Genomic DNA, 243,793 nt, shown 5'->3' with positions numbered 1-243,793 from the left:
CCTCTGTTTACCTCCATATACCCTGCAATTGTTCAAAAAGTCCAGAAGCCATTGATTCAATCTATTTTAGCTATATACCATCAAAAATATGGTAAACTAAAAAGAAAAACTAAATACTTTTTTGTTGTTGTTGTTGTTGTTCTTTTTGTACCTCAGTATGATCCAGAATTTAAATCCAATCACTACCAACAAACTCAGTTACATGATTCTTAAACCCCCTCTCTCTCTCAGACTTCAAAGTCAACTGCTTAGAGCTACCTACCTGTACCTACCCACTTTGGCTAACACAAAAACCAGATTGATTAAAATCTATTTTCAGTCCCTAGGTCAGGGTCACAGATACTTCTGACATTTCTCAGGGCCAGAATCATTCTGAACGTACAAACCTGCATTTATTCCTGAGCGTGGCTCACAGCTTTTCTGTAACACAAACACCTAACAAGGAACACCTGGCTTGAGCACGGTGACCCAGTATAATGGTTCATTCCCAGCACCTGTCTCCAAGCAGATGACTCAGTGTCTCCTTTACTTGAAGACAAAAGTTCCCAAGTGTTTTGAGCTCCTAATCAAAATATTTGATTTAGCTAACTAAAACCCCCTTTCTGCCAATTTTATATACTTAGAGCTTTTCAGTGATCAGGCATCATACTGTCGTATGTGTAAAAACACATTTTACATTGCAAAGAGTTTCTATTACTTGGGAGCATAGAATTAAGCATCTGTATAAATTGCATGACTATAGTCTCAGTAATGAGTTTGTTTTCTATTAGCTCTGCTCAACTGCTCACCAGGTTGCTCATTTCCCAGTCAGCTATTACCTGTCTGAAGTGCATTTCCATGGTAGAAAAAGAGCAAAAGCTTCTCCCGCTACTTAGCTCCTCAAGTATGAAAACACGTTAAATTAATCAACTCAGGTGGAAAAATTAATGAGGCTGCTAGAAGATAGAGTAGAAACACCATTAATTTCCCAACCAGTCCACGATTCATAGACTGCAGAAAAGGACTGCACTTAGCCTAGCTGCTTTGCTTTTATAACACAACATTACAACATACAGGCTTCACCCCACCTCAAGTTCTGGTAAGATGAAAGACCCAGGCAGAGAGAGAAAACACTGTTTTCTTACAAGAGAGAGCTCCTTTAACTGGAGAGCAGCTGAGAAAAAAAAAAGTGGGCAGCACATAACAAATATTCTAAAGAAAGATCCTGGACTTTTTTTTTTTTAATTAGACTTTTAGAGAGCTCTGACCTCAGGACACAGCATGGTAAAACTGGCAAGAACATGGATGCAGAATAATTCACTATTTTATTTATTTCCCATATCAGCCAAAGCAAAGAGTAAGTTACCTTTGAACTCTTGCCACATACACGCATCTGTTTTGCTTCACCTAACAAGGCTTTCTGAGAAGCACATTGTAAATGCTGAGTGCAGCAAGCTGTGAAAAAGGGTAGGCATCATACTCCAGTGATCCCAGTGTTTTATAGGGCCTGGGACTCCACACTGCAGCTCTTTCAAGAAACAGCAACCACAGAAGCTGTGCTTAAGAGCTCTGTGCTAAAGAAGCAAGGGAAGATGCAATGACTGTAACAACAGCAGAGATAATCTGAGTCCTGAATTGAACTACCTGTTGGTTACCTGAGGAACTCTTTGCATCACAGCATGGAGCTCAGAGCTGGATTCTCAGCAGGGCATGTGATACACTCCAGGCTGCCATGCTTGAACTGATCCTGTATGTGCCACACCAGCTTTTAACTTAGCTTACCTTCCACACAGAAACCCAGCTAAATGGAAAATGCAAGGCTTACTCTTCAATACACCCATTGAATCCATGCAAGCCCCTTATTAAATATATGGTATTTAAACCACATTTAGGAAATAAATTCTTGTTCATCACTTAGCTCCTGATCCAACAAAATCTAAACCTGTATTGAGGTTATGTTGACCAGTGTTAAGATTATGCACAATTTTGTTCTACGAAACGATTGCTACAACTGAAGAGTTTAGGTGAAGACTTAATTGAGGAAAGCAAATCAGGACAGGCTGCAGAAAATGCAGTAATGTCAGTTTTTACTAAAACTGTTTATTACAAATGTTTAGTAGAACATTAGATGATTAGTATGACAGTCTAGATTAAAGTGACCCTTTAAGGGCAAATCTAAAAACATTATTCACTCTTAGTGACAGTGTGTTCAATCAAATCACTATATTGGTATTTTGTGCTTCATCAGTCAAGCATAGAACTAAAATACTTTTAGAGTGTCTCACACTTTCAGGCGTTACCTACAAATCTCAACCATGGGAATAGTTCAACATCTTAGTGGTTTTCTTTACAGGGCCTGCACCACCTGCTACGTCCAACAGCAATTAAGCTGCTCCCAATTAAGCAAACGCAGAAACTGACCGAACGGTTAGCACTCTCACACCGGGCATTGCAGAGGAGCTGGGACTGACCAGGTGTGTCTGGTTAACGCGGAGCAGGAGAAGAGGCTGTGGCAGCCCCAGCTGCGCTCAGATGACCCCACCGTCACTAAAGGGGGCTGTCTGGAAGCTACCTATGGTAAAACACCCATTTCTCACGTTTCGAGGCCTACGGAAAAGCACCCCCGAGGCAGCCCCGGGCGGACAGGAGGAGGCAGGGGGGGCTGCTCGGGGGCGAGGCGGCTGCCGAGCCCGGTGCGGTGCCGCCGGCCGGGCCGTAGCACGGCCCTTTGTTGTCGGCCGCGGCGGCGCGCTCGCCGCTCGCTGTGAGGGTGGGCGTGGGCGGGGGGCGGTCGCGCCGCCGCCGAGGCCGCCGCCCGCCGGCACCTGCCTCCCCCCGGGGCGGGACTTGGCTCCCGGGGCCGAGAGATTCTCCCGAGCCGCTGGGGACCGCGGGGACAGCCCCGCCGCGCCTTTGTGCGGGGCCAGCGCCGCTGCTGCCGCGCCGGGCTCTGCTCGCCACGCGCCCGGGCGGGTCCGGCCGCTCCTCGGGCAGCGCGGCGGGGTTTCCCCTCCCTCGCTGCCCGCCCCCTGTCTCCCGCTCCTGCCAGGATGGTGGACCTGGACAGCGAGGTGCCTCCGCTGCCGCCGCGGTACCGCTTTCGGGACTTGCTGCTGGGCGACCAGGGCTGGCAGAGCGACGACAGGTGAGCGCGGGGCGCGGTGTCCGCGGCGGGGTCGCGGGGCCGGGCAGCCTTCCGGGATGGTTCCTCCGCCCGCGGGAGCGCAGCCCCGGGGGAAACTTTGCCGGGCACGGGGTGCGACGGCCGCCGAGGGCTGCGGTGCCGCGCCCCGCCCGTAGCCGGGGCCGGCCGGGCCGGTGCCCCCGAGCCGAGCGCGGGGCATCCCGCAGCCTCCGGAGCGCTGCCGCGAACGGCGGAGCCTTTCCCTCCCCACAGCACCGCAGGAGCAGGACAGGTGAGAGATTGTCTCCGTATGACAACGTTCGCCGAGGAAACGTCCCAAACAAAACATGCTTTTCCTGTTTGTCCAAAGGCTAATTGCGGGATGCTCTCGCTGTCCTGTATCCAGGCTTCTTTACATGCAGTTTCTTTTAATGCTGGGATCCTAGGCATAGACACAACTACCACTATTTTATTCCTTTATGAATTCTTTCAAATTTGTCAGCATCTTTAAGTACACCCGATAGAAAAAGATGCGTTTGTTTCAAGTCAAATGTTGTCCTTCAAAATAATAAACAAAGAGCCCTTTACATTAAAAGAAAAAAGCAAACCAGGAATGTGTGTTCAGTTTTAAAATGTTGAATGAACAGCGTTCATGAACAGCACCTGCATCATTCCACTCTGCTGGACCATACAACCTTGTGTCTCAATAGACTATTACATGATCCCATCTTGCAAAATTATGTGTCATATCCACTTTGTACCAACACTTTCTTGTAGTCAAAGGACAGAAAAGCAAACTCGGCAATATACTGGATAGCTTTTAATTCAATATATTTGCATTGTCAGAGTATATCTTTAACTTGGCAGTCAGAAACTTTGATTTTAATGCTGTTCTACATTGTTCAGATTTTTGACACTTTCCTAAAGAACGATGGATTCTTATTGATTGATAATCACAAGATCATGCAAATATGTAACTAATTATTGCCTTTGTTTAGGAGAATATGCTGTACATTGAAGCAGTTAAACAAATGTTTTTTATTCAGAGAGGTATGAAATGGTTATTGACATCTTAATATAGTCACCAAAAATGAATGCTGTTGGTTGGAAATGACAGCATTGTAACTACATAATGGAGAGTTAAATAGTATGTTTAGCAAAGCATGCTTTTACTGTTTAAAAAAATTAGAAGTGTATTGTAATGTAGTCATTACTTCTGATTACAGTATTCATTGAGATTTTAGAAAATTTAGCATCTTACACCTGCATCTTATTTCCTACTGGAACAGGAAAAAACTCCACAACCTTTCTTATTGTAACAACTTTATTTGTTTATTTGGGGGTTTGATGGCTAAAATGTAAAAATATTCTTTGTGTATCTTTTTGGATCACTCTGGGGCTTAACACTTTTTCCAACTCTAGTTTAAACTTCTGTCAAGCACTTCCCTGATGCCAGTTGTTTGACTTGCACTTTATGAAGTTACCTTCTGCGGAAGAAGCATGATCTGGTCTCAAATAGCAAATAGTGTAACTGCACAACCCAGAGCATCCTTTTAGCTATTGTCTATTTCAGGTCTGCGTGCACTTAAAAAAATGAAAATAAATAATCCTTAATACAATTTTGATAGCAGAATTATAGCATAAAAGTCTTCCAGTGCATGGTTGCCGTTTGAAAACTGCAGCAAAGAACTGATGGAAAATTAAGAGTAAATTTTAATTATTTCAGTAATATTCCAACAACCATTACAAGAAAGCTCTCTGGCACAATCTGAAATTTAAAAATGTAAATGGCTTTCTAGATCTTTATGCATTGTCCTGTGCTGAGGCTGTGGCAGGAAGGTGTGCAGGGGTTTCCCCACAATGCCAGCAAGATTGTGTTTTACATGAGGCTGTGATAGCAGCATTCTCTCCTCCAGCTCTGTAAGTTACCATAGCAGTAGTTTTGGATACCAGCTTTCCAGTAACTGAACAAGAGCCATTCTTATAAAGATCTTGAGTATTATCTTTTGTTTGTCTGTCCAGATTCTTACTTTCCTGAAGTGGAGGCTATCATGTGTAATACTGAAATATTCATTCCTTCCTATGTTGTTGGAATATTGCTGCTATCCATTATAGAAAAAGCATGCATATTCTGCATAGAAATAGCATCAAGTGGAATACTTAGAATATTAGCCATACTTCCAGGAAATACTGAATGAGAAAGACTGCAGACCTATGGGGACCCTGAGATCAGCTTCTTATTAGTTTGCAATGATTGATATTACACAAGTATATATTATTTTGGTCTGCTTTATTTTCTTTGCACTCTTATGTAAATGATTCTTAGCTGGTTTTGAAGCATATCCTTTGTATTCCATTCTAAGCAGTGTGCAATATAGATATTGCCAGAGGTGTTGTTTGTAACCTCTTCAGTTGAGTGGATGTTAACTATGAAAGGAGTATCTGAATAGTGAAACACAGTTGAAGTAGCCTTATAGCACTTGGTCAAGATAGTTCATTTTAGTTATTGGCCTTTGGCTGAGATGCTGCAAATAAGTTTTCTGCCTGTTTCCAGTTCACTGCAACTTCTTAATTCCACTTGCTCTCAACTCTGGCAGTGATGTATGCTAAGGGTTTTCCATCTGTGTGATCTTCTGTGTGAACTTCAGGTCTGTTACCAGCCAAACCCTGTGTCTTGTCTTAGTTCCATTCTCTTTTTGATCTTTCTGGTCTGTTCATCCTTGGGGGATCTCTTTTCTGCTTCCATTATGCCTTTTCTGGAAAAATGCTGGCTTTTTGCTGATAGGGTCCACCTCCTTGTTTTCTGAAGCTTGTTGGTTCTTTAGAGTGGAGAGGAGATGGAATTATTCTTCCCATCTGCCACAACCCACCCAGGATTCTGTGTCTCCAAATCACAGTTTTAATAGCACAGTTCACCATTATATGTCATGTGGTAGTATTTAATAATAAATACGATGGAAATTATGTGACCTCTTCTCTTTTTGTTGAAAGATACATTTCTGACACAATCATAGTTCAATTTTGAAACCTTAATTATTATGTTCCTTTAAGATGAGTGTTTGATCCCCCCTTTCTTTTAAGTGTTCCTGTTAATTTATAAAATGCACATGTGCTAAAATGCTTAGTTGATTGTAATAGGACTCTCATTCAGGAGCTTTGTTCTTAGATCTCTACCTGTTTGGAGACTGATTTCTAATATTTTTTTTCTTTTTTTTCTTGGGGACTTCTCCTATAGTGGAGCTTTACTCAGACTTCTCTTTTTTTTTTTTGCTATCTAGTTCATGATCCGCTCCTTACCTGCATTTCTTCAATGCAGTAACATCCACCTTACTGCTTTTGCATTTCTGTCCCCTCCCCCAAGAAATTCTGCTTTCATAGCTTAGATTCATAGCCAGCCTTGCAGTTGGCTTCAGTAACAGATGGGTTCTGGGCTGTCATCTTCCACAAACCGCCAAATTGGATTGTATATTATTTTTCATAAAAGAAGTTGCTGTGTGCAGAAGAACATAGTGAATCTTTGACAAATGATTTTGTTCAGTAAGAAAGCTACTCTGAATAATTTATTGGCATTCTTGAATTTGCTGAGTGGTTTTTTTTTCCAAAAAAGGATGTTAAAACCAGTTTTGGTTTTTGAAAAGCTAGATTTTCAAAGGACCCAGTTCCCTTTGAAAGCCGTGGAGATGAAGCTTGATGCTTACACTACACTCATTTTATATGGAAAACACTTCTACAAGGCAGCATGTAAAAGATCAGCCCAGTTAGAGCGTGTCTATGTGGCAAGCAGGTGAATTCTGTGGCAAGCAGGGCAGTGGATCAGGTTTCCTCTGGCCATGTAAATATCCCTGGGGCTGGGCTGAGGGTAAGGAGAAGATTGGATCATTGACTTTCTCACTAGTTTTGTAAATATGGCTAATATCTCTTTGCAAATCTTACATTTTATTTCATTACTGAAAGTCTCTGAAAATGAAACAGAGTTTTTTGATTTGCTGGATATTCTGAGATGTTTATTGACCATCATAAAGCAGTTTACCTTTTAGTTTGGCTCCTGAGAAGTGAGCAGAAATCAAGGGGGAACTCAGTGATTAGCACAAGTTATTCACCTGTTAATTCAGCCAGGTTTCACTAAATTGTGATTGGAACAGTAAACTATGAAATGAAATGTTTCATAATCCTACTGATCATCGGTCCTTATTCTTACCAGCTGTGTTGAAGAGCAACACAAATAAAAATAGAAAATAGGAAATACCCTACCTGGTGAAGAGGTGATATGTTCAAAGTTGGTAAATAATTTTCTTCAGAGGAGGGGAGAAAAGAGGTGGTTTATTTTAGGTTCCCATGTAAGTTTGGGAAAGCTACAATGAAGAGGTTTTTGTGTACATAAATAGTTACCACTTGCTTCAAAACAGCCAAACCACAGCATGCTAGAGGTGTAAAGAAAGTGTTCTAAGTTTAAAATTAAAAAGCATTTGCATTCTGTCCATATCACTGCCTTTTTATTAAGGTCTTTAGTATCTTGCAGAGCACAGTTTACCTCACATTTCTTAAACCATTTATGTCCAGACATTTAATCCTTTCTTTAGAAGCTTATGAAGATATAAAACCTGCATTTGTTTTAGTGAATTCTAGCAAGCCAGGAATGTTTCCCACCACTGAAGCATGACTGCTTGTTCTGATGAACTGTTCAAATTCTCCTCTGCCTGCTCTGACAAAAATGTCTTGAACTGTGCAGTGCCTAGGAATGGTTTGGCAGTTGGAGTGTCCAAGGAGACAATATGAACAGATAACTTGTGGGTAGTCCAACCCCCACCTTCAAAGCATTAGATTTCATAACTTTTCTATGTGCTGCTGCAAGATATTTTTGCAATTTTCAGTTGTGGAACAAAAATTTACATTTTCCAATTCTGTAAATTTTTTTCTATTCTGTAGATATATATATATATAACAAGAACATTAACTGGTGCTGGAAATTCATTTAAAATCCTGCTCCTGTATTGAGATTAAAATTTGAGTCATTTTGATACAGTATATACTTTAATTTTAAAACTATAGAGCTAAATTTTGCCTTTGTGAAAGAACTGTTCTTACCCTGAGTACTTATAGGATTAAATTAAAATCAGCCTTCCATTCTGGTGTGCTTTTTGCATAAATGCACATTACCACCTATCTGGAGGGGAAGGAGATTCACATAATACAGAACACCTCCACACATCACTTGGACAATTGCATCCTGCTGGCTGTCATGTTGACTGGTGACTTTCAAGGAACAGCTCCCCACTGTAAATCTCAGAAGGCACTTTAACAGTCATTTGTCACAGTGTGAATTAGTGAGTAAAGCCCTCCCTTTGCCTTTCCTTTTGGAAATCACCTGAGATTGTTAAACTAAAAGTGGATGAAAAGCCCACATGTTTCTGATTCAAGTGATTTAAAATAACTGAGTCTAGATTCAACTTGGATAAAAATTCTATTATAATTTCCTCAAAAGAAAATTCTATTACAGTTTCTTCAAAATAATCCTCCTCTTTCCTTCAAGAAACACTTCAGTCAATTTGGCCTCCTCATTTTAGAAAACATGTTAACTTACAGGAATTCTTTCATTTAACAGAGGCTACAAATAAAAGGACTTGAGCAGATATTGTCAAGTTTATTTTGATTTGCCCTTGTAACTACATTTTTAAAACCCATAAAGAGATTTAGAAGCCTAAACTCTATTGTAAAAGCTTGATTTTGATTGAAATTGCTCAAGATCTTAACAGTCTAATTCTCTAAGAGGAAGTGTTTCTATTTCTGCAGTGAGACTTTGCATAGTAGTAGTTGGAAAGTTTAGGTTGCCCTAAACCCTGAAAAAACTTGCTTCATGTACAGGCCAAGCCCTTTCTCACTGCTTAAAAAAAGAGATTGAAGAGAAATATTGACGTTTGTAAAACTGGTGCATTTGCCACACCAAGAGACCAGAGTTTACACTCATGTGGCAGGTTTAGGAGTACAGTCCCAGATAAATAAACTGTTTATATATCTCCATACTCACCATCATTCTAAATTTATCTTAAGATGGTCCCTGTTTGAGATAAAACACCTGTGTGTAAGGGAGAGGAAGTACTGCTTTGTAGAAGGGAGTGCCATCATCCTCATTCTAATTTGTGTTTTACTATATTTCTTGCAACAACGACAGAGGCCAAAATATGTTGTTTTTATGTTTCTATATTCCACTTGAACCAGCACACAGTGTGGAATTGGGGAAGGACGTGGAAAGAAAAAGGTAACATTTCAGTGCTGTTATGACTGATCTGTCCAAAGAAGACTTTGGTAGCATATCCCAGCAGAAGTTTTAACCTGCACAAACCCCTTAAGTGTCTCATCTTGAAAACTCTTACAGACCAAGCAGTTTTCCTCCCCTGGGACAACATGATGCACAGTTTGTAAATGTACTTGGTACTTCAATCATTACTTAATTATAGACTTATTGCTAAAGCTCTTATTTTTCCTTCTACAACTTGACACATACTACTTTACATCTGGCAGACTCTATAATACTCCATGGGGAGCAAAAGCAGTTCTTTCCCTCCTAATTTTATGAACATTATTCTATCACATCCAATGATTAAGACTATTTATTTTATAATAGTAAGCCCTGTGCTGCACTATGCCTTTCTTTCAGAATGACTCTTCTATAACAAATGGTGACATTGATTCATGTTGTCTCCCCTTTATCCTGTAACAAAGAAGTAGATCACTTGGAGCACCAGAACTGTCTGCACTTTCTTTTATAGAAAGAGTAAAGTTGTAAAATAAATCTGCTAACCATTTCTGCACTATACATTCAGTTTCTAGACTTCGCAATTAAAGGTGATCTTTATCTTACCTGAATTCTGACACAGTATGCCTAGGTGCTTGTACTAATCCACTAAACACTTTAAATGTGGATTCTTCACTTTTTTTTACAAGTAAACGAACAAGTTAAGTCCTTCCTGAAGGCCTCCATTCCATGGTCCCATAATCTGTGTCATTGGAGAGAATGCCGTTCAGGAGCTGTAAATGTTCTGCAGCATAGAAAATTTGGTGCAGAATGCCTTAAAACAGCTGTTAAAGATTTCAGCCTCCCCCGTGCAATCATCTGCTAATTATGTTAGCAGTCAACTTCCTGGTGGGAAGTAGCAATAAAACAGAAACAGTCATTAGGAGACAAAACCCAGTGTTTATTCTCACGGATAAAAACAGTGATATTATTATTTACTCAGAAGTATCTCAAGGGGCAAATCCTGCCTCCACTTATGGAGATATCTGTTGGGAAGTGCTGTACTTTTGTGGTGGAAAGCAGGTTGCCAAGTCTGTCATCTCTGTGCCTGCCTTGCCAAGTACCAAGCTATGGAAGGTGTGGAAGGAAGGCATTAGGTTAAGATCAGTGCAAGTTACCTACTGAGTTAGCAAAAAGGAGAAGACTCTGCCTACCCCTGTGCCTGGGTGTGACAAGTCTCCTGCCAGGTTTAGCTATTAATAACTGCATCTCCAACAGCCAGCACGAGGGTCATGTGCCTGGCAGGGACAATGACACAGTTTGAGCAACAGGCCTCACTATGGGTTAGGTCTGGCCCTCCCTCCTAGGTTCTGTAGCCTGAGTCAAACCCCTTTGGCGTTTTGTAAAGAAAAGAGTTTTGCCCTTTAGCTTTCTATGATGTTAAAGTTAATGGCATTTACTGTATTTGTAGCTTAAAGGTACACAGCTCCTTCATAGTATAGTGATTGTTAAAATATTTAATAGGGAGTAAACATTATAAAACAGCCTCTCTCATTTATTGTTCCAAATAACCAAAAACGTTCTAGAGATTTTACGCTTTTATCGCTTTGTTTTCTCTTGCCCTTGTGGCTAAAGAAAACTGCAGTACACACGAAACCAGGGTTACCAAACCTAATCTGACCCAAATGCCAATGGGAAAAAACCCAACAAGCTGCACTGCAAGTTGAAAACTGTGGTTATGTTTGTTGCTTCTGAATAACACCTGTTAATACACAACATTCCCTGACCCTGGAATGGGATTTACTTACTCATCTTCACACCAAACTCAAAGGAGCTGAGGGCACTGGTCACTTATCACTGTTGCCCTGTGGTTCTCACCATGGAGCAGAGACAGCTCTAACAGAGGACTAAAGGCTAAGCTCTATATTTAGCTGAATGTACCCTTTTGAGAAGTGAGCAAGCTATGTTTTCACTGTGTACAGCAATCTAAAATTTGATCTTTGTTCAAAGGGATTTAGTCAGTTTAACAAATATCTTTTGAAAAGCCGTTTTTGTAGCTAATGTCCAGTCTTTAATTACTGTTTTGCTCTCTCAGTAGTAATTCAAAGAACATAATACAAACACAAAAAGTGGAGCAAACTACTCTGAAATGTGCAGATGTTGATTAGTCAACCTGATTTTATAAAGACCATCAAAATCCAGGTAGATTTTTCACCCACCTAAAAGTATCATAAAAGTGGAGCTTAATCTCACAAGAGCAGTGGCAGATATCATGTGTCTCATTGACACTGAGGACTTCATTTACAAACTGCATTCAAACTGTGACCCACATGATCATTTATTTTTTTACTGGCACTGACCGCAGATTGCATGAAAATTACAATTTAGCTAAAATGATACAAACAACATTCAAAATGCACTGAATTAATTTAAAAGTCTTGATTAGTTTTTTCTTCATTTTTTTTCTATTTTTTGGCAGTTCACAGACCACAGTTTGAGTTCAGAGAATAACAACAAAGTGAGTTAAATTCATGCTAACATTATGAATCCATTTAAGACAATTAATTGTGGCAGTCACTGTTTGTGACCAGCTCAGCTGGTGATTCAGAATGTTGTGATTTCAGTGTGGTGTTGGCAGAGCATTTTGTGTAGGAAGAACAAGGCTGGCTTCTGGGAATGTTTCAGATTATGGAGGTAGTACCTCTGAAGTACCTCTCCTTGTGTAGGAGAGAGGAAAATTTCAGGAGCCTCTAAAAGGCAGTCTGCTGGGATATAGCATGGGCTGGTCTGAGACTGTTGTGGAAGACCTCAGGTTTTGCTCCTAATTTCAGATAAGAGTGAGCTGTTAGAAGGTCACCATTACCAAGATTAGGAGGTGAATGTCTTCTTCTAAGGCAGTGGGGTTGTGTAGCAACCTGCTGCTACTTGACTTCAGGCTAAGCTGAACTGAGCATTTAGAAATTCCTTTCCTTTCTAAGATGGCAGAGCCACTTTACAGTGACAAAAATGGCCAGATGGAGAGAGCTGGGAATACTGGGAATACTGCTGTGCTTCCTTGTATCACCTTAAACATTGGAGAATTGGCTTTCAGACCTCCTGGCATCCATACAGCCAGTTCAGTCCATGAACACACACCTCTCCTCGTTGTATCCATATATTCCACCTAAATCTGATCAGTGTTAAGATCTATATAAGACTTGAAAACAAGATGACAGAACAACACCTGTCCTGACCCACCTCACCAATACAGTTAACTAAAGAGAACTTAAATAACCTGTCAAAAAAACTGGTAAGATCTGAAATTTCTGCATTCATTTTGGAAGTTATGTTTAAAGGGGAAAAAATAGTGTTTACATTGACCAAGCCAGTATTCTGAAGGCACTTGCTAAATGATTTTCTAAACACACACAAGGCACATTTTCAAAGCTTGGCGTTATTCTGAAAAATTAAACACTGGGCAAACTATTCTGCCAGCGATAAAACTGATGGACAGCATTTTACTTCAGAGAGTACTAAGTGTTATTTAATATGAATAAAGATGACAGAATTAAACTTTTAAAATATTGTGAAACTTGATATTTTAAATTTTTCTTAAACTAATGAAGAGATAATTAAAACCATGCCTTATGATTAATCAGGAAGTGTAATAGCTCGCTCTGAGTAAGGAGACTGAGATTTATATGAAGTCAGTAATTATATGTACCCTGTTAGCTGTGGAGAGAACAGTATCAGACAGGTGACATTTTAGAGATAATAATGACTTTTAAAGCACTTGTTCAATTATGCGTTCAGACTTCTTGAATCATTGCCACTCCTTAATGAGACATTTATAATTTATATGAAAATTTAGTAATTTTTTTCTGTGTAAAACAATAATCATATCTTTGCATCAGGCTGCATTTGAAAGGAAGGAATCAACTCCAATCCACTGTTAGATATATTGCACTGTATGTGTATGTTAAGCTGCAAGTATTACTTCAGAAACCCTACATATTTTATCCTCCATCTGGATGTCAACATTGGAGCCAAAGCAGCTTTAAATACTAGAGAATGAAGACAGATATGTATCAAGGTGCAATTCTTTTGGAAGGAGTCATCAGCAGGAAATGTCATCAGCACTCTTCTCCTGTTGATTTGGGGGGAGAGGAAATGGAGTCTCCACAACCTTTCCTCTGTGGGAAGCGTCAGGAGAGACACCTCCTGTCAAGTATGGGGCTTTTGGTTCATGTCTTTTCCTGAGGCTTTGCCTGAATGCTCCTTCTCTTTGTATTTATCTGCTAAATCCTTGCCTTTTGTGTAGCTGGTAAATGTGTGCTTGTGGGAGACTGGAAGTATACACAGCTCCCATAATTTCAGGAAAATGGCTGTAATCTGATATTCAGCCCTGTGTTACTTCTCAGAGTTGTTGGCATTCTAATGGCATATTTTGGGGCGTTGTCTAAGTGTTTCCAGATTGCATATGTGGACTGTCTCAATATGTAACTTTAAAAAGACACTCCTTTTTATAAAGTTACCCTGCTCCTGGGCATGTGTAAAAAGCATATGCAGTATAATTTTTTTTTTCTTTTTCACTTTTTAACACTTCAGCTATAAATGGAATCTCAGAAAAGTTCTTTCTAGGCTTGTTAAGGTATCTGTGGGAAGTTCCTGGCAAATTTTGTTTGACTTTTTATGACTTTTTTCCTTCCAGATCAGGCATGGTTCCCATAATTTCTTGCCTTGTAATAAATATTGTTAATCTAAGTAAACCTGTGGACAGGTGGGGAATTGAGCAGAGTACAGAAAAAAAAGACTGAAGTTTTAAACTAACTTTATGTATTGCCTTTGTCATAGTCTTGCATCCTACCTAATCCTTTCCTACTAGAAGGAAAAATGTAGCTTGGAGAAGAAATAAACACACAAATTTAGTTTAAGTGATCTGATGTAATGTTATTCACACACTCATGTGTGTTTTGTGACAATGGTCAGTACATAATTTTGGAATACAGTCCAAAAAATAATGGTGTAATATTTTTAGTAACTAAAACCTCTAAAAATAGTAAATGTCATATCATTACCTGTAAGAGTGCTATTACTAACTAGTGATATTTCTCCTTTGGGAATACTGCTGGTTATGACTAGAATCAAGAAAGAGCTATAAAAATTAAGCTTCATTGTGTATTGTTTTGGGTGTTTTTTCTTAAAGATAAATAAAAAACCCAAATAGCAGCTCTGTTCCTTATTTGCCATGCTCTCCTCTTCTCCTAATCACACCTTCAGGTTCACTTCAACAGGTTCCTAGTTGAAACGATACTGTGGGAGACAAACACCGGTGTTGCATCTGTGAGATTGCCATGCCACCTAAAGTGCATTTGTACAAATTCTCCATCACTAGTGTACATTATTGTTTTGGCCAGACACGTATTCCCTAGGTGTCATTTAAATACTGTAAACCCACTAAATCTACATGAAGAAAGTTAGCCAGAAAGTGTCCTGACAGCTATGGAGGATTGGGACACATACAAACTTCCTTTTAAGTAATTTGCAGAGAGACTTTCATTTTTTCGTATTGAACACCACCTTCTGAGGAGTCCTGCTCATTTCAACAGGAGTATTTATGGATCTCAGTTTTAGTAGAAGAGGTTTTTTTCCATTAAAGTACCAGGCAATACAGTGTCATGGCTTCTGAGCAACTTTATTTATTGCACCTCGATCCAGTGTAAGTTTTTAAGGCACGAGATGTAACTGCAGAGGTTTTCCAGTATATGGAAAGCTCAAAGCTAGCTCCAATTGCCCCTATCACTAGAATAAATATAGGCATAATAGGTAAAATGGAAACACAATAGAAATAGAAGTCCTGTAAGTTCATATGCTGATTTTTCACTATCAAATGTGAAATAATAGTTTATTACGCTAAGTCTCAGTTTGGTAAATGAGTCATGATAAATGCATGATTACATTTTCAGCCCCTACAGAGTTGGGATGTATGTATAACTAGTAATTATTGGGTCCCATTCTGTGCTACATTATATTGAGGTTCATGGGGCATTCTGTCAGTGTACCCCTCTTATTTTATATATTTTAAATGGCAGTGCATACTGTCAGTTCCTAAATAGAGATTTCAGGTGACAGCTTAGCCGCCAGTGTTTGACAATCTAAAAATATTCTAGGAGATTAGAGAGGTTCACAGATAAGACGTGTATCAGTCAAAATATTGAAAAGAATATGGTAATTTGTTGTTATTCAATATTTTAAGGATGGAGATGCTTTGGGTGCTTCTGTAAATACAGCTTCTTTACAAATACGCTGCTATACAACAAGCAGATGCAAAAATGATAACTGCATATTGTAGCACTTAGTTTTCTTGTAAATCTTAGCACCAGGGCCTATTTCAGCTATTATTTCAAGAGAATGTAAACTGGCTAATTTGGAGGATCAGGAGTCTGTGAAACTAATTATATTAAGAACCAAAGCATATCCAATATTTCTTTTAATTTAATTTAATTTAATTTGGAAAGTACCCCAGGCTGAAGTTTACAGTGCCAAATAATTAACCAAAACAATATTTTTTTGTGTGTAAAGCTTTACTTTAAAATGCAATTTATCATCAGCTAGCATTAAAGTAGGTGGCATTTAGGTAGCCAAGAGGAAGTTTTGCTCTCATTAACCTTACAAGGAAGTCTCTCATAAATTACTACGTAGCTCTCTAACCATAGACAGAAGATCTAAATCTTACTCTGAAGTCTGGCTGAGATTTTGATAAGATGTTACAAAGATAAGCATAAAAAATCAAATTACATGCCAAGTTGATCTTCAGAATAAAAAAAAAAGTAGTCATATGTGTTTAAAGTTAATTCAGTAGCTTCATTGAAAATTTGGTGATTTTTAAAGCCATAATAGAGTATAGAAAATTTCCCGTCTGTATTCGATCATCTCATGCATTATATGGCAGTGTAAGTGGGATTGCTGGATAAATGCTGAAATACTGGCATAAACAGACCCCATAGATACAGTAGGAATGCTATTTTACAGTATATTTGAATATCTCTGAGATATACTTTTCCATTTCCAGAGGAGAAATAGTTCAATACAGTCAACTGGAACAAAATTATTCTATTGACAAATTATGCTGATTTCCTTTTCAACTGTGCAGAATTGAAAAAAAAAAAAAAAAATTCTGTGAAAAAACCCCCCAAAACTGCAGGTAGACTAATTTATTTAATCTCTGAGTCTAGGCTGAATGGGCTACAGCTTTCTCATCAAATTCCCCCAAGTCAACCATTATTACATGGCTTCATTAGTGCTAAGAATCTGGAGCATTTTGAAGACAAGGCATTTTACACTCCCGTCATTTTAACTGAGACTGTTTCATTCACATTTTAGTGTTTATGAAAGCATGATTTTATAACTTTTATCTATTTGTAGTTTTTGTGGAAACCTTTTAGAGTTGAAGAATAGAGTGCTGAAATAAGCAAGTGACCACAGACAATGCGAGAAGCCCAGGCTACAGCAGGAATTTGAATCAAAGACATGCAAGAGAAGGGCATGTTTTCTCTTAGTACCTATGATAATATGAGTGGATCAGATGTATAAAAGGTAGAAAGCAACAATACCATTGTCCTCCTGGTCTTCCAATGAAGTTGGTAAACTACAAGGTTTAAGTTTTGCATTGCCTTTCAGGTAATTTCTCAGATGTCCAATTGTAACAATGAAATTTCAGACCCTTTGTTCAGTCACAGAGGTACCAGGAGGGGAAGATGTAGACATGCACTTAGAGCTATTAGAAAGGGGGAAAAATTTATTAAAGGCCTTGGAACTCTTTGATTTTCCAAGTTGCACAATCCTGGAAATTGTTCATACTTCTTTTCCCTTTCCTTGTTAAAAATATATACCCTCCATTTGCATTACAAGATAAAATCCTAGGAAAGGGTGAATGCAGTAGAGTACCAGGAAACCTGAGCTTGAAAAGTTACTGAAGTAGACTAATTTCCTTGTAACAAAGGGATGAAGATTGAAAAGTGAGCACAAATCAAAGTTCTTAACTTTGCTCCTGCTTTATGAGACATGAATTCTTAGCCTGTGGTGAGACAAACAGCAAAAATCTCATTTAATGGAGCAGTATATACGTCTACTTATGGAGAAATGTGTATGGGTCTTCTTTTTAGCTTCTCTATGACCAGATGTACAGAGGTCAGAGTCTGGTTAATAAATATTGATGAACACATTTTTACCTAAGCAATTAATATAGCCACAACATAGAAAGAGAGTAAAGTATAGGGATTTATAATTCCTTTGTGTACAACTAAGTAGATGTATATAATTTGAAAAATATTTATTGAATGCTGTTGATTTAGTGTTCTTAGTGTCTGGTTTCAAGGGAAATAAAGATTGATTTTACCTTGCTTAGTCTATTTCTGCTTTATAGGTGCAACTGGCTCTGCTTTGCTGTGTCAATAAGTTACCTGTTTTATTTTATTAGAAGTCTATCTGTTCTATCTGTACATTCCTCTATGAAAAAGGGTTTTGTACTATATTTTTATTCAAGTTGTTACCTTCTTATTCAGTAGGTTCTTTTCCTCTGACTTTTAAGCTGATTTATTATATTAAAAATGTGAAAAAATGGCATGTTTCTACAGTTTCTACAGTATTTTTACTGTCCTTTCTTTAAAAAAAGTGTTCTCTGAGGATAGGCCCTCACTTTATATTATATCATAACATGTTTATTTTACTTTTTTGGATTGTTCACTTCTTTTCCTTTGTATGAGCATGTGATTTTTTACCTTCAGTATCAATCTCCAGAGAACCTTTTGAAATGCCTTATAAAAATTTTAGTACATGATGTTCACTTTAGACTTCCCCCTTATCTATCTCTTCCAATTATCTCATAATGGAGCAGAGTGCTACAGCTCATAGTCTATTTATATCTGTCATTTGCTTCATTCTTAGTTTGTTCCCAGGCTAAATCCAACTTGTAGATCTTGGCATGGGTGGCATTTACTCTTTTTTCATGTCTTGTTGACATGCTAACTAGTACTAGTATTTTTGTCATTCTTGATACACATTATGAGACTATTTCAGTTCGCCTTTTGCTGTGTTTTATTTACCTGCTATTTTTAACTTTACTCTTATCTGTAATTGTGTGGTTAAAAAATATGTCAACTCAGTGTCTGGCATTGGAGCCTAGTCACTGTAGAGAAACAGAGCAGCATAGGATTCCCCTCTCAAAAAGAGTGGGGCAGAAGTCAAGCAGTGTGCAGCAAGTAGATGAGGCACAGGACCAGGATGCATAGATCAAATATGAATGGAACAATGAAAAATTCAGGGTACTGAACTACCCTTAATCTTGGAAGATATATGATACTCAAGAGACACTGTTAGACGGTTTTGATTTTTAAAAACGTTTGAAGACAGCAAACATGAAAATGGAAGAATGAATGTAGGAAAAATGGCCAAGATTACAGCAATAAATGCAACACAGCCTTCCTCTCGACAGAACAGTGGCTTGATAGCCTTCATGTGTAGACACATTTTTGTGCAGCAGGGTGGGACAGGGGATTTAGCTATTGACTCTCGGTAACTGCAACTTCCCCAGAATCAGTTTAGCACAAAAATATGACCTGTGAAGGCCTCCTTTTGGGAATACTGCGTTTGTGCATCTTCTTACTTGTACATCTGACTTGCACTTCTGACTATGCTTGTAAAAGGATCAATTTTGATTTTATAAACACTACAATTTGAAATAGGGGATTATAGTATGCTTTATTTTAGTAAGCTAGCAGTGTATAATGCTGTTTCAGTAGATGGTGTAAATTTATACAGCTGAAATTTAAGATTCTAAGTTTTCTAACTGCCATTGTTAAAAGGGTGAAAGCTCTTACAGTATATACTCTTTTTTTTTGGCCAGCCAGATTTGTTTTTGCTCAATTAGGTTTCTTTTAAAATTGAAGAGTGTCTGCACAAAGGCAGACTTAGTCTGTTACTTGGCAGATTGAACTGGTCTGTTTGGTCATTTATTTAGCAGACAGTGGTAAGTGATAAGAGAAAATAATGTAAGAGCAGAGCAAGTAACACACTGTTGCTTATTTTAATATAGCCTCATTCTGGTATAGTCCCTTTTTCAACATTTCCCTCCATCAACACACATCTCATTTCCACACATTTCCATTTTATCTCAGTTATGTTCTTGCCATCAATATAGTTATTATTGAAACAAATCATCAGCATTTTCCCAGTAGTACCCAAGTGGTTCTGATGCTGTGTTCTGAAGTGCTAAAATGTGCTCTGGAACTTTGGTATTAGTTAACATTTTGTTTATTAGTTAACATTATTTATTTATTAAGGAAAGGTTGCAGAGAAACACCTGTAGCATCTTAGACAGGTGTAACTTGTGTTTGTGAAAAGGGCTTTTGAAGGAGCAATTTGCAGCCTTTGGAAATGGCTTCTCTCAAGTGTGAGGGCAAGATACCCATGTGAGGAAGATCTTGTGAAATCCCCAGGGAAGTGGACCAATGCAGATGAAGGTATCCAGTACTTGAGAGAATTAGCAGTGCTGGAAGTTGTGTACAGTGATCTAAAGAATGACACTGTCTCTAAAGATCCAGAGGATGTCCCTTGTGCACTTGCCATGTGGAGGATGGTGGTTCAAGGTGCCCCTGCATCATATTCCAGCAGCTTGGTAGCACTGTGTTATCCGCAAACGGATACACCAACTGTAGAGGTGGCGTCCTCCTGGCTCCGAAGTGTAGAAGAAACTCATCCCTATAAGCCAGTACCCAACTTTTAGGGGCAGCCCAAGGACCTGGGTGTACCTGATTATTAGCATGGTCAAGTACCAAGATGATATGTTCTGCATAAACTACCTCTGTGATCACAGTTACGAATGCAGTTCCATGAACATCGCCCACAACAATTGTAGAGCAGAGCTTTTGGTTGGTGTCTCCCCACCCACCCATTCTTCCCATTATTTTGTTTACTTGGACATAGATGTTTACTTGGACATCTAAGAATTGGTCCATTAAATTGTGGCAGCAAATCCCTGCTTTTATACCAATAGAAAGAGATTGCAATCGCCCTAAGTCAAACACTGCAAGTGCACTAAGGGCCTGCCTTTTCCACTCTGTCTCAGAGTGCTTCTGCTTGTGCCTCTGCATTAGGTGTAATAATCACAGCGATGAAGATAATTCTGATCAACAAACTGATCTGACTGAAAATCTCCAAAGGAAAGAATATAAGCAGTCTCCAATTAGTGCAAAGTCCCACTCAGACTAATCCAGGAATCACCCATTTGTAAGGGTGTGAGAAGAGACACTCTCCCTCACTTGTACAGATGGCAGCTTCTTCCACTGGTCATAAAACAACATCCTAACTTGACAATGTGTTTACTGCTGTCTGCCAACAGTCAGCACAACCTGATTTGGGTGATTTTGAGTTTCTGTCTGGTTTGTACACAAATCTGTACTGGTGGTTTATCTGGTAATAAGCAAATCAAGTGTTGGTTGGTCAGTACTGATAGATTTAATGATGGCTGGCAAGCAGTTGCATTGTTGAGAGCAGTGAACTACGTGTTCATAAATAAACAACTGTCTACTTCCAAACGTAAATCAAACAGCTACTGCATCTGTAAACTAAAAACTGCCAAGATGACTGTCCTGAAAGCCTGGTAGATATCAAACAGATGATTAAGTGAAGGCTTGCAGCTGATTATTCCTTAATGATTTTTCTGCTTCTGCAGAGATCCTAAATCTACGCTTGTAAAAGACTCCATGCTGAACACACACACATACATATTTTCCAAGTTGTGTATACCCTTGCCTGCAGGTTTATCCATCATACTGATATACCTCATGTCCTGAACCCCTCTGCATTGCCAGACTCTGAGAGCAGCTCTCTAATAGCGAGCTCAAACCAAAGCCCAAGGCTTGGCCCTGTCCTGCTTTCAGGACTGCTCTTTGGTGCTCTGCGGGCTGCAAGAGAATGGGAATTTTGTGCCCCTCTTTTCCAGCAGCCTGAGCCCGATGACATTGTATACTTGCTACTACAGACACTGAAATCCCGAGCAGCTGCTTTTAATTGGCCCATCTTGAGGCTTTACTACTGCTTCCTCCAACCTGTGTTTAAGCTTTTTTGTGGTGGTTGCTCTCAATGACTCCTTTGTAACAATTGTTTCTCATGTTTTTATGTTTCTGTTTGTTTATGTTCTAGTTGTGGGGGTTTTCTTAAAGACACAATTGTAGAAATAATAAGTGCTATCATTTTGGCCTTTGTAGATTACTATGGCAATAGTGATTTGGACTGTCAGACTTTTATTTACACTCTGTTGCACTACAAGGCACCTGTCAAGCGCAGTTTTCAGGCAATTTCTGTGGAAGTACAATAATCTTAACTTGTCAGTCCTATATAAATAAACATGTTTACATTGCTACGTAGAAATGTACAAGGGTTTACCTTCCACATAGCACAAAACTCAGCCAGCCTTGTTTGTGCTGTATGAGCTGCTCTGAGCGAGTCTGCTGCAGAGGGCCCTGGAGAGCAGCTTTGGCACTTACTCCACACTCATCATTTCCCTCTCCGGAGGGGATGAGGAGGTGACAAAGCAAACTGTGGTGACAGCTGGGGGGTGGCAAGAGGAAGTTGTGAGGATTAGGGATGGGAGGAAAGGAGTAAGTGGCAAAGGTGGTAACAGGGAGTGAAAATGAGCACTTTTCTTCCTTCACATCTCCTGAGCTGAAGGAGACAGCCAAGAGGTCAAATAATCAGGGAATCAAAGATGTGTGTATCACAGGTGTGGAGATGCACACACAGACTACAGATGAGAGCACTGGAGACTGAAACTGCATTCAGGTTAAGTAAAGTCTAAATATTTGAAGGTTACTGTTTCTCAGGAATTTCACTGCTTATTTTCCTGTGACTTGGCAGTAAGTCCACTGGTTTCTGAAAATGTAGCTCATACCTGGATTGCCTTTGCAGAATGGGCACGGGTGAGTTGTAGACCAAACTTTCATGGGAGAAGAATTTTATCTGCAAGGCTTTTCTATAGCAGAGTGAACTGTTTGTGAGGGAATTGTGTGAGTCAAGTTTTGAGGCATCATGTTATTATCACATCACAGGAAATACAGAAGGCACATTCTGTTTTAATTGGGTCAAAACCCCCAGATAGTACCAAAATTCAAGTGAAAACAAAACTATATTTAGGTTGATGAATGCATTTTCCTGCAAAACTGAGTCTATATTCTACTTACAGAACAGTAAAGGAAATATAAAATATAATTACCTCATTGAACAAAAAAATTTTCAGAGGGAAAAAGAGGACATGTTTTTGACATGACATGTTGGCATTTCTATCTTAGAACACAGCATTTCTGAAACCTCTCCTTATGAAATGTTAATCAGTGAGTAAGGCTCCCTACAAGATCACGTCAATTCACACTGAATGCTGTAGTTTAAGACCATTTTTCATAAAGTTCCATTTCCTTTTGAGCAGGTGCAGCTAATACTCCCCTATAATTTACTGTGTCATTGGTAAAATGTAGATTAATTTACTAAATCCCAATGTTTGAGTTAGGAAAAAAACCCAAACCAAAACCCAAAAACCTTTGAAATTTGTTTTTCTGACTTGATATAATTATACTGTGCATTTGTTTCAGGAAACACTGAATAAATTGTTGGCTATAATTGAAGACTGCCAAGTATAACTACCATTATACAGTAAAAAAGAACAAAAGAAGAAAAGCCAGCAAACAGAAGTAATAATAGAACAAGATGGTGACAATTAAAAGCTGTAGAATTGTATTAGAGTCAATATCTAGGTATGCTCTACAGAATCTCACATTGACCTTCCAGTTTTACATAAAATTGTACAGTTGAAATAGACAGAAAATTACCTTCATTTTGGGAGAAAAATACTAATTAAATGCTTAAAGCAATAGGAAAATAGTTTGAATATTTTTATTATTTGATTATTTTACTCAGCTCTAAATGAATAGAATATTCCATTAATCTCAGTGTGCATGGTATAAAATCTACTAGGAAGAGGGTTCTGGTTTCAGGTAACATATTAACGAGTCATATTTAAAATTATATTTTACACTTGGTCATGTGATACTTAAAAAATGACAGATTGGGATTCACCCACAAAGTTTTTTGTTCCTTTTTTTGATTTTTCTATCCATCTGCTTTTTTAATTCTCCCTTCTGTTGCGTTTTCAGAAAACCAAATCTCTTAATTTCAAAGTAAAAATAAAACTGGGATTAGCCATGTAATCTGTGAGGATACCATGTACAGACAGCTCTCAGCTTTGTTCTATTTGCTGTATTTGAAAAGATTAAATCCTGAAAAATGGGAACTAAAAGATAACTTACAGAAGAGGAGTAACAGAACAGTCAGAGACATTTGTCTTACAGATGAGAAGCGGAGTTTAAGTGAATAGTGATTTGAATTTCTGTGGTAATCAGACTCGAGTCACTTGCAAGGGACTAAAGAGCAGAGTTTGCTCAGCATTTGCTTAAGGTCAAGACATGGGCTTATCCTTTCTCTCACTAAATGTGAGACCTAAGTTCACACAGTGTCTTTTGCTGGTTTAAGCTCTGGACCACTACACTTACACCAAAAAACCCCAAACCAACCAAACCAAAAAAGAAGCAAAGATGGCACATTTCATTCACAGGTATTTGTTTATATGTGGACCTGTATCTAAAGTAAGCAATGAGTCTCTAAGATTTTTATTCATGCAATTCTTTAGACATAACAAAATCCACCAGAACAGTTTAAGGCTGTTATTTATCTGAACACCTGTTTCTATCTTTATCTGGATAATCTCCATGACAATGTCCCTCGTTGTGTTTACTGCTTGCTTTGTAAGAGAAAAGTGTTAAATGGGGAGCAAACTGAATCAAAACTTATTAAAATAAAATCTACAGAGAAATAACATCACACGTTAAGTGTTGGGGTAGGAGTCACTCAACTCCATCACTGCCGTCCACCTATTTTGAACATACAGTGGATATTTTCACAAGTGGTCACCATTAAGTTTCTGTTGGGCTTGAGGAAGAAGTATCTTTTAAGGGCCATAGCACCAACACTGAGATGGCCATGTGGCATTTAGGCAGTGCTGCAGAGTTTATTTATGAAAGCCTTGGTATTTGTTGGCTACCCTACTGTGCAATACTGGAAGTAGACAGAAAGTCAATGAAATAATTCAAGAGGAGAGGAAAGGTAAACATCTCAAAAGACAGATTTCTCAAAGTCATGAAATGATAACTTTAAGAGTAGTAGTCCAGAGTCTGAGTTACAATTCCAGATGGGGAGAGTGTAAAGAAGAAAGATGTGTTGAAAGCAAAGGTCCGTGTGGGGAATTAGAGCTAAGAAAAAACCCCACGGGGGGAACAGTGTGCCATTTCCTCAGTGTTTTCAAGTCAAATAGTGAAACTGTGTAGTCCATGGAGGAAGAAAGAAAGGGTGAAATCTGCAAGGAACTAGAGGAAAGGAACTGTTGAAGAAGGGACAGGAAATTGTCTTAAAATTTGGATGGAAGAACAGGAAGAAGGAGGAGGTGGAATGAGAGGACTGTGGACAGTAAATTGTGGACTGAGCATGGATGAAGTAGAAGGGAAAAGGTTTCAGAGGACCAATGAAAGATACTGGGGGCAAGAAGGCAAATAGGGCTACCAAGCTCCTAAAACTACTCCTGACCCTGCAGACTGTCTTCAGGGTAGACACAGGTGTGTCTACTTGGGGAAATAACTAAGGGGGGCGTTTTTGAGAGAACAAGAGTCTTAATGAAGTAACAATTAATTGGCAACGTTACAGCATACAGAAGCTGGGTAAGCAAAATCAAATAGCTTCAAATGTAAGGTTTGCAGTGATCAGCATTAAACTCCTGTAGTAGAAAATACTGCTAAATTTTAAATCAACAACTTGAGGTGTGTTGTCACTCCAAGAACAGTAATTTCTAATTAATTTGTACAATGTGTATGAGATGCTCATGCAAACTGCCTGTGACCCTGGGTGTGCCTCACCTATCACGGAGAGGACAGGGAGAGTGGTGGAGTTGCAGGGGAAGGCTCTTTGTTTTAGACGATCAACAAGTGATAGGGACCAGCAGTTGTGGTACAGAGGAATAGAGCACAAAAAAATAGCTTGCAATGGGTTACTTTGTATTTTGATCCCAATGCTCTAATATAGAGTTAAACCCAGGCTGACAGAAAGGAGTTATCACAGAGTGCTTGATTTCAACAAGTTTGTTTCAAGTCTCTTTTTGACAAGTAGTTGCCACTATTATCAAAAGAAAAAAAAAAAAGCAACAAATTAACCTTCCTGCTCTTCAGGTCTGGTTAATTGGCACAACTCCATAAAACTGAACAGTGCCTGGAATCAAACTCATGGAGCATATCCCATTACTCAGAGTTCTTTGACATCCAGACTTACCCAGTGAAAAAGCCTTGCATAATGGATTTTCATTGCAGCAGCTCTGTTCTGTATATATCCTACATATGAAGTATTTTTGCCCAGAAGTTAAAAAGAGCTATTTTTACATGCAATAAAAACATTTTAAAATATCCATTTCCTCACCTTGTATGGGAATAAAAAAAGAAAATGTTTTAAAAAAAGTTCTACTAAATTTATCAAGCATCTTCCTTCAGTGGTTTTCTTTCAAACTTTAGCTTCAAAGTGCGTGATTTCTTAATGCATCAGTCACGTTTGTTTTATTAACTTTCTCACCTTATAACAGATTTGCAACAGAAAAGTATATTTGCAGTAAAAAGTCAAGTGTGTGAGAGAAACTACTTAGGGATTTCTTTTTCCCATAGTAAAGCATGATAGTATTTTCTCCTTAAGGAAATTTCTAACGACTATTAATACAGATTGCGAATTCATTCTTTTTATTACTGCACCATTACTAGAATGGTGACTTCTTGACAGATTTTCATGAGTGCAGGAATGAGATAATTTCCTTTTTGAGTGTTCAAGGCTGTGAATAGGGGATTTTTTAAAAAAAGTATTATTGATTGATTGAAAAGCAAGCATACTACCTGCTGCTGAGTTAATCTCTTGCTATTAGTCTTGCCCTAAAAATCTTTCCCTCTAAGGAATGAAAAAATTAACATATTTTCCACAGAAATGTTTGAAAAGTAATGTCATTTCCTCTCTCTATTGCTGTAATATTAAATTGCTGCCATAGACCTGTATCACTTTCACAAAGACAGTTTTACGTAACTGAGGCCAGCAGATTGCAAAAAGGAACATGAAGCTGGCTACAATCAGATTTTAAAATTATTTATATCCATAAAAATACAGACACACATACTATTTTAACTGTAAGGAAGATAATTTTAATTAAGGGCTGAATTTTTCAGCATTTTGACGTTTGAACAGTTAAGTAAAGGAAAGTTTGCATTGACATAGAAGGTATATTTTTTTTGCCTTGACACAGAACATATTTTTTTGCGGTTGCAGGTACAATTTTTTACTTTGTGCCACCTGAAAAATTTGTTTTGGCCAGTTTTCTGATGCTGTCTTAGTTTTGTTTCAATCAAAGCAGCACATGGGAAGGAGACACTAAAAAGAATTTGAGCACAAGATACAGTTCTAATCTCTAAGATTATTTATGCATGCTTAATCCTTTATTTTATGACTTGTTATTAACTCAGCTCATGCTATTTCTGTCTTCATTAATGCAGAGAATTATTTACAGTGTCACTGATAACACATGGAATCTATGAATCTATTAGTTATGTTAGCATCCAATTACATAATCAAGTGAATATAGGTATGTCTGGAAAAAACATCACTAAATAGTTTAACTCAGATTCACTGATATAAAAGGGAGCTTCTAAGTAAAAATACCTGTGGAACCTGTGTTCTGTCATGTTGTTTCCCAGTGTGAGACATCATGAAGAATCTACAAGACAATATTACATGAACACAGTTATGCAGAGATCTTGAAAATATTTATTGGTTTGTTCTTACTAAACAGATAAAAATCCCCATTGGAGAATGACCTTATACCTGTCAGTTTTAATTATTCTGCACTTGTTAGAATCATCTTTAAGAAAGTGCAGGACCATATTGCAAAAGTTAGATTTCATTAGCACAGTGCATGGCAAATACCTTCAGTAAGTCTGCTTATTGTGCTTCTGAAACAAATTAGTTTTGAGTCTTTCAGAACTTTCAAAACTTCAAATAGAAGTGTTACCCATGAGAGTCATCATTAAAACACACTAATCCTTTTAATAAAAGCTATAAGAAAAAAAATGTCTATTTTCTTTTTTATTGCCGTAAAATAAGATCAGATCATAGCAGTTCAATTTAGCACTTCAGGTGCTTCATTTTTAAGCACCCTACATAATAAGCTTTCAGGTCTGAAGTCTAACAGGATTTCACACATATTGAATTGGCAAATCCCAGTAAAAAATCCCGTATATTTTTTCTATATTACAAGGCTTTCTTTGTAGGAAACATATGCGATGTCCCTTTCTAAAAAGATTGATTTAAATAAATGTAAGTATTTTTCTTCAGATTGGCTCTGTTTGTACACTTAATACCTTTTCTTGATTTCAACATCAATAAATAGAAAGCATAAACATTTACAGCTCTTGGCATGCATTTAGTGAGTAATGCAGCTCATACTTTCATTTGTGATTATTCCTGCCAAATCTATTTTTTAATACGAAATCAAGACAATTTGTAGATTTGAGGGTGCAAGATAAAACTGTTACTATAGTAAAGTGTGGCTATGGGTTTAGAATGACTTTGTAAATAGTAATGGAAAAATGCAGGAAAAATGAGGTAGGTAGCCAGAGCACAGACAGATTGGTCCCAGTGTTTTACAGCCATCAGCAGTGCTCTGCATTAGTGTCCTTGACATGAATTAGGATTTTCCTGCTATACTCTGTATTACATTAAAATGCACTACTCAAATTGCATCTTAACTGAATTATAAGAATGCAGTGTGTACTTGGACTTGGGATACTTCAAGATGCTTCTTACAATTTGAAAGACTTGAAATTATTTCAGTGACATCAATGTTCTTTGGGTTTAAATTAGTGAAGACCACTGCCAATATGAATTTTAAAACAAGAACACCACATTGTGTTTTCAGGACAATCATACAACTAGTAGTTTTTGCCACAGGGACATCAGGTATTTGTGCATTTTCAACACAGCTGAAGTGAGAGTCAGTAAAGTATAAGACCAGTTCTTTTAACTTCCAAAAGCAGCTTTTCATGGAATATTCAATGCCAACTACTTGCACAGAAAAATTCTGAATGATTAACTGACTGCAAAACCAAAATCCTTAAATTGTTCAAATGTTTCTGTCCCTGTAACCATCATCATTTTACTCCTTCAGCTTGACTTCCTTCTGGTTAGTGTGGACTGTCTTTTACAGGAAGATAAACATGAAGCACAAATTGTTCACTACAAATACAGAATAAACCCAAATCTATTCTGCATGTACATGTACTATCACCCTGATCTGCATGGTGGGCCATTTTGTCAAAAACATTTGCTTGGAATCAATTTCCAAATATCCTGCAACATAGTACTCAAGTTTTATATAAATGTGTCACAAGGAATTTCACTCCTTCACTTGAAACATACTTAATAACTTGTACTAATTAAGTCTAGAAAAATTTGTTCAAGCCCTTCACCACTACTGCTATGAAATCTTCTCAATATTTCAATGGAGGATCAGAATTTATTTTTTGTAGATTCCCCAAATCCTCCTTTCCTAGGCTACACTCCATAGTGGGAAAAAATACAGAAAAGAGCAAATACTTGAGGTAAAATATTAACCATTAAAAGATGTAAGAAACATTCAAGTAGAATGCACGTTCTCCTTAGAAATGAAAAGCAGTCTTGGGAAAGAGCAGTACCTGGAGATTTCTGTCGTTGCCAGGGGCTCCTTCAGCCGGTCATGCTTAACTTCACTTAGTAAATAGCAACCTTCAAGAAACAAAGTGAAATGTTCTCCTGTAGCCAGAGTATCAGGAGAGTACATTGATTATAGATGTGTGATAATGTATTTCCCGCAAATGCAGAAGGCCACTACAGCTTTTACTAAAGTTTAAAAAAGTCAGGGGAAGGAGAAGGAGCCACAGAAGTGGCATTAGCATCATTCGTAATCCATTTTGCCATGGAAACTGCTGCACTGTGGAATCCCAGTCTGCTGTGAGCACAGGTTTCTAAGAAAAGCCAAGCAGACAGCTGTTGGAAGGCTATCAGAGCAATTCATAATGCTGGTGATAGGAGGGGGATTAGCTCCCACATCCTCTTTCCTCTTTATCATTAAATCATGGCCTACTGGTAACATGTTGCTTTTTTGTGATAAGTGATTAGCGAAATTTTCGTACCATAACATCCCTTACTTAAATAGCTTGTGCCACTTTGTTTCCCCCCCTGAAATATATCTTTGAAGATTAAGTGTATACACTTAGCATGTGGCAGCTGCCAAATCAGGGGAGATGTTTCCCACTAGAACTGTCACTGCATTAATGACAGTAAGTACCTTGGAAAATACAGATTCTCAAAAATAAGGTTATGTTTGTTCTTCCTATGAATAGGAAGCAGTATAATTACCCATCCTACAAGGAACACTACAATAAAACACACCAAAAGCAATGACTAGTTAAAATTAACTGATTCACTGAGTGAATCACAGAGCCTTCTTTTTATGACCCTGTCCTACAAAGTGATGTGCCTAAATTTCTGGTAATAAGCAAGCATGAAAAAGTCACATTACCTGAGATGCCACCCATTCTAAGCCCGTAAGTAAATAAGCCTCCAATTCCGTAAGTGTACAGAAATATATGGTATAGACAATTATTTGAGAGACACTACTGATAACAATATATTGTACAAAAAATTGTTTCAGCAAAAAGCTTTACATGCAAGAAGGGAAAAACTAAAGTCAGGATTCTGCTAGAAAAATATGACTACATATAAAACCAAGTAGTTGAAGTACAGTTGTTTCATGAAAGAAAAGACTTATGAGAAGAAATGCTGAAATAAAATTCAAGCATGTTTATGAACATCTTTTTTCAGCTGTGCAAAACGTGATGATATACAGGGAAAGGGAGATGTAGGGAAGTAACTCACTTGTGCAATGTTACTTTATTCTTTGGCAATAATAGAACAGTTCTCAAACTGAGGCAGATTTGAGGGGAATGGAGGTAAGATGCTCCTGTTGCTTTAATATAATCAGGAGGAGAGTTATTTTTTGTACAATATTGTGTGATTACAACATGGTTTTGCTTTCAGCTCTCAGTATTTCACGGTGACAAAAAACAAGGTTCAGAGAGGGCGGTTTTGTTTGGTACATGAGCATTTGGTTATAGGTGAATGCAAACAAGTGGACTGAGACCCAAACACGTAACAGAGGTGTGAACAAGATAAAAAAAAAAAAGAATCATTAAAATGTCACTTTTACAGGAGGAAAGTTAAACTGAGATGGAAGGCTTAACTTGGACATCAAAGAAATCTTCCCTACTAACATCAAATATGAGAATGGTCATCCAGTGAAAATCCCAAAAGCATAGCTCCTTCTTATTTTGCAGTGTAGATTGTCCAAATATGTCCAAATGATTCTGCATGTAAGGGGGATAAACGAAAGGTTTTCTGCTTGGTGGTGGTGGGGGTTTTTTGTTTATTTGGTTTTATTTATTTCAGCTTTATTTATTTCAGTTTTATTTATTTCAGCTTTAGTCATTCAAACCTAAGCTTCGGCTGAACACTCACTGTATGTCCCTCCATTTTTATATCAAGAATAGATGATTAGAGAAACAAATTATTTTGAAATACTGATTTGTTATCTTTCATAGCCAATCCTAATACTTTCTTTTTTATTATTTCAGGGTGCAGGTTGAGTTCTATATGAACGAAAACACATTTAAAGAGAGACTAAAACTCTTCTTCATCAAAAACCAAAGATCAAGTAAGCAGCTGTATTAATTTCTGTTAAGCATATTTGTGATACTTTAAGTAAAATCAAATTCAGTTGAAGGCAACAGTGAGGTTATTATTAATTTTCTTCTGAGTTAAAATACTTAAACTTGAAAATAATGTCCTTTTAGTGCAGGATCAAACAATTAGTGCCGTCACCAATTGTTAAATAAAATCATGATTTTTTTTCTGTGTCGTGATCAAGTTGACTAATTTGCATGGACCTGGCAGCAATGCTCATTGACAAGTCATGACCTTGTGACTAGGAAAGCAAAGACACTTAAGATGGTAAAGGAAAAAAGCTGCAAAATTTCCCAGATTTTTGAAGTGTTCTACTCTATTAAGTATTCCTAAAACTTCAAACTTTATCTGCACTCAAAAAAAAAATTGGAAAGGAGACTGTTGGGGATGTGATACCTCAGAAATGTAGTCCTTGTCATTAGCCTACAGTCTACTTTAAATATATCTTCATTGACACATGTGCCTAAAGTCATAGGCCATCATGGAAGGGAATAAGGTGGAGGAACTAAGACATTAATATTTTTATATACATCCATGCAGCTGGTCCAGGGAGGTGGAAACATGGAATATTATCCAGTCTTGGTTAGAACAGTGGAGTTCCTAGGTCAGAAGAGCAGTGACTAACCTCAATTTTCTTCTGTGTAGCAGGACTGAAGTTACCTCTATTTGCCTTGCATATGTAAAGAACTAAAATTACCATAGCTTTATCCATAAAGCTTTTAGACTACAAAGAATACATTTTATCCTTTGTAATACAGTTGAAATTGTTTGATGATTTTGTGTTTGGAAAAAGACCGAAAAGAGAAAAGAAAGAAGTTTTTTGATCTGAAAATATCCAGACAAACAAAACTGGGGAGACTAGATCAAGCTTTTAAAAATAAAACATACCAAAAAATCTTCTATCTGTAAGAGCTAGTAATAAACAAATAAATACTAGTTTTACATCAGAGAACTTGGTGTTTTTATTGGCTAAGCTTCTTTTACTTTGCAAGTAAGAAAGGAAGAAAAGCAAGAAAAATATTCCCCTGAAAGGAAAGTAAAAAGAAAAAAAAGGCACCGGGCTGTGAATGAGTGACATTTTCAATATGGGCTTTGGAATTAATTGCTGTTTTCTTAGGTAGAGAATCAGGTTTAACAAAGTTTCTGGAGGTTCATCCATGGGGAATGCATTACTTACTACACTTACCTAGACACACATAGGAATCTTAATTCAGGTGCCTAAATAGCATAGAAATGATGTGGATAGCCACCAGAGCACTGAATTAAACACAAAAAATCCCCAAGCCAAAGCAGTCAGTATTAGTAAGTTCAAACACTCCTTCTGCTTTTGCAGATCTTGGTTCTTGTCCAAATACTCAGAACCAGAATCTTCCAAAAGAAAGTCTCCAAAAAGCTGCTGCTGACACAACAACCTGACATTCAGTCAGGTGTACTCATTCAGTCCTGCATTGAAACTGGAGGAATCTCTTGCCTAGAGGTATCAGGGAGTTGATAAACAAAGACAGTAGATTTTAGTCAGCATTCAGTGAGAGCACTGAAAACCTTCCTTCACATATTAAAGATGGACTTGCTGTCATTGAGAAAATAATTGTCAGTAGGACCAGCAAATTTTTGGAAAGTGTAACTAAATCAAGCCTGTTCACCAAACAGTTTTTTGATAATATCACATGGTTTTGCCAACCAGAGCAGTCAGCTCTAGAATTTATAAGAATTTTCTACAGAATGCTATCCTGATCTAAATCACATATGGGCCAGTAACTTGAAATATCAACTGTTTTATTAATTATTATCCTTGTTTAAACTGATAAACTGATGAAACAAGCCTTCATCTATATCTCATGTCAATCTAGTTTTCATTCAGTCTTCTGCAAGAAAATGTCTAATCAAATTCAAACAATGTAGGAAAAAATATCTTACAAAGGTGTCACTCAGCACCCCCCAAAATAAAAGAGAGAAAGAGAAAATGACATATTCACACAAGTGTGACTTGCTTGTACTTGCCAGGACCACACACAGCATTATCACGGCCAACAATAAGTCTCAGAGGGAAAAAAATAAGTGAAGTTTCAAGTCAGTGAAAAGGGAATGAAGGATAACTATCACTAGGATATGAATTATTAGGAGTATATTTTGGTCCAGCTCCTAAAGCCAGCTGCCACTGGAATGATTTTGCTAAAAACCAACAATGTATTAGTGACTTACAAGAAAGGAATAATGGGAGGTGATTCTAAAATCCTCACCTGATATCTGTCACTCTGTTTAGACCAACTCTCTAAATCTGACAATTAATCTACAAAAATACTTCAGAGGAAAGCACCAAGGATTTATAATAAAAGTGAACATCCCAGTCAGAGGCAGTAAAATATAATGTATCACTCTATACTTAAAAATGCCTGCAAAAATAGCAAATACTTTTTTCAATTGAGAAAGAAATGTTAAGATTTGACATAGTTATATTTAGTTCACAAAAAAAATAGATTTTGAAATGATATTATCAATTCTTCTTTTAAATAAGACAAGAGTATGTAACAACTTCGTTCCATAGACACAGTGAAATTGCATTCCCATTAAACGATACGTAACTGCATAACAGTGCATGAGTGATGGAGCTGAATACAAGTTTCAGGCACCACTCATATTCAAAATATGGAGACACTCTGTGCAAATGACCCTGCTACTTGAGCAATCTGGCTCTGAATGGAGAAAAAGAAATTAAATCAAGCAGACCATGTTGATTTATTGACAGCATGTGAAATACAGAACAAAAATAGCCAGGAAGCAAACAACTATGAAATGCTTGTTTGTAACAGAATAATAATTGAAAACCTGATTTAAATGCCTTCTGTAGTGTTTGTCCCCCTCCTTCCCACATTTGAAATCCTGCATCTCCATGATAGTGGAACGCATGCATTGCTTCCAACTCACAGGTGAATCCCCAGGTAGGGGGCTGCAGAATCTTTCTACCAGAGAAAAAAAAAGCATTTGTTAGGCCTGCGTTAATTATCCAAACTTTAGCAAGGGTGACTGCATATGTTACTGATGGCTGAGGCACACAGAGCAGGGAGAGGTGACCCAGGACAGACTTGAAGCCTGTTGTTACGTATTTATATTTTAATAATCCCAATCACCAGTGATACAGAACCTGTCCTTTGCCTTGCTCTATAAACAACCCCAGCCACGAAATGTGCTCTCTGTAGATGCTGACTGGAACCCGTAGATGAAAGCATGGCTGCTTTGAAAATCCTGCCTCACATTCTGAGGGAAACAGCCATTCCTATGGAGATACCCAGAGCCTGAGTTCCAATCAGCACTAAGATTTGAGAGTTAAGGGTTTAGGGCAGCAGGCTGGAGCATCAGTCCCCTGTATTGATGTAGCCTTTAATCAGAAAAGAACCATTTTCTTTTGGCATTTAAACCAACATATCATTTCAAAGGAATGATAGAAACCAGGCCATTATCAATGCAGAAAACAAGTGTTTCACACCAAGTATAACATTTACAGAACTCAAAACCAGGAGAAAAACAACAGACTTCTGTACTTGCCTGAGAAAGACAACACAAAACTGGTTGCCTTTTTTTGTTGGTTTAGGTTTGTTGTGGTTTTTTTTAAACATTATCTGCCTTTCTAGTTGTAATAGCCTGGTTGTTAGGGCAACCATTCATATTCCAACAGACTTCAACAAGAGGGTTAGGACAAACAAACAATGCATGTTTTCTTCAGCAACATTTCAAAAAAGCTGCAAATGAGGATCATAGCGCTGACCAAGTCAAATAATAGGATAACACCCCATAACACCCCTCCCTTCCTCCCTTCCTCCCTTCCTCCCTTCCTCCCTTCCTCCCTCCCTCCCTTCCTTCCTTCCTCCCTTCCTCCCTTCCTCCCTTCCTTCCTCCCTTCCTCCCTTCCTCCCGAATTCCTTCCGAATTCCGAATTCCGAATTCCTTCCTTCCTTCCTCCCTCCCTTCCTTCCGAATTCCTTCCGAATTCCTTCCTTCCTTCCGAATTCCTTCCGAATTCCTTCCGAATTCCTTCCTTCCCCCACTTCACTCATGTTGGGGAATAAATAATCTGTGGCTAATTACTCTTGACAGAGGAGCAGGAATCACTAGGTTTATGTTCTCAAACCCAATTGCCAGTAACAGCTGTGGGACTTCTCCCAAACCACAGGATTTTAACCCTTAGTTCACAGAAATAAGATGCTGTAGAAGTCCATCCAGTTCTTATGTGATAACTGAAACTTCACAACTCAAAGTAATAAGCAGTTTTATGTAATAAACCTTAAGATTTCTTTCAGAAATTGCATGGTAAAATATTTAAGAGTCCATTTTCTATTCTTCTCTTTGTATTAGGTGGAGTTTTAATGGGAAAGGAAGTAGTAGATATAAAAACTTATTTATCAGTTTTATCTGTAAGGTGCTGTTTTGAACTTTGGACTGAGTAAAGTTAAAAAAAAAGTAATATTACCATAAGATGAGTATGATTCTCTCCTTAGAAGGGAATGTATGCACACAGCTTTGGGTATGCATTATGAAGCTGTAGCTCTTAAAAGATAGAAATAATTACATTGAGTTCAGCAGACCTGCTGAAGTATTTGCAACATGACAATAAACCACAATGTCCTTGCTGTGACTGGGGCAAGGGAACTCACATCTGGGTAAGACTCAGTCAGAATATTCTACTTTGGACAGAAGGGCTCAGCCATGCAGAACTGGACTCTCAGTTTGCAAGACTAAAAATAATTAATGCTAAAGTGACCTCCAGTCACTGAACATTAGTCAACTAACAGTTTTAACTTAATTAGTAAATGAAAGCTTACATCTAAGAGTCAGATGCAAATATCCACACTAGCAAAAAAGTCTGCTGAATCTTATAGCAGTACTGAGAGTTTAAACCTTAATCCTCTAATGACTGCAAAATCACATATTGAAGTTCCACTGTAGTAGCTAATGGCTCCAGTTGGCAATGAAATAAATTGCCCATGTGATAGAAGTAAGTGTCCATGTGGATCCCTTTGAAGGAATCCTTTAATGCCTTTGTGCATTAAACCTATGTTTGTGGGAAATAGTGTAATATTTTGTGATACTACTTCTGGTATATCCATTCAGCTAGAACATTTCAATTTTCCCATGGTCTGTAGAACAAGTTGTTGATTCAGTTCAGTTGTGCATTCAGCATGACTTTTAGATGTCGTGATTCTTGAATGCATAGTTATTCGACTTCAACATTAAATAACTCCAGTTTAATATTTTATAAGTTGGGATAGAGTTAATATATTCTGTATGTGAAGCTACTGCATGAAGACTTTTTTAGATATTAATATTTAAGTACTGGCCGGTGCATATGCCCGCCTATGGTTGAAAGTATGTCTTCTTGATGTTGCTGTATCTTGTATTTTAAAAAGCATTGCATAGTTTTTTACTACAGGACTATTCAAATTCCTTTTAGTTTTACCTTAAAGATGGGTGAAACTAAAACCCCTGAACTTATTTCAGTATTTTCTTTTCTTTTTAAACTAGGTCTGAGAATACGATTATTCAATTTCTCTCTCAAGCTACTAAGCTGTTTCCTATACATAGTTCGTGTGCTCCTGGATGACCCTACACAAGGACTTGGATGGTAATGTTTGGGGTTTTTTTCTCATTTCTGCTCTCAAAGCATTATATAAGTTGCAAGAAATAAATTAATGAATACCTGTTTGGCATTCTTTCAACAAGGATTTGTTTTTATGTCTCACAGATATTTTGAAAGAATTATAAAGCTGGTCTTACATTGTGAATGGAAATAAGAACTAGAATAACAATATTATTTTTTCCCTTTGCTACTAAAATAATCCTGGCTCTCTCCTTAGATACTGTGCATTAGATGTAATTGTGCAAACTTAGATTTATTATTACATAACATTTCTATGTAAAGTTGCAAATGTCTGATTCCCAGTTTATGGAACAATTCTTTTAGGATTTTGCTTAAATAACTTTACTTAAAACTCCAGATCACAGAAATGGACAGATAAATACATGAAACTAAGCTTTCATGCAGATGATATTGATGATCATTTTCTAGCCTTCTGCTTTCTCTAAACACTTCAGAAGAGTGAGACCAAAAGTACATTCTATACTCACAATGATTTATGGATATAATGCATGATTTTGCACACCAAGAACTGTCAGTATGGTATTCTATGTGACTTATTTTTTAATGTGTTCTACAATTAATCACCAAATGTAGAAGAAATTATCATTTATTTAATCCTGTTGTATTTGTGTCCTGGATATATTGAATCTCCTCGGTTTTTAATGCTAATAAGCATCACTTTTTACTAACTTACTTCCTTTCACTTGATTTGATTCTTTTGTCCTTAATGCTGAAAAAAACAAAACACATAAGAAAACGCTAAGCTTGAGATGATAAAACCAGCAGTTTTCACACAATGTTAGGCAAGGGACAGAGTTTGATTTCTAATTTTAATATTTGAATATCAGCTAAATATAATAAGGGTAATACCAAAAAAAGCTAGTGCACAGGAGAAATACTCTGCTTTACAAGAATGAAATCCAAAGCAAAGAAAGGTAAAGAATATTTGCTTTATTCAGCAGTGAATGAGAGAAGGATATATGAATAGGAAGTACAGAAGATGCATTTGAGATTTCTTTTGGTCAAAATTTATCGTGAGAACTTGTAAGATCTGAAAAAGGGCTGTGATAAAATTTATTGTGAGAAATTGTGAGATCTGAAAAAGGGCTGTGAAAAAATTTTTCTGAAAAACAAGATCAGTAAAAAACTACTTTTGACTCCACATATACCTTGGAATGTCTCTTCAATAAGAAGAAACAACCAGTAAAGTTTTCATAAAAAGTTGTGGAGAAGAGAAAATCCATCTTTAGAAATTTAGGCATTTTAGCAACTCAGAGACTTACCATTTTCCATCTAACCATGGTTTGTGGCATGCTGCAGTTCTTTTGTTATGAGATCTCTGTTGAGCCCAAATGAGTGTATTATACTGCATGGTTATGTCTGGATGTGCAGGACAGGTTAAAATATCAGACCTTGTGCCAAATATACTTTTGTATTTATATGCAAAGATGCATATTCATATGCCTCACACCTTTCCTGACACGCCCTTCAATCCAAGTGTATCACAATTCACCAGACAGTGTATTTATATTTTCTATATATATTATTCCCTTACATGGTGTTGTGGTACATCTGAGAGAGTAGTTGGTGTGTTCTGTCTCTGAATAACATTTGTCTGCCTGAGAAGAGTCAGGTAAGTCCTTCTGCCTGCTCACTAAGGGCCCAGTCTTAGAAGCTGTGCCAGACAAACAACCGGCACCCCATTAATGCTATGGAGATCCTGAGGGCTGGATACCAAAACTCCTGCTGGAATGCATTCTTAAGGATGTGGTAATATGAAAGAAAAAATAATTTCTAGGTACTGTGTCACAGCCCCATGGAAGAAACTACTCAGCATGCTGAAAGCACGGCCACAGAAAATGTTTTCACCTCGTTGGTTTTAAAGTGACAAATCTGGGAGGAATTCTTGTCATCAGATTCATTTCCTGTTTTTCAGGAATGCCTGCACAAGCTGGTGTCTTTCATTCAGGCACAACGGGTGTACAGGAAAGAGCTTAAGACATAAAGCATCTTTATTAATGGGTACAGTTTAGCACTGTCCCACTCACAGTTGGTAAAAATACAGTTGTTGCCAATCTGTGGGCTGCAGATCCCTTTATTTTCTGCTGACCTTGCTTGCCAAGGATGAGCAAGGATATTTTTCAGCATTTACAGATTACATATTCCCACATCCTTACATGACCATTTGAAAGGAAGATTTGTGCCAGCAATTAAAAAGCAAGATAACATCCCATGCATAATAGCCAATATTTTTACTTAGGTATCACAATTTTGTACTTGAAATACTGCTGCATGAATCTCCAGCCCTCCTCACATCCTCCAAAGAGGTTATCAAGTGTAGTTTGGTGCAGTCTTTCCTATTGAGAGCGTGGTCTTTCTATCACAGCCTATCCATGGGATAGGATTTCTAGGATCTCTTGATCTTCAGTATATATTGTGTACTTAGTCCAGCTCTACAAAGTATCATTTCAGTTGTCTTGTTTTTAAATTCGAAAAGAAATCTTTAAAAAATGTAACCTGGAATGCTTCATAGTCCTTTATCTACGGATATGGAACACGTACATAAGAAAGTACAGCAGTACTTTCTAAAAGCTGCTTCACTTTTAAAAATGTCTGTATTGGTTGCCTTGGGTTTCAAACTATTGCATGCATTTCACAGACCACTTAATGATGTAATTAATATCCCTTTCCTCCCATGTGTTTTTATGACTGTGTTCCCATATACATTTGCTAATGGAAATGGACTTTGCATGGATGGTATTGGCAACTATCAGTAAGGAATTAAGCCGGAGTTGTTCCAATCAAAACTACACACCTGGAACAATTGACTGGTGAGTTCCTAATTTAAAACAGCAAACAAAAAGTCCACAGAATGGTGGGAAGGGGAGAAACACAGGAAGACAAAGCCATTTCCATCTGGAATAGTGGCATTTTGACATACAGTAGGGATGTTTCCATAAATCTCTAGCCATTACTTACATTTCTGAATGTTCAAACTGCATTTAATATTTTAATTGTTTCTCTTTATTGCAAAGTGAACTGCTGGACTGAATGCTGGTGTGAGATCTGGGTTCCATCAATGCTGACACCTTGCAGAAATGAAAAAGGATGCCCTTAATTTAAAAAACCAATTCTGAGTAGCAGTAAATGATTAAGAGGGAATTATTGTGCCATTGAGAGTGTCCCATTCCAGTGGTGCTGTATCAAGTGCCTATTAGCACTGATAGGATTTTTCTAAGATATGACAGCCCCTAAGATTTGGATACCATTTATATCATTACACAGATAGCAAAATGTTCACAAAAAAGGATTGTCAGTTTCCCACAGGAACCTAATGATTTGCTCTGGATTAGAAATACAAGACATGTCAATATTCAGTAGATAACTACTGATTTAAAGTTTTTATAACTGAGAATTTTCTTTTTCAATAAGGCTGCTCTAATTTCCATTCACATGTACAACTTTTTTTTTGTCTGAAACACCAGATTATCATTAATTTCATATTTGTTTTCTACTATAATGAACAGGTCTCCCATTATTTGGGTGAATCGAAGCTTACCTTTATGGGGATTACAGGTAATATGTAAATGACCAATTACTGCCATTTATCAACTGCAGATTATATCGATTTACAGAATTGTAGCAGTGTTAAAGGATACTTGGAAATGTTGATAGCAGCAAGGAAATCTCATTGAACACCAAGTACAGCAAAAGAATAAAGATCAGCTGATCTGAACTGATTCTCTCTGTGAAATGTGGTTTTTTACTAAGAAAAAACTCTCTATTGAAGCTTCCAGAATAGTTATACTGCTATATTCTCTCACCATGATTGGTGCCATGCCAATACAATAATTGTACCTCTGTGTAATACACAATTTTCCAAGGGAAGAAACCTTTGATGAAAATACATTTAGAATATGCGCAGTTTGAATAATTTTTGACCTAGCAGTCAGATTATTAAATTTAAGTAAAAAATACTGAGATATTTATTTGCTTATGGATACAGCCCTTTTCTGATACATTTATTTGATAAGGTAGGAATTTATATGAAAATAAAGCCTGAGTTTATCTAAGTCAGTAGTAATTACTAGGAGAAATGGATATATTTTGATTGCCTATTTTAATAATTTTGCATATTTTAATTATTTCCCAATTCATAGCATCTTTTTAAATTCTAGATTGTGCACTCTTTGGAATTTTCAGTAGTAGGGAGCATTGACTTAAAATTAGAAATCCTGAGGCTTGACTTCAGGCTCCAGCTTGATAGAATCCATCTTGATGGAATATTCCCACAATACAACATTAAAATACAAATATTTTCTATGCAAAGGACTTAAGTAAGTTTTATAGTTATTTAATGTCTATAATGATTTAAGTATTTTGTTTTACTGTTTTGATATCTGACTGTTAAAATATTTTTAAAGTATTTAGTACATGACTAACTACATTTAGTCTATTTAAGGCTGGGAAATTGAGCTCAGCTGCATTTAAATCTTAAAATTTTTCATCTTTATATTATTTTGCTGCTTTCAACTTTCTGAATTATACACAGTAAGAAAAATGTTTGCTTTTCTGCATATTCATAACATCTTCACAAGAAAGTAAAGAGCAGACTGGCTTTCCTTATTTACAGCTTCCTTCTTCTCTCTCCCTGTCATGTGAAAAGATTTTGGTGCTGTTTAGGAATAAATGAAACTCAGAAAAATAACAATATCTAAGCTTCAAGCAAAATTCTCTTAGCTGAGAGGGTTTCAGAGGATTCACAGAAAAGCTGTTTTATATAATCATTTATTTTCATTATAATGTTAATATCTATTCTCTAGAAGCTAGTATTAATACACTCATTTTTTCCCTTCACTTAAGGTGTCTGTAGCTGTAATAAGTCTCTTTGAAACTCTGTTGCTAAGTTATCTAAGCTACAAGGTAAGTACTCTTTATTACTTTTAGGTAATTCATTACAAAAAATAACGGAGTTAAATGTTTCAATATAAAGTTTATGTGTCTGTGCCCACACTGGTGTGCGAACAGGGAGTTGAGAAAAACACACTTTTAGAGGATGGCATATTGTCACCCAGGCAGCCCTATTTCCCAAATTTATGAGCAAACTCTCAATATCTAAAGAGTGGAAGTCAGCAATTAAGTGCACATTATTTTCCATTGTGTGCTGGCACACTGTGATTTGAAAATACATTCTTAAAAGTGACCTTGATTTTTTGATACTGATTTTTCAAGTGCACAGTTTTATCTGTCTGTCCATAATGTATTGGACACAATTGTCATAGATGTCAAAGCTGTAGCTACTCAATACATATAATTCAAGTTTTAGCCCTCTGAAACTGTGCACCAAAAAACTAGGCCAAGACAGTACTTAAAAAAAAAAAAAAAAGGATATGTACATACTTGTGTTATCCATCTGTGTGATGCTATTGGAATATCTTTTCAAAATGTCTTGAAATCATTTGATGTGAATACAATGTATTTTTGTATTTCCATTCTCTTTTAAAAGTTACATTTTTCTAATATAATTATTCATTTTTCTTCATTACATTTTGTTCTGCTCTATCTCTGCATTTTTAGTATCTTGAGGAGAAGAATACTAAAATCATTTAAAATCATTTATCAAGGAAAATACGAAAAAATTTGCTTTCTAAAGCCGAAAATATCTTGGGGGGATAATCTTTTTTTTTGTATTATATTTTGTATTGCTGACATTCAGTATCTATCAGAGCCACCACTGAATTTAGAGACTTTTATTTCAGTGTGCTTATCAACTGATTCGGGCATAAATGTTTTTCTTAGTGCCCAATAATGTTAAGAGGCTTGCAGTTGTCTGCTGTCTAAAAATTATTCTTCTTAATCCTTGGAGCATATATTATTTAAGGGCTGGGGGCTACAAGTGAAAATCAGTTATAGGCAGAAATAGTCCAAAATTTATATCCTGGTGTCAAAACAGTAAAGAGCAATCACAGTTTGTACTGTTCCTGAGTTTATTGGGCAGCATTTGATCCTCATCCATTCTGCTTGTGATTTGCATCAATTTCAGTGGGTACAAAAGAGGAATTCTTGGCATATCAGCTTCCATGAGAAGTTATTCATTACTGTGTGATGGATGGAAAGCTCCACTACCCTGATTTGCTGCATGCACCTGCCACAGAAGTTGAAACAATATTGTGATTCCACTCCCCATAAGGGAAAGGACTGAAGGGCTAATCTAAGGAACAACAAGAGTACTGAAATGTGGTTTGGGAATCTACTTGGTGCAAACACCTCCTTCCCCCTGGTCCTGTTTTCCTAGTTTTACACCAGTCTCTCAAAGCTAAGAATGGTGTTATTTCACCCACTGTAAGGCTTTTTTGCACACCCAAGGTGACCAACTATGCCTTGGTTCCTGTAAATCTGATAGATTACTTATTTTACAGAAACATTTTCAAAACATTCACAATTTAGGTAACTCATTTTTACAAGCAAGAGAATTAGTGAGGAAGAAAACAAGAAAAAGATGATTGTGTTTGCATTGGAGTGCACATTACTAGGATTTCACAAATAACCTGTAAAATGAATAAAGCAGTCATTTGAGAGAATACTCCAAGAGATTGACCTTTCTGATACCTGCTTGATGACATATGAGAAATGATTCAACATGCAGAATAGTGAGGGCATAGTAGCATATCATGATACTATGATACAGGGAATTTTCATTTCTTATAGCTTTTAAATAAAGGGGAATGCAAAGGATGTAGCACTGTGTTGTGATGTTGATCACTTGGATCCAGGCATGGAAGGTTTACAATCTGCATTCTCACAGCCTAAAGTATTACATGAGGGTTTGTCCTTGGCCAGAATTCTGAAAGATGTCTACGTCAGAAATCTCTGTTGTCAAAACTTGTCCCAGACATCTGGCAATCCTGCATATCCCTGGTGCACAGGCACTCTCACTGCTTTGAGCAGCACCATCCATTCTCACTGCAAAAGGCAGTTTTGCAGAACTCATGATGCATTTCCATGTGGAAGCCAGAATCCTACAGCTGCACACATCCCTAATTACCTGGAGCCCATCCATACAGGCATTTTGCCTGCACAAGTAAATTATGTGACATTTCTTCTCTATAATGCAGAGGAGAAAACTCCTAACATTAAAAATGAAATCACAAAATGGTTCAGTTTGAAAAATCAGATTTGATTTTGATTTTATTCTTCATACAAGACCCCTTCAGTTTACAGCCTCATAATCTCACATGTACGTCTGACTCCCACCAATTGCAGTTACGTGGAAGACAATAATCCCTGCCCCTTAGGTATAGTGGCTTCCAGATGTGAAGAGTTAAAAATGGAGAAAGAATTTTATGTGCTATGGAGTTTGTATTTAATTTCCAGTGGCTCTGTCAGGTGGTTGTTCTTAAAGGGAAGATGAATATGTCATTGCAACTGAAAATATAATGCTCTACTGCAAACTCTTGTAGTACTGCCATGATATGTGCCACAATGTTATTGTATTACCTATGATGGAGTCCTGACACATGGCATTAGTAAAGCTGTAAGTCACTGAAGTTCAACTACCTTCCCTCTTTAATATATGGATTTTCATCTCAACTTTTAATCATTCACAGCCACTGCACAGATTTGGAAAAAAAGTAGAATTATCCCCATCCTGTAGCTAGCAGTAAGCAAATTAAAAGATCAATACCACTTCATTGAAACATGTGGGAAGACCTCTCATTTCATGTAAGCAAGATCAAGTTCCAAAAAGCCCTGAAGTGTTCTGAAGTGCTGCGGGCAGAAAGAGAGAACTTGATATTGTAGTCCTAATTCAAATATGAAACACTCGATGTCTTCCTTACTTCCCTCTCCAAAACAGCTGGGAAAGAAAAAATGCAAAGTAAAGATCAAAGATAAATGCAAAGGATGGAAGGAAGGAAATTTAAAAGTATATATCTTTATATATATACTTTTATCTTTTAAAGTATATATCTTTTTATATATACTTTATTTAAAAGTATATATCTTTTACTTGGGAAGTAAAATTATGATAAACTGCAGGAAAAAGGATCCAGAGCGATCTATGTTCTATATTCACATTTGTCATATGTGTTTAAATCTGAGATGAATGATCTTCCTGAATTTCAGGTATGGGAGAGACTCCCCATGTTCCTTTGGGATATTACGTGTATTTCTCATCTGAACTATTTGTAAGCCAACTGTGACATTGTGGGGTTTTTTTCCTTTTCTTTGAAGGGAAATATCTGGGAACAAATTCTGAGAATACCCTTTCTCCTGGAAATAATTAATGCTGTCCCTTTCATCATCACGGTAAACATATTTGAATTAATACATTTGCACATCGCACTTTTATAGCTGCACAAATACTCTTATTTTTTTAAAGTAAATTTTATTCTTGTATGGATGATGAGTTCGTGCCTATGGAAACACAAATTTGTCAACCACAAGAAGATAGTTTGCTACTGGAGTAAAGTAATATAGATAACTTTCTACTTCCTCTTCCATGGGCACAAACAAAACCAAAACCCTCCAACTACAGCACAATCAAGAAAATAAACCAGCTGGTTATTAAAATGTAAGAATCACTCATGTCTGCAGTGAAAACTGACTGTGTTCCTATTTTATCTAATTATCTTGCATGTGGTTAATCACAAAGGAAGACAAAAATGTTATTTAAAGCCAAAGCTCACACTAGAAACACATTAATAGTAAGTATTTTTCCCGAGTGTTTTATTGCTGCTTGAATAGAAAAGCTCTAGTCCTCATCAGAAAAGCTTCTAATGAATTTGTTAATTTTTCTTTCAGATTTTCTGGCCAGTCCTAAGAAACCTGTTTATTCCTGTATTTTTAAATTGCTGGCTGGCAAAGCATGCTTTAGAAAATATGATTGTAAGTATGCAAGGGAAATAAATATTCCAGAGTTGTATTTTTTTAGTGTATTGTCTTTAGTGGGATTTTGGCAGTACAGTCCAACCCTAATAGGAAGCGAACCAGATCTGTATTTAGATTATACAAATGGTCAAGCATTACTAAACTGCTTTCTGTATCAAAATTAGAAAAAAGTAAGACATGAAATCTCAATTAGTAGAAATTGTTACTGTGCCAATAAAGGAAATGGCAGTGGATGGTTCTTGTGCTACTCTGCCATTCATACACAATTGCAGGGAACTCAACTGTTAGGCCTTAATTGGGCCTTGCAGCCTGTAATTTGTAAGCTAGACATGAGCAGACCTCAAGGCAGCTTGCAATAGGATCAGAATTGTGCTGGGATGAACAAAGAACTACTTAATCACAGAATCGCAGCTGGCTCTTCTGCACCCTTCTATATTATCAGCAAACTCTTAAGTGCATTTGAGTGACTGCATTTCTATCCGGGCACTGTATAATTCCTCTAGAGAATCAGATCCTGGCTCATTGGTTCAAACCCCCAAATAACACCTATTTTCCATTAATACAGAACGATCTTCACCGAGCCATCCAACGCACACAGTCTGCAATGTTTAACCAAGTCCTCATTTTAATATCTACGTTATTATGTCTCATCTTCACTTGGTAAGTGGCCAAATCCCCTCTGTTTTTATTATATATACTGACTTTTCTTTCTCTCCTACGTGGTGATAAAACAGGCCTGGTAAAAACCATGCACTGAAATAAGAAGGGTAAAACACTTCAGTGAGAGTGTTAACTAGCACCTGTACTGTCTGGATGCACTGGGTTTGGGAACAGAATGTGCATGCATGGGAAAGGAAATCCTCCTCACTCTAAGGAAGGAAATACAGATGATGCAAAAACATGGGATAAAGTAGTGGAAAATTTATATATGCACCAAGAGTGCAATCTCAGCAGAGAAATCACTCAGATGTGAAGAATAGCAACAGAAGTATATTAACCAAGGTCACCTCTCTCTGACTGCTGGGACAGAGAAGAATGTGCAATACCTCGGCCTTAAGTCTTTGACCAAGTCAGGTTCCCCCTAAGGATTACAGGGGATAGCTGTTAATAATCCTGATTACAGACAGTGTAGAATTTATTAATCTGGAGTACTGGCAGTACTGCATGGTAGGTTCGAACAACCAAAATGCGTTACTCAGAAGAATGTTTTGCTTCAAGACCTGAAAAACTTAAATTTACATCCACAGGGAACACCATTTGATTGCCACATGTTTATATTGTGCCAGAGGGATATGGTGTTAGCCAGGGCTGGAGGCAGATAAAGGAGAATACATGATCAGTCTGGCTATACAGGAGCTCTGTAGCTGACTTAACACACAGAATTCTCCTATCAGTAGTGCCTGAGAATTGAGAGTCATACTCAGGGGGAATACAGGATGGTGTACAACGTGATACAAGCTGGTGTACAAGAGGGCAGTAAAGAGAGAAGATGATTCTGTGTGGACAGGCTAAATCACCTGTATTTGTTTTGCCAGACAAGATGCCTTTAGGTCAGCACATTGATAAAGTTTGGTGTGTCATTTTGGAGACAGTGATTAGATTTTCTCTTACTTTATTTTTCTAGCTTGCCTTTCTGATGGTCACTGTTATGTGCTGCCTAACCCTTCTGGTAATAAGTGTAACACAGCACATGGCTTTTTAGAAGAGGAGTTTGCTCTAGCCAGTGGCTAAATAAAGGGTCCAATTTTACCCTTTGTCTTAGGGCCACACACCTGCATAATGACAAATGCTGCCTGTTCTAGACAGTTATGAATTTTTGTAATATTTATCTTGTGATATCTCTTATTGAACATTATGTAATTTTGTATTAATAATAAGGACTTGGACATTTTTAATTTTGCTTTTTAGTTTTTACAATACAAGGTGCTTTTGAGTAAATATTCCTTCATTTGTTTTTACTTACCTATTTCAATATTTTACTGAAATGCTGCACAGATTATGTATCATGCTCACCACCAGGCATTGTGATAACTGACAGTAAAACATGCAGGAAGTGGCGAGCTCACCTGTAATTATGTCTGGGCTCAACAGCTGCAGGTACTACTTCATTATAGTTCATTATTTACTGACCTAGGACTGACCCTGCTAGACTTGAAAATAAGCTAAGTAAGATGAAGACACCCAGAACTGCAGTGACTAAGGAAATGAAGCCCTTTTGGAATGACTGAGAATAGTAGTTCAAACATCTGCAGCTTCTCTGAGACTGTGTTCAAGCAATTGTTGCTCTTGTTTGTGTGAACACACATAATGGTATTTTTACACATTCTTTCTTTATACTACTGATTATGTATTTATAATACCCCCAAAAAATCTCTTTAAACAGTCCAAATCAATTAACTTAGTGTCTTTGCTTATGTTATATCTATGGTGAATTTGAGAGAGCGTTTAATTTTAAGAGACATCATTTAGAGCTTATATGAGTTTCTTCCTGCTGCAGAGGACCAAAGTCCATTGCTGGAATCTGTCCACTTAAGGATGTATTTCACCAGACTGATCTTTCATGTCTTCTGCAAAGGCAAGCAGTACCTAGGTCTGTTACCCCAAACACATTTGGGAGCCAGCACTTGATTTCCCCATACCTTAATAGAGCACGACACACAAAACTTTTCAACCATCAACAGTCTGTTTTCATGAGCACGTTTTGGTTCCATTTAGAAATACTGCCCTGGTCCATGTAGTACCGTGGCTTCAGTAAAGCAAAATTACTAGGGCTGGATTAGTAGTTTGAGTAGAGTGCGTTCAGTTGCAGAGCACTTTCCCCTTAAAGGGTGGGGGGTCATGCTCATGGTGTGCTTTTGGCACCAATGATACCTGCCCTCATCGAGCCTCCCTGCTGACACTCAGGCACTGCGTGGATTAAATTGAAACCCCACAGCCCCCTCAGCTCCTGGTTGCCAGGCTTGTGCCGTCTGCTGCAAGAGCAACATCAGCACTTTTGAAGCCAATATTGCTTTAAAAGACAGGGTGTTCTGTTCAAAGCCACCCTTTTTTGTCGGACACATAGACAGAGATGGAATGGAGCTTTTTATGGGAATGACATGATTTTATAAAAAGTCCAAGATGGTATGAAGCCCAGAAAGATTCCTCATTGACTTTATTCCTGCCTGCATATAATATGTATTTTCAAAATAACTTTACCATAATTAGCAAGAAACCCATAGAAAATGAATTAAATTTCACCTTGTGCATCATCCTTAAAACCATCCCATACATCTCCACATCAGAATCTTATAAGTGGTGGTTACACAGATAGGCACAGTCTAGCTTATGCCTCATAACTCAGGTGGGAGCTTTCCAATGAAATTTAATAAAATTAATTATCTAAGGTTACAACTGATTGGCCAATCTCAGTTTTTAGATACCATTATGCAGGCTGTCCTTTGCACTCAGAATATAGTAGAAAAAGGTGCCTTTTGTGGTTTTATATACTGTTGACAATTTTCAATGTTATTACAGAACAAACAGTAATCACAACAAAATTTATGCTCTACTACACTGTTTGATATTTGGTGATAATTGTTTATGGATCTGGGGGTAGAACTCATTTGCAGGTCCATAAATCTGTAAGACCAATTCCACTGTAGTTTATAGATTACATACAAGGATTTTTTTTTCTCTTTTTTTCTGACTTCAAAGACAGATTAGGTTGTCCAATGATTTTTCTTTCTTTAAACATCTCAGTGGCCTTGTAACCAGAGCAATTTTACATCTATTAAAACATGTGTGCTCCAATATGACAGACTGTTCAGCAGTTACCACTGAGAGAGTTCTAGTGAGAGTTACAGACCTAGTCATAATAATTGTGTCATTAAGCTAATGGATGTTTGTACTTGTTTGTCAAATGGAATACTAATTATTTCTGTAAACTGTACAAGAAGACAAATAACAGTTAATGAATATTCCAGGCATCTTTCTGTGACACAGTGAATCATCTATTAAAACTTACTTTGAATTTTAAAGCGGTGTTAGTCATGTATCACCAGTGTAGAGTGATTAGCTTGTGAAGGAGGTGGCTACAAATTGTTTGAGATGGACGGTTATTTTTTTCATACTCAAACCTGCCCAAACTTTGCTTATGCTTTCATGGAAAGCTCACTGAGGTCAACCTTTATATTTTTTTACACTTCAGTGCTTTCAGCATCAGAAAATAAGGACGTTTCCACACAGTAACTTACAGAATACTCACAGAATGCCAGTACTGCAGCCTCAATGGCAATTACCCACTCACAGTCCTCATCCAGAGGAAGCAGTAGGAGTAAATTGCTTGAAAAGATGAAGACAAATCCAGACAATGATCTAGTCCAAACAAGAAAAACCAAGACCTTATGATTTGGAAGAATATGTCAAAGAAAAAAACCCACCCAACCAAGAAAGGATTAATCGCAGAAAATTTTAGAGAGAAAAAGGCATCTCAGTGCTCCAATTCCCTTTATTATCAATAAGTAGATACAAACACCTAAGAAGAGGATCTGAAGGGAACTAAATCACCACATGGAGGTCTCGACTTCTCTACCTTTCTGTGTTGATTTTGACAGGAGCCTACAATGGCAGTTATCCAAGAAAGATGCCTAGCCTTAAGTAGGATGACAAGTGTTGGTGGATTATGCAATGTAAAATAAAATGTGGATTTTTGGCTCTGCAATTCTTTCTGTGATGTTATGTTTTGTTGTACAGCAGTCTCAGTGTTCAGGACCAGTCTCAGTTGGATTTAGAGAGGTTTTCTGCATTCCAGGACAGCACAAGACTGTGCTTCTGTCTTTCAGAATCCAATGATTCTAAAGTGGTAGAGCATATGAAGTTTCAGGAGCTAACAGAGTAAACAAGAGTTGCAGAATTTAAATCCAGAATATTATACAACATTAATTGAAAGTTCTAAGTAACTGGAAATAATACAAAATAAATTATTCAGCTATTACAAGAATCCCACAAAGCACTGAAGTAATAGCAGTGGTACTTTTCTTTCTCTGAAACAAAGCAGATCTGTCAGGAGCCCACTTGTTTCAAACACAGGATTTCTGTTTTCTGTTTTGAAGTATTCCTGTGCAGTGCTCTCCAAATACCAGCAAGTAGATCTAGAAGTAGGCCAGTAGCACATGCAGTACCTTCCATATCCGTTGTACCAACTCCCACCTTCCCCTTGTCCTGCTCCTCAATTGCTGGCACCAGGGCAGTGTGGATGGGTGGTTTTTCTGTGTACAATGAAAATTGAGGTCAAGTTCAGACACTGCCTTAACACTTCCTTAAGCGATGGGACAATGAATAGGCTGTGCAGCTCCTGGGAGGTCAACAGCAAAACATTTCCTAAAATATCCACCTGTTATTTGTGAGCAAATAATCTATAAATTAAATTAGAGTTTATGTGAAATACTGCCTTCTGGGAAAAAGCATGTGCATGAACACAAGGCCAACATTCTCGTGAGCTTTGGTAGGAGAAACATATTGAATACAGAGTTTATCTTTTTTAGGCACAGAAATTTCTAAGGTGGCTTTGCTGCAATCTGCTGATTAAGTAGCGTGTGAAAACAGTGTTGCCACAAATAGTTGCTAATCTAGATTATTTAAATAAAACAAATTCAGATAAAACTCTTAGCGTTTCTTTTGGAATACAAATTTATGGGATAGCCACACTTCTTTCACCTTTGCTAGCACTAGGATACATTTGCTTACATGCTTATGATTAATACTTAAATGGCCAAGGCTTTTCAAAAGGCAAGCAAGTGTAGTGAAAATTACCATTAAAAAAATGTAATAAAACCCACAATTGTTTCTTTGATTAATGCCTTTTCATATTTTTATGCAACTATTGTATTGTGACAGCACAGAAATATTACCATATACAATTTTCTTTCTTTGTTGATAGCTTGGTATTTGTAATAATACACTTTAAAAATATTTTTGCATATTTAAGTTCGAGAGTTCAGATCTGAAATAGCATATGGGTGATTAGTGCTGTTGAAGAGTGTTGCTTAAAGATTGTAAGATAAGGATGTGTGCCGGTTAGTTGTTTGTGAAAGGCAGATCAGAAATCATGTGTATTATAGGGAGAGCAGAAGTATTGAAGCTCAATCAGAAGTCTTTTTGGCTACCCATCAAAGACAGTTTCTATGGAAACCTAGATAATTATACAGTGATTTTCATGCTATTTTAGTTATTAATTTGGTAGTGACATAATATTTCCTTTGTTAATCTTTTTAGATGTTTCTACATAGTTATTTCTAGAATAATTAGGTCAGCATCTTTCCCATGGCTCATGCAGGGAATTCTCTGTGCCACTGATGTAATGGAATATTTAAAACTAGACACAGACACCAGTGAAATAAATAACAATTTGAATAGTCTATTTACTGTGGTCTATGGAAAAAAGTCATAAAGGTTAGAAGGTTCAATCTAAATTATCTTCTTAGAATGTTCATTTGTAGCCATCTTGTTTGCTTAAAAATAAAAAATGATTAGACTAAATGATAGCTCAGAAAGCTGCCTTTACAAAGCCTCTCTAAAATGGAGTGCCAACAACGTTATTTATAAGCAAATTCTCCTATTTGGAATATATATAGAAATATTAAATTAAGCAAGTAAATAGTATGATTGAGAGATTTATGTTCTTTTATTTCACCCTGGAAAATGAGTCAGCTTCATGTACTTCTGATCTTTTCAAGTTACAAACTTTGCTAATTTTCTATCAAAGGTTGCAGGTCATTTCTGAATCTGAAAATCAGTAGTTCAAAACTGAATATAGATAAAGGTGGGCAAAGTTAAATTTGTATAAATTTGAAAGACAAAATTAACTTATCCACGTTTTTTGTTCTCTGTTGTAGCACACAATATTTCAATATTTCAGTGCAATAAGGTGTGTACCTCTACATTATAGGTCAGGCAAACCATCCTTTGACAATTAATGTAATTGCAATTTCACAGTCCAGTAGTGTATTCTATAAATCAATATTTTAAATTGACACTAGGAAGAATTTTCAGCTGGTCTTCCAAGGCCTCATCTCTTGGTGGGAGACATTGAAGTAATTGCTTCCCATTCTGAAAGTTCCAGCCCATATCCTCTGAAGCATTTTTATCTTTCTCTTCTAATAATTTTTTAATGCCAGGTGAAGGTACTGAAACTTCAGTAATGAGAATATACGTATTTAAGGAGAGCGCAAATCATATATTCAAAACCAAACTCCTGCCCAAAAAGGAGGTAAAACGTCACTCAGGTTCTTTCCCAATATCTTCCCCAATAACTTCCATGGGATGTAAAGCTTTCTCTCAAATACCAAGTGCTGCTAATATTTACATCAATAATCTTGACAACTTTTCATTAAAGATGCATTGAGAATATTGGTGAGGCACAATATTTTGGAAAACATTATGCACTCTGAATATGCCATTGGGAGAATTTCAGCTTTTATTATCGTGACATCTTGCAATACAGTAATAATATTACCAGATACCATGACAAGCAGAGCTTGTTCTGGCAGCAGAGGCCAATTACCATTACAAATGGAGGAAAAAAAGCAAATGAATTTGAGTCATATAACATTTGGACTGTTAGAAATACAATTCTAGGACTGCATCTCCATGGTATCCTTTCTTCAGCAATTGTATTTTGAATTTTGTGAGAGATAATAAAATCAAGCTTATTGCTAGTATTAACTAATTATGGCTTGCCAACACATGTAAAGTGACACATAAAATTCCTCGAAGTTGGTCTAAATGCATTCCTGTCCTTGTTCCTTTGCAGGAACACAGCACAAAATAGAGTGACTGTGAGGAATATGTAATGTCTCAGTAAAAGCAAAACATTTAATTAGCAATGTGCTTTCTTTGTCATAAAATGGGGTTTGGAGAAAATCTAGAAGTGATTGCCCAAAGAGCAAGGATAAATAAGGAATATCAAAGAAAAATTGAATGCCATATTCCATAAAAAGCCTCAAACAATTACCGTATTTCAGTATGTGCAATATGCATTTGAGATGTATGTGCATGTCTTCAAAATTATCAACACTTGAAAAAGGTTCACAGGAAAAATGTGGTCAGAGAAAAGGATTTGCCATAGGGAGTCAGGGAGGTGAACTCTACAGGCATGCAGATTATTAGAATGTAGGTTTTCTAGGAAGCTTTCCATTGGTTTATAAACACATAGGCTTGTAAGTAGATGCCTTGTGTGAAAATGTAAATGTTATATATGCAAAAGTTGTTTGTTACCTTCGAACATGGGTGACAAGAATAACTGCAGTAAAATTAAATGCTGGAATGAAAGTTGATCTGGAGTGTAACCAGAGTCTGCAGGATGTGAAATATGATACGATCATATTGGCAAAATAAATTTTAGGTCTTGCTTTGGTTTTGGGAAGACTTAAATAAAAGCATGTAAAGTTCCCCTTAAAGGGGCAATTTGATATATAAAGTAAGTGTCAGAACCCCCTGTCTTCCATCTCTTTCCTTACAGGAAGGCATTACATTTCACAAGCTTCATTTTGTCTTTGCAGTAAAAAGAAAAACCTGATACTCACATGCTGTCTTTGAAAATATCCTGTCATTTTAGACATAGCAAATAGAATGCCAAGTGTAACAACGGTGAGTAACTATGTTGAGAATGTTGCTTCACCATTCAGTCGCTGGCATCAAACCATCATCACTCACAATTCCTGGCTCAAAAATGAAATTGTCATTAGCATGCAGACTTAAAAAAATAAATATATCTTTCATTGACTGATTTATTAGGCTGACAAACCCTTTATTTTACTTTACAAAGATCTGGTGTTTGTGGTGGTTTATGCTAACACATATAACTGTATTATCAGATGCCATCAGTTATTCTGGTTCTCCAGTGAGCAGTAACTCATAATGCTGATTTGTGATCAGCATAACTCTTCAGTGCTTTTGTTCACTTTTGTTGTCTGTTTCACATTCCAGCTACATTTTAAGGGTGTGAAGTTTAGCAAAGTTCGTATTTCTCAAATCAGAAAGCGAAGAGTTACAAAAGGTGTTTGATATAACTTTGGCCATACAAACAGAACATGGCACAAGCCTCCAGGAGCTATTCACTCACTCTGTGTCTCTATTAGGTGTAACTTTATGGAATGTTGAAAGGATATCTCAGAAGCTTTGGCACAGATCAGGTTGTGGTATGAGAGCATCTAAAAAGAAGGATTTTAATGCACTTACAATGGTTTTTAAAAGAAAAAAATCACATCTAAAATGCATTTTAAAAGAAAATCTATTCTGTATACTTGGTATTCCACTAGAAATTACCATAATATTTAGACAGATATTTTTCAAAGAAGGGAAGAGTAGAGGCACAGTCAGCTATAGAGTGTCACACTTGGGTGATAAATACACATTCGAGATTTGTAAATAAAGACTCTTTAGGGTACAATCCAGATAAACAGCACTCTAGTGAGTTCCGTACTTCCACTGGCAATTAAAACCTTCTAAAAAAAGTTGTAAGTAGGAAATTAGTTGAGTTCTGATGTCTCTCAATCTCAATAAAATAGCTAACTGTATACTTAGAAAGGAACTCAAATATATGCTTAAAGTTGAATATATGCTCCCATTCTTTGCACAAACATATTTTTGGGAGTTGTGCATTTCTGCCATATATTACTGTGTATTAGAGCAGAAGTGCCTGAGTCACAGCCATCGGAAGAAAAAATTATCAGTGTTCGTTAGTAAATACTGAAGAACAAACCATGGGTTGACTTTGTAGACTGAACATGTAACAACAGGCATGAAATGCAGTTGTCAGTTGCTTTGGGCACAGAACACCATATGTAATCACAGTGCAGAGCAAAGCAGTGTGTTCACTGATGCTGAAGGACTGGGAGATCATACAGGAGCCGACGACGTTTAAAGTTGCGCAGTACATTATGGTCTCCCGTAATTGCATGCATTGTTCAGAACAAAACTCTTTGTGGCATTCCATTGCCGTTACTGTTTTTTCATATTTTAGGTTATTATTACCATTGGCTTTCATAGATGACAAGCCTTAATCAACTGCTGAGAATGAGCACCTAATCTGCTTTTTGGTTTAAATACAGTCCTATATTTTGCAGATTTCTTTACATATTAGAGATGAGCAGAGAAAAACAAGTAAATGCAAATATCTTATGCAAAGAAGTTAAAAATAAAGTTACTGATGAGAGGGCACAGCTACATATGGGCATGTACTTGCATTTACTAAAATTGGATAAATCACTGAATATTTCAAGTTGGAAGGAACCCATCATCAAGTCCAACTCCCTGCTCCTCACAGGATTACCTAAAACTAAATCATATGACTAAAAGCTTTGTCCAGATGGTTCTTGAACTCTGACAGGCTTGGTGCCAGGACCACTTCCTAGGGGAGCCTGTTGCAGTGCCTAAACACCCTCTCAGTAAAGAAATTTGCTTCTGGTTTAACTTTCCCTGTGGCAAAAAGAATGATTGTGGGTTATCTTTTAACTGTACTCCTTCACTTGATCTCCTTTTGTTCACTTCGCTAATATTCTAAAAGTATAAAAGAAAAAAAAATGCACAAAATATTCAGCCAACTTTAAGGCAAATATGAAATGCTTCCTCTTGAATATTCAGAGTGAAAGTCTAATTTTAAGAGTTGTAGTGAGTGTGTAGTAAGAATAAAATCTTACTGAATATTCTCCACGGGCTAAGCAACCAAGGGGAAAACACGCCAGACAAAACACAGCAGAGACTATAGAATATGCTGTCAGTCCTGGTACTCACAGTGGTCCTTCTTCCTCCTTGCCTTCATCTCTTTGGTGTTGTGATCATTAATCCCATATTATTGTCCTGGCTGCTTGAGGAAGTTCCCCTTTTCACTCACGTGTCTCCTGTTTTTTGGTCATTATGATGCCACCTGTGCTCTCACTTTAGATGATGAGTATTAATCATGTACACTTTTTTTTTTCATAAACATGCTTGTGTTTGTTAAACAGTCAAACCTCACATTTCAAGAATTCTGTGAGGTTTTGGATTTCAATGATTTTTAGAAGGAGTAATATGCATAGATCCATTTGAATTCCAGCCAAAGAAATTATTAGACTTGAAAGTTTCTCTTCAAGCAAGCACATTGTCAAAACAGGTGTCCCAAAGACAATTTCTGTGACTTTTGGAAACCCTTTAAGTATTATAAAGTTCAGGATTTTTCACTCAACTAAAACATTTCATTGAAAACACCCGATTTCAATGGAAACCAGTGTTTACAGTAGTGAGGAGGAGGAGGAGAATGATGCTGATGAAATCCCAGAGCTTGCTGATCAAACCAACCAATACACAGACAGTTCAAGGTATCCAAGCCCTCCGGCTCTTAGCTAAAAGAATTGCTGGGTTTCCAAGCAGGAACTCAAACCATAAAGGAGTCTACCCTGTAATGGATGATGGAATATATTGTTTTTATCTCCTCACAGATTACCTCCTGTAATTTTCACCCCATTAGACAACCTCTATTTAACACTTCCCCCCTTTCTGGTGTTTCAGCAAACCTAAGCATTAAGTCTGATGCTTAATTATATCTTTTTCACAGGCCAGTTGTTTCCTTGGTCACTGTCCAAAAGGTTGTCTCCAGCTAAGGCAGGAGGTCAACATGGAGGCGACTGAAGTAAAAACACCTTTCCAGTAGGAACACAAACAAGGAAAATTTATTTATATGGCACACATTTTCATGTGTGCTCTTGGTTTTTTTATAACAAATTGTTAGGAAATAAAGGAGCCAAAGCATACCATAGGAGTATTTTAAAAACCCAGGCTTTATTTTAAGTCACATTGCAGTTTCCATACACCCCTTTGTATCTTGCACTCTGCAGTGAACTTTCTTCTCAGCATGAATCTACAGAGAGTATTCTAAATAGAGACTGGATGTATCAGTGCAATTTTCTTGGGTCTGCCCATACAGAACCCATTTAAGCAGCTGTGTGGACACTCCCCTTGTAAAGCAGCAGCACAGCAAATGCTTCCATTTAGCTCACTGCCTGTTTGAACTTTCTTTGCCTTAAGACTGTCGTGGAATATAGCAGCTACATGAAGGACAAACTAAACACACATGCAGAGGGTTTAGTTTTGTTGCCCAGATCCAGCAAAGCCTGCTGGCAAGCTGCAGAGCTCCCGGTGTAATTATTGGCCACATTTTCTATTTCTAATGTTGACAGGGAGGTTACAGCTCTGACAGTAACTGGTGGCCTTTGTTCTTTCCTGTACAGGTGACCTCACTGACAGAGGTACCAACACTTAAAACACCTATGCATATGAAAGAAGCCTAAATGATGCCAAATTTGTGCACATAACAGCCAAAATATTGAAGGAAAATGCTCATCATGAGAACAAAGACCATTGAGGAGTCAGTGGTTTCACAGGGCAGCTTGAAATGCAAGAAACGTACACCACTGTCCTCAAGTGATCTGACTACAGCCTTTTGCCTTAAACACTCTTTCTATATTTACATTTTTCAGAAGGAAGGACGATAGAAAGCTTCCCATTACCCAAAGTCTATGGAAATTTAAGCTGGAAAGGAAAATATCACGTGAGCTGTCCAAAGGGCTGCACCCCTCATAGCTGCGGTTAAAGGGGATAAGACAAGTGGCATTTGATTTGAGTCACTTGCAAGTTTTAGACCACTCCAGCCTGTATTTGTTACTGGTTTGAGTTTCACAGCAGGATAAGCAGTGCAGGAAAGTCCATTCTTCCTGAATATTACTTACCTGTTAATTTCTAAGAAATTCTTTTTTGTTCATGATGTTAGCAACCATAAAATGTTACAGCTGATGAGTAAGGTAACTCGGCTTGTCTTGAAGCAGTTGTTTCGATAGCAGCAATGAGAGCAGCAAAAAGAAGTTGCACTCAAAGTGCAGACAGATGAAAGGCTGTCAAGGAGATGTAAAAATGGATGTAAGTTTAAGGAAAATCCATGAATATCCTTAAAAATCAAATGAAAATGCAAAATCTGATAAGGAGAGAATTTTTTACTTAAAAATAAAATTAAATCCATTTGTCATTAAAATATGCCATGAACTTGAGTTAGGTTGAAAATTAACAAAAGGTTTCTGTCAGTAGCTAATAGAATATTCTGCTGGGTTAGCTTTTTCTTATGCACATTTAACAAATATTCAGATAATGAATCTTTCGATTGTTAGTTCAATTTGATTGAGGGCGTGTGGGTGGTTTGCATAACAACTGTTACACCCTGAGAGTGTTTCAAAACTATTGCAAGAAACATTAAACATGATGTTCTAAAGCATAACATATCGGGTGTATTAAATTAGAGGTTTGCATTTGAATTTTCCTGCACAACACATATAATTTTTGAATATTATAAATAGATTACTTAATTATTCTTCCAGAGGAAGGATAGGTAGAGAATATCACCTAATTCTGTAGCACTCTGCAGGTGAGGAGTATCTGGTGGTTAAGTTCTGACTGCATGATTCTGTTTCATGAGTAGTTACTGACTCCTTGTGAGAGCAATCCAGAACCTCAGGCTCCAGCAGGCACTTGGGTGCCACAGTGTTGACACACTGAAGCTGGGCTGCCGAAATTGACTTTGTTTACCATCAAAACTCTGGGGCAGACTGAAAGCACACACAAATACAGGAGGGTCCTTTGGGCTTAGAGGCTGAAGTGTGGACAGACCTGTCTGTGGAAACAGAGCTGAAGGCTGCCCACAGTGGGACCCTACTTGTGCAGTCTCAATGACCAGAGCTCTTTAATTGCAGCTCCACTGCTTATTCCACTAAAGGCAGCAGCAGGAGCAGAAAGGTTCTCACTCAGATTCAAAAAATATTTATATACACTTGATCATTTCATAATACCCTATTCTGCTTAACAAGATGTTCTGCAGTTTCTGGAAATCACATGAGTTCCTAGGGGAAGAGTTTATTTTTATAAGTTGAGCTTTTGCAACCATTAGCTGCATATAATGTTCTGATCTTTGGGGAAGGAAAACGCTTATAAAAGACACCAGGGGTAAGTAATAAACATATCATCAAACACCATTATTTGGGATAAAGATAAAATTGGAAAACAAACAAAAATGACCTTTCCATCCGAAGAGAAAGTCCGAATTAATTTCTGACATGGTGGCACTGTTGTGTAGTGAAAGTAAATTCATAACCCTTACCTTGACTTGTGTTCAAAGTCACACAGAACTGAGAAGGTTGATTCAAAGCCTGTTGAATTAATTCAAGTCTTTCCCTTCCCTATTGTGATTCTGAAAAAAAAAAAAAAAGGGACAGTGTTGTATGAAAATAAATGCTGGTCTCTGAAAAGAACCTATCTGGAAAAATAGATTTATCTGGATTTATGTTGAACTGCCTGATGAAGTGGCATTAGAATTGCAAAAATGTCAGAGAATGTTACAACTTTTGTCCTTTAATATTAAGAAGCCACAATGTCCAGCAGTATCTATTTTGTCCAGTCAGTGAATACCTTGCAGCTGATCTACTGCATTTGTTAGATCAGTTGTTGCCAACTAAGAACAGCAAGTGTATTTCTCTACTGATTTACTTTAAAGGCAGCATAACAACCTTCATCTTTCCAGTCAGCAGTACTTGCTCATTTTTTTCATTGTCTTGTATACAATTCATAATTTCTATGTCCTGGAATTCAGCTATCCCTTCAGCTTTAAAGCCTTTTATGTGGAATGAAAGGTGAAAATAGCATCTTCTCATTGTAATGCCTAAATTTGATATATTTTATATGATATATTGTACCAGATTCTGTCATTTTAACTTTATGAAAATGGTACATCTACTTGTTTGGGGTTTTTTTTCTATTTTAATACTGTTTATGGAAAATTGCTTTTAGAAAATAAATTAGAAAAAAACCCACTGGTTTTAGAAAAGACCTGAGAAAAGGCACAAGACTTGGAAAAAATTGAAGCATTTGGTTTTTTTCAAGTTAAAACGTCATCTTCAAGGGTTTTGGATGGGATTGACATTTTATTATTGGTCAGAGCATTTTGTGATTGTTGCTTCACTCTTTTATTTGCTGCAGTTTCTGCTCATCCCTTGTTCTTTTTGTTTGCCTCTTCATTATTTACACAAGAGTCAGGATTTCTGTCAGAAAGCATCAGGTTTTTAGGTCACAGGTAGGGTGATCAGCACCTTCACATTCTGCATGTATTGTCATTCAGAAGTCAGCAGACAATATTTCCTTATGTGTCTGATACAGGGAATGAAAAAAATCCTACTTTAATGTCACTCCAGTTATATTAGTATTCAACCCAGATTTTGTAAAGTGAAAATTGCCTGTTTAATGTGTGTATGAATATTAATTCTCCACACTGAGAATTGTTTTTCCGATAATGTCTAATTTTAAAATATAGGACAAAACTGCATCTGGCTCTGCACAATGCTCTAGAGAAGACTGAACACCCCACAGAGACAATTTTGAGTATGAAAAACTGTTTTCCTTTGTGCAAAGCAGGGCATTCTCCAGATACAGCATTAGTCTCAGCACCACTTTCATTTCAAGGACTTAAGACTGGCACCAGCTTAATATGAATATCTTTGGCAAGAACTGAGCACCTTTTGCCAGTTTAAAGCAAAGCCTCTATAAATTTATCAGAATTTTATGAGATGTTACATCTCCCAGAGTGAGACTGAAGAATGAACTTTTCTATAGCTTCATTTTATTTTGATGTAGAGATTGGGGAAGTTTCCTTAAGCAGTTACAGTTGCTATAGTGGTAAAATATGTCTCAAATGCTTGTCTGCATTTCCTGGAAAGTCAACATGGTCCTTTTCTTTAGTATTTCACTGTATTTGTACTTCACCCATGAATATTGGCTACAGTTGGTGGTCTATCAACAATTTTGTTGACTGATAGTTCATTCCAATTCTTCTCATAAAGAAAAAAGAAAAAATCTATGATAGTAGCCTCAGAAAATGTTAAAAATAACATGAACAGCAATTGACAGTATAGGACAATCAAATAATGAGAATTTAATTTCTAATTTGTTCTAGCATCACCGTTCTTTGGTAGGATAAGAGGAAATTGTAAAGAGCTTTGAGTGTGAGAAACTGCTGGGGGCGCTTGATTAAGTAGAATTGCTACACTTGTGAGCTAGTGGAGGTGTAACTTCTGTAGTACAGAAGCACTGAGCCTTTGCCACAGAATCACACTGAATCTGATAAAATTAATCCATGTTGATTTCAACACATTCATCAGCTAGTCCCTGCGGCCAGCTGCTTTAAACATGGTAATTACACAAGGTGGAGCTCCAAGTTACAAGTCCAAAGAAAACAGTGCTGGTAGTTGCTGCCTAATCCTCAGCACACAGAGGCAGCTCTGGCTTTTGGCTCAGCCTTCTGGTGCATTATTTTAGACCTTAAGAGGTTGTATGTGTAAACAATAATTTTCTCTGGAAATGAAAATGTAGAAATCAGATTAATCTGTCAATGCTGACAAATGAAAATATAAACTGATATCAAGAGGACTCTAAACAATTGGTTATAAATAAGGATAGTTAATGTAAAATATTTGCAAAATACTATCCAAATGGTTCTTGTTCCATCCATTTCTGTGACATGCTTCTGCAGCATGATTAAAATCTGACAGCCTCAGGGATTATTTTACTCTGCAGTATTTATTTCTGTAGTGCATGTAGAGACAGCTTATTTACAAACAGGAGTTAGTTTTGGCACATAAGATACTCAAGCAAACAAAGATTCCTGGAACTAGAAAGAAAGCTTCCAGTAAAACAGAGACTGAACTCTCAAAAGTTCAAATAATACCCAAACTAAACATTACCAATCTTCAGAGATTACATGTCTTTACATTTTGTTTTTCAAGTGCAGTGGTAACAGAGTGTTTGGAATCATATTTCTGTCCTCTGGAAGTTTGTAATTTTCTGATACTACTTTTGCTTCAGCAGACATTTAGTTTGGCTTTCTTTGGTGTTTTTTAGAAATACTGAATCTCCTCTGCATTGAGGCAATTTATTTTTGTTGTAAGTGTCTCCCTTAGATCCACTATGAAAAGACAGCCTTCCTGAATTCACAGGAATCCTAAAATTGGCATAGAAGGTGCTGAATTGGCCTTATGTTTAACTAGGAACTCTCTGTGTACTGATTATTACAGTGGTTTATTTTCTCCACAAAAAGAAGTAGGTGTGAGCATTGCCTTTACTGTACATTCCTTTCCTGCTTGAAATCATTTTGTTTGTCCAAGTTTGACTAAATAAATTACTTATCTTCAGGGTATGAAAGAGGAAGAGGAAGCAAACAAGAACAAGGGGATAAAAATATCACCAAAAATATCAGACAAAATAGGAAGCCCAAATTACTGCACATTTCATTATGTCAGGAAACATAAAAAAGCAGACAAGAACATGTGTATTTTTACATGCAGAATTTGTGCTAAAAGTAACGATTAACACTTCATTTAAGAAAAAAAAATCTGATACATCTGATTCATCTAAGGAATTGGGATGTATTAAAAGATGTCAATGAGTTGTGGGGAATAGAATAACTCATCCATGTGGACTTGGCTTCTAGGACATCCACTGATGTTCCACTGCAATCTCTCTGCAGTGTAATCAGTAATTCCCAGACAGATGGGAACATGCTATCAATGCTGAGTAACATTTCTCTAAAGGCATTGTTGGTGAGCTGGAGGTGTAATATTCGTGGAGGAGTAGTCACAGAGGTAATATTTCATTTGTTAATCAGACTCCCATAAAGCTGTCTCTTTGAAAGTCAGGGTTTTCTGCAGTTTGGTGCTCTCTGGCTCCAGTAAAGAAACAGCAGAGCACCAAAACACTCAGACTCGGTAACCTGATTTGGGATTTATCATTCCCTTGTATGCAGGGTGAGAGCTTCAAGTACAGTTTGGTAGGACTGCAAATGAGGTGCAAATAATTTCGAGGAAAGAAATGAATTTGATCAACAAGTTGTTAGAAGAGCTGAATTTCTTCCTCAGCAAAGAAGCAGCTCCCTTTTCTTACTGACTTTAATACTGTTGACTAAATGTGGGAAGCTCTGGCTCATGCCCACTAAGTTCAGTGAGAAACATCTCAAATCCAATTTTGGATCAGGCACATTATTTTGATGGCTTCAAGGAAGAGGAATAGATAGGACTATAAGGGGGTAGAGCTGATAAAATGAAATCTGGAGCCTCACTAAATTCAATGGGAATTTTACTGTTCACTTAAAAAAGGCTGAAAAGGTCCATGGTATATTTACTTTATTTCAATTCAGTTAAAGTATATTTCGGTGGGTTGGCTATGGAATTAATAATAACAACAACAACTATTATTATTATTATTATTATTCAAGACCTGCGTTTTCCTATCACCAAGCTATTAAAAAATGTTAAAGTTTTACAAAAAGAGCAAAAAATAATGAAACAATTCAAATTCCTTGAAAATTGGAAAAAAACCAGCCTGAGGGTACCAAATTTTTATATTTTAATACATTCTGTCAGATAGAAGGAGTAAAACTGAGGCTTTTGCATTTACAAACACCAAGCAATTTCACAGGCATGAGCACCAGAAAAAATACATTTCTACCAATGACAGGCTCATGCATTATGGTTCAATAAAACCTCATCTGCAGATATTTAATCTGTTGAGTGCAGTGGTGTAACAGTCCTGTTCTAGAGGAGCCATATCACTGGCTCAGTGTAATTGTTGCTTTCCTGGCCCTTAGGAGCTTAATTCCTGAAGTCAAGGTTATGTGTTTCTGGGCTATATCTATAAAAGGCAGCTAGAGAGAAGAAAATGCACACAGGTGATCAGGAATAATAAAAATAAAGAATTAAAAGTCCATCTCCATTCTGCTTTTAAAGCTACACATTACGTGAATATTGATATTAAAATAGCTTCTTTTTCCATGCTTCAATGCCTTTACAATATAGTTCATTATTTCATATTAAAACTAGAAAAGCCTTTAGCTGAGAAACTTCCTTGTCTGAGACCAAAAGAAAGCTTCATTAGCATAATTCCTTACAGTCCTTCTGTTGGTATTTTCAGGGACAAAAATATAATTATCCTTTTAGTAAAAAGAAAAAAAAAACAACAGAAAAACTGTGAACATAGTGAAATAATGGAAGATCCAGATTACAACTCCAGTGAAAAATGTGGGACGAACTGGATAGGAATATAAATATCACTTCTGACTGAAGCATGAAACTTAGGCAAACAACAGGGAAAAAACCCCACCCTTTTTAGAACATTTTGAGATGTGTGAAAACTACAAATGCTAGAACTGTGAAAAGGAAACTGGGAATTTGATCCATATGTTCTGGAAATGCCACTGCCCACAGCTAAATTATATTTGGAGAACAGAACAGAGAACAGAAGAACAACTGCTAACACTGTTATAAACACAGGGTCTCCCTGGTGATGCCAAGATCTTCCCATGGCAGATATTAATGAGGGACTCTGACCATCTGGATACCATATATGAAGAAATAATATTTAGTATGTTCTAGAATAATTACTGAGGAATACGATATGATTTATTAATTATTTACTAATTCTCTGAGGAGAAATCATCCTGCTAGCTCCAAGGGGAAAAAGCGCTATTCAGGGTCGTTTGCACATTGGGGTTTTTTAATATAGGTGAATATAATTTAAAAGCCTGAACTGATCTAAGTAATTCCACTGTATCAGAGAAGATCATATTTTAAGCTTGGGAAGCTCTTTGCTGTGGTATATATTTACAAAGTGACGTATTTTTGAAATATGCAATGTATGCTATAGGAGGATGACCTGTGGAGAGATTCTGCTACTGCTTCTCAAAACCAAAAGCGCATCGTGCTGATTCCAAGAGAAATAATTACCAGATAACTTGGGCTGCCATTTACTTGTGCACGAGAATGTGTGACTGGAAGGGGTGAACTCCACTTGCTCAGCTATTACAGTCCCAGCCAAGCCCCCTACTTCTACTCTGTACTTTTAGTGAGCAGAATCTTCTTATCAATTGCCACCTTCCACTTCCTACCTGCAGGCTGGCTGACCCTAGATGCTTTTTCCTCTGATAATTCAGTAGCCTGCAGTTCTCACATTCAGTTTATTCCAGACAGTTAGTACCCATTTGTACCAACAGAAACCTCCTAATATGCAACATGTGCTCTCATAACTGGTTCACATCAGTAACTTTTGCCACAGAAAGGGACAGAGACCAACATAAAGAGAGACAGATTTAAAGAAAGCAGTATGCGCAGTTTTCTTGGCCATGGCAGCAAACCCTCCCTGAAAAAGTTGAAACATATCTATAAAAAATGTTGAATGGTGGCAGCTCTATACCATCTGTTTTGTTCTGGTTTAGAAAGGAATTGCATCAATTCATGATGTTCTATATACCACCTCTCCTTCACAACAGCCACTAAGCAAAGCCTAGCAACAGTTGTGCCTATCATATTAGAATAATCAAAAATGTGTTTCTTTTATTACAAATGACATTTGAAAATTGTAACAATATAGCACTTCTGGTTTGATACTAATTTTTACTTTTCTTTAAAAAAAAGTCTTTGCTAAGCAATTTATGAATTCTGAAAATAGTTCTCTGCACATATAATCGTCAAGCTTGAACAGTTTTTATTTTTCATGTCTTTATTCATTCTTTTTTACGTAGTATTTGTGGAATTCAGCATCTGGAACGAGCAGGAAACAGGTTGACTCTCTTTGACTCCCTTTATTTCTGCATAGTGACATTTTCCACTGTGGGCTTTGGGGATGTTACACCCAAGATATGGCCTTCAAAGCTGCTTGTTGTCATTATGATCTGTGTTGCTCTTGTGGTGTTGCCCATACAGGTAAATGTGGATTTTTTTCCTCTTTAGAATTGTTTTTGAAACAAAGGAATAATAACTGAAATAATTTATTGTTGCTATTATTATTGCACAGAAAATGTCAGAAAAAAGAGACATCTATCTCTCCTATTGTGTTTTTTTTTTTTCTTTTCCCTGTATGTTCTTCTATACTCTAGATTTATATGAAAAAAACAGAGTATTGATAACAGTTTTCAAGTGCTGATGAAAGTTTTCTGCTCCAGTCATGTACCACAGAGGCCTTCCTTTATCCTGAGATATGGGTTTGTTATTAATGGAGCAATTACAAAAAAACCCCACAACAGTAGCCAGCACTTTCTTTATGAGTACAGCTTTTCCTCTGCAGGCTCTCCCTGTTTCTAATCTTGGTTCTCTCTACTTCCTCTCTTACTCTTACAGCTCAGTGCTAACTTGAAAAAAATCTCATTAAATCTGCAACTCAAGCAAATTGGGTTCACAGCTGTGTATGGAACACACTCACACAGAGCCAGCAGCACAGTTAGGAATTTTTCATGCCTGCCTAAGTTTAGGACTTCTAACAGTTTCAACGGGGAAAGAGCAATTTATGAAAATCCAAGTATTTCAAGCAGTCAGTCAGCTTTATTAAATTCATACCAAGCATTTTCCAGCTCATTAGGTGAGGCTGGATGACAGAAACCCTGAGGTTACATGGGAAGCCCTACCAAGATGTTCACTGTTCCACACTTGGTGATCACCCAGCCCTTGTGCCAGAAAAAGAGGATGTGGGGAGACACTCTGCGTTTTTATCAAAGCCTACAGTAGACCTGCTAGACCATGAAGCTCCAAAGTTTCTCACACAGCCATGGTTTCCAGACTCTGCTGCTTTGGCAGTGAACTAAAGCTCAGAAAGCTCAGTGTGGGCAGACAACACACAAACCCTGGGAGGTTGGAAGCTCAAGCTTTCAGCATTAATTTTCTTGATGTTATTTGAACACTCTAATTAAATATTTAATGTATGTATTCTCAGACATATGCACCTACACAATTATATTCTCACTCAGTGAAAGATTAGTAAAATATATATTCTACTGAAAACTAAAATGGGCTCTGTTTAAGAAATTTGGAATTTCCTAGGACATAGAAATTTCATTCTTAAGGTAGTTCTGATACATACTTCAGCCCAAGAGCTCCACATAAGCAGTAAATAACCTAGAATCTACTGGCATTTCACATAAATTTACCTATTATTAGCTACTTTATTTTATACCTTTGTACTGATAATGGGGCTTCATATAGCTTTCCACAGACATAGTAGAGTGGGAGGCATTGTCTCCCGAGCTTTTGCCCTGCTGTGATATGAAATCAGTTATTCACAATCCAGCCTCTCCATCAGTGCAATGTGGATGAGAAAAAGCAGCTGTCACACAGCCATACAGTTAAAGTGAGCTAAGTATTAAACATGTGTTGCTTACAAGAAGCTTTGAACTGGTACTTGTATGTTTTATTACAGTTTATTACAGTATTCTCTTTGGTCTGGAGGATTCAGAGTAGTAATGTTTACCGCTAACCTGCATTTATTGTTCAGCTGACAAACTTGCTGTATTAACAGCTGCTGTGTATTTAAGTTGTGTCTAAAATTACAAGACAGATAAGAGAGTTTACAGGTCACCTTCAGAACATTATAAAATCTCTGGGAAGAGTTACTGCCCAAACTAAGAAAAATGGTGCCTCTCCAAGTATATTCACAGTACATGTGTGAAAATTTAACCTTTCACATGAGGGAAGCAATTATGCCACATGATACTAGAAAAAGAGAGCTCAGAGGCATAAAATACTTAAAGGAATAAGGCACCAGCCTTCATTCTTTTCTAAACTCCTATGATTTAATGTATTCTCATGGTATTTTAATGAGTTTTCACTGCTGTTTGTGTGTGTTAGATTCTGGCACTGTTGTTTGTGATCACCTTATTAGAGAACATTTTACAAAGAAAAAGATATTGTGGGCTAAGAGCAGCTTTTCATAGAGGTGTGAGATGAACGATGCAACACTGCCAAGTCATTACGGAGTTGTAGTGCTCACCTACTTGTCTCTGTTTCACTGACAATTGGCATCTCTTGCAGTTTGAACAGCTGGCATATTTATGGATGGAGAGGCAAAAGTCCGGAGGAAACTACAGTCGATACAGAGCTCAGACAGAAAAACACGTTGTGCTGTGTGTGAGCTCTCTGAAGATTGACTTACTCATGGATTTCTTAAATGAGTTCTATGCCCACCCCAGACTGCAGGTACTGAGAGTGAAAAAAAAAAATTCCGAAAGAAAAGAAGCTCAAAACGCTCTTTGTTTTCTTTTTTTAAGAAAGGTTTCTGAAATGGTCTTTAATTTGTAAAACTGATTTTGGGAATAGACTGGTGAATTGGGAATCTATACCTGCCATAAGAAGCCCAGATACAGTCTGGAGACATTTTATGTTGAGGTGAATAGACTAAAGAGGTAGAATTGCTGTCTTGTTGAATTATGCCAGTCTTTCTAGAAACACGTATTTCCATGCAAATTCCTTAGATTCTACCCTAAAATAGAAAATAAATGAAAGCTACTCAAATTATTTTTCCCCATTGTTTTGGGACTGGATCCAAAAATCCTCACAAGTCAAACCATCCAAAGTTTTCACCTTTTGCTTTGCTTTTTACCTGTGTTAGGAATCACAGCATGGTCAGAGGTTGGAAGGGACCACCGAGGGTCATCTGGTCCAACCTCCCTGCTCAGGCAGGGTCATCCTAGAGCACATTGCACAGGACTGCAAAGATTAGATCCTCTTGGAATGGTGGAAATGAAGAAATAAATATATGTACTGTAAAGGACAAAGACCTTGACAAAATACACAGATTTTGTTAGTGTACACACATTCCCTAGCTAATGCAAACTTGTCATATGGCTTATTTGGAACATCTAGGAGCTTATTTCCATGAGATATCAGTTTGGATTTATTATCATTGCCTTTGCTACAGACTCTCTTTTTTACTAAATCTTCTCTATGTCTTTTACTAAGTTACCTGTGGTACCATGCTTCATTAACTACTGCAAAAATCACACAGATACAATTCTCAAACGGCTGAGCACCAATTTGCCAAATCCCAAATCCAAAATATTACCCAAAACAATTAGCTAGTAAGAGGCACAAGCAATTGCACGAAGAAATCCAGTTCTTTATAGATACAAACACAAATTGAAACACAACATTTAGTTAACTAAGCTGAAGAATGAGTCAGGCTCTGTGATACACTGGAGACGAAGAAGAAAAGTCCTGGTACTACACAGGTAACTCAAAAGGGCTTATATACATTCCCTTCAGAGCTGAAAGTGAGTTGGACTCGATCCTGGAGATCTTTTCCAACCATAATGATTCTGTGCACTGGGAAGCTGAAGTATATAGATGGTGCATTGCATCCAATGCCATTTTGCTTTCTGCAAAACCCTCTGTGTCCTAGGGAAGATTTCTGTGACCAGCCTGTCCTAAGCTCTCAGTCTCTCCTCTCATGTTCCATTTATCCCTCCTTTTCATTTGTGCACTTATGTAACCTTTGAAACATCCTTACTTTTCTTAACAAGGACTGTCTGTAGCACAGGAAGCAGTTTGGATTGGCCCATTAATCCAAAGGAAAAAATTTTGAGGAAATAAACTCCGTCTGTCAGCATTTTATCAGAGACATTTTTGACATCCCAAATCACTGTTGGCTCTTTCTCCAGCAACAATAAATAGTAATGTAACAAAACCCATGACTATTTCCCCTTTTTTTCCTATTTTAACAGGACTACTATGTGGTTATTTTGTGTCCTACGGAGATGGATGCTCAGGTCCGAAGGGTGTTACAAATCCCAATGTGGTCCCAAAGAGTTATCTACCTGCAAGGCTCAGCCCTAAAAGATCAAGACCTGTTGAGAGCTAAGTAGGCAAATATTGACCATTCTTTTTTACCTTTTTTTTTTCACTCATACTGTTTGATAAATAAGTTTAACAAGCAACAAAAGCTGTGCTAGAAGGAAAGCCATGAGTATTTAGAAGGCAAAGCAAAGCTCTTTGATATAATTTTTCTTAATATCTGAAATTTTGAACCCAACTGTACAGTTTTGTTTTCTTAATTTCAGCCTGGTAACATTAAGCAACTATTCTGCTGTACATACATGAACTCTCCAGGGCCCTCCTCTTACCACAAACTTCCACCACTTCTAAGAGATGCTCTCTGCCACTTAATAGTGAGTGACATTTATCAAAACACATCAGTCAAGCACAGTTCCTCACACACACCTCCCCCCAGTGCTCAATCAGTTGAGCTGTGAAGGAATTCACAGTGGAATTCATGTAGAAGGATCATCTCTTTAAACTCTCCAAGGAGAGGGAAAGGTGATTCTTAGCAAATATGGGATTTAACTCATCTGCATTGCTCTGTTTTGTAGATAACTAAAATTAAGCCAATACCAGTCTGACTGTTTGTGTCATTCTTTACCTGAGGGGAGTTATTTCCAAGAATCTCATCTGCGAAGCTTCATGAACAGTGTTATCTTCTCAGACTTCTGCCACTGCCAAAAAACAAATACTTCTATAGCTGTTTAAAAGTTGACAAGACGAGAAAGCTTTTTTCAGGATTAGAAATTTTCTTTTGGAGAGATCCTTTTTTTTTTTTTTTCATGCTGATTTCAAGAAGGAATTCATATGTGGATTTAGCTGACATTTGTTCTACACATTACAAGAATTAAAATTAGGCTGTTCCCTAAATATAATCTTGAATTTCACTTATAATAACCTGGAGGTAGTCAGCTGTGGAACTGTGCTTTTTCCTGCAGAACATGTAATTGAATGTACCTGTCACAGAATAATTTTCAACCTCTCCTGAGGGAAGAAGTGTAGTGGGAATTTAATAGAACATTTGATATGAAATATAACCTAGTACCCAAGATGTTTGGTGTATTTCTTTTTAATGAGAACATAATGTACTGAGGAGATAACAAGGCACGTGGTAAAATTCTTCTAATAAATAAAGTAATGGTTACCAATGACAACAAAACAATCAAGAAGGTCTCATCAAAATTTATCCATATATTATATGTGAACCCAATGTCAAAGTAACATGATAAAGGTCACACCAAAAAGTAAAGGAATACCAAAAGTTGGCTGACTGCATCGGTGGTAAATAGCCAATTTTGCAAAAAAAATCTCATCTAATGGAACTGAATTTTCCTTCCTACAACTTTGGTAAAGACCCAGTCTTCCCAATACTGCTCCCATGCTCAGCTGAAATTACTCATAGAACTCCTGTGATTTCTTCCTGATCAAAGACACCATGAACTAGAAATAGTTCATTTAATGCTTATATACACAGAAATGTCTATTATTTATCCCAAACACATTATTCTTGCACATCTACCCAACTTTCTGCTCTCACTAGGCAAGACAAGTCTATTATTTGCCCCCTCTTGTTCATTCTACTGGCAATAACTTATGCCTATTGCACTCTTACACACCAGGCAGACTGGTGTTATTTATTCACCTTCTATACTCGTGGCAGATAAATACTTTGCAAATTAAGTTTGAGGCCATTCTGCTTTTACTACTTTGGCACAGCTTTTACTGGCACCAGGGTAAGAAATGAGAACAGAGAGACTGAACTTTGTCTGTGTTCTGTTTCTCTGTGCAAGACTCTGACTGTGAAACCCGAGTCCAGTGAGTCCCTGGTTGGGCTGTGACAGGTTTGTCTCCTCTTTTGCAGGATGGATGATGCTGAAGCCTGTTTCATCCTGAGCAGCCGCTGTGAGGTGGACAGGACAGCAGCTGTAAGTTGGGGAGGGAGATGTGAGAGGATGTGCAGGTTTTACTGTCCTTATTCCCTCTCAGTTCTTTTTTATGCAACAAGGGCAGAATAGTACAAAAGCACTCTCATAGTACCTTATAGATACATTGATAATGGTCATTAATCACTTCCAAGAATGGTACTCTGTCAATATTCAAAGTACCTGAACTAATATCAGTGTCTGCTGTAGATATCCAGTTCAATCAGTTGTATTTATTAAATCAGAAAAGAGACAGGTATCAACTGACTGGTATATTCAGAACTAATGAAGCAAAGCCTGAATTCAACTTCATAAATAAATTTGTGACTAATACAAGTACCCAATATATGTGAGACTATTTGATCATTTTTCATATTGGCCAATTTTAAAATTGAAAAATGGCAAGATTCTTTGCCCATGTTGGTAGTTATTTGCAGTCAGGTAAGTTCCTGTCCACAAAGGAACACTGCTAATACAAACCTCTGTGCTGTGCATCTGTGATAGAAGAATAAAACCATATGAACTAGAACTCTTCCAGCTAATGAAATTATCTACTGATCACAAATATCCAGGAAAAAAGTCCACTGATGATGGATTTATGAACATAACTTAAAATTTTTCACCATGAGCACTACACTAAATTATTGCAGTCTTGCCTCATTCAGTTCAATCTTGAACTCCAAAGGGGGATCAGTGTAAGTCTGAATATCCCTGAAGATGCTTACAAATTGCCTAACAAGATTGAACCAATATTTTTAATTCAGTGATTATGTTTTAAGCAATCTCGACTAAAAATACTGTTTTGGTGTTACATTATAAGAAATAGCAATTATTTTTCTAAATGTTGAAAACAGATTTAGTAAAAAATGGGAAATGAGAGCTTTGTATTATATATGTAGCATCACTTAATATTCTATCACTTATTACTTCATCTGCCATCAAAAATTAGTTAAAAGATCTTAGCTAAAGATCCTGTTCTGGACCCATCCCTTGCAGAAAGTCACTGAGCTCCCTGAGAAATAAATCTATGCTCCTACTAACATTGAAACTTACTGAGCTAAGGACTTTGAATTTGATTCATCAGCAATAGACTCCTGAAAATACAGTAGTGAAAGCCACTGAACTGGCAGCAAGTAATCCCAGAGTAGTCAAGCAAGGCAGACCTACTGCTTGGAAGTCACAGAGGGTCCAGGGTATTTAAGGGTAAGAACAAGCAGGAGTTCTTGCAAGTACCTGGAAAAATACCTGTAACTTCTAGGAAACTGAAAAATACCAAAATAGCCCAAGTGTCTTATCTAAATCAGCCATGAATTCAGAATAAATCAGCTACAACATCTCATTTCACATCATGTACTTGAGAGTTGCACAGCGGTTACAAATGAGAAATCCCATAAAATCAGTATGTGATGTACACTGCACTGGGAAGATTTATGCAGCATTAAGGACAGCAACACCACCAGTCAGCTGTTCATCTCTGCTCATAACTGCTTCAGAATTTATGCAAAGAAAAGACAATTTTCAGCTCTGCTGGACTGTGCTGTAGGGCAGGCAGTGGGCTCTGCGTGGAGCTCCCAGAGCTTTCATCCATTGTGGCCAGCACTGTGCAGGTTTGGCTCTGGAGCCATGGCCAGCTGTGGCTCTCTCCTTTCTGCCCTCAGGAAACACCAAAATGGTACCTGGCACATTTCAGCTGCCACTACAGACTTTGATCAAATCTCATTTCTCTTTGCACCTGGAGCACACAAACAGGCACATCCTACCAGAGACACGCTCCTGGTACCTTCCCCCGGGACACAATCATACTCTCAGGGGCAGTGTGATCTGAAGCTTTTAAACAAGGTGTCACCTCTCTGCCTTGTTTTCTTTTTTGCTATCAGATTACCTCATCACAGGGAATGCAGTTAGTTATTCTGCAAGTAGAAAATCTTTAAATTTTTAAAAATTAAATTTTGTCTTACTGCCCCCTAGAGCTGTGAAATGAAATGTACTGAATTTCCTACACTGCTCCAGCCTCACGTTAGTACTCAAGGCTGGTTTGTCACTGGGCTGAAGGAAGTGCAGCTGTCATCCCATTATCAATCTTTATAAGTACAACTGATTTTGCACCCTGCTGTTGTTGAGAAGCTGACAAACTGCTAAAAGCGCCTTGGATCCTCTCCTACATGTGACAGCTGTCAAAATAAAAGGAGGAGATTCCTGACCAGAACAGCTGTTGTTACTCAAGTGATTTTTTGAAGTCCATGAGGGTTTTTATCCCCTCAGCTACAATCCTCAAGCAGAGGATTTACTCATTTGCCATGGATAACCCTGGCTGTTCATTGCTTGCTATTTTGTTAGTTAATAATTTCTAGTGACAACACTTCTGCTGTTGCTGACAGCTTTGTTCTGAGGCTTTCTGAAATTTCAGAGATGGTCCAATTCAAGCTTGCACCTTTTTTTTCCCCTTTCATTAATCAAATTGTGTGACTCTTCTGTACTGGTAATCTAAATTACACTGCCTGAATGGCATCACAATACGGATGTAAACACAGCAGGATATAACTGATTTATCAAGTTGTGTGTGGCAAGAAAAAAATTCAATTAACAGAACTATTTAAAAATACATATTAAATGCATTTTCTTGAGTCCTGATGATTTAAATACACCCACTTTAAAACTTCCAGCTTTTCATACATGAATTTAAATATCACCTCTATATTAATCACCATTTGTATCCGTGGTAATTTTTTGATCAGTGACTGCAGTTCATTGTGAAGATCTGTGCAGATCACACACAGAAGAGAATATATTTTTTCACTCACCTTCCAAAGAAACATCTATTTAATAATGGGAACAGAAGCATAATTTTGTTTCAGTTACTTCTGTTTGTTGTGTGTACATCTATACCACATATTGGGAGAAAGGTGAACATTTTTTAAAGTCACTAAAATATAGCATAGAAATTGCAACATTTTTAAACCAGAGAGCCACAATACTCTATGAAGAGACTGAATCTAAGAAATCACTTAAGGTGCTACCTGTGTTTTTCTTTCTCTCCCCTGGAGTGCTTCTTCAGAGTGGAATTTGGGAGAATAACTAAGCAAAAAACTTGGGAACCCAAAAAACCAGCTTTTTTACCCAAACATGTGGATATACCAAGTGGAAAGAGAAAAAAGAAACAATAATACAAGGTTATTAGATTAACAGTACATACCCACTCAGTTGATCTTATGAAGTTATTTAGGGCATTTAAGCACCCATTTTATATACATATATTACATATTTGTGGACTGCTGGCTCAAAGAAGAGCTAGAAAATGGAAAGCAAGGCATTTGCAGTGTTAAAACTGCCCATTTGCCAAATAACCATCAAGAGATTTTAATTTCAAAGTCTTCCCCTTTTCTATACAATAATATTAAGAAATATTTCAAGTTGAGGTTCATACTTTTAGTTTTACAACTCTCATTTCTGTGGGTCTAGATTTGCTCGAGTTTTTAACAAGATAGTGTAATTTGAATCATTTTATAATGAAATCTTCCTTCTTATATTTTACAATTATTGCACATTCTGATAAAACCAGGCTTTTTAGACAAAATAATAATTAAAAAAATGCAAGAAAATATCTAACATAGAGATAACTATATTTCTAGGCATGTAACATATTTGTGTGACTGCCATCTAGCACCTTACCCAGTCATTTGCTGCTTCTAAGCTGTGTTGGCATGTCATTACCTTAAGACAAAACAGCAAAAAACTCAACAGCACACAAAATCCTGAGGAGGGTAGATTGCCATATGTTATAGAAAAGTAAAGAAAAAGTGGCTGCATCTAAGGAAAACCTACAGCAGGTTATACCCAAGCTCTTAAATCTCCTGACTGGGCACAGCAATCCTACATCTATAAAACTGATAATAAGAAAAAAGTGAAATAATATATTTTGCCATCCTCTTATGACTCCATTCTAGTTTTTCTATTAGAAAAAAGTACTTGCTAACATCTCAATTGATAATAAAATATTATGGTTTGAAAATGTCAATTACGCTCTGTTCCAGGCAGAGATTTTCCCTTGTGTTCATGAGTCTGAAACCTTCTCTTACTGCTGATGCTGCAAACATAATGAATCATTCTTTATATTTTACCTTTAAATACCACCAATTTAATGACTAGCAAGGCATTTCAATCCAGGCATGGCTTCCTAGATACAAATCTGAAATATTTCTTTTTGGTTTTGAAATAAATAAAAACTGATGGATGACACATTGGAATTAGTTTTACTTCACAAAATTCGAAGTATGAACGCATTATCACATAGATGACTTTTATGGATAGCAGTGTTCATCCTGCAGGTAACTCATTCTTGCCACGTGGTAGCAAGAACAAAAACTAACAGCCTGAAAAATCTCTTGGAATCCTTGGTCAGCAGTTGGCTAAATCCTGACATCAGTTGTGCAAATGTTTTAGTTCCACAAAAGTTCAGATCTGCTTTTAATTAAACTGATATTTTTAGAATTATCCACAATTTAAAACTCTCAGTTCTTGATGTCATCATTTAATGCTATTTTAATTATGAGTCTCTTTGGAAGGATGTCTATGCTACATCATTCTTGATTAATTAGACATGACTAATCACTGCCATCTTAAGTTTTCACACAATTATTTCACATCCAAATGCTACCCCTTTCCAAATGACACAATCATTAGCACTTGCAGAAAGATAGCAGAGGGTCAAAATACCTTATTAGTGGAAGATTTCTGGAAATTAATATGTAATAGTAATTACATAACACGCACATAAACATCCACACCAGCTGGTGCTATGTGGTCTTAAAAGGAGTTTTCTTCAATGAAGCCAGTCTGATAATAGATTCTTTTTCTAATCTGACATGGTTATTTGTATTTCATTGTCACCACCTCATACGCTTTCTTCTAGGATCACCAAACCATTTTAAGAGCATGGGCAGTTAAAGACTTTGCTCCAAATTGTCCCTTGTATGTTCAGATACTGAAGCCTGAGAATAAATTCCACATCAAGTTTGCAGGTGAGTGGAAGATTGCAGTCATTCGAAGTTAGTATTTGACAGCTTGTTTCACGAACACATAAGCAAAGTGAGAAGCCCTGGGCATATTTACTACTTAGAAACTGATGAAGAGTGCAGTTTTGTAAAATAATACACATCCTAGCAGTGGCAAAGACTTGCAAGCACTTTTAAGAATTAATAGTCTTATGCTATATAATATAGAGAGTAGAATTATTTGATGTATAACTACTCCTGAATTACAGATCCAGGCAGGTCTCCAGTTTACTGCACCCATGTCTGTAAGCCATTTCTGTCTACTAAAACATAGTTACTAAGGGGTGTATGAGAAGATCTGTTCAGATTTAATCCAACAAACAATTGAAGGAAAAATCTTCTGGTTGGACTGGCTTTTCCAAGTGGTATGGAAAACATTCTTTTAATTACTTGCAAATATTTTGGAAAGAGACATATAATTTAATTCTATATCCAGTAAAATGCGTGCCTTAGAAACCATGGCATAAAATGCAAAATGATGTTAAGAAAACTGAAAAAGATCCACTCCTATAAGAGATTACCATCTTTTATTTGACAAACTATTTCTCTGCATTATATATTTCTCTTTCTTTCTGTCTATATCCAAACAGTCACATATGTAAGTACATAGATATAAATATGCTTATGTGCAAAAACACACAAATACTTCTGGAGAAATATCTCTGAAGTAGAAGAGAACCTTTCCTTTTCAGCTGCAATTTTGAAAATTCAATTTTCTTGAATGATATTCCAAGGAAGAAAAGATTGCTGATTCATGCAAAAATAAAAACAACTCTATGGAAAAATATTAGTCTCCTCCATCATCCCAGAATGTGATGAAAAAGCAAATTCCAGTGCAGAACGGCTCCAGAGCAACAGTTAAAGCTGTAATTTTTAAAGCTACTGAATTTACCACTGGGTTAGAAAGAAGAAAAAAACCCATCAGTAGCAGTTCTGAAGTTATAAAACTGTAGTCTCAAACTATGAGATGGCACAGCAGGGAATAAGGCTCATGCTGTGATGAGAACGATGGTGCTTTTTCATTTCCCCCTTGAATCCACCCAGCACAAACATAATCCCTGCTCCCTAGCCATGGCCACTTTTCTTTATCAAAAACTGTGTTAATTTGTTGTTCGGAATTGTGCTTTTAAGAGAGTTTCATTATTCCTAATGGCTTGTCTCTGTAGGAGCTTATATATAACTGTGCTTGTAAAACAGAGGCAATTTTTCATGTCTCTTCTAAGTGTTGGAGAATTTGGACCATATTTTTAAAAAAACCCAAAAAACCAACAACCAAAAACCCCAGAAGACCTCTTTTGGTAATATTTCCTTCAGTTGAACTTCAGCATCACCAGTGAATGTTACCTCCTGCAAATGGTTAGGCACTGATGGAGCCATGGGAACAATGTTTTTTAGCATACATTTTCCTAAGAGGATTTCCCTTTGGTATTTATGTCATCCAGCACTTCATCATTCTGAAACATGTACCCGGGGGGGGCCGCAGACTACAGACCTATCCAGAGTGTTTACGAGTAAAATTTGTCACAACCATCCGGAACATTTTTCTAAGTGCTTTTCCTATTATGATTCAAGGCTTTATTACTGCCTTAATGCAAAAGCTTCTTTTCAATCTGATATTCCTTGAAAAAAATGACTCCTTTCTTCTGGAGGTTTCCCAAAAAAATATTGTGCATTTTTATGAACCTGAAATACTCAGTAATGGGATTTTTTTTTTTAAACACAGGTTTAGAGACTACAGCTGTCAAAAATAAAGTTTTTGAATTTAGAAGAAATACAACCAAGTAGTCCTCCTAACTAAAGTTTAACTTTTAACTACATTGAAAATGTATAAAGCACTGGAAGCCCAGTTTTTCAGTGGCTTATAGTAGGTTGACCAGTCCTCCTAGATTGCACGAGGCAGTCCTGAAATTCAGACACTGACTGCATTTTCCTATAGGACAGACAAGCCTGGTTTTCTGCCTGGCAGTTTTCCGCATCCTGGAGGTTTTCTGCCTCAGGCAGAAACAGTAGATAGGAAAAGTAATTGTTATAATGTATTCCTATCCAGTAAACAAGACTTATACATCCTTCTGCTCTTTAATGAGAGAATGAGAAGTTATTTTTGTTCTCAAAGCAAGAGAATGGAGGCATGTTGGCCAGGCTCATACGACCTGTCAGAAAGTCAGGTGTCCGGATTCCACCTGATGCCAGACACACATCCTTGCATCCTGCACCTTCTGTTATTTTTTATAGTGGATTTTTAACTACTTTGTTTAAAATATGAACCTACTTACATTGCTACAGTGGCATGTTTGTGCCAGCAAAGCCCTTTGCAAGTTTAAGTTGTGAATACTTTTAAGACACAGCCATTCTTTACATGACAGTTATCAGATGGGCAACTGCCTTATCTCTTAAGCTGAAATGCTTTGATTTCTCCTTACTAATTTCCAATACAAAAATGACTTGACATGGCCAGTTTTTCTTTCAATAATACTGGCAGTTACATTCTTAATCTTCCCACTTTTTCTTCATACACACAAGGCTACAAAAGGCCATGTACCCTTGATGCAAGCTCCTGGCCTTTCATTTCAGCACAAATGGGAAATAAAGTGAAGATTGTCCACAGCAGAGCAATATATTTATGCAATTCAGAGACTACTAAATTCAGTATTTTCTGAGCTGAACTTAAAACTTTTATAACTTTAAACTTTTATAACTTTTATGTGTATGTAGATGCAGATATAGATATATATCTCACCTTTACTTTGGATATTTGGAAATTATACATGATTACAATTCCAGGAAATGGGAATACATTTTGACGTTCTCTATTTATTCAAAATGCGCCCATGAATTAGCACAGATTGTTGAAGTCTGACATCAACCCTTCAGTAGTTTATTTCAAAGAAATATAGTCCAGATTCACCAAAATGGATATTGAATGCAGCTGATGATTAATTTGTCCAATTACAGCTAAAAATAGTCTAGAAGTAACAGATGGGCATTTTTCTCTATCTGATCTGGTAGTGGTCATGTTAACTTATCAAATTGACAAAAGTAAGGTTTCTCAGAATAATTGTGCCTGGTCTAGGTCATTCTTACCACATGGCTGCTGCTGCAGGCATAAATCAGTATTTTGAGTCTGTTTTATCGTCAGTAACATTACAGAAACCATAACTCACCCCACTGCATTACTACACCCATTCAAGACAGACTTAGCAACAAAACCTCTGTCAAAATATATTTTCAACAGAAACAGCAACTTAGGGAAATTCTAAATGTAATATTTCTTTAGTATAAACTCAATCAAAATACTTCTTTTTCTGGGAAGCTCATTTGACATATTTAATATTCACTTCAAGATAAACTGCAGTTTCCTGGGCTGCTTTGCTGTCACACTGAATGAGTAATTTGCTGATTCTGGTACCTGCTGTCAGGGGACATGACTGATGTCTCAGACCTGAGGAGTGGGAGAGCTGTCATCCAGCTTCCTCCCTGCTCACTTCAGAAAGGAAGCAGCAGAAAAAGTTCTGTGTAATCCTCCACAACACAAGCCCTGAGCATAGAGAGAAAACACAGTAACGTTATAGGAAAGCTATAAACTGTCAAATAACTGGAAAAATGAGCAAGGCATTTTTGATCTGCTCTGTGTCTAATATAAGAACTTAACTGCAGAAGATCAAAGTCTCCAACAGGTGCAGAAGTAGTCCTGCAAGTCCAGCTCCAAGGCTCCTGATGTAAAACACTTGGCAACAGAGGCACAATTAAGAGGCTGATGTAGGACAGCAATCTCTGTTTGCTGTGTGCTATATTCTTTGGTAACATAATATTTTATATAAACATCTGCCAAAAAAGTTCCCCATATATGTTAGAGAGTAGAGTGCATCTGGAGGATTTAAATTTCAGTTTTCATCTGCATTGTGCCATCCGTGATTGATTAACTTCCATTTCTATTTATTTAGGTCAGCAGGTACAACTGGGTTCAAGTACAAATTCTGAAATAACAGATGATGAAGCCATTGCCCCCATTACCCTGTGTATTTTTTTCTCATATTTTTGAAATGTTTCACTAAAATGTGACAACATTCCAAACAAAAAAAAAAAGGGGAGGTTATTTGGCAAAATCCTATACAAATTAAAAAATAGGGAGAATTCTCTTTCAGTGTCAGGAAGTTGGTATTCACTTTCATAAATCTTTGCCATCTGACTAATGGTAATGGACTGCAGATATTCCATTCAGGCAGTAGTCTATGCCTTACCCTCTCAAAATCTCTGGTTTGAAATTCAAGTAGGTTTATTAATGGCATATGGTCATCTAAAAGAACATATTTCTATCTGAAATATTTTCTGCAGGAAATATTTAATTGCTATAGCTGAAATATATTTACAGGAGGAGAAATCTAATTTTGTTCTATATTTGACAGTGTCTTTATATAACTAAATTCATCCCTTCCCTATGACATTTAAATAGGCCCTGATCTTCAGAAAATGGGAGAATTAATTTCTCCATTCAGTAGTAAATGATTCTGTTGCTGAAAAGCTTCTAGATATTTCAAAATAAATGGAACAGAGAAGGCATACAAAATATGCCTTCACTTTTATTTTCAGTAAATGTCATGCTTATAGCTATACTATAAATTCTGTCAGGAAAGCCACTTAGAGAGGCAAGGTGGTTTTAAGGATTTCAGTGACACTGCTGAAACCAGCAGCAGATGTACACAATTCAGATCTGGGTGGGGAGGTTATTTGCCTGCCTTTACTCAGCAATTTTCATGTGGCCTGTGTTTTGATCAGCAGCTGTACTACTTGTAATATTCCTTCTGATCAGAAGCAAATTCTGCTCCCATTGAAAGAACCAAATACTAAATTCAGAGGGGAAAAAACTGACTTAGTATTAAATGCCTTCATGATTTTACAAAACCTATCTGACTTTATGTTTCTACACTGACAAGAAGTTACAAGTTTTGTGCTTGTCCCTTTTTATAGCCATTTCAATACTGTCACAGGTATATGTGAATCACATTAAAGAATAATTTCTATTTCCTTTTCATGCCATCAGCAAGCACTGGAGACCATTTATCTGTGATCTGGATTTAGAACAGTAGCCATCCATTTTAGACAGCATAGATAGGGAAAATCATATGCAGCTGATTTCCAAGGTTCAAGCACAAGATTAAGATCTTGGACCAAATTTTGATTGATGCATCTTCACCGTTTCCCTAGACAAGGAAGTGGTAATTCTGTTCAGTTGAAAGTATTTTTGTAAAACAATTTATATCCTTTTTTTCCCTGCAGATCACGTCGTGTGTGAAGAGGAATTCAAATATGCTATGCTAGCTCTAAACTGTATATGCCCAGCTACTTCTACATTAATCACTCTGCTGGTTCATACATCTAGGGGACAGTAAGTATATACTTCCATAAAAAAACTCAAAACAACTTGGAAAAGTCATAGCTGATATTCTTTGGAAAGCAGCTTACCCTGAATTCCCACACAACTACAGTTTTAAAAAAGAAAATTCAACTTTCTGCACAATAAAAGCATCAAAATCCCTTACTCAAAGCAGTATAATTTTGAAGAGAACACCCCTTCCCCCCAGTATTTAAAGTTGCATGCTGTTGTGCCACTTCCACAATATGAAAGTGATGGAATTGTAGATCTATCACAAAGTTCTACTTAAGAGCACTAACAAGTCCTAAGAATACCTAATTTAATATGTTAATTTGAAGATCTGTTTCAATGAACTCAAAAAATGTTTTTTTGATAACATATAGTATTTGCTCTTCTGTGCCTGCACATTTAGAGGCAAACAAACAGACACGATTTTTAACATGACTGCGTGGCTGGAAGGGGTGCAGAATTATGGTGCCTCTGCAGAACAGTAGAACTCTGAATTCACTAAAATAATTTTACCACATCTGGTGTACCTCTGTTATGCTGTATTCTTAGAATAATAAGGTATTCTTGATTAAAATGTTGTGGGGACACAGATGCATAAAGGAATAAATCCCAAAATCCATCTGTAGAAATGGAATGGCTGCATATACACTACACAAGTCTTGTAAAAACACTGATTTTTTTTTTTTTCAAGTAACCATGAACCCAGTACATATATATTTATTTATAAGCAGTGTTAGTAACCTTCTGTATTGACATTTCTAGTATTCCCCTTTGCCCAGAATGGGGAAAACAGAAATTCTTCCTAGAACTTTTACTACTAAGAACAGCAAATGTCAAGATTTTAACGGCATTGTCTGCACTGGAATATCCTAATAAGAAGGCAACAAAACATTGTTTTGATACCTGCTGAGCACCATGGTGAAATACATTTTTTACCTGCCTACCTTTCATTCTGTGACATGCACAGAATACAGAACCTTTCCCAGTTATTTCATGTTACATGCACATAAAAGAAGAGCAGTGTTCCTAGCAGCTGCTAGAGAATTTTGCATCAGCACAAAAGCAAACACACAAAAGGGAAATGTTTTCTGCTGTACTTAGGAACTTCAGCATTTCATTTTTTAATACAGTCATATTGATCATTTACAAATTCCCAACTATGATGCAAAGTACCTGTCACAGAATTCAAAGTGCTTAAGATTTCTTTTGTAATCAGAATTAATAGATGTAACCAGGATAATAAAAGTAACTGTTTTCTACTCTGGTCATTGGATACTAGGAGCAAAAAACCCCAAGTTTTTGCACAAATAGTTGTAGCATTACTTTGAATCCAGAAGGATTAAGTAACATGTGTTTCTGTAAGAATGTACAATGTATGTTAATGTAAGAATACTCTCCTGTATTTATACAGAAAGACTGAAAAATTGAAAATATCTAGTTATTATTTATCTACTGTAGTCAGCACTCTTCAGAGCATTTATTCTCAGACAGACTCCAAAATAAGGGCATTTGTCCTTGTACTGCAGACATAAAACTGCTTTGGATTTGACTAATTTATATTTCAGAGGGGTTTTTTTGGCTTTTCTAGATTTTTTTTGTTGTTGAACAAGAGGTAAATTAACTACTAATTGTCAAAAGAGATTAAATTACCTTCATTTATACGTATGAAAGATGAAGTCATATGAGCAGTTGAGTTTGGCTAAGTAAAAAGATGAAGTGAAAGCAGATTATTTAAACTACAAATAAAAATTTTAACTATACCTGTATTTATAAACCAAAGAAATACTAAATTAGATCTACACAATATAGAAAATTATGAAAAGAATGTAAATAATTTGTTCAATAGATTTCCCATGTTACTAATGAACTGCTTTCCTTTACATTAGTTCCTGTTTAATTATCCTTTCATTATTGTGTTTGCTATTAACATCTGCTTTAAACCTTATGTGGGACTCAAGTTTTAAATACCTGTTAAGGAGGTGTAAATAATCCTTTCGTCTTCTCAGCTGTTCATGGAATTCAAAACTTTGGTGTGTAAGACATCAAAATTCTACCCCAAATCTTACTTATAATCTCATTATTGATCTTAATTATTAATCTTAATATTTATGTTTAACTGTTATCTGATTATCTAAAATAGTAATACAACTCTATTAGGGTTTGTTTGACAATACAAAATATTGGAAGAAAATAACATTTCTGACTTGAAGTTAATGTGATCTTTACAGTACAGCCCCATGGGAAGCTTTCAGACAACTCACTGGAACCAAGCAGACATTAAACAGGTGACCATTTTATTTCAGGGGAAAAATGTTCTGAAATTACATTGTTCTATACCTAGTACACTGGTTGGACTGATGCAACAAAAATGGTTTACTTATTTCTGTCTTGAAAGAAAATGTTTTCCTGAGGAGGGTGGAGAAACATGGTAAATTGAAGAAAAATAGAAATTGTGTTAAGATATTGAAAATGTATAAATGAGCATAAAGGAGCATGTCCCAATATCTTGAGATCTTCACTCAAGTGGCAAAACACAGAAAACACTTGTCAGTTTTGTGACCTATCTGCACATATGTGTGCATATACATCAGTTATCTCCAGTGAAAACTCATGCAGGCAGAACCTTCTTTCCACATGAAACTTAATAAAGAAGTTCCCAGGAGCTCCAGGGCTACAAGTTTTGGGGTTGCTGAGGTTTGGAACATTTCCACTAAACTGTTTGCATTAAGGGCAGCAGCTGCACAGAGTAAAGGATGATCTGCTTTGTCATTTGTTTTCTTACACTAGAGAAAAGGAGTTACGTACTTGTGAATAGTCTGCAAGACACAGGAACCAAAAATACCCAGAGGGTAAAGATCACTGATAAGCAAATGCAGACAAATCTCTCCTACAGATAAAATGACCAAAGACAAATGATTCTTTCCTACATAAGTTGTCATTAATGATATTCAGGGAGGAACCAGAGTCTGCCACTAAGCATGTGAAGAAACTGTCTATGAATAGAAAGAGCATGCTGCTGGTTTTACCTGTCATCCTCAAATTGCCATGGATGTACTTATTATGGTGTGAATTTAAACTAATTGACCCATCTCTCTCCTGATACTAAAGCACATACTCTTATATGTCTATTACTTAGCAGAAAATGCTCTTTAATACATTAAAATAATCTCTGTACTTACAATATTACCAAGATTTAACCTCAAATATTTCTTTCAGATTAGCCCATAGGACATTTTCAATAGACATTTGTAGTTTCTATTGACAAGAAATACCATTCTGATTAATAAGAGTTTTACATTAAGTGTTAAATTATTCTCTTTATGTTTCAGGGAGAGTCAGCAATCACCAGAACAATGGCAGAAAATGTATGGCAGATGCTCTGGTAACGAAGTGTATCACATTAACCTGGAAGAAAGTACTTTTTTTGCTGAGTATGAAGGGAAGAGCTTCACATATGCTTCTTTCCATGCACATAAAAAGTATGTTTATTTTCCTATCGACCATTAAAAGTTCAAAGAAATAATTACTTGTTTTGCCTGCAGCGTAGCTTTGCACTAAAGGCACAGTAGTACACGCTACTCTGTTTCTGCATTTAAATATCTGACCTCTAATATGGAGGTTTCTCTGAGTCAGAGCTGGTCAGGTAAAAGCTTATGTTTGTTCTGTACAGCCCACCTCAGTCTAAGAGAATAGGATGTAAAGGATATAAATGATGAGCTGGACAACAAGAAAAAAAAAAGGCACCTTAGAGGGGTTTTCCTAGAATACCAATCCTTTCCCAAGTCCAAAATAATCTAGAAAAGAATGGGTGGGAGGGTGTGAGGTTTTTATTTATTTAAGACTCAGCTGGAAATCTGGCTTCCTTTGTGGCATGTTAATTTTATGGAAAATGTACGATTTAAAAGTGGCACATAGCACATTCTGCTGATTGTTCAAACATCAAACTCTTCTTTCTGTTAGATGATAACATACCTGCTTTAAAGTGCAGATGATGCATCACGTATCCAGTGCTGCTCTGTGAGATGAACATACAAATTAAACACAAATCATGTGTGTTTGTATATATTTGATAAAATAAGCATTTCTCAAACCCTAAATGCTGGGTTTATTCTCATATTTAATCAAGGAGAGAAAGAGGTTTTTTTTGCTGTAATTCCTTATTTTCTATCACTAATCAAATACATTTCTAAGAGTGAATTGTGAAATTTAAAAAATGAATTATGAAAATGGTTTCCATTACTTATAAATAATGGAACAATTTAACATGATTAATAATTTTTCATATCATGTATCCATTTTTCTACCAATATTTTCCCAAAAATGACTATTCATCTGACAGAAAAAATCAACTAGAACAACATTAGGAGAATATTATGGGCATTACAAGAACCACTCAATTGCCTAGGAATTCATGAGCTCAGAAAAACTGCTTGATTTGACTTGGCCTATTTAGCAGAAAACATTTTTCAAACATCTTTGTCATCCAGAAAGCTGCAAATGTTCACAATGTGCAAAGAATAAAAATACACCTGAGGTTCAGTTTTGACAATGGAAATTCTGGTGTTTGCAGGACTGTGCAAAGTGAACCATGCCTTTCCTTTTCTAATTAAGGTTTGGAGTCTGTCTGATTGGTGTTAGAAAGGAAGATAACAAAAACATTTTGCTGAATCCAGGTCCTCGATATATCATGAGTTCTACAGATATATGTTTTTATATAAATATCACCAAAGAAGAGAATTCTGCTTTTAAGAAGCAAGAAAAGCATAGACAAAATCATGAATCAAAATTATCTTATCATGGAGCTTCTAGGTTACCAGTACACAGTATAATTGCCAGCATGGGTAAGTAAAAAAAGAATAAAAAAATTACATCACAACATATTCCTATCTAATGAGTAGTACATTTTAAAGCAACTTCCTAAAATTTTAAGAAACTATAATCATGTATAGAAAGAATTATTATAAAAACTTTTAACATTTTCCTTGATATTAAAAAAAAAAACCACCACAGACAAACCAACAACAAAAAACCCAAACAAATGGAATTGGGATCTCTTTTTCTTTTACTTGACAATGTGGAATTAAACTACTTAAGACTGGTATAAAAAAGTAACAGTGAAGTGTATGCAAAGCAAAACAACTGGGTAGATCATGAGTATGTCTTTGGCATTCATACCTCATTGATTGTAAGAAGTTTTCTTGAGCTTCTTTAATTTAAAAAACACCATTTAGTAAAATCTGCAGGTTGTTGATGCATATAAATATGGACTCATTATATAAGGTATGATTTTAAAGAGGTAGTTAACAAGAAGACATAGACTAATTGTCAGGAAAAGTGCTCCTTTCCTCGAGTACAGTTTAAATATTTGTTTTATTTTAACGAAATAAACGCAATTAGCATAGTGTTGCTGTCAGTCCTTTGCCATGCAGTCAGGGAATCCCCACTAATTACAGGAATCTCATTAGAATGTTCTAAGCAGCGCACTGAGGAAATGTTTTCCCTTACCCTTAGGGACCGTGGCCATCGATTTACAGGACACCGGGTGCCGCGGGCCCAGCGGGGCCACCCTGGCCCTTCCTGCCGAGGGGGGCAAGGAGGGCAGGAGGCCCAGCATAGCCCCAGTGCTGGAGGTTGCAGACTCCTCCTCCCTTCACACGTGTGACCTGCTCAGTGACCAGTCAGAGGATGAAACCACTCCATCGGATGATGAAGTCTCTGCAGGCTTAGAGTACGTATAGTACATGTAAAATAACATGAAAAGTTAATACTATATAAAAAGCATCAATAATCTTTTTTGACATGCAGATCAGTCTGAGGACTTGTAGGAAGCAAGTCCCATGAAGCACAGTTACGGAATTATTCCCTTCTAGGAAATGCTAGCAGAATGCTATAAGCCTATGACAGATTAACTCTTCCATTTGCCAGAAATTTTCTTCTTGCAGTTAAAAAAGCTGTAGTGATGTATTGCAATCCATTCATAGCCTACTTTATGCCTTTTTTTTACTTTCTGTAATTACTAAGTCAGCACTCAACAAAGTTGTAAACAGATAAGTACACCTGTCATGAGACTGCAGTGATAATCAGATATCCAACAGGCTTTTTTGAGTGCTGGGGCTGGATGTGTGATTTCAAAATGCAGAAATGACAAAAAAGCAGTATGGGACAAAATGATCACATCTAATTCAAAATGCTTGTTAGTGTGTTACTGAAAGTAATGATGCATTATTCAGATAAACCCAGAAGATTCAATCCTGCTGTGCAGATGAGCAATTATGTTTATTGGGATTGCTGACAGGGGTGTTAAAACTGAAACACACAGTTAAACCAGCAGAGTTTCCCATCTCCACCAGTGACAAGCATGAGACACCCCAGGGAAGACTGTCAAACTCCAGAGAAAAAATTAATAGGATAAGTCATCTTAAATGTGCAGACTGAAACACCAGGATTTAAAAGGCCTCTTGTAAAAAAAAAAAAACTAAGGTCAATTAGAAATTTTATCTCATTGGGTAGAGGATTTGCCATTTAGAATTTATTTCAGCCATTTTGACAGTATGTTATTAAAGCAAAAAGGTAATGACTTCACTCATTTTTGGTAAGTGTTTGAAAAAAAATTGGAGAAGGAAGAGCAGAAGTACAATTATTTCTATTTTCTTTCCTTCCTTTTTTAACTTAAAAGTTTCCAGTTCAAAACACTATGACAGCACACTATGATGCAACAGACTGTTTTCAAAAACCCATGCAAAATTCCTTCAGTCCTCAAAAGCATGGCAGCTTTCACTAAGTTCTATTCAATTGGCTGCAAAAGACATTCGTTTGACCTCTATTAAACATAGTTCATTTTGTGTACTTGACTCTAAAACCTGGACATATGTATAAACATCCCATAAAATACTTGTGTAGTCACCTGTGTTTTGGTAATGTGCTGTACTGAAAAATGGTTTTTTTCTATTTTAGGTATGCCAAAGGCTATCCTCCTTACTCTCCCTATATTGGAAGTTCTCCCACCTTTTGTCATCTTCTGCATGAAAAAGTCCCCTTCTGTTGTCTAAGACTAGATAAGGTAAAGGGAGTTTCTGTTACTGGATAACCCTGCATTCTCATTTGTCTGTTGCATTTGAGTAGAGCTAAATTCTGATTTCTCCTTAGAGATGAAGTCTGTGCAGCATTTGCTACAATATTATATTTTTTCCTCCTTTTCCTCACCAAGTGTTTATGTCTAATCACGTCTGTATTGGGTCATCTGATGCAATATTCACATGCACTGAACTTGTTTCTTACTTTGATTTTAGGGGTGCCAGCATAACTACTATGAAGATGCCAAAGCCTACGGATTCAAAAATAAATTGATTATAGTTGCAGCAGAAACTGCTGGAAATGGCTTATATAACTTTATTGTCCCACTCAGAGCTTATTACCGACCAAAGAAAGAACTAAACCCCATTGTATTACTGCTCGATAATCCGTAAGGAGACTTTTGTTACCCCCTCTGCTAAGTTTTAAACTCATTTTACCATTACTTCAATAGATGACCACTTTTCACATGGCCAGCTGAAAATCAAAAACATTATGGCACACTTATCTTTGAGAAAAGTTAGTGACAAAAATCATACCCTATGGTCACTGTCTTATACAAAATTGACCTTTTACTGACTGTAAATGGCCGTAGTAAACTTAAATGTCCTTATTCTTCATGCCAATGTTTCAGCTAAGTTTTTCTTAAAATTACCCCCAAAATTGTGAATGCTACTGCTAAAATTAAGTAACTTAATAAACACTGTAAAAAGCAAGCTGTGTAACAGTTTCACAGCTATGTGACAGCACTAACCTACTTAACACAATGCACTTACTGGCCTGGACCAGTTAGGGATATTTTTAATAACTCTACACTCAAAGATAAACAGTTCTTTAAACCAAGAGGACACCCACAGACACACTTTGTCTAAAATTATTTAAAGCCATGGGTGAAAATTAAAGCCTGCAGTATTGTTGTTACTTTTATATCTGTCTGCTGATGGCTGGGATTTTTCCATTTCTTCCTTTTAAAATTTCAGAAAAATTTGTCCCTGTCAATACTGGTTCATTTATAATCTGATCATGAACTAGGTTTTTTTTTTCTTGCAAAACTTTGGTACAGCTCAGCTACTTAAAATCACAGTTTGAAGACAGAAACAGAGGTTAACTGTACACAGAAAAGTAGAACAAGCTAAGAAAGCAAAAATGTCTTGTAGGTTGTGATTCCAGGGCTGACACTTCCTTTTACGTAGATCTGTTCCAGTTTAAGTGATTTTTTTTCTACAAAGGCCTGCTGTGAAGTGTCCCACTTTGCCTCAGGCAGCTCCTTAGTCACCTGTGCTTGCACAACAGAAGGTTTTAATGTAGGTACCATGGTATACAGTGAACTACACAAACTGAGAAGCCTAAATGAGGCTGAATCGCTTCCACTGGCAGTGCGAGAGCAAAGCCATGGGCACATGGGGCCCTCTAGCGCCAGCTTTTTTTGTCAGCACAGTGCCCTACTTCACACATTGCAATGCTGTTGTGACACTTCATGGCTAAACCCACTTTTGATTGATTAATGTGAAGTAAAAGCTCTGCTTGCTAATTAAACCAACACCCTTAGTGTTGTCTCCCTCTATGCAGCGTTTGCAGTGACTCCTCTGAAAGGGAGTAGGCTTGAAAAGCAGTATGTGTCACAAAACCCAAGTGATGATTCGATTTCCACATTTTAATTAAGAATTCTTGATGCTTATTTTAAGTCCTCCTAAGGCATACACTGGAGTATAACTTGGTAGTGTGTCCTTGACATCACTCATTCATTCTGATACTTGGAATTGTCCTGTGCCATAACATTTCTGATTTTAGAGGTGCATTTATTAATATAAGCATGTTAATTCTGATCATTCTTTATGATCACAGCAAACTGTTGATTCACAGCTTTCTGAAAAGCTATCCCCTGCTTAAACTGATATTGCAATGCCAAAGTTTAAAAAAGTTATTTTTTTAAGAAAACCCCAAAGTACCAGTTGACTGAAATATTTTAGAAGAGATGCTGCTGTTGTGATACTGTGTTTCATTTTGTAATTCCGTCTGCTGCTCAGGCCAGATATGCATTTTCTGGATGCAATCTGTTGGTTTCCAATGGTTTACTACATGGTGGGCTCTATCGACAAGTAGGTGAAATAACTGTTAGAAAACTTAACTTTGTAGTCTCAGTGGTTTGTTGTGTGTATTGTCACTGCATGTTTTAGTGTGCGTGTTGTAGCTGGAGATGAGCTTTTTGCATGCATAGTCTGTGTCTGTGTGCTGTAATTTGGGATTTCAAATTTCTCATTTATAAAGGATCTCATTAGTGAAAAGCATGACAGGGAGCACAAGTTAATATCTTCAAAACCATAAGATTAACTGTTATTTAGGTGAGTTCATGTGTTTCAAGAGATGAACAGATTATAGCCCTGATTCTAGTGCCAGTCTGTACTGAGTTATAACTTGTTGGAAGTCATTGACTCAGGTTTTGTAAAGATAGCTACAGAATGCAAACAGTCTTGAATGTGTCCAACAGTCTTCATCTTCCACTACTTAAATTATCACTTACTCCTACATTTCTGTTTTCACCTCTGCTAATATATGTTTATGGATACAGGTTTAGCAACAGAAATTTCATGTAAAAATCAGGCAGAAACAAGAGAAGAGCACGGACTCAGGAGTATTTTAGTAAACTCCTCTGTGTAGAGTGTAAATGTAAAGAAAACCATTTGCTTCACTACATAGTGAATACTGAATTGGGGCTACAAGTCCATAATACTAATCCCCTCTATAGAAATCAAAAAACTTACTTCCTGCTTATAATAGTGATACAGTTACAGATTTACCTTGGTGGTACCATGGTCCTTGTGAGGTTTACAAAGGGTCTACAGAAACGTTTTTCACTTTACATTTTTTCCTCTTAAGCAAGAAAGGGTTGCAGGTTATTAACATCTACTACTTTCTTAACTCTTAAGTCCGTAATAGTTATAAAAAGAACTCATAGTGGCAGAACAATTAAATGTATACTCAAGAAGGAATACTCAAAGTATTCAAAGTAATTGATAACTGAGATCTTAACCTATTTTATTAATGTGGAAAATCAAACTTTGTTTAAATTTACTGAGTTTATTTCAAAATGGAAATCACCAAATCCCTCCCTAATGGTGTTTTGTTGTTCTTTTAGAACTGAGTGCGTTAAAAAAAATGAAGCATGTAGTCTTTGGAATAAGTCATTGTTCAGAATTCAAAAGTTCAGTCATACCAGCATGAACTTCTGCATCTTTTCTGACACTAAAATCACTTTTAATTCACGGTGCAATAAGCAACCATAGTTTGTAGAGGGTTTTTTTGACATCTATTTTCATTAATTAGATACTTTAAAAAATATAGTTCATACATATTCCCTGTGTTTTCCTCAACATGTTTTTAAATCACATACAACTAATAGATCTGATCAGCTCTAGATAAGAAATACACTGTAAAACCTGCACATTTCCTTTTCTCATTAAAGGGGTATAAAACACGTTCCGAAAGTACCACCTACTACCTGCAAGTATCTGAAATATTTCTCATTTGGTCACCAGCAATGTCATCATCTTAGATAGAAAACCACCAAAGCAATGATTCTCATTTACCATTCTCTTTTTGTTAGAAGTAGATGGGTCACAGAAGAGCAGCTTTACCAAAACTCAGAGCAGAGAGGGACTTCATCAAAATATGTCAAGTAGTAGGTACCTGTACAAGATTTGAGATCTGTAACTGAAGAGATTTCACAGTTGTGCAGAAATCTAGTCAATCTTGAGAAACCTTTAGCTACAGGTACATGAGAACTAGAATTATAATACTTCCACATTAGCATTTTTCAAATTCTTCACAAGCCAGCAAAAGGTAACTGCTAAAATAAGAATAGCTGTTGAGCTTATGAAACACTGAAATGCAAAAAATCTGGATATTTCAGAATAGACTGCTATTTTCAGAGATCAACTGAAAGTCTGAAAAAGCAGACATACAAATTACTCAGAAAAAAGTTTGGACTTGTACACTACAGTTGTTGGCATAGATCATATAAAATCAGTTTTTCTTTTGCTGTAGACAACCATCAGTGATATTGCACAGGTTCAAAAATAATGATATATATTCTTCCAAAATAAGTTGTTAAAAAAACCCACCATGTTTGTCAGAAAGTGCTTGGGGTCTGTAGAAAATGCTGTTGTTAAAACAGATGAAACATGCTTCATTTTGGAGACAAAGGTGCAAGGCATGATGAAAACTGTAACTCAGCTGTCTGTGAGTGTTTTCTGTGGTTGGGCTTCACACAAACAGTGTCCAGCTGTGCACAAAGTTCTGCTGCTCTGCAGCTGCTCCCAAAAGCATCCTGAGAACACTCCAACTCATTTATTAACATTTTGAAGCCAAAATAAAACTGTAGGAAAGAGCAACTCAGAGCATTTATTTGGGTTTTTCTATTGTCAGAAGTAACTGCAATGGAGCAATTTGTTGCAGTGGATAAGGCCAAAGTCTTCCCAAGTAACTGCTAAAGGCTTATTAAAAAAAAAATATATATAGATTTATCATTAACAAAAAGAGAGGGACTGTAACAACCTACTGAAGTAGATTCTGTATTCTATTCTACCAATTAATTGAGATGTTATCCTTGATTGTATTAGAAGTTACGATATGTAGCTGATCTGCAGATGCCAGCCATGGCTAATCTTTGGAGTGTTCCATATTTAAGTTGCTTGTTTCTTTCTCCCTCTTTCTCTTCACAAAAGCCTAGATGACTTATTAAGGTGTGGGGTCACCTTTGCAGCTAATATGGTGGTGGTGGACAAAGAAAGCACCATGAGTGCCGAGGAAGACTACATGGCAGATGCCAAGACCATTGTGAATGTGCAAACCCTCTTCAGGTAAGGCATTTTTGCAGTCTATCTACACATCCTTATTAATTGTGAAATACTTGATACCTTTTGTGCCAAGAAATTATTTTTTTTTATTCTACTTAAGTTTTCCCTTGCATGAATTTGTGTCTTACATAGGCAAACGTTTTCTCACCCTGCTTAGCAATTCACTTAGAATCCTGAGGTATTCTCCTGAAAGCTCAGATGAAATGCTTTGCATCCCAAAACCGGATGATCATTTAAAAAGGTAGCTGTCATGTTTACAGGAAGGAAAATAAAGTTACTCTTGAAGACTTAGGATGAAAGGTAGTTGAGAAAAGAAAATTCACAATAATGCTAAAGCCCATATGCAAAGCAGATCCTTGTAATGCTGAAAGCAGTGCATCACTATGAACTTAGTAGCAAGTGTTCACACCTTGAATATTTAGTTTTGCACAAAAGTTAGGGTTTTATATATATGCAACATTACAAATGACAGGAACATGGTAAGAATCATGAGAGTATAAAATGATCAGTCTAGTAAAGAGGCTGAGGAGGCTGTGTTGAAAAGCAGAACACTGAGATTTGCTATTCCTTCTGAGAGCTCTCCTCATTAAAGCCTTTGTGTTAAATATCTTCGTTCAGTAAGTATGAAAAAATGTGTCACTTTGAGCAGAGAAAAACATTTGCTTAGTAAAAACCCCCCAAAAATCTCACATAAAACAAAACACACTACAGAGTCAGCTACAAATTGGCTCCCTGATTTGGGGCTTAAGCCTAGCACTTCCTGGTGTTCCTTCTAGTAAGACCTGGAAGAAAATTGAGTATCATTCAACACTGCTTCTATTGCAATTACTTGTCCTCTGTGTCAAGCCTTCCACAAAAGACCGGAGAGAGGTGCGTAGTAAAAGTCCTTTGAATCCTTCAGTGGTTTAGAAAACTGAGCTCATTAAAATACAAGTATTTCAATGGAGCTTTTTTGTAAACACAGATCTGTGAGAATGCAGTTAAATGCTGTTTGCATTTCTGCAGGTGCTCAAAAGAATCAAAATCTACAATGCACAAGAAACTTTAGTTCTGTCTTTTTCTAACAGTCAGTTTCTGAATTGGTACCCGATACGTGCACAGGTGTGTTTCGTACTCAGGAAATTTGGGTTGAACCTATAACTGAACTTTATCTGTGCATCACTCAGATCCACTCCTAACCATACAGTGCTAAGGCATCTTACTGAGGTTTTTTACATACATCAATTTCTCAGAAATACATTTTAACCCCAAATGGAAAAAGGAGTTCTATCAAAAATAAAACTTGCAACGTTCCAATTGTTTTTTCCCATAGTTGTGCTCTACTTTGTAAAAGATCCTAATAGGAAACTACATATCTTAGGTATCCAATTAGATGTTCTGTACACTCCTTCAGTTGTCTTGCATGATGTTTGCAACTAGATGGCAGCTTTAACTCACATACAAACTCTGTGTCTGGTTCAGTATTAACACTGCGTATTTACAATCGAAGTGAATTAAAATAAATATCTTGGTTTAAGACTTAACAATACTTCTTCATAAAACTTTATAGGCTTTCACAAATAATGCATTGCATAAATTTGTTTTTTTCCCTAGAACATGTACAAAAATGTCACTGTATTTTTTATAGTATATAAAAGTGGTAGAATTAAGTAAGCTTTGGGAAGAGGCATAAGGTAGTGGCATTTACCTGTTCTACAGAATAAACTACACTCATTGCACCAAGGTAAATAGTTTTGTAAATGACCTCTAAAAATATATTGAAGGCTTTTTCATCACTTATTAATAGCTACTAATGTCAGAAACTAATGAAGAAAAGACTGAACATGGTAGAGAGCAACAGCATTTAACACAAACTGTAGTGTTAAAGAGCGATTTTAAACCACTGGATTTAATACATGCTGTTCTCGACGATATCATGTCATTGAAGAAGACTCCACTTTAGTCGCACCAGGTGAAATCCTTCAGAGGATACAGGCTGATCTAAACATCCCTGATGTGAGTTACTCAGGCTTGAAAAAGCCATGTGAGAGTGCTGCAGTACTGTTTGGCCTAAGCTGGCAGTTCTCATACACCTGTTCTGACATTATTCCCCGATATACATAAATTAGCAATCCTGCTTTGCCAGGAGAGCGTGCTCCCCACCCTGGAAGCCAGATTCATTGTTTACAAGGACAGGGTTATCAGCACCTTTAGGGCTAGAAGCTGTGCCATCCCAATTAAAACTGTGACACAGCACTAGCTTGTCTAACATAGTTAGGAGTACAGAAGTGTGACTCGAATGGGCACACTGACTAAGAAAGAACAAGCAGCTTAAAAAGAAAAGGAGAAATTAATAGTCTTGGGACTATGCCTTAAGATGCTTTTCACTTTCTAAAATGAAAGGGGAAACCAACCACTGAGTCCCTGTAGACAGGTGTGAGTCCACTGCTGCGATAAGGAGCAATGCAGGGTCTGCAGGCAGGTGCAAAGGAGAGACCTTTCCTGCGAGAATGCGGCCTTTGGAAGCAGTTGGCCGGTTATTGGTTTACAGAGCTTTAAAGCGCAACAAGCGTCATTTGGCCAACCCCCACGCACCACGATGTGGACATGCAATGCTCAACAGCATCCTTTTCTACCCCTAATTCAACTGTGTCTCTTCCCCATGGTTTTTTTCTACTTAGCCAAAGTAACAGGCCTGAGCCATGATTTTACAAAGGCAACAAGGCCTTCATTTTATAAGGTTTTACCTATGTGCAACCAGTCCACCTCAGAAAAGCAGCGGGTTTCCTCAGGCAGTAGGGCTGTACTACTATAAAGTTTTATTAGCTAACCTCTTAAAGGCTGTGCTTCAAATCCTGCAGGAAGCCTATTGCCAGCAGTACACCTAACAGGCCAGTATTTTGGCTGGCATCTAGCTGTCAGCACCAATTTAGAGATAAACCAAACGAGGTGCTATGATGGCATTGCATTGCTTGTCTGATTTCCAAATAACCAGTTCAACAGCAAGCCATGTCTTCCATCAGGCTAGTGGGGCTTTCTCTGCCCCATCCAGTCCTTTCTCACTAGAGTGGGGTAGAGGAGAGGGATCTTTGCCCAGAAGGAGCCTGCTCCAGTGCTGAAAGCTGGCAGGCAGTGTGCCTTACACCCAGGGCAAGAAGCGATCTGTCCCTGACTACCTGGAGGGTAATTTCCCCTAGTTCAGCTAAAAGGCACTCGTAAGTAAAATATTTTACCAATACCAGTTTTGAAACTGATTACCTAATATAAATCAGTTTTCATATCTCAGTAATAAACTAAACCATCTTTAAGAGAAACATAGCAGCCTGCATTTTTTCCTGTAGTTGTGTATCTTTAATCATGAGATAAGCTTTTAATTTCCTAATTCTGAATTCTGTAGTGTTAGTTTTCAAATATAATATGGGATTAACACATATTGGTAGACAGTCTGGATATACATTTCCTCACATTTAGGCTCTGCTTGAATTGCCATTTCAGTGACGTTTCTCCCTGCAAAAGTGAGGGAAAAGGACAAGACTTGCAAAAAGGTGCACTGAATTCCATTTGACACTAACTTACTAAACCCTGCTTCCATGAAAACTGAGACAGAAGCCACATCAATGATGTAAATAGTACTACAATTGTCTATTGCCAAGTATAGATAAGTACCCTCAGGATCACTAGAAGAGGCTACAAATGTACATCTCATTTTCTGTCATGAATCTGTAGATGAAATACTCAAATAATAATAATATGAGTCCTATTCCAACTTCTTTAGTATTTAAATAGCATAAACTATGATTTTCTTTCTGTTTCTTGGAGCCCTGAGTGCTGAGGAGGGGCTCTTTAGTCTGCTGCTTGAAAATCTGTGTAATTCAGCCAGTTCACAGCTGAGCTTTCTTCACTGCTTTTTGTTACTGGAAGCCTGAATTGGTGTTAAGTTATAAATATTTTGTATATGTAAATATTTCGAAGTGAGAACATAAGTATACATAAACATACATTTTCTCAGCAACTCCCACAAGTGTCACTTTTCATCTATATTGCTCAGACTGTAGTCACAGCATACAAACAGACCTCAAGAAAGAAAAATCAACTGGAAAGGGTGCATAAATCAGTAGTAGTTTACATGCAACCAAGTACTAAGTGCAAGCTTTATACTTTTGCATTTTTTGTTGTTTCCTACAGATTTGTGATATTGTAGCAATCACTGAATAAAACCTCTGATAACGAAATTAAGTGGTTTCTTTCTAGCATTTAAGTATTTTGTGAGCTCAGTGTGTGCTTCTTTGTGAATTCTACAGGGAATGTGTTGTAGTTTCCTCTGCTGTTGGAGCAGCATTTCACTGGGCCCAGACCCACCACAGGTTTCAGGGACTTCATTAAAAACATGGACACAAGCACAGGCTGTAGCTTTATGTAGAGCCTTACATCTGTGAGCTGTTAGAATTAGAAGTGTAACCATTACATTCTTTTAAAATGCAGGTTGTTCTCCAGCCTAAGCATTATCACAGAACTAACTCACCCAGCCAACATGAGATTCATGCAGTTCAGAGCCAAAGACTGCTATTCTCTTGCTCTATCCAAATTGGAAAAGGTAAGGAAAATTGCCTCCCCTCACCCCCAACTTAAATGTTACAATTTTATTAATTTTTCTGATTTTGTAGCAATGATTTCAAAACAAGTGAAAACTTGAACTGGAAACAGTGAAATGGAAACAGTGAAATGATTTATGGTTGTAGAACTACTGTAAAAGAAAATGTTTTTTCAAAATTCTACCTTCATTTAAGAATAAATTTTGATTTGATTTCATCACTTTACAATATAATATTAATCAAGCAACTCTCTGGTGGAATTTGCTCAAGGAAAATTAAATATTTTTGGATAATTGAATATTTAGAGCTAATGTAATTGTCCAAGAGGCTGACACAGGCAATTAATGTGGAACATCTTTTAACTGACTAAATGCTTAAAACATACAGATTTTATTATAACATTGTTTTTAATTCCACTTCACTTTAATATATCATCACTATAATGATGTCTTCTGTACACACTTCTGTGTATCTGGGAGAAATATTGGCATTACTGTGATGATTTGAGAACAGCAATTATTCTCTGTCAGAGTGATGATAAGGACAGCTTAAATGTTAGATAAAACTTCGATATTCTATACATTAAGGTGCACATTTGGCATTTTCAAACTGTGAAACTGTTTGGCTGTATGGAGATAAAATTTAATTTGCTTGTTCAAAATACTGTTACTTAAACAGGTGGAACACAGGAAGTAATATTGTGCATCATTTTAACTCCATGAACTCAAGGCCAATCCTCTTTCTCACAGATCTTCACTGGTGATCTGACCTAGCCACCTCTGCACTCCCTAAATCTTACAGTATTAGTATTACCTTCATGATCTTTCAGGCCATTTTCTGAGTTTGTGAGAGACAAATAATATCACTGTGACAGTCTTCAAGGGCAGAAATCCTTCACTACAGTCTTGGCTTTCTCCCCTATCGATCAGTATGATTGCTGGGTTTTCTCATGTAGCCTCCCAATCTGTGCACCTCAGATATCTTACATATCTTGGTGCATTTGAATTAATGCCAAAATCATTACAATTATCAGAGATTTAACATATAATTTCCATTTCCTAGCTGTACCGTAAATTTCCTAGATTTTGGGGATTTCAGAGAGTTCCCTATTTACTGTATAATATTCACCTAGCTAATTTCAATATATACTTAATGGAAAAGAGCCTCTTTATAGAAACTTACCTTCCCAGTCCAGTTTCTTAAAGAGGAATTGAATGCTGCAAAAATTCAGCCTGTGTGGATGAGACAGGATAAGGATGGGAAGTAAATCTTTTACTCGGTTGAATGTCACACGTACATGTTGACCACAAGATGTAAATATTTGGGTGGCCTTTAGGCAGTGAAACCAGGGTTTTTTATCTCAGTTCTTTCTTGCTTTTCAGCACCTTAATTTTTCAAGCAAATGTTCTGGAAATACTTAAAAATATTTTAGCTTCTTGGCTATCTTTATTAATTTATTGTGCAAAAGTTGTCAAGATAGGTTGGAAGCTGAACATTTAATGAACTTCCTATCCAAACTATGCTCTGCTGAAACAGAGGTAGATAAATTATCTTAAAGAAAGACCATTTTCTTCACTGCTGTTGCAGTTGCCTGCTGTTGATATTTCCCAGTCACTTCATCTTAACATTTACAGGGAGAACTTCACAGGTGGTGCTGTAGTTCATTTGATGTTTCAGAACTCCCTCATGCAAAATGAAAGGCAATTAAAAACTCCAGTAAAAATTACCTAAAGCAGTCAAACATAGAGTTGCTTGTTATTTCTGCATTAAGCACCTCATTTTCAGAAAGACTGAGAATGTCAGGCAAGTTGCCTTGAGGTAGCAGTGAAACACTCTTGCAAAATTGGCTTTTCAACCTAATGGGCTGCAGAAGACAGATACACAAATCAGATGACCATCTGCTGTTGCAGCTGCAACTTTTCTCATTTTAAAAATAAATAAATCTGACAGTAAACTCAGCCCTGACAGAGGAGAGAGCAATGGCCTTTATACAACAGAGAAAAGGAAAAACAAAACACCCACACTCTAAACTTAAAATCTATGTTCTCCATTTGTCTTGTGTGAGAAAAAAAATTAGGTGACCACTCCCTCTTTCCTGAAAGAAAGGGTTTGTAATGTTTTGGATAAGGTTTACACTTTAGTTTGCTGTGGTTTTTTTTCAAGTAAATATTGCAGGTGCTAACGATAAAAGTTCTAAAGCTCTAAGTGATCATTTTGAAATAAGTACAAGTTCCTGTATCTTTTAATCAAACCAATCCTGTGATTTTGTATCTTCCACAGGGATAAGCACACAGATGTTAGGTGAGCATAAATCTATCTGGGATGGCCCAGTATGGGATGGCAGTATTGCAGTGATCTACACACAGGCAGGCTGCTTTTTTAACCTTCAGGAGGAAGCCTCCTATTTCCTGTCTCCATTTTCTTTTCTTTAATATCATTCAGTTATTAAGCAGATTTGAATTAACGTTAAACAATGAAAACCAATAATGACATATGAGTTATAAAAAGAGATTGGTACCTCTTATTATTGGTGTCTTATTTTACATAGAACAAAATACTTGTAGGAAGAAACTATGTTTGGGATTTTACACTTTTGAATTTTTTCAAGATAATATCTATTTCATGTTTTTGTTACAATCCTTCCAAAACCCGCATTAAAAGTTTTTCCTATTTTTTAATTCCTTAACAGAAAGAGCGGGAGAAGGGATCTAACCTGGCATTTATGTTTCGACTGCCCTTTGCTGCTGGCAGAGTTTTCAGCATCAGCATGTTGGACACATTGCTTTATCAGGTACTATGAACAGACTTAACACCAATATTACCACCTATTTTATTGTGCTTAATCGCTAGATGACCCTATTTACCAACATAGGATCCAGTAAAGTGCATCTGTACTGGGAACAACCAATGGCAAATGATCATGGAGCATGCTCCATGTGATGGTATTAGTTCAGTTGTCAATCCCAGAATCGCTCTGTAATTGCACAAAATCTGATGTTACATATTATTGTTTGTTGTACCTCTCCACAGTCAAATAGCTTCAATAAGGCCTATATAAATTACAGATTATACAGATTAATAAAGCTTGTACTCTGCAATAAAAAAGGGAGTGCCCATTGCCACAGCATCATGTTCCAAACAGAAAGGAACAGAATTACTTTAATGTGTAATTTGTCTCCTACATTTGTTCATAAAGGCCTCAATTACTTGAAAGTGTCCTGTCCTCTTCCTTGTGTTGACTAGACCTTGAGAGGCCCAGTCATTACATTGTAAAGTAAGCCATTCCTGCCCTTGCAAGGAAATACATTCAGTGGTTACAAAGAGACAGTGGGGAAGAAAAGGCAGCAATTCAACCTTGTTGCTCAGAATCTAGGAAGTAGTGATGACAGTCAGTGAGAATAAGGGAAAGGCACAGCCTCAGAGAGTTAAAGAAAAAATATCAGAAAATACAGAGTCGGGGCAAATGGAGGCAGTAGTTGCTAGTTTCAGGGTGGAAAATTGGCCACTATTGCTCACTCTTCAGCAGTGCCCACATTTCTGCACGCTCTGACACACCAGGATGCCCAAGCAGCAGCCCCCAGTGCTACCCTTCACGGAACAAGGCACACAGCATAAGCAAGAACACCACCATGGCCCACATCATCTGCTCACCTGAGCAGCCTCCTGCTTTGCCTGTACCTAGGGAGAGCCTGTGGATGCTTCTGTATTCAGGTGGAAAACATCCTTGTGGGGAAATTAATTTACTTGGTAATTTGGTGCATGAAAGGTGTTCTTTTGTCACAATTTTACTTCCAAATAAATTCCCTGAAGGCAAATCCAACATAAACAGAAAAATTCCTGGAGCTAAATTTTTCTCAAGTCATTAATATCTAAACCAGTCGTGTATATGGACATATATATTTTAAGGTTCTAGAAATAAATATATTTGCGTATAAAACATCTTCATAATAATGCCTCAGAATATCGACATCACATACAATAAAATTTAAAAAATAAAAATACCCTAATATATATAGAATCAGATCTGTCAGTCATCAACAGCTCCCGCCAGCACATAAGTAACTTCAATATTTTATATTTGCTCCTAGACATGAACAGTCATGCTATGACTTGACAGAGTAACACCATTCACCGGGAAGTGTTTAGAACAAAAAGCCTCACATGCTCATTCTCACTTAAATTCCACCTGTCCTTCCTTTGAACTCCTACTGCTCATAGGTGAACTGTCATTTTTCTAGAATTATCTTTCTTATTCCAAGTTAGAAATTCTATGACAGCAACTCTTTGTTCTTTTTCATGGTCCTATTTTCTGTCTTTTCCTTCTGCAAGAAATAGAGCAAATGACATGGGGAACATCAGGGTTCAGCTGGTGCTTCCCATTATAGGTCAAAAAAAACCCCTTTGAATTATCTTTAGGAGAGTGACTGAAAAATGAAAACTTGGTCTTGCAAATCCTGGTGAATACCCTTGTTAATCTAATGAAAATTCCATGGCAGAAATGATGCAGCCAAGATAACAATAATTTTAAATTGCAAACAAATTTTCTTTGAGATGCTCCTTGACGTTTAGCACCCCACCCCCCCCCCCCCAGCTGAGAGACTGCCAGTTCAGAAACGAAAGTAGTTGAATCACTATGCATCAAATGAAATCCATCTAGCATCTGAGTTTGAACAAATACAGATTCTACAACTCTAAAGGATTTCTGTAATACCTCTGTGAGGTATTTCTTTGTGAAAACTTTTGTTAGCCATGCATTGGCATGAAGCCAACAGAGCTACATGTGTGCTGCATTCCAAGGACTGCAATGCTGCCCTGCTGCACCTGAGTACAGCTGGCAATGAACAGCTCAGCCATAGCTGGAAGAGCACCCACATGGCCCTCTCATTCCAACCCAGGAGGAGAAATATTTGTGATTTTAGCTGATCTAATGTCTGTTCCTGGCCTTAGTCTGCACTTACAAACTAAACTTAATTTCTACCTTTTAACCAATAGCAATACACTTCTGTCAGCAGAGGAACAAGGCATATCAACCCTTAAAAACACTTCAGATTACTCATGTGAATTAAAATAATAGCAGTTTCACTTCAGAGGTACCCACTGAGGACTGCAGACCCATCTAACAGATGCCAGCATTTCTTTTGCACAGAAGAGTTCATTATAATTTCACACCTTGTAGGGCTAACACCTCGCTTCCACTGACACATTCATCTTTGTTTTTATTGTGCCTTATTATGCCTTAGTCTCCTGAATCATGTATGTACATTGCATGCACATGCAGAGCCAATTAAAAAAACCTTATTTTATGTAAGTAAATTCAGCAAAAAGAAAGGGATATGTATTTCTACAGTGATTAAGACACTTAAAGAGATGGATCGTAAACACAGATGTGCAATTTCTTTGAAATTCTCACATGGTGCTAATGGTTGCCTACTCATCTATTCATTAAAGCATTTTTCTTTCTTTTCTGTCTCTCCTGTTAAAAAATCTTGCAGTCATTTGTGAAAGATTATATGATTTCTATCACAAGACTTCTGCTGGGACTTGACACCACACCAGGATCTGGGTTTCTTTGTTCTGTAAGTTATTAAAAATAAATAAATAAATTAGTACAGAGTACCAGAGAAGATTCTGTACTGTCTGCAAAATACTTTAACTTTCTTTGTATGGCATTTCCTTTTGTGAAAGTCCAAGAAAGGCCATCTGTTTCCTTTTTCATCAGGGAGAAGATGAGGAAATTAAACAGAAAACATACCCATTTTTAGTTCCATAGCAAAAAACATCTCCCCAAGAAAACACAATGCATTCTATTAAGCAGAAAATTGGAAAGTCAGGAAGACACAGGAATAGTGCATTTTATATGAAATAGTATGAATGGCAGTTCAGCAGCCAATTTAAAAATTAAATATATAAAATATATTTAATTAATATAAATATAAAATTAAATATATAGAAACCAGGAAGCCTGGCCAGGACTGTCTCTCAGTCCCCATTCGTGTGGGCAATAAAGTGCACAAGTAGTTTTTATGTAAAGGTCAGATGTATGAAATCACTAGGTGCTGTCGTTAAAAAGTTATCTTGTTATTATATATGTCAATATTCCTTGATGCAATTTAAATGTGTATATAGATACACATATAAAAAAATTAAACAACTGAAGTCATTTCTATTAAATAAACCTCACCTTTCTGTTTTCTCCCACACCCATCATACCCTGGGTAGTAAACAGATGAATACAAGTTGAGTGATTTACAGGTTGCTTTGTGAAGATCTATAAAGAATGGCAAGAAGTTATCAACGATGGTTTAAGAAAGTTGTTTTAATAAAAATTACATATTTCTTGGTCAATCATTAAGCTTCATTACAGTGAATGTAATAACACTTGAAAGTACAACTGAATCTCTAAAAAGGAACTCATATATCTCGAAATAAAGCTAGTAATGAAATAAGTGAGCTTCATTTAAGACTTTATGCCACTTATGCTTAGTGTATCACTTCCTCCCCAGTCCCCTGTCCCCACATATTCAGCCTGCAGTCTGGTGGACAAAATTCAAATTACTCATGCACTGCAGTCTGTCCACACCAGTTTCTTACTGCTGACAATGTTTAGTCTATTCATTTATATTTTAGTCAAATATAAACACAAGGTGAAGGCTGCCTTGTAAGTTTTAAGTAATCTTAAACCAAGACCAGAAGTTCATAATGCTAAACTGCTTCCACTACAATGTCTTCTAAACAGGGAGAAAAGAAAAGAAACAGTCTGACAAATTCAACAGAAGTTACAGATTTTTTGTAGAGCAAAGGTGCAATACTACAATAGGATGATTACCAGCTACTGTTTAGTTTTGGGTTTTTTTATGAGTAGCATAGTGAACAAGTGATAAGCCCTCAAGAATTAAAAGTCCTCCTTCCTATTTTTGTCCGTTCAGATGAAGATCACAGAAGAGGATCTGTGGATTAGGACATATGCCAGACTGTATCAGAAGCTTTGTTCCTCTACAGGAGACATTCCAATTGGAGTCTACAGGACAGAGTCCCAAAAGCTCACAACATCTGAGGTGGGTCAGTTCACTGTGCTTTTCTGTGGGTTTGACTCAGAGTGCAGAGGCCTCTGCTGACATGTGGATAGTCACACTAACTCGGGCTGAGCCCCAGACTCCAGGGGAGCACAGAGCCAGTGGACACCTGGGCTTTGATTCCTGGGCTCACCTGCAGGGAATGGATGGATGGGAAACAGCTGGGCACGGGCAGGACAGGCTGGGGAGTGAGCTCTGCTCTGACCTCACCTGTGTTCACTAACCTGTTTGCTCTGTAACAAACTTTATAACCAGGGCCTCTTGTGTCAACAACACCAGCACTGTGGTTCAAAACAGGTGGCGTTTCGCTGCTCATGTGACCTTTAAGTTCATTCTCTTGTTGCTCATTTCTAGTTAGTGTTATTCAAAGTATTGTGGGATTTAAGTTTAGCTGCCAAACAGCAGTAATATTTTTTATATGTATTTCTGTGTTTGCCACAGAAATGTGTACATTTCCTCATCTCTCTGTATAAAAAGAATGGCAAAAATACTTTTCCCTGACTATTTAACATACTTTTTTCATTTGGGCAGTTTTGATTTCTGTCATGTATTATCCATTTGTTTACGTGACCATTACTACTGCCACCTCATTAAACCATGGCTTTAAAATGCAACAGCTCTCTCCTTTCTTCTGAAATACTCAGACATAGTTTACACTAATTTCCAAGATAGCCAATTTATACTTTGTTTTCCATATTGCAGAAAAATATTAGAAAATATCAAGGCATATAATGCTTAACTGCCAAGATTTGCTCTTGAGGAAGTAACAGCAGAAGATAATTTTTTAGAAAAGGGTGACAGAAAGCCGTGCAAGATTCTGCCCAGTTCACTGAGAGTATCTCTTTGTGGATCACTGCTATCTCTGCAGGTGGCTTTTACAGCTTAGCCAGTGGACTCTATCACTGCAGTAATGTCTGTTGAACTATAGCAGCCTTAACATAATCCAGCAAAATCATTCCTTGGAGAAGAATGTAGTCAGCCTCACTGCTAATATGAAAAAAAAAGTCTGTCACAGCTTTCCACAAAGAGAGAACATAGCAGATTTTAAGAATTCATTAAATAAGGATAAGATATAATTCATGGCAATGCTTTATGCTCACATTCAGGGCTGGCTATTTAACTTCAAGTCCAAAAAAAGAGAATAGGAGTTCTGCTATTACTTCCTACCAACTTTTGCAGGTAATCTCACAAAGAATTTGAGTTAAATCAGGTAGATGAGTAAAGAAGGGAGGTTGGAGAAACCTCCTAGTTAAATTTTCAAATTGTGAGGTACTGGACAAATGTGAAAGAATAGCACTCCTTATTTATGAAGTGAAGAAAAAGCAGTTGTTGGTCTTTTTAAACTGAAGGCTCTGAATGCAGACCCCCAGTGGTATTTTCACACAAATACTTGTACAATTTTTTGTTTAGTGAGTGAGAATTTGTGCAACCTTCCCCTCTAGAGAGGGACAGGGAAATCTCCCTCACCTACCTCTTCCCCAGAATACAAAAGAGCAACATCTGTCTCTGCATCTGTGGCCTTTATGGATAGAGACCTACAAATGCAGAGAGGCTGAAAGCCCCAATCGTTCTGCAATGTGTTTATTTTGAAGTTAAAGGAATTTTTTTACTAATTTCATTAATGAAATATTAGCATGGGTTATCATTTTAGCTTTTCAGTACATTAAGCCAGAAAAATGTCATTGGGTAAGATCTTTAAAATGGAAATAAGAGAAAAGTAATTCACTCTTTTTACTCAGGAACTATGAACGTCTAACCATAAATTTGAAGGTTTTTAGAGTTATAAGAGAACCTTCAATATAATTATCAATTTGAGTTTAAACAGACATAAGAAACTAAATTTTTTACTGCACATACCCACCCGGATGCTGTTTCAGGTAATGACATGGGTAACTTGAGTCACGAGGACAAAATATGCCAATATTAATATTTAATATGTACAGTTTATCTTTTGGCACTCCCTTTTTCATTATGCAAATGAGAAGCCCTCAATTCACTGACAGATATTCATAATTTCTTTAAAAATAAGCAAGGTTTCAGAGACCCAGTAACTAAACAAGTGGATCTAGCCTGCCTCTCAATGACTCATATCTATGACCCAAACCATTTCTATTACATTCAAAAAATATCAGAAAGAGATATGAAATCTTTTTTCATTACCTATGTGGCTGCTTTTCTGTGGCTCCTGTTTAATGGTCCGTATTTGTTTCTTTAGATTCACTTCTGTTTAAATTGTCTTTTGTTTTCTTTTTCCCCTTCCTTTGTCAGTCACGAGACATGGCTTCACAAGTAAGTATTTGCTTATTGTCTGCCTGTTTCTGGGTGTCCTGGTTGAAGCAAGCCCCACACAGCTGGTGGCTTGCTCATTCCCCCCAAGGTGGGATGGGGAGAAAACTGAGAGGCTGAGAGGGAGAAATCTTGTGGGTTCAGGTAAAGTTAGTTCAGTAGGTTAAGCAAAAACTGTGTGTGTGAAAGCAAAGCAAAGAATTTGCTCACACTTCTGATGGGCAGGCAGTGTTTGGCCATCTCCAGGAGAGCAGGGCTCCATCAGGCACAGCCTCAGGACAAATGCTGTAAGTTCTCCCATTCCTTCACCTTCCTGCAGCTGTTCCTGCGGAGCACAGCACCATGGATGAGGGATAGCACTTTGATCAGTTGGGATCAGGTGACCTGGCTGTGTCCACTCCCAAATTCTCGTGCTCCCCCCAGCCCACTTGCTGCTGGGGTGGGTGAGAAGCAGAAAAGGCCTTAGCTCTGGGTAAGCACCACTCAGCAGTAACGAAAACATCCCCATTAGCAACACTGTTTCCATCACAAATCCAAAACATAGTCCCATGCAGGCTGCTGTGAAGAAATGTAACTCAATCCCAGCCAGAAACTGTACGTTAGGTTAAACTGTGGGAGTAAAATCTTCACAGATAATGGAACTATGCAATGCATCATCCTTGAGTAAATGGATCTTAGCACTGTTCTGGACACAAACATTTTGCTAAAAAATCTGAAAGCTGACAGACTGGGACTTTCAAAGAAGCCTGGTGGAATTCTGATTCCTTTTGGGCCTTCTCCTGTTGAATTCTGAAGATAACAAATCCTCTTTACAGTGAAAAGATCATCTGGTGAAAGCCTTAATCTTTAACACCTTAAATGCTAGTGGAGCAAAATCCCCAAGTTTATCATAAATGAATATGTGGCTGTACTTAGCAATGGTTTAGAGAGCTTTTGGAGCAGAAAAGGATTTCTAGAACCCTGGATGCAAGGTAGCGTTCTTGGTAGGCAGAGCAGTAAAGTTTAGTTAATACAGAACTTGCAGTCAGGTAAAAATAAGGCACTGCTTCAGAATGGAACAGATGAAACCACACATTCAAGCTATTTCACATTTTGCACAGAGCTCCCAGGGAGCAGCAAGGCAAGGAAGCAAAAATCTAAAGTTAATTGATGCTTGGTGTTATCACCACAGACATCCTCATCATCTCAAATATGTACACTGGTGTGTCCGTGACCACATTCCTATTCCTGCCGTGTGTTGACCCACCTAATGTTTAGAGTTTAGGGCATGAAATGTCCTATTAGAACATCATGCCTGAGTGGGTCACGGATGTCTGGCAGCACAAGTGAGCAACCACACCCTTTAGGACACACAGTGGGATACGTGAGACAGGAGCCTGCCTTTGAAAAAAAAAAAAAACAAAGCAAGGGTTTCAAGACAAATATTCCTTCCCTGTGTGCTACAGGAGTGATACCGTGTCATCAGTCATGTGTCTCACGAACCAGATTTACCTGCTATGGAACAAGGAAATGAAATGCAATGAAAACAATCAAACCTCAAAGCATTGATAGTTACAAAAGTATTTTTAAATGAAGTTCAAGACTGGTTAAAACAGAAGGGGACACACAGAAGTACTTTGCACTGGAATTTTATCTTCTGTGTGTTTAACAGCTGCCACTGGCAGACACACTTTTGTGCTGCATTTAAAAAAGAGTTTGGGCTTTGCTTTTACTTTCTCTTTAAAGTTGAATTTTTTCCTCTTGCATACAGTGAAAGGCCATTCTGCACAGCTTTCTCAACAGGCATTATAAAAACTTCATAGTTGCTGAAGTAAATATTCAGCTTTATCACCTTCCTTTACGATTTCAGCTCACCTATGCCAGTGTTTCAAAAGTTTGAGCTAAGGATTTACAGACTCACAGAAACAAAATCTTGTTCTTTTACTTGGCCTCTCCCATTTAATCTCTGGCTCAAAAAGTGACTTACCCTCCTGTAGTGATGATGATTGGGATTGGTCTCTGCCTTTCCACTAATGCTGACAGCAAGTCCAGTTGTTTGTTTTGTCAAGAGCTTAACAAGGAAAACTGCGAATGCAGGCTGGAAGAAAGGAAAAACAAGACCATGCAGTTTGCATCAGATTTGTTCATACCAAAGAGCTCCTTCCTATCCATAAGTAGCACCTTATCCTATGGAATGTACTCTGCCTACCTTAGTCCTTGCTGTAAAATGCACACAACCCCAAAATGACAGTCTAACAAACAACAAAATCAAATTGCATTCCTGTTCAAAGGGATCCAGGTTCTCTCTTCTGCCCTAACATCAGTGGAGTCAGTAACAAAACTTCAAAAAATCATGTAGTTAAAAAAAAAAAAAAGAAAAAAGAAGAAATCCCTTTTCTATTGCAGACTAAGCTGAAGAGCCTCAATAAACTAGCTCATCTTTACACAAGGCTTATTACAAGATCCTAGTCTAGAATATTAAAAATGTGATTTTACTTGAAGTGCTACAACGTGAACATCTGTGAGGTTCTTTTTAATTATGGGGTTTGATTGTTTTGCTGTTTGATTGGATTTGTTTGTTGCTTTATTCTTTTACACAGATAAAAGGTAGTTTGTACAAAAGTGAAAAATATAAGTATCTTTCACACTGTACCCAGTTTACTCATATCAAATACTATTTTATGGACTCCAGAAACCTCAGATTCTGTGGTGAGCCTCTTACAGATAGGTTGTATTCAGCACTGATGAGGTCAACAGAATCTTGCTTTCAGATTTCTTCTTAGCAGGAAAAGGCCATTCAGTAGCTCCTTGATTAAATTTGCTTTATTTGCTGATCAGAAGCATATTCTGTTTGAGGGGATTCACACGAACTCAGCCTGTTCATTTGCATCATCTTTGTTTTATACTTCATGTATTTATTTTAAACACTCACCACATTGACATCAGTGACTAGTAACTTGGTAATGTGTATGTACTGACACCAGCAAGGACTTTGCTATTCCAACATCAATAAAAGACATTCAAATAGCACAAGAGTAACTCAAGATTGTAAGGAAGTGGGTTTGAAACTAGAAGCTAAAACTGCTCGTTAAATCTAAGATTGAAACAATTTTGAAGCTATCTTTTGAAATGCTTCCTCTTATGTTCCCTAGGGACTTTTGTATGTTAAAAATGCACCTGTAGCCCATCCACCTTTGTTATTTCAGTACTTTTACATGCACTAACTATTGGTCTTATTTGGGTGGCATAAAGAAAACACAGCCACAGAGGGACAGATTTTGGCTCTTAATTATGGAGGGGTTTTGTCACTATATGAGTGAAATAGCACCATCACTATTCTTTAAGGTAGGAATCAATTAACTCTTTCACAAGAGGTGCCCTGAATCACACTGAGGGTTACTGCATCCTAATTTCACATGTGCTGGAAGGTCAAGAATGCCTGGGAATCTGAGACACATTTAACAGGCACGTTTCTACCTGTGGCCTTAAGAGTACTGAAAACAGTGCAGCCAAAGTTGAACCATTACTTAACAAATTCACAACACACATCTAAACAGCAGTTAGACAACTTGAATTTCTGAAAATATGCAGACTGAGAAACAAGTGGAGAAGTCATTCTGAACTGATTCCTAGATGCAGGAAGGGCAATATCAGAAGGCTAAAGTTGCTCTTCTCAGAATCACAATGCAGTTGGGCACAAAATAACACTTCACTGCTTTTGTACTTGACAAAAGTATTTGTAGTGTAAATGAGCTTCTAACATGAAAAGTCAAAGTCTAGTAAAGGGTGCCCAGTTCAGGAACAATTGCTAAGTACAAAGAGCTGGATCCCCTCGGCTCCACTGCAGCCAAACCCCATGTCCAACTGCACTGTTGGAAAGAGAAGAGAACATCTTCATCTGCTTTCATCTAATAAAGCCCTTCATCTCTCTTGTCACTTTCCTTTCAAGTCTCAAATCTCCATCAGCGTGGAGGAATGGGAGGACACCAAAGACACCAAAGACCAGTTCAGCTGCCGCGGCAATCACCGGAACTCAACATCCAGTGACCAGTCCGACCACCCGCTGCTGCGGAGGAAGAGCATGCAGTGGGCACGACGCCTGAGCAGGAGGGCCCCCAGGCACTCTGCTAAAACTGCTGAGAAGATCAACCAGCAGAGGATGAACCTCTACAGGAGGTCAGAAAGGCAGGAGCTTGCTGAACTCGTGAAGAACAGAATGAAGCACCTGGGCCTTTCTCCAGCAGGATACGGTACCACTATTACAGTGCTTCAATAGCAACTTTAGCATTGTGCAAGATGAACTTATTTGTAAGACATGATGGAGCCATAAACAAAATATTAAATTTATGATAATGTTTTTTGTTTTGTTGGTTTAGGACTGGATTGTTTGTTTTTTTTCATTTACCAAGAGTAACTTGGAGTATTTTTAATGCATTCTATTATCATCCATTCCTATGCTGAGATGGAAGGTACAGAAGGCAGCATGTCAGTCACATTTATATTTAGCAGATGATATGTGTATGCTGAATATATAAGCATTGCCCAGTCACTGAAAAGCTGCACCATATTTCCACAAACCTCTTGAAATAAAGATGAAGACAGGGCTGTTGTGAAGTTCACTCATATGTCAAGGCAGGGAGTTTATACGTGAAGGATATTGTCTTTTCCCCACAGTTTTCAAAAAGAATGCCAAATTGTCACATTAAAGTCATTTTTAGAAAGCATGTTTCACTAGGTCTTTAGACACCATTTTTATCCATCAAATCATTCTCCAGCAAGGCTGATGTTGGGTTGCTTTTTAGTTTGTAGGATTGTTTTGGGGTTGTTTAAGCTATGGACAAGAGCTTTAACGCTTCTGAACACATGCACCACAGCTGGCTGGGTTGCCTTTCTCTGGGCTTGGTTCTGTAGCATGTTGGGTGGAAACCCCAGGACTGTGGGTTCTAAGTTCCTAGAAACACCAGGAATTTCTAGGTATGTAAATATAGGCTTTTTATTCCACACCCCATCTGGATAATTTCTGTGCCTTCTGTCTTTGATGTTTCTATACAACTCTCTACAGAATGATTCAAGGCTAAATATTTTCCAAGGGTTTCACAGGCCACAGTAACATCTAATCAAACACAAAACTGTTTTGTAAATTTAATTCGTGGTTATACTAGTAACAACAAAACTATTTCATTCCTGCTTTTCTTTTCAAATCCTAGTTAAAAGCCAATAGTAAATATTCATTTCATTACTCAAATTTAGGACTATTAGATACCATCTATAGAGCAGCAAAATCTTGATAGTTAAATGCTTTACCTGATTACATTTATCTGAGTTATACATTTTCCTAAAAAGCTAAAGAGGATGTAACACAGAAGCACTGCCTCTCCTTTTGCCTCTCCTCTTCAGTCTGATCAGATTAAAACCAGTCTCACTGCAGCAGCCCAAGGAGTATGCCAAGAGAAAATGACACAAAGATACTGCAATGGCAGCTACAAAAGTGTAGTTTAAACCTTGAAAAAAAATTATCAGCCTTCATCCCAACACATCATTAGGAGAACAGTTAAAAATGCAAGAAAGACATACCAATTTCCATTTATACAGCCTCCACATTTCAAGCCCTTGGCACAGGTGATAAAAGGAAAGTGCTTCCTAGATAAATAGAAAAAGGGAAAAAAAGGTTTGTGTTGACCAAATCTGGAGATGGATGAGAATGCCATACACCTGCATTTAACCTTGGTCATCATTTCAACTTGATGCCAGCCAAGCACAGGAATGTCATTTTTAGACAAACCACAAACTTACTAAGCTGCAGGACAGATTGGTAAATCAGCCTGAAACTGGGTTACATTCAAATTACTATGACTGAAAAAAACCAGAAGATTTTTAAAACATTAGAAAACAGGATGTTTCAGAGCTGATAACTCAAAAGATAATAATATCAGGTAGTTTCAATTCAAGTACAGTTGGAAACAGATTGGTAAACTTATTTGAAATCACTCTGGCACCAGACACTTTTTTACAGCTCTGTGAACTTTCATCAAATTGATTTGTCAGAAATAATGCCTTTTACAATTCATTTTTAAATGTAATTTATTTGGTACTTTGTTTTTCCTTGTTCTCTAGATGAAATGAATGATCATCAGAACACCCTTTCTTACATCCTGATCAACCCTTCTCCAGACACAAGATTAGAACTGAATGATATAGTGTAAGTTAAAGCACACAGATTAAAAAAACAAAGTCACAAGACATGCAAAAAAATTTAATATGGAGACTTCTATTTAAAGAGACATCTAATTATACTATTTATGTCCATATTTAAAATATACATACAAATATATAATACATATATTTGTAATGTTTTAAACCTATCATCTTCCTATTACTCTGTATTTTAAATTGAAAAAAATTAACCAATGCTACCACAGGAATGAAACTAAGCACCTTCAATGTAAGTCTCTAAGTCTTCCCCAGATCTCTTCAACATTACAGCTCTATGCACTTACCCTGACTTGCACCACCTTGTTTTAGTAACAGCTGTGATTTCTTTTTGTAGATACTTGATCCGACCCGATCCACTGACTTACGTTCCAAATGCTGCACCCAGCCGAAAGGACAGCTTCTGCAATACAGTGGGACAGGACACCAGGGAGGAGACACAACTTTGATATGTAACTCACCACACAATTCAGAGACAATTTTATACACATGTTGCTTCCACTAACCATTTTGCAAACTGAGTGGTACATTTTATCAGATTTTGGAAACAAAATGACAGTGGGTAAGTGACCAAATGCAGAAATGTGGTGCCTAGAAACTCAGAGTTCAGGGATTTTCAGGCTTGTGGCCTGTTCAGTATGGTAGTTGAACTTTGTCAGCCTAACAGAATGATGACACCTGTTGTTATTTAACCCATATGAACAAATGTCAGATTCCACCATGTTTTGCTTAGATGCTCCTAAGCGTATTTATGCAGCTGGCAGCATGTCAGTGACTGAGCTTCTGACCTACATCAGGTTATCTGATGCCCATAGAGAGACAATGCCTAATTTGTAGTAGCAAATATGTTAATACCTAAAGCTGCCAACAAGGCTTTGCGTGTCAAAAACTCAGTCTTTGAAATAATTTTCAATCTCAGCCTGTTGTGCATTTGTATTAGTACAGATTAGTTTCAGTCCCATTGTAGCCTCCAGGACCTGAGTTTTTGTTCCTTGGGTTTACATAGATCAGGTTGAATGACACAACCTGGTCACACTGCAGAGGTTGAGATTGAGACCCATCAATGGAAGAGGAGCTCAGCTGCAGGAAAGCCCCTCTCATCTCACACAGGCAGCCCCCCCACACTGGCAGAAAACTGGGAAGTTCCTGTGTGAAGCTGCATACAGTGGTAGCTCAGGTGAAACACAGGCCTTTGAACCTTGGTGAGTTTTTCTATAGAAGCCTGATTAGACTATAAACCCAAAAGTGAGAGCATCCCTCCAGGGAATGATTCCCACAACAAGCCCTCAACATTTTCATGAATATGCCAGAACTGCAGTTGTCCAAAGCATTTCATGCCCAGTCATCCAGATTACCCAAAAGTGATACATTTTCACATGAAATTATGTATCTCATTGAAAATTAAAGTAATTTATAACCCATTCCACAAAATGAATGTAATTCCATATAGTGTGTAAAAGCATTATGGAACTAAAAACTACTTTGGCAGGAACTACACAAGAAAGCATCTGCTTGTGTAGGAAGCAACCACAAATGGTCGAGCTCTCTAGAGAATTAACCATGTCTGTCCATGATCTTCCAAGATCACTATCACAAAGGGGGAAGAACATACTTAAGGTTTTAAACCCCCTACTGTTATAATTATCCACAAAGAACTGGTACAAGAAATTTGGCAGGTAGCCTAATATGGAAAAATTGATTATTCTCTGAACTCCCCTGTACAAGCAGGACTACTTGTACAAAAAAAAAAAAAAATCAGTCAAAACTGTTTATATCCTCTTTTATTTTAATTGCTAGAAGTACATTCTGTTTCTGAAATCAAAACCACAACCAAGTTGCCCAGTGAGCAGCTCCTGAATGTGTGCATGTTTATCAGCATTGTAAAGATATTGAAATCACTGTTCGTATCAGGAATGGCAACAAATCTGCTCTTACTTCTTAATGATTCCTCTTAATGATTCCAAGGTTTAACAATTCAGTGTTTCTGCTTAGAGTCCATTATTGTTCAGTGCTTTTCCACACACTAGGCATTCATCAGATTATTCACAGGTAAAGTATTTCAAATGGGCACTGTGGGAAACAAGGAAACAATTGAAGCAGCTGCACAGACTGAAGTCTTCATTTTTTCAAGAAGCAGTATATGGTACAGGATCTTGTCCAAAACCTGCCATAGAAGTTACCCAAAAGAGTTTGCGTGTGCAGTGTGAATAACTTTTCTATTTTTAATACCTTCAGGGAGAAGACTCTATTCCAGTTGAATATTTTTTTAAAAAATACAAGCTTCTTAAAAATGTTCACTCCAAAATATTAGGATGATCTGTTTATTCATACTGAAGGCTTTTCTAATGGAGTAGGAGAGAGGATTCCAGAACCATGGCTATCCTTCAGCAGGCAAGCTGGATACTCTGCTTTTAGTGGGAGTCAAGGTTCACAGGAATTACCTGTGTGTGTGAGTGTGTGTGTATAGTACACACCACTGATTTAAGGACTCTCTGCCAGAAGGATCCATAGCAAGGGCTTGAGTCCTCATATTTAACAGCCCATAAAGCAGCAGAAACACGCAGTCAGGTGTGTCCATTTCCCCACTTAACTCAGCAGAATTGCTGCTCAGCTAGATTGGAATAGTGGCATCTAATGTGACCTGGTATTTCTCCAGGCTTAATGAATTTCTAATTGCTCATTAGCCCCAGAAGATTTGCTAAAGCAAACACAAAGACAGCTGGAGACACTTGGAGTCCCTAAAATGAATGCAAGGCAATCTTTGTGAACAAAACACTTAGCGCTCTTCAAAATCTGCTGGAAGACAAGCAAGGTCATAAAAACTGACAGCTTCTGATGAAGCAGAAGTTCTAATAACCCATGAATAATATACCACAAAGTTCAGCTGTTCAGAATAATACTGTCTTTCATGTTGAAAGCAGAACAGGTTTGCTTCCTCTGGAATATCTTCACAGACAGACTGCATTCTAGTGGGGTTTCAGTTTTTCAAGACCACCCTGAGCACCACTACATTAACCCTGAATGAGACAATATGCATAGTCTCTCAGTGGCCATGGATGTGATTCTTTAATGCTCGTCCTACAGGCAATCTTATATTCACACACTTTTTTCTCATCATCATTATCAGAAATGTAATACAAGCCTAAGTGGACTGGAGACCAGACTGAGGAACAGGAATCTCAAGGCTCAGTGCTGGAGAAGGGATGATGAAGTTCGAGAACAAGCAGGGTCAAATGACTGTTGAACAGAGGAGTTTGAGCTGGCAACAGTTCACTCAGTAGAGAGAGAAATGTTGAGCTGTGAAAAAAAGATTATTTCTATCTGTGCTTAGCTGTATCTGTTTCTCCTTCTGGCTCACTTATATCAACAATGCAAAGATGCCCATCTTCCCCAACACTGCCTTAGCCCGTCCAAGCAGTTTGGTACCCGGAGTCACAGACCCAGAGAGGGAAGTGCTAGCTGATAATAATTGCTTCATTCTCAAGGGAATGTCCAGCAAAGCCAGGCCTATCTATGAAAATGTGTTACCTAGTCTGCAATAAAAAAGTCACAAGAACTCTTTCAATGGCATGCAGTGTGTTTCCTTAACTGTGTCACTCCAATTCCACAACACACGTGAATTCACATACAAAGGAAAAAACAAAGTTTTTGAGTTTTTAAAACCTGCAGTGGAATGAATTAGTGAAGTTGTAGTATTTAGTCTCAGAAATTAAAAGAGCAGTTATTTCCCAGCATCGATATTTTTTCTGCTCACAAACAACTTTGTCCTACAACTACACTTTAATAACTTCCAAGTATACAAATACATATTACTGAGTATTACACATCTTTATTTACCAATGCACCAAAAAATAAGCTAAAGAACAAATAAATTTTAGACTTCAGCAGTGGAAGAGAATTGAAATGACATCAAATGCACCAGAAGTAACACACGATTCTATAGCTTCTAGAGGGCTGACAGCAACCACTCTGTAATTTTGGAACATATGGGATTTTGCAGCATTGAATTCCACTTGATATCCAATGGAAACAAGTCACTAAAATCTGGAAATGAATCAATTACAAGCAGTTCTATGCAGGTACATCAAGGTTATAAAAATACTTTTTCAAGGCAGTGCTATAAATGTAGAATTTAGAAAACAAAGCAATATGCATTAAATATAGTTACATATTCTTGATATTCTATTAGAAGCAACCCTACCCTCCTTGAAACAGATGTACAATGAATAAATGTCTAAAGAACAGCACTTCAAATGTTCAGCTACTGTTCCTTGTGCTTAGTACAGAATATGCACTGCAAGGATACAGGAAAAGAGTTACTAATTCATATTAAGTTATGAGAGATGACCCAGACTTTGCTTCTTTTCATCTTCTGAAGTTAATTGAAAATATTAATGATAATGTTGTTATATACTTAATTATTGCCTCCACTGCCAATGCAAGCATGTCAGTAATGGTAATTCAACACAAGTATAAACTCCTGAGAGGCTTAAAAAGGCAAATATTTCTACTTCACGAAGTTAAAAACAAGCATTTGACATTTCTGTGAACTAAATGTTCTGCAAAATCTAGACTTTAAACTGTTACAATTTGCAACTGGCCCATGCCGACCAGGATAGAGACTGGGAGGCAAAGAATGGAGATGAAAGAGTAAATACTACTTCATGTGCCTGAGGTATCTCAGACAAGTTGGGGTACCCGAATGGGTTCTGCACAGGGCTCTGACACCTTTAAAGCACACAGGTACCACACTAGTGATTTGACCAATCACTGCCACCCACACTACCAACTACTGACCATAGGAAAACATCTCTAGATCATTTCCTATTTCTTTTATCCTTTCACCAGTATGGGCTGGCTGATGAACTGGTTCATTTTGCTGGCAATTCTACGGCTTTTAATAGTTTTAGCTTTGGTATTTATTCCTGCTAGGAGTTATAAACTCTCACTGCCTTCATAACTGTACAGTGGTGTGGCAGACTCCACAGACTCCAAATAAAAGCAGGGAATTTGTATCTTTATTGCCTTTCATTTGTGCTGCTTGTGCACTCAGCTTCAGGCTATGGTGAAGCCTCTACTACCTTATCTTACACAATCATGGAATCATTAGGGTTGGAAAATGCCTCCAAGATCATTTAGTCCAACCTTTCACCAAGCACCTCCGTCCCAACTAAACCACACCACTGAGTGCCACGTCCAGTCGTTTCTTGGACACCTCCAACAATGGTGACTCCACCACTTCCCTGGACAGCCTGTTTAAGTGCTTGACAACTTCCATAAAGAAATTCTTCCTGATGGCTGACCTGAACCTCCCCTGGTGCAGCTTGAGGCCATTTCCTCTCATCCTGCCACTTGTTGCCTGGGAGAGGAAACCAACTGCCTTTCAGGGAATTGTAGAGAATGATACGGTCTCCCCTGAGCCTCCTGTTCTCCACGCTCCTCATCAGACTTGTGCTCCAGGTCCTTCACCAGCTCAGTGGTCCTTCTCTGGACTCACTGCGGCTTCTCAAAGTCTCCCATGGACTGGGGGGCTCAGAACTGGACACAGGATTTGAGGTAAGGCCTCACCGGTGCTGGGCACAGAGGAACAGTCCCTGCCCTGGTTCTGCTGCCACACTACCCCGATAAAAGCCAGCACCCCCAGGTGCTTTTCTGCTGGGTCCCCATCTTCAGTAATTACTGAATAACCTGGAGAACTTTACTGCCATTCCGGTAATAGGGGAATGCATGAGGATTGGGTTTGACTTTCATGGGTTTCATGCTCACCTTCATGGGTTGTTATTGCACAATCATGACATGGTGTTCCCCACCCAGGGAAAGGGAATGGACTTCGGAGTTCAGCTCACTACGTTGTTTCAAGTAAGGCAAAGGTGTCAGCTATACAAGATGTCATGGCTACTATCAAGTAATCCAGCACAGGATATCATGTCTGCTTTCTTCTTCAGTCACACTGGTATGCCACATGAGTACATTTAATGGTTGTTAAGATCCAGTTTTAAGGTTCTTGGAAATGCCTCTGCCCAAATTAGGGTGCAAATGAGACCATATGCCAGTGACAATAGTAAGGGTTTTATTTGATGGTAAATATGAGAGAGAGAGAGAAAGAAAGACAGAAAGAAAAGACAGAAAAGACAGAAAGAAAGAGAAAGAAAAGAGAGAAAGAAAGAAAAAGAAAAGAAAGAAAAAGAAAAGAGAGAAAGAGAAAGAGAGAGAGAGAGAAAGAGAAGGGAGGAAGGGAAGGAAGGGAAAGAAGGAAAGAAGGAAGTAGAAAATAGGTGGGAGGGACAGAATAAGGAAAATATCACCACTCCGTGGATCCCAGCGATGTTTGTTGATCCTCTCCAGCTGGTCTCTTGGTGGTGAAGGTCCCTCCAGAAGGCACAGAGTCTGATGAGTGTACATGCTCAGGCTGGGTGGTATGTCCAGCCACGTCCCCCTGGGGTGGGGGGCAGTCTCTCACAGCAGACTCTGGTCTATTGCATCACGTGCAGTCCTGTGGGGCCAAGCCTCTCACGTGGAAGTCCTGTGGGTGTGCCCTGTGGGGTTGGGGGTTCCACAGCTGGGCCAGTTTGTGTAATGGAGGATGGGTGTTCATTGCCTCTCACCAGAGGTTGCACCATGCACCCAAAACCTCGTTCTCCCCCCTCGGCTGGGCTGCGGTCTGTGTAAACCTGGCTTCTGTGAGCTCTGCTCTCCCCACACCCCAAACTCACCTGGGGATAGTTGCAGCTGGTGGCTTTGGCCTTTTGTGGATGCACACCTTTCCCTCAGCCTGAGATGACTGAACAATGAATTTCCCTTTATCTAAATCAACAGTTCGACTTTCAGTTCAAAGTCCCACTCTTCAGGGAAGCTTCTGCGGTTGTAGCTTCTTTATAATGAGCAAAACTTCATATCAATGTTTGAGGCATGAACTATTTTCAGTCTCTGACAGTGGTGCATAGGCAAATTACATCTGAGCAGTATAAAATTAGCACACTAACTTTTTAGTTTGTAATGTAAGGTAAATGTGTCAGCTATACAAGATGAAAAAATAAATTTCATTGCATCTTCTTTGCTTTTTCTTCAGTAGGGTTGATACGGCCTCTTGCTATATTTTAAAACAGTATAAAAATTAATTGATCCTTCATCCAAAACTAAATAATGTACCAAGCAGTATTTACTCAACAGAGAAAGGCTTCTTTATGAAGGAAAAATCCTTTGAATTCAACCTAATACAAAACCTAGGCACCTGATTCAGGATGTCCCTGGACCTTGAAAGTAATCACTACACAGATGTTCTGTTCTTACTAAAAACATCTGCAGCTTTGTCCATTGTCAAAGAAAGTTCCTAGGATGCTCCAGGATGGAGCTTTCTTTTCTAACATGTGTTTTCCTTCTCTTGCAGTGTTTCCCAGTAGATTATGTGCTCATGTGGTGAAATGTGATGAGATGTAATTATTTTATTGTACACACAAGGTGAAAATGGGACCTTGTGTATGTTAAACAATGAATGAGGTGGAGGTACTATTTTTACTCCCTTTGCATTAAGACAAAACCCTACATAAACATCTTCCAAATGTATGAATTTAACTGTTAAAGAAGCGTTGACGATTTTTGCAGCCAGGTCTCCAGAAAAGACGTAGCCAGTTCCTGAACAAAAAGGGTGGTATCTGTTACCTGGGAATTCTTCTTCTGAAATGTACCATTTACTGGCTTTATTCCGAATAGGCCTGTGCCCTGACATTAAACAGCCTGTGAAATAGTTCTGTGTGGAAGGTGGGAGAGGTCTGAGGAGCTTCTCAATCAGGTGCACTGTATTGACAAAAACGTCACTGTCTGTCTTCATAGCAAACCTCGTGCCACTGCAGTAAGAGGCCACCCACCTCATGCCCATCAGAGTTTTAAGAGTTAAATTGTTGTAGGTGTCCAGGAAGTCCTGCTGGATAATATCACGATATTGCTCGCTTTCTCTCAGCAGTAAATCCTCATTTGCATCCTGGGTGTTGATGCCAAGCAGGAACAGCCGAACAATGTCAACGCCTGGAACTGCAGTTTCATTCCCCCAGGTCTTTCGGATGGCATTTCTGTGCTGAAGTTCAGCTGCAGTTGTTGATATCAGCAATACCAAGAAAGGTGCTTTATCTTTGCACTTTTCTTCTTCATTAATAATGAACGTAAATGACTGTGTCGAAGTGGATGTGTTTTTGTTCTCAGATTTCTCATTTTCCGGTGGTAGTTCTCCATTTTCTTTCCCTGAGATTTGTTTGAAATTTGGAAACACTTTTTTAAGTAAACTCACTTCACTTTCCATGTGACGATCATCACTTTTAGCAAGGCGAGCAGAATTATAAGAAGAGGAAATCAAATATATTGCTGTAAAAAAGATGGCAAAAACCAGGAAAAGATTTCTCTTGGTGCGTTGCATAGGACAGAAGAATCCACTACAGTAGCTCATGTTGGCAGCCCTGAAAGGATGCACAAAAAGCACAGATATTTTGTCAGAAGAGCAGCTAATTTGTCATTGTTTTCCTCTGTGACACAGCAATATAAAAGCCACCTTCAGGATTCTGGTCCTTCAGGATTCCTTTCATTTTGTTATTGTTAAAAATACCTTATTATTTGATTTTAGAATGAATTGAAAAAAATGTTCATCAAAGACCAAAAGAAAAAAAACCCTAAAATTTCGTTATTTAGTTTTCAGGCTTTTCTTCCTAAGAGAAATACAGTATGCTAAAAATAGTAAGAAATAAATGAAACTAAATAAATACACTATTAAATGTAATAATTTCATCAGATAGAACAGAAATTATTCAAATCTGTATTTAAATATTGAAATATATGTCAAATATAAAGACAGCTTAACTTCCTGTAGGCTTTACAAAAAGTTATCACATAACTGAATCATCCAAAGTTAATGAAATATTATGATTGATTATGGATTCACAGTGTTGGAGGCTATCATGATAAATCAAAAATTTGATACATGGCTGAAAGTGATTGTCTAGGCTCTATAAAACATTCATGCAGATAGACTTTGAGATCAACTGCCCCCTGCCAGCAACAAACTCTGCAAAGAATGCTTGAAACAAGTGGCTTGGTCTAGATCCATACATTTTAAATGGCTTCAGCTGAAGGATCCCATCCTCCCAGACTGCAAGGACACGTAAAGTATTTGCACTGGAACTCTGCAAATACTGTCACTTTGGGTAGTTCTTTGGGATTCCCATAATAGCCAGTTTCAAATTCTGGCTTCTTTCAATGAAACGATATAGAAATTTACCTAAGTCTTGGAGATGCTCCACAGTTTGCAGGGAGAAGGAGATAATCACATGTATCCCTCACACCATGAACCGGTAAATTCCTGGAGGGAAGTGCAAGTTAAATGTGTTAAAGTGCTTTTCTGGTCTCTGAAGGGTTCTCTACATGTATTTGAAAGGGAGCTGCAGAAGTACAGTAAATCAGATTTTTTCAGATTTTTTCGTGCCAAAACACTACGTAACAGATGCAATGTGTGTAGCTCCCAATCAAACAGCAAAATTAAATACTTATCATCTTTGAAAGTGCAGGTTCATCCCCGTCATACAGCCATGGTATTTTTTGATGGATTCTTTAGTAGTTTCTTGCTGCTCCACAAAGAAATGACAGATTTAGAAGGACTGAAATGGTCAGGAATCCTACCCTCTGTTCCTATGGAGAATCTGAGGACAAGCTCACAGGTCCTTGAATTTCTGTTCTAAGTCTTTTCCAGAGGAATTATGTATTAACACAAAGGAAAATGCAGCAGGACCTTCACTCTTCTGTTTGATAAGGTAAAAATACTCTGTTGCTTGTAGCAATGAAGCCTGTAAAATGAGACTGGATTTAATAATTTTAGAATAGGCAACAGAAATGCAAAGTAAGAAATTAATTTATGCTCAACTATATTAATCTGGATAAAATAGATATCGTATAATCTGAATATAAATGTGTGGTGGATAACCCTTGGCCAGCATCCAAACATTCACCCCACATGCTCACCCCACTTTCCCTCTCCTCAGGAGGACAAGGGGAGAAAATAGGATGAAAGAGTTCATGGGTCAAGATAAAGGACAGGAAGATCACTTACTGGATACCATCTAGGACAGAAAAACCTGGCCAAGATGAATTTAAACATATTGCTATTTGGGTAGTGAGAAACAGAGACGAAAATATAAAACAGTACATTTTCCCCATTTTTGCTGGGCTCAACTCAACTTCTTTTCTTGCCTCTTCAGCAGCAGAAGTGGGTTGGGGATTAAGGTCCTTCCCTCGTCCTCAAGTTCAAACAAATCTGCTCCAGTGAGAGCGCTCTAAAGGCCACAGTATCTTCAGGGAATGTCCTGCTGCTGTAGGTTGAGAGGAAAAGGGCATAAGGGTATTCTGTGATAAACTGGTCAATGGTTTGATGCAGCTCACATCTATCACACACCTATAAAACATTAAGAACGCAGCAAGTAATAGCTTAGCTCTAGCAATCTTCCATCTTACTTTTTTGGCTCTTTAGAAACTGTATATTTTGGCATCATACATTATTAAACATCCAGGATCTAAAAAACAAAGTAATGTAGAAAAGAGCGTGGGCAGTACGACATCAGAAGTCAAGAGGTATTTCTGTACCCATTAATTGCTTTACTGTTATTTGAAATATAAGAACTTCGGCACATGAAAATAAAAGAGCAGAGGGTAATTTTCAAAGTTCTAAATGCATTCAATATTCTAAGTTTTCTGGATTAAACTAAAAATATTTTGTCAAAGTCTTTGACTTCTGTTTGTTTTGACAGCACAATTCCATTAGGTGAAATCCTGGTGCCACTGTGGAAAGAACAGAAACTTCTAAGAAGACTTTTCTAAGAGGCAGCTAGAAGATTTATTGTTTCAGCTTTGATTGAGTTATTACAAGATTAGTAGAAAATTCATGCTGCTAAAAAGCAAATGGTACCTATGTCTTCAAAAATAATTACAGTTTATCTTGCTTATGACTTTTTAAAATGCCAAGAAGCTCTCAAAATACAATACTCCTTTTCTATTATAATTTTTCACAGAAAAAAGAAAAATACTTTAGAAATAAATGCTTACCCACAATAATTACCCATACCATTAAACCAAAACAATTATAATTATGAAAATTATTTTTCTAAAGCCAACTGTGTAGCAAAATGCAGTGTGTATTAGGTTGCCTTGGGATACACTGATTATTCAGATGCACACGCATTTAACTACATTCAGATTTTAAAATTGCTTCATATGTGCTAAAAACCCCCCATAATTAGGCCTTATTAAAATAATAAAAAGGAAGAAGATGACTGAAAAGGAGTAGAGAAAACAGGAAAGGAATTAGAAAAAAAGGAAAATTCATATGGTACTGTTTCTTTACATTCCTGTTTATGTTATCTTTTCCTTATTTATTAAAAAAAGACAGATTTGACAGCTTATGAGTGAAAATCTATCTCACTGCATTCTAATTCTATCCTATCTCATCACAGATTTTGGAAGGATTTAAAAATAAAAACCAACTCCTCACATTGTAGTGATGGCTTTTCTTGGTCTTAAAATCAAGAGTCAAACACGGTTAGAAAGGGGAAAAAGGGATTTTACCTTAGTATTTATTTTAAGGCTCTTTAGGTGCACTACGTCTAGGTCGAATGTACCAAAATGCACACCCTAAAGCACACTCTCAAAAGATCTGGTATATATTATAGGTTTTATTAATTAGCATACCTATCAAAGATTCTTCAATGAGAGGCTTGAATGAGCCCCTCCCCCCAAGGAGCCTTCCCCTGGATGGTTCTATCTTAGTTTACAGAATGTGTTCTGGAGAGGACCTTGGGGTCTGGGGCACGCTATCTTCTACTTACGAAGCTTCTAAAATGTTTAGTCTCTTAGCTGAACAAACAAGTCCAAGAATGTAGGCAAAAAGCACTAAGAATACAGAAGTTGTAAAAAGGTATAACAGGGGTATAAAAGAAAAGGCAAAAATTTTCATGGCATCATTTCTCACTTTTTAGAGGCTAACAAAACTCTACCTTGTCTAGTCTCTACTCTACGTTACCCGCAGAACTGGTTTACACAACCAGCTGCTCCACAGGTTATTACACAAATAACAACTACAGTTACAGCTATTATAAATGTTTCTTTTACCCAGGCCCAGTTTGGTAACCATGAGGTGAGGGTATCAAAAATATGATCAAATTTTAAGGTGTTATTTTTAGAAGCTACTTCATGTAGAATTTGAGTTCACTTCCAAATTTCATCTAAATCTTAATTCTCCCACTTTGGTCCACATAAGAACTTCGGACACATTTTAGATCACAGTCTTATGCAAATCATGGGGTGAACTTTGAACCATGGTAACCAGTTGGGCAAACAGCAAACATGTAAAAAACAGTTTAAACTGCATCTTTCTGATTTGTATCAGTCTCTCTTCTTGGTGATTTCGGGAGTGAAGCAAAAATTTTCATGGCATCAGTAGCAATGGTTTGATATTTTCCCATCTTCTTGAAGTAATGAGTTTTAAAGTCAGGCCATTCAATGTGCTCCCACAAATGGCAAATTTACAAGTAATCTTTTGAGGAAATGTCAGGTGTGTTTGAAGGTGCAAACAGTAGGCTGGCAGAAAATACTGGATAAAGCTGATTTAATCTCAAATTGCCGACTGACAAACACATCACAGCATCTTGACTACTTGGTCTTGGTTTAGTTAAGCCAGCTTTAGGCATGTTGACTAAATGTCCATAAATGAGCTGGGGAGCGAGGGAAGAGGAGGAGATGCACCCACCTAAACTAAAGGCAGCGTCTCCTGGAGAGCGGCTCGGTCAGGGCACTGCCATGTTCTGCAGCCCTTCTGGCTCAGCGCAGACTCACCAGTCCCTTGGGAAGAGCAGGATGTGCAAAGTCCTGGCCCCACCTCCTGCTGGCTCTGTAGGACCTCCCAGCGATGGCCCTGGAGTCAGTGAGATGAACCAAGAACTGCCCAACCCCTCTTTTTTGAAACCTGTATTGAATTTCAAACCCAGGTACCACAGGATTTGGAGGATTTGGAGGATTAACTTGGGCATCGCAGCAAAACTTTTTCTTGGTGGTTATAAAGAGAAGCAGAGATTGCAGTTTCTGTCTGTACTAGTTTATGGTTGGGTTACAGGTGAAAAAAAGCTGTCTTAAAACCACACAAGGAGCAGAGAGCTGCTTGTACTCCCTTTTACCGGCACCATTTGGCTTCCCAGAGAACCCAGGTAACCCTTCTGTGGTTTGCACATAGAAACTCATCTAAACATGCACTGCTGAGGCGTGACATGGATCAGTGCTGGAGAGAAGAGAGTGAGGAAATAAAATTATCTTGATATGTATTGTTGGAAAGGTCTACATTCCGTTTTTCAAAATTTGAAATAGGATGTTTGTAAGAGTAAAAGATGTGATATGTGATCTTTAAAACCACTGTCTGTTACAATGATTACAGCAATTTGAACAGGAAATGGCTTAATTAACTGTGAAGAGAATTAAACACTTTGCATAAAGCACTGAAGAAGTATATTAATAACAATTGCACATATTTAAAGGAGCATATGGAATTAATTTAAGAAATGTATAAAGTATTTATCTGCTAGGGTTGTGTAAAATCTTTGTATATGTCCTTTCCTGATTTAAATTATGCCTAGACTGAGCTACTTTCATCAAAATGCTACTTCTACACAGAAACAGTACTTTTTTTTTTTTCCAATGGAATACTTATTTATTTATTTATTTTAAACCAGAAATATGTGAAAAACTGAAGAAGAATTTTAGGTTCTTTTTTTCCTTTACATAAGTACACTGTGGATTTAAAAACAGTCTCCAAAGAGAACTGAACAGCAAAAGCTATCCTAGAATTTGCTTGTCTCTAGTTAGCTGCTATGTGGTTTTCTTAATGTACACACAAACATGGCTGCTAAATACTTAATCATATAAACAGCACAATTCCCTTCCTGTTTTTATGCAAGTGAAGTGCAATAAAATTTGTCATGGGACAAAAGGAGAGCAGACTGCCAGAGAGGAGCCAAGAATTTCTTGTTAGTCTAACAAAAGTATCCTATCAGAAAATATCTACTGGTTTAATTTAATTATTACTAGCAAAAGGGGGAGTGAAGAAGGTGGGGGAAAATAGTTCTACACACAGTCCCTGGTATCTCTCTCTTTTCTGTCACGTCACACTCACCTTGTTTAATGCTCCTCTGCTGGGGTCCTATGAGTAGTGGCACCAGATTTTCTCAAGAAGATGGACAAGGAGAATAGTTTATGGCAAATTGCCAGTGCCTCACAGTCTCTACCAGGAGGAACATCTTGATGTTGATGGCAGTGTCTTTGCTACCCAAGAACTCAGCAGTGCTAATTTCTGTGTGTTCTGCAAGACACCACTTTCCTCTTTCTGTCTTGGTTCTCAGTTGACATGAAGCCTGATTTTATTACACGTGCTCTGTTGACTTTGGGTATTTCCTCCTTCTGTTCTTTAACTAAATGACACTGACTAAATTCAGATTTATCCAGCTGCCAACACTGCATTCTAGCAATAAGTACTTAGATACTCATCACACTTTTCCTTGGTTATCATCCCATATGTACATTCCCCTGTACTACCCTATACTTCCCTTTCAGAGCCATGGAACAGGTACTCAACACAAAATAGCTATTTGCTGCAGAAATAAAGACAAATAACTCGCAGGTGTTGGGCCACAAAGTTGTGGAAAGCCAAAGTAATCAAGTAACTACACAATTTGTTGTCCCAGCTTTAAAAAGCTAGAACAAAGCTCCAGCCCTCATCCTGTTAACTGACCTGAAGAAAGAAACTTGTGAACTTATGTGAACTATAAGCAAGGGTGTGCTTAGGAGCATAGTGGAGAGAGTAATCTAGTAATGCTACAGCAATTTGCTGTCTCACATCTGGGTTTGTGTTTGTTTTGTTTTTCTTTTAATTAAAATAAACTGCATTGCCAGCAATTGTTAGCAGTATACAGATAAGAGAACATTGGTTCATATCTACATGGATCATGTGGGAATTTATGAAAGGTGCCAGGTGACCAGTCTCCCTTAGAAAATGCCATTCTAGTGGAAAGAACAAGGAAACTTCTGAGCAGTACTTCTAAAGGATGACATCCTCCACAGTTTTAGGTTCTTTGGCAGATGCAAACAGAATATAAGTAATTCACCTGGATAAACAAAGTGTGATGCTGAGAATGAACTGCTGGTCTACAGATCTCCATAGAGAACTAAACAGAGACTTTAGCATGGCTTTTAGACCACAAGACACCCCAAAACGGTATCAGTTTTAACCATGTCATTTCTGACAAATGTCTGCTTGTACCTTTCTAATGTGTATTTAAATAATTTAAACCCTGTAATCTTCCAAAGCATCTATTTAATGTAATGCCTCATTACGCTATTTCCTTAATCCCAACTGATATTCCCATGCTACTTGAATTCATTACCTCTTGAAGCATTGAAAAAAAAAATACTCTTTTTCTCTGTGATAACTTCTCCCTTGTCCCTTCTCAGACTTAACTTGACATGTTTGCTGAACTTCCAGCCACTCTCATTTCTCCTTCTTAGTTCTCTCCAGTGGATCTACATTTACCTGAAAGGACAAAGGGGACTCATTACCTCAGGTGAAGCCTTTCCCTGGGGGAGGAGAATGGAAGGATTACTTTATGTGTCCTCCAGGCTTTTGCACACTTTTTTCTTTTTTCTTTTTCCAAACCATTAGATTGCTGATCCACGTGATCTGCTGTGTAGTGATCCACTTATTTCTGGCAAAGCAGTAAGTGTCTTCGGTGAGCTCAGGGTGCTTCTACACAGATTATGGAACTGTTGTACCTTCCATTACAATCACTTTAGACCCTTTCCTGAGTTAGGCTTTAGAAAGCTGTGTGATCACTGTGTCAGTCATTGTCACTGCAGACACAGAGCACTGACCACCCCGTTTAATATTTCTTATCTATGTACTATGGCACAGAAGATATTTGACTCTTTAAAGATATTCAGAAGTGCATCATTTAAATAAAAATGTAATCATTTAATGGTTTAATTAAATGATTTGCATATAATAATTTAAAGGCAAAAAGAGGTGCTTGTATTCAAGCTATAAATACTCTTATATGTCTAAGCAGAGGCAAAATAGATAAAACTTTCCTACCTAGAGAAGTGTGGGGTTTTTGATGGGAAGGGTTTTGTAATGACGCCATCTTGTGATCATGGCCAAAATGATGCTGTCTGCAAATCCAGCAGTGTTTCATTTTAGCTACTTGAGGCTCAGGCAGTGAGTGAACACACAACGTCAGCATCAAACTGATGGCATCGGGTACCTATCGGCTTTGTCCCTTTCCTTTGTTTGACCCAAACTGTTTCCCCATGGTTGGCTTTTCATCAGGTGGGTCTTCAACAGATAATCCAAACCGAAGGTGCCAAACACAGCTCCTCATAGTTTATGAATGTTAAAATCCCCACAAACTTGAGGTTTTGAAAATTTCTTTGAATTTGAAATTCTTCTTTGAAAATTATACCTCATACAGAGTCTTCTATCCAGGTTTATTTAGGAATTTACACATACCATTTTAACAGAAGTGGGTCTTTGCAAGGATAATACTACTTCACTATACACAGCCACCTTCAATATCTACATTTTACTATAATTAACTAGAATTAACATGTAGATAGGGCAGTATGAAAAATTCAATTTAAGATCTGGAATCAGCAAGGAGAGAGTTTATATTTTAAAACAAACAAAAAAAGTAGCTTAGACAGAGGTTGGAAGCATGAGACTCAATATTTGCTTGTTTGTTGCAGCTGTGTCTGGATTCTTAACTAAATTTATCATGGGCACAAGAACAAGAACTGCATCCCTTTTCTTTATTAACTTTAGTACTTGGCTAAGTTTTTATAGGAATTATAATAAGTTAGAATAGCTATTTGTATTAGAGATGTTTGGATAATTTATATTTTATAATTAAAAATTCCGACAATAAGGAGTTTCTTAGATCAGTTACAACAAAAATTAACATAAATTTAATTATGGGTGTTTATGTGTGGGTAGTTCATAAACAACTAGTCTGCAGGATTAGTGTCTCCTGATGCCTTATGTGGAGACCTATAAAAGCTGCAGGATGCTGAAAGTCTTTCTTGCCTCATCTCTTGGTTAGTCATAAACTTCTGTAATTTAATTCAGCAAAAAATGACATTTATAAAGCTTCATTATTTGCTGGAACACGAGCTCCTAGTTCTGTCTCCACAGGGGGATATGCACATGGAAAGTCCTGAGCATTTCTGTTCAGCTGTCACTGGCTGTAATTCAAGGGACTTGTTCACTGCAGGGACCGAGAATGTTCCTTCACCAGTGGAACTGTGGATCTCGTGTTCTTCTGTGCACAGGCTCACCACAGGAAGTCAAAACACAGGATGGGAAAAGCAGAACCCTCTCCAGCTGGGAAAGGCACTGAACCAGCTCTGTCCTCTCCTGGATAGAGTGCTACCTTCATCTCCCTGTGGCGGCTGCCACGTATTTTAATGTCACTCTTATGCATCAGGCATGAGCAATGAGTACTCCTCAGATCTCCAAAAGATGAAATCAAAATGTCCCCTTGTTGGACTATTCTGACCCAGAGGTGAAGTTAGGGGGAGATGGGCAGAAGCTGGCAGCCTTTCCCACACAGCTGCTGCTGTGAGCATGTGCAGAGACACTACACAGAGACCCTGAGAAACGCCCCCAGTGAAAACACAGGCACCAGTGGATTTTCAGGTGCTGTGGGGATAGATGGGAGTTTAGTTGAGACTTTCAGTTTTCCCTGTATACATCTGAATTGCACACTGATCTTCCTTTATGCAGTCCATTGCATTTGGTAAATAATTTTCTGCTGCATTTGATAAATAATTTCACTATCTAAAGCCACACTGTATTTCAAGGAGACCCAAGGTGATGTTGACCATTGGAGCTCCCAGGATTGTTGACGGCTACCTGACCCAGGCACGGGTTTTACCATCTATATTTTTAGGTCTGTGTTTCTTTTCTAAACCTTTAAAACAAGCTGCCATAAATGAGGGGGGAAATCATCTTCATTCAGGGCTTGTAAGGAAAAATTTGCTTGTATAAAGAATTATATCTTACCAAGGAAACTATGCCATGAATTCCACGCAAGATTAAATCCTCATTTTCAGACAATTCCAAAGAAATACCAGCATAGGGATCTGCATACCTCTCATCATCTAACTTGGCCAAAGACAGCTGCAAATCCAGATGTGAGGGTGTTTGGTCCTCCAGCATAACTGTTTCAAAACCCCAGCATCATGTTTCAGTTCTAAAATAATGAGAAGATACAAAGAGCAGGGTTAAATAAAATTTAAAAGCACCTTTACTTTCCTGAGTGAGAATATCTAAACTATACCCTTCACCTTTCTGCTGGACCCCCAGGCACTTACTCTCAGTCCTGACAGTCAAGAAGGACTCCTTTAGGAGCTGTTTAGCAAGTTGTCATAGTTGTCACTGTCAGGCAGTTGCACTGTCACATTTGGACAACTTTCAGCAAAATGGGCCATAAAAGGGCAAAATTTTGGTGTGCAAAAGGCACTTCAAAAAGGGAACGTCTTAAAAGTGTTTTTAATATCTTGTAAGATAAAATATCTTCTGAACTGATTCGTTTAACAAATTCTGGGAAGGAAGATTTTTCTCACTTTACAGTTTAAGGGATTTTGTGATTTTGTGCTACGTCTTAAATCCTCCACTAGGCTAAGAAGAAGGATGCACTGAAATGATCATATTAATCATACTGGACTGAAGGATGAGTATAAACAGGACTCGCTTTTCTGGCACTCATGCAGATGTTCAGGTTACACAGTAGAGAGAACAGTTTTCACTGGTATGGAATGCTCTACAAGCTGTACTGTGGTTTTACATAACTAGTTCAAAGTATTTGTATGTATTAGTTCAAAGAGGAACTATCAACTCTTCTGTGGGTGTAACTGGTATTCCTTTATCGTGGCTTAGTCTTAGCTGGGCCTGTAGATGGTGGTGTAACCCCACTAATAATGTAGTGACATATGAGGATATTCATTTTTGTCACTGGCCAATACCCAGCTCATGTTACAGAGTAGTCATAAAATCCATGTGTTATCAGTCTCCATAAAACTAGCTGGTAGTACCAGTTCAGGTTTTTTTGGAAAACTGTCTGGTTTACAGCATCTGAGTTTGCCTTCTTACTGTCCACGACAACCAAATCGTTATTTCCTAGAACAGATTGCACAGAAAACACTCCACTGTAATAAAATAAGAATTTTTTTTTATGTTCCCGTGGGGGGAAAAAATTAGAATTGTCATTTTAGTCTGGTACCTAAACAAACATTACTTTTATGTCAGCAAAGTTTAAAAAAGTAGCCTTGTGGGAAAACAAATTCTTAGAATGTATCACATAGTCTTTTCAGTACATACTTTTGTAGTGCTTTAAACATCAAGAGCAGAACAAGAAAGTAAATTTGGAGTATTTACCAATAAACTTCATCAATTCAGAATGAACTTAAGCGTAAACTGCCAAGAAAAATGAACGTCTTCTACATTAAACAATGGGTTATGAAGACTGAGCTGATTGCATTGAAATGATTTAATGGTTATTTTTTGATTCAAAATAAGTTTCACTTCCTGTGGACAGAGTTTCTGAGTTAGAAAACTCAATTTTCAAAATCCCTTCTACAAAGCTTGAAGAAATTGTACTTTCCTAGTCATTATGGAGAGCACAGGAATAGACCAAACCTTTATCAAGACACTTACTCAGTACATTGTACATAACATAATGAGATATTTTTAAGTTCTTTGATCACTTCTCAGACTGGATTCTGAAAGGAAGGATAAGATACCTTTTCCCTTATGTCATGGTATGTGTCGTGGAGTATGTTCCCAGCACACTGTTTCGTGGGATCCTCTTGACTGGATGGGAATTCACATCACAGGAATTGTGTGACCTTGTTCATACAAGCATAGTTAGCTCACATCATTCGTGAACAAATGAAGAGGGTTTAATCCACAGGCTTCTCAAACACAAAACATTACCTGCAAGGCAGATTCAATGCTTTTGGACTGATATATGTTATTCCTACACTCTGTAAATGCCTTGGGTTCTGTGCTTCTGAAGCAAACCAAATATCAAGTAGTTGCAGTCCTGAAAATGGATATATATCAGTGCCATGTATTATAGAAAAAACTTGTGAAATCAAGATAAACAGCAACATATTGTCCTAAAAAAACCCCTTTTTCCCTGAAGACAACAAATAGAAAAGCAAAAGATCAGCCACTAAAAATATTTGGCTTTCTAACATGAAGTTAAACTGTTACTTCCTTATCAAAGACTCAGAACTTTTTCACCAGAGTTCTGGATTACACTGTTATGTTTTAAAGACAAGACCATGAAGGTTAATAGGAAATTCTGTGAGCAACAGAAATTGTAAGTTCTGAAAAATTTATTACAGCATACTTAATGCATATGGCTGACCTAGAAAAGCAATGATGTATGCAATGTTCTAAAATTAGTATATGAAGTGGTAAAAACTGATGACTTTTGTGATGACTTGCATTCTTCTTCAGTTATGCTCTCCCTATTTCTCTTAGTGATTTCAGCTACATCATATAATGTAGTAGCTGAAAAAAAAATGTAGTTAAAAATTGTCTCAAGGAAAGTACAGAAAGAAGTATTTAGACATGCACCCTTTTTTTTCCCACTGAGTTCTAATTTCTTCCATTTTCTACCACACCTTGAGCTCCTACATTTTGTTTACATAGTCTCTGAATCAGTTTTGTACTTCAGAACACTGTCATATATAACAAGAATCATAGTTTTGAACTGTAGGAGTTGTCATAACATGGAAGTAGTAGCAAAAGGGAAGCTACACTCAGCAGCAAAAGCAATGGAAAGCAAATTTAGTGATGCTGCACAGAAACTTTCCCAGCTCTCAGAATAGCACTTTGCTGGGTATTTCCCTCATAATCAAAAGTTCCCAAAGGAAGAAATGCTCTTTGCTATCCTCAGAGAATAAAGTAATCTAAAAAGCAAAGGCTCCAACTCTAGAACTCTGTGACCACTTCCAAATTTCTTACTTCATGTGAAAGCAATGAGATACTTTGTCTTTGCATTACTATCTTAAATACAACATAGTGTGCTAATAGGAAGGGAACAGAGAACTAAGAGCTGAAACAACACTAATGTGTCCTAAGTTTAGAGATAAGCAGGTCATTGTAAGCAAAAGACCAAGACCTTTGAAAAATCTGACAATATTTTAATATAAACAGGTTTGTTCTTTAGGATTAAAATCGTATGGAAGTAATAAAGTATTCTATTGTTTTATATATAACAAGAATAAGAATCAATTGGAAGCTTCTAAGTAAATTTCGATGAAAAAAGTATATGCTTTTTACAAGCTGGCTGTTCACTTTGCCTGTGCATGCAGGAGAGTCCCTTAATTTTTCTGTTTTGGTGCTATCTCCATGGTCTTAGAAAATGATTTTTCCATCCAAACAAAACTGACCAGTGAAATGAACCTGGGTTTCACACATCCCAGAGTATTTCTTCACTTACTGAACCAACACACATACTCTTACAGGGCTTTTTCTCCTTTATATCTTCTATTTGCGGGCTGCAGAGAGGAAAACCATCAATTTTCAAATACATTGAAAAGGTTTTGATTGTTTATTGTTGTAGCTGAAACATTTCAAAAGTAGAAGTTTCCAGGAAACTGTCAGCACAAGTAAAAATACTTGAGGCGTGTTCATGAAATCCTGTTAAGCTAAATTTCCTCTAAGAGCATGGTGTGAAGGAATGCAGCTTTTGTTCCTCCTTTCCTTCATACCTTGTTTCTGAGGTGTGGGAAATGATCAAACTCCTAACACCACCCTCCTCAATTTCTTATGCACAACTATGCAAATACAACAATTTAAAATCGTGCTTATGATTTCCTTCATTATGGAAGCTGCCATAATCACTTTATTTCCTTATAGAAACAGTTAAATCCCAAGTTATTTGTTTCCTTTTTTGTAAATAATAGTAAATGGTTCTTATGCTAGACAATTCAGATTATTGCTCACAAGGGCCATCAAGTTATGGATGCACTAAAGTGCAGCAAGAATAAAATATCTACCACCTTAGAGCTTATGAGGTGTCCAAAAATCTTGGAAATTCTAATGGGCTGTGATGTATTTTGCCACTGCGAGTGACTTTCACAACTTGCTGTGCAACAAATGATTTAACCATTGCCAATCTGTTCTTGGAAATTAAAGGCATTAATTAAAATGCACTTCCTTGTTACTTGCAATGCCATCCTCCTGTAAGCAGAAATGCATGGAGAAGAAATCCCCCTTCAGTGTGAACTTCAGCAAGAAGGGTAAGAACTAGTTTGACAAGCTTTTCAAATAGCCCCGAAAAAATGTTCCAGAAGCATTACTTCAGCACTAAGGTGGTGTTTGTGCAGGTCTGAAGATACGAGGTAGACTATGGAACCATAAAACTGATACTTGAGACAAGTACCATTTTACTTCTCTCTTGCTTCTGTTTCCAGCTTTCCTTTTCTTCATCCAGTTTTAATTTAACCTTTATGACTTGTGTAAGAATATTTATTTGAAACTGAAACCCTGCCCTCTGTTAAGAGGATACATCCTGACCCAAACCCAATGTTCTTAGCAGTTTTAAATTCGGTATGGAAAAAAACCAACCCCAAAAGATCTCCTCTGTGCACGTACAATAAAATGTGCAAAGTACTCTATAACATAATACATAAACTTTATTTCCTACCTGTCTAACTGCACTGCGACATGATATACTTTACATTAGCTATTATTTCTGCAAATTCTCATTTTCTCTGTCAAATGATGCATGAAAGCGAGAATCACTACAGCTTAATGGAATAAGCCTCTTATCAGTGCTATATATCAAAGGCATCCCTCTATGAACACCTAAGGACAGAGGGATCATAAGCTCTAAAACAATTTCACTTGAATTCACAATAGGTCACTGGGTGTGAGGTTTTGCTGCTGCTGTTTATTTTTCCCTTGCTGTGGGGACAAGGATCAGCGTTATGCTGTTATTTGTTCTTTACAGGCTTATGTGTGCTGCAGGTCAGCAGGGGGTTACAGATAAAGAATGATGTCAAGAGGAACTTCTCTGTCTTGAAGAAGCACACAATTTGTCTCTGTTGCACAAGTTTGGAAAAGAAAAAAAGCATATTTGAAATAATTTATGTAATAATATCAATGTTTCGTGTAACAGCATCAACATAATATGAGTAATATAATAATTAGGAATTGATGCAGCAGCAAAAAGAGGCTGGAAATAGTTTTTTATATCCAAGTCTTTATCACATAGGCTATGCCCAAAGAAGAGTGGCCCAGGTTTGGGGTAAGCTACAAGGAGCGATGAGGCAGGAGAGGGGAGAGAAAGAGAATTCAAGTCCATGACTACCTTGACCTGGGCTGATCTCCTCTGCATCTCTTCTGAGTCTGTGGTAACAGTATTTTGTAGCTGCAAGAGAGCATGATTCAAGTACCATCCTGGAAGAGAGGAAAACAGTCTTTGATAAATGAAAATCAAATAAAAAATATTCCCAACTTACCTTTGTAGAGGGCAGAGGGAAGTCCAGGGCTGTGTAAAAGGTTTCAAACAGCACAGTAAGAATTCAGAAAACTTTTCATATATGCCCTCTTTTTGCACACTGTTGAAAGGCAAACTTCAGCTTTTATTTCTTTTAATCATATCAAGCTTATGATGTTGTGGGACAAATTAATTCTGACTGAAAGTGTTCAGCTGGCTGCCTACTACTACTTCCCTTTTCCACTTTCATTATCAAGTTGCATCTTAGCTAGATCTTCCAGCTATTTGGAGATTTAACTTATACAATCTCTGCTTCGTCTTAGTTGCACCCTCTTTTGGATTCAGTCAAGAGGTAATTAATACTTTTTTTACAGGAAGTCTATTATGTTATTATACTGACTTTCATATTTTTCATACTTTAGAGGGTGTGTTTCTTGCCCTGAGAAAAGGGCTGTGCCCACAACATCCTATTTGCTCCAGAACTTTTGACTTCAATCTATTTTTTTTTTCTGTCATTTCCTGGTGGTTCTGTGACATAGCATTTATCTGGGATGATTTCCTCTATCTTAGCAAAGCACTGAGATGAAGCAAAGAAAGAGTGAATTATTTCAGTGAAACCTGACAAAGTTTCAAAAAAGCTAATAATTATTTGCATTTTTTTAAGAAGCTGGACAAACAGATTTCAAAAAGTTTCTGCCTTTGCAGCAGAAGAGTCATGTAATACTGTGCTCACGAGTATTCAGCTCACAGGTGAAGCAGTGTGAGCAGGAAGGGGACAGACAGAAAAGTGCTGACAGAGGCACCTGTACCAACTTCCTGTGTAAGAAGGGACAGTACAGCTGGAGGCATGGAACCGATATTAATTAATTTTTTCTTTGTGAGGCCATGAAGGTTTTATTTTTCTAACCCTTTTTTCTCAGTTCAAAGAACATTTGACAAGGGCTGACTCGGTGAACCAATCTTTTTAGTGTGATTTATGGAATCAAGTCATGAATCTTTAAACCCGGTGATATAAATTATATCTTCAAAGTATCATGAATTGCTGAATATTATATTATTTTCCAGTTTTAAAGGTTCTGAAGCAGAGAGCAAAACCAGCACTGTGTGACGAATGCTGTCAATTACACAACACAAAATCAACACTTGATCCTATAGTTTATATGTGACTTTGGACCCTAAGTAAAGAGGATCTGTAAACTGCAAATTCAAGAATAGTGCAACCAGATTAATAAAAAGGGCTCAGAGTGGTCATAGACATTAGTAATAAATACTGAAATACTTCCACCATGTTTCATGATCATACTTTGTCTATTTCAAACACTTCTGAATTTTGCTATTGTATTGAAAATGATGAATTATTTCTCCTCCTGTACACATCTACTAATGTAAAGAAATTGCTGACAATCAACTCACCTTTCAAAAGCCACATTATCTCTCCAGGACCTGCTTCCTCTGCAGGTGAAGTTGCCTTATCAGTTCAAGAACAAGTGAGAATGCTCTAATGAGTAAAAGAACTAGTGCACTTAGCAGAAACCATGGAAGACTGGTCAAAAGTACCAGTATGTCCACTGCAGTACACAAGAAATAAACAGATATACTTGGGGAAAGGTGCAAAACTACTCCATCCTCATCAGTATCTTAGCAAAATCCATGCTTGTCTAATATCTCATTACAATGATGACCTAGCAGACAGAACATAACTCCATAATCAACCCAACTGCTCAAAGCCAATACTCTCTGCTCACACCCTATTTCCGCACTTGTGGAACTCTAATTCCAAGGATTTTACACTGATAATGAGATCAGACTCTCACTTCCTAAAAAAAAACCAACAAACCAAACATCCAAAGTGATGAAAGCCATAAAATGCAATTTAGGGGGCACCAAATCACCAAATTGCAGCCACAAGTCTGTTGAATTAGCAAAGTGTGAAGAAAATGAGGCCCATGGTTCCTGGATGATGTTTAGTCGCCTTTCACTGTCAACAGATAACTGAGTTTGTTTTCTTCTGGTTCAAGTGTCTTTTCAGGACCCACACACCTGGATCAGCTTCTCAATACAAGTTATGAATTTTAGCTGGCAAATAGAATAATGACCATATTTTAAAAAGACAAAGAGCATCCTACTTTAGATACCAATTTTAGAAAAAAGAGTAAATCTCTGCCATGTTTCTCTCCACTGACAATAAGAGGAATCAAGAGAATGCGTCTGGATGTGGACAAATGTATCCATGATATTTTTTTAAATAGATCCCACCCCTTCCCAGCCCTCTCTTCTCTGATGACTTACTCATGCTCCTTCCTCTTGTTATGGTCAGCATTCTTTTCCATTGGGATCTCACAATTAACACATTATTTATGCTTATTATATGTACTGTAACAGAAATTCTGCAGTTAAGTATAAACTGATCAATGCTGTAAAATGTTAAAATGTATTTTCCACCTTTTATTTAATGTCAAATAACACTTTAATTACATATAATATAGTAATGCCCAGAAATAAACAAGAATGCCTACAGAGATGTTAATTTGCATTGATGTAACTGAAGTATCAGTTACATTGCAGTGTGTAAGGTACAGGTCTGATTCTAACTGAAAATGGATAACTTATGAGGGGTTTTTGTTTTGTTGATCCATATGATAATTTGTGGGGGGAGGGGGAGAGCAAAAGGAAACTTGCTCATATATTTTGCATAATAAACATATGTGATCAGAAAAATGCTTTGGAATTCAAGTAACAAACCAGTCAGCAAAAACTTTACAGGAGGATAAGCCTAAGGTCTGATTTTTTGTAGTTATTATTGTAGGTGACAAAAGAATCCTATGTATTAAACAAAACTTTTCTTTGAAAATGTATCACAACTCCTTGGGATTGTCAGCTATTACTGTGACATCACCTGTGATTAACTGTCTGTCATTTTGTGGGAACTGGGCCCCAATCACAATGGGTGATATTCCTGAATCCACCAAATCCCCTGTGCCAAAGGGACTCCAGATGCTCCAGCAAGCCTAATCCTGGTTGGTTGTTCGTTTGACTGCTATCTCTGCCAGCTGAATCATTATCAGACAGTTGCCACACATGCCCTGTAGGATACCTGTAACCCCCTATTTTCACTTCTCTACTTTTCAATTACTTCTCCATCCCTACTATCAGCTACCTTTTTGCCCCCATCCACCTTTTTTATCCACTGTGTCTCCTAAATTCCAGTCAGCTTCTGCCTCTAGTGAAGGCCACTAGAAACTCTTAATTCTCAATCAGATTACATATCTCTTTTCAAAATTTCAGTCAGATGCCCCAGGACTGTGTCTCCTCCTGCCTGACTTGAAACACACCTGAGGGAAGGTGTGTACCTGCTCTCAGCAAAGCTGCTGGATTTCACTTGTAACTCCAACAGAAAAACATGAAAATCAATAGTTTCAAGGAGATGTAAATCTTTCTTGTCAGGAGCTTCCCCTCAGCTGTGCCCAGGTCTCTGCCTGGTTCTAACCAAAACCTTTTATCCTCCAGCCTTGCTCCAAGCATGCAGACAGTGCATCTATTTCGAATCCAGAAATAAGGAGTATGGGTGTAACAGCCCCTGTTCCTTTCTCTGACTTGTTGCAGTGACTAAACAATGATTATAAAAATTAGAAAGGAAATAGAGATTTTTTTTCTCTATCCATCTGATTTCAGTAGGTATTTATCAGGGCTTAGAGGATGGGCAATCAAACATTAGTGTAAATCAACCAGGTTGAAGTAGGAAAACCAGTTACAGACTAATGACCTGAGCCAATGCCAATCCGATCCCAATCTTGCCATAAATAAAAATAAACAATAAATAAATAAAAGTGAAGACAGAAGATTTCCATTGCTTTATACTGGTGGATTTGGTCTCAAGCACCCAGTGCCTCACTGGTATCAGTGTGTGATCACTTCATGCCTGTGCACAGAGATTAGCAAACAGGAGGGTTTTGTTTCACCTCAAAGAAACATAAATTGGCATTTGGGGTGGAGGGTCACTGGGCAATCAAGGCTGAAGGGGCAGCAGGGTGAGAGCACCAGAGGAGCAGATGACAGCGGGAAGAAGAGAAAGCAGCTTGCTGCAGTCAGGGGTGTTGTGTTGCTCTCTTGTGCTCCTCTGTCCCTTTTCTATCATCTCACATACTGCATCCTGCTATCTTCATTATTTATCTATGACTATTACTTTTACCCCAAAATAATCTCTGGCTTATCTGAATATGAGAAAGATCTACTTTTCTCCTAATCAGTTACCTGAGTGTGGATCACCGCTGGCTGGGATGAGGAAGTGGAATGTACTGCTAGTTTGGACAGGACAGAGCTTTCTGGGGTCACTGAAAACAGCACAATCACTCTATTAAATAAAGTGTGATATGACTGAGTTTTTATTCCTAAGTGTACCAACATGAATGTCTGGCAAGCCAGGACAGTAATTAGTAACATCTGTAAACAATATTATTTGTTTTGATTACATTCTTAATTCTGAACCACCACTGATGGAATTGCCGAAGTAAACAAGTTGGTTTTTTTTTTGTTAAACTCTTCCTCCATGTTCATACAGCCCTGATTTCTTCAGCTGCTGACATTTTATAAATGTCATAGTTTATGAGGAAATAATAAAACCCCAGGTAACACCACACAACACCGTGACCTTAAGCTGAGGGATTGCTCTAAGTTCTTTAGTAAGCTCAGTAAAGAAATTCAGAGGTGAAAATTCAGGTTCTAGAAGTAATTGAAAACTTCAAAGGTCACAGATTTTCTGTCTGTGAGTCAGACTCAGAAATATCTTTTTTTTTTTAACTTGATACTTGAGATTTGATTTTGCAAATGACCTACTTGAGCAACAAATGATAAACAGCTTTAACTGAAAATTTGGAAATCCTCATTATTGTTTGGAACTGAATTTGTTTATAGTAACCAGTCTAGTCAAACCTAAAGGCATTCCCACTACTAGGGTTTTTGCCTAGGAAGTAGATTTTGTGAATATTTCCACAACAGTATTTCTGGTAGATCCTCTTAACAGGTACACATTGTCATTTAATGAACCATTCCCAAAACACAGCTAGAGAGAAATTGGTTTTGGTGGTATTTGAAAAGGATTATCAGAATCTCTTTGGAGACATTTGAGTTCTTTCATAACTTCAATAGGTGTTTTGACATTTGAAGGTGTTATCATAACTTAGCTGTCGTGAAATTTGAGGAAGAATCCTCCTCTAGAAAGAATATCTGTTCCTCTTCCCTTGGGCTCATGCATGTGTATCCCAGCAGAATGACACGGATTTTTAATCCCCAGACTTCAAGAATCAAAGAGAGTGCACCAGTTTAGCTTATACTGCCTAGAAAATGGGACTAGACACAGAATGTCAAGCTCTTTGGATTTTCTAACAGGACAGACATTAAACCACATCTCACGGCTCAAAGGGTTCCATCTGAAGCTGCATGAAATGTAAAGCTACAATAATCAGAAGCAGTAGAACTAAAAACCAGCTAAACAATGAATACTTAGCCAGCAAGTACTGTGTGTAGAAAAATGAAATAAAAACTAGCTTATTGTATGTAGGTACTTGATAAAGAAAGACAAGGCAGTGCAGACTTATCATAACTGCAGTGATAGTGCCACAAAGGCAAAAATAGTCATGGTTTCCCTGTGTGCTTCATCTGGAATGAAAGCAGGAAGAACCAGACATCCTCTGGGAAGTTGTGGGAATGGAAACTTTGTTATAGGTAGCACAAGAGACACAGGACAACTTCTTCCAAAATGAATCATTACTAATCCCAGAAAAGGCAGAGAAGATATCCAATGCAAATGAGACAATTTTGTTGCAATGACATAAAATTTTACAGAGATTGGTGACATTGGAAAAAATGAACAACCCACAACTTGTACTTCAATACTCCTGGGATGAGAAAACATAAATTCTATCTTTAGGATAGAACAGGAAGTCTGAAATACACTCAGAACTTGTCCTGGACAATCACTTCAGCATGAGCCCATGTGAGAGTTGCATATTTTAAATCACTGGGTTTCTGAATACACAAACAAAAAGAGAGATTTTCTTGCCTGGATGCACAGCTCCTTCCTACTCCAATCATGACTTCCAATGAATTAACTCCTCACTTTCAGGAAAAAAGTGGCAATAAAGAACACAGAACGAGAAAGTAATTCACACTTGCCTTAGTCTAAGTTTTAAATGACTCCACTCAGCTCCTAAAGCATCTTGATCACAATTCAAAAAATCCCAACAACTGACAAGTGGTGAAAAGGACTTGTTTGATCAAAGTCTGAAGTCAGCACTTTGTTGCAGAGCCTGCCATCTGTTCATTACTGCCATGCAGGGAACACACCAGCTTCCTGCTGGAATGGTGTGAATTGTGATACTGCTGGCACGCACACTTCAGAGCACTGTGAAAATATTGATAATTTTGTAATAGAAAAGGAAGCATTTGAGCAGTTTGCCATTCATACTCCAATGAGCTATAAATGGCACTGGTGGTGTGAGCACTGGGGGTCTCTGAACTTCCAAAGCAGGGCTGCATTCAGGTAAGAACTGTGAAGTCAGTTCTAAAATAAATGCAAAAAAATTTCAAAAGTATTTTTAGCACATGGAGAAACACCTCAGTGGTAGGTCACTTGTAATTCCATAGAGAAATGTTAGTGTTTTGGTGAATTTATGCATCCTGTAAATACTGCAAAAAAGAGCAACCATTGCCTCATTATAACTGTCTCTGAATTGTAGTACCATTTTGTAACACCATTTACTACAAAATATCACAAAGCCATCAAACTTGCCAGCTTCTTGTGTCATGAACTATAATCTCCTAATGCCTGAACTGTAGGAAGGAATTTCTGTAAAATCTCTCACTATGCTCAAAATTCCACTTCTAAGTCCTCCTCCATTCACATTTTATGAGTGTCATTTTTTTACAGCTCACACCTTCAAATTTATTAATTCTACTTGCATTTTTTTTTGTCCAAACCCTCAGTTTGTGCTTAGAGGGCTTTTGCATGTCATTGCTGCTCGAACCTCAGGAAAATGATCTATCACTACATCTCAGTCCTCCACTACCTACATATATAATGGATTTTAGAATAAAAGATTCATCAGAAATAGCTGAAAGAGTAGATTAAATCATAGATTTGCCTGTTAATAAAGGGAATGCTTGCACTCACAAAGAATAATTTTAGGCAAAAGCCTATTTTATATCCAGATACAACTATCTCTTCCTTAAATCTTGAGAAAGAAATTTGCTATTCCAGTTACCTACCTTTAGATATAAATCCACACAAAATTTTGGTTATGATTGTGCAATAAACAACGTCACTACTGATAAAGGCTTTGCCAATGTAAAAACCACATTTTTTTAAACTCAACATGCAATGATTATGAAAGACAGGATGAGATTTATCTCTACAGATTTTGCAGCGTGACTCATTCATAACAACCTTTAATATGCTCCAACAAAAAATCTGCTAAAAATTAGTCTGTCATGGAAAAGAATATTTTAAATACACTTCACACATCTAACACCAATTTATAAATTCATATTTCTAGAGTTGTATTTTGCACTTGTATTGCACATCTAAAAAAAAAAAAATTGGGATGACCTCAGACACTGCTGATGTCAAGATCATGTCACAACTGTGACTGAAAACAATAATTTCTGGGTATTGGAAAGGAGTAAGACATCAGATTTCCTATGTAGAGCAGCATGTGGAAAGCGTTAATTAGAAGTTATTAGGAACCTAATCTGAGGGTCATTTAGGTAAGGTCAGGTAAAACTATTTCAAAAAGGAAATAGAATATGAATGCCTCTCTGCTTCCCTCTTCCACCACTAAGGACTCATTACGAGACATGATTAAGCAAAGTGTTTGAAATCCTGCAACGAAGAGTTCCCTTAGTCTGTGCAGCAGCTGCTTAAAGATCATTCTGCAGTGATTGAGCCATCTAATGAGAGGGTCTGATAAAGATTTCAAGCAGTAGGAATTGTGTTCTTCAAAAAATCCCCAGAGAATGAATTTTACTCTGTGTTCATTTTTTTTTTTTTGTGAAGAGAGAAAATGATGAATTCCTATACAAACCCATTCATCCCTGAAGGAAATTAGCTTTCTAAGGGGCAGGGATGAGGAAAGTGGAATTCTCTATTCAAGATTCACTAGTAAGAGAACCTGTTCAAGGTATTTAATTATTGCTTTGGCAAGAACAAGGGGGAAAATAAACCTTGTTCTCATTCTTGAGGAAATCTTGCAAAGATTTGCTGCAAGAGCAAAGCAATGCTCTGAAGCAGCATCAGGGAGGCCTGAATTTTTCTGGTGAGCCGCTGAGAGGTCATAAGGGGGAGAGATGGAGGTCTGATAACACAGTTCCTATTAGGGCTCCTGTTTCTCGAAGCTGTGGGTGTCGGTGGAAATCTCTGCTTATCTCCTTGCTGATCCATTAAATCCTTCCCTGGCTCACTGATCGTCTTTGAGAGCAGCTTCAAAAAGTTACTGTGGTTTGCAGGAATTTGCAGCTTTGATTCCCCAGTGCATTGGAAGTTTGGGGTTTTTCATTGCAAACGAGGCAGAAGCCAGCTGCAACGGGATCCAGTGGGGGGAATATCTCCCAAAAGTCACCTCAGTGACACTTCTGGCTGCAGTAGCCTCCAGCTGCGGCTGGAAGAAAGACAGCCAAGGAAGAAAGGATGCACTTTGGACTCCTTCCTCAAGAAATCCTTTTAAAAAAGGATGTCTTCTGTGGCCTGCTACAGGATGATAAAATAGACTTCAGCCTACTTGGCTGATAGGGACACCTGGCTCCCATTTACCAAGCCTGTGGAAAAAGGAGCACTCCATAAGCTCCACGTTCTTGATGGCTCCAGTCACAAGTCTGACACATTAAAGCCTTCTCAGAGCTGATGCTGCCTCTCCTCTCCAAATCTACTCTGTCCTTGCACCAAACCAGAGATTTAAATCAGCTCCTCCAATCCCCTGGTGTAGATGTAGCTAAATTACTTCTCTTGGGAGTCACTAATTTCTGCACGAGAATGTAAATATTTAGAGGGAAAGAGTAATCTTGAGAAGGGAAAAGCATGCTGCTGTTCTGTCCAGCTTCCAGGTGCAAGGGAAAAATTTTAATCAAGTTATTCTTATTTTCTATTTTATTTTCTATTTTTGTTACATTAAACAAACCAAAAGAGTTCAGATTGGCTTCCACTTGGTACCACGTACTTGATCAGGTGTAAAATTGAAAGAAACTAAAAAACAACCATTTAAACGATCTGCTCAAGATAAAGTCTCTCTTTGTAATATTGTAAACCACTTTTCAAACCTCTTCATTATAAAAATATCCTAAGTAACTGACATTAAAAGTTTTATTTTTAAAAAAATCAAATTTAAAGTTTGAAAATACGAAAAAAGTTATTTTGCATTTCTTCCCATTTTCCTCCAACTAGGACAAAAACACCTGTGTGTTCAGGTCCATAAACTCAGCAATACAAACCTATGGAAAAAAGGTATTTAAGGAGCAGACATTCTCCTGGTGCATAAATTCATTCTCGGCTCACTCATAATTTATGAAGAAAAGAGCTTTCACCGTCTCACAAATGTAACAGCCACTTCAGTACACATCATTTTGTCTGAAACAGTGAAATTACTCAGTCTCGAATGCCCCACTGAAACAGCCACTTCTGCTAAACATTTGCAACAATTATTTTTTGAATGACATTCAGAGATAAACCAAAAAAAATATAAAAGTCCCAAATCAATAGAAAAATTTTTTAAAAGCCTCAGACTTTGGGTAAGAGTTTTCGATTGCTGGCAGCAATAAACACTGCTTGTTTTTTTTTTTTTCTGGAGAAGTACCTCTGCCTTACTCACAATTACCTTAAGAGTCGTATCCCATCTTCCTCTCTCCAAATGCTATTCATATTTCCAGATTTTTCCTCAGAGGCGTTTGCAGAAGAAGAATTCCACTTGACTAAGATTCTGAGAATTTAAAATACAGTTTTGCTCTGATTCTAAAAGAACACATTATAAACTCCATAAAGGAAACATATTTAGATGAAGATGATGTGTTTTGCTCCAAGCAGATGATTTTTTAACCTTACATTTGGTATTATAACACAAAATATATCCTATACAATATTATACTATATATATAACATATAGGAAATATATAGTATTGGTATTACAACCTAAAAATAAAAAAAGATTAAAATTTGTTCTAAAAAAAGTTATACTGTTTGTAACATGTTTTAACATAGAATAACCTTTCCAGGCCCTTTTCCTATCTTTAATGTTTATTTTTTTTAAGCACAGTTTTAAGAACAAACCCCTGTTTTTAATGGAGGATTTTGATTTAATTTGAGCCTCGCAGAAATAGCTGTAATGCATTTCCTACCTGCCTCAGTGAGAAACTCTTGCCACTGTGGGGTTGGTGCAGTGAAGTGTCCAGTTTAGAGTAGGCTGTACAGACACGGCCACACCAGGCCACACCTGCCAGATTGGGATGATTTCCAGATTTCCTGTGAGAAACCTGGGTGTACCCTTAAAAAACATCCTATGATCTGTCTGAATTCAGAAGTCCTGCAAGATTTCCCAGGTATGGAGAGGCTTTCACTTAGAACAAGCCATAGAACCAGCCTGACAAGCTTCATGTGGACAAAGTTACTATCAGTTCTTTCAAATGATTCTTAAATATTCTGGAGGTATCACTGTGTGAATGTCAAAGCAAAGTGCAACAAGAAAAATGTTTGTCTATTCCACACAATGCTGTTATTACATTGATTTTTTTTCCCAATTTCCTCTGTTTTGGAAATCACTTCAATTCCTTCGTGTTTCAAACATTACACTTCACACTCTTCTGAGTGATAGGTCCCTCTCTCTCACAATGTTTCTTGTCTGACATAATACAAAAGCATAACCAGCACAAAGATATTGATAGTGGGAATGGCTTTTCAATAAGATATCTTAATGGATTTAAAGCGTTTTTAATGGTTTGTTTAGTGGAACTCATCAATATTTATGTAAAAACTAGATATTCTGAAGATATCTATACCTACACTTTCAAAAACCATCTTGGATTCTTTGTCTGCTATTCAGGGAGCATCAGGCACTTATGTATGTACACTTATATTTACTGTGTTCCATCACTACTGCACTCAGGTATGCTACACTTTATATTTATTTGTAAACCTTGTGCAAACTCAGTAAGTCCAAAATAAAAGGACTGTAGGAAAGAGAGCTTGAGTCTGTACAAAAGCACCAGCTCAAGCCCTAATCCAACAACACAGGGAAATAAAATGCATGTTCTGTGCAATAAAACACTCATCTGCTTGTTTTAGAATTATACATGAGAAGGGAATTAGGAAGTTACAAACTTGGAGTGAAACAACAACAAATCCATTTTTTTCAAATGATGATTAAGCATCCTCCTTCTTCCAGGAAGTGCTCACTAACTGTGTGCAACCTGGCCTTGGGAATATTCCAAAGATCACAGTTCTCCCAGTGCCATACACCAAATCTTACATATTGCAGCAGCAACCTACGTGTCCTCCTTCAGGTCTGTCTAAAGCTGGCCGTGCATGGAGTGCCAACCGGAAATCCAGCTGAATTATTCCATTGCTTTGGTTTTTTTCTTAAGCCGTTGGAACTTTGCTAGTATCAGTTGTTCTGCCTCTCAGGGCAAAATCTTTACACCAAGAGAGGATATGATCCATCCTTGAAACATTAAATACTTGGAAATTCTACCATAAATCAGGAAAACCTTTCCTTCCTTCACTGCCCTTCACATAAAGATTTATAATGGGCCACTAAAGAAAGTCTGAACAGACAGTCTATAAAGGGACAGCTCCCCACAGCAGCTTTTAAATGTTTACTTCTTTATCCACAGCAGCCTGGAGACAGAGGATGCTGTGTTTCCATGTGCAGGCACCTGACAAAGATGAACATTTCAGTCCCAGGGACACATTCTCTACTTCCACTGTTCTTCCAAGACAATTTTTTTTTTCATTAAAATCACTATTTCTACCTAGTGCACTTCTGTCTGTCCATTTCACATGCCTGCCTACCCCTTCTCCAGAAATACAAGAAGCTTTTTCATTTGGCTGCTGTATTGCACTTTAGGAATGTTCTTTATTCTGCCTGAAATGTCTTGCATTTTTGCAAAGTGTTCTGCTTTCCCGTGAAGACAAGTCTTGATGCCATAGTGAATGATTAGGAGCCTTTGAAAAAGGTCTCTTTGTGGAGCACCCTTGTGTCTGTCACAAAACAGAAGCCATTTGCTGGGTAGAAGATGTAACCAACTGTACTAGGAATGATTTGTTCCACAAGATGTCACAATGTGACAAATTCTGTCAAAGTGAAGATAATTTTCAGTTATCAAGATAACACCTGTAATTTAAGTAGTGATTAGGCACTCCAAAGAGAATGGCTCATCAGTTACATCCTCGGAGTTAGAAGCAAATTTGGAATGGTTTTATGAGGTCCAGTTTTCCACTACTTGGAGGGAGAATTTCCCTCTCTTTCAGAAGGATGAGTGCACTCCATGACCACTCATCTTAATTATGAGAGGCACTCATTGCTTCAAAACCCCAAGAATTTTATTTCCCCACAGAAAACAAGGCAAGTGTTCTATTAGCTCCAGGAATTATAATTCTGGCATTAATGTTTTTATCTACAGAGTTTAGGCTGCTTTATTTTATTACACATAAACCAACACATCACAGGTTTGACAGTGGTTGCATTGAGCAGACAGACACACATCTTCTTTTAGACACATTAATGAGAGTTTTTATGAAGAAGAGAGCTCATTTAGGAATTATGTCTTAGGCTGTATTGCAAAGTCTTGTCTGTGCGAGTACATTAAAGGTGATAAAATATTTAGAACTACTTTAATGAATCTATTCTTATCTCTCAAAGAAAAAGAGAGGGGGCAATTCATGCAGTTAGCGCTTAATGGAAGAGGTTTATGTGCTGATGTGTACTGTTTTGTTAACCTCCCTGTAGTTAATTCATTATCTATTACTGAAAAGGCCTTTCCCAAGATACGGAAGAGACTTTCTCCTGTAAGCCAGGCCCAATCATTAACAGAGGGAGCTGCCCTAGGTTGATACTTCCACCAGTATCAGGCACACTTCTCTGTGTCATCTGCTATATACTAGAGATCTGATAGGTGCAGCCATTTGTCAACCCTTACTTTTACAGGAAAAAAAAATTAAGTGGGAAAACTGCAGATAAAGAAGTGGGAAAACTGCAGATAAAGTAGTGCAAAAACTGCAGATAAAATAGAGGGCACATTGACTTAAGTAAAAGGGCTTTTCATTAGCTCTGGTAAAAATACAAGGTTTTTTTTCATTAGCTTCAGAGGCAGTGCTTTTATTCTTAAGCAGACTTTACTGGAACAACTTCTGCCAAATTCACCTCAATTCTAGCTGAGAAAGACTGGAAAAAGCAAGTCCTTTTCCTCTCATTTGAATAATTCTCTTACCACAACATGTTTTCTGGTGTTGAAAAGTCATACTTTTTAAAATTTACACTATGTTTATTCCCTATTTTTATTGATTTTCACCAATGAAGCATGATACACTGGATTTTCTATCCAGATATTGCTGGGAGAACTGCTGGATTCTTTTCTATGTGACAGAAATGCCATAATGGCAATGAAAACTATATTTTTTTCACATTAGAGCGAAGCGTGCTGTATCATTAAAGCAAGGGACTGAGTCGAATGACCAGGGTCATCGAGCAGCTGTGGGCAAATAATTTAGAACAGCCTTCCTAAAGTCATTAAATCAGACAGCCAATTTAGATTTCACATATGCAACACCCATGAAAATCAGGTCAGTCACATGGAGTGCCCAGATCCCAGTTTATCACACACTCTTTGTGGGAGAAGTGTTAACGTCCGTGACAGTTTTTCTCCCTATCTAAGATTAAACAATGTTTTGGGTCTTCCACAAAGGTGTATAATATGGGTTAACTCATTGATTTAATGCACAACTACTACTAAGTAATTATACCTCTTAAAGATCCACAGATGAAAGCTGCTAATGAAGCTCTGTCCTTAAGAAGCTGGTGCTGAGAAATGTACAGCTGATGGTGGTAGTAGCAAGTAGTTCTAATGAGGTCCCAACACACATCCCTCACTTCTCACTGGATGTAATAATCCATTTGGACTGGAAAAATAATGGTAACAGATATTTCTTCTTTCATGACTATAAGCAAAAAGGGTGAAAAGATACTGTTCATCCTGTTGCTGCAAATTGTGACACTGAATGGCTGACGATTGCATTTCTGTGTGAAAGAAGGCATTAAAGGTTTAGGAAGATGAGAGAAGATGCTGATTTAGAGTGTAACATTATCCTCTGACCTACTACATATAATGAGTAACGTGTTCTAAAATTAGAGAGCATGTCCAGGCAGGATGTGGAAAGGTTATGTCTGAATGATGCAGCGTTATTAATTGGTGACTATTCGAGGCAGATTCCAACAGAAAGACACTTCCCGTATCTTTTAAGCCCTTTGTCCCCCACTTCCTACAAATACGCAGTTATAGGGAAGAATATTTTCTACCACTTTGTTGAAAAGTCATGGGACTTTACCTAACTAGTGACCTAGAAAAAAAAAAAATAGCTAAAGCTAGCTGCTGTCATGAAACGTCTGGGTTTGCAGGTTTAAAATTCGAAGTTGAATACTGTAGGTCCCCCTTTTACATGCAATACTCCTCATTTAGCAAGCAGAGACCTCATCTGTGCCCTACAGATCAATTTGGCCTCAAGCAGGCTGTGCTCACGAGTTATCAGTGTAATCACGTCTAATTATTTTACAAGTGCCTACAAAACTGAGGAATATCCAGGTTAAATCATATTAAAGAAAATGACCCTGACCAGAACTTCAGAACTACATCTCACACTGGAGAGCCTTTGATGCACAGGCCAAAGGAGACTCCAGTTCACTTTTCTTCCCCCAGCTGAACTGTCTTTGCTGAACCAAGACAGCAGAGAAGCCATTCCTCACTTCTGTTATCAAACAAGAACTTGAAAAACTTTAGGCTTGGAAAACAAATGCAAAAGTTTCAGCAGCTTCTTAGAAGTATTTTCTGAACTAACCAGTGCCTAATATCACAATGCATTAAGCACTCTGTTCCCTATTTCCTATTATACCAGATACTTGCAAGAGCAGCCCTTTAGAAATCAAACCTTTTTATAATCTCTCTTTTTCTCTTTGAAATCAGCCCCCAAAACTTTCTGTCAAACCATCTCATTAGTATAAAAAGACTCTCCACAGCTAAAAGCTGTGTGATATATTTAGCACATCATGAGGGCACAGTGTTAAGTGTTTATAGCAGCGGAGATGACTTTGCTGTTTGCCTTCCTGATCACCACTTCCACAGAAAATTTGCAATGACTATTACATTATGTAAAACTGTGTTCAAGAAAGCCTTTTTTTTTTTACAATTTTTTTTTCTAATGTACATCAGATATAATTAATGTGAAATCTGCAAACTAGTGTCACATCCCTAGTTGTGTTTCCATATAATTAATTCAAATATAATACACAATTACAAACTGTAGAAGTGAAAGAATATTATTCTTCCTGGTTGAGGTAGGTCAGCTCTGTCCCAGCTGAGCCATTTTAACTCTTCTGAGACACAAATAATACTTGAGGATCCTTCCTTGAGAAGAGTTAAAACATATAAGGATTTTTCCCCCGCACTGCATCATGCAGTATTTAGTTATAACTTCTGTAATTTACCACATTATATAATGCAGTCTTGGAAATCATCGAGGTGGCAGAGGGAAAAAATATGCCACTGTTTCATGAGCCTTTAGCAGACACGGTGGACTACGTTCTCTGATAATTAACTGTGTGATTTTATTTTAAAAGATAGTTGAATGGAAACATTACTCTGAAAAAAACCATCCATCCACAGAAAAAAAAAGCAGCTGAGAAGGAAACAGCCACCATAAAGTAGCAACTTACATCTACAAGGCAAAGGTATCACCAAGGCTTCAGCACCTAAACAGGCAAGAGCTTCAGAACCTGCCATCCTCCTCAAATCCCAACAAGAGACTGAAGTACTTTTGTACATTAGAACAGCGATAGCTTTGAAAATGAACACAGAAGTGTGCAATGCAGGGAGGTGCCTGCTAGCCTTGGGAAGCACAGGGAGGATAAATTACAGCAATATGATGACTTTATTATTTATTAATATTATTTGGTACATAGCAGTATCTGAGTCAGGCTTAGATTTTCTTTCTTCCTCTAATCTGAGGGTGGGGTGAATGTGTTGCCAGTTGTCATTCACTGCCAGAAGCACTGGATAACCTATTAACAACTAATACATGTGCTATTGTCAGATACAGTGTGAACAGACATGAAACACATTAAAAGAATCCTGTCAACAGTTGATGATCTGAGTTTCCAAGGCACAAAATCCCTTTGTTTCCAGTCAGGGACTTTTTACCCTGATCTTTGCATTATAAATATTCCAGAGAACCAAGCAGCAAGGATTCAGTACTGCTTGGCATGCCCAGAGTGGAGGTTTTGTACAAGATGATCCCCTGTCATAAAAAAATCCCCATGCAAATTTCAGACAGAGTGAGGAGCTAAACTGAGAGCCCAGGAAGGTGAAGCCACACGTGCAGCATCAGCATGCTCTGGTGGAGAGTCCCACCTGCTCCACTCAGCAAGGAGTGTTTCACAAGGCAGTGCTGCCTTGGAGGATCAGCACTTTAACCTGGGCAGCAAAGCTGCAGCAGAGGAGTGCTCCCCACTCTGCCCAGCATGAGGAGCCTCTGCCAGTGAGGGGTGAAAAGACCCAGCACCACCATTCCAAATGGGAGAGAGCTGGAAACAGTCAATTGCTGAAAGCTGGAAAAGGAGTCCCATGCAACAACTGTCCTTGTCTCAGACCAAGCTGCAGCACTGACATCACTTTGTTTTATACAGGGCATTGCTGATATTCCCCATCATTTTTTTATTAAGGCATAGCACACTTACAAGAAATTACAGTCAGTATAGAACAAGGAGTGACAACTTGCCTGTCCCCAAACATTAAAGTAACGCCCAAAATCTTTTGACTACAAAAGGAACCAGAAGGCCCATTTTTTGAACATGAATATCAGTGTTGGATGTTTTTCAGTAATGGCCACCTGACTCTGTCCACGACTTCATGGGATAGGTTCCTAATCCCCACTAACACCTACAGAGACACAAACAGAACTACACCAGTGTGGGAAGAGAGTTACTAAGTGGAAACCAGAGTTTAAAGTGCTGATAACCACCAAAACCTGCTCTGTGCTCCTGGATGGGCCAGCCCTAGCACTGACAGCCACTTTCTGCAGTGAGGGGATCACTAACTGCCTTCAAATCATATTTAGTCAGCTTTACTCCAAAATACAGTGTGACAATTCCACAAGTGCTGCATCCCTCAACATCTAAACACTGTTTAATTGTCACAACTGACAATCCTGAGATGAAACTACTGGTTCCACGCAACTGCAAGTGTGTCTTTGGATTGCTTTAAAAAAAACAACAAAAAAACCCCACAAAAAGCCCAACCAGCCAAGAGGAAAACAACCAAACAAAAAAACCCCAACCCAACCAACAAACCAAAAACCCAAACTCACAAAACAAACAAACAAACACCCCAAACAGCTCCAGAAAGAAACTGGTCAAATAGAAAAGAAAGACTGATGGTAATACTGACAATTCTGTAATAAGGCAGCGTCATAAAGCAGGAATTGCTATTTTCATTCTGGAGTGCAAACAAACTTCGGATTGCATGTCACTGAATATTGGAGTTTTAGTCCCATGGTCATAAAACTGTCCAGCTGTGCACTTGCAGACTGTTACAAAACCCCAGGTGAAATAAAACAAATGCAGTTTCTCTGGATCTGTCATAATCCACAGAGGATGCTTCACACTGTGCTACAAAATTTGAGGTTGAAAGAAAATGAGATCCATGTAAAAGGTAATTTATTAGTATTAAACAACGAGAACCTTGATTTTCATATCTTTACCTAAAGAATGTTTTAAAATGGTGATAGAAAAGCCAAAGTCCATAAATCTGGATTCAGAACAATAAATCTCCTGGCAATGATCCACAGATAATTGAAAAAAATTCTCATCAGTTTCAACAAACTGTAAATCAGGCTTGAGTATATTTGCAGATAATAAACTCCTTTATATGTATGTCCATAGATATGCATCGTTTTTATCTGTATTTTTATACATTCAGAAGATGAAAGAGGTGGGAAATGCTACCTTCTAGATTTTTTCCCATTCATCTTCTTTCTCTTGCTAATCAGTTCCCAGTGACTGACTGTGAAAATATCACTTTATTTTTCACCAATGAAATTTTATTTCTGCATACAGAATCACAGATCTGGAGCAGATAGGGAAAACTAACTGAATCACCAGTTCTGAATGCAAAAGAAATCTCAGACATGCCAGGTCCTAATAAAGACCCCCAGCCTTAACAGGAATGGAGGATTCTTTTGCCTTTCACAAATTCTTTCATTAATTAAACACTCAACCCAAAGGTCACACAACTCTAGAGATGGTTTTTTTTTAAAGTCTACTGCCTGTTTTAAATTCAAAGAATTCATAGAAAATAGTATTTTTGCTTATGAGTTGGCAAAGCTCCTGGCATAATGGGAATATAAAAGCAAAATGTATGCTCTTCCCCTGAGCACTGGCATTTGCATAACATGTTTTACATATTAAGCAATACTGACAAAGTGATATTTTTAATCTCCCCACAAAACACAGGCTGGAGTTCCCAGATGCCCCATGAGCAACCTTTCTTTGAGCAGTTCCAGTAACATTATTGGAACTCTACATGCATAGGTGGGGATAATTCAGATCAGCTGATCAGAGGCTGTTTTTCTAGGTCCTGGTATTATGAAATCCTCCCAAAAATAATGAGAAACAGCGCCCTACATTGAAAGCCTGACAGATTAGGTCCAACTAGCCAATAAAACTCTAATGGAGCAAGAATTTAGAGAGAAAGGTAAAGGATACCATGAAAATCACTTTGTATCTTGTTTTTAACGTAGAAATTCATTTCTACTTTGATTAGGTATTTAAACAGCTCCTCTGATGGCCTTCTGACATTTCTAAGCTAACAGGAAATACAGAAAAAAATGGGAGCAATACGATTGTATTTTAAAGCATAGCTTCCTGAAATCAATCATGCACTTATTTTTTGGTTTGTTGTTTTATCTTGGGTTTTTGTTTTGTTTTTTCCTGTAAGAAATATTTTATGAATAGAATTGATTTCTTTAGAAATATGCCACTAATGGCATTTTAATTACATTTATAATATAGAACAGGGCTAATTAAAGATGGCAAAAAATTGATTTTTACCAGTGCTATCTTTATATAGCAATAGATAACTGCAACTTCACTAATATGTAATTTTAATTTACTCCTGCCCATTTTATCAAGCACAGTTGATTAACAGGAAAACTGAATGGATTTCCAAATTTAGGTCTCAGTTGCCAGTTGGCAATAATTTTGTGGGATGTGATTTCCATGGCCGTTTCTGCTGTATGCAATAAACCTGTTATCACTGAGAAGGTAAACAGCATGCAGACTCACAAATTGGAAGACACTTCAATCTTTGTCCCTAAATCTTTGCACTTTCCCAGATTTATTTAGTAACTTTGCTGGTGGCACATAACAGGGTTACTGAGTAGTTAAGCTACCAGCACTGCGGATTCCCAAAAGTGTTCTAAAAAATAACTTCCTAATCCATTAGTGATGGTATGGCCTCAGAATATCAACACATTAGATAGAGAGGTACGAAACAGGTTTTTTTCTGCAAGTTTCACACAGCTCCATCTCCTTCAATAATGAAGAGGGAATTTTTCATTTGTATTATTGAGTTATAGGGCATCTCACTCAGGAAATGATGGGATGACCAGCTCAGGTGGTTTGCCTGAAATCTTCAGTGTGTTGACAAATGTGAAGCTTTGCAGGCTCAAACCTTGACTATAGGTAGACACATGTAATATCCAATAGGGAGATATTTTAAAGTTCCTATGAGTTCTTAAAAGAATCAGTAGTCAAAATAAATTGATGGCATCAACAGCATAATCCTTCCTGTGTCACTGCATACAACACAACCAGATCCATGTTCTGAACCTATCAACCAAATCCACGTTCTGAACACAGCATTTCCAAAGAATGCTTTCTTTTAAAACACTTGCTATGAACTTGATCTCGGCTAGTTTAGAAAAAGGTATTTGGGAAGATTTTTCAGCAGTCCAATCAAAATTGGAGAAGTGTGGAAATTAGGTATCAGCAGGAAAATCAAGTGGTTTCTGGATTTGCTCAGTGTACAGTAAGAGGAAGCAGCACATCTGCTCTGTTAAAAACAAAGTAAGGCAAAAATCCAACTCATCAGCACACACAACAGCCTTGCTCTAATGGGGGGGTGAAGCTGCTATTGATGAAACAATTTATTTCTAAGGACACATGTGAGTTTGTGTTTCATAGATAGCAGGACTTAATAACAAATATATCTCCCCACAGGTAATTGAACATAATTCTGTCGTTTTTATCAATGGGGGTTTAATCTTGTCGTGTTCCAGTTCCAAGGAATACAACATTAACTTATTATTACCAAATAGTTACATCAAGTTAATTAGACCTAATAGCTGAGCTAAGTGGTAGCACTGCCATTAGTATTTACGGCATCATGCACTTACACTCCAATTCTGCAGGCTCTTAATTTGACTGTAAATGCTTTGTTTGGGATACTCTGGGATTTTCTACTTTACTGCTAAGAGGTGGATCACAGTTTCCTCAGGCCTCAATGAGTTTAGTCAGTTTTAAGGAAGCTTTTTGCCCTCCCTCACACAGCCTACTGTTGTTTAAGGACCAGGTCTGTAAAACGACAGCATTTGCCATTTCAGAGCTCTTTAACCTCTCTCCAGCACACTGTTAATCCATCACTTTCCAGGGGATCATATGAGGCTTCCCAGCCAGACATTCCCTACAGCACAGCTGAAATACCCCTGTAGGAAATCAGGCTTTTCTGCACAGTATAAAGGAAACAGAACAAAAGCAAGCAGTGACTTTTCCTTTAGCATTTATCATCTCTAAGGATTTAAGCCAATGCTGTGGTTGCACACTGTTTAGGAAAGTTGTCCTCAGAAGCCAGACAGAATTCAGAAGTGTAATGAAAGAACTGTAGCTAACCAAGTCTGCCTGTTCTCACTAGCTACACAGAATTTTTATTTAAAAAAAAAAAAGAAAGAAAAGAAAGCTCAATACAGTAAGAGGACACAGAACAGGAGAATGGTTGAGTCTGGAAGAACCCCCTACTCAAGCAGGGTCACCTAGAGGAGCAGGTTTCATGTTGAATCTTATGTGCTTTACAGATGGTAAAGCATCAATCCTGCAAACCTCTACACTTGTAAGCCTGCTGAAGACTTTAGGATCTTTGCAGCAGGCTTCACCCAAGCTCATCTCACCCAACAGTTTCCTGAATGAGATAATTTTATAACTCAGGCCAATACTAGAAGTAAATCTGAGAACAATATGCTAAAAGGAGAAAATAATTTTTGTGCAAACCCATACACTGCTTTACCAGGATGAGCAAGAATCAATTAATTACACAGTTCCCAAATGTCATCCTCCTGGTGTTTTAAGCTTGTTTTGTAAGAATGTTGGGTTTTGCTAACAGACCAGAGATGAAGGGTCAGGCTTTCTTATGCTCCGTATGCTCATCGAAGAATAAATGTTAGAGGATAAACACATTTCTGATCGTCACTGTGCACTTGGGAGCTACAGAAGATTTTTCTAAAGCATTACTGGCTGCTGGGAGGAGGGAGTGAAGCCCCCTAAAATCAGAAGCTCTGGTGACCTAAAATTCAGCATTACCACCCTTTGCCCCTAACTGCAGCCAAGGACTGACCTAAGGACGGTGTAATGCAGTTATGTCTAAGAACTTGCACACTGTGGATGACAAAACATCAGAGAAGCCATAGTCAAAGGCTCAGATATTCTAGAAAAATTCCTGTTAACATCTCACTTCCAAAATGTGAAATGGAGTGGTTTCCTGCAAACTATGGAGACCTAAACCTGATTTTCTGTTCTAAGGGAGCAGCAACATTTTGCATTTATTTTGTAGTCATAGGGTTATGACAACTAAGTGTCTTCATTTACATTTGCTACAGTGCATGTTCCCACAGGCCTGTGTAAGGAAAAATCCTTAGGATAATGAGACCATTCAAAAATTCCATTTCATTGCAGATATCCCTCTATTTCCAAGGGTAGGTTCTTATTACATGTTGTTTTAGAAATCCTCATCTGCACACCCATGAAATACCCAAGTCAGAGCCACTTACAACAATTAGGCATTATAAAGACAAAATTAAATATTTTAGTCTCAATAAATTACCAGATGTATTTAGAACATGCACTTAAATTTTCTTGCCACAGGGTCTCCAAAAACTGTAATGATAAGAACAGAACCAGAACAAAGCCTGAAATGCCAGAGTGATTTAATCTGGAAAAGTGAGGATTTCTGCCTTTGAACTCTGATGCAGTCTCCCAGTTATACCTACCTTACATCTACTTTATAGAATAAAAAGTTAGCTGAGAGTGATGTGTCTATGGAAATTTCTGACACAAGATGCTCATTTAGGATTGCAAACATTTCTAAAACCCATAAAGTAACAGGAAACTGAGCAAACCTCTGTTTAAAGGTTTAGATTGAAACTCAGAAATAAACCTTATTATACAAATAGCTAGGAAATTTGTTTTTTAATTAAATGACAATTTAATGTTCAAAAAATCCACTATGTTTACATCAAAATACTTTTGGGCATGGCTGTCTGAACTTCAGCAGTGATGTACATACATCAAAACAGAAATCCACATCTCTTCTTAACAGCTTGCCACTAAACCACTTGGTGCTGCAGATGGTACCAGAATGTTTTCCTAAATACCTAAGTTCCTCTAAGACAGAAGAGATGAAACAGCCTTTCTTCACCAGGAATTAACCTAAGTTTAGCTTTCAATTGTGACCTTTTGTATTTCCAGCGACTGGGGAATGGGGAAAATTTCTGTTTCATCCCTGTGCTTTTTCATCTCCATTTCCCTTTTGAAGCATAAAGAAAATTTCCAGACAGTGTAGTATGGTAATGGCTCATTACATCTCCAGGCTAGGAAGTGCTGCAGCTCCATCTGCACAGCATTATATGGGTCTGCTGGTTCCCAAATTAATGGGAAGATTTTGATGTGGAATCCTGTAATGTTGACTTTGTTCACCAAGTGAAAGCTGTGCTGTTGTCTATAGTGTGATACTCACTCAGACTATCACAGAAACACAGGCACATTTAGGTCAGAAAAGAACTTTCAGATCATCGTGGCCAATCATTCCCCCAGCACTGCCCTGCTCAGCACCAAACCATGTCCCTCAGTGCCACAGCTGCACCTCTTTTAACACCTCCAGAATGGTGACTCTTGCACTTCCCTGTTCCAATGCTTGACAACCCTTTTGGTGCAGAAATGTGGGAGAAGAGAAGAGAAGAGAAGAGAACAACCCATGGGGTGGTGGTGACTCAGGTGCAGGACCTGGCACTTGGCCTTGTTGGACTCCATAGAGTTGACCTTGGCCCATCCTTCCAGCCTGTCCTGGGGCACCTTGACCTTGATATAACTGATGCCATGAAGATTTTTTGCCTTTTCTTTTATACCCCTGCTATACCTTCTGTATTCTTTGTGCTTTTTCCCTACATTCTTGGACTTGTTTGTCAAGCTGAGAGACTAAACATTTTAGAAGCTTCATAACTAGGGATCAGTGTGCCCCAGACCCCAAGGTCCCTCTCCAGAACACATTTTGTAAACCAGGATAGAATCATCCAGGGGAAGGCTCCTTGGGGAGGGGGTCTCACTTGAGCCTCTCATTGGGGAATCTTTGATAGATATGCTAATTAGTAACACCTATAATGTTAGGCCAGATCTCTTGAGGGGGGGCATTTGGCAGGGTGCATTTTGGTGCATATGACCTGGATGTGTGCACCTAAGGATCCTTAAAATAAATACCAAGGTAAAATCCCTTCTCCCCTTCTAGCCATGTATGACTCTTGATTTTAAGACCAGGAAAAGGCATCATAACAAGACACAAAGCAGCCCCTCGGTATAAAACGGCTGCTGTTCGACCCCTGCTCGAACACACTTGGAGAACATTTTATAACTCCAAAGTACTCTAGAAGCATTAGCAGAATTCACTACATGAGCCAACCAAATGCAAATGGGAAGGGGGGGATTTTGCTGTGGTATCTGCCAATATCCAAAAATAAGTAAATCCCTTCAACATTTTCTTTTCCATCTGAAGGATGGAGAAAACTGACCAGCTTTAGAAGTTTGTCAGCTGACACTCAAACACAGGTAACAAAACACAGGATGACATAAAACTTGTTTTGTATAAGGAAGCTGGGACTGGAAAAGGTATTTTGAATGTAAAATGTTCATTTCACTGCTTAAAATTCACAGGGAAAAACATTACAATCATGCAGGGGCTCTTTGATGGACTGTGTGAAATGAATAGGTGTTAGCTATTGATTTATGATGGAAAACAGACAGTTTTCCCTACTAAATATGACAACCTAGTTGCCACTAGTCCTGTTCTGAATTTTAATAGGATTGACACAAGTTTAAAGAACTTTAAACTTGAAATAAAAAAAACCCCGAACCATGTACAATAGTTTGATTTATAAGACTTGAAAATGAAACAGAAATTGTAAAATAAGAACTTCTAGCTTCTATTTGCAGCAGTAGAACAAACTTCTCTGCACAGCATTCATTCAGAAAAAAAAAATCTGTAAGAATTGTGATTATCAACCATTAGCCTTAAGTTGTAGAAAAAGAATAATTCTGTGATGGAAGCAAAAAACGGTGATCTACTTGGCTTCCTGCCTAGTCACAATGGTCTATTAAAAGCAGAAATTCTATGAAATAAATGAATCTCTGATTTAATGGCTCTTAGATACTGTGTCTTTCATCTCTTTAGAAGAAATCAAAAACAAATAGTGTAATTACAGAAATGCTATTACCAAGTCTAGAACAGCCCCTACTCTATCAGGCATTAAGAACAAACAGCACCACAGGGAGTTAAACTTCATCCTAACTTTGGGCATAGTTTAACCACATGGTTGTCTATGACGTGAATTGCTTCAGCATGGCCACTCTTGCATGACAGGAGAGGAGGGTAAGTAACAACCAAGACAAAAAGCACAAAGAGGGTAAGCTATGCAATGACAAAAACCTGGATACTCCATGGAGAGAACTATGAAGTGGTAACAAGGTAGTCTGTCAGTCCAGATGGCTCAGAGAGCCACACACAAAAAGTGTATGAAAATGTCTGCCTGCTGGCAGAACAGTCACTCATAGCTGAAGTTACAGGCCTCAAAATATCTAGACACCTTCTAGTTCATACTAGAGTCTAGGTGAAGGTATCTAAAAATCCATCAAGTTACTTTCTCTCAACAAGCATTAAAAATTTTCCTTCTAAGCTTGAAAAGATGTGCACTGTTCTGATATAGACGAACAGCTTCACAGAAAATCAGCATTCAAAAGAAAACTTAGGCAAATTTAAGCCATTTTTAAAAATAGCTAAATTAATCTCAGATATTTTAAAGATATTAGGAATCTTTCCAAATTAGTGGGGACAATAACATTCTGACACAAATAGCCCTAAGATGTATGTTTCCTCAAAATGTTTTAGAAGAAAGACAAATTGCTTATGTCTTTAATTGCATGGAGTGTGTGGGGAAATCGCTGAAGTATATACAGGTAATTATCTGGAGTATAGATGAGAAGACATTTAAATGTCAGCAATTTCATAAATTTTATAACCAAAGATTGAGAGCTGGCGGAGTAGAGGACAACAAAGCATGAATGGCTGTCATTCGGGGCTAATAGAGTGTTAGGGTGGTTCTGATTCTATAAAATTCTGTAAAACTGGCTGGTGTTGAGGCACATGCAGAAATACAGCAATGGGTGTGTACAAGTTCCCAACATCCTCAAATCATCCCAGTCAGGCCCACTGCAGAAAATGATTCACGATGTTGTGATTATTGACTCTGCTGCCTGAGCTCCGTGGTTTATGGGTAGGACACAAAGATTTATCAAGACAGTGGAAGTGCTTCATGTGCTTTTAGCAGGACTTTAACCCGAAATCTACTTTTGAAAATAAGAATGCTCAATTTGTGCAAACCCTAAGAGGAAGGCATATGGTGCATTTCAAGACATTAAAAGGATGAGTCAAAATTCACAGTAGTACTATGGTTAAGCACAAATATGCTTCAGCAATGGAAAAGTCAGGGTCAACTTGGAAGACGACAAATGACAAACTAATTCATTAACGTTAGGGGTGAATAATTTAGACACGAGATTCATATCAGTAGTCCAAACTTTCTGTCTTTCCTGAACCCCACCTTCTCCATGTGAGGGGGTCAGTCTGCCTGTACAGAGAGATGTCAGAAAAACAGTGATCCGACGGCACTTGTTCATATTTTTTCTTTCTTAAGATGGGTATTTCAGTTGTTGTTTTCAGAGGACACAGAATTCCAGTTGCAGGTAGATTCTGTGGAAATCAGTCTTAAAGGATGCAGAAGTCCCAGTCATCCTTCCTGCAAGGAAATCTGCCCTCACCAGCGCGATGGGGCAGCTTAAAAATGATCAAGGGATGTTGAATTGTTCTCCCTTGCTAGAGCAGAAATTGTTCTCCCTTGCTAGAGCAGAAATGGCAAGACTGGCAACCATAATTCTGTGGAACAAACTGAAGTACCATATTCTATGACATCCAAAATTTAGTTAAGGTTCTCTCATAGCAGTACTTTTATACCAGTTGGTTACTATTAATGTGATTAATACATTTTATACAGATTAGCAGTTCTAGTGGTGTTAAAAGCATTTAAGATTTGGTGCTTTGATTTATAGAAGTAAAATATGGAAAAAATGTGTCTTGTTACATTTCTTGAAAGACCCTGCATAGCCACCTAGACAAGAAAAAGTGTTTTCAAGGAAACAATATTGCAGGTGCAGTAAACACAAAATCAGCTAGATTTTGATCAAAATCCTGAACATTTTCTCAACAAGCATGAAGACAAGTCAGCAATCCACCCAAAACAATGATCCCCCAAGTATTTATCCACCCTATCTATGAGAACAGACAATAAGAATGGCAAGCAAAAAATGAAATGAAAAAATCTAGCTCTAGTTCTACTGAAAACAAGAGTATGCTCTTTGGGACTGGGAATTTAGTAAAAATAAAACCCCAGAATGGTGTTGTTTGTTTTACTAGCTTGTCTTTTCCTGAAAAGATAATAAAACCCCCCTAATTCAATATTATTTATTTGTCCCTGTTATTCAGTTCCTGGATAATTAGAACAGAGTTTTTATCCCCTGTCAGGCAAAATATTATGTGGAAGGTTAATGATGCCACCCCCAAAACATCATTAGGTTATTTGATGGAGAACATTATTTATGTATGTTACAGAAGCATTTACTCCAGGGATCTTTTTCAAGTCAGCAAGAACAAAATTTTGTTCTCTGATAAACAGAAATGTAATGAGAGGCTATTGGTTTTGGGTGGCTGATATTTTATTTCCTGGAGTTACAAAGATACTCTGCTTTTGTTCTAATGGCATTATGTATTTCTATGGTGGAAATAATTAATGACTGCACAGCTTTGGTCAGCACTGCTCTGGCAAACACTGTTCAGTTGTACTCTTACACATGGGTAAGTTTTAGAGGGCAAGTCAAATTCAACCTATATTTTCAGAAAGTAGCAAAGAAATCATATCTCAAATTCCTGCATATTCACAGGCCTTATACCTGGGCAGAAAAAAAAAAGTTTTACTTTTCAGATCTGTTTAAAAATTAAGTTCAGTTACTACTTTACTTATAAAGAAGTGCAGTCAGAGAAGCATTTAATTTCTGAGAAAAGATGAAGGTAGAGAAATACTTTCACTCACAGCTACTACTGCAGAACTGCACTGTCACCTACTGAGTTGAACAGCACCCTGTGAAGGAGATTAACTGAATGAAGCTGTTCTTAAGTACCAAAAGAAAGAGAAAACAAAATGATTAAAGGTTTGGAGGTTTTTTCTCCCTTCTTCGCTCCCCCATTCTCCCATCCCCATCAGTTGCAGCATCATTTGCTCCACTAAAGCCTTAAACCTACAGGAAGTATGAATCCAGGCATCTAATTTTTCCAATGACTTTACAAGTGAAATACTTCAGTTGATAATCACAGAAAAACCCCAAACCACTTGCAGATAAAAAAAAGCTTGGGACTTGCACATAAACTAAGCTTGGGACACATGGAGTAAAGGACAAGTCAGTTCTAAGGTGCAGATTACAAATTCATACAGTCCATGAGAGGGCAACCTGTTCTTTTTGAATCAAGGCAATCAAAGAGTTAAAAGTTTGCTTGTTAATGGAAAATAAATGAAAATCTTAGGCCCCAAAGATGCAGAGAACATCACAGTCCTTACCAATTATGAGCTGAATACAGGTGAAAAATACTTGCTCCTTACCTCACTACTATGGAAGCTGCTCTGATATATGGAAGAGAACACACACAAAATTTTAATGTGCTATCTTCTCCTACTAGACCATGTAGGCAGTGTTAGAACTGCCTGCTTCACCACATAAGCTATGAACCACCCTTCTCATTTTTTATGACCCTGGAGGTTTCTCCCTTCCCCTTGTCAGGCTACCACACATTTGCCAGTTTGAGTGATGTGAGGAGTTTCTAGCATGGAAAGTGTCACTGTCAGCAGTTGAGGTTACGTGGGTATGACAAGCAGAGGAATATTAACCACAGTAAAATATCCAAGATATGTAAAGCTCAGGTAAAAGGCTGAAGTGTTAAAGCTATCTGATAGATTCCTCCTATACCCTTCATCTTCTGACCATAATGTACCAAAATTCTTTTGCTTGCTTAAAATTCTCAGTGAAATGTGACTTTGCACATAGTAACAACTGAACACTTGCACAAGGCATCTGTAGAATTGGTTTTGAAAAAAAAAAAAAAATTAGAAATATTTAAACAATACTGGGCATAAACATTTTCTTTACAAACCAGCACCAAACCTGTAGAACCAAATTCAGTTATATCTGCATTTGTTTATTTCACTCCTTCATCAAACTGATGTTAATAGAAGTAACCTTAGGGTATGAAGGAAATGAAATTGCTGAAAGTATCCAAAAGCATTTTGCTACCCTCTAGCTACTTGGGAAATAAGGTGCAGCTCTGCAGGCTTTTATTGTGAAGTAATTATTATAATTTACATTCTGGGTTGTTGCAGGTACACCTTGTAGCCAAATGCTTCTAATCCCTTGGGTCCAATTACCTCATGATAATTATGCCAGTTGGTGCCGTATTTAGTTTTATTTAAAATACAATGCACAAAGTTAAAATTGATACTTTCTGAGTCTAGAGAGACATGTAAACTTTTTTTCCTGGTGTGTTACTACGTGGGATGTGCAGTCCTTAAAAAACAGCCTGTCAGCTGTGAATTTCTTTCCAGAGGTCAAAAACTCTGAGTAGTTCAAACTGCTCTTAGGAAAAAATCCCAAACTTATTCCTTTAAAAGAAAAATCCTTCCAGAGCTGGTAACTACAAATGGATCAGAGGACGGGTGACAAGTAACTTGATAGCATCAGCCTTTACAAAAGATGAGGAATCACTCTTGACCACTACAACATTTTCTTATTACACATGAAAGGATAAAGTTGGCTCTGTTCAAACCTCAGTGCAAGGTGAACCCACCGAGGGATGCACAGGACTTTTCAGATCAGTGAAACAGCAGAACCTTCCTCAGCAAAATAATTTTGGACTCCCCCCCGGCACACTGAATTTCAAGCTGACTTGCCATGCCTGCAATGGCAAAGGTAAACTTGTGTGACCCACAGGAAACTGTCCTTGTACAAATCCTTTGGTCCATGGTGAGATGCGGCAACCCATTAAAGAGAACCATTTCCACATGGCAAGTGAAATAAGTTTACTGACAAGTGAAATAAATTTACAGAACCAATTATACAAAGTCCCAGATGCCTAAAGAAGTAGTGGTGTAAAGAATGCTGATACGTAACCTGAATAAACAATATCATCACACACTCCCCCGAAATTCACAGCTCCTGAGGGGATGGCTGTCTGAAAGCTTCATGAACAATTACAAAAAGCTGCTTACCTATGCATTTCCCAACAAATAGCAGGTTACACCACAGTGACTTTTTATTTTTAATTTCAAAGTCTTTTGTGTGTGCCACATTACTGAGTACGTGGCAGATGCATTTCCTTGAGGGGTAGATGTTTAGGTATCTGTATTACCAAAAGTGGAATACAGAGCTTTGAACCTGGAAATCTCATCTGTAACAAATACTCTAAAACTCTTCAAGACAAAAAAACCCCAACATCCTCAGTCTACATGAAATGATGTTATAATATTATCCCATTTTAGCCACTGAAACTAAGAAGCATTTTTGCTTTAGAAGTTACTGAGTTTTCCATAACTTGATCTTTCATGTGATAATCTCCTTTGGAAACGCCAGATATTGTAGCACTCAGTCACACTGTAACAGGTGTGAGATGTGGTACCTGTGTGTGAAATAAATTAAAATACTTTCTCTTTTGTTTGTTTTTTTTTTTTTTGTTTTTTTTTTTTTTTTTTCTTTTGTTTTGGTTTTTTTTGTTTTTGTTCTACCTGGATTTTAGCACATGACTAGCTAAGACCCTTGAAGGCCACAGTAGGATAACAAAGAATCCTACCAAATAGTCACAGATTAAGTGTACATGCCTAGATCTGGTTCATCACCAGATAAACAGTTCAAAGCATACATTTAAAAGAGGTTAGAACTACAACTTCTTGAAATCTGCAGGACTGACTTGCCATAAAAGCATGAAAAATGTGGACAAAAGAATATTTTAGTGCACAAAATAATCTATTTGTGCTATAGACTGCAATCTATTATACCATACTGTGTTTTCACTGTAGAAAACAGCCACTGTAATAATTCACATTTTAGAAAAAATTTGTAGGCTAAAATATCTTTTTCTAGAAGAGATCAGATTCCTGCTGTCTTTTGAGGAAACAGATTACATATGGAACAAGAACACTCCTCATTAATGTTTCTGACTTACTCCAGCATAGAGAGTGAAAAAATAATAAAAATGTTATTTTTTCCCCCATATCCTGTTCCAAATTTCACTGAAACAAATAGAAATACATCAAGATGTGAGAATTTGCAAGAACAATCTGTGAATTCAGGAAATATTCCAAACTCATGCTCCTGGGAAGCAGCCCAGCTGCAATGGCATTACTATGAAAGTTCCTACGTATCATACAACAAATAGAGTTACCCGTGCCTACTGCAGAGCGGGAAGTTCAGCAGCTCACAAATTCATTGTAGTTATGTTGCATCTGTCATATTTTTAAACTACTCTTTAAGTGAAAATTAAATTTTAGCCTTTACAAAGCTTAGTCTCTTCCAGTTTTGGGAGAGAGACTTCTAGTTTTTCATATGAAGTTCGTATCTCATTTCCTTTAAAAGGGCAGAGGTGGAAAATCCCCATACATGTCTCCTTTTCCACCCACCACTTCCTCAGCCTTGTAACTGCTCAACGCTTTAAAGAGGGCAGCTTCTTAAATACTGTCAACTACATCATGCTTTCATTTTTTAGAGGTCTTTAATCTTAAAACACCAAAATTGCTTCATTAGATTTAATTTTGCTCCTTAATCCTGTAATCTCAGACTTTAACTAATTCCTCACATATATGGCGTTCCTCATTTCCTCAAATGGAAATTCCTTCTTGCACCTTGAAAACTGCTGCATATATGAATTATTACCTCAGAACCGGATTGAACTGATAAAATTCCTCTACTGAATTAATGTAGAATTTCAGAAAATACATGAGAACCTTGCTACTGAAGTGTTTTAGTATCTTGTCAACCAACAGTAGCCTAAAACCCATCCCTCATTTGCTGAGACACAGACCAACAATATCCTAACAGAGCACACAATTCTGACCAGCTCTGACATTATTTATTGTGAACTATAATTGGCACAGTGGTAGCAAGCAGAGTCTTTCTGCTATTTAGAAAAATAAGAACACTTGTAGTGCACAGTTCTAATATATAAAAATGTTAAATTAAGAAATTAGCATCCAAATATATACACTTTTTAAAATCAGTATTTAGGTAGTAGGACTTTATTGCAAATGCAAACTCTACTTCAAAATCAGTGGAGTAGTAATAAAATTCATATTTTTTCCTATGTCCAAACTATTTATGGTGGTTTACCACTGCATTAAAATAGAATAATTATATTTTAGAAATATTTTAGAAATTTCTACTGAAGTTGAAAAATAAGCATTATTATTTTTACTGGACACTTTCATGCCAAAACATATTTCAAAACACATTAATCATTTTCCTCCCATTCTGAACTATGTGATATAGTACCGGAGATAAAACATGCCAAATAATGAACCTAAGTTCAGTCACTTTGGCTAAAGCAAGAGTTTATTTTCATGGAAGGATGGAAAGAAAATCTAGGAGTTTTAGGGGGGGGGGGGGGGGGGTTTGAGAATCATTGTGCTTTTCTGCTTTCTATTGATAAATAAAAAGAATAAGTATAAATAAAAAAACCCTGCCCACCAGATTTCAGTCAGCTTTGGAGCAAACCCTGAGTCTTTCTAGTCAAACACCTCAGAAACTCTCCCATGTACCTAAAGCATTTTATTTGTTGAGACCTATGGCAACAGAGAACACATGTCAAAGACTTATAGTTTGGAGCTTAGAAAAACAGCTGAGCAGCATTCCAAATTATCTTTTCATTAAAAAATTAGCGTAGGTCACAGTGCTATGAGGAAAATAAAATCTTTTTTAACAGAAAACAATTATACTCTCTGGATAAGAGGAGGAAAGGCTAACAGCCATTTGCTCACCTCCTCTGGTGTGATCTAAGTAGTTTCAACATCTTTTGAAATGATTTCTCTATGGCTACTTTGAAAAGTTATGATCACTGAAAGAAATTAATAATAAATTATAAGAAATATTGAATCCTGTTAAAAACAAATGGCTTTTCCCCAAAGGGTAATGTAAAAGATCTCAGGTTTACTTTGAACATTTTTTGAAAAATCAAAAATATTGGATAAGAGAGAATGTAAAGGAAGGGGAAGCAACAAAGTGAATGCGCTATTCCTTTTACTTTTTATCCTTCTCCAGAATTCATCTGAAGCAATTTTCAACAGTTCAATCTCCTGCTGTTCTGACTCACCATAAGAAAAGTCATAGGAAAGGTGGTATTTATGTATTCCAAAGGTAAGCTGATCCCTTCCACCCTTGCCTCCCTCTCTTTCTGTCAGTACTGGCTAAGTACTCGAAAGGAGATCCTGGACTGCCATAAAGAACTGGAGCCATGCACTGCAGACTGGATCATCCCTCTGCCAGTGCCAGGGTAGAATAGACTGGTCAGGCTTTCCGAGGCAGGAGGAGCTGCAAAATATCTCATGAGTAAACCTCCTGCTTTTGGAATCAAAAATGTGTGTCAAAGTCAACCAGTGGGGCTACAGAGTCTGGACCTGTATAAACTTATTACATAACTCTCTCAAATGCTCAAGGATTACCTTTTATCTTCCAGAAGCTCAATCTCCCCTCTTCCCACTCTATACATAATAATTCTCTCCCAAGTAGCAAAGTTCCCATGGACTTAACTAACAAAAAAAGGAAACTTGGCACATGAGCAGAACAATTACTTGTGACATCACTGCTACATGACATTCAGAACAGCAAGAAAGGAACACCTTTATGTCATTTTGAAGAAGCTGCCAGAGTCAAATACAAAAGACACACTGTATAGGTAGAAAGCTACCGAGATAAAATTTTGCTTTGGGGAGGTAGTTGCAGTGACAAGTATCTTAAACTTCTTGAATCAGGAACCTTCCCTCTTTAAAAAAAAATTTCATTCTTCTAAATGGCTGTAGTACTCAGCAGCAGGTAAATGTTTTTACCAGAAAGAGTTGTATATGGTGGTGTGCCCAGCAGAACAGCAAAGTTTCACCAGCTATAAATTCATTTAGTTCTACTGACTGTCAAGATTTTCATTTACATCAGCTGTATCTAAATCTAAACAGCTGTATTTAAATCTAAACAAGGTTGGCTCCAGCACAACATGCTGAAAACCCAAAGTATCTGTAATTAGAAAAAAGATTCTCATTTTATTACAGATCAACATTTGTATAAGAGTATAACATTTCATTGATATCAGTTTTCTATCCTTCGGATTACTCAATGTGAACTATCAAACAAGAACAAGCTAGAGTTTTTAGGACATTAGAAGAGATCCTTGTTCCCATAATTAATCTCTTTTGATAATTTATTGCTATTCACCATACAGTGATCAATACCCGTTTGCATTACTGTGAATACTTTCATTACACGTCACTAACAGAAACACTTACTCCAGAATTTAAAGGAAATCTTTCAGAAGGTTGTCTTTTGGGATGAATAGAGTTTTTAAGAAGTAAACAAAAGAAAGTAAGATGCATTTGAGAAAGAGCATAATATGCACAGTAAGAGGAACAGACAACAAACCTTGGCCAACTTGCACACTAATGTAGTATTTCTCTCAAATTTAAAAGGCAAAGTATTAGAAGGCCCTGATTGAAAAGTCAAACAACAGATCATTTCCTCAGAGCAGAAAGAGAGAGATTAGTCACTTCTCTTTTTATACACTTTTGGTGACCAACACTTCTAATTATGTAAAAATGTGGTACCTTTTCTTAATCTGAGATGCCTTCCCAACCTACAATGTGATTTTATGCCAGATACGTTTTGGTCGTTACTTCATAAACGAAGAACAACATGAAGAAAGTACTGAAGAGTGTAAGACGGATTTAGGTAACAATTTATCCAAGGTGTCTTTCCAACAGTGACATCAATTATCCCAGCATGATCAATTATCTTGATCATGTTCTCTCACTCAGCTGTGCTTTAAGATCACCACTGTGTTCAGGTGATACAGGAGGGTTTGTGGTGAAGAGCAAGACAAATTGTCATTCTGAGAGCTTTTAGGCAGCTAAAAAACCCCCAAACCACCTCCATAACAACAAAAGCCAACAGCATTTTAGCAAATCTCCTTGTAGATAGTAAAAAAACCTTATAGTTGAGGAGGAAAAAATGCAAATTTTGTTGGATATATTTCTTATATTTTCACCCAATCTATTAACTGCATTAACAGTGATCCACACCATTAACAACTGCATAAATAGGTCCATAATAAATTCTGTTTTACGAAAGTCAAACAGATAAAGAAAACATTCATGTAGGGCAGAAAAGGACAGACTCTGTTCCCCAAACTATTAACAGTTTCCACATACTATAACAATGAAGAAGAAGGAGAAACAATTTCCATTACATAAATTTGGAGAGTTACTGAACTCCAGCGACATAACTGTTTAAAGAAAAAATAAATTGTTTAAAAATGAAAATATTGTTCATAATTACAATAATGGCTTTTCAAATTTAAGTTGAATTGCACAAATTGAAACTGGGTAAATGCAAAGGCTTTGGGAACAGGTAACGAGTTTTCATTCAATAGCAATTAACTTGATGTAGTTCTAGCAGTTTAGCCTGTAGCCTGCACTGAACTACAAAGTGAATTTGTCTAAACATTATTTAAATGTATTTTGCATATTTTTTACTCTGAATTTTAAAGGAGAAAAGAGATTAATTTAATTTTGTGCTTTCTTACATCAGGAGATAATTTCAAAGTGGAGCACAAAGAGTTTTTTGTAGACAATACGCTTTTTCAGCCTTCAAAGCCAATGATTTTCTACTGGGTATTTTAATTATTAATGATCACCTATAATTTTAATGGGGTTGAAATTAAACATGGCACCTGACACACATTCCAATCAGTGCCTGTAATTGGTTTTAAGTAACATTTTAGCCCAAACAGGAATTTGAGGTATTTTTTCATACGACAAGCGAGCGCACATTTTCATAAAAACTACAGGACAGGCAAAAAGATTTTCTAAGTTCCAGATAATAGTGTCATTTTTTTCTGAGAATAGCTATGCTATGAACAAAAAAGCACAGATTACTGTCAAACACAGGTAACTATTGCAGAAATATAGATAAAATTGAATATTTCCTCTTGCTATTAACTTCTCTGAGATAAACAAACTCAGTTCCTTCATTTTTGCAAGCAAAACAGAAAAAATCCTGAGATTCAATCTAATTACTCTCATTTAATTACTTGTATTTTCACCACTGAATACAAAAACTATAAAGGAAAAAATACATGCTTATGTAAACTTTTAATAAAAATAAAATATATAAAAATAAATATTCAAGGGATATTTAAGTCGTAATCTCCCTGTTTACCATATACAGGACAAAATCTTCACCTGAAAATTGGGAGCCATTTCAACGGCAGAGCCTTTTTTAATATGAAAAATTGCTTTTATCACCAATGTCTTCTCTTGCCCAAGACTAGACAAGTGACATGGTTTTACTCATTGCAAAGAGGAGAAAGCAGAATAAAAACCCATCTGTGGGAAGGGTTTGTGCATTCCCTGGGAGGCACAGGCCTGTGTTCTAAAAACGTTTCTGCAGATTACAAAGGAGTATTTGCTGACAGAGCGCTGTGATGCCACAGGAGCCAGAACACTCAGAAGGTGTGGGGCTGTGTGTGCTGCTGTCAAATACCTGGAAACAAACTTCACATGGAAGTTTGGGGTCACTAACAAAGACTACAGCATAGCTGACTGCTGCCTGTGACTGAATAAAGCATTCCAGGACTACAAAGCTAATGCTCCAAACCTTCATGGATCTTAATACATACCCAAAGTCTGAACAGATTCACAGGTTCTTTTCAAACTTTGAGTATTCCTGCACAGAAGATTTGATCCATTTGTTTAAAGTCTCTCCTCATACTGCACTGCTGATTGAGGCACCAAAATACCCTCTTTACTTTAGTTGAGATGATCAGACACACAAAGAAAACATTTCCTCTTTTGTCAGGGTCAAAAGATGCTTATCATTATATTAGTGATCACTCAGGCCACTACCTCCAACCATTTGCTCTCAAAGTCTCTTAAGAGCTACAACTAAACTTGTAAATATGGTTTTCCTCATAAACTCCTCAGACCTGAACAGTTCGTACACCAAGAACTCTGCAGGAGCAGGTCAGGAGGTGCAGGGAACAGTGACCCTTGTCACAGCAACAGCACAGACCAGTCATGCTGTCACGCCTACTTCGAGACAGAGCAAAGCAACTAAAGACCTTTTCTTTTATGTTCTCTGTCCTAATCCCAAATTAAGCAACCTTCCTTCCACAATTTGCCATCGTTTCTTACAGTCTTTCCCCCTTTCCTACAAACTTTGCTTAAAAGTTGAGTTTCAAGCCAGTGGCACACTGAGCTCCAGCACTGCTGTAGAAAACACCCAGAGTGGCAGCAATTCAGTTCTCCCACTGTAGCAAACCATGTCTTAGGTGACAGCAGCCAGCCAGGAATGTTTGGGTCAGAAATCTATTAGCAGAATCAAACCTTATTTCATGCAATGAACTACCATCCAGATTTCTAGCATTGGTCTGGCATTGTTCTCAGTCAGAATTTCAATTTCTAAGTGTAAATATTACTACAAACAGCTCAGCTGAGTCGTTTTCCAGCACCTCTTTTTGAGGTAACAAGTGTAATTTAACAGCAGGTGAACAAAAAGGGACATCACTCTTACACCATAAGTTATTATGATGATGCAAAGTCCTCATTACAACCTGAATTTCTGGTACTCACCTGTTAACGGCTGGTTTGAATGTGCCTCAAAAGAACTGTGTTTCTCCTACAAGATATCAATGCAGGTGCCTCATCAATCAGATGGGCCAGTCGGAGGAGAAGAACTCAAGGACCTTGAAGAAAATGGGTAAATTTGTATGGAAAAAAGAATACCACTCACAATTCCTGCGAGTAGCTTGTATGTGGATGGTATTGCTTGTGTTTCCATTTTTCCACGGGGGGGCCATTAAAAAAAAAAGAAACCACATAATGCTTTCATTTGCATTTACATTTTTTACCAGGACTTTTTCAAATAGAAATCTTACTGTGAACTGAGCATTTCAACCCTAAAACCATAGAAGTCCTTTCTCACCCCCATAATGGGTTTGGCTTGCTGAGACACAGAGCTTTGCTCCAGCTGTGAAACTGCACCCTGGAATGCCAGAATTTGGCCTCAAAGCGCAGCTGAATCCAGGTGCAGATCATTAAAGACAAATGTAGATTGCCCTATGCTTTTTTTCCCCCCCCTGTAGCTCCCCAGATGATTTAAATGCTTTCCCTCTCCCTCTGTGTATGTGGGCTTTTTTTAATTAATAATTTCCTGTGTCTGAAAAGACATCTAATGAGAGCAATCATCCTTTTAATGGCGGCAACTTTGACAGGCAGGATATGAAGCCGTGTGATGCCCTCAGTGCATCACAGAGGGGCAGACACATCACTGCTGCCATCCTCTGAGCAAAGACACACAGGCAGCTGCACTTTAAGAGAGATTTGTGCATTACTAAGCAACATATTGTAATAAAGAAAAATATATTGTGCTACAGCAAGGATTATGAAATGCCTAAGAGAGCCATAAAACATAATTAACAGGATATTAAGGATTTATAAAACTGTAATGACATAAATTTGCTATTCATAATTTAAACTGAACAGTTGTATGTGCTCTTCACACGTACTGTAAAGACAGGTGAGCTCTTTCAACACCAGCTTTTTTCTGAATGCAGCTTTTGCCTACAATTAACATGAGAGTGACTCAGAAGAAATCTTTTCTATTTGTGTTTTTTGGAACCAGCTTAACTGCACAGAGGTAAACAATAAATTTAATGAATCAGGTTGATACAGAACATTGTTTATTGCAAAATGTTTAGCAATAAAGTCCAGTAGTTTGACTTCTCTTTTCAAATTAATGAAAGTTCTTTAAAGAAAAAATAAAATTGGGACTTTTCCATAGCAAGACAGCACATGACAAGCCAGGCTACGAATCAGTAATGCACTGGGTAATTTCACTCGTGCAGGCAGCTGCAGCACAGGAATACACCCCTGGTGACAACTCAAAATATCTGCTAGGGACCACTGAGGAGCATGCAGTGAATGCTAAATTCACAACTGGCTCTGTACAGCCTCTTCATAATCGAGTCTTCACTTGATCTAAATTTCCAAAGTCACTCTAATTACTCAAAAAGTTTCTCTCTGAATTTGTGCATCAGAACAGAAAACAAAGGTGCTACCACATGATGTGCAGCATGTCCTAGCAAGACCATGTTGCACTTTGAAAAACATAAGGAAAATTATATTCAAAACTAAGATGCTTTTTTTATTGCAACAGAGTATATCCATCTAGCACAGATGTATTTTCCTGCCTATCACCAAATCACCATGTTTCAAGTCCAGGGCTTTCCACAGACTCAGGTAATGAGACACCAATCAATTGTACTGACCCTAAATAGACCTGTGCCAATTCACGCAGGAGAAGAATCTCCCTTGTCACCTCTTTATTTGTTACTATCATTTCTGAGCCATATCAAGACCATTTTAATGCTTTTGCTTTAGTAAATACCTGTTTTGGGGCAGGGTTTGCACGTGTTAAACAAGTTTAAGATGAACTATTCAATTGAAATTTACCATTTGATTAGATTCAGTGTGAAAGGTTTTTAATTTTGTCAGGATTTGAGACTAACAGATTTCTCTCACTGAAAGAGCTTTTCATGCCTCTTAAACTACAGATAATTCAATTTATAAATGACACAAAGGGAAAGGAAGCGCTAAAACCTAGCTTTAATCTTTCTTGTATGGTGCAAAAAATTACTAAAAGATGATTGGTCAATAATTTTCCAGTATTTTTATCTTACAAATTTTAGAAGGGTAAATATAGCTTATCCAAGCAGTTTAATTTTCCAGAATCCCCTTCTTTCTTGCCAAATATTCAGGGTCTTCTGGACTTTCCATAGTGAACTCCAGAAGCTGAGCAAAACCAGTGAATATTCTTGACAGGTCCTCCATTATAATTTATAATTTTTAGTAGCTGAAGTGGTTTTGCCTCACTAAAATTGACTGTCAGATCATTCCAAATGATCAAAGAGGAAAAAGACAGGTGGCCAAATTCTGAAGGAACAGCAGATGAAAATCAAGGATCTCCAAGATGAAACCCCAGTAATCTGGAAAACTGACACTGATTCAGTTGGAAATTATGTTATTTTTCAGAGACAGTACTAACAAAGCAAAACAGCACTTCACAGTCTTGTGGAACTACAGAAGTGGAATAACTTCAAGTCAGAATCAGCTTGGATGGGAAATGAACAATGGGCACTACACCTACCAGGTAAGAAAAACAGCTTGGGAAGAAAACTCTAAGCAAAGAAACAAACAAAACCCAACCAAATAAACTAATCCCCCCTAAATCCCCTAATATCAGTTTCTGAGAAGAAAGAGTAAACCACCTCAAATCTCTCATTCTGGAATTACCAGGAATGCCATATGATAGGCTAAAAATGAACTTCAGCTACTCTAAATTTACAGTGAATTATTAAAATTGCCTCACTGGAATGATGCCAGTTATGTACATATTGTAAGTGTTAAGGAACAGATTAACAAAAATGAGAAAAATATTTAAAAATAAATCTAGCAAAGTTTTAGTCAAGTAGTTTAAATTGAGTTACTTGGTCTTAGGACAAATTTGAGGGTTTATGATTACCAGTATTAAAGTAAACAGATCCTTATGTGGGATCTGTCAGTTTTCAAAATGTTTTTTTTTTTTGTTAGGCTCATCTTCAAAAACATTTTGGATCCTGTGATACAATCCAGAGAAACAGATTTGGGTCAGAGTAAATAAAATAATTTGTCTGCAGCTTTGGAGTTACAAAGCTGATTTTGGAATATATCTCTTATCACTACTTCTGCTGTGACCCAAGTGAAAGAAAATGCCAGTTCTGGGCTCACAGAGGATGAAAACCGAAGCACAGAAATGGTGGGATTCCTAGTCCCTGTAGCTGAGCAAATGGGGATAAATCTCAGGGAGAAGGTTTATAAGTTTTATGGAAATATGGAACAACGTCTGCATGTATAATTAAGGCAAAGGATATACAATGTTACAATCTAAAATCTTGGGAAATGCTGAAAATCAGCCAACCGTGAAGCAGAGTGTACCATATAAACAAACAGCTTGCAGAGCAATTTAGAAATTCAAGAAGTGATGTAATTCTCATTATCATTCATGTATCACAGGCAACTAATAATGGCACCATGAGGCATGACTTTTTTATTAGCATAATTTTCTCCTTGATGCCACCATTATGGTTGTCTTACATTGACAAATGACTGCTGCCCATTCCTACATCTGCTCCCATCTCCCTTAGACAAATTATTTTATGTTTCTGTCCTACTTTAAAAAAAAACCCAAAACAACAAAACAACCCCCCAAACTAATTAAATCCTTTTAATTTTGTTTCTGTTTAATTACTTTGTTTTCTATATTAATTTATGCCATGTTTTTTTATGGTTACTGCTAGCTGAATTACACTGTTGTATGTTGACAATAAAGAAAAATGTCATAAGTGTAACCTTTGAGAAATATTAGTTCTGCTTCTTCCTAATCATTATGGATATATACCCTACTGTAACTGTATTCTGGCTGAGATGCACTCCAGCTGTATTCTGAATTATGATTTATGTATGGGGAAAACAACCTGGAAACAATCTTCAGATTAAGCAAATGACAATAAAACGTCACCTAGCTCAAAGTTCCAGGCAGTTGTTAAATTAATGCAGTTTATCTTCTCTAGAGCAGAGATACAATATCCAGAAACTCTGAAGATGGTGCTTAAAACACAGAGATATCATTAGAGGTCAGATAGATTTTCTGAGATTCTGGATCCTACAAGCTGAATTTTAATACAGCAAAACCTGTGGCATCCTGAGCCAGGATTTTGAACGGTTTCCTCCAGTCTTTGAAGTGCTCCCTTGGTTTTCAGTAATGCCACCTACTGATGTGCTCTCTATGGACATTAAAGGAACAGTTCCTTTTCATTACAGGCTTTTCAGCAGCATGTTTAAAACCTCTTAAGTCTCTAACACTGTGCTCTTTCTGAGGAAAATCTATAATTTTTGGCAAAAGATCATTAAAAATATATGATATAGCATAATACTTGCACATTCTCAGTATTTACAGAAAACATTTCTAGTGAATTAATTACTGGCGTTTTAAGGTAATTTGTTTTCACCTAAAGATTTTTAGCAAGTGAGTAAAAAACCCCATTCAAACATTAATAGCAATGGCAAAAAAATTATGTTGGATATTTCTTTTTCTTCTTTTACTTGTGAGAAGAAAGCAAACTTATGGGGAAAAAAGACAAGAAAATGAAAAACAGTTTACCCTTTGTCCTCCCAGATCAATAGGTTAATCAAAAGAATCTTAAATTACATGCCATTGGAATGCCCTACAGAAATGAGCCACTCTCAGATCTGTACCATCTTTACCAAGGACAAGATAACCTTAGATTGGGCATGTTGCGTACAAAATTGATTGGCTTTGTTTAAAGAAAATGTTCTTAGGTTAAATGGATAAAAACCTATCACAAAATTGAAAGTAAACTACGATTTTGCTCCATTAAAAAAGTCTCCTAAGCACTGAAGTTAATGAACACAAATTTGACTTAGCATTCTTAAAATATTTAACAATGTCATCATACTAAATTAAAAAAAACCAACCAAACAAAAAAAAAGGGCAAGTGTCTTAAATCTCAGAAAGAAGCTCCCCCTCCAAAAAGAGGGTTGGAAAGCCATCAACAGTTGTGCTGTTCTGTGGTAGGAAATAAGGCATTAATGAATGCTGGGAAACTTCTCTGGAGCTGATAGTTTTGCTCCTTGCTGCTGCCAGCCGGTATCAGGGCACAACCAAGCGGACAGATTTTCTGAAAGTGTGTTTCTGGACTGGACAGCAAAAGAGTTCCCTACAGAATTTCAAACCATCTTCCACAGCTGAGAGTCATTGGTTATTGGCTTGGATCCAGTATGTATATGTAGATATATGTGTGTGTGTATATATATATATAAAATTTTTATGCCAAAGCTCGTGTCATGCCAATGCATTCTGCTCTGCCATGAATTTTCCAGGCTGTTCAGACACTCAACTGGGCAATGCAGAGCTGTTTTCAGTCATTTAGACATGAGTCAAAAGCTATCTGAAGCAGGCACGGCGTTTTATCAGATAAATCCTGATGCTGCAGGGTCAGGGTTCAGCTGCTCCAGCATGAGCACTGAGTACTGCCTTGGGGCTCAAAGACATCTGTGTGCAGCTCACGGACATGACAAGACTGTGCCCTTTTCCAGAGCAGCTGAAGGCAGCCTAGCACTACTGAAATGGCACTGGATGCTTTTGACAGGCAACTGCATCATGCCCAGAGCAGCAGAAAAGATTTTGCAGGCTAAGAATTAAAGTATCTCAAAGCAGTTTTGGTCTTGCTGCTGATGCAGATGCACTCCAGAGTGGCAGGAGCAGGAATGGGATTAAGTGTGATACACTTAACATACATGAGACAGGGGCTAAATCAGCAGCAGACAAGAGCAGCAAGTTGAAGGCCCATGCAAAGTCAGACCTTGATATCGACTCACAAGTCCATTTCCCGCTGTTTCACCAAAAAAAGAGGTCTGCCACTGTATCAGCCTGACCACATAACTGCCCCTAGCAGAGCACAGCTCTCTTCCAGCTACTCATCAGAGAAACAGCAAAGAGAACCCAACTTGGTGTATCCAGCTTCTCACACCTATCAGCATTTGCTACTCAAGACTGAACTACAGCCATGTTCTAAAACAAAGACGGATTTCTGGAAGAAATCTCTACGTTACAGTACTGGAGAGCAAAGCACTTATCAGGAACCAGGACACTGTAACAACCATTGCTTCTAACATGCAATTTTTGCATAAAATGAAACAGTACTGCACCACAGAATGCACAATTGTTGAAGACATTAAAAACTAGTCAGCACAATCAGCATTTATTCAGCTTTTTCATTTTGTCCCCTGCAGGTTTCTTCTGAAGGTACACAAGCAAACATATTGCTATACCAGAGATGTGAAATAATGAGCTAACCACAAATATTAATTTAGTATTATAAAACAGCAGCATAATTCTTGTCATTACTTCATGTTCATTATAATAATATTATGGTACAAATCCTAAAAAGCAATGTATAGATATTGATATTTGACTAAAGGCAATTTTTTCTCATTACTTAGTTTGAATTTATATACTTTTCATAAATTTCAATACTTCAAATTACATTCCAAGTTTTTGGACATCAGGCACTACAATGAGAGCACAACATTTTTCTGAAGGGATTAAAACACCGAAAAACCTTTTTTTTTATTATTTGTGTGTGTGCATTCAGGAAGACTGGCAGAACTGGTGACTAATAGTCAAAATCAGTATCTCACCATAATCATCAATATCCTCCATCAATGGCAAAACCAAAACTGAGGTTCTAGGAGATGAGCGATGTGGAAGCAGTAGTCACTAGGCTAAAAATAGATTTAGATTGCACTTTGAGGGTTTTGTGAAGTCTAAAGATGGTAACATTTTTGTTTCAGTGTGATCTACCTTCCTCAGGCTCTAAGAATTGCATATATTGTGTCTAACTTTAACTGTCTCAGGGAAAAAAAAAAATTGACTTTTAGCTTCAAAGTCTCAGATCTAATAGACTATAGATTCTGGCATATCTGTCATACTAACAAATGATAAAACTGGCTGCTCTGAGATCAGATCTCATTCTACTAGAAATTCAGCCAGCTGTTATTTTAGAAGAAACAAAAATTGAGACCTTAACTGCCTTTTTGCCAAAAGACTCTGGTTACTCTGATGACTGCTCATCATTCCATCCTCTTCAATTTTTAAAACTAAATTAAACTTTTAACACATTTAAAAAATCAAACAAACAAAAACCTGTGTGAAGAGGCTGGGGGACCCAGCACTTTCTTCTCTCGTCAGGAGCTTCATAAAGAGCTTAACAGACATTTCATGTGTTCCTGCAGGGAAATGGAAGGATCAAAGCAGGCAGGATTTAGAAGATTATAGAAACAAAGACCCACAGCATCCCACACAGGAGAAAGTGAAAGGATTTAAAAACATGACTACTTGAAAATGCTTTCTCATGTAAACACTCTATGAAGGAAAGCTCACAAGGAGAAAGTGAATAACTGAAAAACATCAAAAAGTGAACAATAACTCACAATTAAAATCTGCTTCCAAAATTAAGTAAGTTCATGGGATCTAAAAGTGAACAAGCAAATGTCAAAATGCATTGCTGTTCTCTACAAAACTGGACCTCAAAGGCTCAGCATTTGTCATATTGTACATAAGGAAGAGCATTTCTCACTTCTACATCCTATTGTCACTTTTACCAAAACCAGGAATTAAAAATAACGTATGATGTTATTCAATTTTCCGTTTAAAATCCCGCAGACATAGAAATCACAACTAAATCACATTCTTATTCCAAAATTATCACCCTAATATCTTCCCCATAGCAATTAGCACCAGGATTTTAAATCACAAGCACCTGCATCCTAATAGAAACCCTCTAGCCAGTCACACATCAAGACATGCTCCAAAATGTCTGTGTTACTGTATGAAAAACAAAACACTAGCACCCACAAGAAAAGAAGAGAGTTTCAGGGAGCCTCTCCAACAAAATTCTTTGTATAAATTACAGAGACTCTGTACAGCTGCCCAGTGGTCCTGCTTCCTCCACTGATGCAGGTGAATCCCCTCCTGAGGAAGCATTTCCTGGGCAGGCACACCAGGATCTGGCTGCCTGTAACTTCTTGTCTGTGAAACAGGGAGAGCTGGCACAAAGACAGCTAAACACTAGAAATTGCCTTCTGTTTTTTCCTATTGGACTTCTCAAACAAATGACACCTCTGGGAGCTGTGTCTGGATAAGTGGTTTATGACAGTGGTTCCACCTTTCACACACCAGCTTGTGTCAACCTGCAAAGTGCCAGGTGAAGAACTTGACCAACCTTGTTGCTGCAATAAATAAGAATTTAGTTAAGTGTTTACATCTGAAGAAGTCAGTTCCTCATGATGCTCAATGTCTACAGGTCAGTTTCTAGTTTCTCAGCACCTTTTATAAACCTGAGAACAGTTTGACTGCTGTGCACATCCCGTGGAAAGCTCCAGGCATTTTTTTTTTCCTCATTGCAGTTTAAATCTCTCTTGATCCACTTACAGAGAAGATGGAAAAGTGGAAAATGCATCTTGTCAGACTTGCTTTATTGCATTCTTGTAAACAGACCAAGATCCCACTTACTTGTTACAGAGACGAAACACTTAGTTTGTTGGCAAAGATCAAAATACAAACCGAAAGAAAAGCCTTAATGTATCACTTGGAACAGCAGGCAGCATTACAGCCCATCAGAGAGAAACTGACTCCATTCTACAAAATTAATGGGCAAGAGACACTTTGCAAAAGTGTTCTCAAAATAAGCAAGTTTTTAAACTGGGAGAATTCCCCCCAGAATTTCACAATCTTCACAGGCTCAGACACACCAAAAGAATGAAAGGCAAGAAAAAAGTTTGCTTGGCAGTCTGATATTGTTACAGACTGAGAACTTACGGGTTTAGAAAATCAGGACCATGCTAGCAGACAACAAGGATTTGCAGCTGTGGTTTCCATCTTAAGGTTTTCTTTTTTAAAAAGAATGTTAAACAGAATTTTATTTTTGCGGCTGCTTCTTCACTGCATTCACAACGAGGCCTGTCAAGGGAAGCTGTATCTTGAGGATTGTGCAAATATTACCATTTTCTACTGGGCAGATGAGCTTCCACTGCACATCTTAGGTACAAATTCGCAGCTATTTCATGGGATGAGGATTTTCTAAATTCGTGATATAGCAAGTGGAAAATATGGCTCCATTTTCATATAAAAGAAAACTTTACAGGCCCTGCAGTTAAAATACATTTCTACACATAAACTGCATTGATTTGTTCTGGAACCATTCCAAACATCAGAAAGAAAAACCTCACTGTTTACAAGTCACTTACTGGGTAAATCCACAAGCATGTTAAAGATGACTTTCAAAGTCTTCATTAAAACAGCCATCAAATATGTAACCTTCCAATAAAATTCAAATATTCTAGGCTATTAACTAAATTTTTAAAAAAGTATTTTACAAGTGCAATGCCAAATGAAATTGAGCATGATAATATTTTGAGTTAAATGGCGGGATCTCAAATTATCGGTAATCTCACCATCAATATGATGTATAAAAAATTCATAGATATCAAAGTTACATGAACAGAAGGAAAATCTACCTAAAAATTTTCATGTATGTGAAAGATGATGTATAAGGGGAATAACTACACTTATAAAAATGACCTCAGAAGCCCAAGCAGCTTCAGAATTCCAGCACTTTTGTAACACTTTTTATTCTGCCTCCCTTCTCTCCACGATAGATTAATAAGAACTTTAATACCAGCTTTTAGATGATAATACTAACTTCAGATGAAACCCATACTGCTCCAACTTCTTGAAAACTATGATGAATGCAGAGTATTCAAAGACAGGCATATTAGATATACTTTCACTGTAACCTGAATATTGCATATTTCATGCAATATTGTTTACGGCAATAATGAATTGGAAAATCCTCTGCAATTTCTGTGGTCAAGTGCTATGACTATTTGTACCTTTATGGCAATTTGTGACATGAATCACTAATTCATTTTCTTCCTGAAATGAGTCTAATAGATACAGGAGGATAAAAATTTAAAGGAAATCTTAATACAGGTAGGTTCTTTTGCCCTGTTCATATTGCTCAAGACAAATACTAGGAGAGCCAGTTATGCTTGCAGATTATTCCAATTTTCTATTTTTATTCTATTTTTCTGCTTCTAAATTGATAACATGAATTCCATTAGGTTAAGCTTTTCAAGTTCTGACTACTACAGTACTGGACATGACTGAATGAGCAAAAAAGTTTTACTCCTGTTTCAAAAGGACACTCTTCATAAACTGGCAGAACAAGCACTCCCAGGAATTGGTTCAGCCTAAAGAGAAATTTTGCTGGTAGGCTGAGGTTAAAGGAATGGCTTTTGCTGCCTTAGTGGAATCCCAGGTTATAACTTTAGTTGTAGTGTAATGTGTTTGAACAATTTCTATAACTGAATTCCAGTCCTGAGATTTGCACTAACATTTCCACCTCTTCAACAAATGCAAACAGAAAGTATGAAAGGTGAAGGCCATAAGTTATTTATATGAAATGATATTGAAAATAACCTTAGAAAAAAAACCACCAGGGAGATCTAGAACAGAAATTAATCATCTGCTTCTACACAGCTGATGAAACAACTTTCTGCATTTGATGCAGTAAATCATTAAACTTTAAGTATACGAGACAGGGAATGTTATCCAACAGAGCCCTCAACAGTCAATTGATGTAAATGCTTCAGGTCATAAATTATGGTAGAAACATCAACTGAGGCCGACGGTCTTTATCACTGAGCATACACATGCACATACTGCATGCAATGAAAGGTAATTATTAGTTCAATGTTGCTACTGATTTGAATGAGAACAAAGTTGCACTTCAGCATAAAAATACAGTTGTATGTACATTCAAAGGAAAACATATCCCAGTGTCTTAATGTTTTATTGCCCACATCTTTTTTATTTTGGTGGTGGTGATGATACACAGTTATGTACGGTTTATGTATGCGGTGAATCCACACAGATGAACCAACAGAAGCTTCTCCAGCTTAAGAAATATTTAACCAACCAGGAACTTCAAATGCCCATCAAGACCGTACACCAAACAAAACATTTCTAGTTCCAAAGCTAGAGAGGGGGGATGGACATCTAAATTCGGTGAGAGCTCACAATCACTTGAAATGATTCAAGCTGGAATCTCTTGTACACCACCAGAGTCATGGGCATCCGTAATAACCAGCACAAGTCAGAAATGCCAGTCAAGGTGAGAAACACTGACAATGGGCAGGGTGAGAAAGGTGAGAAAAAGCACTGTTTCAGGGGGATTTAACTCCAGAAGCTACAGACTGAAATCCAGTAATTATAAAGAAAAATAAAAGGGAAATTCCCTAGGTTTTGGATAACTATTTTTCTGTGTAACTGATGTGTGTGTGCATTGGTTACTTTTATCCTTTATTCTGCTCCTGTAGGTGATGTTACTAAGCCTGGTACAAGCACTTGTGGGAATAGCATTTAAATCAGTGTCCCCTCACCATTTTCTGTGCTTGACTCTCATTGTAAGCCCTTAAAGCTTAAAAGCCCATAAGCTCTAAACAGCTGCCTTTTCAAACAGATACTCTTAACACCTTAGTGTTTATTCCTCCACATCTAAAGTGGTGTTCTTTCAAAATTATACTTTTCTGGTATCTTTAATTCTACTCTTACAGTCAAACCTTGTTAACAGCTAAAATTTGGATGCACTCACTCTCACCTTCAGCATCATGACACAACAAAAACTGCAGCTGTGGCAGCCAGTGCTGCTTTCTACAGAGCTGTAAGACTCAGCTGCAGAGAATCCTGGTTTTATTGGTGTGACTCATGGTGGTGTTTGACTAATGGTAAAACTGGGAATAATCCAAAGCACATATGCGAGTTCCATTTGTTTTACACTCCTGCAATGCCACTGACTCCGGCACCACAGTTACTCCTGATTTACACTGCTGTAAATCAAACTGCAATCACAGTCTGGGAGTACCTTAGCGAGCCCAAACCCAGCATTTTCACATAATTAATGTTCCAAATAGCTAATGTCCTACTTATTTTTCAGACTTCTTTGCACTGTAGTTTTCATCTCCCCTGATTTAGCTGTGTAATTACTTTTCAGTGGTGGCAACAGAGAACATGCTTCCTCCCTGCTATCAAGGCAGCATTTATTTTGTCAGTTAAAGTAATTACATGTGTCACTGAGACTGAGTGTAACCACCAGGGGCCAAAAAGAGAGGAGGTAAGAAACAGGACAAATTATGTAAATAATTCAGTTCAAGAAATGCAGTTTTAGTAATTTTTTTGTCCCTCCAAAAATGGCATCATAGGGATAAAAATATCATATATCAAGTATCACACATCAAGTGAAACAAATACTAAAAGGATTAAAGGAACTGTTTCATAATCATAATGACTTAAAGAGTTTGGGAGTGGAGAGAGCAGAAGAGCAAGACAGGGTATTTTAACTAGAACTCATTTCCATAGTCATTTATGTGCCAGCTACTGAAATGATGCTGTTGAGCCTCAAGACTCCCAGAGACAGCCCAGAATTGAACACCACACACTCAAAGCATCTTGGGGTAGAGTATTTTAAAATGCATTTTTTAAAGAAATTCAAGTTAGTCTGTGCTAGATATTATCAGTGGGACCGAGGCAAACCACAGAGAAGCTTTAACTGAAAGCACATTTTCAATTATTTACTTCAAGCACTGACAATAAACTGGTCAGGGCAACATGAAACTCATTATGAGCTAATTTATATTGCACTGCTCTGTGCTGCTGTAGTTAGACTGATATAGTCACCCTCTGCTGAGAATTTGTACATTATACTGTATGTCCTAACAGGCAGTTTATGTTTTAGGATTACCAGTCTAATCCTATCAAATTCAATGCTGCCAGTATGTAATCCTGATTAATGTTAGTGTTTTCTAAGAGTGGCACCAGATCAAAAGTAATCAGCAGAAGTCACATGAAAACCCCGCTCCCTGGATTTTAAATCACACATACTGAACATAAATCTCTGTATTATCAAGAATTCTGCTTCCACAAATGGAAGTTTGGTGAAAAAAATAAAAGGTCCATAAAAATGAAGCAAATTATTTTTTCTGCTGGAGCAAGAAACCAATAGTTTCCAGCTCAAGGACAAATCATGCAAACAGCAGAATGGGATGCAGTCATTACTGCTTTACTGCTTTTACAGTTAATGCATAAATGTAAGAACTAGACATTACAGAAGCCCTTATCTAGATATTCTACTAAAAGCAATAATGGGATTTTAGCACTTAAAAAGGGAACCTAAACTCTTAAACACAAAATTGCAAGCTCCTGCTTAAACCTTAGAGATACCTAAATTAGTTAGTTGAGAAATGTGTCTTAAATATCTGCCAGCACCTAAAAATCTTCTTCTAAGTGTTTTTTGTAAACCTTTAAATGCTGACACAGGTAAATAACTCAGTGCTTAAGATCAGTCAGGTTCTATCAACCTGTCATAGTGAACTGCTCTAGAATTCTGTAATTGCCCAAACATTTGCTTGAATTGCTCAAAACTTTCTCTGAATTACACGGTGTGGGGGTAGGAAGGAAAGGTTAAAAAAAAAAAAAAAAAAGGCAAAAGCTGGTTGTTTCACACATCTGCTCTATAAAATAAATAAAAGTCAGAGTACCTTTAATTCATGCATATACCCCAGCATAGAAAAACACACATCCCCAAGGATAAGACTGTGTCCTAAACACTCTCCATTTTCTGTCAGCTTCAATAGCAGGACTGACAGTAGGCGAATATGAACATTCACGACTCTTTTGCATCAGTAGGTTGAGCTCTCACCTTTGGAAGAGGACACTGTGGTTTGGTTCCTCTGGTAGCAATTTTTAAAATGTATTTTACATCAGACAACCACTAAATAAAACTTACAATGAGGTGGGGTAGGGACAGAGCCCTGCAGCTTCTCAGGGGACAATTTTCAACATGAGGCTCTAAATTAAAATGTGACTGTACATTTCCTTCCTTTCCATCTCAAAGAGGGTTTTTTCCCCTTTTCAAAGGTGTACAGCCATAAAAGATGAAAACTGCAGTTCAAATGATCACCCATACTTCACAGAGAAGTTCCAAACACGTTGCTTAAGAGAGTAACTTTTCTACAGTCCCTTCAAAGAACAAACTTGCTTTTAGGTGTCAGCTTCAGGTGACAGTGCATGTCTCTGAAAATTTGGCTGGAAACATGCCATCCTGCTGGGTTTAGCATGCATTTCAGAATGAAAGTACAAAATTGTGAAGACTTCCTCAGTAGTTTTCTGATCAGTACAAAGTCTGGGTTTTATTCCAGTTTCACTCTGAGGGGGCAAACTTTCAAAGCACTCCTTAAAAGCAAATATCTAACACCAAAACTCTACATGATTCTAGACAATGGTTTTAGGGAAGAATTCTACTTTTGGGGATGAAATAAAGGATTTTAAAATTATGCCTATTATTTGGAAAACTCATACTTTTCAGCCCCTTTCAAGACAAGCTTTATTACATTGAAATATTTAATCTTCCAAACATTTAATCATACACCTGATTACTCTGCACATTAGAAATTAAAAGCTTGATCTTCAAAGCCCCCATTATTTTAATAAGAACATTTTTGTAAAGGTATGAATCATATCAGTTTCTGAAGTAGGAATACTACAGAACAACTAAATTGAGAGTGCTAGGCAATAACAGCAATAATCAAAAACATTTCACAGGTGAATTTGAGATGGTCTTTAAAATCAGAAAACTATTTTTGCTTGTAAAGGACTTCTGTCACAGACTAGTACCGAGATGTACTTCTGAACAAACACACACAATAAAGTGATGCATTGTACACATCCAGCATTGTACACATCCAGCAACTATTTGTGGAGACTATACTAAATCACATTATTCTAGGCAAAAATAGATATCAGAACTTGCAAACCTACAGCCACATTTTCAGGTGAAACTGGTGTAGTTCAAGCCAAACAGGTACTAAACGGTGCCAGGGCACTGAGCGTCCTACACCTTCTTATTCTGGTTATTTTTTTCATCTGTCTCTCCTTCAGCTGCTCTGTTTACTCTGCTCTCTGGAGCTCAGTGGAGTAGTTACCAGTTCCCTAGGATGGCAGTGGGGGTATTTAATGATCTAGGGGCAGAAGAGACCACCATGCTAAAAATTGCAAATGTACACCACTCTTTTACACACAGGCCTGCTGAAATGGGGAGAAGTACATGCACAAAACCTTTAAAATTGTAGTGCCTGTGCTTTTTTCCTCCATCAATATGTTAAAGGCAGCAAACAAGTGATCATATAAATACTTTCTGGTGCATTTTAGTGTTGTTGTCCATAGGGGGAGGAGTATATCTTTAATCAATTTAATTTCAAGAAAGACATACTTTTAAAAGACACCTTACACACATGGCATGAAGACAAGAATCTTAAAGTTTCATAGACTATGAAACATAACATTCTTAAATTCTGAAAATGCAAAGCAGCTGCCAATTAAAAGGTTAAACTGAAAATTATTGCCGTGGTATGAGAAAAACCCAAAGAGAAACAAACAAACAAAAAAATCCAGTTGAAGGACAAATCAAGCAAAATCATACGAGTACATCTGAGTTTCTGTGAACTGATCAGCAGATCATCTGTCTTAAATAAGGTCTTCTTGCTGAAAAAGAACACTTTATGTATTGTTATGGCTTATTAAGCCTGGTCATTGCTATTTCCAGGCTGCAGACACCTCTCCCCTGAGAGCTGCACTGAGACAGCTGGGAGAGTCATCTCAAAGCAAATAAAGCTCCATATGTTCAAAGGGCTACATGAACGAACCCTGGCTAATAATTCCTCACAGCACCATGCTCAGTGTGGAACTTCATCATTGTGGGGTCGCTGTAGAGCTGAGAGATGGGAGCGAGGTAAAATGACACCACAGTGACAAAAATGGTGCCAAGGATAAGGAATGGAGAACCTTGGGACTGTTCCTCCCAAGTGTGACGACAGTGTTTTGGTTGGTCAGGAAAATGTATGCATTACTTTTCTCCACAGAACTTGTTGCACATTCTAGTAAATCAATATTATTTCACTATTCCAAAGAAACTTTCAGATTTGCATAACTCCTAGTACAATTCTAAGTAGGTTTTTTTCTACCCTTAAAACAAAAGCTAGTAGCTTTAACTTCTCATTTTCAATTTTATAAATAGAAAAAAGTACAGAATCTCCGCAACATAGAAGTGATTGAAATTTTTCTTCATTTATTTTCAAGAGCTAAGCAAGTATTACAGCATCAGCTTTTCTAATCAGCCTAAATCCTCCCTGTCTCGTGGGAACAGCCCACAGATACTGATAAGGGCCAGGGAAGAAGGAAGGTGATCAGCATAGACTATACACCTCTTCATCACGAAAAAATGCATCACAGTTTAAAATCTCAAGGTCTTAATCAGCATGAAAAGAGTTTCTGAGGGAACAGATAGGAAAAATTAATACAGATTTTTCCCCTCTGTGAAAAAATACGATAAGATTTATTGGCATAAGCAAAGAGAAAAATGGTATTGTTATTTGCGAGGGTAAGGGTTTATAAGGATTCACTGGGGAGGACTGCATCTCAGTGGGCTTACATAAATTTGTTATTAAAAAAAATAAGGTGACCTGAACTACCAAGACAGACTGAGGAACACGTGTTAAGGAGATGTTACAGCACTACAACAGCACTAGCAGTAACTACCACAAGAAAAACCCCAAATGAGCAAACAAAACAAAGCCACCCAATGAAAAGAAAAGCTTGGGATTTTGCCCTAAAGAAGAGTTGATTCTGTCCTGAAGTCTGCATTGTCTCCAGGGCTGCTGCAGCACGTGAACAGCAGCTCCACATAAGGCTGCTCCTGCTTGGCTTAGAGTCAGTTTTAGAACACTTTGCTTTTGCTCAGTGCTCGTGTCCTGCAAGGATGGACGATTCATGGGTGAGACCTTTCAAACTGCAGTGTTCTAACACAAACCCTCAGTCTCACTGAGGAGCATCAGTAACCCAATGTCTGATAACAAAGAAAAAAGACCCCATCAGATCCTCCCAAACAATGTGGCTTCATCATTAGGGGCTGTAATAAAGCAGGAACCCACAGCAGGCCAACAAAGCTGCTCTCTGCTCAGATTTCCCCAAAGCTTCTCTTGCTTCTACCTAAGTTCTTGGGAATTTAGACATTGGACACTACAAACATCTACAGAAGTAAAGGAACTTGAGGTTCAGGTATGAACATCAAAGCTTCTATTCATATATGCAACAGAAAATCAGGCTATGTTTATTTAGCTCTTCATGGTGACTTTTAATGCTGCTTTAATGAGTTTAAAATGTATTCCAACAGCCTTATTCAAACCTGGCTTTCTGTTTATGGAAAAAACACAGAAAAATTGCAATAGGAAATACCTGTCACTGTACCATGTTCAAACCTTAGCCCAAAGCATCCCAAATCTTAAATGATTTCCTGGATTATCACTCAAGAATCATTGCTTTCTTCCGGGGAGCATTCCTGGGTTTTTGTAGGATACATTGTGTGATTTTGCAGGACAAGATTATATTATTTAGTTTATGAATAATACTTCAACTATCTACTTTAATTATAACATTTCTTTGTTGGTTTAATCTTGTCACTATGACCATTCACTTCCCTTTCCTGTCCTTTTTTTTTTTAAGGAGTAGAATGTAACTATTTTTTCCATAGTAAGATATTATACACTGCACATAACTTAAAACATTTTCTAGTTGCCCAGAAAAGTCTGCAGTGATGCAAAATTCTAGATATGATCTTTGACATAAAAAAAATCTGCAAGATTAAATTTAAATATATGAATTAATATTTCTGTGCACTATTCAAAAATAACCTTTTGTAACATATCTAATATTTTTGCAAATTTGCTTTTGCAAGCTGATGAAAATACTGAGGACTTGTTTTTCAAGCTCTGCCAATTCATTTGAATTTCCCTGTATTCTGAAGATAAGGTTTTGGGAATTGTGAAACTTCACTGTACAAGGTGCAACTGTATCTATCATCTCAGACCATTTGCTTCCTCTAAAAAATTCCTTTGGTTCATCCTAAAGCTCCATTTTCAGGTTAAAAAAGGTAATTGAAGGTGAGCAGGAAGCCTGATTGTGCTTTAAAAAAATCACCATTTAACCAGAACAAAAACAAAGGAGGTACCTTCGTATTTTAATGCAGCAGGCTGAAAATGGATATTTAAATCCCACATTAATTGTCTCTTTTAATATTACACTGTGTACTATGGGAGACAAAAATACATACAGATGTCCTGGGATTTCAGTGTCAAACTGTGCTCTCAGTACTTCATAGCAATATGAAGAACTGTCTATTAAGAACTTAATAGAAAAAGCTGAGTTAAAATTCAAGATTTCCAGTACCAATGGTATAATGAGAAACACGTAGCAACAACTACAAAATGTATTTTCCGAAACAACACCACTGATTAATTCTGCTTCTTAAAGAAAAACTCGCAACTTTCCAATCCCACGGTTTAAAAACAAGTTATACTGCTATATAAGGTAAGAGCAGCCCTCTTTATTTCAAACTCATTTTTTTATTGCTGATCAGACTATTAGTCAATGCTAATATTTTACTTCACATTAGAAAGTGATTATTGGTCAGCATAACCCCAACCCTACCTTTTCCTCCCATCTCTCACAGTTCTGTACATTAGAGTGGGAACAGGCATTGATCACCCTTCACCTGAAGGGAGAAACCGCCTCAGTAACTGCCCTTCCCCTTTCATTCCTAAAGAAGGCATGGAGTGAAGCCACCAGAACATGACCTGTACATCTTAAGCATATATCACAAACCAGAGCAAGAAAATCAAAGTTCATAACTACCAAAATTAGAAGGCCCAAATGCTCAAATCAGCTTTAGGCCCTTCCCAACTTGTGTTGATATTCTTCCATGTTCCCACCCATGTCCAGGTTAAAGAGAACAAGACCCCCAGCAGTTCACTTTTGCACCTCAGTGTCTGTCAGCAGCTTCCTTCCCACTGTCACCCTGCAAGAGCCACACACAGCCAGTGTGCACAAAGGAATCCACTTGTCTATGGGAATACACAGAAATGGGTAATTCTATAAACCCCATTTTTCCAAGCAGAATATTATTTCACAGAATATTAAACCTCTTCACACAGTGATGTTGTGACATCACTGAATCCAAACTGCAATGGAGCTTCTAATTATTGTTGTTGCTTCATAGAAAAAAATAACACACAATGCTGCTAAACTGGTATTTTTAGTATTTTTCATTTAAGTACTACTAGGCTGAGGACATATAGAAGACATTCATCTTATTTTCATGCCTGGATAAATCTCTAAAAAAGGCTTTATAATGAAAAAATTAACACCAAATTTAGCTATTACACTATTATGAAAACTGTTATCCTCCTTTTCATTGTGATAGATCCTACAGTGTTTTAGGGCTTTTCTTACTGAAAGGAGGAGCCAAAAACCCCCCAGAACTATCTGGGTTGTTCTTCTCCACCCTGGGTCTGTGAAAGTGGTTAATCTCATCCATGTGTGTCGCCCTTCACTTGTCACTACTGAATTTCTTATCAGTTTTTCAGATAGATTTGGGGTCTGGTTGGTTGTTTGAATTGTTGCTGGGGTTCTTTTGTTTGTTTGTTTTGTTTAAGATCATTCAAGTATCCATCAGAAGATAAAATATCTTCTAATCAAATGAAGAAGGCTTATGAGGCTCATTAGGACAATACATGTTAGTCTGTTTTTAAGACAGGTACTGTCAAAAAATCCGAATTTATTTAGTCATAAGGAACAATATAAGACACTCTGAGAAAGTATCACATCTGAAAAAAAAAAGAGCCCTATGAAGCTGGCTTGAAAGGAAAAGAATAGTATACATCAAATATTCACTGGGCCCCTAATTAGTATTCATTTCTGTTTTAAGTGACAAAGAAACATGGCAAATGGAAAAAAAAGTTACAGAACCAGCAATATTTAAAATATAGATGTCACTTAGCTCACCAAACTCATTATTTTCTTTTTTTTCTCAGGCTATAAACAGCATGCCAAGAGAAATAGTTTCTGTGTGTGGTCATTTCTATGCACTGATGTATTTTATAATTTTCTGAGGAACCATTTCAATCCAATGCAAAAAATGCTGCAGGCAACTGTGGACTATTTGATTTTTTCCAACTGAGAGGCTTTACTATGTGATTCCAATAACTGTCAGTTTTATCAAATAGCAGAACTTTTCCATTTAATAAATTCTGCTTACTTCTTTAATTTAGGACATGCTCTAGACTACCTCTTAGTGTTTCAGGTTGTCTTTATCTCACAGATCATTCCAAGACATCCAACAGGAAACAGCAAATCAAACTTACTCCACTATTCACTAAGCATGCAACCAAGTAAATCCATTAATTACTTCATGGAGGCATTTCAAATGGTTCACATTTCATTTAAATCGGGCTACAAAGATCCTTGGAGTAATTTCACCAAGGTTTATTCAGCAGTGAAGTCCTATCTCATGTTACCCTCTGTCCACAGGCCTTTGCATCGTGTGCAGCCTCTTCTCCTCAATACTACAGCAGTTTTCTCAGGGATAAAGACACCAAAAAGAAGAATGCAGCTCAGAAATATGACAGAAATCACTGCTAAAATGTACTGGCAGTTTGCACACAATCAGAATGCCACCATTTGAAGAAATCTGATCTACATGTTTTGGCATCACAGAATTAATTTTGGTTTTCAGTATGTCACTGCTTCAATCAATTGCAAGTGTCTGTTGCCCCAAATTCAGTGGGTGTCAGAGCTGTTCAGTGAAGAATCAGGACACATTTTAGGGTAACATTTACCCCATTAACACAATCCTCGTGCTTGTCTACCTTGTCTATATTCCTGGCCTCAAGCCATGTTTATATCCCTGGATGCTGGGTCACATGGTGCTCACATACCATGTTCCATACTGGGATGAACAGTGACACGAGGAATTGACAATTAGGTTGCTGCAGTTCTTTAAAAAAAAGTCATATTGCTGACACAAAATAAACCCATGAGGGGTTCAGAAGGTATTTATTAGCAAAAGGAGTACAGGAGTTTCTTCCTTGCTAGGAATACTTTCCAAATCTAATGCATCTGCTGCTTGCCAAGCTGCTTGATTATTTTTGCTTCTGTTTGGATATCTGTGTCTGCAGAAATGTGAGCACAGAAAATTTAAGTCTGATAAGAATAAAGGAGTTGTAGGTGTGTTCAGAGGTAAGAATGATCTGCTTCACAGGAAAACTATATATAAATGGTGAGAAAAAAATCAAAGGCTACATGTCCATTCATTTCAAGTATTTAGCTATCCTACTAGAGGATTATTAGTTATTAAGTGCAAGGTGAAATACAGGTAATGACATCATCACTGACAGAGATTTGATTTGTTAATCAAAACAGAGTTGAGAATTAGACACATTTAGAGTTAAGTACAGATTTGACAAAGGAATTATATGTGTAACTACGAATATAAATGAGAAGCTAAAGGGTGAGGCCATCCCTTATATACAGTACAGCTGTATAAGGCATGTGATGATCCTTGCCTGGGATAGTTTTTGATCCTGACAATATGTAAGGCCACCTGGCCAGGAGCAGAGGCTCCTGAGAGGGAAAGGAGGAACACAAAAGCACGTAAACAAAAAAATGGAGATCCTGTAGTCAATCATATATATAAATATGTGTGTGCATGTGTACACATCCACATCAAAGCACATCCCTCCTTGTCTGCCACATAACAAACTGTTGTCCTGTCTGCTGCCAGCCTCCATCCCTGCTCCTGATTCCTGTTTTCATTAATTCATGGCAGCTTGCACTCCTGTGTAACACATGCCATTAGGTGGAGAGAAATCTTTACCAGTGATTCTAAGAGCACTTACTATTGTGAAAGACTTTGACAAGGTCTTGTCACATTAAAGGCACAGGGGTTAACCCTGGAACCAGTACAAAAATCATTCAAAGCAGGGGAAGTCTCAGGCTGGCTGTCAAATGGTTTGGAGCAAGCACAAAGACAGCCAGTTTTAATTGGAAAAAAGGTTATCCACACAGGTTTGGACAATGTGTCTCTCTTCAGAGGGGGAAAAAAGCTTGCCTGTAAAACTATCTATTATACAAGTCTGGGACGGTAGAAATACAAGAATATTTCCAGAGACTTCATTCAGTCTGCCTTTGATTTAGCTGATCTCCTCAGAGACCTACAAGGCCAACTTATACAAGCTACAAAAATGACTAAATATCTTAAACCTCACACAAGGCTAACATTCTCCATCAGCATCTATTTTGTCCAGTTAACCAACAATCTCAATTTCTGCTGTCAGAACTAAGGGGATCACATCTGATAATGTTTAATTCTATTTCAACCTCTAAAATGCTACAGTATTTCAGGCTTTCATAAAGTAATTTTGAATTTTCACTGTGGTGTGACACAGTTCAGAATATGTGTATACATATATACAGCCTAGTACATAATGAGGACACTCGCAATGTTTCATGGTCTTGCATACTTTTTTACTGAAGTTCACAGATACAGGAGATGAAATAAATATTTACCAGTTTCAGACATTAGCTACTGCTGAAAATTAATGACTTCTTGAAAACTATTGACTTGTAGATTATAACAGGAGCTGAAAATACCATTCTGATGTTTCAAACTCAGAGTATTTGCTTATTAAAATGATTGGTGGCTGAGGAATTCCTTTTTTAAACTCATACAATCACTCCTGTCATTCCATCATTCCAAGTGTGATTCTTTCCACACAATAAAAAGTGAGCTCATGTGTTTCACAAAATTGTTTTAGTTGAGATTAAGAAAGTTACAGTTGGTAGGCAGAGGGAGTCCTTTATTGTTTCACAGTCTTTCAGAGCCAAACAACAATCTGAGTGCCTAAGGAGGTAGCACCTGAATTAATTAATGGTCTGGAATGACAGAGCAAGCTCCTTTCCTACCAGCTAAAATTACACCAACTGCCAGACCTTTCTCTCTATTATTTTCTCTTTAATCCTTGGGTGCATAAATCCCTGAATTATGAGACTGATACGCTACACGAGTAAAAAAGGTATTGTAGAGATTGAAGAAAATTTTCATTTGCAACACACACAAACAAGTAACCAGCAAAGACCAACAGAATCTGAAGTGTGCAAGTAATGTGCAAAAATGGTCTGTATATGAGAAATTCTTAATGTCTGCACAGCAGCCAAGATGCCTCACAAACAGATCAGAAATAGTCCTCAAAGAAAAATCAGGGAAAATTAAAAGAGACTCCCCAAATAATTCTGTTGGTGGCTTACACAGGTCAGCTCAGAACAAAATTCTCCCTGCAAAATCAGTAAAATAAAACCCCTGCCTTCAGAAATCCATTTTTAGGAAGTCTTTAAACGTGAACTGACTCTGGGACAATGCTTGAACCTAAGTCCTCACACTAATTTCTACCCGTGGTTCCAACCAACTCAATTTCTGTGCCCACTCTGGTTGACTTTCTAGGGAACTTTAAACTGTGAATATCAAAATCATGGATGCAGCATCCAGAAGCCATGGACCTCGTCTTCCAGATCTATTTTATGCTGGTACACAGAAAGTGCAAAAAGACATTGCCACGGGTGAAGATGCCACCATTGCATCCTCCACCCATGCTTCACACATTCCCCACCTGCTCAGCATGGCATTCACCCTGCTTGCCTTGCTTCTCATTGCTGTTAGAGACCAATTTTAACCTGCCACCAGCCAAGGAAAATCTGTCAGAATTCACCATGCTCTGCAGGCTGTGCTCACTCATTTACAAGCTCTTCTTTCCTCCTGGAGAATCAAAGACAGATCATTGCATCTGAACTAAGTGAACATAACACAGTGAATCATAAGCCAGCACTAGAATCATCAGGGCTCATTTCCACAGCTTTCAACAAGAGATTCATACATTGCCCAGTTATTTTCTCAATTTTTCAACACATTTTGGAATACCTTGGAAAAACCTAGAGAGTCACAAGCTGAAATGTTAACAGTGCATGGAAGAGACACAGCCTCACAAATTTGCTGCAAGCAAGTAGCATTATCTATAATTTTCCTCACCAAAATGAAATCCTAAATAACCCCATAACTGGTCAACTTTAACACTGACTGACAAAGGGGCATAAATGAGAAAAATACACTCTGGGAAGAATGTAAGAGAACTCAGAAAAGATCATAATCATTAGCTATCCAGATGGTGCACTTACTGCTGCTTAGCTTTGAATCACGAATTTAGCACTACATAAAATTCTTGACAATCTGCAATTTCAACAAGAGTGAGTCTTTTCCAGATGATTCCAATATTAACCACAAAAAAAAAAACCTGGATAAAGATACATTCTTTTGAGCTTGTTCTATTTTTTTCTAGTGAACCTCTGCTTCTTTGAACTTGGACTTTAATCTTTGTTTTCAGGTTGTTCTACTTGCAGAAATGATGATCTGTTTATACAGCTGGTGTGATAGTGGAGATTTGTAAGAACAGGAAAAGTTGCTGAATTTTTCTCTGTAGCTCTTCCAAGCTCTTCTGTGCTTCAAAGCACACAGCTGGGTGATAGCCACAGATAGCACAAGCAAGCAAGACAGGTGAACAAAAACGAACCATCTATGGCTAGAAAGGCTTCAGAGAGCTGGTATCAATATCAGTGTCCACAGTTTAGCCAAAACTACAGGATTTTAAGTTTTTAAATAGAATCTATTTTGACAGAACTCACAGAAGGCACGCATTGGAATGGAACAGAAAGTTACTAGAAAATGGGGACAGATTCACCCTTGACAAAATCAGTCTATGAGGAAAAAAAGAATAAAGGAAAAAACCTATTTTTAAGCTGTTAAAGCACTGAATATACCACTCAAAATCCTCTAAAGGATTCCAGAGATAACAGTCCAAGAAAGAAGTTCAGTCCCATACAGAATTCTCTATGGCCACATCTGATTTTATGTCCATTTGAGTCCTTTTTTTCTAGAATCATGTACAACTAAATCTGACAATTATTTTAATTTTCCATCTGTTTAGGCACACCCAGTAACTATTCTGCCTAATTATGCTGACACACAGTGCAGCCAGCAAAATCTTGAAACTCATCATAAAACACTACTATTTTTCCTGAATAAAATAGCAGCAAAGTGAATGATGATGAACACAGGTTTGCTTTAGAGTGAAAAAGAATCTTGCACCGTGATGGTATCCAAGATATTTTGTCATTGTTTCCTGGTCAGATCTCTCTCTCTGTCTTTATACTACTGATTTCAATCCCAAATACATAAAAATTTATTCGAATTTCACCTCTAAAAACTCCCCTTTTCTTTAAGAGAAGCCTACTGGAAACCTCTCTCCCATTCCCAGCTGCATGCACGGTACTCTCTTTGGAGTGTACTTGTTACAACGCAAAATATTCTATTTTCAGCAAGCCATCCTGCAAATCCAACCTCCCTCGTTCTGGCTTGAAAACGAATCTGGACTGTTCACCATTATCCACTGTATAAGGAACAGTGTCTGAGTGATTGTGAAATAACACTCACAGACAATTGTATAAAAAACGTGGCAACATGAAGCAGTGAAAGCCCTTTTAACCTTACTCAGCTGATTTAAACTTTTAATTTTGTTAGTGAAAAGTGACACAAAATGTTACCTATGTCTTCAGTAAACATATGCCCATTACATATTTCCTTGTGGGACCAGAGTGTTTACTCAAAACAATAGTCTCATTTACTAGCTGAAACTACTTGCCTATCTTAAATATTTTTAGTTATCCAAATGAATAATATAATCTGGAAATTCTCTGCTAAATGTAATGCCTGAGCTTTGTTTTTTCCCCTGAAAATGTAATCAGCCCTTTACTTAACTGATATGAAGAACAACCTCTGATTCAGCTGCCCAGTTTTGCATCACAGGTAACTGATGGCTGAGGAGAATGATAGCAGGTGTATTTTACACTGATGTTTGTCCAAACTGCCTCGTGAATTAATGAATATATTTATAGAAACCAGGAATAATATACTGAATGCTCATAGATTAAGAAAAAATTAATAACATATTCACTGTACAATGAATAATTTAAAGAAAGATTATCTTAGAGATTCTTTACTATCCTCATTTCTGGGTCACAGATGCTCTTTGCTTATTTTGTCATTTTCTTCTCAGGAATATCCTGACCCATGATTTTAAAATCATGAGGAAAATAAAGAATTTACAATATAGGAAAAGCCAATAAAAATATTTCCAGTACCATACCAGATCTACATAGAAACTATTCAAGAAATTAGTATTTTTCACCATTAGTTTTTATTATTTTCAAAGCAGAAGGAAACCCCAAACCCTGACTCCCACTCCTTTTTTTTTGTTCCTAATCATTTGAAGAACATTTCAGAGACTTATGAACAAAAATTAAGTACACTACATCCTTCTTTCAGGATCTAATACTCTGAAAGTTGCCTTTCTGAAATTCTGAAACATTAAATAAGGCCAAAAGAACCTCAAGAATATTAAACAGGGAAATTACAAACTTGGTTTTCAGATATTAAAAGCAAATATACCCTTCTCATTTTCCCCCTTGCAGTTAAACTGCCACTTTCACATCAATATCCTTTTATTTGCCTTGCTCACTTCCTCCCGAGGCATTCAGTCAAAATCATCTGTGGCACATCAACTAATTTCAACCTAGCTACAAAATGGGTGTACTTGTCAGGAACATATTTACTTTGAATATTACACAACCTAAAACTATGAGAAAAACGAAATTTTAGCAGCCTCTTTTTGGAATAGAATGACTGAACATGTCTGAAGACAGATTAGACAAGGGATGACATTAAATTGTTGCCTAAGATACAAGGATTGAAGACTGAGCAACATGGGAATTTTCTTCCAGTTTTACATTTCAAAGCCAACCAGCTGAAGTCCCCACCACCTGCTGATTATCCAAAGTCCCAAATCATAATTTTCCTTCTGTCCTGACTAGGCTCCAAAAACACTCTTGTTTTTTGGCTTTGCCCTGACAGAGAGTCTCTCTCACCCCTCTTTGATCACAATCTTCCATGCATCTCCTATTCCTCTTCTATTTATTAGTATAAGTTCAATTGTAAAGCGTTCATTCTCTATTAAATGCTTTACTCCTCACATCTCAGTTCTCTTTCATTGCTTTTTAGCCTTCAAATCAATTTTTCTCATTGCCCTCTTTCCTGGACCACATCATTTGAAGGTTCCCAGTGTCAACAGACTCTCCAAAGGTCCCCTTCCCACAGTGTAGCTGCAGCGACTTTGATGTAAAGAAAATCTTTATGACTCCATGGTTCTCCTTTAAGAACTGCACTGAGAGTGCTTCAAAAATAATGATACTTTTGTGTTTTGCATTTCACATAAAATATTTCCCACCACAGCAAACGCTGTAGATCACAAATGCATTTCAACAACTGGCTCACAAAACTAAAATGCAAGAAGAGAAAGTACTTTTTTCTCCCTTCATATTTGTTAAGGTTTGCTTCTATTAGAAAAAAAAAAGGCTTATCCAAACCACATCTACAAACAAAATTAAAAAAAACCTGATTAAGTATAACCTCCCTGAGCTTTATGCTGTATTAGAGATAGAAGTTTTTAAGATAATATTGTATCTCACATTTCCTCTAAAAATATATTTGATTTTATAGCAAAATATCTTCAAAATACAAATACTACTTCTGAAGTAAAAATTAATACTAATTTTGAATAAAATTCAAACACAAAGTAGCCAGTGCCCTCTGAAATACATCTTCCTCAGGCTGCTGCAGGTACATCTTTAGGAATTACATGCACTGTCATCAAATTAGTATATTCCATTGCAAAGCTATGCTTATTTCACTTCTGCTTTTTTTTATTTAGGTCTCACTGTACTTGAACTGTATTTCGGGTACATGGGTCACAAAGAAAACTTCTTTAAATATATTCCTGTGAGATATGAACAATCCCTGGGTTTTGGGCCTTGGAGTCACAGTTCACCTTTTGAAGAAAATTAATTATTTAAAAGACCAAAAGATACAACCCCCTAAGTTGAGCGTAGAAGCAGCAACAGGAAGTTGATCTAATCAGCCATGAAAAGCAGGCAGAATTGGGAAGGAGGTGAATCAGTGCTGGTTGTATGCAAATTGATCTGAGGCATGCTAATTTTAACATAAGGATGTGTTGGAAGTCCTTTACTTGGCAATGACCACAAGAACTTCCATCTAAGCCAGCACAGCAGGTAACAGAGATAAGGTATGATGGTCTGTGCAGCATCAAGGATTTTTCTCACAGGAACAAGGATTTTCTGATTAAAAGGAGGATTTTTTTTCTCATTACTTCAATAATCCCTAGTGTTTTTCCAATATTAATAGGTCTTGCTTTCCCTTACAAGAGAGAAATGAATTTTCTTTGGTGAATAAAAAATGAATTCTCAATCTAATGATTCTGATCATATTCTGGAGTCCTACATTCACATGTTTCCCCACACCATGATGTTAAAAGGCAGCAATTTTTTTTCAATAACTTCATGACGTTGTTGACACCCTTGCCACAGAAATACTGCTAAGCACTTTTGTCCTTCAATTTTTATCAGTTGATTCCCCTCACTTACTTGTTTTTTCGCCATTTTAAAATATTAATCAATGTAAGCTGGAGAAAGATGCACCTTTACCTTGGTTTCTATATTGTTTTCTTGCACCTCATTAAGTCACAGTGAAAAACACTCTGGGATACTGCAAGCAGGAAAGAGAACTCTCTTTTCCTGTTTATTATTAGAGTTCATTGCCTAAATGACACCTAAGATGACCAACTCCCTTCAAAGGACGTTTCTCACAAGGTGGAAAACCCTCAGGACTCCTCAATGCACGGCAGCAGCTGCATGTCCCAGAAGGATCAGTCAGAGAGAGCATCCCTTGCCTGCCAAGCTGCCTTCCGGTGATGAAGCTGATCTGGAATCCACGTCATGGACTCATCCTCGGATTGCAGACCAGCAACTCCCATTTGTGAAGCACAGCTCTGAAGTTCTGGCTGCTTTGAAGGCTTTTCTTAATTCCAGCCTGACTCAGAGCTTCCTGGGATAGGGACTGCAATGTTTAATCAGCTGTCAAGCTTTGTCAGGAGCAGAGGCACAGCACTTTTAACTCTCTGCATCTTCGTTAAATCTGCTTCAGCTTTTCAGCTGCTGCCTTCAAACTGAATGCTGCTCAATACAGCCCCTAGAACAGCTATCTCCTCACAAATCTTTTGTTTAATTAGGCTGGAAACTGCTATGGCAGAAGAAGAAAGAGAGCAGACTAACGTATTTGGTGACATAAATGAATTGACCCACAGTGGTAAAGCCCCAAGGAAAACTGAGAAGCTAAGAACATTAAGAGCAGCCAACTTCAAAGGTGACTGTACAATCTTAAATTGTTTTGTTATTTTCTGTATAGAAATATTAAGAAAATTGCGATTGAGTATTCCAACACAAGCAGTAAAAGTGAAGACTACCCTTCTGGTTGTAACCATATTCTTCATTACCAGAGAATCATGTCCCACCCCTGACAAAAGCTATCATGAGAAAACTATTTTCTAACCATAAAATTCTTTATTTTCTCAGACTTGCCCCAATATTCACAGTATTCCATCTCACTAATTCTAGAGCTTCAGAAGGCTTATTTCCCCAAAACCAGTTCATCTGCCTCCCTATTTTGCTGAGTCTTCTTGGGCACACCCAGTATTCTTAACCAAGAGGTTCTCTGCACATCTTTCATGACTCCCTAGAATCTAGCTCTGAGTTATGATTAAAACTGAAAGAGACAGATGATCTCATTTGATCAGTGCTGCTATTTCTCTTCATATTTCCGCCTTTTTTGCAGTCCTACTTTCCCATATCTATTGTCAATACCTCTGCTTCTTGTTACTTCAGTGTGAAGAAAACATCAATTTGACTAGAATTACAAAAACCAGAGACCACTAGTTACTGTGAAAATATTTTCCCCCTCCTGGGTACAATCAAGGAAAATCCATACACTGAATATAGGTAAGCATTAAATGAAAAAGCCTCACCAGTATGGGAAAATGCTGTATGTCATAATTCTCCCTTGTTAAAATGGCTGCTTACACTGCTTCAGCAGCTTCACAGAACATGTTGAGTTGACTTTGTCAAACAGGAACTCTGAGGGGTGAACAAATTCCATCACATGGAAAGCACATGAACAGCAACAGCAGTACTGTACCAAATTTTTTACTTGATATGGCACTTAGATAAATTTGCCTCAGGCAACAAGTAAATCATGTTTTATCTCCTCTCAATGTCAAGTACACAGCAATGCAGGGAACAAAACTGCTGTACAATTTGACAAAATCCGTGCTCTGTTATGGGCATACCTAACCATTGAATATCTGCATATTTTCCCCCTCCTTCAGGGTTCATTGCTTGTGTATTTGAGGAAAGCACGTGCTGTACCAGGCTGCTTTCTCTCTGAACTCTGGGAAAGGGAGAACTCTCTTAAGAAACCCAACTGAGCCCAAGGCTGAGCAGGCAACGGCTTGTGCATGGTTTATGTTGTGGAATAACTGCACCCAGAATGTTCTGTGTATTGCTTCAGAGAGAAAAGGAAGAACCTGAAAGCCCACAGAAGTCAAGGAAAGCTCTTTCATTTCCACAGGTTTTGTTTCAAATTTTATATGCAGGGGTAATTGGCTCTTTCTGTATTATGGCCAGTCATTCAATTATAGAGACAACTATTATTTACCAGTCCTAAAAAATAAATTAAATTTGCTGTAGTATCTCCATTAACTCTAATACAGCCTATCATGTAAATCTGCAACTCTATTTTGGCATTCAATAAATCACATAACTATCAGACCTAAGGAGTATTCAGGGGCTCTAAGATCTGACTGGAGCAACCCAGAGTAACCGCCAAGGTTATTATGGTCTGTTTGGTCAATCAGGCTGTAATGTGTGAAAAGAGATGTACTAGAATTTGGTGCTCAATTCAGTGAATGTCCATGAGATTTTCACTAATCCTTGAACACTTCTAATGCCAGTGTATCATTCATTATCTTCTCTGTCTCAATAGATTCACATATGAGAGAGAAAAACACTCAGTGATTTCTTTCTGATTGCAGCAGGGAAGAGAAGACACTGTTCTCTCCCCTCACTGTGTCCTAATTCTTAGTTGGGAAATTACAAAAATTGCTTTCCTAGAACTTGTATATAGGACAGAGAAGGGTAAATGTAATAAAGAAGGTTATTGGTACCTGAGATTTATATTTATTTATGGGATGGGCAAAAAACCATTACTTAACTGCTCCTCATTATACAATCACAGTATAGGATGTTTCTCCTAAAAACTGCATATCTTGATGAGCACTTTCTGTCTGATCAACTCCAATAAATCTTTTACAAGTAACTACAATGATTGTCTTAAAATCATATCTCATTTTATTTTCCATTGAGCTAAAGAAACACTGCAAATGAAAAACAATTCCAAGACTGTCACCTGCTCCCTTTTCCACCAACAATACGTGCATAAATAATCTATTTATTGTCATTGTCTTTTGTTTCCTATGTTACTGGCATTCGTGCAGCCAAGTGTAATTTGATTTTACCTGAAGATGCATTTCCTGACCAAATGAGCCTCCTTTCTCCCTAGATACTGATCCATATATAGGAATACTATGATGTTCCAGCCTCAAGCAATTTAAAAGATCAAGACCATCTGTTATGTATTACTTGCAAATTATTCACTGGCATCTTTACTTGTTGACACAAAAAAAAAATTTAAAAAACCCCAAACCCAAACCTAAAGAGCCAGCCCCAAACCACCACATTATTAGCAAGTTTACAATTGAGAACAACTCAGATTAGTCTTCACTCTTCTCCTTGCCTTTTGTATACACGGGTCCAGAAGCACATTCCATAGGCTCTACCTGGAGATACCAGGAGATGCTTCCAAACTTCCGAGAACCTGTGGGTTTTCTGTAAGCAGTGCATAATATCTTGTATTACTGAAAAAGTAATACTTTTTGACTGCTCTAGCACCGTCAAATGTAAACTGGTGAATTTATTTAAAATATGGTTCTCCAGTAGAAACTGTTTAAACTTTTCACCAGTGAGTGTTATGCAGGATATTTCTCCCAGTCAAGTCACAATATAATTTTTAAATTAGTAGGAAACAAAATAGGTGCTGCAGGAAAGGCAGATTGTTTTGTTTACTAAGATGACCGTTTGTCCTGCAGAAGTCATGTTTCAGATGAAAGGCACTTTCAGCTGCTGTCGGGGAAAAGAACGTGGAGAGCCACATTACGATGTGGTGCTCTGAGATGACAAGGTGACACACAAGGGAATCAACGTGGCCCAGAAAGACTTCTTAGCAGGTGAAGCATTACAGATGAAATTGTCACAAGTGCACAAAATGGCTCCTGAGCTGACACCAAGTGACAGAGCAGTGTACTGCCAGGAGAGTAAATATTGGGATTTCTTAGAGCATTCTGTGAGCGCAAGCAGCCTGCATGCGCTGCACACAGAACATACAGGAATCCTTTTATAAACAGGATGGCAAAACAAAAATCCATTGCAGGATAGTGCCTTCCATGAACTGTTGTGCATTTTAGAACATACCAAACAGTTTCTCCAGCAGTGCCCAAACACGTGGTCATCTCAAAAACAGCTAAAAAAGAAAATGTTTTATGGCTACTACTCAAGAACTGAAAAATAGCAGGTTTCTCTGATACAGGGCACTTCTCAGGTCTCAGAGGCTGTCATGCTTTGTATTTCCTCAACCATTAAACAAGATGATCATTGACTCCTTTTGTCCTGTGCAAAATCAAATGCATGGATGACTCTTAGCAAATAATTACCTCCCAAAGGAAAGGCAGGAGTGCTGGACTCCAAGAAATGCCTTCAATGGTTTTAGCTTTTAAAACAACAGGAGGGAACTGAACATTAGAACAAATGGCCTAATAGAGACTGAGAAACAATACCCAAAGAACATTTGGGGTGTCACTGTTGTTCATTGCAACATTAATGACATTGACATTACAGCAGGGACAAGGACAGGCTTGCAACAGGGCCACACTGTCACATAAAGAGTGGGATGCTATGGCTACAGCAAGAGCTGGCAAAGGGCTGAGACAGAAGCCTGGTGCAAAGGGAGACACCAATGTTGAGTGGGAACGTTCAAAACAAAGCTCTGCATACAAAGCAAAAAATGTTCACTGGAATACAAAGTCATGGCTTGGAATGAAAGATCCAACTGCAGAGAATGTCCAAAGAGACAGGACAGAGCCCAGGCTGTAAACCCGTACTTGAAAGAGACACTAATCCCATACCACAGGCTGGGAGATTAATAAATAAATAAACTGGAATAAAGGAGGCAGTGAGAAAGCTGTGGGCACTAAGTCTGCTAAATGGACTAAATAACAAGGAAGTATTTTTCTGTTTTCTCCTTTTCTTTCCCCTACCGGTCAAACTAATCCACAGAATTTTTCTGGACTATATTAGCCTTATAATTTGTTAGGTCCCCTGGTATCAACTTTAACATATCAATAAAGCACACCCCAAAATCAATTTCCCTACTATGAATTTGTTTTGTTGTTAAATTAACTTCTGCTTATTCAGGACTCATAATATTTATGTGCTTCTGACTCAGACTTAACTCCTGTACACCACACCATATCCATTATTCGCAGTTGCATGCTTTAAACAACTATTCATTGCCACTGAAGTCTAAAAAAGTACTTACACAGTTAAAATTAAGTGCATGACTCTGCTTTTGGACTGAGGTCACAGTTTAACACCCTAAGATTGATTCTGCAAATCTACACATAGCAAACAGTACCAAATAAAGCCTTTCTTCAAGGGAAGGCAGAAAAAACCATCTCTGGGCAATTTTGCAAGAAGATTAATCCAGTTATAAAATAATAATTAAATGTATGAGCAAGTGGGTGGTTAATTAAGAGGATGGTTCATCACCCAAAAATATTCTTTTAACATAATGGTAGAGCAACTGGCAAGTAACAAGGACTGCTCTGGAATCTATAATAAAAGCTATTGGGACTACATCAAAGAAAGTTAATTTATTTAGTGCAACAGCTGATAAGACCTTTCATATGCACTAAACACAACTGAAATTCTTATTTATTGCATAATAAAAAACACGTGTTCCTCCTCTGTGCTGCTACACACCCTAATACACTGTCTTATAAGCATTCTAGTAAAATGCTTCTGGTAGAAGAAGGGGTGAAAAAAGGTGATTTACAAATGGCCCTTGTTTCCAGTTAAAACTGAACAGTGAATTCTCCACCTTCTCTGACATTATGAAAATGTCACTTTAGAAGACCTACAGGTTTTTCAATGAAATCACGGAAGTTGCAAAGGGGAGAAAGAGAGTGTCCTTAATTCTAAGCACAGCTTTTCTCCACAGACTGAACCAGCATGCTGTAACACAGAACCTGCCTGGTGACAGAAAAGGAATTGCTGACAACTCTTAAGATCTCTGAAAGGTGATTCATTTTGGAGTAGGCAGGCACAACTGATAGTACAATAGTTGATTTTGCAAGGTGATCTAACTTAAACAGTTTGACAAGCTAAAACACAGTTTGTGTGGTAATACATAGTAACTTTGATTTTTGGCATTAACATGAGAATAATGTAGCAGGAAACTGAGCAACTTCCTTTAAAAAGCAATTCTTGCTTCTTTATTGTCTTGCAAACAGCTTATTCTGAATCAGTCATACTGACGCTTATTTCCTTATCATTTATCACCAGAACGTTTGACAGCAAAGGTACATTTTAATCTGTTGTGCAAATGCTTAGAATTCATGTCTATCCTAAAACTAATTTAGTCAATTTACCTTAGCACTTGCACAAACTTTTAAGGATAGCTGTAGACCTATTTTCCTTCTCCCAGATGGACAAAGTTATTTTGCAGCTCATTTAATTTGTCACAGATAGTGAAAGGAATGGCAGAAGTCATTTACTTGTCTGTCACATGGATGAAATTTGACTACAGTTCAGTTCCTGTTCAGGACTCTAGATAATTTTGTCCGGTTATAACTCTATAAAGAATTGGAATCTGGGCTTGATACTAACCAAATATTCCAGAAAGACCAAACCTCAATTACTGAATAAAGCTACTGGAAGTTTTAAGTGAATTCTAATATTTTCCATGTGGACACAATCAACTTTCAAACATTTCAGTTTGCTGGTATGCAGAGCTGTACAAAGAAAGAGAGCTTCCAGTCCTCCCTATCTACCAGATTGTCACACAGACTACTTCAGATATGGGAGAAAGTCTCTCTGATGCAACCTTCGGTAATCCTCATTGCAATCCTCACAGCAATCCTTTGATATATCTGCACCTACACTTTTCTCCTTACAGTCATCAGACCCACCAAAGCTGAAAATCTAAAGCTTAACTTCATGATGACAGAGTATAGGCATGAACCATGAACTGGAGAAAAAAAACTTGAAGCAAAAGTGGGAAGGGGGAGACTTATCCTCAAGGTATTGCAACCATGGAACAGGACCTTCCCTTCAGATTTCCTCATTTGACACTGGAACTGCGGAACAATGAAGTCTGTCCCAGAACCTGGGACAGTCCTTGTTTAGCCACATCTGAGATGTGTCAGAGTGTCTCTGCACTTCTGACAGATGCTGCCCCTCACACTGAGGGCTCCCTTCTCCCTCTGCCTTCACTCACCCATCCCATCGAGCCTTCCAGCAGCTCTGCAGTCTGCAGGGATCCAGGGTTGCCCAGGGAGGACAATGCAGAGGCAGCTCCCAGTCTGCAGGCCAGCCAGCCATAGTCTTTGAGAGCACAGCAAAAAAACCCCTGGAAACAAAGAAAATCAAGAATTATCTGCTACAATTGACACAAAAGTCAACAAATTAGGGCTGTTTTAGGGAAGTGGTGATGACAAGTGCAGAGCACACTGTACACACTTCTTTTATTGCTCCCATCAGCTCCTCCCACTTACTCCAAGGGTTCCTGTCTCAGTATCAACCACTGCTGCCATCACCCATCCAGCACTATCTGCCTTACCCAAAAGCTTTTGGAGACTGTAAAATACCCAAGCTTAACTTGTTCACAGATTTCTTCAAACTCAGAGTGCACTGCTGCCTCCTTGATACCTTCATGGAAAACAGCAGAACAACAGAGTTCAGACTAGGGACAGGTAAAGACCACTGGAGAAAACCAGATCAACATCAAAAGTTTAGAAAAAACCCAACTCCAAAGTACTCCTATGTACTCTGGGTATACACTCAGCACCGAGTTTTCAAAGGAGCTTTAAAACATTATGAGCTCTGCTCCCTATTTCCAAAGGTCTTTTGAAAATCCTAATCTTACCTAGTAGACAGAAAGCCACTAAATTCTGCACCAACTTTGACTTTAGATGATTTTAAGATGATAACATGTCATAATGTCAAACTAAACTGATTTACAAAAGTAAACTTTAAAATCTATTCCCTCCTTTAAGAGCAAAAAAGGTGGCTATTTCCCACAGATAAAGAAAATCTTTTCTTCTCTTTCTTTTGCATTAATTTAAACATGTTGGTTCAGATACTCTTTTGCTGATCAGTCATTAAAAGTCTAATGAATAGATGTCTATCTAATCTATGGATCCAAAGACACACACACAAGAAAAACAAACAAACAAAAAAACTCCAACAAAAACCCCCTAAGAACAAACCACTAAAAAACCCAAACCTATGAACTAAATCTAATAAAATGCCATAGAATTTTGAAAAAAAATCTAAGTTAAAAAAAATCACTTTAAAAATCAGTAACAGCTGCTTAGTGACAGTAGCTTTAGATAACACAATTTATAAAATATGCATGCTTAAAAGTAAGGAGATGAGATTACTGACAAATCCTTCACTGTCCACATGCAAAACACAAACCTGATACTCTGACATTTAAATGCATAATTCTTACAGGACCAATAAAATTTATCCATACAATAAAGTATTGCTCTTTCATTATTCATCATAGGCTACACTGACAGCACAAAAATCACCCAAAAAATAATCTAAAAAATTGCATAAGCACACAGTGACACGGTGCTAAGCATCAAATAGAATTTTCAAGGTATTATTTCTCCCCCACTTAAAAATAGACACTCTGATTACTGCACATATAATCTCTTGAAAAAAGTTATAAACTATTTTTTCCCCACAAAAACCCACATGAATGGAATTTTTGACTTTTCCTGACAAGTACATTTGCAAAAAAACCCCAAATACTACATATTTGTATTAAAATGACATAAACAACTACTGCAAAATGCAAGCAGAAGTTAAGATTACTGTGCTTTGTTAAAATATTCACCCAGATACCTGATAAGAAAAATGTCTTCCATGGCAGATTATCTTGCTTTTAAGTGCTTATGTGATGGGTAAGTGTTACTGTTCTCACTGAGCAACTTTTAACTGTCCTGCAGCTTTATTTTTATCAATAATAGGTTCTTTATAAAGGAAATAGAAAAGAAATGAAAAGTTCAAATTCTGCAGGAGCTTTAGAAGTTTAATTAAACTTTAGAAGTTTAATTTCAACAATGGGATCAGACATAAAAATGAAACTGAACAAGCACGGCTCCTTAGCATATATATTTTTATTGCTCAAAAACATTTATAGTGGAACCAGGACAGGAGGAACTTTAGGTGACTTAGTGATAATCCACCTCTAACAGTGGATATAATTTCACAATGAAAATTAACATTTGGTACATTTAACAATAAAACCCTTCCCAAATACAGCACACATGCCTGCAGCAATATGTCATCAGCACCTTTTAGACACTGCGTGAATAAATGGAAATTGTCAGTTTTGCTGAGAAAGCAAAAAGAAAAAGTGAAACAAATGAAATGAAGGAAGTAATTAGAAGCCCAGTGAATATACTGGTATAAATAACATTATCACATAGATATTCTTCCAATTAATTTTTGGGGTTGCTATATGAGAAAGACTTTTGTGAAATCCTAATTAGCTGATCCAATGGCCTTTAATTCTCATAACAATGGTAATTCATGAGCCTTACTCTACACCAATTATATCTCTCAGTAGCAATGACTTGCAGGACTCTTTTGCTTTCCTATATTAAAATGACAGACACTACTTTGTCCTTCACTATTCCCTTGGCCATAAAAAAATAGATCTCCTTGGATTTTAATGAGGTTAAAAGAGGTACGAATTATAACAGACATATAAAATATTGTTTCTGAAAGTAAATCATTTGATAGATCATTTAAAGCTCATAATTTGTAGAGATGTAAAGAATGTTAATATGAAGTTTTCTATGTGATAAAGAAGTTAACCTCCTGCCTTTCTGGCTTTTCTGGCTTACTCAGATGAGCTGAACTTTTAGAAAATGTCTTCTTTTCAACCTTCCCCCCCCCCTCAGGGAAATAATACTTCTACATTTACACAAACAAGATCAGGTATAATCTTCTCTATCGGTTTGTACTGGGAAGAACCTCACAGCTCTCTCTTGAATCTTCAATCATAAATGTCATATTCACACAGATTTCAAGTGCAGGATATTCTCCAGAAAACAAATTACAACAAGCAATACAAATCCTGTGCTGACTGAATGTTTCTGACCCTACAGAAGGGAATTACAGAATCATTTGGCTTGAAAACCCTTTAAGACCACCAAGTTCAACCTCCAACCACTAACCCAGCACTGCCAACCCACCACTGAAACATGTCCCTAAATGCCACACCTGTACATCTTGGAAATACCTGTAGGAATAGTGACTCAACCTCTTGGTTACATCACCCTTTAGCTGAAGATATTTCTCCTAATAACAGATCTAAAACTGACAAATAAAACCAGAATACTTCTATGTCCAATCACTTCATGCCACTACTTCCCAAAATCATCTTTGCAGATAAATATTGCCTTCCATGCCCCCTTTTCCCTCCGTAAGATTTCCAAGATTGCTGTGGGGTTTAGACTGCCTAGAAAAGCAGATGCGTAACTATAGCAAACACTGTACAAGCATCTTAATCTCACACAAATTTATCATATTCTAGCCAACAGTAGCTGGAGTCCTTTATTAAAAAAACTAGAAAAAATTATAGAAGAAAAATATTTGTAATGAAGTCAAATTCATGTTCTTGTCATAATTCAGAAACTTCCCAGAGCAATTATCAGCCACAATACTCCAGGGAGCAAATTAAGAGTATTGCCTCTTGAGGGGGTCCACTTCTGTTCCTTTTCCTGAGGTTTTCTTGCTGTACTTCAATGACGAAAAATCCTTTAAGGATCTCTTAATTTCCTTATTAATTAAATGTCCTGCAATATTTTGTATAGCATTTATTAATCCCCTTTGTCTATTTAAGAATGCTAATCAAGTACCCTCTAGTTTAAAAATTACTTCACTTGTATCCCCAGAGAGCTGATTCTTGCACTTCTGTGTGCCTTTATGCCAGAACTGCAGTTACATAACTGTGAGATTTAGCAAATCACCCATTATCTAGACATTTTCACTGAGCAGCCCAATTTTTATTTACTGACTTTTTTTAGAGAAACTACACATGATGGAATGTTGCTTAAGCAGATGCAGGTTACTGAACAGCTTTAGCATATGTGCAGCTGATCATTATTGTACTTTATTCACACAGAAGCAGCAATGGATTAATTCCACTTTTCAGATCGGCGATCACTGGGAAAATAAAGTTCTCCTTAGGCACCACGAGCTGCCTTCAGCCCACCTACACCTGGATCAGTAACAAGGCATTAAAGCTGAGGATCAGAGCTCCTCTTCCTAGGATCAAGATCTGCGTCACCTCCCACAGCTGCACATCCCTGGCAGAGACATCTGGCTTTCTTAGGGGCTCAAGTTTGGTCTTGAATCACCTTCCTGGTTTAATATTACCATAAAGCATTATGGAAAAATGGGGGGCTGTAAACAGCACTGGCTCAGGATTACAACAGACACATGATAATTTGTGTAACAAAAAGTACTTACTGGCTCAGTGACCGGTTTTACCAGTGCAAGACAAAGTTTTTGGACTGCAAAGAACAGTTTATCAGGTACCCCAAATGCTCTGCACTTTACCATATTCAAATAAGGGGACGTAGGCAGCGAGGAGTGTGTAAGATGAACATTAGTTCAGGGCTCTGATTTCTTGATCTGTTGTGTGCTGAAGCTGCTCTTCTGAACATATGGCTCACCTAATTGAGGGTTTGGACCAGCACCAAAATTGCAAACTGCATATACAGGCTGAAAATGTGACGATATATGCTTTACAGGAAACCAAAAATAGAGGATGAGACTGAAGGATCATAAAAGCAAAAGAAAGAATTAATTATGAGGAAAAGAGAAGTAATTAATTAAAACCATGAGCTGGAAAAACTAAAATTGAAATCCCAGCAACTTGGCATGCTCTGACTCACATCCAAACAACTCCAAACACAGCTGTGTGAAGGAAATACGTTCCATTTGCCTTCTCTTGCAGGCACCCTCCCCACACAGAGAAAACGCACATCCAAGCAGTTCCAAAAATGACTATCCAGCACTCCGTGAGGCATGGAACACCCAGTGACACACACTCATTGGCCTGACGGCTGCACCCTGCCTGGGAGCTGTGCTGGAAGAGCTGCACTGCAGAACTCAAATGCTTGGCACAGCCTGACAAATACCTACTAAAGAAATTTACCTAATCAGAAAGACACACGGGAAACAGTTTAGAATCAACCATTACTTCACGTTTCCTTACAGATATTGATCATAAACTTGACAGGTGTTTACCTAAAGAGCCTGTTCTGAAACATCTCTACTGCTGATATGAGTCCTGGATTGATGGGAAATTTTTTGTTTTGACTACAAGGAAAGTTTCATTTCCTCTTCAGGTTATTCAGCTCATTATTTTAAGCATTAAATTTTAAGTCAATTGCAAATGAAAAATATTTTCACAGATCTAAGTCACAATGTTGTGGTTTTTTCTATCTCCTTGTTGGGTTTTGTTGGGTTTGCTTTGAAGGTTTTTATACTTCTGCAATTTTTTCAATTCACTTGTTTGATTTTTCCAAAACTTTCAATACATTATTAAAAAAAATTTTTACCTGGAATATATAATTATGTAGGATTTATAGTCAGATGAAAAACTCAGAGTATGGAGTATAAAATTTCACTTTTCACATTGACTATATCCACATCTTATGGGCAGGAAAACCTAAGAATTTGTATTCTACACAATTTTTTCTCATTTAAAACAGCTAAGCAGAAATAAATACAGTAGCATGTTATTAAATATTACAGTTTTTCCTATTCCTGCATTTTTGTGGGCTGAGGAATGTAAAGCTGTTTCAGTTACAGAAGGACTTTAATCAACTGTTAAAATATGATGACAGGTGGCAACATTGCATATATGTGCGAGAAGCATCGCGTCCAAGCACAGAGAAACACAATATCCCAATTCAGGAAAGAATTTTCTTTATGCTTTTTTATTGTTTTTGAAAGCTCCACAAAGGACTAGTCAATACTACTAGTCCTCGAAAATGCTGTCAGCAAACACGTGGGAATTAAGCATTACCTAGAAAGTTTAGCAGCCCACCTCCGTGGGAAGCAATGGAGCAGTTTGAGAAGAGGTGATTAAAGGAAACCCCAACTGACTTCACAGCACAGCATGTAACTGTGACGGGAGTTCTCCAGGTGAGACCTTCCACCAGTCCCAGAGATTCCCTCAGGCAGCCTGTGCCAAGCATTTACCACCTGATAGGTACTCCCTGAATCCTTCAGTATTTGATAACATTGAGAGAGGGACAGGAGTGTCTTAGCTTCCCCAGGCAGCTCCTGGTTTAGAAACAAATTCTACCCTTTTTCAGTAGAGAAGACACTTTGTCAGAAGAGACCTCCTGCAGATGAAAGAACTGTCCCATATGGCTCTCTCCTGGTGAAACAGTGTGATGTTTTGCACAGAACTTAAAATAATCAAAGGAAACATCACACATAAATTGGAGTCATCAGGCAGAACCACAGGCCAGCTGGATACAAGAACTCAGCAGAACAACAAACTGTCCAGGGAGTCTTAGCTCAGTCCATCTGAAGTCACCATACCAGGACCATAAGATTATCTATATAAGCTTCTTATTTTAATGAGCTCCCACTCTGAGTTCAATAAAATCATTCCTTGAGAAGTTTCGGGTTCTCCTGAGTATCCTCAAACTCTTTCGTGTTGTTTTGGCCAAAGGTAGTTGTAAACATTATGTGACATATTCCTCACCAAATGATTAAATTCATTGATGGAGGACTGGATAGCAGCAAATACATAATTTGTTTTTATGTATAAAAATCTAGCGATGTCAAGGTATATGTGAGTCTGAAATCTAATTATTCACAGTGGAACAAAGGAGTTGAGAGAACTTAGTGAACAACTACAGAATATTTGGTACAGGTTTTACTAAAAAGATAGTTATTTAAAGCTGATGCTATTTAAACCTGCAGGATGGAAGCATGAAGCTGAGAAAAACAGTGCACAAGTGTATCAGACCATGTCATGGATATAAACCCTCCAGAGGTAGAAAGTGGTTGGTTTCTAGCCCAAAGTCAATGCCAGCCTCTCTAATCAAGCTAAAAACCCCTTAAACAGTAAGTTAAATTGTGACATTGTGATAAGGACATGAGTTTACAAAAGCTGGTGACAGGTCTAGAAAAAGGAAATTAAACAAAGAAAAAAGGCATTTATTTCAAGGTAAATTGCAAAAGCAGAAAAGATATTATCGATTAAGGTAAGAGAAGGATTCTCTTATCAAAGTAATATTCTCTGTGATGCTTGAAAGGTGCCTGGAGGTATTTTACACTGCAAAAGTTTTGCAATAGACTGGTTTAGAGAAGAGAAAGAAGATAAGTGGAGGACAGTTTACACCTCGTTTTTCACTTCACAAGTGTTTAGACTTACAGGAGTTGTTATAGTAGTGCTGATTTAATGGGTGGGGAAGGCATGTTCTTTAACTGAAATTAAGTAAGCACCAAAAACTTAAGAGTGGGGCCCTTTAAAAACATTCATGAAGTTCCATTAGTATTAATAAAGCCCATAGAAAAAAAAAAGTGTAAAAACTGATTGCCAAAAATAAGACAAATTAGAAAAAACATATTTTCTTTCACTGCTTAAAACTCAGTATCTTGTTTTTCACAAGTGCATCAGTCCAACTTCAAAGATCAGAATTTAACATGGTGATTATCAGTATTTTTGAGACCCTCCCTTAATGATATCAACTAAAATCATTGTATTTAATGGGGGGAGACTTAAGAGCGTTCTATAATTTTTAGACTACCTGAAAAATCTCAATTGTCCAATTAACCTCACACTCACAAAAACCCCAAAAAGCATATTCCTACTTGCAAAACCTAAACACATTTATATTTCAAGTTGTTTGCTTGAAGCTTTCCAGGCTTCAGAGCTCTCTGCTCCTTTTCCACTGCTTAGTTATTTAGTGAGCAAGCTATGCACAGCACACAGCATTTGTTCAGCTGAGGATTTCGTTTGCCACTTCCAAAATCCACACGGCCTAAACTGTCAATTCAGGTATTCCATTTTAGAGACAGTAAAACCCATGACCTTTTTGTAATTTCTGCAAAGAAAATATTTCACAGTCTCTCAAAAATCAAAAGACAGATATGGAAAAGAGTAATTCTCCATTTATTTTTTGGTGTTGAGCTTACTCAACACAAACAAGATTCATGATCTTCACTCACAACTAGGTGAACTCTTTGTAGTACCATCCAACCTTTGTACACCAGGCATAAAAAGCTAAGAACATATAAATACTATTTAACTCACATTATTGTATGAATCAAAGGATCAAATAAATGCATTTTATTGTAGTGCATTTTTACTGTTCCAAACTTGAAGCTGTAAGTACAGATGAATTTTTTTAAATTTTCAAATTTAATTTTCTTCAATTCAAATTAAATGTCTGCCTCACTGCAGAAGCATGTCAGGGAAAAAAAAAATAATAGTAACTTTTGTAAGGTGAATCAGAATCACACAGAGCACACAATGAATGAGAGACTTTTATTCCAGTGTCTGAGGAAGAAATGCGGCTCATTTGAGCCTCCTACAAAAATGTAAACAGGGAGAATTAGTAAGACAGGAGCAGGCTGAATAGTAGAATGGTGGAGAAAGTAACTCCTTTAATGTGGGGGAGGGAGGGGGGTTAACCAAGTAAATTCAGGGAAAAAAAAAGAGCTAAACAAAAACGTTAAACAGCTTGCACTGTGCAATTTCAGTGTGTCACAAGACAAAACCCAAAAGCAAAAAAAAAAGATATTTGGTAAGAGCATTTTAAGTTGGACATCAGGGAAAAAACCCTGTCTACCCTCCAGCGTTCTAAAACACTGATTGTGGTTTTGAAAAGACCCATTATTGCAACAGATAAACAAAGCTTTCATAAATTTATGCATTAGATAAGCATCACTTATCTATACTTTTGGTCTTTTTTTGCTATTTAAAATCTGTTATTTGATACCTGGTGATAAGCTTTGTGACTTTATCAATGAAAGCCATAGTTTATACATGACATATAGAGAAAAATCCTTTTAATGGAACACAGCAAAGCTTTGTCTCTTTTTTGTTTTTTAGACAAATTGACAAAAAACAAGTGAAGCACACTCAGCTGACAATGATTCAAGAAGTACAACATACTATCAAACAGGTATTTAACTGCTTTTCTCTTTAGACAACAAGGGTCATCATTAAAGATAGTAAATCATTGCTAAGAAGCCATGTGCTATAAATCTTCACATCTTATCCTATGATTTAGAAAAGGAGATGTAGAAAAGGAGATTTAAAAATTAGAGGAAGTCAACAATCTGTATCAAATGGCTTGGAAAAAACTATCCTTTAGGGAGGGATAATTAACTCTGACTATATCCATACTGTCTTCTGCTGGCACCAATGTGTTTCACAGTGCAAAACAGATGGTGCACACTCTCAAAGCTTCATGGTCTTATTGGGATAAACAAAGCGATGAAACACAGGAATAGATTGTGGGGACAGAGAATTTAGCCCAGAGAAGCTAGGCTAAAGAGAGCTCTCATTATAATCCACGTGCAAGCCCCATTAGTAGAAGAACATAATCTTTGTGCTCACATAAGCACAGGACTGGTTATCTCACCTCTTCCACTGCAGCAGTTTGCTACATCAGAACACATCAGCTGACCAAGCACCCTGGAGAACCACTGGGCTGCTCCTTTTTCCAGTGTGGGTTCTGTCTGATGGAGAGGTAAACCCAGAAATGGCCCCAAAGTCTCCTTATCTACTCCCCCCCCCACTCCACTCAGGTGAGACCTCACCTGGAGTCCAGCTCTGGAGTCCTTGGTATGGGACAGACATGGATCTGTTAGAGGGCTGCAGGGCAGGACTACAAAGATGCTCAGAGGGCTGGAGCAACTCTCCCATGAGGGCAGGCCGAGAGAGCCGGAGTTGTTCAGCCTGCAGAAGAGAAGCCTCTGGGGAGACCTTAATGCAGCTTTTCAATACTTAAAGGGGGCTGAAAACAGAGATGGAGACAGACTTTTTAGCAGGGCCTGTGGCAACACAGGGTAGTGACAGATACAGAGTAGATAGAAAAAAGACATTTTTTACAACAAGTGGTGAAACACTGAAAGATTTCCTGGAGAGGAGGTGGATGTCCCATTCCTGAAACCATTAAAGGCCAGGTCAGACACTGGGCTCTGAGCAACCTGACCTAGTTGAAGATGTCCCTGTTGATTGCATGGGGGTTGAACTATATGACCTTTAAAGGTCCTTTCCAACCCAAACCGTTCCAGGATTCTATAGAGAATCACAAAATCAGAGCAGTTGAGGTTGGAAAGGACCTTTAAAGGTCATCCTGTACAAGCCTTCTCCACAAGCAGCTCTCCTAGAGAGGGTTGCTCAGGACTAAATATTCCCTCTTTGTGTGAGCAGGAGCTCCCAGTAAATATAACTCCATGGGACTTATCAAACTGCTTATTTTTTATGGAATATCTGTAGGAAACACAAAGAGATGAAGAGTAGACAGAACTGTCTCAGTTCCATAAGACCTAAGAGTGACTACAGAAACCATCACATGCTAACAGGTCATTTCTCAAGCTTGGCTTTTCCTTGAGAAGTTGTAGACACACACTACTTATGAACACTCTGTACCGTTCAATCAGAAAATTACTTCTAAAATGGAAAGAGAAATAAGTTAATATTTCCTCACAAGCATTTGAAAGGACCTCAAGCTGAGCTGATGGCATAATAAAAATCTTAAAAGATGCTGATTTATTCAGCATTTATTCCTTGTCTGTAAGAGACAAAATGTCTTTGAAAGTTTAGAAATAAAGACAGTTTTCTAAAATAAACTTGAAGAGACCATTCTATTTTCTAATTAAATAATGCTATAAATCCTTATGAGTAATGATATAATTCTATCCTTGGTTGTCAAAATGACTGAAACATTTCTCAAACTTTTAATCATGACATCAGCATTTGGGGGAATGCATTACTTTAAAATTTTTCATGCTTCTTAATCAGAATACTACATGAGTGTTTATGCAAATTTTAGAATATAATGTTGATTTTAGAATTATTTTATGCATTGAAAAATCTATCAAATTTTCTGAAGGTAATAGACCTACACTACAAAACAAAGAAATATAAATATTTGGTCAATCTAATAACTGAGTGATCAAGTGTAGGGCCTGCAGAGTAGCACAGAAGTCAGCAGTCTGACACATGACAAGAGGAAATTTTGAATGATACCACAGAGGATGTTGCAAAGTGATCAGACAGAAACAACAGTGCCTTAAGATAATGTTTTTACAATCACTTTTATCCTCTGATAATGAGGATTTCATTTTTGAATTATTTCATTTTTGAGTGAACCAATAAACAGCTGCAAACCTCTGCAGTTTAACAATATTTAATGAGTGCATAATAGCTTAATAATATGTGGTAAATTTATATTATAAATTAAAATTTATAAATTAGTATTTATATTTAAATTAGAATAAGTATAACAACTTATTTATTTAAATTTCTAAATTATGTTTACTTTCTTAGTTTTGTTACCCCTGCGATATTTTTTGCTAGAATGCTATGGAAAATAATTATCTACTAGTTGTTATTATTACAATAATGCACTAGCATTTCACAGAACTGAAAAAGCAGGTCCAAGAAGAGAAAATGGTATTCTAGGAAAAAAGGAAAATGGAAAATGTTTTGTATCATAGATAATTGGTCATTCTTGTTGCAGATAATGCCCTCAGAGTTTTATTTTTCTGTGGTTTGCATTAACACTAATTTAAGAATGAAGTGTTTTCCTGGAGATTGAACTTCAACTCAGCTACATTCTGTTGGGTCTTCTATCATATTCTTACTGTCAGAAGACAGTCACTTTGATAACACTGAGTGGAGAGGAAGGAATAATAGAAAAAACAACATGTTCAAGTTGCCTTCCATGTCCTACTGCCTTTAAGAAGTGCGAGTTAGCTGCCGAGCACAGCGGTGTGTGAAGGACTCACGCCGTGAGCAGCTGCCTACCCTCCATAACATGTGTTTAAAAATACTTTGTTACAGGTAATTCTGTCTTAGCAGTGCAAAGACCTCAGCTGCTCTCAAGGACAAAGCTCATGGTACCAAGCTGACTAAAAGGTGATTTCCTGATTTCCTGTAGATATTGGCTTTTTCCCTCCTTTAATTTAAAAGCCTTAAGATAATAAAAAAGACATATGTGGATTAGAGAATACAAAGCAAGCACAAAAGTCTGCAAAAAGCTGAGTTAAAGCTCAATCCTTTCTCAAGGGATTCAAACTTAAGAGTGCTCCACAGTGTAGAGCTTAAGAACTCATAGACCCAAAACTGACATAATGACGACAACTTTTAATGCTGCAGAAGGTTGGACCTGCTGACACATTCAGTCTCCTTTGCAGAGGTGCTACAACATAAGCAGCAGGTCAGGCCATTCCTGTTGCTGGCACAGAGGAACGCCCAGTTTGCATGGAATCAGCATATCCTAAGTTCAGACCAAAGCCTGGAGCCCTGACTAAAGGCACTGCTGTGCCACAAACACCTCCAGATATTTGGTGGGGGCTGTCACACGTGGGTGCAGCTTAGAGGAACTGCAAAGAACCTGCAGGGCTTCTCATTTGTCTGGAACCAGACCTGTGCACATGGGAAATGTGATCTAATCCTGCTCAACATTCCCGATCTCAGCATTGGGCTGTATTCCTTTAACACAGGACTGGTATTAAAGGGTATTGCTCATTTTGCCAGACCAAAAAGTTAATCTTGTGAAAGGTATTTTCCCTCTAAACTTTAGAAATTACTTTACATCTTGGAAGCTTAAACACCACCTCATCTCTCTCCCTCCATGTAAAATGATCCTAGTCTTTCCTTAGCCTTCACTTTAATTATTGGAGAAATCAACAGCTTAATTGCATTAACAGAAATAATCTGATTTACACTGGATTTTCCATCTACAAAACTAAGGATAAAAATATGGAAAGTACTTTATGATCTATAGAAATAGAGGTTTTTCCATTTCCAGTTTTCCTGTGTATGAATACAGATAAATGATATCTTGTACATTGTGACTCAATAAAAAATCAAAAGGGCTCTGTGCAGAGAAGCCTTCATCTATTATCCACTTGTAATTTTGCCAAATATATTTGTTTTGAAGAACCTTTCTGTTGCCACTCACTTCTCCTGCTTCCTTAGATAAGTTGTTCTGGGGGACTCATTCCTCTAGGCCTAGGTAACCATGTTTCCACTGACTGCTGAATTTCCATCACTGATGTGATGTCAGCTGAACCCAATAAATACATTCATTGAAGGGCTGATTTGAAACCCAGGCCATCAATGGAAAAAAAGATGAAAACTCTTTTTTGAGAGGACTGAATCACATAAAACAATAGCAAACATATAACTCAGGTAATAATTTAAAAAGCAGAAATTCTTTCATGCTTTTATTTTAACAGAACATGGTTCCACTACATCAGGTATTAATAATAATATTTTTTCACCAATAATAAATAATACTAATACAATCAAACAAACCAATCTCATAAAAAACTATACATGCTGGAAAGCCAAATTATTTAGATGACATCTGTGTTTTCAGACCCTTTAAGGAGTTTTGGATGTAGGATAACCAGCAGATTTTAGCTCTCCTCCTGAAATGAAAGTATCAATAGCAGACTAAATGATAGGCTGCTGGCTCTGAGGCACATCATGCAATGAACTTATTCCCGTGCTCCATGAAATGATAAACCAACATGAAACCTGGAGCCTTTAATAATTTCTGTTAGAACTAAACAAGTAAGAGTAATTTTTAATTCTGGCTTTCTATTTACTTGTCTTCATAGAAATTAGAGGCCTTGGGGCATTTTTACCTATGAATTCAGAATATGGTTTCACTGCTGCTGAAAAATTCCTAGAGCTAGGTTTTTAGATGGTATTTCGATACTGAAATTACATTTTCAGATATCAAAATTATGTTAGTGTCACAATATTTTTTCTTTTTAGGAATAAAACCCTCCACGCTTAAGTTACGAATTAAACCAGACCCTAATATTGTGATATACCAACACAATATGCAAGTCAAATGTAACTGCTACAGATCTGCTCAGTAACTTTCCCAGTTCAATCACCCACTTTTCCCAAGTGTCACTTCATGTATATTTATATCCTGCACTACAAACACAGTCATGCAAAAGGCAATGTGTATTTCTCACAAACACTGAGGCTTTTCTCATTATTTTAAAGACAAAAAAATATAAATGCTGATGAGCTACAGCCCAGGGCTTTTCTTTCTAGAAAAGAAACACAGTGTATATCATTATGATACTTTGTGCATTAATGTCTTGAATTGAAACCTTTTGCAGTACAGCACTTTTTTGTTGATTGAAAATCCCTGGAACAGTAGAACATTTTCATGGGGTTTGAACTCGGGAACTTGCTAAAAGTCACAGCTTTATAATAAATGTATACTTCTTTTATGAAGGTGTGTTGGGTTGACCCTGAGTTGATGGACAGTCTTTAAGACCAATTACGCTTCTCACAATTTACATATTTAAACCGCACGGAAAGGCGGGACTTCCCTTTTTTGGTCAGAGCTCGCCTGCTGGAAGGTGGGGGGGCTCCGAGCCTCCCGGCCCCGCTGGGCCGGGCCGGGGCCACTGCCCCTTTCCCCCTTTCCCATCGCCACGGCACGGACCCTGGGTCACTGAGGGGGACTGTCCCAGAGCCGCAGGCAGCTAAAACCAGCCATGGACTGCTCACAGCTAAACCCATCCAGCGCGGCTTCTGGGGACAGGCGGGTCCCTCTCCTCTCCATGCGGAGCCAGCGGAGCCAGCGGGAGCCGGCAGAGCCTCCTGTCTGCAGCCAGCACACTCCGTGCTGAACTGAAGAGGACACCACGCAGCCAGCAGCACAGAGGGAGCGAGGCTTTCCCCACCGTAAAGCCCGAACAAGAACACTCTTCAACATGGCGGCTTCAGAGTCAGAGAGAAAGAGAAGTGAGTCCCGTAGGACGGAGCTGAGCATGGCGACGGGAGAAAAGAGGGCGGTGCCGCGATTCTGGCGCGCAGCTTAAAAGAAACCTTCTTGCATGCCGTGGTAAGAAGCTGTAATACCACAAACTGTTTGTCTCTTTAATCCATTTGAAGAACATGGGGGGGGGGGGTGGAGAATCAACGTGTGCCTATGAAGTTTGTGAAGAGTGCCTATGCCAGGCTATATAGAAGTAGTAAGAGGCTGTTAGAGACTTGTGGCGAAGAAAAGCCTCTGTGTGCAGGCCAAAATAACTTATCCTTAAAAAGATGAATAACCCCATGTGATGGCCCATGTTCTGTAGTGTGAAAGAACTGTGAAATTCTTCATGGGAGAGATGTTCTACACACAGCAGACTGTTTGTTTCCGGGCGGGTCTGCTATTGGTGGCAGTTTGGGAACCACGTGCAACTGAAGGAAAACCCTTTTTTCCTTAAGCGTAAGAGAGAGACTTTTCAGGAACTGCAACACTGACTAACATCCCATGTTCTGTTATCCCTTGTGTGAGCTGGATAAAAGGAGAGAAGTGCTGGAAAGAGCGGGGGGGGGATTTACTTTAATTTTGTTTTGTTGTTTTCTCTTTACTTTTAATTCTGTTAGTAATAAAGCTCTTTCATTGTACTGCAACTGTTTAAGGTTTGTGCCTGCTTTGCTTTTCTCCTAATTCTTATCTCACAGAAGGAAAATAAGTAAATAATGAATATTTTGAATCAAAACCACTACATTTAATTGGTGTTTCTGCCCGGTTTCAAACTCAACCTGCTACATTTATGGTGGAGAATGCGGGCAATTAATGAGCGCTGTGAGATGAAGACTAATTAGGAGAAAATAATAAGCAAAGCAAGTAGAAAGTTATAAAATTAAGTAGAATAATAGAAGAAATTTGCTTTGTAGTAGTGGTAAAAATTCTAGGGGTGGAGGTTTATGTAATTTGTTTTCTTTTAGCTCTGGTTTTGCTATTTTAAGTAACTTTTGGGTATGTAAATTTTAAGAAGCGAGGGGTGGAATGTGTTGGGTTGACCCTGAGTTGATGGACAGTCTTTAAGACCAATTACGCTTCTCACAATTTACATATTTAAACCGCACGGAAAGGCGGGACTTCCCTTTTTTGGTCGGAGCTCGCCTGCTGGAAGGTGGGGGGGCTCCGAGCCTCCCGGCCCCGCTGGGCCGGGCCGGGGCCACTGCCCCTTTCCCCCTTTCCCATCGCCGCGGCACGGACCCTGGGTCACTGAGGGGGACTGTCCCAGAGCCGCAGGCAGCTAAAACCAGCCATGGACTGCTCACAGCTAAACCCATCCAGCGCGGCTTCTGGGGACAGGCGGGTCCCTCTCCTCTCCATGCGGAGCCGGCGGAGCCAGCGGGAGCCGGCAGAGCCTCCTGTCTGCAGCCAGCACACTCCGTGCTGAACTGAAGAGGACACCACGCAGCCAGCAGCACAGAGGGAGCGAGGCTTTCCCCACCGTAAAGCCCGAACAAGAACACTCTTCAACATGGCGGCTTCAGAGTCAGAGAGAAAGAGAAGTGAGTCCCGTGGGACGGAGCTGAGCATGGCGACGGGAGAAAAGAGGGCGGTGCCGCGATTCTGGCGCGCAGCTTAAAAGAAACCTTCTTGCATGCCGTGGTAAGAAGCTGTAATACCACAAACTGTTTGTCTCTTTAATCCATTTGAAGAACATGGGGGGGGGGGTGGAGAATCAACGTGTGCCTATGAAGTTTGTGAAGAGTGCCTATGCCAGGCTATATAGAAGTAGTAAGAGGCTGTTAGAGACTTGTGGCGAAGAAAAGCCTCTGTGTGCAGGCCAAAATAACTTATCCTTAAAAAGATGAATAACCCCATGTGATGGCCCATGTTCTGTAGTGTGAAAGAACTGTGAAATTCTTCATGGGAGAGATGTTCTACACACAGCAGACTGTTTGTTTCCGGGCGGGTCTGCTATTGGTGGCAGTTTGGGAACCACGTGCAACTGAAGGAAAACCCTTTTTTCCTTAAGCATAAGAGAGAGACTTTTCAGGAACTGCAACACTGACTAACATCCCATGTTCTGTTATCCCTTGTGTGAGCTGGATAAAAGGAGAGAAGTGCTGGAAAGAGGGGGGGGGGGATTTACTTTAATTTTGTTTTGTTGTTTTCTCTTTACTTTTAATTCTGTTAGTAATAAAGCTCTTTCATTGTACTGCAACTGTTTAAGGTTTGTGCCTGCTTTGCTTTTCTCCTAATTCTTATCTCACAGAAGGAAAATAAGTAAATAATGAATATTTTGAATCAAAACCACTACATTTAATTGGTGTTTCTGCCCGGTTTCAAACTCAACCTGCTACAGAAGGCAGGGTTGCAGATTTCGACATTCATCCTTCTCTTTATCATTACCTATATTATGAGTGAAAAAAGCATTCATATTCTTGTTTCAAAATGCAGAAAAAGGTTCTGCCCTGGGTGACCCCCAGTTTAGTAAGGCTCATGAATCTCACAAGGAGAGAAGAAAAATAGAAAATTTCTTCTAGTCAGATAACAAAAGGCAATATTAAAGGCTTGACAATAGACAATAAAATGGTTTATCTAAATCTTTCCTATTCAAAGATAAGGGTTTTTTTAATAGCAATCTTTTACAAAATCTGTAAAAGTGCATTTCATCAAATTTTCATAATTAAATCTCTCTCATTGTAAGGTGCCCAATCATACATTAGAAGAAGCTCTTTCTACAATGAGACAAAAATTATCCTGCAACATCTTTGAGTGGAGTTTTTTCAGTCACAAATAAATAACACACCTTGATAATTAAGAAACGTAGACTCCAATTTCTAATATCATTATAATCATTCAAATTCTGAGAAGGATATTCAATGTCTTACACCTTTATGAAGAATTTCAAAGGATCAGCCATTAAACTGACAAATACACTGACAAATACTTTGAAATCTAGGCTGCATTAAAAATACTATCTGACAAATCAGCATTAAGAATGCTAAAAGTTAACTTTTTTTCCAAAAGTAAATATAAGTCCAACTTAAGCAAAATATAAACAACAGACAATTAGGCAAACGAGTAACCAAATGTATGGCTACTTTGTATTCTAAACAGAAAAATTACAAGTTTTAAACTATAGATAATAACCTGCATATATTTCAAGTATAAACTATAGTTTGTATTGTTTAAACATATGTTTAAATGTATTACATTGAACAGCAACCTCTTTTTAATTAAAAGGAAGCTTCTTTGGGACTGTTCAGATACTGCTAAGTTTTGCTGAAGGAATCTGTGCTTAACTGAGTAATGTGTGGGGTGGTGCCTGAGCTCCTGACCACACCCCTGTGTGTGGATAAAAGAGAACAAGCTGCTGCTTCATCAGGGCATTGCTGATGCTTTTCTGACACTGCTTAAAGCAACATCATCCCTGCAATTCCTCCATTGCATGCAGGACTTGAAACCATTCAGCCACTTACCAAAGAAATCCTTGTGCTGATGCTGCTGTTGCTAATTCTAATGCGAAGTACAGGAACACCTGTTGTATCAGAGTCTCCAATATTCAAAGCCTTTTCTATTCAGCTGTATCCAGCATTTCCATAGGGGGCAAACTTGATGCACATTAAGGCATACCTGCTCACAGATTTCTTCTGTTTACTCCCTCTTCAATTTTGCTTTTCTTTTTTTTCTAAATATCACCAAGTATGCTCATACAAATAGAAGCCATTCTGGTACAATCAAATTATCTACAGCCTTTATAGTAAGTACCATTTCAAGCATTAACTAACAGAATTTTTTATTAAGGAGATTTAGTCCTTCCTCTGGCTGTAAAACTGTACTGATAAGACAAGCCTGAATTTTCAATCTTTTTTTTTTCTTTAGTATTCTAAGTGAAATAGATTAAGCTTTGAAGAGATAACGGTTCATACAGAAAGCACTGAACTGCTGAAAAAGTATTCTACCCACAATATGAGATACAATATTGTCCTGCAAGAAAGACCATCAATAAAAAGCAATATCCAGAATGACGTAAAGGGTCAGACTTGGAGATATTTTCTAAAATTAAGATCTATTGCACACAAAGCTGTATTATTATGTAGCTAATCAGGTCTGTACTGGAAGTTTAAGGTAAAGTATTGCGTAATGATTTTTTTTTTTTTTTCACAGAAGTCTTGTTTTCATGTTGTTGTCTAATACATTTGAATAATACTTTTTTTTTTTTGTTCATATGAGCTGGGTAGGCTTTTGGCAAGGCTGCTCTTCTCTCAGGGCAAGAGGGAAAAAGCCTCTTTTGTTGACATTTGCAGTGTCGCTGTGCTATCACAATTCCAGCAGGGACTGTGCTCTGTCTTTCCACAAGAGGAGAGTTTAGCTGACTGCCTTGGACTTAACTCCAACTACTCTGAATGTAAATTACCTCATTTATCTGTGTTTAGTGGTGTTGCACCCAGGAACAGCAAAAGCTGCAATGTCTAAACTGCTCTTGCTCGGGCTGACAGATCGTTCAGGATCTTTCCAGACACACACTGGTCTTCACCTTCTTGTCTGAAGAATGCCAGCTGTGACAAAGTATGCAAATTTAATTTAATGCTTTAATGATTTGTGTCATATTCATTAGGGAGCATGCTTTTTTTCCTTTAATTAACTTTGCAAAAGATGACTTCTGACCACTTTGAAGTTGAACACGTGTTTGCAATTCATAAACATGCCAAACCCACTACCCCACTCTTTCTGCTGACAGGTTTTAGTCATTATTGTCCTACAGCAGATGGCTGAAGAACCTAATAAAGTGATCTTGTACACAGCAACAAAAATAAGCTGGGATCTGTAGTTATCACAAAAAACCAAACCCAGAACTCCCCATCTAATACAGTGATATAATTCCTGCAAAGCATTTAATGGGCTTGTAATATACTATCAAAAAATCCTTCTCTGGATCAACAACCTCTCTGGGCAAGAAAAGCTGCAACAACATAAAGCTCACATGGTTTTACTGAGCCTTGTCCCTTTGTGACCTGGGTGCTGATAGAAAATTCCATCTCTTCTTCTCAAGTATTTCCTTTCAGGCTCTTCCCATTGAACCTTCCTCCACATCCTTAAGTCAGACCCTGTGCCCTCATTGCAACTGCTTTCTTCACACTTCCCTGCACTCGAGCTAGGGACAAAAGACAAGCCTGGGAAGAGATGTTACATGAGAACATTTGTAGAGTTCTCTTAAAAAAAGGTTAAAGATGAACTCACAGCTTTCATAGAAGTCTAAAGGCAACTCCAACTTAATCAGTTTCCTCAAGTTTGGCTTTACTGAAAGTCTGTGGTATTTTGGGGTTGTTTGCTCAGTAGTTTGGTTTTTTCTTTTTTAAATCTGTTATTCAGCTTTTAATTACTTCAAAATCAGAGTCATAATCCTAACTTAAAACACAACCAAAAATGCAATTAGCAGGCACTATGGTCGATGTCCTCTTTGTTTTACACCAAAAAAACTGCATTTCCATGTCTTGCCAATATGATTCTTGGGTGTGATTTTTCAGTTTTACTTACTCTCACAGTAATCACTGTGGCAAATTGCTACCTTCATTTGTTAAATCCAACCAAAGAGTTGTCCTCTTTCCTGAAATTCTTAATTACAAGATACACAGGAATCCTAAATTTAATTTAGAGTTAATTGTCTAGGTGTTTGGTTTGGTTTTTTGTTTTTAAATTATTATTTTAAGCTTCAGATCTGAGTAAATACACCAATGCTGTATGTTAGTTCAGCCTGCAGTAGGGCTGGATTCTACAAAAAGCACCACTGAGAAGCAAAGGCAAGAAGGCTGAAAATGGAGAAAGGGACAGGACACCATGGTGGCACCACCATGCCCTTAACGCAGAACTCATGAAGGACAACAGTTATGGAGGGACAAGCCACACTTAACACACAGAATGACATCAGGCTTTACAGCAAGTACCCACAGATTATTTCTGAGCGCTCTGTGCGTGTATAAAGAAAACTCTTCTAACCTCTGAGAAGGAGGATTATTAAAATCACTTCTGCATGAATAACACTTACTTAAAAATCCAACCAAATCTTTATGTTTTCCTTGCATGTGTGATTTGAGTTGGCTCTGCTGTGACCCAATCAAATTTCAGCTTTTAGCTTAAACCAAAATGTAATCAAGTCATAGCTGACTTTTTTCTTCTTGCTGCAGTTTGCCTGCCATAAACATGTTTGTTTGTTTACTGGAAGTGATAGTGTTTAACTCATGTGTCAAATAGAGGAATCTGCAGAAATATACCAGAATATACCAAGAAAACTCACAATCTGCTTTGGAACAATACATAAATATTAGCTAAGGAAATTTGGGAATACATTACTGTTGGGGAAGATGAAACAGGAAAGCCTTGGAAATATGATTGCCTGACAAAAGATTTTGGGAATATGAAAACTACAGGCAACATCGAAATGAAAGCCACTTTTGAAATACCAGGTCTTAGTTACTGAACAACTAGAAAACAATGGTATGGCCACTGAAGTAATCCCCTCTTGATGGAACAATACCCTCTGCTTGCAAACAGGTCCAAGGGTCAGAGCAGACCCTACTAGCTCAGCAGAAGGGGTCCAAAGAGTAGTTTTTAGAAGTTAAGATGTAACACTCTATGGTAATATAAGAACTCTTATAGGCTGTATGTAAATGCTATAGGATTTGTATCTTGTATTAGATTGGTTAGTGACAATTAGAATATTCAGTGCAGAAGATGATTTATTGTATTGTAACCAGGACTTCAGACATTCTCATTCTCACTTCTATTCATTCTCTCTCTTCTATTCATTCTCTCTCTTCCACTTCTACTCTTGCTCTTACACTCTCTCTCTCACCTGTTTACTCTCTTGCTCTCTTGGGCCTGCTCAGAGCTGAGTCTACCAGCTCTGAGCAGTGCCCCAATACCCACGCCCTTTACAATAAACCGACTGTGTTCCAAGACCTGCCTATAGAGATCTCTTGTCTCCATCTGTCACCGTCTACGTCCGGCCGTCCCGACAGGACCCCAGAACCCCCGAAACCTACACATTACCAAAGCAAAATGAGCAGTGAGTTCATTTTTTTTATGTTCCCATTGATATTGGTGCTCGCAGGGAATCCCAAATGATGTCTGTATGCCCAAACTGTATGAAATTAAATGGCACATGTATATGCAGTGAAGTAAGACACCATCTAAACATTTAAGGTCAGGTAAAAAAAGTGTTTCACAGCCCTTGTTCTCACAAAATAGAAAGTTTGTTTTAGTCAGAAGTTTGTCTCCTACTTTAAAATCAGCGCATTTATCTATAAGAAAAGAACACAAGCTCCTTCCACTGCCCCTCCCAAAAACATTTTTTCCCTGAGGAAACGTTCTGTGTCCCTATTTGCCAGTGTACTTGCACAGGTACATAAATATAAACTGAAGAAGGGAGATAATAGAAAAATACAGACTCTCCTATGTAGTTTTTATTTCATATGGGATGATACCATCCTATGACTTTTCAGTTTAGGGTGGTACAAGCAACAGCTCCATGTTTTGCACTATTTTGTAAACACAAAGCATCACAGTGGAGGACTTGGGTCAAAGACATCAGACAAAGATAAATCCTAGAACTTAGTCTTAATTAGCTTCATATCCTCAGAGAGGTAAGAGCAATGGCTACAGAAAGGAAGAAATGGCTGCGGGCTGGGCTTAAACAAGAGCCTAGATGACCTCCCTGAGGTGTCCCCCAGCTTCAGCAATTTTGTGCAAAGAAAACCACATGGTAAAATTTCTTCTGACACTGCAGATAGTTCTAAGAGTAATAAATGAAAACAGCAGTTAGTTTGTGAATACACTGAGTAGCCCAAGCCTTGAATTCGCCTGTGAAAAATGGGTTTCTTTAATCGTAGATTAATGAGTAACTAACATGAAGTCAAGCCTTGTAATCAATTACAGCAGCTTCCTAGCAGTTACAAACAGATTAGGCTTAATGGCCTTATTTCTGCTGTCAGACATTTAACTTCTTTAAGAGAGACAAGAACCTTGTTAGATTTGAGAGAGAACAAAGGAAAACAAAAGAATCGTAGCGGAACCACTCAGCTGCCATTTCCAAAAATTCCAGGTGTTTCATATTAAATATCAAAAAGGCAATATGAATATAGACTAAAACAAGAGTCACCACAAATGAAACTAATAATGCCAAAGACACCTCGAAAAGACTGGAGTAGAAGAAATGATGAAATAAACCACAGTAACAGGATGAACAGAAAGGCCCCAAAGGACCATAAATAATATTAATGTTCTTCTCTTAGATTTGTGTTTAGGTTTTGTCTTGAGGGCAAACGAAAAATTTGAACAATATTCTGCACATAAATAAACTAAGAGGAATTAACACACTGTAGTGCTTTACAGAAGCCTGTGGAATTATTTCAATTTTTTTTTGTTCTTTAACTCAACTCTCAATGCTTAATGAATATAGGCATCAAAATATTTTAATTTTTCTCTATTTCTTAAAGCATTCTTTAATATTTGAGTCTTCAAATTATAGCAATAAAATGAATAAACATTTTAATTACTTTTCTTTCTCTTCTTTCAGCTTTAAAATACTGTCTTAGCTGTACCACTGCCAAGACATACAAGCCATCTTCCATTTCTACTTCTTTCAGAAGAAACAGGTAACCCACTCCTTACTGTTTCCTTATTTCTTATTCCCATAATAGCTCCTCAGCAGAAGAAGTTTGCCAGGAAAAGCCTTGTTCCTAACCAGGATCAAACATAACTAAACCTTTCCACATATCAAGCTAAGCATTTTTACTATAGCAGCAATATATTATAGGAATATAATAGGAATATATTCCTATTAACCACTCTGAAAGTGATAAACAAACAGTAATAAACAGTTTGACACTGTCAGAGTAAAGGATCTTTCAGCATAGTTTGTAGGAGAAATAATTTTAATTTTGTTTCTGAAATATGTATGAATAGTGGCAAACAAAAATAAGCTTTGTCCAGAACTCAGCCTGGTCACTCCCTCCTGCTCTCAGAGCTGTGTGCTCAAGGGCAAAAAAAAAAAAAAAAAAAAAAGGATGTAAACAAAATATTTTACATGATCTGTGCCAGTTTTTTTACCCAAAACAAGCACTGTGGGTTTCGTGTCTCTCATAAGGCTGTTAGGAACAGCTCAAAGTCTAAGGTGTTAGAATAAATATCTCGATTTTTCTGCAACCCAGGAATCTATAAATTCTTGGGACTAAGAGCCCACTGCCAGTTCTGAAAACCCGGTTTCCTTAACACAGCACCAAACTTACACACTTGCCATGCACACAAACAGCCACCTCGGCCAACAGGCTCCTTCAGGAAATATTTTATTGCTGCAAGCATGCATCAAAATGGCATTAAAATTCTGCGGAAGTTAGATGACTAATTCCTATCAGAACTCTGGAAAATTCCAATTAATGAGCTTGGGAACATTGAGGATAATAAGTGAAAATGTAGTTATATTTAATTAAAAGTCACAGTGCTAATAAGGACCATGAGCATCACAAAGTGCATGCAAAGCAGACATCAACGAAGCAGAACTGGCCCACATAACTCCTGTGCAGGCGCAGCGGCCATTTCCTTGAATTCTTTTCATCAGCACTTGACTGCTTGTTTGTTCCAGCAAATTACATTTTGTTAGAAAATATCAGTTTCACTCCCTGGGAATGACAAAAGATCAATAAAGTTACAAACACGGGGAATGTATAATAAGCTCCTTCAGAGCTGGGAATATTGACAGTGTGTATGACAGATTGTTTCTGTGCTGCTGGAGAATATTGTGACGTGCTAAACAGCACAGCTTTTGCACTTCCTAGCTTTCTTTAAAGGGGGAAAACTAGACCACTTCAGAAAAAGGTTTGTAAAAACTTCCATACTGCGATTTGCAGATTAAATAGATGGAGAATGTTCACAAAATTCTCTGCTTTTTCTTTTTTTGTTCTGTAATGACCAACGTGGAAACAGAACAGTTGAAATGTGTCAAACAAATTGAAAGCAAAATCAGACTGAGATGAATAAATGAAAGAATCCACTCCTACTTGAACTGTAGGGAGTGGATTTTTGAAAACATTGAGAGTCGTGCCTTAAAATGAAATCTTGTTACAATCTCCTGCAATGATTTTGGCAAGTAAAGCAGAGGGCTGGCTATAAAATATGGCATGAAGGCACAATACTCAAGACACCGAGTCTCTAAATCTTTGTTCTCTCTTTGATGAGTCTCTTTCATACATTGGATATTTACATGCCTCTGTCTTGTTTTAGCTAATGCAGTCACATTTAACAATAATTTATCCAAATTAGACCTTGCATTGTATTTATCTCTGATATTTATCCTTGCAGTTCCATCTCCCACACATGACAATTCTCAGGTGCTTTTGAGCTTTCCAAGCATTGAACTACATCCACATTTAGATTTGTGAGTAGAGCAAAGAACAGAACTTTATTTCTCTAGCCCATGGAAGATCTATTAAAATAACATATGCAATGACTCTGCCCATGAAGAAAAATATTTGTGAGATTGTAAATAAACTTGAATTTTATAAAAGTGATGTATTTTATCACTCCTATAAACATAGCTCTAATCTATTAATGTGCAACATTTTGGGCATGTCAGGCAACAAGCTGTGTATTTAATGACATTTATTTTACCAATTTAGTAAGGGATCTCTTGCAAGGATTCAAATGTTCCTCTGAAAACAGCATGTAAACAACTATAAAATTATATTTCATAGTAGGAAAAAAATACTAGAAACTACAAGAAAGGCTTGAATATGTTCCCTGAGAAACCATAATTTGATAAACAGATGCACATGTAATTTTGAAACAGCCAAGTGAAACTTGAATTAACTGAATCTCTTCAAAATTTTACTTTCCTGACAAGGCATTCCTGTCCATAAACTAAAAATAAAATGAGATAAATTTCATGTAACTAAAGTAGTGTTGATTAGCAGGTTTTGGTTCAATCTGAGTAAAAATTTGCTGACAAAAGTAAACTGGGAAGCACAATAAGTGTTTACAAAGTAAAATCTGAATCAGTGCATATTCCATTACTGCCAGTTCTATTTGTTGGTAATTTATTGTAAAACTGTGTTTAATTATGAGATTTGTCCTGTCTAAATCACTGGATTTGATCCTAAATCGGTGAGGTCAGTAGTGAAGGAGGAGGATTTTGGTGGTGGGTTTCTTTTGTTACAATCAAACTAATCTCTAGCAATAATAATTTGACTATTTTAAAACTAATAGAACTGATTAAAAGCAGAAGTGTATGATGCAGATATGCAAATATATGTAATAATACGTATGATGGAAATGATATGTAATGAGGTAAATGAACATGTAATGCAAGACAGAGTTTGATCTTAGTTATCAATAACTTACGCTTTTAGCATCTCAGTTAAAATTTATTATTGATAATGTCCAAATCGATTTAAACATCAAAATATTTTTTGAAAAACTAGTTGCTTTAAAATATTTTCTGTGGCACCTGCTGCATTATAGCCTTTATTTCCAATGATCAGATGCAATTAACACTAAAGAAGGCATGAAGCATCTAGGGAAATTTGTTTTTCAACGGATTAATTACAGTGACATAATTAGCACTATTTAAAATAAAGTATTAGCATGACTCCTAAGACGTAGTCTAAGCAACAAGCATTTTTAAGGGCTATTTATATAGCACTTTTCCTCTAAGGAAAGTAAATAAATCCAGTTTTCTTGCAGTAGACGGGTTCAGAAGAACTCAGGTTATACTTACAATACGTACAACAATTATCTGAACAAACAGACATTTCTTTTTATTGGTAACTTATTTGTTGTCAACTTCAAAATATGATTGTTCTCACAACTTGGTATTATTAAATCAATTACTGCACAGAGCCAGAAGACTACAATCCTATTTTAGTATAAAAGTGCCTTTCATACCACCTTAGTAAAATACAGAAGAGCATCAGTAGACTTTTTTCCTAAGGTTTATCTTTTCAAAAATCAATGACATTTATCTTTATCCAGGGGTGTCTTAGCCAACAAAAGCCTGTACGAATAACTTATGTGAGGAACTCTCTATAGATTACCTATAGGCAATTCTTTAAGTAATTACAATAAAGACACAGAATCTATTTTGTAACATCACATAGGGTGACGATTGAAAAGTAATTCAATGTTAATTTACCAGATTATTTGGTTTGGGGTTTTTTTAAGTGTACAATACTCTATGGGCAGTGGCAGCTGATAATAGCACATACTCCTGGATGGTGCAGTTACATGGCTTTCCCATGCAGAATGCTTCACCAACATTCAATAACACCCTAAGCGTAAAGGATGCCTCAACAAGAACTGCAGGGGAGGGTCACACTGCCTGTGTAGGAACATACAAGGGAAAAATAACCTATTTACTCTGCTTGGTGGCAAAACTTCAATTCAAACGAGCAACAATTTCTCAGGGGATTTAAAGAATCACTATGGATGAAGGCTTTATATAAATTAGGTTAAAGGGAAAGAAGTGAGCACTTTTCACCAATGGATACAAATTGAAATCACCTTAAGCAGCTACCCTTGATGCTAGAGGTGCTCAGGGTTTAACAGCTGAGTTTCTAATATTCTGTTGTATCTTCTGTGTACAACAGCTCTCACAGGAAAATAATTTTGTAAAAGACTATGTAATTATGCAGTGATAATCAGCCAACACTAAAGGGACTATCCCAACTTTCATTGGCTCATAACTATACTATACACTCCCATGAATTATATATGTTAGGGATTTTTGTTCCTTTTTTGAGTTCTTCACAAAAAATTGTAAAAAACTACACTAAAATCCCAGGAGTCACATCGAAGCTGGAGGTTATACATAAGGTAAAGGAAAACCATGAGTATTTTTTAAATGTTTTCTGAGTTTTCTATGACATTTCTGCATACACAGAAAAAAAGTACTTGGCAAGTCTTTTCTAGAGGATAGCCTCACCCCTATAGAAGAGAGTCAAGTATAGCAACAGAATACTGTAATTAAAGAGATTACTGCTATTGTTATCATTATCACAGAATCACCAGGTTGGAAGAGACCTTCAAGATCACTGAGTCCAACCCATGCCCTAACACCACCTCAACTAAACCATAGCACTAAGTGCCACATCCAGTCTTTTTTTAAACACATCCAGGGATGGTGACTCCACCACCTCCCTGGGCAGACAATTCCGGAACTTTATCACTCTTTCAGTAAAAAACCTTTTCCTAACATCCAGCCTAAATTTCCCTTGGCACAGCTTGAGACTGTGTCCTCTCATTCTGTCAGCTGTTGCCTGGAAAAAGAGACAACCCCCACCTGACTACAGCCACCCTTCAGGGAGTTGTAGAGAGTGATAAGGTCACCTCTGAGTCTCCTTTTCTCCAGGCTAAACAACCCCAGCTCCCTCAGCCATTCCTCACAGGGCTTGTGTTCCAAGCCCCTCACCAGCCTTGTTGCCCTCCTCTGGACACATTCAAGCGTCTCAATGTCCTTCCTGAACTGAGGGGCCCAGAGCTGGACACAGCACTCAAGGTGCGGCCTCACCAGTGCCGAGTACAGGGGACGAATGACCTGCCTGCTCCTCCTGGCCACACTATTTCTGATCCAGGCCAGGTGCCATTGGCCTTCTTGGCCACCAGGGCACACTGCTGGCTCATGTTCAGTTGGCTGTTGACCAGTACCCCCAGGTCCCTTTCTGCCTGGGTACTGTCCAGTCACACTATCCCCAGCCTATAGCATTGCAGTAGGCTATTGTGGCCAAAATGCAGGACTTGGCACCTGGACTTGTTAAACTTCGCCTTACTGGACTCTGCCCATCTATCCAACCATTCCAGGTCTCTTTGCAGAGCCCTCCTACCTTTCAACAGGTCAACACATGCTCCCAGCTTAGTGTTGTCTGCAAATTTACTAATGAAAGACTCAATACCCTCATCCACATAATCAATAAAAATATTACACAAAACTGGTCCCAGTACAGACCCCTGACGGACACCACTGGTGACTGGCCACCAGCTGGATGCAGCACCATTCACTATCACTCTCTGAGCCCAACCATCCAGCCAGTTCTTAACCCAGCAGAGTGCTCCTGTCCAGGCTTTGAGCTGCCAGCTTTTCCAGGTCAAAGGCCTTGCTGAAGAGTCCAAATAGACAACATCCACAAGGCAGGTCATCTGGTCATAAAAGGAGATCAGATTGGTCAAACGTGACCTACCCCTCCTAAACCCATGCTGGCTGGGTGTGATCCCCTGGCCATCCTGCAGGTCTGTGTGATGGCACTCAAAATAAACTGTTCCATTACCTTACCGGGTACCGAGGTCAGATTGACTGGCTTATAATTTCCAGGATCCTCCTTCCTGCCCTTCTTGTGAATGGGATTCACACTGGCCAGCTTCCAGTCATCTGGAACTTCATCAGTGAGCCAGGACTGCTGGTAAACGATGGAGAGTGGCTTTGCAAGCTCATCTGCCATCTCCCTCATCGCCCTGAGATGGATCCCATCTGGTCCCACAGATTTGTGAATATCTAAGTGGTTCAGCAGTGGACTGCTTCCTCCTGGATAACAAGGGGACCATCCCGGTCCTTGACACCATCTACCAGCCCAGGAGGACAGTTGTCCTGAGGACAAACCATCTTTCCGATGAAGACCGAAGCAAAGAAGGCATTAAACACCTCTGCCTTCTCCCCATCTGTGGTCACTAAATTCCCTCCTGCATCCAGTAGAGAACCGAGGTTGTTCTTACCCTTCCTTTTGCCATTAATATATTTGTAAAAACATTTTTTATTATCCTTCACAAAAGTTGCTGAATTAAGTTCTAAGTGAGCTTTGGTCTCTTAATTTTTTTCCTACCTGCCCTAACAACCCCCTTAAATATTTCCTGAGATACCTGACCCTCCTTCCAAAGATGATGCATCCTCTTTTTATTCCTTAGCTCCTTCATAAGCTCCTTGCCCATCCAGGCTCAACATCTGCCTCGTCGACTCATCTTTTGGCGCACAGGGACAGTCTGTTCCTGTGCCCTCAAGATCTCTGTTTTGAAGCATGCCCTACCTTCCTGGACACCTTAGTTTTTAAGGGTTGCTTCCAAAGGAACTCTCTGAATAAGTCTCCTGAATAGGCCAAAGTCTGCCCTCTGGAAGTCTAGTGCAAAACTTTATTGATGCCCCTCCTTATTTCACCAAATATTGAAAACTCTCTAATTTCATTATTATCACCTTTGCACCACTATAAAATACCTTGGGATTCTCTGATTAGTACACAAGCAAAATAATACTGGAGTCTTTGTGCAGGGATAAAAGCACATATTTCATAGTGAGGTGTATTATGGAGTGACTTCACTACAGTTACAGTGCAAAACAGCCCTGAGCCTCCTGAAGACAAAGCCCATGGACTCCCATGGGTGGCTGGATCACTCACAGGTATCTCCTGGAAACCGTGCTGGAAGTGGCTATTGCATGGTCCAGGGAGAGGGATAAGTACCATAATCTTGCAGCTACATATGGTGCAACTTTAACAACTGTAGAAAAGGCTATTTAATGAAAATATAGGAAAAATACATGGCAATAACCAGAGCTGATGATCATTTGGGGAAGGACCATTTGCATGTCCAGGAAGAACAATTTGCTAGATTAAGTCCAGAGCACCTGGTAAAAGAGGAGGAAAATGGAGGGGTTTGTACTTTTTTCTTTCTTTAAGCCATAGGAATTCATATGCTGGTGATTGCTCCTGAAGGGATTAGAGCATGCCATAGAATAGGAATTATCAAATTATAGATTTCAACTTTCCAGAGGTAGAATCCATCTCTAAGGTGTCAGCATACTCTGCAACCTCCTGGGGTCTTCAGATGGCAGCACAGTATATTAACAATCTGCTTCTCCCTTTTCCTTATAGGCAACAAATCTGCTTTCACTTTCCTGAAACAGGGCTAAGACTAAAGCAATTAAAGTGCTGCACCACTTAATTTTGATGAGCTCTTCCATCAGGCTGCATAGGATTTCATGTGCTTGGGAGATGCGATTCCTGAAGGTACAGGGCAGGAGGTTTGCTAACAAAACAACAGCTGCATCTCACTACTTAGGTAAAACATCTGAGCACCACAGATGCTAAAGATGATTTGGGGCAAGCCACTGATTCTGGAGGCTCTGTAGGATTGTGTTGAAGCAAATCTACTGAACAGGAATACATTGTGACTGTCCTGGATAATTCTGAAATTCATAGCAGAAAGTATTGAGAAGAAGAGAAGATTTCTAGCATTTTTAAACCCATAGGCTCATACTCAGTCCACATGACCAGAAATTGCATTTTGAAACAACATTTGGGTAAACTTGTAACTATGAATGGAAAAGTGCTGTTAAAACGTGGTGAAAAAAGCACCAGAGATCACAACCCCCCTCAGAGCTGGTGGCTTTCACACACAGAACTTAACTACAACTGACACATGGTCTCATGCTGCTGCCTTTGCTCCCTTTCTGTCTCATTTCTCCACAGCAGGATGCAGATGGAGAGGAGGAAGGGTAAACTGTTGGTTTTACAGCCTCTTGCAGTGAAATTGAATAAGTAACAAGAGTCTGCACTGGAAACAGAACAGGTAGAACTCCCACTGCCACCTTCCCAAAGAACCCAACCATTTCCAACCATTGGGAAATACGGCAGGGAAGACGGGGGCAAAGTGCATGGCAAATTCAGTTCTTGTTTGGGAACTGCCAAGTTGCTCCAAACACACGTCTTGAAAACTAACCTGGAAGGAATTTTCCTGAAATAGTGATCCATGTTTTTATGAAATTGTTTTTACAATTCTGATTTCTTAGATGGTCTTAAAAGTAACTACAGTCTTGGTATCATTTGGTGCTGCAGGAACAAACATAGAAGTTACCATGGGAAAAATTAAATGGAAGATGGCAAAAGCAATGCCCAAGATGCCATGAAACCACCCTTCCTTCTCCTGCTAGCACTGCTGTGCATAAGCAGCTGAGTATTTCATGTGCTGAAACTCTGGAGACTAAAAGCATTAACCTTGCACTGCTGTATTTCCTGTCTGACTTATAGTTCCTGAAATATAGACAGA

At 37.6% G+C, this 243,793-nt stretch overlaps 2 protein-coding genes and 3 long non-coding RNA genes across 9 annotated transcripts; 1 reads left to right on the top strand and 4 right to left on the bottom strand.

Annotated features, from left to right (window-relative positions):
* Window positions 1-2,895: 2,895 nt before the first annotated feature.
* On the top strand, window positions 2,896-118,433 carry KCNT2 (potassium sodium-activated channel subfamily T member 2). 5 transcript variants are annotated; one of them, XM_048312931.1, is made up of 31 exons: window positions 2,896-3,124; window positions 31,163-31,242; window positions 36,789-36,888; window positions 39,678-39,734; window positions 40,431-40,479; window positions 41,767-41,826; window positions 45,136-45,210; window positions 45,706-45,789; window positions 46,358-46,452; window positions 66,410-66,590; window positions 68,688-68,852; window positions 70,376-70,512; window positions 72,331-72,394; window positions 77,301-77,409; window positions 82,717-82,825; window positions 85,051-85,107; window positions 86,152-86,301; window positions 87,434-87,663; window positions 88,334-88,550; window positions 89,777-89,882; window positions 90,112-90,284; window positions 91,921-91,992; window positions 94,618-94,752; window positions 99,211-99,322; window positions 102,010-102,111; window positions 104,813-104,896; window positions 106,247-106,375; window positions 108,662-108,682; window positions 112,608-112,908; window positions 114,773-114,857; window positions 115,206-118,433. In XM_048312931.1, the coding sequence occupies exons 1-31, from the start codon at window positions 3,030-3,032 to the stop codon at window positions 115,315-115,317; spliced, it is 3,546 nt and encodes a 1,181-aa protein (XP_048168888.1). In that variant the 5' UTR covers window positions 2,896-3,029; the 3' UTR covers window positions 115,318-118,433. The 5 variants fall into 5 exon arrangements, with proteins under 5 accessions (XP_048168888.1, XP_048168891.1, XP_048168890.1 ...); XM_048312934.1 differs by lacking the exon at window positions 45,136-45,210; XM_048312933.1 differs by lacking the exon at window positions 91,921-91,992.
* LOC125330107 lies at window positions 57,488-105,567 on the bottom strand. Its single transcript, XR_007205372.1, has 4 exons — window positions 105,502-105,567; window positions 100,503-100,552; window positions 59,951-60,040; window positions 57,488-58,697 (listed from the first exon to the last, which is right to left on the bottom strand). It is a non-coding gene; the product is annotated as an uncharacterized LOC125330107 (long non-coding RNA).
* LOC125330106 lies at window positions 108,561-115,267 on the bottom strand. The gene is made up of 4 exons (XR_007205371.1): window positions 115,156-115,267; window positions 114,233-114,298; window positions 110,646-110,756; window positions 108,561-109,004 (listed from the first exon to the last, which is right to left on the bottom strand). It is a non-coding gene; the product is annotated as an uncharacterized LOC125330106 (long non-coding RNA).
* A 2,732-nt stretch (window positions 118,434-121,165) lies between the features above and the next one.
* Window positions 121,166-124,688, bottom strand: LOC125330466 (beta-1,3-galactosyltransferase 2-like). The gene is made up of 3 exons (XM_048313576.1): window positions 124,529-124,688; window positions 124,131-124,211; window positions 121,166-123,315 (listed from the first exon to the last, which is right to left on the bottom strand). Exon 3 carries the CDS (start codon window positions 123,303-123,305, stop codon window positions 122,229-122,231), a length of 1,077 nt encoding a protein of 358 aa, XP_048169533.1. The 5' UTR covers window positions 123,306-123,315; window positions 124,131-124,211; window positions 124,529-124,688; the 3' UTR covers window positions 121,166-122,228.
* Window positions 124,689-124,861: 173 nt separating this feature from the next.
* Window positions 124,862-148,385, bottom strand: LOC125330467. Its single transcript, XR_007205550.1, has 4 exons — window positions 148,308-148,385; window positions 138,319-138,407; window positions 133,081-133,182; window positions 124,862-125,214 (listed from the first exon to the last, which is right to left on the bottom strand). It is a non-coding gene; the product is annotated as an uncharacterized LOC125330467 (long non-coding RNA).
* Between the last annotated feature and the right edge of the window lie 95,408 nt (window positions 148,386-243,793).

Source organism: Corvus hawaiiensis, chromosome 9, assembly GCF_020740725.1.
Source record: "Corvus hawaiiensis isolate bCorHaw1 chromosome 9, bCorHaw1.pri.cur, whole genome shotgun sequence".
Classification (NCBI taxonomy): Eukaryota; Metazoa; Chordata; class Aves; order Passeriformes; family Corvidae; genus Corvus; species Corvus hawaiiensis.
The sequence above is the reverse complement of the archived record's forward strand: the minus strand, read 5'-3'. Positions and strand labels throughout refer to the sequence as shown.

Coding starts and splice junctions, on each gene's coding strand:
- KCNT2 (XM_048312931.1), top strand. CDS start 3,030: ATGGTGGACCTGGACAGCGAGGTGCCTCCGCTGCCGCCGCGGTACCGC. Junction 99,323..102,009: donor CTCTATCCAAATTGGAAAAG/GTAAGGAAAATT, acceptor ATTCCTTAACAG/AAAGAGCGGGAGAAGGGATC. Junction 102,112..104,812: donor TGGACACATTGCTTTATCAG/GTACTATGAACA, acceptor AAAATCTTGCAG/TCATTTGTGAAAGATTATAT.
- LOC125330466 (XM_048313576.1), bottom strand. CDS start 123,305: ATGAGCTACTGTAGTGGATTCTTCTGTCCTATGCAACGCACCAAGAGA.